General features: G+C 45.3%; 15 protein-coding genes and 2 long non-coding RNA genes across 29 annotated transcripts in view; 14 read left to right on the top strand and 3 right to left on the bottom strand.

Annotated features, from left to right (window-relative positions):
• Positions 1-2,217, bottom strand: part of LOC120706649 (shaggy-related protein kinase alpha-like) — a 4,117-nt gene extending 1,900 nt beyond the window's left edge. Inside the window, exons 1-5 of one of the 2 annotated variants that reach the window (XM_039991335.1) lie at positions 2,026-2,217; positions 1,718-1,797; positions 645-925; positions 391-450; positions 1-265 (exon numbers count right to left, since the gene is read on the bottom strand). The exon at positions 1-265 is cut by the window's left edge and continues 8 nt beyond it. In XM_039991335.1, the coding sequence (XP_039847269.1) occupies positions 1-265; positions 391-450; positions 645-848 (529 nt within the window). In that variant the 5' untranslated portion in view covers positions 849-925; positions 1,718-1,797; positions 2,026-2,217. The remainder of the gene's footprint in view (positions 266-390; positions 451-644; positions 926-1,717; positions 1,798-2,025) is intronic. The other variant, XM_039991337.1, reaches the window with a different exon arrangement.
• Positions 2,218-25,776: 23,559 nt separating this feature from the next.
• On the top strand, positions 25,777-41,420 carry LOC120706648 (probable tRNA N6-adenosine threonylcarbamoyltransferase, mitochondrial). 3 transcript variants are annotated; one of them, XR_005688389.1, is made up of 13 exons: positions 25,777-26,119; positions 26,234-26,278; positions 26,452-26,526; positions 26,609-26,705; positions 27,106-27,196; positions 27,886-27,935; positions 28,694-28,884; positions 29,002-29,087; positions 39,395-39,473; positions 39,549-39,632; positions 39,744-39,848; positions 40,097-40,185; positions 41,059-41,420. XR_005688389.1 is itself a non-coding variant. In XM_039991334.1 (13 exons), the coding sequence occupies exons 1-13, from the start codon at positions 25,832-25,834 to the stop codon at positions 41,185-41,187; spliced, it is 1,416 nt and encodes a 471-aa protein (XP_039847268.1). In that variant the 5' UTR covers positions 25,777-25,831; the 3' UTR covers positions 41,188-41,420. The 3 variants fall into 3 exon arrangements, 2 of the variants coding, with proteins under 2 accessions (XP_039847268.1, XP_039847267.1); XM_039991334.1 differs by having other exon boundaries at positions 39,398-39,473; positions 39,734-39,848; XM_039991333.1 differs by having other exon boundaries at positions 25,778-26,119; positions 39,734-39,848.
• Positions 41,421-56,545: 15,125 nt separating this feature from the next.
• On the top strand, positions 56,546-59,181 carry LOC120706647 (probable protein phosphatase 2C 2). Its single transcript, XM_039991332.1, has 4 exons — positions 56,546-57,081; positions 57,700-57,894; positions 57,982-58,217; positions 58,302-59,181. The coding sequence occupies exons 1-4, from the start codon at positions 56,932-56,934 to the stop codon at positions 58,876-58,878; spliced, it is 1,158 nt and encodes a 385-aa protein (XP_039847266.1). The 5' UTR covers positions 56,546-56,931; the 3' UTR covers positions 58,879-59,181.
• Positions 59,182-70,397: 11,216 nt separating this feature from the next.
• Positions 70,398-71,986, top strand: LOC120706646 (peroxidase 2-like). The gene is made up of 2 exons (XM_039991331.1): positions 70,398-70,709; positions 70,904-71,986. The coding sequence occupies exons 1-2, from the start codon at positions 70,482-70,484 to the stop codon at positions 71,720-71,722; spliced, it is 1,047 nt and encodes a 348-aa protein (XP_039847265.1). The 5' UTR covers positions 70,398-70,481; the 3' UTR covers positions 71,723-71,986.
• Positions 71,987-84,264: 12,278 nt separating this feature from the next.
• Positions 84,265-87,770, top strand: LOC120706645. Of its 2 annotated transcripts, XR_005688388.1 has the most exons (5): positions 84,265-84,460; positions 84,562-84,683; positions 85,356-85,564; positions 86,563-86,664; positions 86,931-87,770. It is a non-coding gene; the product is annotated as an uncharacterized LOC120706645 (long non-coding RNA). The 2 variants fall into 2 exon arrangements; XR_005688387.1 differs by having other exon boundaries at positions 84,562-86,664.
• Positions 87,771-101,688: 13,918 nt separating this feature from the next.
• On the top strand, positions 101,689-106,471 carry LOC120710565 (peroxidase 2-like). Its single transcript, XM_039996213.1, has 2 exons — positions 101,689-101,995; positions 105,344-106,471. The coding sequence occupies exons 1-2, from the start codon at positions 101,768-101,770 to the stop codon at positions 106,160-106,162; spliced, it is 1,047 nt and encodes a 348-aa protein (XP_039852147.1). The 5' UTR covers positions 101,689-101,767; the 3' UTR covers positions 106,163-106,471.
• A 15,542-nt stretch (positions 106,472-122,013) lies between these two features.
• On the top strand, positions 122,014-126,545 carry LOC120706644 (peroxidase 2-like). Its single transcript, XM_039991329.1, has 3 exons — positions 122,014-122,334; positions 123,568-125,239; positions 125,477-126,545. Exons 2-3 carry the CDS (start codon positions 125,015-125,017, stop codon positions 126,287-126,289), a joined length of 1,038 nt encoding a protein of 345 aa, XP_039847263.1. The 5' UTR covers positions 122,014-122,334; positions 123,568-125,014; the 3' UTR covers positions 126,290-126,545.
• A 6,109-nt stretch (positions 126,546-132,654) lies between these two features.
• Positions 132,655-135,989, top strand: LOC120709741 (peroxidase 5-like). The gene is made up of 2 exons (XM_039995400.1): positions 132,655-132,678; positions 135,300-135,989. Exons 1-2 carry the CDS (start codon positions 132,655-132,657, stop codon positions 135,987-135,989), a joined length of 714 nt encoding a protein of 237 aa, XP_039851334.1.
• Positions 135,990-161,821: 25,832 nt separating this feature from the next.
• On the top strand, positions 161,822-163,599 carry LOC120710564 (peroxidase 1-like). The gene is made up of 2 exons (XM_039996212.1): positions 161,822-162,315; positions 162,681-163,599. The coding sequence occupies exons 1-2, from the start codon at positions 162,070-162,072 to the stop codon at positions 163,440-163,442; spliced, it is 1,008 nt and encodes a 335-aa protein (XP_039852146.1). The 5' UTR covers positions 161,822-162,069; the 3' UTR covers positions 163,443-163,599.
• Positions 163,600-169,258: 5,659 nt separating this feature from the next.
• LOC120706642 (protein WHAT'S THIS FACTOR 1, chloroplastic-like) lies at positions 169,259-174,620 on the top strand. Of its 3 annotated transcripts, none has more exons than XM_039991326.1 (3): positions 169,259-170,742; positions 171,847-171,891; positions 174,169-174,620. In XM_039991326.1, exon 1 carries the CDS (start codon positions 169,319-169,321, stop codon positions 170,573-170,575), a length of 1,257 nt encoding a protein of 418 aa, XP_039847260.1. In that variant the 5' UTR covers positions 169,259-169,318; the 3' UTR covers positions 170,576-170,742; positions 171,847-171,891; positions 174,169-174,620. The 3 variants fall into 3 exon arrangements, with proteins under 3 accessions (XP_039847260.1, XP_039847262.1, XP_039847261.1); XM_039991327.1 differs by having other exon boundaries at positions 169,275-170,742; positions 171,837-171,891; XM_039991328.1 differs by lacking the exon at positions 171,847-171,891 and having other exon boundaries at positions 169,274-170,742; positions 174,169-174,616.
• Positions 174,621-179,019: 4,399 nt separating this feature from the next.
• On the top strand, positions 179,020-181,659 carry LOC120706641 (transcription factor TIP2-like). Of its 2 annotated transcripts, none has more exons than XM_039991325.1 (4): positions 179,020-179,216; positions 180,076-180,688; positions 180,775-181,212; positions 181,380-181,659. In XM_039991325.1, the coding sequence occupies exons 2-4, from the start codon at positions 180,098-180,100 to the stop codon at positions 181,449-181,451; spliced, it is 1,101 nt and encodes a 366-aa protein (XP_039847259.1). In that variant the 5' UTR covers positions 179,020-179,216; positions 180,076-180,097; the 3' UTR covers positions 181,452-181,659. The 2 variants fall into 2 exon arrangements, with proteins under 2 accessions (XP_039847259.1, XP_039847258.1); XM_039991324.1 differs by having other exon boundaries at positions 180,073-180,688.
• Positions 181,660-185,717: 4,058 nt separating this feature from the next.
• LOC120706640 (S-adenosylmethionine synthase 3-like) lies at positions 185,718-188,994 on the top strand. Its single transcript, XM_039991323.1, has 2 exons — positions 185,718-185,977; positions 187,516-188,994. Exon 2 carries the CDS (start codon positions 187,526-187,528, stop codon positions 188,714-188,716), a length of 1,191 nt encoding a protein of 396 aa, XP_039847257.1. The 5' UTR covers positions 185,718-185,977; positions 187,516-187,525; the 3' UTR covers positions 188,717-188,994.
• Positions 188,995-189,609: 615 nt separating this feature from the next.
• On the bottom strand, positions 189,610-195,100 carry LOC120706639 (squamosa promoter-binding-like protein 1). 2 transcript variants are annotated; one of them, XM_039991321.1, is made up of 12 exons: positions 194,752-195,100; positions 193,994-194,631; positions 192,844-193,025; positions 192,524-192,736; positions 192,366-192,433; positions 192,203-192,277; positions 191,984-192,091; positions 191,745-191,862; positions 191,515-191,656; positions 191,297-191,438; positions 190,605-191,219; positions 189,610-190,289 (listed from the first exon to the last, which is right to left on the bottom strand). In XM_039991321.1, exons 2-12 carry the CDS (start codon positions 194,521-194,523, stop codon positions 189,822-189,824), a joined length of 2,661 nt encoding a protein of 886 aa, XP_039847255.1. In that variant the 5' UTR covers positions 194,524-194,631; positions 194,752-195,100; the 3' UTR covers positions 189,610-189,821. The 2 variants fall into 2 exon arrangements, with proteins under 2 accessions (XP_039847255.1, XP_039847256.1); XM_039991322.1 differs by having other exon boundaries at positions 192,366-192,430; positions 194,752-195,051.
• A 9,122-nt stretch (positions 195,101-204,222) lies between these two features.
• LOC120706638 (probable receptor-like protein kinase At2g47060) lies at positions 204,223-209,254 on the top strand. Of its 5 annotated transcripts, XR_005688386.1 has the most exons (10): positions 204,223-204,421; positions 206,121-206,224; positions 206,336-206,583; positions 206,663-206,789; positions 206,898-207,171; positions 207,251-207,383; positions 207,513-207,599; positions 207,684-208,049; positions 208,815-208,992; positions 209,094-209,254. XR_005688386.1 is itself a non-coding variant. In XM_039991319.1 (9 exons), exons 2-9 carry the CDS (start codon positions 206,140-206,142, stop codon positions 209,096-209,098), a joined length of 1,074 nt encoding a protein of 357 aa, XP_039847253.1. In that variant the 5' UTR covers positions 204,224-204,421; positions 206,121-206,139; the 3' UTR covers positions 209,099-209,251. The 5 variants fall into 5 exon arrangements, 4 of the variants coding, with proteins under 4 accessions (XP_039847253.1, XP_039847250.1, XP_039847254.1 ...); XM_039991319.1 differs by lacking the exon at positions 207,684-208,049 and having other exon boundaries at positions 204,224-204,421; positions 208,815-208,929; positions 209,094-209,251; XM_039991316.1 differs by lacking the exon at positions 207,684-208,049 and having other exon boundaries at positions 204,224-204,421; positions 208,815-209,251.
• Positions 209,255-222,319: 13,065 nt separating this feature from the next.
• LOC120706637 lies at positions 222,320-224,268 on the top strand. The gene has a single exon (XM_039991315.1). It carries the CDS (start codon positions 222,348-222,350, stop codon positions 223,422-223,424), a length of 1,077 nt encoding a protein of 358 aa, XP_039847249.1. The 5' UTR covers positions 222,320-222,347; the 3' UTR covers positions 223,425-224,268.
• LOC120706636 (CBL-interacting protein kinase 1-like) lies at positions 224,120-228,941 on the bottom strand. The gene is made up of 13 exons (XM_039991314.1): positions 228,431-228,941; positions 228,245-228,307; positions 226,614-226,685; positions 226,398-226,505; positions 226,180-226,260; positions 226,029-226,082; positions 225,815-225,940; positions 225,514-225,720; positions 225,306-225,407; positions 224,896-225,012; positions 224,735-224,806; positions 224,572-224,646; positions 224,120-224,463 (listed from the first exon to the last, which is right to left on the bottom strand). Exons 1-13 carry the CDS (start codon positions 228,617-228,619, stop codon positions 224,338-224,340), a joined length of 1,392 nt encoding a protein of 463 aa, XP_039847248.1. The 5' UTR covers positions 228,620-228,941; the 3' UTR covers positions 224,120-224,337.
• Positions 228,942-265,193: 36,252 nt separating this feature from the next.
• LOC120706634 lies at positions 265,194-267,855 on the top strand. Its single transcript, XR_005688385.1, has 2 exons — positions 265,194-265,580; positions 267,560-267,855. It is a non-coding gene; the product is annotated as an uncharacterized LOC120706634 (long non-coding RNA).
• The last annotated feature ends 18,852 nt before the right edge of the window (positions 267,856-286,707 follow it).

Here is a 286,707-nt window from a genome sequence, read left to right as displayed (position 1 = left end):
TATAGAGTTTAACATATATCAACGGCATTCGTTGATTCATCTTATTGTAATGTTTAATAACACGGTGAACAGTTTCTGGCACATATTCAAGCACCAAATTGAGGTAAAGCTCTTCCTTTTCAGTTGTTGAGCAAAAGTAATGCTTCAAGCATACGACATTAGGGTGATCAAGAACTTGCATTGTTTGCAGCTCACGGTTCTTATACCTCACATCTTGAAGAACTTTCTTTATAGCTACTCTCTCACTAGTTTCCAGACACCTGGCCTGTTAATTGTAATTTGAACAAAAAGTGAATGCCAGTAATGCTATACACAAAGATTCTAACAGAACATAACACATGAAAATATAGAACAATACAAAAAAGGGAATTTTGGTGTACAACAACCAACCTGGAAGACAATTCCAAATGAACCTTGCCCTACAATACGCTCTGCCATGTAACTAATGGTCTGCAATTTAGTAAAATATTCAGTATTACAAATCTTGAGCATTCTGTTAGAGGGACTGAAAATGATGTCCAAAAAAGAAAAGAAAACGAGGCTGCCACACATAATATCAATAATCTATCGTGTTGACAATATATGTTCCTCTACAGAAGTTGATATTTAAGAATGACATGGCTCTGCATGATTTAGCTTATTACCTGCCTTGGCTGTGAATTTCTTCCACCAACAGATGTTACGATGGTATGACCAACCTCCATCCCATTGCCATTGACAACAACAGCTTCAACTTCCTTTTCATCTCTTATGCTCATCCCGTTCATCTCATCTGGCAATCGATCAGTGGCGCCACTGGTACTAGCTTCATAACCTGATGAGGGATTTAGTAGACCTACTGATGTCATATCGCTTGGTTCCACTTTGTGACAAAATTAATGGACCAAGTTCCTTTCTTCCACTGACAGAAATATACTCAGTTCACCTGCAAAGAGCAATATTTAGCAAGTCACAAAGCACACAGCCTATGCAGTCTTTAGTCTTGACAATCTATCAATTATTATCTGCACCTCTAGATGAATAAATTCTGGTACTCCCTCCAGTCACAAATAAGTATCGTTTTATAAGTACCATTGTAGCTCATAAAATAATTTAGATAAATTTCTACAGGTGTTATTACTATAACATTACGGAAGTAGTATTTGAATTGAATATAGCCATACAAATGTTTGAAACCTAGCACATCACCAATTCAGATATTTATAAGGGTTTTGTTGGTCAGATTTTGAATAGTTCGACTTCATCCATTACAGTTTGATACCTAATTTCGGCCTTAGAGGTCTCACAGCATTAAGTGGTTTTGTGCACAAAAAATGAATTTAATCTGCGACAGCAAGCTCAATTTAATATTAATCTGCCTTTGATTTAGAATTACACGTCCGAACATGGTATGTTTCTGAGCTTTGGGTAACCATATCTTTGTAATCTTGTACTGGTGAAAAACAGCAAGAAAGATGTTGAAGTCATGACCTTTACCCCAGATGACAAAAAGAAGTCAAACACATTTTGTAGCTCTGTCATACACAAGGAGATGGGCACCCAAGCTAGGCCTAGGACCCGGACTGGAGTGAGGAGCTTCGATACTTTCGACCGATACACAACTATCAGAATTTCGACCACGGTGATTATATAAATTTCAAGTCAAAATTGGGGGGGTTTTTTATCAAATGCATCATCACAATTAACCTAGCAGCAACAAGAATCTTTGTTTCCAAACCTTTTCACCACACCACATGACTAATAGAAGTCTCCACGGCACAAATCAAGAAGCCTCCAAGGCTCCGACCCCCCAATCACCTACAAAATCAAATCTTCCTCTTACAACAACGAACCAAAGAGATTAAGTGCGGGAAGGGAGTCCTGTCTCTACGCCTCTACGATCTCCTCAGCTATTAGTGCGACAGAAGAATACAGATCGAATTCGGCACTTCTCGGCCGAAGCACACCAAATTCTCCCGACCCCAACAAAGGGTTCGACAAAAAAAACGAAAAAAAAATAGCAGGGAACTAATTGTTGGAGCTCACCAGATCAGAGGATTTCCAAAGGGCGGGGCAGCTCTAGTCGAGGGATTGAGGAGAAGATTCGACCCCAATCCGTTCGGCTCCCCACTCTGCTCCCCAGCAGGCTCAGTGTTGTGGTGCCCGATTTGAAGGGGGCAGCAGAGGAGCAGAGGCAGCGGCGCAGACGCGCAGCGCAGTTATAATAGAGAAACCGATGCCAGGGCTGTCGAGGGGCCCGAGCCGAGCACGAGCGGGCTCAGAAGCGCGGCTCGAGCTCGACGCCAACGCGAGCCGAGCCTGGCTTGACCCTCGAGCCTCGAGCTTCCAGTCAGGCAGGCTCGAGTTCGGCTCGACCGAAGCTCCAGCTCGGCTCGTCGAAGCTCGCCAGCACGGGATGTGGGGGAAGCGAGTCGAAACAGGCTAGCGGCGCCCGCCACCGTCGCCCGTCGCCGCCGTGGAAGATGGAGGCGGCCGCCGCCGCGCGTGGGCTCGTGTTCTTCGCACCTTCGGGGCGGAGGGAGGGAGCTTCGGCACCTACTCCATGGCCGTCGACACCTACCGCTGGTTGGCGGCCGGCGGATCTGGTGAGGTGAGGCGGCGGCCGGCACGATGGGAGCAGAAGCGGCCGGAGGGGAGGAAGACCGAGGGTGGGAAGGAGAGATTGGCGACTGGGGAGGGAGAGACGGCAGCGGCCGGCAGAGGAAGAACCGGAGAGGAAAAGTTAAAAAAAATAACGGATACATATCACATACATGTGTCAATCTAAAAATGTATTGTGTTTTAGTTTTATCATGTTCGGCATAGTTTATATAGAAAAATGTAAAAAAAATTGCAACACAAATATCGTCAAATCAAGCTATGTTTTTCTTATATTTGATTGAACTCGAAGAAGTTTGACTTATAACGAATCTAAAACAACAATAGAATTGAGGAAGTGCATAGCTATAGAATTGTTCTCAAACCCACTCGCCAGGTATGCAGCAAGAAACCCACAGAAGAATATACACAGTATAGAAGCGTAATTCGATCAATGAGGAATAGTTCCGTGATGAAACTAGCAGAGACTGCCGCACGTATTTTTAAAAAATTTAGAGGAATCTTATAAATAATAAATGGCATTGGTTCTATTTATAGGCTGTAAATAAATTGATGTTCAGACATATCAAACACATGTTTTGGTACTGCTTCTAATGAAATGGTCCTACATATCACAATGGTGACAGCAAAACTACTCTATATGGAAGCTTGAAGAAACCATCTCCAAATGATACTATCTGAATCAATTTTACTGTAACAAAAGCAAAATCTTGAGGACCACAAAGCAAAGCAAAGCAAAGCTGTCTTGAAGTGGAGATACCTGACTTACAACCACACGGTCTGAATACCCAAGTTAAACCTTCTTGGATACATCTATGCATGTCGACTGACTCCGCAATCTTCTGGGGCATGGAATCAGACAACTGATTACCAAATGTGACTTAATTCTCAGCGCCAAACATGACACCTGACGGCCGCAACCATAACTGAATATATTTTCTTTTAAAAATTACTAAATATTCATGAACAATACGAGGTCCTCTGCATAGCACCGCCTGCAGCTTACTAATCAACAAAGCTAGCAATGTTGGACCTCTGAGTATAGTATCTGTTCCCTTTCTTAAATTTCAAAAAGTCTCGACGCTGTTCAATAATTTCCGTCGCCCTTCTCCTACCAACAATCCATGTCGTTCAGCCGTGGCCACCGACCCGCCACCGAGCTCGGTAGCCGCCGACTGGCCACCGAGCTGCCGTAGCCGCCGACTGGCCACCGAGCCGCTTCCTTCCCGAGACTTGAAGCATCGGCATTCGGCAGCACCTCGTCCTGTCATCAGAATTGAAGGGAAACTCCTCCATGGACATCATCTCCTCCATTCCTGGAGGGCGGCGACGTGAGTTCCTGCATAGCAGGCAGCCTGACGACCGGTCCCCCGTTACGTAGTGCGCGCGCGATGACGACGGTATGTCGGTATCTGCGGCTACGTGCTACTCGTTTTCTGGATGGCGGCGGGGTGCAGCGGCATCGCGGCAAGCGCAGCCGCGACACGCGGCGTAGGACCGCGTGGAGGCAGCTCGCCATAGGAGGAGCGGCGGCGGCAGAGATGTGGGCGAGTTGGCGACGGCGGCCGGCGGTCGGGCTCGGCCTAAACGGGGGAGGGCTGGGCGGGGCAGGGTGGGGGAGCAAGGAGGGCGAGCTCCGAGCTTCCGATGCCACGGCAATGGCAATACGTGGGATTTTGTACGCGGTGGGTTGGACGCGGACGGATGACTGAATCACGGATAGGTAAGGCCGCAAGGGAGAAGAAGAGTTCGGCAGAAAAGGGAAGAAACCGAGACACGCGGGAGACTCGATGAGCGGGTATATGTGGGCGGGTAGGATAACCGATGGTGACAAAAATAATTGGGAATTGCATAACTGCTCTTGTTCTAAGCTCTAACTGCACGTTTGCTTTTATTTTTTTTAACTTTGCATGTTTGTCCCTGATTTTTGAAATCGAATGCACCGTTTGCCCCTGTTTCGCAACACCGTGAGCTGAATTTATATAATAGACCAAAAAAATTCGCAAAAAAATGGAAAAAGGAAAAAGACTATACTACCCCTGATCCAAAACACACTAACTCCTTCCCTCCCATTCTCCTCTGTTTCGGCGTTGAGCTCGCCGGCCGGCGAACTGCACTGCGGCAGGCGCCCGGCGCGTCTGCAGCCGTCGGCAGCGGCCGCGGCGACTGCGCCGACAGCCTCGCACGTCGCCCGCCTGGTGGCAGGTAGCTCCACCAGCGGGCTCATGAGCCAGTGGCCACGGCGTTTGCGCCGAGGCCTCACGCGCCCCCGCCAGCAACCCCGGCGGCCTCGCGCGCCACATGTTCCACGGCCACGCCGGCGGCCATGCCGACCGCGGAGCTTCTGCTTGCCCGCCTCTCGGGGATGACCGGAGGTCCGAGGCGTGCCGCGCGGCCTCCATGGCCGATGCGCGGATGGTTGGAGCGAACGGACGGAGTGTGTGGGGGAGCGGCGAGGCATGCGGGCGGACGACGAAGCATATTGAAGAGACCTGAGGAACAGATGGGACAGAGATTCATTGGCTTGGAATTTGATTGGATGGGCATGCCGATGCATGGACCAGGTCATTCATGTCGAGGGCATTTTTGTTTTTTTCAGGTTGTACTTAACACCATTAACTCTTCTTCACGGAACAGAGGCAAGTGGAACCTTCAGATTCAAAAAACAGGGGCAAACAAGAGCAGTTATGCAATTGGCCCAAAATAATTCGTTTTTCTGACAGAAATATCTCCTAACTTGCGATTTGTATATGTCTATGTCTATATTACGTCTCACATTCTTTATCCCGAGAGGCGGATCCAGTGTGTGGAATAAGGTGGGCCTAGTTTAGGTGATAATTTTTTTTAATTATTTTCGATTTTATAGTAATAGATAGAGTCCCACGACCCGCGCGCAGGGTTTACAAAACCGGTGGGAACCGGTCCGGTTTGACCGGTTACCGGTCAAACCGGTCCGGTCCGGTTCCGGTTTGGGCCAGTACCAAACTGGCCCAAATTCAAAATTCAAATTTGAATTCAAAAAAATGAAAAATTCTCAAAAAAAATCTAAAAATACTTCAAGGTGCGATGAATCTAATGGTGTCAAATTTTCTCAAAAATTCGTTCGTTTAACATACTTTTCGGGCATTTAAAGTTAAACCAAAAAAAGAAAAGGAAAAAATGAGACGGCCCATTAAGGCCCACTTGGTAAACCGATCAAACCGGCCGGTATACCGTTCCAAACCTGTTACACATGCGATTTTAAATTTGGATTTGAATTCAAACCGGCCGGTAAACCGGTAAAACCGACCGGTATATCGGTACGAACCGGTTGAACTGAGTTTTTTGAATTCAAATTCAAATTTAACCGGTTTCTACCGGTTTTCGGCCAAACCGATCTGGTATACCGGTACCGGACCCCGCCGGTTTGACTGAACCGGTCGGTTAATTAAACCCTGCCCGCGCGTGCGACCGCCGTGCCAAATTCTCGTTCCCTAGCTCTCGCCCCCGCTCACGCCGCCAGCTGCCGCGCCAAATTCCGCTCGTGCACCTGGCTTTCCCGCGCAGCCGCGCTCCGCACCTGCAAGTTCCCGCCTGCCTCCGTCAATATCCTGAGCGTGCTCACCTGCAATTCATCGTCAGCCTCTATGAAATCCATGTGCCAGGCATCTCTTTAATGACCCCGCCAAAATTCATCCAAATCTCTGGACAAATGAATAATCGAAAGAGAAATCTTTTTTTGATTGATGTATATGTGCAGGCCATTAATTGTGTTACATGCATAGCTGATCCATGTCTTTTGCCCGTTATAAAGAAACTGCTATAGAAACCATGAGTTGGGGGAGATAGTTTCTAAGGATCATTAATTTGCTATCTTTCTCTTAGAAATGTACTTAGAGCATCTCCAAGAATTTGCCATATTTTACTTGGCATATCTTGTGTTTTGCCAACTTCTAAAAAGATATGCCAAATAAAAAAAGAGCTTATCTCCAACAGTTTGGCATAATTCACTTGCCAAATCCATATCTAACTTACATCAGGAACCCTGAGAGAGAAACAAAATTATATTTATGTCCTTCCACCTCTTGAAAACTTAAATCAGGAACCCTTCTCTGTTATTTATTTCTTTTTTCACCCTCCCACCTGACTAAAAACCACGATGTCAACCGCGCGCCGCGCGCGTATATTTACGCGCTGGAGGCTGGTTTTTGCCAAGTTGCAAAAAATTGCCAAGTCTTTTGCCAAACTGTTGGAGGAGTATTTTTAACGTTTTTTTGTCAAAAATCAAAGATGGCAACTCGATTTGCCAAACTGCTGGAGATGCTCTTAAAAACTATCTATTGAGACTATTCTTAGCCTGATGTAGTAGGTATGTGAAAACCATGGGCACCCATAAACCATGGGCACCCATCAATGAAAGTTTTTTACATGGCGTTACTACAGTACAAGGTCTGGATAGCTGACAGGCTGTTGCCAAGGGGCTGGCCAAACAAGTACTTTTCCCCTCTTTGCGAAAAGAAACCTTGAGACAACTGAGGGCCTGTTTGGATTGCAGGTTTTTCAAAGGAATTCTAGAGTAATAGCATTCCTATATTTTGATGACGTCAGCTGCCTTTTGAAATGAAGGAATGCAGCTTGTTGTTTCTATGGAAAGGCTTTCTTCCCTTCACAAAACGCAGGATATAGAAAATCCACTCCAACCCAAAGTTTTTAGAAAGCTCAAGGCGAAGAAGAGGCTACTGCGCCGTTGAGACAACACCCCCTCCATTGCTTCCGTATTGGCGAGGCCCGACCTACAGCGAAGCCAGCGTCCGCCCTGCAGGACGTCGGCTGCTGTGCCCTTCCTTCTTCCCTTTCTCTTTTCTGCGGACAGCGGATGCTCTCCATGCTCTAGCTCAGTGGCGGAGCCAGAAAAATATTATAGGTGGGGCGACTTTTAGCGGGAGACTAAACCAAATGTAAAAGTGCACTTATTCAAACTGCATTAGCGCGTTCACCCATTGCAATCTCACAAATTACAAGCTACATTTTAGAATGTTTCCTCAAATTTGAAGAGTAAATTTATAGTTTTTGCAACAATGCACATCTCCAAAAGTTCCCTAAACCAAGTTGGCATCTTGATTTTTTTGGCAAATGAACAAAAAACAGTCTCCAACAATTTGGCGAACAACTTGGCATTTTTGATAATTTGGCAAAATTTTCCCCTTTTATATACGCGCGCGGAGCAACTCAGCATCGCATCTTTCTGGCGTCGCCGTGATTCACAGCGCGCTCTCCCGCACGCCCGAGGAAACACCCTACTGCTATATACCCTACTGCTCCATTTTGATTGGCCGGCAGATGGGACAGGGAACACCCTGCTGCTGCTCGCCGAGCTGATCAGACAGCGACACCACTTTCAGCTCATCATTGCCTGCCGCATGTACTTTCAGCAATGATTACTTCAATCAAAAAAATTAACCGATGCACTTGATTATATATAACAATGCACGAAGTTGCTAATATAAATATAGCGACGCCGCAGAGATCTAGCGGAGGTGTCACGGAGAGGGGTCGCGGCCTCTTCTTGGACGCGTGAACAGAAACGACGGCGGCTGGGAAAAACACACGGGACCAACAGCCAACTGATTTTTGTGTTTGCCAAGTCAAAATTGCAAAGCTATTGGAGATGAGTATTTTTTCCACTTTGCAAAACTTTTAGGGAGTTGGCAAAATGCTATTTTTACCAAGTGAATTATAGCAAACACTTGGAGATGCGAAACTTTAGATTGTCTAGGGCCCTTTGACAAGTTTACTCTTCAATTCTTTATGGCTTGAAATCTCTTCTTAACTTTATCAATATCAAGTCCTCTTAAGATCCCTTTCTCAGTGTAGCATAATAACAAGTTATTATGCCAATCATCACACATCTGCTGGCTGGCTGCTCAGCTGCTGTGACACGAAGGGGAAGAGGGGCGTTGGGCTTAGTCTAAAGGCCGGAACAGGTGAAAGGAGTATTGGGCTTTAGCCTTTTGGGCTGTGTTGACACAAAAATCGCGCCAAACACACCTGAATGTGCTAGAACGCGCGATGATCGTCAAAACGATCAACACAACGAAAACCCTGGGCAGACCGGTCTGACCGGTATTGCCGACCGGTCTGACTGGTGCAGGCAGAGAACTCGCGAAGACCTAAAACAGCGAGCTCGGGAGGGACCCCGTCGGAGCTCGTGAACGTAGGGTTGTCCTGAGATCGGCAGGCCACTCAGAACGTCTTCAAACGCCGCCGAGACAAAGGAAGAAAGCAATTTAGGGTTGGAAAAGACTAGGGTTTGAGAGACAAAAAGTAATACGATATTTTGATTGATTCGATTGGGAATACTCAATGGACCTTAGCATTTATATTTATAGGCCGGGGAAGACGTACCCCTTCACAAGTAGGATTACAAAAGGACTCATTACAAAAACCCTAATTCTACTCGGATTGTACAGACCAGACCGGTCTGACCGGTCGGCCCCGGTAGGTGCCAAATTTGGCTGTCAACATATGCCCCCTACTTTTTAGTGAGTTTATAAGCTAAAAACCAAATAACAGAAATATGCTATACAATACTAGGGCCTAAAAAATACTGCTAAGGACGATCTTCATAAATCGGCCATCTTCTCTTCATGCATCTTGACACATGCTGGGGTAGTATGTCTTCATGTATCTTCCATTGATAGCTCTAGGTAGACGGTCTCCTTACAGCGTCTCCAACATATAAGAATTCCCGAAGATAACTTTAACAACTCTATATGGACCTTCCCAACTTGGTGATCACTTACCAAATTTATTGCTTTTCATCCCAAGAGGTAATATTGTCTTCCAAACTAGATCTCCAACTTAAAAAGATTTACATTTTACCTTCTTGTTGTAAACTCTAGCAATCCGAAGTTTATCCTTTTCAATCTCTTTTATAGCCTTCATTCGCTTATTGGTCACGTCATCAATATTATCCATCATTGAATTATAACAATCAACGACAAAAAAATCATTTTGCTTAGCCAATCTATAGGCGTCCAGATTCACCTCAACGGGCAAAACGGCCTCTTGACCATACACAAGCTCAAAAGGAGTAACTTTGGTAGCACCATTACGAGATATGCGATGAGCCCACAATGCTTCGGATAATACTTCATGCAACCTCTTAGGATTTTCTTCTATTTTCTTCTTGATAAGCTTGATCAAAATCTTATTACTTGACTCGGCCTGCCATTGGCCTGAGCATAATATGGAGATGAATTGAGCAATTTGATCTTGTAAGATTCAATAAATGCATGCACCTCTTTTGATATGAATAAAGAACCTTGATCCGTAGTTGAAGTCTGAGGAATACCGAATCTATGAATAATATGCTCAGTTATGAACTCAATCACCTCTCTATGTGTCATATTCTTCAAAGGAACCGCTTTGGTTCACTTAGTTAAATAATCCGTAGGAACTAACACGAAGCGATGTCCCTTTGAAGATGGAGGATTAATTTGCCCAATAAAATCTAACTCCCAACCTCGGAACGACCATGGTTTAATAATAGGATGCATTAATGCAGCGGGTACCAATTGTAAATCTTCAGACCATTGACATTCTTCACATCTCTTATAATATCTAAAACAATCCAAAATCATTGAAGGCCAATAGAAACCGGCTCTTCTAGTAACAATTTCATCTTCGGAGCCGATTGATGAGTACCGCAAATGCCCTCATGAACTTCTCCCATAGCAACTTTGGCCTGATCCGAGTCCAAACACTTAAGGAGCAAATCTTTGGCGATTCGACGATAAAGCTTATCATCAATTAAAATATATTTGAACGTTGCATGCCATATACTTCTTTCTGCACCACGATCAGGATCTTCGAGATAAAAGATTATAGGAACTCTCCAATCCTAATCTTTGGTCTTCTTTGCAACCGAATCGGTGTTTTCTGCTGACTGGGAGGTCAGACCGATCTCTGGACTGGTCAGACCGGTCGCTGCAACCGGTCGGACTGGTTCGTCCAGAACCTGCAACTCGGCTTTTACTTGCATCGGTTTTCTAATTTTGAAATTTTCCTTCGTGGCACTATAACCAGATGCTTGTTGAGCCAGAGCGTTAGCCTGTCCATTTTTTTTCTCTTGGCAAATGTCTTATAATAAATTCATCAAAAGAAGAAATAATGTCGAGGTATTTATCAAAATATGCATTTAATGAACCATTATAACATTGGTATACCTTAGATACTTGCTGGACAACGAGAAGCAAATCACCAAAAGTTTCAACATGCTTCACGTCCATGGATTGCAAAAATCTCCAAGCCAAATAGAAGCGCCTTATATTCAACTTGGTACAATATTCCTCCAATCGGTTTGAGAACTCAAAAATAGATCCACTTGAAGATATAAGAACAGCACCATTCCTCTCCTATCATCACAAACTAATCCATCAAAGTAAAGCTTCTATGGTGTGCAAACAATATAGCCGACTTCTAAATCATGCTCATCATTTATCCGACGCTCAACAATAAAATCTGCTACAATTTGGCCTTTCATAGATTTCAAAGGTTCGCAAGCCAAATCATATTCTATCGAAGCATACGCCCACTTGCCGATTCTACCACTTAAAATCGGATTTGCAATAATTGTTTTATCACATCGGTTTGACACACTACTATGCAAGCACTAGATAGTAAATAATGTCCCAATTTGGTGCAAGCATGATATAAAGATAAACATAACTTTTCAATGAAAATATACCTTGTCTCCGTATCAATAAGTTATCGGCCTATATAAGTAACAACATACTCGTTGCCTTCAGTTTCTTGAGTCAAAACAGCTCCAATAACTTTATCTTCGGCCGCTATATAAAATTTAAAAGGAACACCTCTCCTAGGTGTTTTAAGAACCGGCGGCGAAGACAAGTAATACTTAATTTTCTCAAATGCCTCTTGCTATTTTGCCCCCAAGTAAATTCGGCTTCATTCTTTAATGGAAGAATAGGAGTAAAAGCAAGATAAGTTAGAAATAAATCTTCTCAAATAATTTACCTTGCCCAGAAACTTTTGCAAATTCCTTTTGCAAGTAGGAGCCTCAACTTTCTTCATGGCTTCAATTCTTTTAGGATTAATCTCTATGCCCTTCTCATGAATAATGAAACCAAGAAACTTTCTAGCCGATACTCCAAAAGCACATTTGAGTGGATTAATCTTCAAACCATACCGACACATTCTTTCAAGAGCAAGTCTTAAATCGGCTAAATGATGATCTAGACTGGCCGATTTAATGACAATATCATCAATATATACTTCCAAGATGACACCAAGCAAATCATAGAAGATCAAATTCATAGCCCTTTGATAAGTTGCATCGGCATTATTCAAACCAAAAGTCATGACCACCCACTCAAATGAACCAACAAATCCAGGACACACAAAGGCCGTTTTAGACGTATCTTCTTCGGCCATGAATATTTGATTGTATCCCGTGTTACCATCAAGAAAACTAATAGCACGACGTCCCAAGGCTTCAATAATCAACATATCGGCTATAGGCACAGGATACTCATCCTTGGGAGTAGCTTTATTGAGATATCTAAAATCAATGCAAACACGAATCGTGCCCAAATCTTTCTTTTCAACGGGCACAATACTAGAGATCCAATCCGCATAACGACAAGACCGAATGAAACCAGCATCTAATAATCGATTAATCTCCTCTTTAATTTGGTCATAAATGCTAGGATTGAAACACCTAGTCGATTGCTTATAAGGTTTGAAATCGGCTTTGATTGGTAAACGATGTTCAACAAGATCACGACTCAATCCTGGCATTTCAGAATACTCCCAAGCAAAACAATCAGAATACTCCCAAGCAAAACAATCGATATATTCTTTTAATAACTTTATTAAATCAGCTTTATATTCAACTGATAAATTCTTGTTTACAAAAGTCGGTCTAGAAATAGGACCATCACCTAGATCTACTTTTTCTAAAGGATCAGCCAACGTAAAACCTTGGCCTAGCTTGTCCATGTCTTCTGACTCTTTAATAGTCTCACACATATCGTTCGTACGCGTCCGATAGTGTTCGATACGCTGCTGGAGCCACTCTGCGTTAGACCGGTCTGACCGGTCGCCTCTGACGGCCAATCTGAAGAAGACCGGTCTGACCGATCGTGGGACCCAGTTTGTGTCGGTGTTTTACCGTCGGGTTCTCCAAGGGGTATCCTGAGGAGAGTGGTTATGAGTAGGGACTCGCCAAGATCAGAACGCGATGGTGCAAGGAACACAAGGATTTAGACAGGTTCGGGCCGCTGGAGCGTAATACCCTACGTCCTGTGTGGTGGTTTGTATTCCCTCTGGTATTGTTCGATGTTTTGGAGGGGTCCCTGCCCGCCCTTATATAATCCGAGGGAGCAGGGTTACATGGAAAGTCCTAGCTGAGTACGTTTAGAGTCATACTCCGAGTGGGTCAGGTAGTTTCCATGTACGTAGTATAGTTTTACTACTATACGAGTAGTTACAATTAGAGGCAGGATGTACCCATGCAGTACTCCCTACTCAAGAATATTCCATGCCCGTGAGCAGTCCTGCTGCCCCGGGTCTGACAGTTTGACCGGTTGCGCCTGAGTCGTCTGCTTGACTCATTTTTATAGCATCAAATGATTTAACCGATTCTCCATGGGCTTTAGAGTAGCAGGGACGAATCCTTCCTTAGTGCAACTAATCAGCTCATAATCGAACAGATCCAAGCCCGATAAGCACTTGATGTTATCATTGGCACCAATGGAGTTGGAATCGGCGGTAGCAATGAAGGAGGAGATGTCACCATGCACTATCTCAACTTCATCGCCGATGCACTGAATAAGAAATTCATGCAAGGTAGATGGAACACATTGATTGGCATGAATCCAATCACGCCCAAGTATTAAGCTAAATTACCTTGGACCTCCGAGATGAAGAAAGTTATGGCGAGCGTCTTGCTTCCAACGATCAACTCCATGGACGCAACCCCTTTGGCACCAATGGGATCACCTCCGCCCACGCCGCTGACCGTCATGTTGGTCTTGATCAATTCCTCATCCTTGCCACCAAGCTTCTTGTACAATGAGTAGGGCATAAGATTTACAATGGCCACACCATCCACGAGCATGCGAGAAATCAGCTTTCCATTAACATGCCCCCACATGTAGAGAGCCTTCAAGTGGTTATCCAATTCCTTGGGCTTCAGGAACACGGCATCACGAGGCCCGAATTGAAGATGAGCCACCTCCTCTTCGGGAATTATGAGGTAATCTTAAGACATATGCACAACATTAATCTCTAAATTGTTGCGCTCCGGAGATGCCTCATAATCCACCAATTCTTCATCTTCCTTTGCTGGAGGAACTGGCGATACTTCATCAACACAAGAAGCCGAAACGGGTTCTGCTATTTCGGCTATGTTCTCTGTACTGGGCTCGACCGGTCTAACCGGTTGCTCAGAGCGGTCTTACCGGTCGGGTATACCGGTCTGACCAATCGCCGGGGTCGGTTCTACCAGTCCTTCTGCTGGCTGGTCAACTGTCTTGACCTGCCACACTTTGCCTTGAGGGATCATGGGTCTATACTTGTTGAAGTATTCATCCCTCGCCTTTTTCTGCCTCCTGCTCCCTCTTCTCCTTGTTGCGAAGGCGTTAGAGTTTCCTCTTCTGAGTATGCGTCAACCCCTCTGGACACCAACGGGGTTGATGGTACTCGTCCGCCACCTTGCCGCCGCTAGCCTCATGATTATTAGTAGTAAAAGGCTTCTGAACGGGAGGAGTAGACGAGGTAGCCGATTTGTCAATCACCATCGGCTCTTTACCCTTGTCTTGTACAACCACCTTGATTTCTCCGATCTGAACAACAGTATCGGCCGTGGCTTTCTCTGATGTAGCAGTTGGTTGCACCTCTGGTTCCTTCTCCTTCACGCGGTATTCCACCCATGGAGGACCAAACTGTGCCGGCCTCTGCTGAGACCGGTCTGACCGGTCATGGGGGACCGGTCTGGCCGGTGGTGCCTGCTGTGCTAGACCAGATTGGCGTGTCCCCAATCGGTATCGCACTAGTGTCCTGGATCCTTCTTCCCTCTGATATGGTGGTGGATATGGCATTGGAAAGCACTGGAGCCAGATTCCCTCATGTTCCCACACCGGATTAACCGCATTAGACGTCGGTGGAGACCAAGGCATAGTAGCATATACCTTATGTGGAGGAAACTACGGATAATCACCTCTGCGCTTGATGAATTCCCTCCTTGGAGACGAAGTATTGCTTCGACGCGGTGGTGAGCGAGGTCTCTTTTTTAATGGCCGATCTTGTTGAACGGCCTTTGTGTACTTGTTTAGAAACTGTCCAAAGGTAGGTCCCTGATTCACAGATCTTCCCTGCACCTTTGGCTTGTTAGTTGTTAGTTTTCCAAGTACCCACTTCCGGACGCTTTGGTTTGAACGTCCAGGGCTGCTCCCTGGGCCAGTCTGACCGGTTGGACCGGTCTGACCGGTCGGAGACACCGGTCTGACCGGTCGTGCCTGGACAGCAGGCTGACTGGTGGGACTCTCTTGCCCCCCGGGCTTGGGAGCGTTAACAAATATCCTCAAAGTCGGCTTGCCATCAGCAGTCTTTTCAGCCACGACTTCCCTGGCCAGAATCTTGTCACTCGCATTCATCGGCCTTGGATCTCCAATCACCACGTTCTTCCCTTTAGCCCCTTCGGCTTGATCCGACCGAAGAAGGACTTTTGGATTGTTTAGTTCTAAAGTATGAACATGGAAGGGAGTCTTGTCCACTTGTATCTCAGAAAGTACCAATCGTCTTTCATCTATAGCTGATTGGATCTGTCGACGGAAAATATTACAATCATTAGTAGTATGCGAGAAAAAATTATGCCACTTACAATATATATGTCTCTTTAACTCTTTCGGCGAAGGTATAGCATGAGATAAACGAATGTTTCCATGCTTAAGTAACTCATCAAAAATTCTATCGCACTTAGAAACATCGAAAGTAAATTTCATCTCATTTTGCCAATTCTTTTGAATCGGCTTAAGCGAAGGACATGTAGATGGTTTGTCCTTTGATGGCCAAACAAACTCAGCGGCATATACTCCCTTTTCCTCATCGTTCGAATAGTCGGAATCATTCTCAACAACATGTGTGTTGGACCGATGAGGCTTAAAAAAGAATCTTTTAAATTCTTGTATTTAAATTCAACACCAATGGCTCGCATTTGTAAATGATTAACCGTAATGAAATCAAAACTCTCAAGTTTTTCTTTCAAATAAGAACGCAAACCATTGTATGCTAAATCCACCAAGTCTTTTTCAGAAAGAGATGAATTAAAGCATCAGTTTTTCAAAGTTTTAAACCTTTGGAAATAATCCAAAACCGATTCATCTCGATTTTGTTTAACCGATGTCAAGTCCAATAATCTAACTTTAGTTTCCCCACTAAAGAAGTGATCATGAAATTTGCGCTCTAATTGATTCCAATTTAAAATCAAACCCGGCGCAAGCGAGGCAAACCAAGAGAAAGTGGTCCCGGTCAAAGATAAAGAAAACAAGCGAACCCGCAAAGCATCATTAAGACCCGCTTCTCTCAATTGCAAGATATACTTACTAACATGTTCCCAAGTCGTACGAGAATCATCACCATTAAATTTGACAAACTCAGGAATATGCCAACCAGTAGGATATGAAACAAAATCAAACTCAGGAGGATACGGTTTTTGATATAAACGCGAACCACCCATATCAATCCCAATTTTAGATTTAAGTACACCGGCCAAATCCTCTTTAAACCTAGTGAAATCGGCCTGATAAGTACCACTAGCCGAAGCATGTAAAGAAGAAGAAACATGTTGTGTGCTAGGACCGGTGTAAGCCATGTTAGTGTTGGGAATCGGTTCTCGGTGAGGACCAGATCCGTGTTGTGATGTAGTATGGGGTCCTGTACGCATTACCATCTAGGGCTGGACGAAAAACTCGTAACTCGCTAGCTCGCTCGACTCGCTCGTTAATGGCTCGGCTCGAGCTCGACTCGTTTTATAATGAGCCAGCTCGTTTTATAACGAGCCAGCTCGTTTTATAACGAGCCAGCTCGAGCTGGCTCGCGAGCCATAACGAGCCAGTTAATTATGAAGCCAGCAAATTTAAATGGGTGCATTGTTAAAGACAAAAAATTCTAATGACTCATATTTGAAGAAAATGAGTGCTGCAATGTTAAACAAATTTGATAAATATTTGGAAGAGAAGAACAATGTCATGGTTATTGCTACAATCCTTGACCCTAAGTTCAAAATGATATATATTCAGTTCTATTTTAGTCAGCTTTATGACTCCTCAAGGTATGAACAAGAGGTTGCTTATATAAAAAATGAGTTAGAATAGTTGTATAAGAAGCAAGAATTGGAACAATGCTGGAAAATGGGTAAGAAGAGCAGCATAAGAAGCAAGAATTGGAACGAGCCAAACGAGCTATAACGAGCCAAACGAGCCATACTCTGTGATGATGTGTGTTCATATTGTCTCTCTACATTGGCTCGCGAGCCAAACGAGCTAGCTCGAGCTCGCTAACGAGCCGAGCCGAGCTAGCCTGCTGGCTCGTTAGTATAACGAGCCGAGCCGAGCCAATATGTTAACGAGCCGAGCTATAACGAGCCGAGCCATAACGAGCCGAGCTGGCTTGATATCCAGCCCTATTACCATCTCACCAGTTCGGCTAGGAGCGGCCGAACTAGAGATAGAAGCATGCGGTGTAGGGGATGATTAGTTCTGCCCCGTCAGACCGGTCTGATCGGTCGCTGGACCGGTTGGACCGATGACGCGTGAACTGATGGTGGCAGCGGTGATTGCCCTGGGAACGAGTTCGGCGGCATCCCATAGAATTGATCCTGGGTAGCAGATGTGCCAGCCGAATTCGTTTCTGAAAAATAAGTGCCACCCTCGACACTTTTGCCCTTTTTAAGCGCTGCAATCTCATTATTAAGCCCAACAAAAGTCTCTCTCGCGGCTACTTGTGCAGCAGATATTTTCGAATCTACCATAAGGGAAAATTACTTAAGTAACTCAAAAGGGTCATTAGGAAGTACCTCAACCTTGTCTTTGTTTAGCTTGAAGGACGGCATCACGAACTCTCTGACCCTCTTGAATAGGCCTTTACACTCCTTGAATCCTTGAAGGAATTGCTCTTTCAAGTGCTCTTCAGCGATGAGGTAGGCCTGGCGCTCATCGTCGGTGAGCACCTCCATGGTCGCCTTGATGACGTTAGATCCACTGATTTCAGCTTTCTCACCGCCCATCTTCTTGGAGGAAACTAGATTAGATCGATTTCTGCAACCAAATTAATATGTCCCTAGTGGAGTCGCCAAAAAGTGTGTTAACACAAAATCGGGCCAAACACACCTGAATGCGCTAGAACGCGCGACGATCGTCAAAACGATCAACACAGCAAAAACCCTGGACAGACTAGTCTGACCGGTGCAGGCAGGGAACTCACGAAGACCTAGAACAGCGAGCTCGGGAGAGACCCCGTCGGAGCTCGTGAACGTAGGGTTGTCCTGAGGTCGGCAGGCCACTCAGAACGTCTTAAACGCTGTCGAGACGAAGGAAGAAAGCAATCTAGGGAAAAGACTAGGGTTTGAGAGACAAAAGTAATGTGATATTTTGATTGATTTGATTGGGAATAAACTCAATCGGCCTTAGTCTTTATATTTATAGGCCGGGAAAGACGTACCCCTTCACGAGTAGGATTACAAAAAGACTCATTACAAAAATCATAATTCTACTCGAACTGTACAGACCAAACCGGTCAGACCGGTTGGCCCGACTGGTCAGACCGGTCGGCTTCGGCAGGTGCCAAATTTGACTGTCAACAGGCTTGCTATTTTGTGCTGGGCTGTGTGTGGGCTCCTAGCTACAAATTAGGCACAGCTAAGACACTACTGCCTTCTTCCTCGTTTCAGCTCCATCTCACGGCTGCAAGCAACCATGGAGGCCTGACGGAGGGCGGCGAAGTGCAAGCGTCGCCAGAAAAATACCGGGGGCTCTTGGGGGCGCGCCCGCCGGTAGCTGGGGGCAGCCGCCCCACCCCGCCGATAGGGTGGCTCCGCCACTGCTCCATGACGTTGCGGACCTGAAAGAACAAGTGCGGCCGTGGAGAAGAAGGGATGTACTAAGAGATAAAATGGGTAGTTATTTTTTTTATCCTTTCCTGTGTGCTTACCGCTCGTGACCGTCCAAAGCTTCACATTAATTGGTCACTGCTTGATGGGTCCCACAATCTAATACTAGCTTTCGTTGACTGCATAGGAGAAAAATCGTATAGTTGATCTGTTAATTAATCTATAATAACTATATATTATTTCATTACTATATATTTTAGACCTGTTTTATGGATTCCTGTGTTCCAAACACCCTTTCTATCTCATTCCTATGGTTTCCCTTTCGTTTGTTTTGCCATCGCACTCTCATTCCATTCCTACATTATTTTTCCCTTTCCTATGTTTTTTATTCCTTCGTACCAAACAGGGCCTGACATGTCATTATTTTCTTCTTCCGTAAAAAGTTGCTACTAATATTCTTGGGTTACAACTTCCTTACTCGCCAATTAGCACACATCTTCCTCTTACAACAACGAACCAGACAAATTCAAAATAGTTTATAATAGATCTTCCTCTTACAACAACGAACCATACAAGTTCGAAATAGTTATTACAATATGTGTTTCACTGCTACAAGTCGGTTTTTTTATTACAAAGCGCGAAACTTTTCATCAGAAGATGATCATAGTGTACACACCATTCCGACTAAAAAAAACACCAATCTAGGGCATCTATACTATAAAAAACGAAAACTTTTGAAAATAATTCTCACCTAGATTAAATTTACTATACCTCTCATACTGGTCCCACCAGGCAAAAAAGTGGGACCATGCCGGTCGAAAGGGTGCTGACCGAAAAAAAATTGATCGATAGGAGATGTTTCTGCCGATCGAGAGCGTTTTTTTCTCACCGCAGCGTTGCTTACCCCCCGCGCGTACCCACACGTGAATACATCGCACCAGTTAGGGACTCCTCTCCTGTAATCCCGTCCCATCCACCGTGCAGCCTTTCCAATCAACAACCTTCCCATAGTCCCATCCGCGTCGTCCTCTCTCCTCTCCTGGCCTCCTGGGTACTGGCTAAATCTTGCGATCCCTGAATCCCTGATAATGCAGGCTGCCACCCACGGGCCAAGGGGAGGTGGATAGCCGAGACGCATCTCGCCGGCGGCCGTGAGATCCCATCATCCCATAGAGCCATCCTTCACAGGCACGGTCCCGTAAGAGGCTAAGACGGCGGCGACCACGAGAAAACATGGGTCGCAGTGCGTGTCGCCCCCAGTTCATCCTCCTCCCCATCCTGGGTCGTCCACACAGGTAGCATCCTGCTCCGTTCGGCTGTTCCCTCACACGATCCTACCGCTTGAAGCAAGTTCATCCTCCTTCCTATCGTCTCTTCGTGCCAGACGACAAAAAGCCCATTGCTTGATGCCTACAAGGTATGTGAAGTTCCCATCTGTATACAGCGAGGATATAGGATATCCCGTGCCTGATTCCTTAAATATTATAGCCGGATCTCATCATTGTAGAGATTGGTCAACCTTCTAAGGCCGTGTTTAGATGTTTTGCAAAAAAATTTTACGATGGAATCTTGCTAATTTGAAGTATTAAATGAAGTCTATTTACAAAACTTTTTACACAGATGAGTTGTAAATCGCGAGACGAATCTAATGATGCTAATTAATCCATGATTAATTCATATTTAGCGGATGATTACTGTAGCATCACTGTTGCAAATCATGGGTTAAGTAGGCTCATTAGATTCGTCTCGCGATTTACAGCCCATTCATGTAAAAAATTTTGTAAATAGACTTTATTTATTATTCCATGCATATGTCGAAACATTCCATGTGATGTTTTTTTTGTGTTTACGGGGTTTACGAGTTGTGATGCCTAAATATTGGGGGCGGATCATGCCTAGGCCTAGAAAATTCAAGGTGAGGAAACATCCTTCTATTTTACCTTCCTGCATACTGCGATTTGACTGCATCTGCACCTTTGCCTGTAAAAATCTTGTGTGCTGAAGAAGATCCAATTGGTAGCACGAATAAATTTCTTTTGGTTGGCATTTTATGCCAAGGATAAATGGTGTTACTTTTGGTTAGCATTCATGTTCCCCAGGCTCCCATTTTTCCTTTAAAATTGCGGAAGAACTTGTGCACGCTCACCACCCGCCCCCCCCCCCCCCCCCCCCCACACACACACACACACACCACCACACACACACCCCAGTGTCCGTCAAAAAGAAAGCAAATGTTGGATCTAGCTGATATCAGCAAATCCTCTATTGGTTCATGGCATTAAGTTAGATTTGCATATGTTTGCTGGAATTCTGATGTTAAGAGGAAACTGATAAGATGTAGCCTTTTCACACCGATTTGCTGTTATTTTTTCTAGGAATTAATTTAATCTTTTTAAAATACTCCGTGGATGCTCTTGAATTGTGGTGACACTGAATTCTTTGACACTATTGAAAATATTGAAGAATAGATGGTGCGGGTAATCAAGCAGTATTGCTTATATGTTGGAATGAAGGTACTTGGTCACTGCCTTGTTCTCTGAATGTTTATGCCTATTTATTAGTATTTGTACATGCTAGCTTCTAAATATCAAAATAATTGCAATGTCAACGTATTTTGTGCAAAGGAAGATGTCAGCAGTGGCAGTGAAGAGAAGAGGAGGTAAATCAATATAATTTGCCAATAATTATACATATACAGTAGTGGTGTCAATTTTTTTAGTTTTCCATCGTAACCTCATGGGGAAACTTATTTATTTAGCATTGTTATTTCTATTTATCTCAATGATGCTGATATAGTATGTTTGCACCAGAGAGAAATTTGGGATTATGCAATTGCACTGTTCTGTGTTGATTTCAGTGGCGCGTTGAACTTGCAGACATGGGTATAAAAATTTTAGTAACTTGAGCCATTTGCATGTACGAGTGACTGACTTGATATGTATGCTTCACCTTGAGCCTTAAGCACAGACTGGGGTTTTTGTTCGCATAATCCTGCCAATAGTTTGCGGGAAGTTTGAAAAGCTAAGTTTTCATGTCCATCTCCTTTAGACTATGACCAAACAACAATGTTGCTAACAGGTGAGTTTGTTAACAGAAGTTTGTATCTATCAATTAATCAAGCTAGACAATTGCATGTGTAGACACTTTTTTTTTCTCAAACGCGCAGGAGAACTGCACATCAATATATTAAGAAGAATAAAAAAGGGGGTAAAAAGGGGGTAAAGAGCCCAAAAAAACAAATGTTACAGGATTAAGGGTCTGTAACACACCCTAAGGAAACTAATAGACATTCGTCTGAAAATTATGAAAAATGATCCTCTCACCAATCAGTCATTATGAAGAAGTTTATTTTGCTTTTGGCTTAAGTTTTCAGAACTCCAACAGCATCTCGTCTTGTACCGTTGTCTTTTCAGTTAAGAGGAACTTGCAAGCATATGTTGGTCTCTAGCTTGTAAAACCATGAATACAATGAAGTGCTTCATGTAACCAATGATACTTTTTTGACATGTTCACATGAATGGGGCCACTATACCCCTGAAAAAACCCCGAGGCCAACTCATTATATTGAAATTTTAATTATTACCTAATTATGGCATATGTATGTGTCATTCATTGTTTTCTTCTGCGTATAAGTTGATTGGTTTCTTTTTTCTTCTTCTGTTAGATCGATTGACCTCCTCTCATGCTAAGGGGCAACAAAGGTGAGATTGGTGGCAGGCCACATTTATCAATGACTATCTAGCTCCAATTCGCTGCTGAACTACCTAAATCAAGCGCAGCTGGCAGATAAAAGAAAGTGAGAGGAAATAAAGGAGATGGCAGGAGCCTGTGAGTAAAAGCTGCACGCGCGCAAGTCGCAACAACAGCAAGGGAGCTCTCGCAATTCCTGCCCATGAATATCTAGCCCGTTTAGTTACCAAAAATTTTCACCCAAATTTTTTTGCCTCACCTTTAGACACATGCATAGAGCATTAAATATAGTTAAAAAATAAAAATAATTGCACAGTTTAGATGTATACGACGAGACGAATCTTTTGAGCCTAATTAGTACATGATTAGCCATAAGTGCTACAGTAATCCACATGTGCTAATGATGCGGTCAAAGGCATCAAAAGATTCGTCTCGCAGTTTCAAATTAGTTTTTTAATTAGTGCCCGAAAATCTCTTCAGACATCTGGTCAAACATTTGATGTGACCTTTGTACCAAAAATTTTCATCAACTAAACACCCCCTATCTTTGATGGTGTACTCTGCATCAACATCAGTGTCTGCTGCCAGTGCAGTCATTGCTTCATGCATGTTGATATCCCAAAAGCGTTTTTCCTTCAAAAAAGATATCCCAAAAGTGTTTCGCTTCTGTTTTCCTTCTATCAAATCAACTTATTTTAGGTCAGGTGGCTTAAAATATTAAGTCATGTGTACAGATGCTTTAATCAACTGGATATTGAGATGTTCAACTATATGGGAAAGATGTTGAATATTTTTTACTATTATGTGTCTTATGAATAGAAAACACATGTTTAATAGCTTCTTAAACCGCGTGCGTGCCGCAAGTGCACTTTACTAGTAACATAAAATGCCGTACAATATAACTTGATTATTTTTCCTTTCATGCGAGAGTGTATCTATATGCTAGTTTGCCAATGAACTCCCCGCACATGGCTGACCATGGCTTTCCCCATCCCGTGGTATAAATCACGAACACAGCTGCTCCTCCCAGTGACGAAAGAAGATTCATGGCTGACTCGACCCAACCATCAGCGCTGAAAACTGCGCCGTCAACGAGCACGAGGAACCCACGAGGATCAGCAAACCAGGGGGTGAAGCCAGGGGCGGGGGGGGGGGGGGGGGGGGGGCTCCGGCCCCGTACCCCATGTTGTCCATTGCAGCGAAGGGAAAAAGAGAAGAAAGAAGAAGAAAAATGAGCCCCCTTTAGTTTAAGTTCTGGCTCCGCCCCTATAGCGAACCTTTAGTAGTTTAAAAAATGGACATTCTCTTCACGGTGGTGCTGATCACTGAAGTGAGCCCACAAGAAGTGAGCCCACAAACGCCTCCGAGCATAATATTAATGACTTTATAGAACAAAATCCTTCTGCGTCATCGTGCCTTGGAAACGCTATTGCGGCATAAACCACAATAGCGGTCAGGACCGCGCCCGGGTCGGCTCTGGACCCTTTACCGGCGGCCCCAAGATAGCCGCAAAGTGGATGATGGCGGTCACAACACATGTTGTTGAGTTGGCAGCTGTAGCGACGCTAGCCACGGCGGCTGCGGCGATTGCCGCGGCAGGGTCTCCAACTGCCATAGCAGCAACTGCATTAGCCAGGGCCTTTTTGGAGGCATCCGTAGCGCTTTGGCTATGACAAGGGCGTCGGTGGCGTCGGCCGTGGCTACAGCCCCAAGTTGGCCGCGGCGGTTGGCCGCATCGGCCGCACCGGCTTCTGCAGCCGCCATGGTCGGGGATGGACGCGAGCCTTGGTGGCTACAGGCTACTGCGGACAGAGGAGTAGAGGAGTTATTCCAAGCTTTCTACTTCAGTAAAGTTTTAGTTACGACAAATTTATAATTTTAAGAATATTATAACTTATGTATATAATTTTAAGATATAGAATATTACGGACTAGCTACTTGTTATGAGATAATTTGTAACATCATTTTATTTCTACATAAAACCTTTAGAGGACAACTTAGATTTTATTTTTATTTACAAAATATAATTTTTACAAACAACTGGTATATAAATACAAAATTGCCAAGAAATTATGTATACAAAAGAAAAAATGGAAAGGAAAGGAAAGTAAAGAAATAAGAGAAAAAACTCACGTACCGGCACTCGGATGGCTCGGCTGCAGCGAGAGCGAACTGCCGAGGAGGCTCGCGTTAGCCCACCTTTATATAATCGTCGTTTTGATACGATGTGAGCAGTGAGCTTGGCAATCACTGGCGTATCGCGGCACTGACGAAACTAAGGGGAGTGGCAGGGGCATGCTCCCCCTCCCCCCCAAAAAATAAAATAAAACCAATGTATCATTAATAGTTGGTTGATAAAATTATAACAAATCTACGTTGAAAACCAATGTAAAATTAAAAAAAAGACTGATTTTCTTTAATAGAATAGACTATTTTGTTCTCGAATTTTTAGCCGAAAGTCAACTTTATCTCTAAACTTTGAAAATAACAGTTTCAGTTTTCAACCTTTTGCCATGTTGGCATGCCATATCAGCAGCCAAAGGGTTCCTATTTTTTAGCAACAACTCCCCTAGCCACGCACCAGATAGCCATATGTTTAGGCAGCCGCGCTCCGCCGGTGGGTGCCGAACATGCCTTGGCGGCGATCAAGGATGATCGAGACCGATATCTAGCGGGCGGCCGAGCCCCCAACGCACTGCCTCGCCGTTTTGGGAATGAGGAAGCTCCGGAAGGTGGCGAAAAATTGCCATCGCCCATCCTCGCTCGTGGATCATGCGTGTTTCGGTGTTTGCCTTCATATCTGCACGTTGCATTGCGTTGCGTTCCGATCGATGCCTTGCTATCTCGGAGGTCTTGGTTGGGGTCCTCGCCGGCCGCCGCCGCCGGTTCGGCTATCGAGCTGTGCGCAGACACATGCTATGGATATGTTGCACATCGATTTGGCAAGCCTAGCAGCCTAGCACCGTACAAAAAGGTGCCAGCGACTCGATATGTGCTCGCATATTGTTCGAGCAACTCCAACTCATGTCCTATTTGGCCTCCTACTCTACACTTAGAAGAGAGAAGGGGAAAAACATCTCCAACCAAATTCATATCTCATTCCTAACTGTGAGTCTCTCAGATCTGTTTGCCTTCCTTCCCATTTTTAGGAATAGGATGAGAGTGTCTCATCCTTTGAGAGAGTTGTTGGAGAGGAGGGAGAAATAAAATGAGAGACTCTCATTTACAGTGGCGCCCCTTAACAACGTACAGGCCGTGAATGTCTCGTCGGCCTACAATCGTACAGGCCGTTCTAGCTTGAAGCCCAATCAGTTTACTTGGGCTTGTGCCTGTGTTCCGACGGCGGCGCGAGCACAAAGCCCATCACCCAATTTCAAATCCCGTCTCGGCCCGGCCGTGGCTGGGGAGTCGCCGGAGCAGAGACGGGAGGAAATGGCGGCCACTCTTTTGCCGACCTTATCGCCGCCCATTTCCCGCGCCGCCGCCGCATTCCTCCTCCTCCGACGAGCCCCAGCGAAGCCCTTCTCCTGTCTTCGTCCTCCCCCGGCTCTACGCCGCTCTCTCTCTTCCGCCTCCTCGTCCTCCCCAGCAACCGCTCCCCCTGCCCTCCGCCCCCTTTCCACCGTGGCGTCCTCCTCCGCCGCTCGCGCCGCTCCGGCCCGCCGCGACCTCCTAATGCTCGGTATCGAGACAAGCTGCGACGACACTGCGGCCGCTGTGGTACTAGTGCTTGCTTCCTCTTCTCCTGTCGATTTTACCTGCGGCGGGGGCGTGGAGAACCCTTTATGTTTTTGTGCTGAGCTGCCTCCATGCTGTTTGTCTGGCTGCTTGCAGGTTAGAGGCGACGGGGAGATCCTTAGCCAAGTGGTGTCTTCCCAAGTAAGCCTTTTTCCAGCACAATTTTATTTCTTCATTCTGACCTCTTATTCCAATTGTAAATTTGGGCCGGTCTGCTTATGCAACATGGAATTAGTAGCATAGGACGGGAAACATTTGGGCATTGCTGACCAGGTCTACTTTTCTGTGACTTTTCCTTGGCCAACATCTGGAAGTCGGATTTGCTTGTGAGGTATGGGGGTGTTGCTCCGAAGATGGCCGAGGAAGCTCATGCTCTTGTGATTGACCAGGTGTGGTTTCTTAGATTGACAGAGGTTCTACAGCCTTTTGAGACTGGCATTTATGTTAATTGCGTGTATATTTTTTGCCCAGGTTGTCCAAAAGGCCCTCGATGATGCAAAATTGTCAGGAAGCGATCTTTCTGCTGTCGCTGTTACCGTCGGACCAGGACTTAGTCTATGCCTTAGAGGTATGGATGTACCTCCCCTTTGTTAGTTGGGATGTGAACTATCTGTTCACAAGAAATTGTGCTTAGAGGTTCATCAATTTACTAGAAATGAATCTCTAAGGCAGAAAGATTTACTACAGTTTTTAGGTGTACATGATTCAAATGAGCTGACTTTGATCATACTAGAAATTCATCTTTCAATTAAAGATCTGCATTGTTGGTTCTGTCATTCTGGAGAACTTTTGACGTCCTTGGAACTTCCATGATATTATGTGACGGGCATTGTGCTAGACTTCGGGATAAATACTAGCTTGCATGTGTATCAGGGGGGGTCATGAAGTCTAGTTTCTTGTTATTGTCTCCATGATCATATCCCTTGGCTTTTTTCTAAATTTAATGCAATTTCATGTCTAAACTGCAGTTGGTGTCCACAAAGCGAGACAAGTGGCAAAATCATTTGGCTTGCCTATTGTTGGAGTTCATCATATGGAAGCGCATGCATTAGTTTCCAGGTATTTAACTAATAGGGCCTTTGCTGTTCAATTAACCTTGATTTTAAATAGATCTGTTGGGCTTTGACTTTCTTTTATATGCCGTGCAAGTTGTTTAGATAATCCGTCATAAAGTGGAAGAAGGTTTTGTTTTCAAGAATAAAGGATAGAAAGTCTGTTTCAAGTCATTTGTTGTAATTTTTATAAACTTGCTTGTTGATATTTTTCATTTTGGTTTTACATCAGAATTTGCACATCTGTTTAGACTATAGACGTAGACATCCCCACCTCTTGGCTTGGCATCCTTCTGTAGTGTCATACAGAAGCAGATATTTGTTAAACTAAGCTGGTATAGTAGCATAAACTAAGAGCAAATGTTTTTTAATATTACGACTTTCGAATCTATAACCAATTTGCAACCTATGTAAAAATATTTATTTACTTTTGTATAATATAGGAGCAGATTTGTACCTATAGTAAACTACCAAGTTCTCAATGCCACATCATTCACCTATGGGCTAATAGGTGTCTTGTAGTGAATGAAAGAAAAACAAATAAACTCAAAGCTAAATTACTTAGAGCATGATAAACATGTTTATGACAAACACAACATTTTACAAACATAAACAAAATATTGCATAATATCTCACCATACTTCTAACTGTATGCATGCACTGTACTCGCAGTTAATGTTGTTTGATCCTTGTCAGGCTAGTGAACAAGGACCTTGATTTCCCATTTTTGGCTCTTCTAATTTCAGGTACATGCTAATTACAGTTGTGTCAACCTTATATGCTGCTACTTTCTCAATTTTCCCTGGATCAATAGGTCTTGACAAGATTCTCAACAACTTTGCAATTGGGATTAGTTTCCTAGGATTTTCAGCCAGGACCCAGCTGAAAAAATTAAAACAAAAAAAAATGGAACACACACTTATAACTTAGATGAACCTGCCTATGAGAATTGTGGCAAGCTGTGTCTTCCAATCATACAAAGCCCATGCCATTCAATATTCAACACTCTAAAAGCACAATTGCATTTTTCCGCTAGCTACAACACAGAATAGTTACCATATTTTGCTACTCTTATGTGTGTTACTACTAAGTGATTTTTAATTATCATATTTTTCTATTCTTCTGTGCATTAAACAAAAAATAATTGGGTCTCTTGATTTTTAATGCCTTTTAACTTACCACATCCTAGCTACCTCTTTTTGCACGATATTCACTACTTGAAACGCTTCCTTATTCCACAATATAAATTGATTTATTTCTTAAGCCCAACACTGCTGTTAAAATTATTGAAATGAAATGTATGTGACAGATGATTTTAGTCAATTACAGCGTGAACCTTGTTCCCATTGACAAAGGGCATGTAAATCAATGTAGAACTACTTCAACATAAGTTCCTTAAGCATATATGCTAATTTGGCTGGAAAACTAGTGTAATAATCAGGGCAGAAGGATTCCTGAATTCTTTCTGATGTCTTTAAGCTATCTAACAAGTCAATCTGTTCAGGAGGACACAATCTTCTTGTTCTTGCTCATAGCCTTGGGCAATACGTTCAACTGGGGACTACTATAGATGATGCGATTGGTGAGGCATATGACAAAACAGCAAGATGGTTGGGTCTTGATATGCGAAAAGGTGGTGGTCCTGCTCTTGAAGAGCTTGCTCTAGATGGTGATCCTGACTCTATTAAGTTCAGAGTAAGTCTTCTGATGTAGTTTTTCCATACCTGAGATATAGCTAAATGTTGTTATCGATTTGTTAATATTCTTAGCTAAATGATGTGATTGGTTACAGTTTTTCTTGTACACTTTCAGGTTCCAATGCGACAGCATAAAGATTGCAATTTTTCTTATGCTGGTCTGAAGACACAAGTCCGACTGGCAATTGAATCTAAGAATTTGTAAGCACACACTATCCCGTTTGGTCTCACTGATCTCAGTCCCTGTGTCCTCTCCTTTTTCCATAATATGAACAGACTTTCTGGTGTTTCCGGATCATCCACTTAGTATGCTTTGAGAAAGTAGTATTTGGTGTTAGGAATATCAAGACCCATACACTATAGGCCCATATGGCCCATGTACTTATCTTCTTCATATAGACAACAGAGCTACTGCTCTTCTCTCTCTCTCTCATTCGATTCTCCATCCAAGGTCTGTAACATGGAATCAGAGCAGGTTGGGTTAGGGCTAGGTTAGCCCACCCGTGATCCACTGTTCACCTCCGCCGGCGGTCGTCCGACGGCCAGTTTGCTATCCGCCGTTGCGGATCTGAGCGTTGCGGGCCGCCAGGTATCCATTTGGCCTGCTGCAGCCGCTCGCTCGCCCGTCCGCCCGCCTGTCGCGGCACTCCTGGTCGCCGCCCATCGCGGCACTCCTGGTCGCCGCCTGTCGTGGCGTCCGTCCCCGCCGGCTCGTCCTCCCTCCGCCGCCGTCGCGGCCCCTCCACCGCCGCCCGTAGCGACCCCTCCTCCGCCGCAGTCGTGGCCTCTCCATCCATGACCGCCTGCGCCTGTCCGCGCTCGCCCCTGTTCGCCGCCGTCGCGGCTTCCGCCCGCCCGTCTTCTTCTGCTGGTGCTGCTCTGCTCTGCTCTGCTGCCGGCCCGTCCAAGCTGTGCGCCCCTGCTCTGCTGGTGTTCTGCAGAAAGGAAAGAGGGAGGTGCTCTGCTCTGCTTGGGGCTCTGCTCTGCTGTGCTGCAGAGAAGGTCCCTTGTTGTTGTCTCTGGAGACTGCAGGTCATCTTCTCTGCTATTGAGGTCCCTAGCTCTTTGTTGCAGTAAGTGTTTTCAGTACTTCAACATGTCAGATTCAACCAATACAATTGCTATTGCAGCTGCTTCAGATTACATTGCCCCGGAGACTTGGTTTTTGGATTCAGGGGCTTCTTTCCATGTGACATCCGACAGGTCCAAATTGGTAGCATGTAAGCCTGTCACTGATGAATCTTGTCATGTTACTCATCAGGGTTCTCTTCAGTCTCCTCATTTCTATATACCTGATATTTCCTGTGTACCTCAGCTAACTATGAATCTTCTATCAGTGGGTCAAATAGCTGATATGAACTGCTTTGTTGGATTTGATGAGTCATCTTGCTTCATTCAGGACCGTCAAACAGGGAATGTGATTGGGACTGGTCATCGCCGTAGGGATTCTTCTAATCTCTATGTTTTGGATACCTTATGTCTTCCTTCTTCCGCTGCCCGTGCGTCGTCAACTGTGTCATCATCAGCTTCATCTTTTGCCAAGTGGCACCATCGTCTTGGTCACCTTTGTGGGTCTCGATTGTCTACCATAATTCATCAGGGACATCTAGGTCATATTCCTATTGATCCTAGCTTGCATTGCAAGGGTTGCAAGCTTGGGAAACAAGTACAACTCCCATATTCCAGCAGTACTTCGCATTCTATTAGACCTTTTGATCTTATTCACTCGGATGTCTGGGGTCCTTCACCTTTTGCTTCCAAGGGTGGTCACAGTTACTATGTCATTTTCATTGATGACTATTCTCGATACACCTGGATCTATTTTATGAAACATCGATCCCAACTGTGTTCTATTTACCAGTCCTTTGCTCGCATGGTACACACTCAATTTTCCACTGCTGTTAGAGTTTTTCGTTCTGATTCTGGAGGTGAATACTTGTCTTCAGCTTTTCGCCAGTTTCTCACCTCCGAGGGCACGCTTGCTCAGCTCTCCTGTGCAGGTGCTCATGCTCAAAATGGTGTTGCTGAACGTAAACATCGTCATCTTATCGAGACTGCTCGCACACTTCTCATTGCATCTTTTGTTCCTTCTCATTTTTGGGGAGAAGCTATCTCTACTGCTGTTTATCTTATTAATCGGCAACCTTCCTCCAAACTTGATGGAAAATGTCCTGGTGAGGTTCTTTTTGGTATACCTCCTAACTATGACCATCTCCGAGTTTTTGGGTGCACATGCTATGTCTTACTTGCACCTTGTGAGCGAACTAAGTTGACTGCTCAGTCCGTTGAATGTGTTTTTCTAGGTTATAGTCCCGAGCATAAGGGTTATCATTGCTATGATCCTTCCTCTCGTCGCATGCGTATCTCTCGTGATGCAACATTTGTTGAGAATCGTCCTTTCTTCTACAACCCTTCTACTCAGTCCTCATCTTCTTCCATAGAGTCCACATCATTTCTTTTTCTTCCTCCTATTTCATCTAGTGATGCTACCATAACACCACCACCACCTCCTCCTCCTCCTCCTCCTCCTGATACCCTTATTCCTGATCCTACTCCTTCCACCACATCCACTCTACCACCACCTCCGCCCTCTAAACCACCTATAACACATGTCTACACTCGTCGTCGCACAGGGCTTCCGGCTAGTCCTACCTCCTCGGCCAGTCTTGATACTCCCGTTTTAGATGAATCTGCCAATATTGATGAGTCATGTGCTATCTCTGATGAGTTACAGGCTGGTCCACGATATAATCTACGGGATCGCACTACTATTGAGCCTCCTGACAAGTTGGGATTTCCACGTGTGAGTGCTGTTATTGTTGAGCCATCCACTTATCAGGAAGCTTCTTGTATTCCAGAATGGCAGCTTGCTATGTCCGAAGAGCTTGCTGCTCTTGATCGTACAGGCACTTGGGATATTGTTTCATTACCGTCACATGCGGTACCCATTACATGTAAGTGGGTGTTTAAAATCAAGACCAAGTCCGATGGTTCTGTTGAGAGATATAAGGCACGTCTTGTTGCTAGAGGGTTCCAACAGATTCAGGGACGAGATTATGATGAGACATTTGCCCCTGTTGCTCATATGACTACTGTTCGTACTTTGATTGCAGTGGCTGCCATTTCTTCTTGGCGTATCTCTCAGATGGATGTTCAGAATGCTTTTCTTCATGGTGACTTGCATGAGGAAGCTTATATGCAGCCACCCCCAGGTGTTGATGCTCCTTTAGGATATGTTTGTCGACTTCGTCGTGCTTTATATGGCCTTAAACAAGCTCCTCGTGCTTGGTTTGAGCGTTTTGTTACTGTGGTTCGGGCTGCTGGTTTTTCCCCTAGTGATCATGATCCTGCCTTATTTATTCATCTCTCTCCATGTGGACGTACTTTGCTACTTTTATATGTTGATGATATGTTGATAACAGGAGATGATGTGGAATATATTTCTCAGCTGAAGCAGCAGCTTAGTGAGCAATTTCATATGTCTGATTTGGGTCCTCTCAGCTATTTCTTAGGAATCGAGGTAATACATTCTGCAAAGGGTTATTATCTTTCTCAGTCCAAATACATACAAGATCTTATTGCTCGGTCTGGTATTACTGATAATCGGACGGCTGCTACACCTATGGATCTTCACCTGCAGCTTCGCCCTAATGACGGTACACCTCTTGAGTATCCCTTTCGATATCGGCATATTGTGGGCAGCCTTGTTTATCTCACTGTTACTAGACCTGATATTGCTCATGCAGTCCATATTCTCAGTCAGTTTGTGAGTGCTCCTACTTCGGTTCATTTTGGACATTTGATTCGTGTGTTGAGATATTTACGGGGGACATCATCTCAGTGTTTGCTCTATGCTCGTGATAGTCCGCTTCAGCTTCATGCTTACTCAGACTCTACTTGGGCGAGTGATCCAACAGATCGTCGTTCTATCACAGGTTATTGCATTCTTTTTGGCTCTTCTCCTCTTGCATGGAAGTCTAAGAAGCAGGCAGCTGTATCTCGATCCAGTACAGAGGCAGAACTTAGAGCCCTTGCCACTACCACTTCAGAGATTGTAGGGCTTCGATGGTTGTTACATGATTTTGGTATTTCTTGTGATGCTCCCACACCTCTTTTTTGCGATAATACTGGAGCCATACAGATTGCTAATGATCCAGTGAAGCATGAACTTACAAAGCATATTGGTGTGGATGCCTCATTTACGCGATCTCACTGTCATCAGAAAACAATTGATCTTCAGTATGTACCGTCAGAACTGCAATTGACAGACTTTTTCACCAAAGCACAAACTCGGGAGCAGCATCGGCTTCACTTACTCAAACTCAATGCTTCAAATCCTCCGTTTTCGCCTTAAGTTTGAAGTGTTAGGAGCTCAATTCTAACTCTCATTGAGCTGAGAGGATGACAATGAACTTGGGGCAATTTTCTGGTTTTCTCATATTCACAAACTCAAAACCATACCAACCCAAGGGGCTGGGGATACATACTTATAGGCAGCCAGGGCAGGCAGCCAAAGGATGCTAAGATGCTAGTCAAAAGAACTAAAGCTAGATGCTGTCCTAGCAAACTGACTGTCCTAGCAAACTGAAATATGCTAAAGGAATAGATGCTCTGGTCCTTGCAAGGACCCTATGCCTTATCCATCCAGCACAAAGACTTATCCATCATTCTCCCCCTAAGTCTTGTGCGTCGTCTTAAGTCTTGTGCGTCGTCTTGTGGGAGGAGTGGACCATCCCGGTCCTGGAGCAGAGCTCAAGGAACTTGATCCTCCCAAGGGGCTTGGTGAGCAGGTCTGCAAGCTGGTCCTTGGTGTTGATGTAGCTTGCCTTGATGCTCCCGTCCTCCAAGCAGCCTCGGATGAAGTGGTACCTCACCCGGATGTGCTTGCTCCGTTCATGGAAAACAGGGTTCTTCGCCAAAGCTAGGGCGGACTTGCTGTCCACCCTGAGCTCCACCGCTCCAATGTCTCTGCCGAGTAGATCACCAAGCAGTCGAGCGAGCCAGAGCGCCTGAGTCGACGCGGTGGAGGCCGCTATGTACTCGGCCTCGCAACTGGACAAGGCCACCACCTGCTGCTTGACCGACTGCCAGCTAACAAGGCACCCGCCGAGGAAGAAGAGGATCCCGCTCGTGCTCTTGCTGGTGTCGATGTCGCCGGCGTGGTCGCTGTCGCTGTACCCGACGAAGTGTGCCGCTCCAGGGCACCTCGGGTAGTGGAGACCGTGGTCGAGAGTCCCCGCAACATAGCGGATGATCCTCTTCACGGCCTGCTGGTGCTCCGTCGTCGGTCGCTGCATGAACCGACTAACGTAGCCGACGGAGAACGCCAAGTCCGGCCGCGTGTGGGCGAGGTAGCGTAGGCTCCCCACAAGGCGCCGGTACTGAGTAGCGTCCACCTCCTCTGCCGTGCTGTCACGGCTCAGCTTCAGCCTCTCCTCCATTGGAGTGAGAGCTGGGTTGCAGTCGGTGAGCCCGGCGAGCTCGACGACGCGCTTGGCGTAGGCGGTCTGTCGAAGTGTGATCCCGGAGTCGTCCTGGTGCACCTCGATCCCCAGGTAGAAGGAGAGAGGCCCCAGGTCGCTCATCTGAAAGGTGGCCTTCATCTCCTCCTTGAACGCCACCACCTCCTCATCCTTGGTGCCGGTGATCACCAAGTCGTCGACGTAGACACCCACCAGCAGGGCATTGCCTCCATTGCCCCGCCGGTAGATGGCCGCCTCGTGCGGGCTTTGCTCGAAGCCCATCCCCTTGAGCGTGGAGTCCAGCTTGGCATTCCACGCCCTCGGGGCCTGCCGTAAGCCATAGAGGGCCTTGCGCAGACGTAGCACCTTACCCTCCTTGCCGGGGATCGCAAACCCCGGCGGCTGGTGCACGTAGACCTCCTCCTTCAAGTCGCCGTTGAGAAACGCCGACTTGACGTCCATGTGATGGACGCGCCAGCCCTCCTGGGCAGCCAGCGCAAGGAGAAGTCGCACGGACTCCATCCGTGCCACGGGAGCGAAGGCATCGTCGAAGTCGACTCCCCCCTGCTGCACGAAACCTCGTGCCACCAGGCGAGCCTTGTGCTTGACGACGGTGCCGGCCTCATCCCTCTTCAGCTTGAACACCCACTTAAGGGTGATCGCGCGGTGACCACGAGGGAGATCAGCAAGCTCCCAAGTGCGGTTCTTCTCAACCGCGTCCATCTCCGACTGCATCGCGGCACGCCGTGTCCCTCGGCCTCTGCGAAAGACTGAGGCTCGCCGTCGTCGCACGCGAGGTGCAACTGCGCCTCCAGGTCGTGAGGCACCAGTCCCGGCACCGGCTGATCACCGAGAAGGTCCTCCATCGTACGGTACCGCAGTGGCTCACCGTCGTGGTACGCGTCGATGCGCTCCTCGTCGTGAGAGAACGGAGTAGCGAACTCCACCGGGCTGTGCTCAGCATGAGCAGGTGCTGTAGTAGGCGTGCCCGGAGGAGTGGCTGTCGGTGCTGGAGTCCGCGGCGTCGCCGGCTGTGGTGGTGCAGCCGAGGAACTCGGCGCAGCCGGAGTCGTAGCTGAAGAGCGTGGTGCCGCCGGTGTGGCGGGCGCCGGAGTCGGTGGAGGCTCGGGGACCGGGGTAGGCACGCTCGGCGAAGAAGAGCTGCCTACTCCCCCGGCTCCCTCGAAGTGGACGTACTCGACGGTGAAGTCGTCGTACGTCGGAGCTGAGCCGTCGTCCACCGCCTTGTCCCACGCCCATCCTCGCCCTTCGTCGAACACAACGTCGCGCGCCGTGCGCACACGCTGTGTCTCCGGGTCGAGAATGCGGTAGGCCTTCGAACCCTCCGCGTAGCCGATGAACACTCCCGGAGTGCTCCTGTCGTCGAGCTTGCCGATGTGGCCAAGCTCCTTGGCGAACGCGAGGCAGCCGAAGACCCGCAGGTGGGAGACCGCCGGCTTACGCCCATGCCAAGCCTCATACGGCGTCATGCCGTCGAGTGCCTTGGTGGGCGAGCGGTTGAGGATGTAGACAGCCGTCACCACTGCCTCTCCCCAGAAGACGGCCGGCATGCCCCTCTGCTTGAGGAGGGCCCGGGCCATCCCCACCACCGTCTGGTTGCGCCGCTCGACGACGCCATTCTGCTGCGGGCTGTACGGCGCAGAGTAGTGGCGCTGGATGCCCTCATCCGCGCAGTACGCCGTGAACTCGCCACCGTTGTCGGTGCGCAGCACGCGCAACTTGCGGCCGCTCTCCGCCTCCGCAGCGGCCTGAGCACGCCTGATGGCGTCCGCAGCCTCTCCCTTGCTGCCGAGGATCATCACCCACATGAAGCGGGAGAGGTCGTCGACGAGCAGCAGGAAGTAGCGCCGTCCTCCTGGTGTGACCGGTGTCACCGGGCCACATAAGTCCCCGTGTACGAGCTCGAGCCGCTCCTTGGCTCGGAAGCTCGCCTGCTGGGGGAAGGAGTGCCGCCTCTGCTTCGTCAGCACGCAGACGTCGCAGAGCTGCTCCACGTGGTCGAGGCACGGGAGGCCTCGCACCATCTCCTTGGCGCCGAGCCGCTTCAGGGCCTCAAAGTGGAGGTGCCCAAAGCGCTCGTGCCACTGCCATGCCTCGTCGTCCCTGCGAGCTGCAAGACAAAGAGGCTGGGCCACCCCGACATGGAGAATGTAGAGGCGGTTCTTCCCTCGAACCACCCTGGCGAGAAGCTGGCGACGGTGGTCCCAGATGCGGAGGACCCCGCTGTCGATCACTACGCGGGAGCCGCTCTCATCGAGTTGCCCAAGGCTGATGATGGAGTTCCGCAGCGCCGGGATGTAGTAGACTCCGGTGAGCATCCGGTGCTCTCCGGACTTGGCGGTGAAGATCACGGAGCCCACGCCTTTGATCTCCACGGCGGAGGAGTCCCCGAAACTGACGGAGCCACCTACGTCGACGTCCAGGTCGGAGAAGAACTCCCGCCGCCCTGTCATGTGGTGCGTGGCGCCGGAGTCGAGGTACCAGCCATCGACCCTGTCGTCGTCGGAGCCGTTGCCGAGGAGAACTCGGGCACGCGGCTCGTCGAGGTGGAGTAGAGCGGTGACAGGCGGTGCCGCTGGATGCGGCTCCATGTCCCCGTGGAGTAGGAACAGAGCCGGCTCGTCATCCGGCTGGGCCTCCGCGACGTGGGCTTGGCCCCCACGCCTCCGCTGCGGGCAGTCCCTGGCCCAATGGCCGGGCCTGCCACAGTTGTGGCAGGCGTCGTCTCGTGCCGCCTTGGGCCTGTCAGCGGCGCCGCCCTGAGCATCTCCGCGGGCGCCACCCTCGGCGCGCCCTCGTGCCCCGGCTTGGGCACCTCCGCGCCCCTTTCGCGGCTTGCCGCGCTTGTGGCCACCAGTCGAGGAAGAGGGCTCCCCCCTCCTCCAGTCACCGCGCCGAGCCTCCCACTGCTCCTGAGTGAGGTGGAGCTTCCCACCGATGGAGATGCCTCCCGAGGGAGGCTGTGGCTCGTCGCTGTCGACGACCTTGAGGCGACCTATCGCCTCCTCGATCGTCATGGTGGAGAGATCCAGCAGAGACTCGATCGAGCGAGCGGTCTGCCTGTACCTCTCGGGGACGCAGCGGAAGAGCTTCTCGACGGCTCTCTCCTCGTCGTAGGTGTCGTCGCCGAACTGCACCACCTTCTGCAGCAGAGTGTTGAGACGGAGGGCGAAGTCATCAACATCCTCACCTGGCTTGAAGGCCAGGTTCTCCCACTCCTTGCGAAGTGCCTGGAGAGTGGTCTTGCGGGCGCGATCGCTGCCGATACGTGCCGCAGCGATGGAGTCCCAGGCCTCCTTGGCAGTTCGCTTCTTGGAAAGCGTGAACCGCATCTCGGGCGGGGCTGTTGCGATGAGAGCATCCAGCGCCCGTCGATCCTCATCGTAGTCGACGTCGCCGTACCGGACTGCCTCCCACATATGCCGCACCTGGAGCTTCACCTCCATGACCGCGGCCCACTCGACGTAGTTGGTCTTGGTGAGGGTGGGCCACCCACCGCCGGGACCGACGTTCCTGACCACCGCCTGGAGGCCGTGGTAGCCGGGGGCGCCGCCGCGCGCACCCCAGCCAGGAGTGCCGCCACCGCCCTGCGCGCCGCCGCCAGGGGCGCGGCCGCCGCCAGGGGCGCCGCCTCCGCCCTGCGCGCGGCCGCCGCCGCCGGGTGCGCGGCCCCCTGGACCGCCGCCGGGCGCGCCGCCGTCCAGGCCGCCGCCGGGCGCGCGGGCCCCTGGACCGCCGCCGGGCGCGCCGCCGTCCAGGCCGCCGCCGCCGGGGTGGGCTGCTGCCCACCGCGCGGTCCGCTCCCGCGCTCTCTCCCTCTCCAACTCCTCAAGGTCCTCGTCGGCGGTGGCGTCGCCGGCGATGGAGCCGCTGAGGCTGCCGCGCAAGGTCTCAACCTCGACCTCCGCCGCACGCGCTGTATCCTCCGCCTCCTCTGCTTCCACCTCCGCCCTGGCCGCTGCCAGCTCCGCTGCAGCCAGCCTGGCCGCCCTCGCCGCAGCTGCAGCGGCTTGAGCCGTCGCTCGCCTGCGCTCCTCTGCCGCGGCGAGCTCGGCGTCTCGCTGGCGCCGTGCGCTCGAGGCGACCGAGCGCTGAGACGGTGCGTCGGACATGGCGCGCCTCCAAGGGCTGTTGCGTGGAGAGGGGGAAGGGAACGGGGAAGAAGAGGCAGCCGGAGCTGCTGCTGCTGCTGCTGTTGCAGCGGCTGCTGCTGCTGTAGTTGCTGGTGGTGGTGGCTGGGCTGCTACCGCGGCTTGGGAAGGGGAGGAGCAAGAGATATCCAACCTACAGGAAAGTACGGCTCTGATACCAGATGTTAGGAGCTCAATTCTAACTCTCATTGAGCTGAGAGGATGACAATGAACTTGGGGCAATTTTCTGGTTTTCTCATATTCACAAACTCAAAGTCATACCAACCCAAGGGGCTGGGGATACATACTTATAGGCAGCCAGGGCAGACAGCCAAAGGATGCTAAGATGCTAGTCAAAAGAACTAAAGCTAGATGCTGTCCTAGCAAACTGACTGTCCTAGCAAACTGAAATATGCTAAAGGAATAGATGCTCTGGTCCTTGCAAGGACCCTATGCCTTATCCATCCAGCACAAAGACTTATCTATCATGAAGGGGGGTGTTAGGAATATCAAGACCCATACACTATAGGCCCATATGGCCCATGTACTTATCTTCTTCATATAGACAACAGAGCTACTGCTCTTCTCTCTCTCTCATTCGATTCTCCATCCAAGGTCTGTAACATTTGGTACTTTCTCTATACCTCAAGTTCAAAGTTCTAAACTGGCAGAATTTGAGCTGTTAAATTCACATTTGTAAATTCTCTTTTATGCTTAAAGGATATTTGTTTCAAGTAGCACTTGTGTCAAAACCTGTGCAAGTAATTATGTACCAAGTTTAGTAACTTGGTCTTAAAATATGGGAAGTCCTTTATCTTTTTTAGAAAACATTTGCAGTTTACATGGTAATAGTTATATTCTCGTTAGCTGATCTTTCGTTTTTACACTGTGATAGAAGCGCAGATGATATTCCCATTTCGTCTGCATCAGAGGAAGACAGACAATCAAGGGCGAACATTGCTGCCTCTTTTCAGGTTCTACACAATGGACAAGATATTCAATGTTTACTGGGGACTTTGATGTTTTCCTGATAATTTTGACCCTTGCAGCGAGTTGCTGTGTTACATTTGGAAGAAAGATGCCAACGAGCAGTTGAATGGGCATTGAAGATTGAACCTTCCATCAAATACTTTGTAATCTTAGTTTTAAAAAAAATACTTTGTAATCTAGATATCTTGCTGATGGTTAAATCTGTTTAACTCATCCAGTATGCGGACTGATCCAATAATTAAAGGTTGTTTCAGGGGGCGTCGCATCAAACAAGTACATTAGAACTCGCCTGAATCAAGTTGCTGAGAATAACGGACTACAACTTGTATCTCCTACTCCAAGCCTTTGTACTGACAATGGTATGAGTTAATTGAAAAATCTTAGTAACTTAGTATCGCACTGAACTGTCAATAAAATCGTCTTGCATTTAAAGTCAGTTACCATACAACTCATTGCAGTTCTTTGATTTTCACTATAGACCCTAGGATGTACTATTCTATCTCCTTTTTTTAAGATATTGAGGTATATTTTAGATGTCTTTACGACTTGATTCTTAATTCTTTTCCTGAGCAATAACCAGTTTTACTATGTTGCTGCATTTGCATAGGCGTCATGATTGCTTGGACTGGGATTGAGCACTTCATTGCGGGAAGATTTGAGGACCCACCTGCTGCTGATGAGCCTGATGATACGCAGGTCTGCCAATTGGCTTGCACCTTGCATTTAATTCGTGAGAAGTTTCTGTGCTCATTGTTTAAGTGTGACTAGTATTTAGGAGTACTTTGTGTTCTTTAACCATTTATAATGGCTGGCTTAAGCAGGCCTTTTTACTTTCTCTCTTATGTTTTTTTTCTATGTTTATTTACTCACGGTTTGAAGCACAAGGCTGTTTAACATCCTTACACCATGACGACCACCAAAGTGATAAGTTGTAGCTGCACTAAACCATTTCTGTTTCTATCATGACACTGTTAGACTCTCTAATTTTTTTTAGCTTTGTATAGTTGGGCCAAGGACCAAGCAATAGCTTGGTAGAGCTCTAGTTGAGATGCCACCCACCTGAGGGCTTGAGGTCTCGTGAGTACCTGTACCACCCTATACGGTCAGTACTCACCTCTTAAGACAAAACCAAAGGGGACAGCTCTAACTTTTCAAAAAAAAAAGAGGAGGGGGGGGGGGGGCAGCTCTCCCCGTGATAGTATAATTGGGAGAAAGGCAGGTGTCAAACACCAATCCAGTTGTCAGCAGGTGGGATATAGTTCTGTAAGTTGTTTTGAAACTTTGACTCCAATTACAGTTCCACATTGGCTTATTTATCCCAATAACTACACTTGGCTCTACTGTTGAAGTTCGATAATCTGTTGTCATGTAGATCAACTCTGTAAGAAATCAAAACTATGACATATAACTCTTTAAATTAAATGGCACCAGGTCAGATTGTTTTGACTTCAGACCTATTTCTTGTCCCGAAAGTTGTCTTAGCAGTGGAGAATCTGAAACTACTGCTGCAAAAAAATTCATGAGCTACTTCTCTATTTTCTTTGCCTGATCAGTTCTTGTGTGGTACAGTATGAGCTGCGGCCAAGATGGCCTCTTGGTGAGGAATATTCCGAAGGAAGAAGCGTTGCACGATCGTTGAAGACCGCTCGTGTCCATCCATCACTAACGTCAATGATACAGGGCTCTCTTCAAAAGTAGTTCAGTTGGAACCAATTATTGGTCTCAGCTGCTTGTGCAGTTGAGTTCCCTGTATTCTTCCAGTTTTGGGGTTCGCGATCTTCATAGCTAACCATTAATTTGTATTCACTTAATTGCAGCAACAAGCTGCAAAAGGGCTGAACTGGTTGTTTAGTTGTACATATGACTATATGAGGCAATATGTACAATGATTCAGTTCATTAAGAAGAATATGTTACATATTTATTGCATCATGTGATCTACTATGAAGGCTTTGTAACTAAATCTCGAATTTTGTGTAGATTTGTTTAGTCCTTTGGTCCTTTGTGTACATTTGAGAACTTTGCTGGTATTTTCCAGGTAAGCGTTTCTTGTTTGAAGAAGAAAACAAAGGTGCTGTAATTCGTCAAACTGAAGTGAAGTTATTGCATACTATTCGCTACTGCAGTTGGATTTGCAGCATTCGCATGGTGCAGCTTGTGCTTCACCGTGGCGTGGAGTTAATCAGTTGCAGGTTGTCGAAGTATCCTGCTGGCCCAAGTGACGCGTGGCTTGGTTTCGTGTATAGTGTGTGTACTGATAGGAGTAGGTGGTAAAATGCTTGTGTTCCAGACTTCCTTCCAGTAAATTCTGTTGGGGGCCATGTTCTCCAATCCACTGCCACGTTGCGTCTCAAAACATTAGCAGCCTAATGTGTGGCAATTGAGTGAGCAAGTATTTTAAGGCAAACCAGATTTTGTTCATTCCCCCACCTTTGATTCGTCTCTATCCAGGTCTGAACCACTCATTAGTCGTAGATTTTTCTTTTTGACCAGAAAAACTTTGCTGAGAATGTCGAAAGTGCTCTTTCTTTTATCGTTCTGAACATGCCTAATTCCCGTCCAAAGCTTTGGGTGCCACTGGAGTTGTGCTTTGTGAGCAGCATTGAAGTTAAGTAGACGATACCTTTTCGGAACGATAAGCTTGAAATGCCTAAAACAAATGGAAAACACAAAATTGACCATTTCGTTTTGCCAAGTGCCTATATGTTGTTAACCTTGGGTGACTACGAGTCTATTTCGATGGGTTAAAGGTAAGTGGTAAATTTTAACATCTATTAATACTCATATCTTTGTATTTTAAGTCTCGGTTAAAGTTTAACACGTTCTATTAACACTCATATTTGCATAAACTAGTGTTTAAATTTAACATTTTTATAATTAGCACCTAGATTCAAACACCGACACATGCCCCTAACTCCCGTCAGGAGCTGGACATCGATTCTGTTCTCTTTTGCATCCACGTTTTTGTGAATGAAAGTTCTAGTAGTTATGATGGTGCTGCAAGAACAATTGGATCGTTACGTGTGGACTGATATTTGTGATCTCCATGCGTTGCCGTGTGGCACTGCCGCACTGCCGCTCCCGTTACGTGTGCTGTGTGCTGCCTGCGTGGCAGAGAGAGCAACAGGCGTTCCCTCCAGAAAGGGATCGGCTTAATCTCAAAAAAAGGAAAAAAAAAGAAAAGGATCAGCTTTTATTTTTTGGAAAAGAAAAGAAAAGGGATCGGAGAGGAACGGAGCAAAAGCAAGTCTGCGCGCCTGCTCCGTTCCTATCACCACACTTTTTTTTTTGAAACCCTATCACCACACTTTTCCATTGCCTTGGGGGGCCTGCGTGCATAAGACGCGGTGGAGGATGAGCTTGCACAGCAGATCGGTCTTCAAAAACTTACCTAAATCTCACTCTCTATAATCTCATTTCGCTATCCATTTAGCTAGAATTTTCTCTATCTCACTCTCTAAAATATCATTTAGCTAAAATTCTCTCAATATTCCAGGACACTCCAACGGACCAGTCAATCTCACTCTTCATTCCTCGTAAACATAGCCGGGTCAAAATCGGCTAGCCACCAGTTTGACCGGCCGATTACTCACCGGCTGCAAGGTTCTATCGAGGGAGAAGAGGTCGGCGAGCATCCTCGAGGTAAGAGGAACCTATTCCTCGGAGCGGCGGTGGCGGCACCTACGGACGACAACGCTCTAGTGGGTGGGGCCGTGGGGACAGGAGCCGAGGGGCGGTGGTGGCGGGAGTTGTGGAGAGGCCGCGAGAGCTCGGAGCGGCGATGTCGGCGTCCACAGACGGTGTCGCTCCGGCAGGCGGGGGCGGGAGCCAAGGGGCGGAAGGCGTGGCGAGGCATAGCAGAGCGGGGAGAGGAGCGGCAGGAGGGAGCGGAGGGGCGTGCAAAGAGGGATGGTGAGCCACACTCCCTCAGCGAAGAAAGCGAGCGGAGGGGGGATTTGGCTAGCAAGATAATGAGGGGATGAAAAATGAGTCCTTTGGATCCAATTTTAAGCCTAGCTTTGCTATTTTTACCTAGCCAACTAGTTTCACAGAGATTGTTGGAGTAAGCTCTGTGCCTTGGGGTATGCACGATTCCAATTAGTGAGCTTCCTTTCTCTTTCACTGCCTGTGCTGATTCCTGATCCGCTAACATAGGTTACTATCCTAATAAATAGAGCTAAGGATGAAGGTCAAGTGTGGGGAGTTGCTCCTCATTTTGTAGATGGCGGCTTGTCTATCTTGCAGTACGCTGATGACACCATTCTTTTCATGGACCATGATATTGAGAAAGCAACTAACATGAAGATGTTACTATGTGCTTTTGAGTAATTATCAGGTCTTAAAATTAACTTCCACAAGAGTGAAATATTTTATTTTGGACAAGCTAAAGAGATGGAACAATAATATTCGCAACTTTTTGGCTGCCAATCTGGGAAGTATCCTTTTAGATATCTGGGCATTCCAATACATTTTAGAAAGCTTAGCAATGCAGACTGGCAGATCATTGAGGAGAAGTTTGAGAAAAAACTAAGTAGCTGGAAAGGGAAGCACATGTCAGTAGGCGGACAATTAGTTCTAATCAACTCAGTCTTAACTAGTTTAACCATGTTCATGTTATCTTTTTTTGAAGTCCCGAAAGGAGTACTTGAAAAATTGGATTACTATCAGTCAAAATTCTTTTGGCAATCTGATGAACATAAGAAAAAATACCAATTGGTAAAATGGAGTATTCTATGTCAACCAAAAGAAATTGGGGGTTTAGGCATTAAGAACCTTGATATCCAAAATAGGTGCTTGTTAAGTAAATGACTGTTTAAACTTATCAATGAAGAGGGCATTTGGCAAAGTTTATTAAGGAACAAATACCTAGAGAATCAGACGACTATTGCTCAAGTGCAAAAAAAAAATCAGGGGACTCTCATTTTTGGGCTGGTCTCATGAAAGTTACAAACACTTTCCTGAATCATGGGTCCTTTCATTTAAATGATGGTAATCAAATAAGATTCTGCGAGGACAAGTGGATAGGCAATCATACACTTAGAGAGCAATATCTTGACTTTATAATATTGTGTGCAAAAAGCATGTGACCGTAGCATCAGTTTTTAGTAGAGTACCGCTTAATGTGTTTTTTAGAAGAACTTTGACAGGTCACTTACTTACATTGTGGCATGATTTGGTTGCTCAAATCAGTCATGTAGGTTTGAATAATAATGCTGATATTTTTCGATAGAATCTGAATCAAGGTGGTGTGTTCACCGTTAGCTCAATGTACAATGCACTTATTAGCAATGGTAATGTACAGTTTGACAAACATCTAAGGAAAGTTAAAATACCACTTAAAATTAAAAATTTTATGTGGTATCTAAAGAGAGGTGTTATTCTTACTAAAGACAATCTAGCAAAACGGAATTGAAAGGGTAACAAACAGTGTTGCTTTTGTTCTAGTGATGAAACTATTCAACACCTCTTTTTTGACGGCCACGTAGCCAAGTTCCTATGGAGAGCCATACAGTTTGCTTTGGATTTAAATCTACCTCATAGCATTACTCATTTGTTTGGTAATTGGCTTAGGGGGCTGGAACCAAATTAAAAAAACAACTGTTAGGAGCATTTGCTTTATGTTGAGCTATTTGGATTAGTAGGAATGATATGGTGTTTGATAAATCTTCAACTAAACTCACATGCAGGTATTTTATCAAGACACCCATTGGCTCATATTTTAGGCACAGCTACAAAGGCGTGATGAAGACAAGAAAACAATACAGAAAGCATGTCAAACCATGAAGGTTTTGGTCATGCAGTTCTTTGCCAATCATGGATGAGATTTAGCAATAAGATTTGCTCTTAATAAACGTCTTCATCAAAATTTTCGGGTTGGCTGTTAGTCTTATCAGTGTTCTGACATATGAATATTTTGAAAATTTTGTAATAATCGGTTGTAACCTCTTTCGAGGTCAAGTCTAGGTACTCTCTTTCCCCTTATCTAAAAAATAGTGTGTAGATGTGGCTATCGGTATTCGGAATCTGATTGTTTTTTCACTGGCTTTGAAAGTTTCTCAACGTATTTAGAGGTTGCTTGGTTTGGTTGCCAAAACTAAAGCGAGCTCATAAATTTTAGCACTTGTTTAGTTGTAATTAAAAAATAGCGCGCCTAACCAAGTACTTGTTAAGATATTGGTATAAAATTCTTGCTAATATTTTAACCCCCTTTAGTTTTAACCTAGCAAATTTTAGTATACAACCAGTCTGACCCCTTACGACTTTGGTGACCCTCTCCACTAAGAGCAAAATTTATGGTTTCACCGGCTGCCAATTCGCCCTCTTTTCTCTCTCTCTCTATTCCGTGTTAAATTTTGCCTGCTCTTATAATACTTGCTCTAATACGACTACTACGCGAGAATCCAAACGTGATTTCAGTGACCTCGTCCACACCGAGCGAGCGGGCGTGGTGCACGGATGGGCAACTACGCGTGTCCCAGGCAAGCGACGCGGCTGGCAATGGCAAAGCAGCCGCGGCAGCACCCTGCACCAACCAGCGGGTAGGTGAGCCATTCAGCTGTAGCTCCAGGTCCTCGAGGCACGCACGACCACACGTCGCCCAAAGCAAAGCGCCACCATTTCTCGCGTCGCATCCCGAGTCGGCGTAGAGGAGCTGCGTGCCGAGGACCATCGCGTCCCGGCGCGCGGCGGCGGCGGCCGCAGGATAGCAATGGAGAGCTCGTGAGTAGCAGTATCTCCAGGCACTGGCAAACCGCAAGCAACGGGCAGCTCTTGTCGTTCCAGACACTTGCCGTAACCTGCTCTGTCCGCGAGTCATCCGTCAATCGCACCAAGAAATGCGTCGTCATTGGAAGTAAAAAACCGCACGACGAACCGTCGCCGCCGATGAACCGCACGGCCGGTGGATGTTTTTCCGGTGGGTCGTCACGGTTTCGCGCACGCCAGCAGCCAAAGAGAAACGACCCGCCGCTCACTCCGCTCGCGCGCGGCAAGGAAGGCGGACCCGCGGGAGACCGGGGACTGGAAGGCAGGCAGCGTTGAATTCGTCCCGCGTGGATGCCACGCGCCGTCACCTGTCTTGGCGCGCGGCCGGTCAGGGCCACGTTGACTTTGCTGTTCTTTACCTCAGCATAGAGTTCTCCAATAAAGTGTGATTAGTGGCGGGTGGTTAAGTGTAAAATTATTCAATCCCTAATATATGTTGGATGTTGATTCTACATGCTAGATTAGAAGTTTGCAAGTTTGTACAAAAAAAAATAATTTGCATCTGATACATTGCCATACTAGAAAGGCTCGCCGTTTTACCGCACGAGGCATGTATTTCACATCATAAGTTTTTAGTTCATACGAACTTCAGTTCATGCATATAATAATTATAGGATAGTTTGAGTTTTCTATCATCGTAATGCTATCATTTAAGTTATATATTATTTCGGGAAAAAGGGTTTGTGATATTTTTTGCTATATATTGTTGTGATGAAAGGAGGTGTAAAACTATTTATTAGGGAGGGCGAAGCACAGTTAGCCGGAAGCTTGATGTATTTGTGAAATTAGAAGATTTGGACTTTTAATCATGTGGTAATTAATAGACGTGATGGTATTTTTTAAGAAAGTAGCAATTATATTAAAATATGCCACAATGTTGTGAAGGTAGCATGTGAAGCCATAGAACAACGGTGGGGTACGCCATTATATTTTTAGCAAAATAGGATCTTATGTTGAACAAATTATAAAAATGCTTTGAATTTACAATTTTGTTGGGTAGCTAAGCTTTGAATTTGAAATTCAGAGCAACTTTAGTATTAAATATTTTTTAATTTGCAGATGCTTTGGTGTCTAAATTGTAGGTAGAATAGATCGCATGTAAGCAATTGTGCAAACTAATTGCAAAAGTGCCTTAAATTTTAAAATTTATTCTACAAAAAAATTTAGTTTCTAAATTGAACGATTTTGACGCGTTTTGATTTTCAAATTGTACCTATAGAATTGCTCGTGAAGAAGTAACGAATGGAATGTGTTATAATTTGATTTAATGAAAATTTGAGGGTTTTTCTAAAAATATATCTTAGGAAGAACTAGGACGGCGGGTTGATTTTGTAAAACTAAAAGTTTTATTTGCAAATATCCCCAAATGGAAGGTTGGACTGCAGGTTCATTTTAATAAAGTTGTGGGTTTTCCAAAAAATTACATGAGAGAGGAGGTCGGAATATGGGTTGATTTCGCTAAAGGGAGAGGGCTTTTTGGCAAAAAAATCTTGAAGGAGGAGGCCGGGCTGTGGGTCGTCACTAAAGGTTTATTGTTCTTTTAGCAAAATGACCAAAATTCGCACGATCTGGGCCTTCCGCCTGATTGAGAATCGGTCGCGATGTGGTCACGCTGCCCCGCCTCCTTTTGGTGCAGAAATATTTAATATGGGGAGAGTTGGGATGGATTATTAGTTTGTTTCAATAATTATTGTGAAAGGAGAAATATAAAGAGAATGTGCTGGAGTATAACTTTTACACAAACTATTAGAAGCATATTATAAAAAGGAAAACTAGTTATAGCAGGTCTACCACATATAACTGAATTTGCAAGAGAGCTGAGAATTTGAAAGGATAATTCAGTACACCCATAATTATATGGAAGAAAACTACACTACATTCTCTATTTTTAGGGATAGATCAAAATATAACCCGCTTCTACAAATGGAGCAGGACTACTGTAACAACCGACCTGCTCCTGAAAAAATATTTTTAGGGACGAATCACCCACTCACGCGCCTATGAAAATGGCCCCCCATCAAGACCGCCTGCTCGCTCCCCGATCCGGCGCTATCCACGTCATCGATCCGCGCCTCCTCACCATTCGGCAATCGCGTGCCGGCACAGTCTCTACATAACCCGCCTAGTTCCTCCTCCCTCCCTCCTCTCTCGATCCCCTCCTCTCTTGCCGCGTTGCCCCTTCCTTCTCTCCCCCACCACCCTCCCTTCTCTTCCCTCGCCGACCTGCTCACTGTGCCGCCAGCCGGGGCACAGCCCCGCGAGCACCGCCGATCTATTGGCCGCATCATCCACCACGCGCCTTGTCGCCACCGGCGACACTAGCTTGCCAATATGCCCCCCCAGCCGCCACCCATCTTCCCGCACCGACCGCATGAGAAGAGAAGGGAGGGCGATGGGAAAGAGAAGGGAGGGTACTCTCCTGTGTCACGGTGTCTGCCCGGCTAACCAGCGCGGCCGCACCAGGGAGGCCGAGCTCTTGAGCTGGCGTCGGCCACGCGCCCTGTCGCTGTGCGTGCGGCCGTTCCTCGAGCATCCCTGACGCCCTCCGACACCTCATCTACCGTCGGTGTGCCCACGGAGCTCCCGCAAGTCAGGGTCTTGGGCATCATTGCTCATCTAGCGCTGGCATGAGAGGCCGTCAGCCCCATCACGTTGCGGCACCGAATGCTTTTTTTATATTTGATTTGTACGGGCAGGTCATCCGTCGTCCGCATAGCATTTCTAGCAGCAAGAAGCAGAGACGGATAACATGCCCGCCTCTGCTTTTTAACCCTTTTTCAGAGTAGTGCTTGTTTCATTGTACATTTCTTTGTACTGCTTCTCCTATGTAGCCATTTAAGAATAGAAACTTGAAGAACTCATCATCGTGGCCGTGTCCTTAATTATCAAAACAATCAGTGTTCTTTTAGAGAAGAGATAAGTCCAATCATCAATACTCCTATATGGCTACACAATTTGCATCCCCTTTCGCGAATACAATCGGATCATCATGTCCGGGCTGCGTGCCATCGGCCAAGCAGCGTAGCAGAGCTGCAGAGGCTAGCCATCCACCTGTCTCGGCTGATACATCACGCGACCACGCGTCGTCCAAAGTGAGCACCAACATCTCTCGCATCGCATTTATCGCCGCCCTTGCCCGTCGATACTCATCGTAGCTCGGCCGCTGACCACGCGCACGCAAATCTGGCGAATGCATCCTGGAAGAGTTTGGGTAATCTGGCCACGAATCCAGCGGCAAATCGCGCGCGCTAGCTAGGAAATGCCGGTCGACACGCCACCGCCGATGGCTCACCGCACGGCCCCGTGCCGGCGCGAATCATTCTTTCCCTCCGGTGGGCACGCTAACAGACTGTTTGGTTGTAGAAACTTATAATGCACCAGTGTCACGGCCCAAAACGTTGAACACGCGAAGCGCTGGCGCGCGCGCATCGTGGCGTGCCGCGTGTCGGCTTTGCCGGCGTTCAACCTCGTTCCACGCGTCGGCCATCCTTGTGTGCCATGCCGCGTGAGCGCCCTTATCGACCATATCCTCCCCGTGGCCGCGTTCCCCATCTCCTCATCTTCTTCCTCGCGCACGAGCTGAGCAGAGCTGCCCCGCCGCCGGTGCCCCGACCAACCTCGGCCGCCGTTCTTCGATTCCGCACACCAGAGCCTGCCCCGCTTTGTCCTCCACCTCCCCAGCCCCTCACCAAACTTGATTGAGCCCAACCCCGGCCGGAATCGCCCCGTACCCGCCGGCCGCCATTGACGCCGCCGCCTGGAGCTCTGTTGCCGGCCGCGATTCGTCGCCTCCGGTGAACCCCTCCTCGATTCCTCGCATGGGGAGCATCATCCCCTTCTCCTTGACCCATTCCCCTCCTCACCCGGCTCCCTCCCCTCCCGCAGGGCCTCCCCGACGAGCGCCGTCGCCCGCCGCCGCCTTCATCCGCCGGGACGCCGCCTCGTCGCCGTTCTCCGCCTATGCTGCCGCCGGTGAGCTTCGCCATCACCTAGGGCACGCCGTGCACCGTCACCCCGAGCCCCTCCGGCCTCGCCTCGCCGCGCAGCCGTCCGCCGGCGCCGCCGCGTCGCGCGCACGCGTGGGCACGCCCAGGCGCTGGGTCAAGGCAGGCCTTGGCCTTGACCCGGCCTGGTGGTGCCGCCCGGCCCCCTAGGCCCACCTGTCGGTGGCCAGGATGGCTGCCCTCGGGTGCGCCTAGCATTTTGCTAGGTTTTTGTAATGTTTTATTTGTCTGCAAAATTGAAAAATGCGTAGAAATTTGTGTATAGATTCGAAAAATACGAAACTTGTTTTGTTGGGTTCATATCGCTGAGATCTACTTAGGAAAAATGTTGTTTTGTATGTTTCACTGCTGTTTGTTAGGGTTTTAGTGTGTTTTCGTTTATTCTGTCCGAAAATGGTTTAATGCAGAACTTTTGGCTGGAAAGTGATAAAATGGTGAAACCAATTTTGCCAGCTTTGTGATCATGCCTAGTATCTATGATAATTTTCTTGGATGTGTTTGGGTATGTTTGCATGCCTTTTCTGATTTACCTTGTTTCGAGTAGTTGAAAATTGATCTATTTATGATTAGTTATAGGAAAATGTTTTTCCTGCAAATCTAATTTTCATGAGTTTCTTGTAATGATTTTTGCATTATCAAATTATTCCATGATTTATGCTTGTTGTGTAAGTTCATTTCATAATTCTTGCATCGCATTCATGCATTATAGTGATCGATCCGTCGGAGGTCGAATCCGTTGAGCCCACCGAGTCCGTTGAGCCTGAGACCAGAGTCCTGTTCGAGGTCGAGTCCGAAGTTAACTAAGGCAAGCAGCTAAGCATAATTCCTCGCACCTATTTAATTTGATTAGTTTAGTTATCTCATCGGGTAATGTTAGGTATATAAATTATGTACGTATTGCATTCTTGTACCCACTTTGATGCATTGTCCTTCCTTGATTAGTTTATCCTTGTCCTTATCACTTGTTAGTTAGATCATTACTTAACTTGCCTAGATGCTTAGCTCTGCTTAGAATACTCATCTTGCTTACTAGAAAGAACAGCTGGAGTATCACATTTACCGGTTACCCTTGATCGCACTGGTTTGGTTTGGTTGTTAGTGAAGTGGTAGTACGGAGATTTGAGCGGAACGGTACGACCTAGAGAATGAAGTCACATGGGCATAGTCCGCTTGGATCGATTAAGGACCGAGTGGATGCCATCGGCCTTGAGCACCTTTCCGTGCTATCATATATCCAATATAATGGTACGGATGAGCCAATTACCTTCTTTGACTTAATCATTGGGGCCCGGTCCCAGATACGTGGCCAAGGGCTATGCAGAGAGGTTTAGTGGGTCCCTGAGTGGAACTATGTGTAGGAAAATTTAGAGATGTCCTCGGTAGAACTAAGTCTCCACGCGCAAGCTGGGCGTACCCTCAACGGTTGAGCCTTGTTGGGAACGGTTGACGCGAGTACCCCCTTATCCAACTTTGGCCGGTTGGGTGAGTCGCATGGTCCTCGTGTCGTGTGGGTAAAGTAGTGCACCCTTGCAAAGTTATAAACAATTCAAATTGCCGCGCTCTCAGATATGAGCAAGCTCTTGGTTCGCCGAATTCCTCTTAGAGAGTTTCGGTATTTTTGATTTTGGATTCATGTCATAGCAATGATTTATTGTATGTTATGTTACTCTTTTAATCAACTAAAATTTAATGGGAGTTCGGGCAGCATTAATTTATTTTGCTAGGTGTTAGTTTAGAGAGCTCATGCTTATGCAATAATTACTTAATCTTAAAGTTTTTACTTGAGCCTTTGCATAATCCTTGTTTATTTAATCACGTAAGTCTTGCGAGTACCTTTGTACTCAGGGTGCTTCTAACCCTAGTTGCAGGTGAACCGGAAGTGGTGTTCGGCCACTTCTACCCCGCCGTTCCAGGTACGGGGGAGGAGTAGGTCGTTGAGGCTGGGATGGTGTCCTTGAGCAAGACATCATCATCGTAGTAGATTTTATCGTAATCGAACTCCGTAAGAGCATGTAAATGCAATAAATTTTAAGTTCCTGTTTAATATGGCTTTTGTGAGCCCAAGGCTTGTATTGGAAGTTAGCTGAATCCTCCTATATTGAACTTGTAATATTAAGATTCGAACTCTGGTATTGTAAAACTGCTCTTTGTGGATTATTGGCGATGTATTCGATTGTAAACGGTATGTGCATATGCTGATTCTGGGCGTATGTTGGAGCACATACCGGGGCTACCGGATTTGATATTATTTTGGATGAATGACGTGTCGGTTATTCGTGTCTCTAGATGTGGGATAACACGTGGCACGCTCTCCAGCAAGCATGTGTTAACTCTCATCTGGATGATAATGACCGGTGGTTCGTTTAAAATAGTATCAAATTGGACGGTTCTCACAACCACCCCCCCGCCCCCTCCCCTTCTCTCCCACCCCACCGGTGGAGCACTCACGGCGCGCAGGACGGAGGCCCGCACGGCGGCGAGATCCAGGCACCCAGACGGAGGCCCGCACGGCCGGCGCCCGCCCGCATGGCCGCCGCGAGCTCCGCCCGCCCGCATGGCCAGCCTCCTCGCCGCGCCCCCTCGTCGGCAGCGCCTCCCTCCTCCGCACGGGCCTGGTGGCGGTGGGCCATGGCGCGCGGGCCCTGCTCCCTCGGTGGCCATGCATTTGGGCAGCGGCCATGGAGACGGCCGGGCTGAGGAGCGGTCGCGGCAGCCGGAGGCGCACGCCGCACCAGCGTCCGCGCGGGCGTCGGAGGCGCGCAGCTAAGGTTGAAAATGGACGGACAAAATCTCATTTTGTCCCGTCCGTATTTCTATATTTATCTGGCCCGTTTCCATATTTACGGAAAAATACGGAAACGGTACGGTAAGCGGGAAGGGGTATATTCCGTCCATATTTGCGGAATCCCATTTTTAGCCGGGATGATCCCGTATTAGTCCCGTATTTATAAAATATGGTAAAAATTTAATTGGCACACTATATACCCTCTCTTGTTTCTCAACATCAATCGATGTACTTCACAATTTAATCATAGGAAACATGAAACATTGATCATTTTTTTAAAAAAATAGCTTGCGCAAAAGAGTGTTTAGTGTTATATTCATACAAGGTTAATGGTGATTAAATAATAATGCATTCCGGTAGAATTTCCAGTTCCGGCCTGTTTCCGTAACCCGAATATCCCGTTTTCGCTCCCGTTCCCGACTATTCCGCTCCCGTTCTCGTTTTCCGTAATAAAATATGGAAACGGAAACAGTTGAGGTGTTTTCCGGTCCGTTCCCGTCCATTTTCATCCGTGGGCGGAGTGAGCGGGCGGGCGTGGCGGAGCGCGGCACCCCGAGCAAGTTCCTCGACGTCCTCGACGTGCCGGCCATGGTGGCGGTGGCGGCGCCGAGATCTGGCGGTTGGGAAGTGGGAAACGGGAAAGAGAGCCAGCGGCGGTGGCGGGCGAGGTGCGGCCGCGCGCCGCGCTCGCGGCGATGGCGAATTCTGCTCGGCGACTGGGGCTTCGGCAGGGGGTAGCGGCGGCCGCTTCAGCACGGTTGCACGGAGATTGGGCGCGGGGTTGGGTGGGTGGAGGGGAAGAGGAGATAGGGTTGGCCGTGGGCCCCACGAGGAAAAAGCTATGGGCTCCACGCAAAAAGTGGTGACTTATAAGTTTTAAGATGGGGTGGAGCTACTTATTGCTTATAAGTTGGGATGACTTATAAGTTATTAATATTTAGCAAAATAAATCACTTTTTATATTTTTTGACTTATAAATTAGTGACTTATTTAGAACCAAACAATGGCTAAATCAACGGGGCAGCCGGAGCCGGAGGCGACACGACTCGCACGTACGCGGTGGCCAACGGGAAACGACCCGCCCCCCTCCCTTCGCTGTCGGGGCCGTCCCGTGCACGCGCGACAACGGCAGGCAACCCGGGGAAGCCACGGGAAACGGGCACACGGCCGCCCCGGTCCGGGCCGGCCGCCACCCCTGTGTTTGATTGGGTCAGCGCCGCGGAGCAGCGTTTCTGTTTTTTTTTCTTTTGGGACTACTACTAGTCACTCGTGAGACCGGCCAGGATACGTTGGACCACGTCGCCGGAGCTGCTGCTGGCCGCGGCCGGGATACATTTTGTTTGCCTAAGCGCACAGTAAGTGGTAAATTCGTCGGAGAGGCAGGGAAAATGAGAAAAAGCACCGTGTATAATTACTAATTAGGTATTGCTGCATGATTTAAGCCAGCTTTCGAACTTTACCCCAGCTGTAAAACATGCAAAACGTGTGCTTCTTCTACGGACCTGCGCGTGATTGTAAAAAACAACGAGAAACGCAATGGAATGTCGTGTTAATAGCAATCCACTCAGAATAGCCATATGAATTGATAGATAGTTTTTCTCAACTTCCACTAAAATCTGACCAAGTATTTTTTTTGAAAAAAGAAAAATAAACTTTGGACATGCCATATAGTGCCTATTTCTGCATGGTCCTTTTTTATTTTGCTGTTTTGACATTGTTCAAACTTGTTTTATTTTCTTTTAGTGCTAACGTCGGGAAAAAGAAAACATGGAGCTAATGCTTTTTGTGACACAGTGAACTGATGGTAATACCATGTCGAATCATAAACTCAAGGAGCACTTGAACATATTTTGATTTGAGAAAAATCCAACTCTAGAAATTTTTTATGAATGATTAATTAGAATCATATATATGTTTAGTGTATAAAAGTTTTGAAAATGCATATATATATTCGAAGTGGATTTATGATGATATTGACTATGTAGAAATTACAATATTTTAACCTTTTTAAGTTAGAGGCCCATTTGTAGCAGAAATATATCTCTATCTCTACTACTCTCTCCGTTTCAAATTATAAGACATTCCAATAATTTTGGAGAGTCAAAATTTTTTATGTTTGACCAAATTTATATAATGGAATAATGACATTTATTATATAAACTAAGTACCATTAGATTCTTTATTAGTTATATTTTCATAGTACATCAATTTGATATCATAAATCTTTATATTTCTCTCTATAATCTTGATCAAACTTGAGATTGCTTTGACTCTCCAAGATTTTTGGGATATCTTATAATTTGGAACAGAGGGAGTATTTCTAAAACAAACAATGATTCCACAGTCCATCAAATCGGAATTATAATCGGAACCTGAACAATCAATACCTAGCGTGGTCATAGTATGATTTGTACTTGAAATGAAAAAGTGTAAAATTAGTAATTTCATATAAATTTGGATAAAATTTATATTACCCGTAATCGGAATTCTAATTGGAACCTGAACATTCAATACCTAGTATGGTCATGGTATGATTTGTACATGAAGTGAAAGAGCGTAAAAGTAATTTCATATAAATTTGGATAAAATTTATATTATCCGTAGCAACGTACACTATATTTTTACGTGATTCACTGGGAGACCAGGTTGAGAAAAAGTAAAGAAACAAAAATGGACACTCCCCGGCCGGTTCCCACACGCAATAGGTGTGAAACGAGTGCACGCGTCATCGCTGATTCTGCGCAATCCAAAACGTGGTCGGCGACCACCGGCTCCCAACACAATCGCGCATACGATCAAAAAATAAAAAAAAAACACACATCGCGCACGGGTGTGCCGGTCAGGGTTTCATTTACCGACCAGACCGGCCAAACCGTCGGGGTCCGGTACCGGTATACCGGTCCGGTTTGGCCGGAAACCGGTCGGTACCGGTCGAATTCAAATTTGAATTTAAAAAACTCAGTTCAACAGGTTCGTACCGGTATACCGGCCGGTTAGATCGGTTTACCGACCGGTTTGACCTGTTTACCGGCCGGCTTGACCTGTTTGAATTCAAATCCAAATTTAAAATCGCATGTGTCACCGGTTTAGAACGGTATACCGGCCGGTTTTGACCGGTTTACCAAGTGGGACTTAATGGGCCGTCTCATTTTTTTCTTTTTCTTTTTTGGTTTAACTTTAAATGTCCGAAAAGTATGTTAAACGAACGAATTTTTGAGAAAATTTGACACCATTAAATTTGTCGCACCTTGAAGTATTTTTAACAATTTTTTGAAAATTTTTCATTTTTTTAAATTTAAATTTGAATTTTGAATTTGAAACGATTTGGTACCGGAACAAACCGGAACCGGACCCGGGACCGGTTCCCACCGGTTTTTGTAAACCCTGGTGCCGGTAGCTCAGCACTCCCGCCCGCGCACGACACCTAACCTAAGGCAACCGGCCCCGCCGCAGCCACCTGCCGGTCACCCACCGGCAGCCGCCGTCCTCTCGCATCTTCCGCCACGCGCGAATAAATAGCAAACACCTCTCCTTCTCCGCCATTTCTTTCCTGAATTCCCTTCCCGTTCGGATCGGGTCAGTTCTCCGTGTCGTGTCCAAATTAAAAAAAAAATCAGCTTCCTCCGTGTCGCCCTTCTCGCGGATTGTTGAAAGGCTGCTTCTTTCGGAGATTTCCGCGTGCTTCTCGTCGAGATTAGTCGACCAGTGTTTCGGATCGAGCTGCCCGGGGCTGGAGAAATTTTGAGGCCAAGAAGAGGTCGGAATCGGATCGGGAGTTCTTCGGGGTCGGGGAGTGGGCGGAAAGGCGAGGGATTTGGGAGGAGTTCGTGTCGCCAGACGCGGTGGGGGGGGGGGGGATCGATTGTTGAGCGGCGGGTTGGAGGCGGAGATGGGAGCCGGAGCTGAGGTCATGCATCAGGTCGTGCCGCTGCTGGAGGCACCGTTCCGCCGGTGCGTCGAGGTCATCGAGGAGGTGGTCGCGGTGGCGCCTGTGCCGGTGCAGGTGCAGGTGGCGGCGTCGCCGAAGTCGGTGGTGCAGGTTTGGTCTTTCTTGTCCTGTTTAATGTTTTGTTAAGAAATTATGTAGCCTCAAGTCATCGCATAAGAATTTTTTCTGTGCTGTAGTCAAATGTTTCTCGGATCATTAAGAGGGTAATATTTATTTAATAGTTACTCTGATTTCGAATATTTTCTCTAGTATTATAGGTAAATTGCAAGGATAGTTTGTCTAAATATTCAAAGGACGGGCGTTCTTTCACTTTTTTGTGTTATGGATTATGGCTTGTTGGAAGCGAACGGATTGATTTGGAGAGTTCATATTGATCAGTTGCGCATGTCAAATATGTAAAACTCCCCTAAATTCGTTGCTGAGGTCACCTGGATTTTCCATCTTCTGACGCATTGTTTGGCTCTGTCTTTGGAATTCATATATTGCCCAGCTTAAACATATGTTTTCCCCTAGAACAAAAGGACTAGTTGTTTGGTCAATTCAATATGTCGTAGTTGGCAGCTCTCATAATAAGAAAAGAAACAGACCTTTAGGTTTTGCTTTGCGGTAATTACTAATTAGACATTTTTGGAGAAGCAAATTTTAGGAGGTTACATTTTATACAACTGGAAGACACCATTGTAATTAACAGTTTTGTCTTTGATGCAGGAGTTGAAAAGATTTTCTAATGCTGGGGATAGTGTATCTGTGGAACCCCTGCAGTTTGTCCCAAGCATTCGATCTGGTAGCTTCGCTGATATTGGACCTAGGCGGTACATGGAAGATGAACATATTCTAATTGATGATCTTTCTGCTCATCTTGGTCCACTGCTTATGTTGTCAGCACCTAGCGCCTTCTATGGGGTACGTGCTGTGAATGCCGTTCAGCGAATTATATTCTTCATGTAAATTTCTGTACCCAATTTAACTGTGTGTGATTTTGCCTTTTAGGTCTTTGACGGGCATGGTGGTTCAGATGCAGCCGCTTATATGAAGAAGCATGCAATGAAGTTGTTCTTTGAGGATGCTGAATTCCCACAATCATCACAGGAAGATGAAAGGTTTGCTGAATCTGTTGAGGATTCAGTCCGCAAGGCTTTCTTTCGGGCTGACCTTGCTCTGGCTGATGATTCACTCATCAACCGTTCTTCTGGCACCACAGCACTGACAGCATTGGTCCTTGGAAGGTTAGTTGAATGTGAAAAACCAAGCCTCCTTGGAGTGGTTTGATGCAGTAGTACTCATGCTCTTTTGCTCTTTGTATCTTGCAGGCGACTTTTAGTTGCAAATGTCGGGGATTGCCGGGCAGTCCTTTGTAGGAAAGGCGTAGCAGTGGAGATGTCAAAGGATCACAGGCCAACATATGATGCAGAGCGTCAAAGGGTTATCGAATCTGGTGGGTATATTGAAGATGGCTACCTTAATGGAGTTCTCTCTGTGACCCGGGCTCTTGGTGACTGGGACATGAAACTGCCCCAAGGCTCGGCATCACCCCTCATTGCCGAACCAGAGATCTGCTGGACCACCCTCACCGAGGACGATGAGTTCCTGATCATTGGGTGCGATGGGATATGGGACGTGATGACCAGCCAACATGCGGTGAGCACAGTCCGCAAGGGGTTGCGGCGGCACGATGACCCCGAGAGGTGTGCTCGGGAGCTGGCAATGGAGGCGAAGAGGCTCGAGACCTTTGACAACCTCACGGTGATCGTGGTCTGCTTCATATCCGAGCTCAGCGGCGGTCCGGCGCCCCTAGAGCCGGCATCAAATAGTAGGCTAAGGTGCTGCAAGAGCCTGTCTCCGGAGGCACTGTCCAAGCTGAGGCGATGGCTGGACTCCGATCACTAGATCATTCTGCTGTAGAAGTGTAGAGGCCGAACTCTGTTTTGTGCTGCGGCCGTGTAAATATCGGTGCTGATGTTCGTCCCTCTATTAAGGCTGTGCTTACATGGCCAGCAATTTTGTAGTGAGTTCCTGGCGGCGAGGCTTTTCCTGCTGCTGCTGTTGTTTCTTCTTTTGTTTTACTCCATTTGTTGGATGTACATACCATTGTTTTGTCACTGTTCTCCGGCTCGCCAGAGGTTTTGTTCTGGTAACTAGTTTACAGCCCCGTTGTCTGCTGGGGTAGAGTTTTTAGCATCGCGGTGTTTACAGTCGGCTGTCAAATGATGTGATGCAAACCTGAATATCTGCAGCCAGGACTTCAGAGTTTGGCTTTCTTTGGAGAGCTGAGGACTTCAGAGTTTGGCTTTCTTTGGAGAGCTGTTCGGCGCTTGTCCCTGCACTCTTGTGCTGATATCCATCTATCTAGTGCTGGATTCTGGTGCGGTCAAACGTGGTTTTGCCATAAAAAGATATCTGCAAGCAGACGCAGTTGCTCGCTATTGGGCAGGAGCATGGTCGACGGCGCTGCCGAGAAGGGCAAGAGCAAGTTGCATTGGCTTAATGCGTTCGTATGTGGTGTCCGTCAGCGAAACGAAAGAAATCAGGGGCGGCCGCGTTGTTTGACCGAAATAATAGAGGGAGAACCAAAACAAGGTGGAACTGTGGAAGTAGAGAGAGGTCGGTCAGATTCGCGAGAACCCGTGGCGACTGCAGCCCCACGACATTGACCGACTTGAACAGTTAGGCCATCGAGCCACCCGGTTCCTCTGAAGTTGCTGAAGCTACCTCTGAAAGAGAGACGTAAATAAGTGGCTGCTGCCTGCTGGCCATTCGTTTAGCATGCGACGGCATCTCTGAGAAACATGAAACAAGGGATTTGGTCCAAACATTCAGCCCATGTTGATCTTCCGGCTATTCGAGTATGTTTGCTATATACAAAAAAAAACGATGCTGATGCTGATGCTGGGTGTCTTCTTGCTGCCGCCACAATGCCTCTAATTTTTAACCCTGGATCTAAATAGGGCCATAGTTTAACTATATTTCGCAAGATAGATAAGGAGTCCCGGCACGGACACATGTCCAAGGCGAGTTAAGGGAGATGAATTTGGGAAGCTAAACAAATTCCGAGGTACAAATGATATTTACCATGCATCTAATTTAAAATGGAGCATATCTAGTACAAACCAAGACTCTTGTGCAAACTTGCAAAATATAGATCCAGACCCCAGAATTCTAATATGATGACTCTCTTTGGAGATGGGTTCATTTAGCACTTAAATCCTCCCGCCATTAGCCTTTCCAATCACAGTTTTGCAGATAACCCCTCCTCCTCACGTCGTCCGTTCCGTTTCCCTATCGCCGTCACGATCCCGTCCGCCCGTTTCCCCACGAGTTGGAGTCACGGCTCCCCCGCGCCGGCGGGCCGCCCCTGCGCCGCGGTCGCCGGCGACCTCGGCCGCCGCCCCTCACCTGGCATGGGCGCCCCCCGTGGAGGTCTGCGAACCCCTCGCCCGTCGCGGGGCGCCGCGCATGGAGGTCCGCGGCCCCTCTCCCGTCACGAGGCGCCGCCCGTGGAGGTCTGCCGCCCCTTCCCCGTGTCACGCCGCCGGCCGTCGCCCGTGGAGCTCCGCCATCCGTCGGCCGTGATGAGCTGCCAATCAGGTGGTCCCTTACAATTCTCAAGGTCGCAAACAAGGAGACGCCGATTGCAGTGCTACACTCCCAAAGAGAACAGCAATGCTACTACTACTTCTGAACTGAAGGATGATGATACAGAGAAGAGGATGAAACTTCTAAACTGAAGAGGCTGAACAACAATCACCCAATGCTGCGAGAAAGAAACATTCAGGCCAAGCCACAGTAAGAAGATGAAACACAATTGATGTAGCTGTGAACCATGCCATGTAACTGAGATGTGAACTTTGATGTGTGAACTAAATGTGTTGTTTCCATTCACAAATAGCACTGCTTTTTGAATTCTGAAGATGACAGAAAGCGTGTGACATGCTTTTTTTTACAGTACAATATTCAGTACTCGGTGCTTGTCACCAATTTGCAGCCAACTTCATTTTAATTGGAAGATAGTACCAATTACATTTTGAAATGCACATTACATCTTCCATCAATGATACACCACATCACTTGATAAGCATTACTACCTCACCAAATAACACTAGAACACAGATGACGACACTAATCAGCACCAGAAACTGAACCATATTTATCAACTTGTCCACCTTTTCTTCCACATGGAAATTAGGCATGAGCTTCAAATCTGCACCATCAACTTAATTGGGAACAGGACCATAGTTGGCACCACTGCAACTGGGAACCAAATATGCACTCAGATGTTGCTCCATTGCTGCGGGCACTTTTGTGTACTCTGCATTCGAACGAAAACCGATGGCTGCGGGCACCTTTTTGGCGGCGGCGGACTCCATGGCGGAGGCGTCGGAGTGCACGGCGCCGGCGGGCTGCATGGGCGTCGGACTGCACGGCGCCGCCTCGACAGGCCCGATTCGTTTAGGGCAGAGGCTGATTTTTTTTTCCGACCAAAGGCAAAGGCGCCCAACTTTATATTGAAAGCGTATTGCGTCTTTTACAATGGACGACACATACTGGGGAGACCGGTTTTACATGGAAAACGGGGGAGCACAGCACGCCCCCCTGGCGCGGTCACAGGCAAACAACATTGCAAACCAGAACAACTCTACCAAGTCATCTCTACACAAAGTAACACGACAAACCAGAAAAACGGACAGCAAACAAAAGACTAAGATGACGAGGCCCCCCCCCCCGACGCGGTGGATCACACCAACAACACAGTCGGAACTAGGCTGACAACACACTCGCCGACATTTCCCCCATCATCAGCTCCATCTTTACTTGCTCTTTCTTCTTCAGAAGGATCTTCCATTGTGAGAGCGATGGTCTTGTGAATCACCACCACCGGTGTTGGCACGAGCTTGGCGTTGAAGACGAGATCGTTTCGAGTTTTCCAGAGTGTCCAAAGAGCACCTGCACACATAAAAAGAAAAAGTTGTCTAACTCTGCCTTTTCTATTTAGAAGGAAGTTTTCCAGCAGCTCTCCAAAGGATTTTGGGATTTCAGCCCAGCCAAAAGTTTGTTTTAAGGACACCCATAGAAACAGCGTCACTGGGCATTGGAAAAGGATGTGATCAACCGTCTCTAGCTCTCCACACAGTTTGCATTCCTTAGGCCCAGCCCAGTTTCTCTTTTTCAGCTGCACCGCTGCTTGAATTCTATCGTGGTACACCATCCACAAGAAAATTTGGATCTTCAGTGGAATCCTTGCTTTCCAAATGTCCTTAAGAAAACCAATCTCTACGCCCCCAAAAGTTAGAGCTTTATATAGAGATCTTGTAGAGTAAATACCAGATTTTTCAAAGACCCAGCACATCTCGTCTCTTCCATCACAGAGAGATACAAGGGCCAGCATCTCTACCAACCGCTCCCATTCACTGAATTCCTGTTGGTTCAGCGATCTACGGAACTCCACGTGTACATGACCATCACCCAAAACCTGCTCCACTGTGACTCGAGTGTCTCGACAAAAATTGTAGAGTTGATCAAATTCAATTTTCAGTGGACAATTACCTATCCAAGTGGCAGAGGCTGATTTCGAGGAGCTTTTCCAAAAAAGCGATGGCGGTGGGAGAGGATAGCGGCTTGGCGAAGGGGCGGCGGCCGAGGTCGCCAGCGACCACGGCGCAAGGGCGGCCCGCCGGCGCGGGGGAGCCGCAACTCCAACTCGCAGGGGAGCGGGCGGACGGGGTCGCGACGGCGATCGGAAACAGAACGGACGACGAGAGGAGGGGTTATCTGCAAAAATGTGATTGGGATGGCTAATGGTGGGAGGGTTTAAGTGCTAAATGAACCCATCTCTAAAGAGAGCCATCAGATTAGAATCCTAAGGCCTGAATTTATAGTTTGCAAGTTTGCACAAGGGTCTTGGTTTGCACTAGATATACCCCCATTTAAAATTGGTTTGAACCATAGTATTGTTGCAATTAATAAAAAATAAAGTTGAGTATGTTTTTTTAATTCTCATTTCAACATTTTAATATTTCATTTCAATATTTGTAATATGCTATCTCGTCTTTTACAAATGTTGAATTAGTTTTTATAAAAGTGTCTGAATATTTTCTTCAGAATGTTAAATCAGTTTTTTGAAAATGTTGAATATGATATTACAAGAATTAGTGTAGATAAGCAATAGGGAATATGTAAGCAAGATATAAAGCACCATGCTCAGGGCTGAGCCAACTTCTGATGTCAGTAGCGTAGCAGCAAGGATGGATCAAAAGCCTGGTTCTGCGGTATGCGGTTGCTGTTATCCGATTATTGGGCCGTGCGCTGTTGGGCTTCAATGGGCTGTACGTTTCCTATTCCTATGGTACACAAGGTGGTCATGAGCCACCCGATTAGGAATTGAAACATATTATCATTGTTTTAACGAGATCAAGCAATTGACAAACTATGATTTTGTTGCTAGTGAGTCAGGGATCATATGAAAAATGAAGCAAACATTAAGGAAAAACCGCCTAATGGACGAGCAATTCTTCCATCCACTGGACAGTTGATTAGTGTCTAGTTTTGTTGTATTGAAAATGACATCTTAAATATGTTGAACTGTCTATGAACCTCCCATTCCGCCTAATAATTTTAAGAGATAAGTATATAAAATTTATGAAAATATTAGATTATTAGGACTCATAGCTAATAATGAAAATTATTTATCTTTCTCTTTTTTTGTTAAATATTATGACACAACTGTCATATAGATACCGACTTATCTTTATCAGGTTGTGGTAGGCATAGTTACCAACTAGCCTATCAACTCGTGCTTCTGCATGGGTTAATTATAATTAATATAAAAAATATTTATAGCTAATAATTATAATTATCTATCTCACACACTCTTTCATCTATTAAATATTCTAACGCATACTCTAAAATATATAGTTATCGTTATCGAGTTGCAATAGATTTCATTTTGCATGTCACCTCACCTCCATCTGTGTTTAATATATTTAATTGAACTATTTGTTTCTGAATTGGTATCTCTTCCATCATGCATGAAAACATGGTGACACATATCGTGGGCATAGTTATTAGGACCGGACCGGACAATGAACCGCTCGGGCTCTCGGTTCACGGTTTGATTGGTTCAACTGGTTAGGCCGACGGTTCAATCCGGTTCAATTAGTTCAAGTTATATGCAAAAGTCACAAACATTACTCTATCATGGTGGTTGGATCCTTTCCATCCTATAAGCCCGAGGTGGAGCGTTCGAACCCCATCTCCCAGACCTGGGCCATTTTTAGCCCATTTTTAGCGCGCCCCTCCCTTTTCACCATGATTTGCTCCAGCGGTTCCCTTCGCCCCGGTCTTTTCTGGCCCGCTGCGGTTTATTTGCCCGGTTTTATAGCAGTTTCAGTCTAAAAACCGGCGGTCCGAGCGGTTTTCTCCAGTTCATTTGCATGTCCGATCTTTTAGGTGACTCAGACCAGTAGAGGCTCCGGTCCCAATAACTAGGATCGTGGGTAGTATTTATATAAAAAATAACATAAATAATAAATTAATAATGATAGAGATATTAATTTAGAATTTTACATTGGTGCACTTTAATATTCTGCTATATATAATTATATAATTTAGATTTAGATTTACGGGTTACATAAAATTTAATAATGATGTAATTGGATAATTTATATGAAAATTTAGGGGGTTATTTGTATTATTTTTGTAGTGGCATAGGTGGGTAATTTACATGAAGATTAGGGGATTACTTTATATTTTTTTATAATGCTTGAGGTGGGTAATTTAGATACATATTTAGGGATTATTTTAGTCTATTTTTATAATAGCACAGATGGATAATTTATTAGAAAAGATAACAAATTCAATGACTGTTATGATTAGAGTTGTCAGATTGATGGTCGGATGTTTCTAATTTTTGTGAGAATTTCTGGTATTTCTCTATTTTTTAGAGTGTTTATCTAGGATCCTAGGTGGTTTCACGTACATGCTCAAAAGGAGTCTCAAATTAGTAATAGTAAGATGAGTCTATATAATCTATTCAGTCATGTTTATTTTTTTCACTTTGCACCACACATCTATACCTGTTTGACATGTGACCAACTGAACCCTCGGTTAGAGCTATTGGTTTAACATGGAAATTTGTATTCTCACTGCTTCTTCCATACATGTATATTTGTTTTATACGCTGACACATCATGCACGTATACCATAATTTAATATTTTCTATATTAATAATGGTAGATATAGGCACTTTTGAATCATAAATTGTGTGCTTTCATATATCTTTGTATAATGATATATGTAGGTAATTTCGGCAACGATTAGGGGTTATTTTAGGTTATTTTTCATAATACCAGCGGTCTATAATTTACATACAGATTTAGATGCTTACTTATATATTGCTTATATTGGCAGAGGTGTGGGTAACTTTTCATAAACCATAATAGGTCCAATGACCATGATTATTAGAACGTACCAGATTGATGGTTGGATGTTTCTTATTTCTAATTCTGAAAAAAAACCTCTTGAATTTATCTATTTTTATAGCGTGTCTCATGAGGTCCAAAAGAAAGCTTCAATTATTAATACAAAGATAAATATATATTAACATATTATAAAGAAATAAAAATATCAATAATCAGCAGCAAAATTCAAATTGGTGGTCACTTTGAAAGGAGAAGAAAGAGTAACAAATGCTGAATTATATTTTACATATGCCCTGTACTGTGGTGCGTGCCCAGAACTCGTCTCATCATCTGACCTCAACGATCGATCCATGAGCTAGCTGTTAAAACGTCGGATTCATGCACGAAAAGAAAGCAAAAAAAGTAACCCCAAGACTTGCGGCGAGGCCATAGTACTCCAAATTTAATTGGGACCAGCATCGATTACCGATCGATGATGACACTGACTTCATAGTTTATTTTTGCAGAAACAAAATAACAGGTCAAAACTAAAGTGTGTGCCGGGTTGGTTCCTTTTCTCTGTAACCAACTCGCTTGATGTACTTTATTCTCTTCTCATTTTAATGAAAAATGTGCCCAGGCACGGTCGCGAAAAAAAACTAAAAAAGGCGCCGATGGATCGATCCACGGTAGGCATGCACCTTCCTTTTGTTGGCACAGTCCCGCGTGTTTGCCAATCGATCACGTGTGCTTGCAGTTGTTCAATGCAAGCGAGGAGGGGGGGGGGGGGGGGGGGGGGGGGGGGCTTTTTCGTGCAGATGACACACGGGGAAAGAAAGTACTACCGACGATGCAAGTGACGGATCATCGATGGCTCCATTGATTGAAGGAATAGGGCCGTGCACCAACCCTAAGTGCTTGCAAGCTATAGCTCGCCCGGCCAAGCCATTGACCACCGGCCGGGGGACCGAGCATGCAATCGTTTCTGCCGATTTAATTAATTTTGATTAGTTTCATCAGTGGCAAAAAAAAAAGAAGATGTGTTTTTTCATGATGGAAAGTACGGTTGTGCATTGACCAGAGAGCGAGTAATAATGATCGTTTCTGCAGATTTTTAATTCCAGTGAGGAAAATGCTGGTAATGCTGTTCACGAACAACCTAGTGCTCGTGCCTCTGTTAGCTGTGCGACGATCAAGTCCACACGCAACCGTTTTCTTCTTCTTCTGCGGTCATGTGTTTCTATATGTTTTTCTTTCGAGGTTGTTCTCCCTTGTTCTAATCAACTTGTATTACATGTTCCATTTCTAGCACTTTGGTAACATGCACTGCGAACTGATTGTGCTCTAATATTTTTGTCGATCGAGAAAGTTCTTTCCGTGTCAACATCAACAACCGTGTGGAAATTATCGTATACGTATAGTATATACCCCCTCATGGACTGAAACGTCATGATTCAAATCATCTGAACATAATGGCCATCAACTACTACACACACATGTATTCCATCCTTCTTCATGTGCGATGCAGTTCATCAGACGCACTACGTATATCGGTCGTGCAGATCATACACGGGAGTACACCTTGGAGCTAGTTAGCTAAACCCGGCCGGTTTCGTAAGCATTCAGTTCACCGATTTTAAAACAACCAAACCGGGGGCGTATACGTACGTCCTGTAGCTAGCTAGTAGTTGCGCGCTCATGCGTATGATAGACTTTGTCCATGGAACCATACCCATGATCCCCGGCTCAAACAAAGCTTGGTTTTTTTCTATTAATTAAAACGAGAGCAAATCAAACACAAGTATGGTCTGCACATGCGTGTAGGGCACCCTCGCATCGACAGACCGGCCGGAACTTGATTGGAGCATGCATGTGCAGGGGCCCGGTATAGCAGGGAGGCTGTAGGCACAGTTGCTGGAGCTCAAGTCATTTCATGGATAAGAAGCTGAACAATAGAAAACAGAGGCAATGATAATTTGTTTATTACTATGAGCAAGTAGGGGAATACATAAAAGCAGATGTATGTATGCCACTGGCCCAGACAGCTAAACTAGCTAGGGATGCATGCATGATCAGCTTATGGTAGTTGGGCTATACCTATATCATCTTTAGACAAAAAAGCTCGTGAAGATCGACTGGTGACCAGTCGGCGCCATTTGTAAATTGTATATGGTTGTCGCCCTTGCCCGTGGGAACATTACCTTGGAAGCTTTTGTGGAAGGGAAGAGGCGCCCGTGTTTGTCACAATCGAGGATCAAAGGGGTACGGTACACTCGAAAGCATTTAAGTTTTGTACTCGCCGCGAGATGTTTTTGTTTAGATGCATCCTGCGTGTAAAGTTTTTGAAAAAAAATCTTTTTATATTTGAAGTATTAAATATAGACTAATCATATTTAGATGTTCTTAGGTTAATACTAGGCACTAGCTGAATTTTCAAAGATCACTGCTAGCTTATACGTTTTCTCTGAAATGCGGTACAGATGGCGATTATATACGTGTCAGCTTTAGGTTATTTTACTTTAAACTTGTAATTATTGTTCAAATATAGATGTATATGTTCTCTTATTTTTAAAGGGACTGAACACAACTGGATTTTACTACCCTTCCTAGTCACCCATAAAGAAATGACAAAACAAACACATCACAAAAGATGCGGCTCCAGTCTCCAGACAGCTGGGTCCTTACATAAGAAAAAAAACAAGTTCATCAGAAGCTGATTTTCAGTCTATTATGAGCGTACCTTTTCAAAGGAAGCTGGGTTTTAGATTAAACTTGTTCGGTCTAAGAGGAGACTGACCTTTTCAAGGAAAACGTTGCAGCAACTCATCCCACTCATTAACAAGATTTAGAAAAACAGACTAGACTATGTATACTTGTTTGAGTGCAGAACAGCGACTGCTCTCCTACTCTTAAAGGTACACAATGCTGATTTGTCAGCTACTCTAGTTACAGTAGGAAAGTAGACAAAAACCCACGACATAGTGTACTTGGCACTCGTAATAAAAAGAAGCAGAGTACTTGGACGACAAATATCTAGGATATATAGTTACGGGATTAGGCAAGCTAAGGACTGATGTTGTTGAAGATTGAAGTTCACCTTCTTCGTCCTTTGGTAAGGTGTGGCTGATCGATCACCAGGACTGCTGGCAAATAATAGCAATTAAAAACAGATCTGTTCCTTGTATTGTGATTTAGATCTTGCTTAGGAATAGTATATGCATGTATAAGCAGAATCCAAGTTACCTTACAAAAGATCATATTAATCATTATTAGTATGACTACGTGTTACTATACTTAGTAAATAAATTTACAAAAGATCATATTAATCCAAGTTATAGTAAATTTACAATAAATAAATAAATAAAAGGTTATATATTTACTAGATTCGTTATGCTACATACTTTCACAATGTATAACTCTTCCTGTGTAACATATATAATATATTACTATTGGTAACAGTGGAGACCGTACCGTACCGATCGATGTTCTAATAGACTTATACTAGGCAATTATGTCCGTGCGTTGCTACGGACAAAGTTTGTCTAAGTATTGGATACGTATTTGGTGCCCGTGTGTTAATTTATAGGGATCTACGTCAAGTCGTGGATGGAGGGGGTTGGTCCGATTCGCATACGAGATGGATTGAGGCCCACTTGCCAATAACACAGGCGGACCAAATCAACACACCAAACAAAAAATTTTGGATGAAAATCTTACTCGCTTTAGTAAAAAAAAGTATCGATATAGATTATGGATCAGAAGGAGAATTTCTTGCAAAAATCAGCTACCGTAATAAGCGACATGATAAAAAAGACAATCAATCTCGATATCGTTCAGGAAGTTGTTGTATCGTAATAAACCCCGAAGAGTCAATTCATTAAGATACATACGGTGGTGCTGCAGGTATATACTTACCCTATATATCCGACAAGTTCCTAGAAGAGCAGGAAGGAGTTGGTGCAACCGTACGTGCTCCCAAACCACCTCCCCGAATTGCCATCTCACAACGGTGCTGACGACGACGAACGAAGCTGTGCTGACACCGCGCGCGGATAACCCAAGCACTTGGCCTTTCGCGAAGACCGGGAGGCCGTCGGCAGCAGGTGTCGTGTCCAGGCATCACGGCCGGATCGATGGACCAATGCAACTAGCTAACCAACTGGGATGTGACCCGTCCTAGCTAGCGTGCGTGTCGTCCTGGCTCGACCGCGATGATGATTCACTTGCATTGGTAATGGTAGCCTTCTTCGTTTCTCCATCCCTGGAATTGATAATGAGCAAGTACGTGTACTCTGCCGTAGGGTTGTTGAACGTTAGGTGCCTTTGGATGCGCGCACAAATGATGGGACGCCGTAATCGAAACCCCTACCAATTCATACGACCACACACCAATGCTTACAACCGTTGCTGGTACAGCTAAGCTGTGTTTCACACACGTCCCAGCCGTCGCCCATGTGGTGTACGTATATGTACGTGTGTGCTAGTCTCTATCCGAGCGATCAATGTAACAATAAGTTAATTAAGGGCTCAGAACCCTGAGCGGCACAACGTCATTGTACGCACATGAATGCCTTTGATTCGTCACATCGACGACGATGTTAACCGTGTGATTGCGAAGCACAATCTACTCATGTCGAGATCATGTCATCACCACCACTAGTACACATGTAGCGTGGCAAGATACGTACGTCGCATGTATCCAAACAGCTGCCTTTTCAGTTTTAGAAATGGTTAGGGCCGGAGAGCCAGGAAGCCTTTTGGAGTTTGTGGAGACTGCTGCTAACAACAACCCTAATTGGCTGTATCATCGGCACATAATTCCACGTTTAACCAGGTCAGCGGCAGCACCTTTTAGGTGCGGGCTGTATCATGGAGCTAATGAGATCATGGACGCATTATGATTCAGCAAGGTCGCAAGGCGGCCACGTTCCCTTCTTGCTCGTTGTGCTCTCGCATTATCCCAATCATTAACCGTTAAACTAGTGGACAAAACCAGCTATTTAAACTCCTGCAGGCCCAGCCCCAGAGCACCAGCGCCCCTGAGATCCTATCATCAGCACCAATCGTCTAGCTAGCTGGTCAAGCTTACTGGGAAACATGAGGCTCTCGGCGGCTGTGCTCTGCGCCCTGGTGGCCGTCCAGGCGGCGGTGCTCCTCGCCGCCGCGCCGGCGGCGCAGGCCGGCGAGCTGCAGGTCGGGTACTACGGCAAGAAATGCAAGGGCCTGGAGAACATCGTCAAGTGGCACGTCATCAGGGCGCTCAAGGCCAACCGCCGCACCGGCGCCGCGCTCGTCCGTCTGCTCTTCCATGACTGCTTCGTCAGGGTAAGCATACATCCATATATAATACAGTTTCATTCATTGGAAATTCACCTAATTAAACTTGGCACCTAGCTTAATTATGAGCGGTGAAATGTAGTATGTTAGCCAGTAGCTACTGAAGAGTATCACAGTAAACAAACTGAACAACATGCATGAAAGTTAATTAATGGGCTGTTATTTACTTGTGTATCATGCAGGGGTGCGATGGGTCTGTCCTCCTGGACGCGTCCTACGAGAACCCTCACCCGGAGAAGGAGGCGCCGGTGAACATCGGCCTGGCCGCCTTCGACCTCCTGGAGGAGATCAAGGCCGCCGTCGAGGACAGGTGCCCCGGCGTGGTCTCCTGCTCCGACCTGCTCATCTACGCCGCCCGCGACGCGTCCAGCATCCTCAGCAACGGCCACGTCCACTTCGACGTCCCCGCCGGCCGCCTCGACGGCTTCGTCTCCAAGGCCGAGGAGGCCCAGGCGGAGCTCCCGGACTCGGCCGACGACGTGAAGAAGCTCATCGCCAACTTTGCCAGGAAGAACTTCACCGTGGAGGAGCTCGTCATCCTCTCCGGCGCGCACTCCATCGGGCAGGGCCACTGCTCGTCCTTCGCCGGCCGCCTCTCCGAGCCCGCCGACCAGATCAAGCCGGCCTACCGCGAGCTCCTCAAGTACAAGTGCTCCCAGGGCTCGAACCCGACCGTGGACAACAACGTCCGCGACGAGAACTACGACGTCGTGGCGAGGTACACGCCGGGGTTCGCCAGCCGGGTGCGCAAGATCCCCGACTTCCTCGACAACTCGTACTACCACAACAACCTCGGCAAGATCGTCACCTTCCACTCCGACTGGACGCTGCTGACGGACAAGGAGGCGTTCGGCCACGTCAAGGAGTACGCCGAGAACGGCACGCTCTGGGACGAGGACTTCGCCGACTCGCTGGTCAAGCTCAGCAAGCTGCCCATGCCGGCGGGGAGCAAGGGCGAGATCAGGAAGAAGTGCAGCGTCATCAACCACCGCCTGTACTAATTAAGCAGGCCGCCGTGCTTGCTCTTGCAGCAATTAATGGATCAGAATCAGATCAGAGGTCGAAGAAGAAGAAGAGGCCGTGCGTGCCCAGCCAACTCAACACACAGACACCTTCATAAGCTTGGTTTTTGCCGTTCATCCATTCTTTTGATTCTCATTGGTTTTGTACTACACTTTGTTGTGCATGCATTTTTCATGTCTGCCAATCTGTTACATAGCATACATGTCTCAAGGAAATAAAATTACGTATATATGTTTCTGACATATCTTACAAAGTTAGTATGAAATGTCTAAAACAAATGGAAATGACTATAAAATCGCCATCATAAAGTTGTGCGGTCAACATTTTAAATTGGTCAAATACCATAGATCTAGCAAAGGGCTTCTTTGCCGACAATTGTTTGCCGTGTGCAACACACGCAAACTAGCCGAACCCCGTAGTGCAGGCTTCATAACCGGCACGTCGTCACAACCGGTTCACATGGGACCGCCGTGGTACCTGCATCACTCCGGTTAATGCCGATACAACCAGAACATTGTTGGCTGTATCGTCTAGAACCGGTTGTGATTTTCAACATCACCACCGGTTGGGGGTAATAAGATCTAGCAATGTCTCCTTTGAAATTAAACTGCCCGATGGTCAATACAAGTAGTAGTAACAATAAGCAAGAAAATTCCAGATTGTCCATTTTGTTTCTTTGGATAATTAAAGGAAAATTTAAGTTTGTACTTAAGCAATATATAGCTATAGCTAGTATACATATTTGTGCTCGGTCGAACCTAACAACTCGAGAGAATTTTGAGGGTTGAGCACACGATCTCTACAAGACAATTTTCTGGAGACAAGCTTAACTGGATGCGCTGCCTGCATGTGCGTGCAACATTAAAGTATTTAACAAATGTCTTAAAAAATAATGTGATAGACTTATATAAACACATGAATGCTGTCACAATGAGTAGTTAGCCTGTCCCTTCAGCAGTAACAAAAAATTTAATAAAGCCAGAAAAAGGTGGTGCTATACCTTGGAACATGCGAGACAATACGTACCTACCCTATTAACATTGCGACAAGGCAACAAAGATGTGCAACCACATGCCATCGAGTAGTTCATTTGGAAGCTTGGATTTTCGGTAAACCTTGGAGTTTTGAGCATTGTTGGGTAAGGTACAAAATAAATGCCTGTTGACAGTCTATATTGACTTAGTTTGACCGTCAACTCCTGCACAAAAATTAAACACATCGTGAGATAAATGTAGCATATGTTTATTTATTAACAAATTGTAAGAAACATGGCCCCATCTAGACCATTGTTTGTGATTTTGGTGATTGAGTGACAACATAATTAATAATTAATGAGACTAACAAGTTTGTGAGATCACATTTGTAGGAGTTTTTAGGTCCCATGGATATGATTCAACACGTCTAATTCATTGTCAAGACGCGATGTCCAATCTATCGTCAAGACGCCATGTCTAATCCACCATCAAGATGACAAGTCCAATCAGTCGTAGAGGTGCCAAAGTATAGTGGAAATCTAGAGATAGAATATATTTCAAGGATCCAAATGATCGCCGCGACGAATTGGACAAGAAGATGCAGTTTCTGCTGCACCGGTTTAACCGATGCCCCACCATCGGAACATTCGATGGTTGTCGGAAGAACCGACACCACTGCATCGGTGTAATTGGGCATGCATACTGAGCCAAGTGAGAAAAACTCTGTAGCACCGGTTTAACCGACGGGTCACTCAGAGCCATCGGTACAATCAACGTACTATTGTCCAGAGACGATGTCAAGTACGTAGCAGCCAAGCCTTCAGCACCGGAAGAACCGATGCCCCATCGGAGCAAGCGTCGGTGCAGTGACGTCAGCAAGGAATTATCAAGTGCAACGGCTATGAGAAAATCCTGTACCACCGGAAGAACCGACGCCCAAGCATCGGTTTAACCGATGGTCCCAAAAAGTTGATGTAGCCGTGTCAGAGGAGCCAACGGCTAGAATCACTCTGTGAGTGACCGGAAGAACTGATGCTCTAGCACTAGAAGTTCCGATGCCTATGCAGAAAATTGGCCAACGGCTCTAAACGGCTAGTTCAAGTTGGAGGGCTATATATATGGGCACCCCCGGCCATTTGAAGCTTGCTGGAGTTCCTAGAAGCCTCATACACATCCAAGAACACCTCCAAGCCATCCAAGAGAAAGTAGATCAAATCCTTAGGCTTAGCACAAGCTTTGTGAGTGTTAGTGCTAGGATTAGCTCTTTAGAGAGTGTGAAAGCAATGTGTTGTGCCTTGTGGCTGGTTCTAGAGTGAACCACACATGTATTACGGTGCGCCGGCCCCTTGGAGCAATTGGTGGCTCGCCGGCAAGTCAACGACCCTCCGGCTTGGTGTGGAGCGGCGTCGACAATATTGTGCGGGGACGGAGACCCCTCCTTCGTGGGCAAGCTCCCTTAGTGGAAAGCGGGATCAAGGTGACCGTGATTGTTTTCACGGAAGAGATTTGATTGCCGGGAAGTAATACTCTTCGTGAGTGCTTCAACAACGTGGATGTAGGGGCGTCTTTGTGGCAATCCGAACCACGGGATAAATTCTCGTGTCGAGAGTTTGCCTCCTCTCATCCCTCTTCTTTAAGCTTCCGCATTTCATATTGTAACTTGTGTGCCTTTACTTTCTTAGTATAGTATCTTGCTAGGATTGGCTATAGGTTGCAAAACTCTTTTTGGGATGAGATTTTCACAGTAGAAGAACCATAGTTGCACATCTAGATAGTTTAATTTAGTTTAAGTTTTGTGTAAACTAGTTGGAGCCATAGGTTAAGCTTTTAAGAGTGCCTAATTCACCCCATCCCCCTCTTAGGCTAGAGCACCCGATCGCTTTCACAAATTCCACAGATGTTGATTTCAGAATGTGTGCAGGTGATTCCGTGCTAAAAATGCAGCAAGATGGTAAGACATGATCTAAGACACGATGTTTTGGCAAATTAAATTAGAGCGCGACACGTGTCAACACATGGATTGTAGGGCCCACTAGAGCAAAGAACCGACACACCAGAATCTGACATGTAGGCCCAAAGACTAGTCCAGCAGGACAAAGATGGGGCGGTTGGCGCCATTGGGTGGCCGGCCGACCACCCTGGTCGGCCGACGGCCCAGTGGGCCGCACCGCCTCGAGTCTTCCACATGGCAGCAGCTGGTTGGTGGAGAAGGTCGGTTTTAGGAAACTTCAGCTCATCCTCGCGGCAGAACTCCCGTGGCTCTCTCCTATATATATGAGAGGGGGAGGAGGGGTGCAAATGAAGATACACAACACACCTCACCTTGATCCTCTTCTTTTTCTTTGGAGCTTGAGAGCGCATCCAAGGTGCTCTAGGTAGCCTAGGAGTGTAGGAAAATAGTGAGAGAGTGAGGAGTCGGGGGAAGTGCCAGGATTGTCGACACTCTTCTCCGCTCGTACCTCGACGGGTGCATACTCGGTCATTGTAAGTGTTCATGACTTCCTTATTTAGAATTAGAGTTTAATGGTAAGTTTTAACTTCTACCTTTTACTAGATTAAATGTTTGCTTAGAATAGCGAATGATCCTTGCTTAAGATTCCTGATAGAGACGGATAATCTTGGCCAGAGTTAGGATCAGTATGGTATAGCGTAGGCGTGGTGTCTAGGCGAGACTTTACCACTTAGTTGATTTGTATGCCCACGGTTTGTAAATGTAACCGGCAGGTGGTGACAGCCCTGTCCGTTGACAGTTACCAGAGCAACTGGCTAAGCCAGGGAAACCAGTAGCCCAAAGTTCTAGGTGAAGTTAATTCTTCATTTAAGCATAGATTCTTAATCTTAGGAAATCCTCTTTACCCTGTTTAATCCACACGAGTGTGTGTCCTTAGATGAGGCTAAACCCGTAGATAGTGTACTCACATTCCTCAGTGGATATGATATCTTAGAATATTCCTGGATAAAAGCTACAGCAGTATGCATGCGCTTGCAGATTTTATTCGTGACGTTACAAAATACCAACAAGCTTTCTGGCGCTGTTGCCTGGGAACGGTAGCTACATTATTTTTGGACTCAATCGTCCTCGTATCTTTTTCATTTTCTTTTCTTCTATCTCAACCCCCGCTACCCATGGAGCAGCTATCCCTTCAACAGCTCTCTTCACCCAAGAGAGAGTTCTATGAGCTAGCAACACCCACTTACCCAATTCTTTCCACTAGCTATGAACTCAGCTCAGACTTTATAGCCTTAGTTCAGAAAAATTCCTTTTCAGGAAGAGATTGCAAAAATCTCTACCACCATCTGCGTGAATTTGAGCAGTTGTGCTCGTGCTTGAAAATTTCAGACATGACACACAAAACTCTTAAATAGAAGTTGTTTCCTTTCTCCCTTTCGAAGGAGGTGAAGTAATGGCACATTCGTGTCGTAGGATGCGTAAATAGAAGTTGGAATGAGTTTCGGAACAGATTTTGTTCTGCATTCTTTCCACTCTCCCTAATATGCGCTCTACGAATAGAAGTTTTAACCTTCCGTCAAAACGACAAGGAATTAATCGGTGTAATTTGAGCCTGATTTACTTTATTGGTTCAATCAGGCCCTAACTTTTCATTACGTGAGCATTTATTGCTGCAACATTTTTATGCTGATCTTAACAAGGAGTCTGCACACCACCCCGATCTCACTTCTTGAGGATCTTTTGCTCATTTTACCCCAATTGAAGGCAGGAAAGTCCTTAACAGAATTTTGGATAGAGCTTCTTTCATTTGTATGCACGAGCCAACCCCAGTAGAACCCAAGGTGCGTCAAGAGGAAGCTCCAGAGATTGAATCGGAACCTATAGAAAGCCAATCGCTAGATTCGACCCCTGAACTCTCTCCTGAACTTAAACCCAAAACACCGTTGGAAGAGGACCCTATACTTCCAGAGTTTCTCCAAAGTGTCGTGTACGATCTCTTTGAAGATTTTGGTAACACCTTGAATTACTTCTTCCAGAAGCGACCGCTGGTCTCTGTCACTCCTATGGATCACTCCGAGGAGGATTATAATTGGAACACCATTCAAGAGTTGACAGCCTTGATGAGCAACGAATGGTTGCGAGAAGGAGAGTCATCTATGGAACCAATCCAGCTCGACTCTCCCTCCTCATCGTTCCGTTGCCATCTCCGAGATCATGATGTGGAAGCCATACAACCCCACTGTCGGAGCCAACATCATGTCAGATGTGTTCGCGTTAGCCTTCTTGGGCAACATGACGCTAACTCCGATAGATAAGAAGCTCAAGAGACCCTCTGGTTCTCTTGTGAGCAGCTATGGGGTACTTAAAAATGTATTTTTTTCGTACGGCGATGTCAAGGTACACCTGAACTTCTATATCGTCAAAGACCTCAACTTCAAATTTTTGATAGGTCATCCTATTAAGGCTCTCCTTAAGGATGTACCTAAGATGGGGTAAATAAGCATCAACATAGGGAAGGAGTCTCTGCACATTCCAGTCAATCGAGAAATAAACTACTCGGTGGAAGATCCCCCTATTATCGAGCCAATCGAGGAAGTAATGTCCACCTCCATTCTCGAGTCGTCCGACTCAGACCTCGAGAGAAACCCGGAGGAAGTCATTGAGGCAGACGAAGATTCTAACGAAACTTTCAAACTCCTCGAGACTAAAAAGCCGTCACGACCACAATTGAGCTAAAGCCTTTACCTTCTGGGCTCAGATATGCCTTCCTCAACAGCGATGCAGAGTCTCCCACAATCATTAGCGGTAGACTCTCGGAAGAGGAGACAACCGAACTGATTGCCATTTTGGAAAAGCACCGATCAGTCCTAAGCTACACCTTACAGGATCTCAAGGGCATCAGCCCTGCTCTCTGCACCCATCGTATCCCTCTTGATCCAGAGATAGCACCTTCTAGGGAACCCCAACGAAGGTTAAACAATGCCATGAGGGAAATGGTGAAGAAAGAGGTCCTCAAGCTCCTAGAAGCCGGAATCATCTATCCTGTTTTGCATCATGAGTGGGTGAGCCTCGTTCAGGTCGTGCCCAAGAAAGAAGGCATGATGGTAGTGGAAAATAGCAAGAACGAGCTAATTCCACATGAACCGTCACATGATGGAGGATGTGTATTGATTACAAAAAACTCAACAAGGCCACAAAGAAGGACCACTTCCCGCTGCCCTTCATCGATAAGATGTTAGAGCGCCTGGCGAAGCATTCCTACTTTTGTTTACTTGATGGTTATTCTGGTTACCATCAAATCCCCATCCATCCTGAAGACCAAAGCAAGAATACGTTCACATGCCGCTATGGAACGTATGCCTATCGACGAATGTCATTTGGGTTATGCAATGCACTTGCATCATTCCAAAAGTGCATGATGTCCATCTTCTTAGACATGATCGAGGAAATCATGGAAGTCTTCATGGATGATTTCTTGGTCTATGGAAAGAGTTTCGATCATTGTCTAAAAAATTTGGCAGAGATGCCAAGAAAAGGACCTGGTACTCAACTGGTGAAAATACCATTTCATGGTGCGAGAAGGCATCATCTAGGACACTTGGTGTCCGAACGAGGGATAGAGGTGGATAAGGCCAAAATCAAAATCATCGAGCGACTTTTGTCTCCCACCAATGTGAAAGGGATCCGAAGCTTCCTAGGCCATGCAGGGTTCTACCGACAATTTATCGCCAATTCCTCCCAAATTGCTAGACCCCTCACGAAAAGCATCACGCAATCGCGTACGTCAGCAAAACACTCACAGGAGCTGAGGTCAATTATGCCACAACAGAAAAAGAGCTCCTAGCAGTCGTCTTCGCTATTAACAAGTTTAGATCTTACTTAGTGGGGGCAAAGGTCATAGTCTACACAGACCATGCTGCACTCAAGTACCTCCTCACTAAGAAGGATGCTAAACCATGGCTAATCATATGGATTCTTCTACTCCAAGAATTTAACCTAGAAATTAAGGACAAGAAAGGAGTAGAGAATTCAGTGCTGGATCATTTATCGCACATGACTATTACCAATACCCAAGAACCGCCGATAAATGACTTCCTATGGAATGACATGCTTCTCAAGATAACAACTTCACACCCTTGGTATGCGAATATCATAAACTTCATGATTTCAGAGTATGTATCCCCAGGGGAGAGCAAAAAAAGAAGTTGAGCTATGAGAGCAGATGCCACTTGTGGGATGCACCATTTCTGTACTAAGTATGTGCAGATGGGTTACTCAGACGATGTGTACCCACGACAGAAGGACGCAAGATTATAGAAAAATACCATGCAGCACCATATATGGTGTGTTTCGCACTCAAGCAAAAATCTGGCAAAGTGGATTCTTTTGGCCATCAATGTATATAGGAAGACACCAAAGACTTCGTACAATGGTGTCCAAATTGCCAGATGCATGGAGGAATTACGGCTTGCAATGCGATGCCCCTAACTTACAACCTCCAAATTGAATTATTCGATGTATGGGGCATTGACTATATGGGACCCTTTCCAAAATCTTATAATTACGAGTATATCTTGGTCATTGTGGATTATGTCTCCAAATGGGTCGAAGCCATGCCATGCATGGCCGCAGATGAAAGCACGCCTGTAAGATATTTCACGAGATTATCTTTCCAAGGTTTGGCACACCAAGGATGGTAATTAGTGACGGAGGGTCGCACTTCATTGACTCGGCCTTACAAAACTTTCTCAAGGAACTAGAGACTAAGCAAAAAATCGTGACCCCGTATCACTCCAGACCAGCGGTTAGGTAGAAACATCAAACAAACAGATCAAAAACATTCTGCAGAAGACTGTGAACGAAATGGGGAAGGCATGGAAGTTGAAGTTGTTGGACTTTTCAACAAGCGATGGAACATATCTGCTGAGAAGAACTTGTAAAGGGAAAAAGCTACTGCAACTAGGGCGAAGCCACCATGTGGAAAAGTAGATGCATTGAATATAAAAGTTTGTATTGGATGTGGTTGATCAAAGTTTACAAATGACAGAGGTCAACTATTTATAGTCTAACCCTAACCTCCCTTGCCAATACGGCGAGATTACAACTTGAGACACATGAAACAAACTTGCCTAATTTAAACAAAATCAAATTTAAAAGATAACTTGCTGACTTCATCCGTCAGCTCCTTCCATAACTTCATCGGCTGCGACGCATCCTCCTGACCCAAAGGCCCAATATGCTCTTTCTTCTTCTTCTTCTATCCAGCGCCAGCCCATTCTCCATCGGCCGCTTGCTACCAAATTGATACGTGCCAAAAAAATGGTGTCAACACAGCTTTGGGCTACCAGCTTCCCCTGGATAAGGCCAGCGAGTTCTTGTAATAGAGCCACTATGATATACCCGAATGTGGAGGATTTCACTAGCACAAAATAGGGCTGTCACCACCTGCAGGCTACCTCTACAAATCGTGGAGTTATATCTCAACCAACAGGTAGAGTCTAGTCTAGACACTACATCTACACCGTCTTCCACTAACTCTAGAGGCGATCAAGAGCGTCCATCTCTATCAGGAGTCTTACTCTAGAGGCATCCACTAGACTAGTGAACTATTGATCCGGCAAATAACAAGGGAACTAGCACTACTTAATTAAGAAGCTAAATCACAAAGAAGATTATGAACACTTACTGTAATTGATAAGCATCCGTCGAGGTACAAGCTGGAGAAGAGCATCGAGGGCCAACCGGCACCTCCCTGACTTCCCCTCACTCTCTCTCTAATTTCTTAGCACTATCTAACCAGCACTAACGCCTCGCTCTAAGATGTGAGAGAGGAGTTGAAGATGAAGTGTGTGGATATCTCTAATCTCATCCCTCCCCTCAGATTTATAGGAGAGGGCCATAGCTTGCTCGGCTGCAACTTGAGGCCTGCGCACCCTGAATGCTTTTGGGAACCAAATGGGAAGCTGCATGTGGAAGCTGGAGAGCAGCGGTGCCAATATTGGTTGAACGGACCAGTGTGGTTGGCCGAACTCCATGTGGCAGAAACCGACATGAGCTTTGGCCAGGTGGCTGGCAGGTGGGTCCCCATTAAAATTACGTGTGCATGCCACACTTTCTCCTCGACTAAGACTGCCAAGTGGGCTTATGAATCCTTGTGTTTGTGCCTAATTGGTCGAGAAGATGTTACCTCGGATTGATGACATGTTCATGCTCATGTGCTGTGTTTCCTTCTCAAATGAGGCTATCTAGTGGGCCCTTTTGATCCTTGTGCTTGTGTCTGATTGGTTGGGAATTTATACCTTGAATAATACTTGCTAGTCTTCCATTTTTGGCCCAAATTCACTGCACACATTTTCATACCAGTATCTGGAATTCGTCGATAAGCCATCCTATGCTAGCATTTATTCCCTTTGATGCTCAAATTTTGTGCAAGATTTGATTTGATAGTCAAAATGAGTCAAAATAGACCGTCAACTGTTACCCGCCCTTAAAAATAGCATTTTTAGCTGCGAGAACTAGGTACCCGCCCCAAAAATACGTTTTACCCGTCCTGAAAATAGCATTTTTAGCTGCGAACTAGATACCCGCCCCCTAAAGATACGTTTTTGCCTACCCCTAAAAATGCCTTATGTAGTAGTGTCCATCTTCCAGACAGGATTAACATTTTCTGCAGTGACCGGCTTCCTTAAAATTCTCAACTAATTGAATTTTTGAGGATAAAAGAAGACCGATCTTCACCTTAGCATATTATCACATATGGTTTAAAAGCAATATATATATATATATATATATATATATATATTGCTGGTCTATTTAGCACCCAGTGTGTTGAATAGTTATTTAATGCCCATGGGGGAGCTAGTACTCCGGCAAGGTAAAATTACGGTGACACAGTGTGAGGGTAGTAAAATTTGGTTAAGTGTGTACTTTTAATGCATACATGGCCCTGGAGCCTATGGTTTGTCACAGTTGTGGCATGTTTTAATGCACGTTTGATTGCTCGCATATTAATAAAGCACTGATTGACCAGTAAAAAGGGCGCCATGCATGGGGAATTAGCGCGGCGTCTACGTCAGCATCACTAGAGTTGTGGAAAATATGCGGATGGAGTATAAAGTGGAATGTGTGGCTATAGAGATCTATGTTGAGTTGTGTGGATCGTGCTAGAGAAAAAAGAGTTTGGTGTAAGCAAGTATGTATAGTGTTGCCTTGTCCATATCCGGATGGAGAAAGTGGATGGTGTGGAAGTAAAAAGTAGTGGTTCATCAGTGATAGCGTTGTGAAAGTAAATCTAGTGGTTCGTCCGTGGCGGCACTTCTAGCCGGAGGTCCAGCAAGCCTCCAGGATCGTAAAAACCTGCGTCCTCTGTGCTGCAATCGTAAAATTTGGTTGTACATTAGTTCCGCATCTAACTTTTAGTGTTGTTGATTTGTTACATGTTCCACTGAGTCTTGCTGTGCGTAGAGCATGGTGCGTGTACCTTGGAGCTGCAACATCTAAGAGGTCTGGCAAGCTTCCGCAATCGTAAAATCCATCATTTTTTTGTTAGCATCCAGTTTTAGCACTGTTGGTGAGCTGGTCCCTCGAAGCGTGGCCATCTCCTGTTGTGCGTGTATGGCAGCATGAATGTTGGGCAGTAGTGCACCGTAGCACAGATGTCGCAATCACCATTATTTTCTCTCGTGTAACGAGTTTATCAATTGGCCATCTTGTGCACGAACGCCATGCCCGTGCCAATGCCTCCATATGAGGAGGTGCGTGGTCCGCAGTAAAAAAACAGTTTCGTCCATGGAGTGCATGTGTCATCATGCAAAAAAATTTGAGCATGCTATTCATGCGGCATGCAAGGAATCTCCATTGATGTTATCTTAAACTTGCATTAGAGAGCAATTTTAGGAGGAAGTCAAAACCTGCATGCCAGCCTATTAGTTTGAGCGAGATTTGTGAGAGAAATATATGCAGTCCTTTGTGTATAGAAAGAATGCATTGAATTTGCAGTTGTCATAATAAAATTGAAGGATGAGGGATTTCAGGAGGCTGTTAAAAGCATTTATGCACAAAAACTAAATTGAGTGAAATTTCGGAGAGTAATTAGCATGTATTTGTGTTTTAAAATGAGATATCCTTATATGGATGCAACATTTTGAAACATGATTACAAAATGTGTAAAAACACATGATGGACTCATACAACACACATATTCCTTTGGTCTCATTTTTTATTTTTTGTGTATATGGCCAATTATTCCGTGTTCTACAATATTATTCCTTACTTGGCATTTAATCCATTCATCTATATAAACATAATTTTAGAAATTCCTTTACAAAATACTCCTTTGTTCTTAGAAAATTTAGACATGTAATATCTACTTCTCTAATTTATGTAAAATTAATTATGACATCGACCCAATGACATCGACCCAATGATAGAGTTGTTTATGTTGTTATTACTTCTCTAATTTTATGATAATACTCTTTGATATTGATAATATTACTACTAATATAAAACTCAATTGCAGTTCTTGGAATTCAAAGTCCGGTCACATGGGACCAACTCAAATAAAAGGCTCCCACATATCATGCTCAAACATCTCGGCACTTGTACCATATACTCCAAGCACATTAACTTGATTGTAGTAATTTTAGTACTAAAGAACCGTAAATCAATCTTACAAGTTATATTCCATATATTTCAAGTGCATTAATGGCAAAAAAATGTATTCCAACCACACACCATAAACCAAGAATTACGCTTGTATGTAGAACTACTGAAAAGCACAAAAAATACTACTCTATATCATGAAAAAATACTACTCAAAATTATGACAATACTTATCTAAATTGTGAAAAGTACTACTTGAGTAAGAAAAAAATACTACTATAATTTATGAAACAGTACTACTAAAAAAGGGTGAAAATACTACTTGAATCTGAACAAAATACTACTCTGAATAATGGAAAATACTACTCTAGCATGCAACTGGTTTGCAACGCGTGGAAGCACAATGATAATTTTTTATGATCTAGAAATTACTACTACAGTATCATTTGCACTACTTCTATTGTTGATATTGCCCCAACCGACATAGTTGTCGGGAAAAATGATTTTTTCCCATCATTATCATCTAATAGTACCGGTTAAGTGCCTAAAAGTGGATAAATTAGAGTTGAAAACATGTCCTACATACATAGTTAGTGTGAGATTTGGAATTGATTGGCCTAGAAATGAAGCCACTGTATTCGCACACACCAAGTATGTGAGAGAAATAAGGGGAGAAGAGAATGTGTAATTAATGTGCATTGAAAGTGGGCAGAAAATTATGACGTGACATATTATTCTATATTTATTGTAGCAAGTTCTTCTATTGCAGCAGTTAATATCATGAGAATTTTACTCCGGCGCGTTGAATACTATTCAACACCCTGTGTGTAGAATAGACAATAAATATATATATAGTAGGTCTATTTAGTACCTTGGGTATGGAATAAACTATTCCATACCCGACCCGGTCAGCCTCCCCGTCGCGTCGGGCCTGGCTCGGCCGCAGTGGTTTTTCTGCCTCCCGGTTTTCTCCCACGTTCCCCACCCCCACCCCCACCCCAACCACCTCCGCACACCCCGCACCGGTCGCTGTTCCTCCCGCCCCAACTTCGCGATCCGTCCGCCGTTCTTCTCGTTCCCCTGTGTGCCCTGCCCCTGGATTGAAGATGACGCCACCGTTCCGCAAGAGTCGAGATCGATCTGTCCTCCCATCGTCGTCGATCCTCCTCCGGCCTGCCTTCCGATATCAGGTGAATCCCCCGCCGGCTTAAGATCCCCTTCCATTTTGTCATCTTTTGCTGGTTGCCGCCGTCATCACGTTCGTATTCATGATCCTCTCCTTGACGCCCAGGAGGCACTGCATCGCCATCTACCCATGCTGCAGAAGGAGCGAAGGGAAGGCAACGCAAAGCAACCTCTCTGTGTGGCTTGGAGGAAGAGCTCCCGAGGCTTCAAGGGGCACGCAGGGATAAGGTTCGTGCGGGGGCAGAGCTGGCCAGGCATCGATCGGTTCCTGATTTTCTTTTCAACTTCTCGAATAATTTCTTCTACCTAATTGTGATGCTAGCTCCTTCATCCTACCATAGCTCTGTAGCCTGAATTGATGTTATAGCTTTGGGAAAAATGGTAGACACTATCTGAAACTATCATTTGCACTATTGTTGACATGCTATCATGCCCTCTTCTACCCCTCTTCGTTGTTTCTTGAGGTTTAGAACAGTTAGAATGCAATTAGGCAGTAGAGAGCTTCAGAGATCTTCTCTACTTGTTAGGTGGTTCTTCAGTGAATCTGGATGAACTAGTGGCCTCCACGAGGAAACCAGTAAAGAACACAAGTTTAGAAAATACTCAAAGATTTTGCCAAAGATCTTTCAGGCAGATATATGAAAAGTTGATCAACACTCGTAAAAAGACCGTTAGCTAGTTGATTTCGTGCTCATCACCCAGACCAGATATTGTCATTGTCAATGTTAGAGGAAGGATCCTGATGCTTTTATGCGATTCATGATTCTCTTTATTTCCTCCTTTTTAAAGGTTGAAATTTGTAGTGACATCTCTATGTCGCAGGAGGATTTTGTTTATCTTCATTGGATCGATTTGATCTCCCTTCAATTGCACTTGTGAAAAATTTCTCCTTTTTTCCAGCTCAAGACCTTCTTGTAGTTACTGATGAGCTGGACAGTTGGGTCGCCGGCGATGAGCGCCTACTAGATGTCCTTGTGCACTGCTGCAGTTATGTTGCGGGTGTGTGCTTTGCCAACACATGGAGCCCTGGAGTCACTGCTAGCTACATGATTTCTTTGCGTCCTCACGATTTCAGCCAGATTTGTGCTCTACTGCTTCATCGTTCCATTGTACTTCTCTGTGCTTTTTGTTTGTTGCTCTGCTAGCATTGTCTGAATGTGCTTGTGTGCTGCAGGATTGATACTGCTTATTTATTTATAGCGGATGCACTCAGTAGTCAGTATGCACGCGTACATGGTTGAGCTAAATTAGGTGTTATGTGACTTTGTTTTATTGTTGCTTAGCTTAGTGTTATATTCTCGATCAATTCCATGGCGCTGCTGGGAGATGGGGCACCAGCATAAGATAAAAGCAAGATGTGATGGATTCTAACATGAAAATGCATTATTTTTTTTGTTGATGTGTGCCATAGTTGAGCTGTCTGATACCTTGTTTTTCATGTTGTGGTGATGGAAACAGATGTTTGATTCTTGCTGCATTATGGGTTGAGATTGTGTCCTTTTAGTTCTCTATCATAAACAGCTTTCGCACTAGCTAAAACTTCGATGTTAGGGGCGTTTATTTTCGCAAAATATTATTTCGATTTTAGATATAGTAGATAATGTGTAGGATTAATTGATAATTGCTTTCATGTTTGGTAATCATAGATCATTTTTTAGTTAACAAAAATACTGCAACTTGGCGCCTGAAATCTGATTTTTCTGTGAATATGTATTATGTACATATATACTGATTAGCATTTCCACAATTTTCAATATATGTTGCCACCATGTACCATTGCATAATGTATCATGTGAATTTTTTCAATATATGTTGCCACCATGTACCATATCCACAATTTTCAATATATGTTCACATCTCTTTTTGTTCACAGACTACCTTTGTTGGCCGTGGGTACCATTGCATAATGTATCATGTGAATTTTTTGGTGTCTATGGTTGGGTTGAGTATTATTTACCACCTGAATTAAAGAATGCTTTTTAGTAGTTGCAATTTCACCATATAGACTCTTAAAGGAGTTCTGGTCGAAGTAACTTTGTATTTCAGCCTTAGCACCATTGAACTATCTTTTCATTGACAGTATTGCCATTTTCTTTTCATGTCACAGACATTCGAATGTACCACCAGCCGGTATGCCAATGATCAGCTCACACTGGGCATCATCTTCCATAACCTGAATGAATGCCTCACTGATGCCTCCGGTGCTGAGGTGTTACCTGTCATCTCCCTTGCTTTTATATATCCTCATGAATGTAATAAAAGTAGGCACCATAAGCAATATTTAACAGTCTTCGATGCTACCAAATGATGTTTCAGCTTAATTTACTTTTACAGTATAATCAGTGCTCATTTTCAGAAATATGATTGCTCAAAACTGACTCAATCTTAGGCAATTATTGACAGAATGCATAGCATGGGATTAGTTTAAGTGAATTATCTCTGCTGTCATGCTGATATCTGGAATGCTCATTTCAGATGCCATAGGCTGTTTCCCCTCTCCCTCGATCCTGCAACCTGGACTCCTACATGAAAGTTAAGCCTTGGAATTTGATTTGTGCATCGAGTTGTCGATTGAGGGAGGAAGGTAGTAAATTCCTGATCCTTTTGAGTGAGGGAGGGAGCTACCTTGTCATCGACTTGTTGGCGGAGGGATATGTGATGTTTTTTTCATCCAAGATATGCACATGTTCAGATATGTGCAAAAAAAGTGTACTCTGTTTTGTATCATTCATCTCATGGACTAGATAACTATCTGGCAATGCCAACCATGATCGTGGAATTGTAAGCTCTATGGCTCAAAATTAATGTTGACGGTTCAATTTCAGAGGCATCTGGGGAAGCAGAAATCGGAATTGTCATCCGTGACCTTCTGGTCAGTGTCAAGCTAACAGCATGGCAAACAATGTTCGACGTTTCGAATGCCGAGGAGATGGAAGCTTTGGCATGTAAAGAGGGCATTGGCCTGGCTGCTGAATGGTTCCAGGAGCCAGTTATGGAACCAGACTGCACGGTTGCCGTCCAATATTTGAAGGAGGTGAAGGTCTTGAAGCCTGTATGTCTCTCCATCATTCAGGAGGCTTCTCATGCGACTAGTAGATTGCCAGGTTTTGAGTTGAATCATGTAAAGAGATAGGAATTCAGTAGCTGATGATCTTGCACAAATGGCGAAGTGTCTGAACCACAGTGCTGTGTGGTGAGGCTGTTATCCTGCCTGTACTAAGCAGCTGATTGTGCTAAAAAAAAGCAGCTGATTGCTCTTGATTGTAACATTTCCATGAGTAATCAATAAAATCTCGAGTATGTTTTATGGTTCCCCATGTTTTATCATTTTGCCACTATAAATTAATAATTCCATGTCCTGATGTATGCTTAACCATACCGGTCAAGGTGACATCGTGGTTGTCAGGTTCAGCTCTATGTGATGCTCCACCAAATTCAGCAACCAATTCAAACCATACCTGAATTTTTGTTCTTAATCCTGGATTTAGTGAGTAAACCATATTTTGTAATGAGTAGCATGCTCCTAGTTTCTCATCACAATTTACTCGATACTGGCACTCAGGTCACTTGGTAATTACTATTCTCGAATGACAGCCAATTCAAACAGTGGAGTTTTTCATCAATTTTCCAAACACAAACTACAAATTTAATTCAGTGAAGAGGTCAAGCCAATTCATAGCATCCAACAACAACCCTCCACCATCGACATACACAGCTAATTCTGGTTGATTCGTCGTTTATTCCAATCCCATGCTACAAGTTGGCATACAGAATATAATTCATAGCACTTTACTACTGCCACCGGCCTCGTAATCCCATGCTACAAGTTGGCATACAGAATATAATTCATAGCACTTTACTACTGCCACCGGCCTCGTTCATAGTGCGGCTTCCCTGTCTCCGGGGGCAGGCGTTGCAGGTCTCCGGCGAGTGACAGCAGACTCCGGCGAGGGACATGAAGACAGAAGACCAAACCTTGATGGTACTCGACCGGGCTGGACGTCTCTTTCAATTTTCCACCAGCGATTATATTAGAAACAATGAAGCAATGAGAAGGATACGTGCGCATTAATTGTAGCTCCATGCATCAGGCAACCTGATGTTTTACCGCTAGCACGTCGTCGGGTTGTTCGGTAACGGAATCCAGGGACGGCCTCGCGATCGCGAGGTCTCGAGCGGCCCGGCTTCGACAAGATCGCAGGCTCCAGGCAAGTTCTCGCTAGCGGCCTTGACAGGGATCAGGGATGGCCTCGCGAATCGTCGTGCGGTGCGGGAGGGTGGTGCGGCGGCAGACTCCGGCGAACAATTTCCACCAGCGATACGTGCGTGCATACTCCAGGGACGGCCTCGCCAGCGGCCTCTATGGGGATCACCGGATCGGGGATGGCCTCGCGAGGTCTCGAGCGAATCAGAAAACGAGATCGCAGACTCCACACGAGCGGATTGCAGACACCGGCAAGGAAAACGAGATCGCAAAGTCACTGCCGGCGCAGCTCCTCAACTGCTCGCGATACATGCGCGCTAGATGGGAGGAAACCGGCTGCAAGCTCATGTGTAAAAGAAAAAAAAAACAGAGGCGGCCGGCCGAGAGGGGCGCGCGGAGGGGCGCTCGGCTCGCGCTCGAGTGTGGCTCGGGTATGGATTAAGTATTCCATATCAGGGTAGGGATTAGTCCTGTTTTATATATATATCAATTTACTCTATAGTGAATTCAGCCAATGTTGATATTATATCTGTTAACTTCCGTACAGAAAAGACCTGTTGGTTTAATTTGAAAGAGAAATCATAGATATATTGACTTTTCAGCCGAACGGGACTCCGTCTTCACATGCAGCTGACCGGGGCACACTAGCCTAGAATATCAACGTGATATTATATCTGTATACGTTGAAGTTGTCATCCTCAACAAAGTCTATCTCGTCCTATAGGTGGGTAGAGCCGTAGAGGGCGGCGGCAGAGGAGAAGTATGGTAAAAATATGATATGAGGTATATCAGTTAAGCAGTAATTTCTAATATTTATCCAAGCTAGGTCCTTAGTAACTATTTACTATCGTGAGCACAAGTGGTATATCAGTTTTACACTACACATATGTTATCAGAAAACTAGCCATTTGTTGACAGCCATTATTTCCCATTTTGACCAGCAACTTCTCGGAAATAACATGAGCTTTACATCATATTCCATACATATTCTACTTCTTTCTAATAAGCGCAACAAGTTTTGAATGCTAATGTACCAAAAATGAGCCAAAATCGAAAAAAACCCAGGCCGACCGGCCTCACCTAGGCCGGCCGGCCTGGCACCTCAACATACCATGCCACGAAACTTTGCCAGAGTGATCATGAGCAAAAATCCAAGCCACTCCAATTTGGTTCCGTCCAAAATTCACAAACAAAGACCCAAAGACTTGAGCAATGGAAGGTTGGGTCCACTTTCAGTGTCCAAATGCAGTTTCAAAACCCAAACCAGCAGAGCAAAAATGTACACCCGTTGATAAGCAAGCCAGTGAAACGGAGGGCCGAGACGTGCCAACTCCAGGCCAGACGGCCTAGAAAAAGGCCGTCCGGCCTACAAATTTCAGCGTTGAAGCCAAGCAACCTACACCGACATCAGGAGGAGATCAGGAGCGTCCATGAGAAGGCGGTGGCCACATTTCTAGGCCGGCCGGCCTAGGGAGGCCGACCGACCCCATTTTGCAGCGGCTCATGCCCAACTTCGCGTGGAAGTTACATCAACCATCCTAGTTGCTTACAACACACACGCCCACCTCGTACCGACCTTAAGCACTATAAATAGAGAGCAATACTGTACCCTCACTCTCAACACACACCAAAAGGAGTTCTCTTCTCTCACTTTTAGTTTCTAGAGTAGGTTAGGTAGTCTCGGAGTTAGAGTCGAGTCAAGCTTGTTTCAGAATTCCGGAGTCGTCATCGGAAGTCAGTATAAGCTCTTGTATCTATTCTTTTGACATTTATCAATATAGTTATCTTCTTTATCTTTTCGAGTCAGCTTTACTTTCCGCATTTATTTATTTTTTCAAGTTATTATCTTACTTGTGTGCGGAAGTAATTCCTTTAGCTTAGGCTTTGTATCTTTCTTGTTTATCGGGATCTTACCTTGTTTTTTCGCTTGGACTAGAGAACTCAAGTTAGGCCCCTAGGTTGAGGGGGATTTCTCTTGTAAGCGACAAGAGAAATCCTAACACCGAGTACGGACGTGGTGTCTGAGCTCAGTGTTAGCTAGAAAGTGTGTTCCACCCCACGGAACAGCTGTGGTAGGCGGCAGGTGGTGACAGCCCTGTCCGTCCCTTGTATTCCACCACATTCGGGTGCTTTCATAGCAGTAGTGCCGACTGCCGTTGGACTCCCTTCTCACCCCAGTCTAGAGAGGCTAGCTCGATAGTTTAGAAGTGTTTTAGGAGTCTTTCTCGCTCGTTGTCCTCCCAACTGCTTATCTCTCTAAGGATTAGAGTCTCCTGTGTTAGACGGTCATTGTTGGCCATTATGTTATCTTATCTATCAGACTTACCCCCACTAATTTAGTCAGTTGATATATGTTGGTACTTTGTAACGTCACAAATAAAATCCGCAAGTGTACGGATACCACTGTAGCTTTCACCCAAGAGTATTCCAGGGTATCGTATTCACTGGGAACGTGAGTACACTATCTACGGGTTCAGACAGTCCAAGAACACACACTGGTGTAGGAGGATTGAAAAGAGAGGACTTCTAAGTTCCAGAATCTGTGCCTAGAAGAAGAGATCACGTCGCCATTATACTTCGAGCCACCAGTTTCGACCGGCTTATACAAGCTGATAGCTCCAGTAATAGTGCTCTATCCAATATCCGAACGTGGAGGATTACTAGGGCTCGAACAGAGCTGTCACCACCTGCCGGCTACCTCTACAAACCGTGGGACTATCGAACAACTGAGTGGTATAGTCTAGCCTAGAAACCACGTCTACGCCTTTCCCTACTAACTCTAGAGGCGTACAGGGTTATCCTTTTCTTTCCAGAGCCCAACTCTAAAGTCAAATGCTACTCTCTAAGCATACACATAAACTAATATAAGACAGAGATGATAACTTATGATCTAGACTCTAATTCTAAATAAATAAAGAAAGTCTCGAACACTTACAACCGAATAAGCATCCGTCGAGGTACAAGCAGAGAAGAGCGCCGACAAGCCCAGCACTCCCTCCGACTCCTCCTCACTCTCGTGTAGAGGTACAAATTGGAGAAGAGCGCCATTGCCGGTGCCCGTCCTGAGTACCTCTACTCCTAACTCCCTAAGACAACTCTCACTCAAGTGAGAACTCAAGAGAAGGTGTGATGTGATGAGTGTGGTGTGTCTAATTCGCACCCCCTCCCTTTGTATTTATAGGAGGGAGCCACCTGCCTCTTGCCCGGGAAATGAGGCAAACCGTCATTGGGGACCAACCACACCTCGCCATGTGTCATCTGAGAGGCGGTGGGGCCCGTGGGCTGCCACCACTAGGTCGGCCGACCGGGGAGGTCGGCCAACCGTGGGCTGGCCCCGTTTGCCTCGGTCTTTGGTCAGAAGACTGCTAAGTGGGCCCCCATGTCATATATATGGGTATGGGCTTGTCTTGAGTCAATTTTGGTGCTCTGGTGGGCCCGTAGATCCTCGTGAATGCGTCTGATTTGTCGAGAAGTTGTTGCCTCAGATCCATGACGTGTCACCTTGCTTTTGGGCTGTATTCTCCTCTTATTTCCAAGCATAAGCAACCTGCACATAAATGTACACCAACACTTTGTGGAATTTATTAGTAATAACTCCTACCACTAGTGTTGACGCTCGTCTTTCATAGGCTCATGCAGGAGCTAATGACTTGCTCTGATGGTCGGGTTTGTATCTTGACGCTTGGAGCCTGTTTTACCTGCATTTCTGCCCGAATTCTGATATAGCAATGTTTCTAAGAGGAAACATGGAATTGGCTCTTTTTGGATAACATCAACAGGTATGAGACTTTATTCTCATAATTTTAGGCTCAAGATGATGCCTAAAATGAGTCGTTAGCGAGCGTCAACAAGATCCCCCATACTTAGTTCTTTCCTCGTCCTCGAGTAAAGGCAAGAACTAAGGCAGACCCGACTTCATATGATATGACACCTGCATACAGATTATTCTAAACTTCACCTTTACCTGTGGATTTTGATGTGTCTACCATGAATTGTTTGGGAAGTTAAAGAGCGAAACGGTGTTGACTTCAGTCTCCTCCACTTTCCTGCTATATGACTGGGGTTTTGGAAATATTTTTACAAAGACCAACCATAGCTTTACTTCTCCATAGGGTCTCTTATGTCGCTCACTGTGTATATATCCTCAAAAATGCATTGCTTCTTTTCACTGTACTTCTAAAGATGGCTTATTTGGAGCTCATGGTAGGAAAATGGAAGCATGCACTTGTGTCACATATATCGCAAAATCAAACAAAGGATCCATGGAGATGTCAAATCACACAAGTTGATCAAGATCGTGCACATATGTAGAAGGTGGATGATGGAATGAAATACTCCTTTTATGAATCTCTCTCCTTTATTTGGATAACATGAGGACATAGCTATATATATATATATATATATATATATATATATATATATATATATCTTTTTCTTGTCTTTCTTTTCTTCTTCTTTTTTCATGGACATTGATGCGTCCATTTTTTTCTTTTTTTTGGGTCAGGCTTCTTGAGCATGCCATCTTTTTTTTTGATAGTCCATGTCTCATTTGAAAGATACTAGAGAGAGATCATTAAACATGGAGTTTTATTTTGTGGATGGATGGAATGGCATAACTGACTTCCAGTGTAGAAGTTTAGCTGGTGGAGTGCACATGATCTTGATCAAATAAGTATGAAAGACATCTCACTAGGGTCACAAAGTTTGAAGAGGCTCAATGCAACAACAAGGCATATATGTGTAAAGATTTGTATCATGAAGATCAACATATGGCTTTGGTAGGACAAACACGTGGAGTTGTAAAGCTATGGAGGTTTTCTTTTTGATAAAAGTTTCCCAAACATAAAAGCAGAGAAAGTCAGGATTCTTTCATCAAACCATATCACACTAGTCAACAATTTAACAATTATGGGTTCCCTAAGATATGATTCACAAGCTCAGGTTTAGCGAAGAATAAAAAGTATGCAAGTCAATCATAGAGAAGCACAAGAACCAGAGGATACCTTGAGTTTAATTTTATTGATTTAGCAAGGACTTCCATTTAAACTCATAGGTTAGGGAGAGTGAGGGTTAGAGTGCGCAAACCGTCGCGATGAAGAACAAATGGTGGTAGGACCGGTTGGCCAAAGCTTGCTAGCACCAATTCGCCTTGGTTCATTCGGTGTTGTGCACGTGTTGTGGGAGATCTCGAGTGTATATGCTTGAAAGTTCCGAGAGATCTCCCCCACACTTGTTTTTGTACCTGGTGCTTATTCAGAAACAAAAAGGTGGAAACAAACTAATAGCTCTATCGGTTTTAAGAACCAGGGAGCTCATGAAATTTATTGAAACTAAATTTTAATCTCACCATGATACTTGCTCAAGCAAGGCTGAATCAAGATTACATAGGCATGAGTATGCCGTGCAATATTAATCCAAAACCTCTACTTACCTTCCTCTTTGAATTCAGCTCACTGACTCACCCAATTCGATTTGATTTTTCTGCAGGGGTTAGTCCATATATGCAACCAACATCTATACAAGTATTAACTCTAAGGTTCATCAGTCAAACTTGACGCATCTCATAGATCGAATCTACTAATTGGCTTTCAGGGGATTCCGATTCGATTTTTGAAGGCTCCGCTTGACGCATCTCGGGCTCTGTGGGGACTGGCTCGTGGATACAAACGAAAGAGGTTCTATCCAAGATTTTGTCGAGGACTTCCCTACTTTCGGTTGGGGTAAGATGAGTGAAAGATCCTCCAGAGGTAAGATCGAGATGGTGTGCAGATTCCTTGTCAAGACCAGCATAAAAATGCTGGAGCAATAAATGCTCGGGTAATGACAAGTCTGGTTCTAATTTTACCAATAAGGTAAATCTAGCCCAAGCTACTCCGATTGATTCCTTATAATTCTGACGGAAAGTTAAAATTTCCGTTCGTAAGACGCATATTCGTGAAAGCGGAAAGAATGCAGAACAAAATCTGTCCCGAAGTTTAATCCAACTTCCATTCACACCGCCTACGACACAAATGTACCATTGCTTCGCTTCTCCCAAATGGGAAAAAGGAAACATACATGCTCGAACTCGCGCAGATGATGGTAGAGATTTTCACAGTCCCTTCCTGAAAAGGAATTTTCCTGAACAAAGGCTATGTAGCCTGAGTCGAGTTCATAGCTAGTAGAAAGAATTGGGTCAGTAGAGGGTGCTGGCTCGTAGAACTCGCTCTTGGGTGAAGAGAGCTGTAAAAGGGATAGCTGCTCCATGGGTAGCGGGGCTTGAGGTAGAATCAAGGAAAAAGAAAAAAAAGATACGAGGACGACTGAGTCCGTAGATAATGTAGCTACCGTTCCTCGGCAACGGCGCCAGAAAACTTGTTGGTATTTTGCAACATCACGAATAAAATCCGCAAGTGCACGGGTACCACTGTAGTTTTCACCCAAGAGTATTCCAGGGTATCGTATCCACTGAGAAACGTGAGTACGCTATCTACAGGTTTAGGCTCATCCAAGGACACATGCGCCGGTGTGGAGAAGACAGAAGAGAGGACTTTCTATATCTAGAATCTATGCCTAGAAGAAGAGATCACGTCGCCGTTATACTTCAAGTTAAAGTTATCGACCGACTTATGCAAACCGGTAGTTCCAATATGTGCTCTATCTGATATCCAAACGTGGAGGATTACTAAAAGGCTCGAACAGGGCTGTCACCACCTGCCGAATACCTCTACAAACCGTGGGACTATCAGACAACTGAGTGGTATAGTCCAGCCTAGACACCACGTCTACGCCTTTCCCTACTAACTTTAGCCCTGGCCAAGACTACCCTTTTCTATCCGGGGTCTTAAGCTAAGATCAAATGCTACTCTCTAGCATACACGTCAACTAATATAAGTCAGAGATGATAACTTGCGATCTAAACTCTAATTCCAAATAAACAAACAAAGAAAGTCTCGAACACTTACAACCGAATAAGCATCCGTCGAGGTACAAGCGGAGAAGAGTGCCGACAGACCCGGCACTTCCCCCGACTCCTCCTCACTCTCCTCCTCATCTTCTACACCTCCTAGTCTACCTAAGCATCTAGGATGAAGGCCTCAAGCTCCAAGGGAGAAAGGTGAGTTGAGAGGGTGTGATGTGTGTGTGTCCATTCCTCTACCCCCTCCCTTTGTATTTATAGGAGGGAGCCACGGGCTGAAGCACCTGGAACCAACTCAAGCAACCAACAGGGAGGCGCCACATGTCGAAGCTGAGGCGGTGGGGCCCATGGGCCTGGTCGGCCGACCAGTAGGTCGGTCGGCCTGCCAGGTGGGCCAACCGCCCCCAGCTTCGTCCAGCAGGCTGTCCTGGGCCTCCTTGTCTTAACGCAGTTGGGTTTGGCCTGTCTTGAGTGGTCTGAACTAGGTTCTTGGGCTACACTTGGTCTATTTGAGCCTGAATCGGTGCTCTGATAATTTCTGCAATTTATGTTGGGCCAAAGTGTACTTGAAACCTGCGAAATTAGTTCAAAACCACCTGCACACATTCTCAAGCACCATATGTGGAATTTGTTAATAAATAAACCCTATGCTAGCATTTATTCCACTTTATGGTACCTTTTTGTGCAGGAGTTGACGGTCAAAATTGGTCATTAATGACCGTCAACAAGTACTTACCATGGTATTTTGTTAATGAAGACTCAATGTTGTCACCATGACAATTCCTCTCATTTTTTCTTTTTTTTATAGAGAAAGATGCGAGGACATACACCAATTCCAAGACAAGATATGAATTGAGGAAAAGAACTTACTTTGGGTTACTCACATACCTCCCCCAGACTAGGAGTTTGCAAAAATTCAAGTGTATGGAGTTCAAGTCTCCTTCTGTAGTTGTTCCTTCATCAAGGCATATCGAGATGTTGTAGTCAGTGTAGCTCTCATGTTCATAGGTGTTGTCTGTCCGTTGTTCTTTTTGATCTTCCCCTGGAAAGGTTAGCGACCAAAAATACCTGAAGGAAAACTATGTCTAAAAACATGCTCTTGCTTTTTATTGAAAGGGAAATAAATAAGTAAATAAATGATAGTTAGGGCTATCTCCCGGCAGTGCTTTGTTTCTGGTCATAAGCTCGACCATGATAACTCTTGCAGCCATCATTGGTGATGGGTCATTGTTTCACCACTAATTGTTGAAGCTGGCTACAAGGTTAGTGCCATGGTGCACCCACAAAATCTGCAATGTTTACGATAAACATATACATCTACAACCAACCTTTTGAAGATTTTGCAGAAGAGGACCATAAGGTGGTTGTTGTCCTCGTGTGTGCACGGTGCACTAAGCATGCCTGAATCTGGAGTTGCATTGAATGAGCATGGTTTACATGGTATTTCAAAGTGAAACTCCCATGCTCATTTGTGGAATCCTTTTCTTCGGACTCCAGAGTCGGCGCCTCATAAAATTCCATGGCCCATTGATTCTCCATCTCAAGAGATTCATCATGAAAGATCATAGTTGTATCTCGATCAAGGTTGAGAACAACAAATTCTGGGCCATCGGGAAGAGCCTCAAACTCAGTCAAGGATGATGATGATCGTTCATCTTTATGAGAGTGAAGGCTATCTTCCGAGTCGTATTCTTCAGAGGATTCTAGAACTCCTAAGAGAACGGGCTCGGATGATATGAACGGAGATGTATGCATCATCTCCTTGAGCGGGTTTTACTCAGGAAGAGGCTTGGCCAGAAGATTTTCTAAACAAGGAGTAGCAGTGGCCGAGCCGGTTTCCCTAAGCTTTTCATCTAGGTTCCCATGAGATGCCAGAAGTTTTTCTAGCGGGAGGCCTAGGAGAAGATCAAAATCAAGGATATCGTAGATGCAAAAATCTAAATGCACCTCGATTTTGTCTATGGTGATAGGCACATCCCTTGTAATCCCCCGGCATTCAAAGTACAGTCCGGATGGACTTTTAAAGTACTTGTCGGTTGGGGTTAGAGGCTTGTTACCCATGAGAGTGTCCAAAAGGCACTCGAGTATGATGCAAACCTCAGCAAAAGGGTCATGAAGAGCTTCTACGGCATTTCCCTTCATAAAACAAGGCATGGTTGCAGAGGTTGGGCTAATCCGAATTGCTTCGGAAGCACGCTTTGCCTCCTTTGACCAATCCATTGCGGATGTATGGCGGAAAATTTTATCGAGTGTCTCATAAGGACACAACGATTCTTTAGATTTCTCATGCCTAAGATTTGAGGTGTTTCTGATGTTTCCTAAAGGATCATCCTCGAATCGGGAAGAGAACTCCGAAGGTCGAATTTCTTCTTCCTTCAGTGTTTGTGATTTGGGAGAGGGCTCAGCAAACGAATATTGGGATGTGGAAGATGAAGGCTCAGATTCGGGTGTTGAGAGAATCTCATGGCTCGACACGGATTCCTCCCGGCGGGGTTCAGTGTGGTCGGTAGCGAAGAAAGAGGTTTCTAGGAAACTATCTAGGATGTCTCTTCCTTCTTTTTGGAGTTGTGTGTGCAAACCATCCTCCGCTGGCAACGTCAAGCTCTAGGGCAGTTTCCATGTCTAAACCCGAGTAGAAAACATTCAACGACACTTCATCGGGTATAGACATGTCTGGGATAGATGCCAAAATGCGTGAGAATCTAGCCTATGCTGCACCTATGGACTCCTTCTCTAATTGCTCAAAATCGAGGATGCCGGTCGATAGGGAGTCTATGAGTTCGGTGAGGGAGAACAAGTAACAGAAGTCATCTCGAAGCTCCTCCCAATCACCGTTTATATTTCCTATCATGCGGGTGTACCATTGCTCCGCCCTCTCTATAAGAGAGAAGGGGAGCAATTTCTACCGCAAGGCTTCCTGTGTCATGCCTAAGATTACTAGACCCGAACACAGTTCCCCGAATTCTTGCAAATGCTCATTGGGATCTTCATGAATTTCTCCCGAGAAGGGTCTCTTCCGAACCATGGCTATAAAGTCAGGGTTGAGTTCATGGTTAGATGAAGATGGTGATGGCTCAGAGAACTCGCCCCTTGGGGTAGAGAGATGTGAAAAGGATAGCTGCTCCATGGGTAGCGGGGGTAAAGGTAGAAGGAAAGAAAATAAAAAAGATACGAGGACGACTGAGACCGAAGATAATGTAGCTGCCGTTCCCCGGCAACGGTGCCAGAAAGCTTGTTGGTACTTTGTAACGTCACGAATAAAATCCGCAAGCGCACGGATATTGCTGTAGCTTTCACCCAAGAGTATTCTAGGGTATCGTATCCACTGGGAACGTGAGTACACTATCTACAGGTTCAGACAGTCCAAGGACACACACACTGGTGTAGGAGGATAGGAAAGAGAGGACTTCTAAAATCTAGAATCTATGCCTAGAAGAAGAGATCACATCGCTGTTATACTTCGAGCTACCGGTTTCGACCGGCTTATACAAGCCGATAGCTCCAGTAATAGTGCTCTATCCAATATCCGAACGTGGAGGATTACTAGGGCTCCAACAGGACTGTCACCACCTGCCGGCTACCTCTACAAAACCATGGGACTATCGAACAACTGAGTGGTATAGTCCAACCTAGACACCACATCTACGCCTTTCCCTACTAACTCTTGAGGTGTACAGGGTTATCCTTTTTCTATTCGGAGCCCAACTTTAGAGTCAAATGCTACTCTCTAAGTATACACATCAACTAATATAAGGCAGAGATGATAACTTATGATCTAGACTCTAATTCTAAATAAACAAAGAAAGTCTCGAACACTTACAACCGAATAAGCATCTGTCGAGGTACAAGCGGAGAAGAGCGCAGACAAGCCCAGCACTTCCCCCGACTTCTCCTCACTCTCGTGTAGAGGTACAAATTGGAGAAGAGCGCTGTTACCGGTGCCCCCTCCTGAGTACCTCTACTCCTAACTCCCTAAGACAACTCTCACTCAAGTGAGAACTCAAGAGAAGGTGTGATGTGATGAGTGTGGTGTGTGTCTAATTCTCACCCCTCCCCTTGTATTTATAGGAGGGAGCCACCAGCCTCTTGCCCGAAAAATGAGCCAAACCACCATTGGGGACCAACCACACATTGCCACGTGTCATCTGAGAGGCGGTGGGGCCCGTGGGCTGCCACCACTAGGTCGGCCGACCGTGGGCTGGCCCCGTTTGCCTCGATCTTTGGTCAGAAGACTGCTAGGTGGACCCCCATGTCATATATATGGGTATGGGCTTGTCTTAAGTCAGTTTTGGTGCTTTGGTGGGCCCGTAGATCCTCGTGAACGCGTCTGATTCGTCGATAAGTTATTGCCTCGGATCCATGACGTGTCACCTTGCTTTTGGACTGCATTCTCCTCTTATTTCCATGCATAAGCAACCTGCACATAAATGTACACCAACACTTTGTGGAATTTGTTAGTAAAAACTTCTACCACTAGTGTTGACGCTCGTCTTTCACACGCTCATGCAGGAGCTGATGGCTTGCTCTGATGGTCGGGTTTGTATCTTGATGCTTGGAGCCTGTTTTACCTGCATTTCTGCTCGAATTCTGATATAGCAATGTTTCTAAGAGGAAACATGAAATTGGCTCTTTCTGGATAACATCAGCAGGTATGAGACTTTATTCTCATGATTTTAGGCTCAAGATGATGCTTGAAATGAGTCGTTAGCGAGCATCAACAATATCTTTAGTATAGTTTATCATTCGATTCTTCGATACTCTTTTCCATAGTGCTTCCCTGAGGAAAATTACGATACCCTGGAATACTCCAAGGTGAAGTGCTACAGCGGTGATTCTGTGCGGTTGCGGAATCCATATTCTATTTAGCATAAGAAACACCAACACCATTCATCCCTGAGTGTTAGTAGTACAGGTCACATTTAGGACCGGTACTAAGAAATGGCCTCGGGGAGCCATTTAGTACTGGTTCTAAATTTTGACGCTCTCTGAAGTCATTTGGTACCAGGTCATACCTTCACCTGGTACTAAATGTCACCTTTTTTGTACCGGTTGGTGTTTTAGCCCGGTACTAAAATGCTGCGGTCATTTAGTACCGGCCAATGACACCGATCGATATTAAAAAATGACATTTAGTACCAATCGGTGTCTTGGCCCGGTACTAAATGGTACTCCACGGGTTATTCAAAAGAAAAGCATCTCCCTCCCAACCACATGTAATGTCTAGGTGGTATGGCAAGAAAGCTACATGTGAGGCTGGAGGTTATGGGTTTGAATTCTTGTGAGAATGTGCATTTACTCAGGGTTTATTTTTTCTGGGTGGCGCATTTAGTACCGACTAGTATCGGTAAGTATGGTAAAAATATGATATGAGGCTGAAATAGGTGGACTTTTGAATTTAACATGCACTTAAGCAATAATTTCTAATATATCCAAGCTAGGTCAATAGCTTAATCGGAACCAACACCTCAGAAATCTATTATATTCGAGCAAAGCACACCATCAGACCAACCAACCAACTTTAGCACAACTAATGATAAATAAGTACGGGTCCCTCTTGATCGTGAGTACAAGTGGTATATCATTTTTAAACTATACAGATGTTGCACCACTTCCATTTGTGTCATATATTTACTTTGGTTGATCACTGTGAAAAACATATATATATGAAAATGAGGTTAATGTTAGTTTCTAGGTGACACATACATATAAATTATAATGCAACTAGAAGTGACACCAAAATGACTATTAAAATATGTTGGCTGTGAGGGTCAACAAACTATAGAAGAAGTCTTCAACTGCTAGTGGTTATACACGCACACACACATACAGATCATCATCTGTGTGCTGCATTGGATTATATTGACAAAGCCTTATTAGAAATGGTCAGCTAGCTAGGTCAGGAGGGGAAGTGGTCATTGGAGTTGCAGCAGCTGTGTCAGCCTACAATACCATGTTTAACCAGGTCAGCAAATTAAAGTCGCAAGGCGGCCAATTCAGCAAGTCGCAAGGCGGCCACGTTCCCTCGCTGTACTCTCATTATCGGTGCAAATTAATCGTTAGCATAACTGTTTAAACTACTTGACAAAACCAGCTATATAAACTCCTGCAGGCCCAGCCCCAGGGCAGCACATCGCAGCGCCTCTGAGCTCATCAGCATCAATTGGCTAGCTAGCTAGTGGCCCATCTAGCCGGTCAAGCTTATTGGGAAACATGAGGCTCTCGGCGGCTGTGGTCTGCGCCCTTGTGGCCGTCCAGGCGGCAGTGTTCCTCGCCGCCGTGCCGTCGGTGGAGGCCGGCGAGCTGCAGGTCGGGTACTACGGCAAGAAATGCAAGGGCCTGGAGAACGTCGTCAAGTGGCACGTCATTAGGGCGCTCAAGGCCAACCGCCGTACCGGCGCCGCGCTCATCCGTCTGCTCTTCCATGACTGCTTCGTCAGGGTAAGCACAGACGCAATCATCAATCTCACCTGCTAATACTGTTCCATGCATTCTTGAAAGGGATTAGATACTCGAAGCTTAAGAGAGGGAGGAGTGAATTAGGCAACTAAAAACCTTAATATATAGCTTCAATTAAATTGCACAAAATATAAACTATAATATGCTATCTCGATATGCAACTGTCAAAATAGTTTTGCAACCTATAGCCAATTATTGTTTGATGCTTGATTAAGAATGTAAAGGCACATAAGTTATGAGTATAAAATGCGGAAACATAAAAAGGGAATGAGAAGAAGCAGCATAAGAATGTATCCTGTGGTATCGGCAGGCATTAAGCCACCCCTAGTCCATGTTGTTGAAGCATTCAATTAAGAGTATAGCTTCTCGATAACCAAGTTTAAGCCACAAAAGCTCACGCCAAGTTCCCGATGACCTTGATCGCGCTTGCCTAAGAAGCCTCTCCATATGAAGGATGGGGTCTCCATGGCCCCCGCACAAAGCCTTCGATCCCACTCCATAACAAGTCGGAGGATCGTAGACTTACTAGCGAGCCACCAAAGCTCTAAGGGGCTGGCGCACCAAGATACAAGTGCGGTTCATTCTAGAACCAGCTCACAAGGCGGCAACACCTTGCTCTCTCACTTATTTAAGAGCTAATGTAGCACAAACAGTCTTAAAGGTGTGCTAATATAAGTACGAAAGATGTGATCGATTTGCACTCTTATGACTTAGAGAACTTCTCTGGTGTGGGTGTAGCTTCTGTGAACTCCAGCAGTCTCAAATGGCTTGGGTGAGGCAAGCTGTTGAATACTGTCGGGCTCTTATTGTACAAAGTGTCGGTTAAACCGGTCATCTGCGTCAGTTTAACCGGGCACACTAAACCTTTCTGACAGACTTTGAATGTTGCTGTTGATGCGACTGTTGCGGGTGTCAGTTTAACCGGTCCTTAAAGCCTTGCTCTCTCGCAAATTGTCATGCTCTCTGAACAACACCTAGCTACACTGATGCACCGATGCCTTCTTTTCTTCACGTTAATTCAACTGCTGCTGAAGAACTTGTTCCTATGCCCTTACATGCTTTTTGGGCAACACCTAGTCCAATGCACTTATGCCTCTTAGAGCACCATGAGCACCATCAGTTCGGTGCTAAAGGGATTTCTATACTTGTCTCAGCAATGCACCGACCATTATTGCACCAACACTCTCATTTTGCATGCGGTTAGTTTAGCCAGCGCCTGATTTCTGTAGACGCTTGTCCAATTTGTCTAGATTTTCACAATGATTTGGATATTTTGACAGCAATTTGGGCATCTTGGATTTCGATATAATTTGGACTTCATATATGGCACCTAGAAATCCTACAAATATGATCTCACAAACTTATTAACACTATGAAAGGATCGAGGCCCAAGAAGAGGGGTTGAATTGTGACTTTTTCAAATTTCTAGAGAGTCCTTAGCCTAGACTAGTATTGCCCAATTTACTAATTTGAAACCTAATGACTAGAGCACACTAGCAAAGGGTCTTTAGGTAGGAGAACATACTAACATGATCATCTTTCCTAAGAAGAACCACACTTAGCAAGAACAAGTTCTAGTCAAGAGTTCAAACTAACATGCCATTGTCCTAGTCAAACAAACAAGTAAAGAAGAGCAAGATCACAATAAAGGAAATTTAATGCTTGAATGTAAATGCAAAAGACACGAGACAACCGGATTTTTTCCCGTGGTATCGAGGAGATGACGCTCCCCCCTAATCCATGTTGGAGCACCCACACAAGGGTATCTCTCTCTTGCTTCACCAAAGAGCAAGTGATCACTAAGAATTCTTCTTCTCCATCTCCGAAACGGCGAGCTTCACACCGTGTACAAGCTTCTTGTCTTGGGGCTCCCACAAACTCCAAGAGCTCACCAAGAACCTCCCGATCACCGAGACCGGCTAGGTGCCGTCAAACACCAAGAGTAACAAGCTCCTAAGCCTTCACTTGACCTACACTCAGTTGGCCCTAGCTCAAGTACACTTGCTACACTTGTAAAGGTTGAATTCTTCAAGGTTCAAGCACAATCAATGCACTAGATCTTCACACTTTTGCTCAAAGTACTCTCTCTTTTTCTCAAGGGTGGCCTCAGGTATTCAATGCGTTAAAGGCAGTTCAAATGAGCCAGTGGGTGCCCTTATATAGAGTGGAGAGGGTCACATAGCCGTTGGAAGTCCACTGCAGAAAAATCGTGACCATCGGAAGAACCGACGGGTGACAAATTGAAGGCGTTGGTTCAACCGGTCTCTCTGTGTCCAAATAGTAGCCGTTGGGGTTCTGACACAGTATCCAGGCTTGTGTCATTGCACCGGTGCATGCTCCGTAGGGACATCAGTTCAACCGGTGCTGAAGAGGTTCACTGATCAACTCAAACAAGCTTTCTGGAACATATTACATCCAATGCACCGATGATTGATTCTTAAGCGTCGATTCAACCGGTGCTGAGGACGAGTTGCGGTCCACCAAACATACTCTCTGGAACAAAGTACATCTAATGCACCGGTGCTTTACTTGGGAACATCGGTTCAACCGGTGCTATAGAGATTGTTGACTTGATTTCCCCTTGTATCCAGAGTGTATCCAGAGAAGATAGACCGACAGGGGCGTCGGAACTTCCGCCAAGTGTCGGATAAACCGATGCTAAGGCATCGGTTAAACCGGTGCTGCAGTTTTTCTTGATTTTTAGCTGAATTGACTTGGAGTTGAATGTAACTTCGATTGTTTCTTCTTCCAAGTGTTGTGTCGACTTCTTTTGACTATCTTGGGCTGTTTTTTGAGCGAGTGTGTAAGATTTCTAAGGCCAACTCAATTTTAGTCAAGCTACTAACTCACGAACCCCTCTTAATAGTATGGTCAAGAACTAGACACTATAAAACCTAGCTAAATCAAGTGTCCTTCATCTCCTTATAACACATGAGACTAGAAAGGTCCTTAAACCTTGAAATTTAGTCCTTGGCACGCATGATTGTTTCGAATTGAGGGGTCTCATTTCATATTTCTTATGAGACTAATTTAATCATTGATTTTTCCTTCAAAACACATGTTAGTCGTATACGGTTGTCATTAATCACCGAAACTTACCATTAGCATCTATCGGCCTAGATGCGCTTCACACTATTAATTATGTTATCACACAATCAACAAAATCACAAACTATGACTTAATAGGACCATATTTCTTAAAATTCTCAATTCACCTAATAACCTAGCTTAATTATGTATGTTCTAGCCAGTAAATACTGGAAGGCAATAATTAATTGAACTGATGAACAGCATGAAAGTTAATTAATGTTCTGTTACTTGTTGTATGCAGGGGTGCGATGGGTCTGTCCTCTTGGACGCGTCCTACGACAACCCTCACCCGGAGAAGGAGGCGCCGGTGAACATCGGCCTGGCCGCCTTCGACCTCCTGGAGGAGATCAAGGCCGCCGTCGAGGACAGGTGCCCCGGCGTGGTCTCCTGCTCCGACCTCCTCATCTACGCCGCCCGCGACGCGTCCAGCATCCTCAGCAACGGCCACGTCCACTTCGACGTCCCCGCCGGCCGCCTCGACGGCTTCGTCTCCAAGGCCGAGGAGGCCCAGGCGGAGCTCCCGGACTCGGCCGACGACGTGCAGAAGCTCATCGCCAACTTCGCCAGGAAGAACTTCACCGTGGAGGAGCTCGTCATCCTCTCCGGTGCCCACTCCATCGGGCAGGGCCACTGCTCGTCCTTCGCGGGCCGCCTCTCCGAGCCCGCCGACCAGATCAAGCCGGCCTACCGCGAGCTCCTCAAGTACAAGTGCTCCCAGGGCTCGAACCCGACCGTGGACAACAACGTCCGCGACGAGAACTACGACGTCGTGGCGAGGTACACGCCGGGGTTCGCCAGCCGGGTGCACAAGATCCCCGACTTCCTCGACAACTCGTACTACCACAACAACCTCGGCAAGATCGTCACCTTCCACTCCGACTGGACGCTGCTGACGGACAAGGAGGCGTTCGGCCACGTCAAGGAGTACGCCGAGAACGGCACGCTCTGGGACGAGGACTTCGCCAACTCGCTGGTCAAGCTCAGCAAGCTGCCCATGCCGGCGGGGAGCAAGGGCGAGATCAGGAAGAAGTGCAGCGTCATCAACCACCGCCTGTACTAATTAAACAGCAGGCCGCCGTATGTGCCCTGCAGCAATGGATCAGAATCAGATCAGAGGTCGAAGAAGAAGAGGCCGTGCGTGCCCAGCCAACTCAACACAGACACCTTCATAAGCTTGGTTTTTGTTGTTCATCCATTCTTTTGATTCTCATTGGTTTTGTACTACACTTTGTTGTGCATGCATTTTTCATGTCTGCCAATCTGTTACATAGCATACATGTCTCAAGGAAATAAAATTTCTGACATATCTTACAATGTTATTAGTATGAAATGTCTGAAACAAATGGAAATGACTATAAAATTGTCATCATAATTCGTACTACGACGTGTGTGGTTAACATTTCAAATTGGCCAAATACTATAGATCTCGCAAAGGGGCTCTTTACCTACGTTGTTTGTTGTGTGCCCTTTATCGTGTGCAACACATGACAAAAGCTTTTTTTATTCTCGAATACGCGCGTAGCATATCATTGTATTAAGACAAAAGAAATTGGTACAATATTCGGTTACAACCCAGATGGAACGGACTCCAAATGGACACAAGCCGGCAAGCCAGCTGAACACAACCCGAAAGATAAACTCCCACATGAACTACTCACATCTCGCACGACCTAAACGACCGGTTTTAATCATAGCCCTCAATCAAAGCTCCATCCCATGGAGGGAGAGCTCTCGCTCTTGTTCTTCAACATCGGAAACAAGTCCTGCAATGCGTCCACATGGTGCGGTGGAGGTTCGCGAAAGAAATTATCCACCGCTTCCTCCGCCGAAGCCGCCAAGGGCAGAGGCGTGCCAACCTCACCGAGTCGGCGCATCAGGAGCACCGCCCCTTGCTGAGCTGGCTTGACAGTCGAGAGAGGGTCCAAAGCTTGGCGACGGCTTCGCCTGAGGCCAGATGCCTCAGACGAAGGCAGCTGAGGGGGCGCGTCGATGAGGACAGGGTCAACTCGACGGCGACGAGGCGGCATGTCCACATGTGGCAGTGGAATAGTCTTCGTAACATTGCTGATGAAGTCCTCCAAGGCCGCGGAATTGCCGTCCTCCGACGCTCCGACCGTGCCGGTTGCCTCCTCAGAAGCCGGCACCACAATCTCGGCCGATGGTGGCACCTCCACAGGCGGCACCACCATGGCCGGCACCTCAGCTGAAGGTGGCGCCTCCACAGACTGCACCTCCATAGGCGCCACGGGTGTGGCAGCCCCAGAGTGCCCCTAGAGACCACCGGGGAGCGATGGCCACTCCTGGGAAACACTCGCCGCCGAAGCCCGATCACGAAGCTCCTGAGATCGGAAGGTGGCCACGAACAGCTCAGGGAAGGCAGGCCCAAGGGTGAAGTCATCCTCCTCGACGCGAAGCACAGCCTTGATCGCAGACTTGGCCGCAGCCAAAGCAACCACGGCCAAGGCATCGGTGGCGGAGAGCCTGAGGTCGAGGCTACCGTCAGCAGCAGCAGTCGTCCACAACGGCCTATCATCCGAGACCGGAGGGCGACCACAACCATGCCCAAATCCAACAGGAGCAACATGACTGTCCAGCTGAGGCTGACCCGACCGAAGTGGCGGGCAATGAGGTCGCAAGCAATCCTTCGCACGGTGCCGAAGACCGTGGCAGCGCAGGCACCGCGATGGCTGACGACACGAAGCAACCCGATGCTTGAAGGAAAGGCAGTTCAAGCATCGTCCATCGAGCACCTTGGGGAAGCATCGCCGCGGCGGCGCATCCGGCCGAGGAGGCCATTCCTGAAGGTCCCGAGGATGTGTGCGCTGCCTCTCAACTCGCTGCCATCCATCAGGGTCGACGCGAGGAGGGCGATGCGCACCAAGACCCTGGGCACGGCATGGGGCAGCCCGACCAGCCTTGTGGGGGTGGTCGTGCCGTAGGAGACCGATGACCAGTTCCGTCGTTCCGCGCCGGCGGCCGCGGTGCCGGGAACGCATGTCCGTCCAGGGAGGCGGAAAGGGTGGCCGGCGGCCCCGCCGACGAGGACGCTTGCGGTGCCCACCCTCGCCACGTGGAGGCAACACCACGATGGAGCGAAGAGTGGGCACAGGAGCCGACGCATCGACCTGCACCGCCGCGCGGTGTTGAGGCAGGGGAGGCCGCCCTCGGTTGCTGCAGTAGGATGTCGCGGTAGGACGGGAAGCCGTCGTCGTCGGAGAGGGGTGGGGTGTCATCTCTCCATCGGAGCCGCTTCCCCCGGCCCATGGAGTGGCCGCTAGGGAAAAACGGAGCCGCGTCCGGGAGAGAGCACAGCGCCCGGGGGAGGAGAGAGGAGTGTCCGTTGGCGAGGAGGAGGGGGTCGCTAGGGCCAGGGTGGCCGTCAGCGTGGGCGTGGTGGCCGCCAGCGCCGCAGTGGCTGCCGGTGGGCGGGTGGACGGCGGCGGCGGCGTTGAATCGAAGCAGAGGTGCTCCGGCGAGCTGCAGGCGGAAGGTGGGGGGTCGGGGTCGGGAGGCCGAGCCATGTCGTCGAGGAGGTCATCGTTGTCGTCGAGCACGCCGGGCATGGCGGCGGCTCGGAGGTGAAGTGAGGGAGGGGCTGAACAGTGGCTGCCGGCAGGGGCTGGGGCCGCCGGGACCGGAGTGGTCACCGGCGGTGGCGGCGGCGGGTGGTGGTGTGGGCGGCTACTTCATCCTCCCCGATCTCTCTACACGCACAGCAAGGGAGGCTATGTGGGGGATAGATGGGGAGGGTGAGCCGAGGGGAGCGCGGATCTGTAGCTGGAAGGGGCGGAGGCGGCCGGAGAAAGGAGATCCGGCGGCGGTGGCGGCGGCGGCGGCGCTCAGGCGACGGGAGTCGCCTTCCGCCCGTCTGAGCGTGCGGTTCCTCGCAGCTGGGCCATGTTCCACACGACAAAAGCTTTACCGTGTGCCACGGCAAACTAGCCGAACCCGTAGTGCAGGCTTCATAACCGGCACGTCTTCACAACCGGTTCACATTGAATCGCCGTGATACCTGCATCACTCCGGTTAATGCTGATACAACCAGAACATTGTTGGCTGGGTCGTCTAGAACTGGTTGTGATTTTCAACCATCACCACCGTACTGGTAAGAGCAAGTTCTGATGTCTCCTTTGAAATTAAACTGATGATCAAACAGATAACTTCAACAACGTTCAGAGAGACAAGAATGCAAGTAATAACAATAAGCAAAACAAGCAAATTTCAGATTGTCCATTTTGCATTTTAGATAAAGGAAAATTTAAGTATGTGCTTATTAATTAAGCAATATATAGCTAGTATACATGTTTGTACTCGATCGAACCTAACAACTCAACAGAATTGTGAGGGTACCGGATGGTTGAGCTCACGATCTACATTTTTCTGGAGACAAGCTTAACTGGATGCGCTGCCAGCATGTGCGTGCAACACTTAAGTATTTATCATGTCCTAAAAAATTAATGTGATAGACTTCTATAAACACATGCATGGATGTCAAGTAGTTAGCCTGTCCCTTCAGCAGTAATAAAAAGTTAATAAAGCCAGAAAAAGGTGATGCTATACCTATAAAATGTATTGGAACATGCGAGACAGTACGTACCTACCCAATTAACATTGCGACAAGGCAACAAAGATGTGCAACCACATGCCATCGAGTAGTTAATTTGGAAGCTTCTTGGATTTTCGGTAAACCTTGGAGTTTTGAGCATTGTTGGGTAATGTACAAAATAAATGCCTCTATATAAGTAAAAGTTTGGAAGACTGGTTTTGTTGAATCTGCTGCAATAGTAGTATATATATAGTCAAATTGATCTTTCAAAAAAGATGTAGTAGTCAAATTCGACTAGTTAGAAAATCTACCATGACTGCGCATACGTTTTTAGGGTACTCACTACTACAAAAATGATTTACAGGAACGGTTCATTTTTTCAAGAGCAGGCTAAAACATAACCAACTCCCAGCAGAGCTACTGTAGTAGTTGACCTGCCTCTAAAAATGCATTTATAGGGGCGGTGATGGCTTCACTCATCCCTAGAAATAGCCACCATTTTTAGAGGTAGGTGATGCTATCACCCATCCTAGAAAATGAACGCAACTTTCAGGGGATCACCCGCCCCTAAAAATGATTTTCAGCAGCGGGCGACGACATGACTTGCCCCTAAAGATGGTCTGAAGCAGAAAAAAATCATAACTTTTTTCATATGAAGTCCAAAATGTATCTTGTTTGAGCTATTGCTTCCGTATTGTGAAGCCCAAAATGCATTAGTATTGTGAAGTCCAAAATGTATCTTGTTTGAGCTACATCTCCAATTTGGTTCTCGAGTCACAATAACACCTGCCTGTTTTTGAGTCAGTACTGTTCAATGCAGGCCTCAAGGAAGCACTACTGCACCAAAATAAGGTTGCTTGCATGAGTGACAACACTGATGAGCAATGGTAATCTACACAATACAGTATCTCTTTACAAGCTCTTGCATTCTCATGGCTATCTGAACTTCTAATTGAATTTTCCTTCATCAGCGAGCTGCTGCTAGATGTTAATGTTCAAAGTTGCTCAGAATTCAAGTGAGCTCTCCTATCTTTTTCTCATCAAATTTTGATGCAACAAGTTAAAACGTGCAGGAATGCTCAGAAACTAAGTCAGCATCCAGCCGCCCATATTGGTGGCAGCTATGAAGTTCACGATATTGAGGATCATGTCAGAAGTTGGACGGAAGGTGAAGGGATGTGCTAGACACACTAACCATACTAACCAAACAAGGCCTATATATACCCTTTTTTGTTGTTTCAAATGTCACTGTAACGTTAGCACGGGCTTTACAAATGAGGTTTGGTTCATTTTATTCAATTCATGAGTCAAATCGTGTTTCATTGATCACACGTCTTCGTGGTTCATTTTGTTTGCCTTTTGCATTAATATGCATGTGACACTAGAAGTAGCATCTATACACAAAATCTGTGTATCTGACCATCTGCTCCTCTTATGGTCATTTTGCAAATATTATTCGGAAGATAAGAATGGTGGTGGAATCTCTGCATTGATTTTGTAGGGATTGCATTGATAAATCTATGCGTCTTGGGTATGTTCCTACATATTCATGTTACACCAATTTCAGCTAAGTGAGTATGGACACAGAAATTCAATCACCTTGATTAAGGACTATCTATCAGTGAAGAGAACAATTTCTGATTAGCGACTCAAGAAGCAGCTCATATTCAAACATATAGAATAATCCTTATGTTTCTTGGTCTATTAATAATTCAAGATTTAGTGAGTACTGATTGCACTATTATATTGCATACTCAGTTCGTAGACTGATATGCCATTTTTAGCATTGCGAGTGGGTTAACATGATAATCACACGATAAATAATAAAAGCCTATTTTATTTTATTGATTCTGTTTTCATTTTGCTCGCAGCAGTAACAAAATTAACTTCCATAGTCTACCGGTGATACCTCAACAAGCTTGCTGCTACCTCGGTGAGCTCTTCCCTTTTCCTTTCTTTTGGTTCATTTTTTTTGTTCAAGTACTCTGTGTAACTTGGTATTATACATCTCGGTTAAGCTTTGCAGTAGTTCATAGCTCTGAATTGCTTCAAAAATGATTGGTATACATCTTTTATGTGAAACATATATTTCTCAGTTTGGACTATGAATCATGTGTTGTTTGATATATGTCTGAAATCTACCCGTAGCGTTAGCACGGGAAGATTACTTGTCCTCCATCCTCCAATATCCTCCAATCCAATATTCTAAAGCACCGATGGGAATTTTGATCTATCCACCCCGGATTCTGCCCCCACTGAGGAGCTACAACCTTGTGAACCCAGATACCTGTACCCAGAAAATGCTACCATATCTCTACCTACAATTCCTGGCCAATTCCGAGACCTCTCATTGGGCCACGTCAGCACGCGACATCCCGGCCATCCATCATCCGGCAACGAACGGCCCATGGACGCCGGCCGTCGAAGGAGGAAGGGGTCGCGTGCTGCCACCCGCCGGCCGGCCGCCGCCCCAATGACCTCGCGCGGCCGAGGCTCCCCCCGACCGGCTCCTCACGGCGGACGGCGAGGGCAGTGAGCAAAACACGCGCTGCCGCCTCCGGGCCAGGCCATGGAGGGAAGGGGGAGAAGCCGTGCCGCCGGCGCACCACAGAGGGACGAAACAGGGGCCGGCCCGCCGCCTCACCATGAAGAGTAGGGGGAGGTAGGCCGGCCGTCGTCCGTTGCGCGGCCAAGGGCCGCGCACCTGCGCAGCCGGCAACCATAGAAGCTCCGCCCGAAGCTCCGGCAGGGCGTCGATCCCCTCCCTCCAGTCACTTCCCCGCCCGACTCAAGGCCCAGGGGAGCCCAGCCGCGCCTCCCTCGACCTCCCCAGCCCTCCGTCCTCTCCCACGCCGCCGCGGAGGAGGACGAGCCGCAGGAGGAGCCGCAGCGGACGAGGAGCTGCCGAATCGAGTATCCTGCTGCACAGCCATATCGCCGCGCCGTGCCGCGCTACTCGCCGGTCCGCGGAAGAGAGCGAAAGTAGAGGAGCCGCCGCAGAAGAACCGCCGCATTGACCTGCCCGTCAGGCAGCCGCGCTGAGCCGCTAGGCTCCCTCAGCGGCGCGGGCCGGCCTCGCGCCTCCACCTGCCGTAGCCTAGGTCGTGGTCTTCCGCCTCCCACAGCTGCTGCGCCTGGGCCGCGCCTCGTGCTCCACTTGGTCATCGGCCGCGCCCAGGCCTAGCCGCACGGCCGCTGGGCCACCAGACCGTGCCGCCGCTGGCCGATCCTTGGCGCAGCGCCGCGCGCCAGCTGCCCACGTAGCCTGGCCGGCCGCCAGCCGCGGCGGCAGTGGAGGCGACGGCCAAAGGGAAGAAGCATGCCCGCGCAACGCTCTTGGCTGCCATAGGTGCCGGCGCCATGCCATGAATTGCCTCCGTTCGGCAACCAGCTCCAGCTCCAGCCCAACAGTATTTTCCTCTCACACCACTCCAGCCACCAGCTCCAGCTCCAGCCAGCTCAACAGTATTTTTCTCTCACACCATTCTAGCTCCAGCCTCCAGCTGCAGGCTGTCAAACGCCTCACGAAGATAAACCCGGACACCTCACGAGAAGTATCTGGACCACAAGCGCACACCACATCGTACGCTTCGTGTCAACAGACAACATCTGCTGCCTGCCACTATCGGAGCCACCTCCCCACAAGCCTCTTTGGCTGCTGCTGGGACCAGAGTCCACCGGCCACCGCCGCCCACCGGTCAGCGTAGCGAATGCCAGGGCGACATAGCACAGCAGCAGAGCAGCATTGGATTCCTCTTCCATTAACGGCGTCGATGGGTCTCCACAGGAAACAAACGGATCTCTAACCGCGGCAAGGCATCCGAGGGAAAGAGAGAAAGAGGAGAGAAGTGTGAGATATTTACATGATATTAGTTTGATATCCATGATTTCGAATTATCTTTAGGTTCGCGGTATGAAACAAATTCCAAGCGAATTTATTTTTGAAGAAACAAACCTTCATACCTTACACAACTAACCCGCCACAATGTGAAACTTCTAAAAAAACATATATCATTTCTAATAATCACGCTACTTACATGAGTAAAATACCATAGCAACACAAGATCCTACTCTGCTAAAAATAAAATATCATACAACCATTCTTCTATAATTTCTCATGCTACCTCCACAAATAATAATATGCCATATTTTAATATAACTCTTACTTCTTTGAAGAAAATACCATCACGTCTACTTTCAATCTCATGATTGAAAGTCCATCTCTCCTCATTTCGCAATTACATTAAGTTTCCGGCTAATTATACTCCTCCCTCTCGAATACGGTTCTATTTCGATATCCAAAATAATATATTATTTAAACAATAGCATCATGATACCAGATTGCCTAAAATATATACTAAGTCAACAAAGGGTTGTGGACCATGACAACTACCCGAACATAACGAATCGACACATTTACCTTACCTGTGTAGATTAAAAAAATTGTACATTTACCTACATATATTAATTGCTACCAGTACGAACTAAAATCTGATTTAACTACAGTACTACGAAACAAAATACACACATGTACTATGAAACACATCTCATCAACAACTCAAATGGCCACACGCCGCAACGCCGCAACTCAGTGGCACTGCGCCGCCGCGGCCGCTATGGCCGGGCCGAGCTGCACGCTGCTGGCCGCCTGTGGCAAGCCAGCAGCTGCGCAGGGCCCCCACGCGGGTTCCCCTCATCGCGTTGGTTGCTCCCGTGCCAACCCCATAGCCGGAATTGAGCTCCCTGAGTGCCTCGCTTGCTCCAATTCGCGACCAGGGACCCCACGCAACAACAGGGACAAATCTAGGGGGCTAACTCCACAACCATAGACTCATATAAATAGTGCTGCGTAGGGTCTTTTTGAAAAACTGGCTGAAACTTTGAAAATGCATAGTAAATTGTAGAAAAATGTTAAAAATACAAAATCAGTTTTGTTAGCTGCATCTTTTTATACTCTATATGATAGACCATGAAATGTGTTGTTTGATAACTTTTTCTGCGCAGTTTTAATTATGCTAGATAAATTCTTTTGTAGCTTGTTAAATGCATAAATGGAGTTAGGAGCATGCTATAATTATAAAACCAATTGAGTTAGCTTTGTTTTGACATGCAGTACCTAAGAAAAATATTAAACCTCCTGTGTAATTAATGTTTCTTTAATGTATTGAATTAATCATAAGTAATGCTTGTTTAAGCTTGTTTATTTAATCTCTGCAGTTCTGGAAGTCCAAAAATTACGAAATTTGTGTAGTAGCCCCATATTTGCATGTGTACTTCACTGTAAAATTCCCAAGCCCATAAGTTGTATGCATGTTTGTAGATCTTTAATTGTTCAACTTGTCTTACTAAGGCCAAAATAAATACTTTCTGGTATCAAAAAATGTTGGAGGAATTTTGTTACATGCTTTATCAATATTTTATTATGTTGGTAAAATTTGGTTACCGGTTTATGCCCGAAGTTATGATTTTGCTTTTATTTAGTTGCTAGCCATAGTATAGCCTTCCTGTTATAAGTTTTGCTAGACAACTTTTTCTGCAGGTCTCTTTTTACTAACTCATGGTGATCTTGTATAAGTTAGGTTACTTCTTCTAAGATCAGAATGTGAGTTACTTTCATATCGCTTGTTGTTACCTGGACAACGTCCTCAAGAGTTGCAGCTGAGTACCACTTGCGGAACTACTTTAGCAACTAATGTACACAGACATCTAGATAAATCCAATTTTATTTTTTTGCTATCTAAAGCTTACTGCAGTTCCAGCAATGGTAACACCATGCTTTTCGAGCAATCGCAAACACCAATCTTTTGCCCAGTACATCTGAAAAAACAATCTTTTGGCCCCTATGTAAAGTCAGGATCTTTATAAAACCATGTAACATTTACAATTCTGGTGCTTCAATGCAAGTACGGTGCTCGCTGATCAGTACATTTGTTTCTTATAAATTCAAAACCACAGAATATTTATAAATATGTGGCAAAACCAAAGGTAGACAATGGCTTCAGCGCGGCAATGCTGCGTGTTGTTTCTAGTCAAACTCGATGGCACATATAAGCCACTACGAGCCTCCAACTCAATCCGACGGCTACGGGACGAAAGGCTTCAACGCGTTGAAGCCCGCGCATGCCCGCTACGGCTGCCGCCAAGCCGCTGGGGTTCGAATCCAGATGCGGGCGAACAAAAAAATCCCACCCCACTCGCTGCCTCCTCTCCGTGCCTCAGCTCACACATCCACCGTCGCCGCCTCCCCTCCGCGCCTCCCCTCTGCAGCGGCGGGCACTGCCGACTACCAGATGGGTGCAGGCAGCATCAGAGGGGCCGCTGCTGGGAGTCGCGAGGCCGCGGTGGGGCGAGACAGAGGCGCGGTGCGTGGGGTGCCGCTATCGTTGCCTTGTGACGAGGGGCCATGGTGAGGTTGCGGAAGTCGCAGCGGGCGCGACCACCGTCGCTAATCCAGGCGGTACTGCCGTCGCGGCGGCCAGGGCCACCGTCACCGCCGCCGCTTCTCCTCCCAACGCGGCGACCTCCGCAGTCGGAGCAGCCTGCCTCCCGCCGCCGCCCATGCCTCACTCTGGCCACCGGATCACCACGCGCCGGCGGGACGCGCAGCGGCGGGACCCGATGCGCCAAACCCTAGAGGTCGTGGTTGCGGCCTTGGCTCGGGCGGGTTCCGCGGTCGGAGGGGAGGTGGAGGCAGAGCTCAATTTGGAGGCTGCGGAGATCGATTCGTTAGTGGCAGAGGTCGATTTGGTGGTAGCTGAGGTCGATCCGGCAGCGGCCTCGAAACTGGCCGAATCCCGCCACCGCGCAGCCGGCCGAGGCAAGGCCCTACGCTGGCGGCGAAAGTGGGGCACCCTGCCCCAAAGAGCGCCGCTGGCGAATGCCGAGGCGACATCAAGGCCCAAGGCAGCGGAGTGGGGAGGACCAGATGTGGCGTATGCACGGCATAGGCAGCGGCCGCGGCGGCATTCACTAGGTATCGTGCTGTTGCTCATGTTTTCCTTAGATTCAATCAATCTATTTTCAGTTTTCAGTCTCAATTTGTGAAATTTCTTGCCGGATCGAGTGTTTGGAGGTGCAACAATAGCTTGAAAGGGGGCAGGCAGCAACACTTGGGGGGTCGATTCCGCCGGCCGCCGGCAACAAAGCCAAGCAAGGTTGATGTTGACGACCAAAATTGGCAGACCGGTCTGACCGGTGTCCATAGGCGGTCTGACCGATTGGGGTTTTCCTGTAGCCGGTCTGATACGACTGACCGGTCTGACCGGTAGGTCTAACCGGTCTGACCGGTCCAAGCAGAGTCCGAGTACAACTAGAGTTTTTCATAGATTTAGATTTTGTAATAGGATTTCTTGTGGGGCAAGTCCATCCACCCTATAAATATAAAGGGCCACGGCCGATTGAGGGATCCAATCGATCAAAATAGAAAACAAATCTACTATTTCATTACCTTTACTTTTTTCTCGTTATCCTACTTTTCCAACCTCGACATGCTGTTCTTCTCTCGTCTCCATGGCGTTTGAGGATGCCCTAGCTGGCCTGCCGAGCCTAGGACAACCCTACGTGCGCTTGCCCCGACGGGGTCCCTCCCGGGTGAGCGTTCGTTGGATCGTCGCCGTTCTGCACGGCGACCGGTCTGACCGCTCCAAGCAGGAGGCGCTGCAAGGAGCCCCTCCTTGCACCGCGCGATCTAGCGCGTTCGGGTGTTGACCAGAAAAGGCGTCAACACAAATTGGCGACTCCGCTGGGGAAGAAAATCAGGTTATCATGGCCGATTTTTCAAACCCTAGCAATATGACGATGCATGATAAGCTACTTGAGGAGTATAAGTGAGAACACAACGGGGCACTCAAAAGGTTATTCTTGTCCCGCTGCCATACAACAGAGCAAGGAGTCCAGAGGATACATGAGTGGCAAATACCATCCAACATTGAAATATTGATGGAGATGCGTTCCTCAGGTAATTTATCTGATGTTGTATTTGGTATTGTCAAAGATTTGATTGATAAAAAAATAGTTCAATTCAAGCTCCTGTTGTTCAAAAGTCGGTTATTGAAAAGCCGGCTAATAATCATTGCAAAAGTGTGCCTGATGTTGCTGGTCAAGATGCAATTCGGCCGTCTCAAGCCAAAATTGTCGAACCAAATTCCCCTAACAAGTACACAGAAACTAATTCTAGTATTTATACGCTCGGGGGGCAACAAAACAAAGGCAAAGGCGCCGGTTGTACCGCAACTGGTCTGACCGGTTCTCCAACCGGTCTAACCTCCTCTCCCAGGGTTTCGCAAAATAAATCAAAGCCAAAGATGGTGAAGCCCAAGAAACCCGAGATTGGTGTTTGAAAAACTGTTGAATCCAAAAGCCGTCATAAGCATGAAAAAGGAAAGCCGAAGACCAATAAGAAGCTTCCGGTTAAATCCTCAAAACAAAAGGATATGAAACATGCTAGTCGGGCTAAAAATTTCAAGCAACCAAAATCTGTTCCAAAACAGAAATTCTATAATCAGAATCGGCAATGGAATTATGCTCCTATGTCAATGCCGTTTCCATCATATGGATCCTCTATGTATATGTCACAGGGTGCTTATTTCAATATGCCTTATTCTTGTACACCGTGGTTTCATAATTCATATATGTCATCTCTTCCTACATGTTTGCACCCAAATTATATTACTTATAGGGAGCCGGCAATTAGTGAGCCATCACCTACAAAAAGTGGCCGTTTTGATTCTAAAAATCGGCCTGTGCAGAAAAGAAAATACAAAGTGATGAAGCAAGTCTATCGTGTCAAAAAAGATGGACGATTGAATAAAAATTCAGATTTGACACAAGATAAAGAAAAGCCGACCGTTGAAGAAATATCGGCTAGTTCTGTTGATAAAATTGTCCCTGATATTGAACATGTTTCAAACGATATGGCTGAACAACAATCAAGTTCGGCTGGGGGGCAAGATAAGAAAGAAAAGACCGACGACAAGCCAACCGGTTTAACCGGTACTCAGACCGGTCTGACCGGTGCGTCCAGTGAATCTGAGAGTTCCTCCAAAAGCAAGATGAGGCCGAGTTTTAAGGAACTCTTGGCCAAATATGAGAAGCAAGGAGCTACTCAGAAGAAGAAGAAACAGATGGGACGGCCAAGCAAAGCTAAGGATGAGACATTATCAAGATTTTGCGAGCAATTGGATCATCATTCGTCTCAAGGTAACTGTGCTGCTATGTCATACTCAGGACCAGTTGTTCCATGGTTTTGGTCGTATCCTTCTTGTTATACATCTTTGGATTATAGTAGGATATATATACAACCATATTATAGTCAATATCCTTTTATGTATCCAAGTTGTATCTCTCAAAGACCGATTAGCAATAATCTGGTCAAAAAGGATCTTAATTGCAGCAAGGAGGGTGAGAAGGACGTGAAGGGAAATTCAAAGTACTTACAGCCGAGGTGGTGTCCCTCAGGCTTATCTCACACCCAAAAAAGGAGGCTACAACGTTTGCGCAAGCAAGAATCAATGGAGCATCAAGTGGACGTCGAGCCAACAAAGCCAGTAATCATGAAAAAAATTTGGAGACCGAAGCAAATTGTTTCATCATCAACTTGAAGTAAAGCAAGACATGCCCGGTAATTTTTTTCTCGCCCTTAGCCCAAAAAATGGCCGATGTATTATTGATCATCGCCCTTAGACAATTTTGGTACAGAGGAGTGTTCTTGGGCATGCAAGCTGTGCCAAAGAACAGGGGGCATATGTTGATGACCAAAATTGGCAGACCGGTCTGACCGGTGTCCGTAGGCGGTCTGACCGGTTGGGGTTTTCCTGTATCCGGTCTGATACGACCGACCGGTCCAAGCAGAGTCCGAGTAAAACTAGAGTTTTTCATAGATTTAGATCTTGTAATAGAATTTCTTGTGGGGCAAGTCCACCCACCCTATAAATATAAAGGGCCACGGCCGATTGAGGGATCCAATCGATCAAAATACAAAACAAATCTACTATTTCATTACCTTTACTTTTCTTTCTCATTATCCTACTTTTCCAACCTCGACATGCTGTTCTTCTCTCGTCTCCATGGCGTTTGAGGACGCCCTAGCTGGCCTGCTGAGCCTAGGGCAACCCTACGCGCGCTTGCCCCGACGGGCTCCCTCCCGGGTGAGCATTCGTCGGATCGTCGCCATTCTGCACGGCGACCGGTCTGACCGGTCCCTCTGACCGGTCTGACCGCTCCACGCAGGAGGCGCTGCAAGGAGCCCCTCCTCGCACCGCGCGATCTAGCGCGTTCGTGTGTTGACCAGAAAAGGCGTCAACAGTTGCCAGCTCGACTCACTCGAGCTTTAGATATTGCATCTGTAACCATCTACAATTTTCACTGCAAATATCACACTGCTATATTTGACAAGTAAAAATGTTGTTTCTCTTGGTGGAGCAAAAAGAGAATTGATTAGAAGCCTTTGTTTCTACCTGACACTATCAATCAAAATACAAGTAATTTGTCATCACTACTTAGATGGCCGGCTGCTCCAACTGGTAGATTGTGACTCCATATAAATATTGTGCATTTACCACTTCATGATGGAAATGCCAGCAGTCGAGCACGTGTTGTGTTTTTGAAGTCAAAAATGATTTTACTTAGAAATATGAGAGGTGAGGAGCTTGAGGAGGGATTGCTGAGGAACTGTACCAAATTGAACGGGAACTTGAAGCATGATTGCATAGAGTGCTTACTGCAAAGGTACGGTTACTACTCATGGTGCTCTTATAAATAGAAATATTTCGTTTGCATCCAGCATTTAAGTTCTGGGCATTTTTTTTCTAGATGAAAGCTTCATGGGAAGTTAAAATTGGTTTATTGTTGGTGCGTGACAGAGACTATTGATGCTTTTACAATTAAGTGCCTCCAATTCAAACCCTACGTGAGGGCCGGCGGATCCAGCGTCGGCGCCGGCGCCGCCTCTTGTTGTTTCCATGTATCCATTTTCTTGTTGTTTCCATTATGTCTTTACTGCTTAAAAAATCAATAACTCGTGATGCAACATATGCGTTGTGGAACAATTGAACCCGTAGCTATACATTCTCTGAAAACTTCATGTGTTCTTCACCTAGCAGGAAATTGGGCATGCGCTGACTAAATGGTCATGTGTTTGTCTATGTGAAATTCTTTTTTTCCGTCTCTCTACCAGTTGTTAATTGGACATTGTCATATTTATCTTTAAATACATCTTTTCTATATACTGCTTGAGGTCAAATATTTAGAATAATAGCGGCAATCACCCACTATATACTTTAATTTGTCTTCCATTTTCTGGTTCCATTACCTCATTTCACAATGTAAAAAAGATCTATAGTGACGTGCACAAAAGTGACATGTTGTTGTACGTCATCTTTGTTATCTGAGTGACGCGCGAAGATGATGCACGTCACCTTTTACCTCTTGGTGGCCTCTCTAAAATATTGCCCGTCACCTTTGTTATGACATAGGTGACGTGCAACATCAAAGCACGTCACCTTTGTTATAGGTGACGGGCCACATTTATGGTCCGTCACCTATAAGTTTGATATAGGTGACGGGCAACATTAAATCATGCCACTTATAAGGTTAGTATAGGTGACGGATTTTGATAAGTAAAAGGTGTCGGACAATATCAAAGTGCGTCACCTTTGTGATGACATTGGTGACATGCAACATCAAGGCGCGTTACCTTTGTGACTTTTATTAATATTTGAACATGTGATTTTTGAAAAATTTAAATTGTCTCAAATAAAAAATTGGTCTATACAAAAGTTGTAGGCCTCAACCAGATCTACAACTTTGTAGTTCAAAATTTTTTCAGTTGAGGTTCTTTTGGCACCCAAATATATGGTTTAAATTTTGAATTTTAAATTTTCAAAATTTTCAAATGACCTCAGATGGGAAAAAAAAGTATATACGAAAGTTGTAGCTCGCCACCAGATCTACAACTTTGTAGTGGAAAAGTTTTTCATTTGAGATCGTTATAGCTGTGAAACAGGTTATATAAGACATTAGAAAGTGATGATAAAAGGAAAATATCTCATTGTTGGTCACATGTGATCATGTAGCCTAGTGGTAGGGAAGGGTATGCACGAGACTGAGGTTGTGGGTTTGAATCCTGATAACGCTCGAAAAAATCGCACGCGCGCATATTCGTGCAAAAAAATATTTAGCACGCAAAAGAATAATGACTGTCACCTGTGTCAACACATAGGTCACGGACTAAGAATACCATAAGTGACGGCTCATACTGATGCCCTTCATCTTTTACGTACATAGCTGACGGGTTTTTGCCCGTCACTTTTCTGTTCTAATCAGTGACGATGTATAAGTGACGGGCGCGATGCTCGTCACCTTTAGGAGATGACACTCATCACTATAAGCTTTTTCTTACATAATGTTTTGTCCCTATTTTGTTTGTAGGTACAGGGCCTATATGATTGGTGGTAGGTACCAGGGTAGCGAAATTTCTTCTTTTTCTAGCTGTGATGCAAAGCCAAGCAATACTGTGTGTGGGTGGTCACCTGCACCATCCCATACCTCAACCTGCCACAAGAAGTGGGACTACATGAAGATCTTCGCCTGCATCAACTTCGCTGACTTCGTGCTGCCATAGAGGATCACTTCGGCGGGCTGGAGCCCCTTGAGCCGGAGATCACGTCGCCGTTGAGCTCGAGGTCCAAGTATGTGGATTTTCCTCCTCCCTTGCGCCTCTTAACTTGTTCGCTCCCGTTTTGATGGTTTTCGTCTGCAGGCACGAATTCGAAAGGTGGAGATGAGTGTGATTTATGATGGATCTTGCGTTGTTTTTTGTACTTCTGAAATGCATCCGTAGCGTTAGCACGGGCATCCTTACTATGTACACTAGAAACTGAAATTGATTTCTTCTTACCAATTTTATAACAATGGTTTTCCCTGTACTGCATGAAGCAAGTCCATGGCAAAGCCTTGACTAGCGCTATGGATACTTTAGCAATATAAAACTTGGGTTTTTGCTGGCTTGCAGTGATGCTTGAAAAAAAAAGTCTCGAAGTGAGTGTATACGCATCGACTTTACAGAGCTGCAGTGTATAGATTAATTAGTCATCGAAGCTATCAAATATGCTTGGAACTCACGTCAAATAAAATAGCAATGCTTTTAGTTTCTCTCTCGCCAGACTCGAGACAAGCTATGAGCGGCAGTTAGCGAGGAGAGCTGATAAGGACAATGAAATAATTTTTAATGGAATTGACACCTGCGCAAGTTCTTGTCCCACTCCATATTTTCTTGGCATCGCATGAAATAAGCATCGTCTTTCACAGTGTGTAGAATAATGCACCCAATACTCTTTCTTCCTTTTTAGCATCCCTCAAGCCTCACATTATGGAGGTTCTTAGACTAACTATTTTTCATTTGAGACTGTAATTAAAAGAAAGAAATTCTAATAATATAGGTAATTCACGCGGATGTCTGAAAGAACTGCGTGACTATCTGCTCGTATACTTCAAGTTGGGCCAAATATTACTACCTACTGCATACTAAATCTTGAGCCCCCCGAATCCATGGGCACCCCCCCCCCCCTCTAAGCCGGGCCTGGATACCACTGGACCATGCCTTCCTGCTTTGGATTTCTGTGTTCTTTACTTAAATCTTCTTTAAATTCTTCTGTTTCAGGTACCTCATTTTTGCATGCCTGTGCAACCAATTGCCCAAATATTATGTGTGTAATACAGCTCTTTGAAATGTAAAGTAGACTGTTTTAGCTTGCCAGTTTGCAATCTTTCCTTTGTAGTCTATATATTTCAATTGAATTGTTCCAAATTACTTTTTTTGAGGGGAATTTGTTGATTTTTATACTAGATCTGCAACCAATTGAATTGTTCCAATCCCGCACAGACATTGTAATACTAGATCGGTTGATTTTTATGAGGTGCAGGTCATGGCGGAGGAGGAAGGGAAGGTGCTTGCGCGCAATACGCGACGAGGAGAAGCTGTGGAGCTGGGCCCTGATGCCAGCGAGGCTGCTGGCGGTGGGCTGTCCGCCATACCTATCGCTGTGTCGTGGCCATGGCCGGGAAGAAGAGTTGGATGGCCCACCTGTTTGGGAGAGAAAGAGAGAGGACAATATAGAAGGATAAAAGCTAATGTGTGAACTGGCGCCACGTCGTATGGGTGATGTGGACCAAAACTGGGTGGTATCCGAGGGGGCTAATCTGCACGGTTTAAATAGTTAGTTTGTGCAGGATGTCCGGTTTTGTAGTTCCGATCGTGGTAGTTCAATCCTGATCGTGGTAGTTCAGTGTTGAAAAACGAACTTTAACCTTACTATAATAACTATGTTACATATCTTTTGTGTGAAATATATATTTTTTATTTTAGATTATGGATCATGTGTTGTTTTTTATGTTTCAAATTTATTCGTGGCGTTAGCACAGTCATGCTTACTAGTATATAGGAGTTCCTCAATAGGACTGCTAAATAGGCTTCCACTTTTAATCCATACAAGTAAAGAGGAACCCAAGAAACTGATCAGATCGGAAGGACGAAAAACAATGACTTGTATATAATATTTAATGCATGGGGGTAAATGATATTGTAATTAATGTGCTCTATGATATACCGCTAGTATTTTTTTTGGGAAAAACAGTGACTATAGTCGAATATCAAATGCATCCATGAGGGACCTTGATGCGATGCACACAAACAAAAAAAATGGGTCTCTTTTACATGATTTACTTGCATGATATGCAGTCAAAGTGTTGTGTGAGTGTAGCTTGGCTGAACTTTGTTTTTGAACTGAATACATACATTTTGTCGGTACAAGTATATAGGCGGCGATGCCGCCAGCCTCAATAATGATTATACCGTTGAATGCGAGTTAGATATGATCTGAACTAGGTAGACCTTAGCTAGTAATTATACTAACTCAAAACTAGCAAACAGAACAACCTAATAAAACCTTAGAAAAGAGAAAGTTCACGGCAAGAGCAACTAGCTAGCTAAGTATACGTGCTCGCAGCGTTGAAGTGCAAGACATGATTGCCACGTTCGCTAGCTGCTTCTGTGTCACCGGAAATTGAACATAGGTCTCAATAATGATCGTCCCTCGTGCATGAACCTCCGACTGAACATGCTGAATTGCTGATTATAGTCTATAACTGGCATGAATAAACGAGTTTACTAACTAATCGCAGTTGGCCGCCGTTGCTAATGACTTCTCTCTCTCATCTCATTGATAGGCACTAACGCACTATATATACCAGCCTAGTTTCCTGGGAGATCTCACACACACACACAGCACAGGGACTGGGGTCGATCTGGATATAGCTAGATCACCAGCAAAAAAGCTAGCCAAACCTTCGCATCTCCATTTCTGCGAGAAAATGAAGGTGTCCGCTGTTGTTCTGGTGCTGGGGGCCTTCCAGGCCGCCGCCGCCGCCATGGTGCAGGCGACGGCGCCGCGCACCCCGACGGTCGGCTACTACAACGACAAATGCAACGGCAGCGTTGAGGGTATCGTCAGAGATACCGTCAAGGCGGCCCTCAACGCCGACATTACCAAGGGTGCTGCACTTGTCAGGCTGTTCTTCCATGACTGCTTCGTCAGGGTAAGCAAAGAAAACAATGCAAACACATGACCAGTTTTTCTTTGTTTCAAATTTATCTGCAACTAGCATATGAGATCATCTTCTATGGAGTCTCAGTAAAACAAAATGTCAACTGAATTTCCAAATATCCAAGTACTACTTCAGTTTGTTCATTTCATCAGTTACATAAAATTTCTGATTTTTTTCTCTGAGTTATCACCTAAACACAAACATTCATCTTCTTGAGTACACGTGTAGGGTTGCGATGGTTCTGTCCTTCTGGATCCGACGTACGCAAATCCCTATCCAGAAAAGACGTCTGGCGCCAACATCGGTCTCCGAGGCTTCGACGTGATCGACGCCATCAAGGCCAACCTGGAGAGCGCCTGCCCCAGCACCGTCTCCTGCGCCGACATCCTCGCGTTCGCGGCCCGCGACGCGTCGAGGTACCTCAGCAACGGCGGCATCGACTACGCCGTCCCGGCCGGCCGCCTGGACGGCGTCGTCTCGTCGGCCACGGACGCCGAGAACAACCTCCCGGGCTCCACGTTCGACGTCGCCAAGCTCATCAGCAACTTCGCCGCCAAGGGCTTCACCCCCGAGGAGCTGGTCATCCTCTCCGGCGCGCACTCCATCGGCCGCGCGCACTGCTCCTCCTTCCGCGACCGCCTCTCCGCGCCGTCCGGCGAGATCAACCCCTACTTCCGCGACAACGTCCTCGCCAAGGACTGCGGCGCCGGGCCGGCGGCGGACCCGACGGTGGAGAACAACATCCGCGACCAGAACGCGACGGCGCTGGGGAACCTGACGAGCTACGTCGTGCCGGCCAGCGGCGGCGCGTCCCTGGACAACAGCTACTACATCAACAACCTCAACAACCTGGTGCTGTTCCACTCCGACTGGGCGATCGTCGGCAGCAACGCGACGATGCGGCACGTCCACGAGTACGCCGACAACGGGACGCTGTGGAACCTCGACTTCGCCGACGCGCTGGTCAAGCTGAGCAAGCTGGCCATGCCGCCGGGGAGCACCGGGGAGATCAGGAAGACGTGCCGTGCCACTAACTACTGATCACCACGGCACCACCGACGGGGCTATGCTACATCTGCGGATGGCAAAAAAACGTTAATATTTGAATTAATTGCTGAAGAAACAACGTTACGTTCATGTATCTCTTGCAGGAGGTAGTTCATAGTTGGGTAATTTTTCTGCATTCAAGGTTGCATGATTTTTGTTTTGTTCATTCAGTTTTGCTGATAATTGGTGGTGTGTTTTGTAATTTGTACCTACATCTGTCGATTTTTTTTTAAAAAATATTTATTGTCAAGCCTTGATCTAGCCTCAACGGTTACCTCTAGTGTTACTGTTGATTATTTGTTTTACTTTAACAGTTGACTGAGCCGACCTCAGTTTATGTTGAAATCTGATTTGGGTTCCTCTCTTGTTTTAGTTTGAACTAGCAAGGAGGCAGATGCAAATAGCGCGGGTACCTAGCATCTTTTATGCTAACATTTGAGTTCTTACTTTCAAATAAATATTTTACTATATTTAATAATTAGAATTTAGTTTTGAATTTGAATCAAAACATTAATAAGAATTGGATGCGACCTCTCAAATCATGTATCTCAATATCTCTTTTATTTTCTTTGTTCTCCAAGCTCCAATTGCTACATCCTCGTACATTCAGCTCCCCTTGTCTCATAGTTGCAGCACTTTTTCCTCACCGAGAATCGTGCACCACCACCAACAATTTTGTTGTTACGCTTGAAAAAAAAGAACTCTCTTCTAGACACTTCACATTTGCAGTCTATATCTTCCCAAACACTCAATTGCATCCCTATTATTTATCATTTGTTCTCTAAATTTTTAGTTCTCGGACAACCATTGATCACAATTCTATGTAGGAAGACATCACCGTCTCACCACTTTTCATTATTATTAGTGGTAATCACCATACCTCAATGGCAATGACAGTGCAAACTAAGTTAGGGTGATAGTCGTCCCAACAACTGTGTTGGGATCATGTCGTGGTTATGATGTAGTGCTATCATTTGATTCTTATCTCCGTAACTGGTTATCATTGCATTTTCTAAGTCTAATGGCTCTCATCACTTTGTAGATCGAGGTCTGTTCTTAGTTGTTGCTGCTTTTCCTTCTATCTTTTGTGTATTTATTTTCTATTTGCTCCTATGAAGCTACACTTCTTGGTGAAGCGAACCAATCATTCATAGTTGACATCACCTTCTCAGAATAATATGACTAATCCTGCTTTTTTTCTCTCCCTTTATGTTGGTAATACTTTTTCCCTGTAAGTTTTTGTTATTAAGTTATGGTGATTTTATTCATGGTTGTCCTGATTCTCTCTAAATTGCACACTATCTTATTTTCTTTTAATTTAGAATTACTCCACGAAAAGCTAGATTGCTAGCAATCTAACTACAGTTAGAGTCACTTCTTTGCGGCATCACCATCCGCATTGGTGGTTGAGATATTAACATTATGATGAAGGGCGCATCTAGGATCAGCAAACGTTATGGTTTAGCTGCTACTTAGCTACCAATCCAAACCGAACTATTTGTAACATTTATTTGTCGGTAGCTTGATCAGAAGAAAAATCATGCATCTTTGCACTATTCTTCAAATTCACAATTTAGTAAATTGTAACACTCGTGTTTTGTTTCATATATTTTTTTTAGCTTGAGCTGTTTGATGTTGCACCCGCATGTGAAGGTCTTTAGCTTGCTACTTCCAGTCCAGATGTTGGGCATCGCTATCTGGTGAGTTCCTCTACCATAAAGGTGACATCTTTTATGTAGTTTGTTGTTTTCTGCGACACCAACAACTACTCATGAAGACTATACCTATGCAGTAAACTTGTTATAAAAGCAGCAAAATAAGATGCACCAGTAATGGTTGTGCCTAGAAGATGTGGAAGTGCTAATAGGGTGAGGTGGTTGCCCTATTCTTTGAGCACATTATTGTGAACATCAGAGTGGATGCATGTATATGACAGTTTGGTTACACCATTGTCATATCTCTATTTTGTGCTACTTTGCTGAATCATCGGTATGCCATATCCTAGATCCATGTTAGCTGAATAGGTGGACAGACTAGTGGTCCTGTATTCTTGCCGTTCGGCCATATGCATGCCATATATAGATAGGGATGCATGCATACATTTCATCAACGGGCTATTGCCACTGCATACGTAGATCAAAAAGTGTATCATGTAGAGAATTGTTGGCTAGGCTAGTGCTAACAACTCTAGTGAGGCAACAATATGTGCTTTGCCTTAACTTGCAGCCTACTTTGAACACTTTTGCATTAGGTTTCCAAGCTATATGGTTCGATATATAATTTTTTAGCTTTTCTCCTATATATGCATTTACTTGCAATTCAGCGGCATCAAAGCCTGCTAAGATATAGTAGCAGGTGATATTGATAAAAAGAATAATGGTAGGTGATATCTAGTCCTATCTCTCCTCAACATGGAAAGTAATTTTATTAGAAAATAAGTTTATATAATTGCATGCCTCCTCTCTCATCATCAACGTGGAATGTAATCTAATTAGGAAAGAATATATATATATATATATATATATATATATATATATATATATATATATTTCTAGTCTCTCTCCTATTGTTGTAATGGACATGTACCTTTTATTTCTATTTTTCTAATTCATAAATATTTAGTAGGACTCCTTAGGTTAGTCTATATATTTATTAGTTTTATTTGATATGAACTCTTTAGATTAATCTAGATTGTTATATCTTAATAAAATCCAACAGTGTATATTCTTCTTTTTTTTAATTAAAGTAAGAATTTCTAGACCCTCTCGGCCAACGTGGTGGCTTCTTTTAACACTATTCTATTAAGATAATTTTTTTATGTAGTTTGTTGTTTTCTGCGACACCAGCAACTACTCATGAAGACTATACCTATGCAGTAAACTTGTTATAAAAGCAGCAAAATAAGGTGCACCGGTAATGGTTGTGCCCATAAGATGTGGAATTGTTAATAGGGTGAGGTGGTTGCCCTATTCTTTGAGCATATTATTGTGAAAACATCGGAGTGGATGCATATGACAGTTTAGTTACACGATTGTCATATCTCTATTTCGTGCTACTTTGCTGAATCATCGGTATGTCATATCCTAGATCCATGTTAGCTGAATAGGTGGACAGACTGGTGGCTCTGTATTCTTGTCATTCGGCCATATGCATGCCATATATAGATATAGATGCATGCATACATTTCATCAATGGGCTATTGCCACTGCATAAGTAGATCAAAAAGTGTACCATGTAGAGAATTATTGGCTAGGCTAGTGCTAACAACTCCAGTGAGGCAACAATATGTGCTTTGCCTTAACTTGCAGCCTACTTTGAACATTTTTGCATTGGGTTTCCAAGCTGTATGGTTCGATATACAATTTTCTAGCTTTTCTCCTATGCATTTACTTGCAATTCAGTGGCATTGAAGCCTGCTAAGATATAGTAGCAGGTGATATTGATAAAAAGAATAATGGTAGGTGATATCTAGTCTTATCTCTCCTCAACATGGAAAGTAATCTGATTAGAAAATAAATTTATATAATTGCATGCCTCCTCTCTCATCATCAACGTGGAATGTAATCTAATTAGGAAAGAATATATATATATATATATATATATATATATAATTTCTAGTCTCTCTCCTGTTGTTGTAACGGACATGTACCTTTTATTTCTATTTTTCTAATTCATAAATATTTAGTAGGACTCCTTAGGTTAGTCTATATATTTATTAGTTTTATTTGATATGAACTCTTTAGATTAATCTAGATTGTTATATCTTCGTAAAATCCAACGGTGTATATTCTTCTTTTTTTAAATTAAAGTAAGAATTTCTAGACCCTCTCGGCCAACGTGGTGGCTTCTTTTAACACTATTCTATTAACATAAAGGCTATAGGGTGCATAACTGTTTTGGGATAGAGGTTTCACATTAGAACAACCTAGTTGCACATCTAGATAGATTGAATTAGTTTAAGTTTTGTGCAAAATAGTTGGAGCCATAGGTCAAGTTTTTTTATTAGCACCTAATTCACCCCCTTCCCCTCTTAGGTTAGAGCACCCGATCCTTTCAAGTGGTATCAGAGCCGGGACTCACTTGTCTCACAAACAAAGCCAATTCTATTGGCAAATTTGTGTTTACCGGCTCATTAGATCGGTAGGCTTCACCGCCTAGTGAGTTAGCTCTTTTAGGGGAAGGAATGGATTCTCTAGGACCTCCTCTACGTTTCGATGGCACGGGCTTCCAACGATGGAAAATTCTAATGCAATCACACCTCCAAGCAAAGGGCCTAAATGTTTGGAGAGTTACGAGTGAATGTACTAAAAGCAATAACCAACAAGAGAGGCAATATGATGCTATAGCCAAGTGTGCTATCTTAAACTCTCTTGGTGAAAATGTGTTCAACTGTGTGTTTGCTTGCGAAAATGCTAATGTTTTATGGAAAACTATTAGTGAGAACCATGAAGGCACAAAAGATGTTGCAAATGAAAAATATCATGTTCTCATTGATAAACTTAATAGTTTCAAGCAACTTGATCATGAAAATGCCGAAACTATGTACTCACAGTTGAATATTCTTGTGAATGAGATTAATTCTTTAGATGTGAAGAAAATTGAAGATTTGGAACTCATTCGCAAGATCCTTCACTCACTTCGAAGGCCGGACTATGATTTGGTGACAACAATTCTATATGAGAAAGATCTCAACACAATGACACCAAACAAAGTCCTAAATAAGGTGATCGCCCACGAGCTACGACATGACATCAAGCCAAGAGCGCCAGCTTCTTCACCATCACATAGTGCACTTGCATGCAAACAAGTCAAAAAGTTGAAGAAGATGGCCATCAAAGGTAGCTCAAGTGATGAGGAAGAAGATAATGCAAGAAGTTCCTCAAGTGATGATCAAGAGCCAATGCACCCCAACCTCTACAAGCAAGTAAAGAAGAAGAACAAATGCTTAAAGGAAATCAACTCAATGGTGTATATGGTCTTCCTCAAAGATGGGCCTCACCATCAACTTATGAAGGTTGAGAAGAAGTTCAAAAAAAACAAGCAAAAGGAGAAGAAGCCCAAGCATGAATCATTTATCATATTTGGTGAATGAGTTAGTGGTGGTGAAGAATCAAGTGCTATCTCAAGCGATGAATCAAGCAAGAGATTCACCACCCGCACCAACTTTGGATCATCATCAAACACTTGCCTTATGGCCAAAGGTATGGATAGCGATGTAAGTGATGATGACTCCGATTCTCATTCAATTGATGAACTTCTTGACCTTGTTCATGAGCACCAAAAAGTCATTAAGAAACAATCAAAAAAAATTAAAAACCTTAGTGCTCTCAAAGATATAAATGCTTCTCTTGCTACAAACTTTGAAGATTTGATGTGTAAATTCAATTTTCTTAGCAAGGAGCATGAAGAGCTCAAATTAAAATTTGAGAGCATTAATGATACTAATGACTTTTTGGAAATAAAGCAAACTATCCCTTGTGAAATTCCTATCTCTAGGATAGATGCTTCAACTTCTTGCATTGATTTAATTGATGACTCTTGCTCTAACCCTTGCAATGAGAAATGCTATGAGAATGTCATTGTAGAATCATGTGATGATCTCATTGCCAAGGAGAATGATGAGCTCAAGCAAGAAGTGGAAAGGCTCATGAAGGACTTGTATAGATTAAAGGGCAAAGACATAGAGAGCAATGTCCAACCTTCTCAAAATAACCGTGAAGACATGGTGAAGAAGCTTGAGAAGGGGTCCACCGTGACTTGCTCAAAGTGCCACAAAGAAGGTCACAAGTCCAACAAGTGTCCTCAACCAAGGAAGAAGCTTTCGGATGAGAAGAACAAGAAGAAACTAATAATCAAGAGTTCTCTCATCTACACCAAGCCCAACCGGAGGAACAAGAGCAATAGCACCACCTATGTGATCAAGAAGAAAACAAATGGCAAGGTGGTTGCTCACAAGGTTGGGAAGTAAGAAAAGAGTTGGAACCACCCCATTTGGGTGCCCAAGGATATTATTATCAATATGAAGGTGCCTCAAATGGTGTGGGTTTCAAAGAAGACTTGAAGCCGAAGAATGGCTACGGGGGATTTGGAGGCTTAGCTTACAAGTTGAAGTAAAGGTTCAAGTCAAAACAAGCTAAGCTCACAACTTGGACATTAGTTGCCCAAGTCCCCCATAAGGTAATGGTAGCTAAAATTCAATTCAAGTATCATATAGCTCCATTGTTTTTTGCTAGGATAGTTGCATTGCATCTCCTAGTGTTATATTTGGTAGGTTGCTTGTGTCATAATTCTAACCCATGAGTAACCTACATCGTTTGATAAGTGTGTTAAAAGCTACACAAGGTTACCCTTCATGGTACATGGACTTCATAAGGTATGATAAGGTATGATCTTCATATGTGTACAGTTGAACACAAGCTATACGGTAAACTTCTCAATTGTGTCAAAATCAATATGCATACATTTGCTTGGTGATTCAAACACTAAATTCACACATTTAGGGAGAGTTCATCCTATGGTTTATGATTTTGAGACTAACATGTTTGCTAGCTTATCTTTTGTAGTCTCATGTGGAGTTAACACTCTAAGAGAATGTTTCTCACGATCAATGTGAACATACAACTCTATAAGAGTGGTTAGATAAATTGTGCTTTCGTGCATATTGAGCCATGCTCTATTGAACTTAAATGCTCATATCTACGTTCATAGGCTATGTGCTCATACATTTACTCAACCTTGGTGTACCAAGTGCTTTTCTTCAAAAAGACTTACAAGTTTCATATGCAATTAACTTTCAAATTGGTACATGCAAGGTAAACAAAGAACCCCCGGAGGTATGCAAGGTTCTAAACTTATTCAATTGGTATAATTGTCAAATTCTTATTCTTTTTAGAGCTACCTCTGTGCATGATATGATCTAAGCTTTCTAGTTATAACATCTAGTTGTGCACTTGATTTTCACATCATCTTTTTGTGCACATACTAATGGAGAGCTTAGCTCATGTCATGCTAGTTTCGTGATTTTGTGATCCACCGTAGTAAATTTTTCAATTGATATTTTCATTTGATATCATACAATTGGATCATAAGTCATGGTACTAACTCCCTAGGCTACTAATCTTCTCTTGAGTTATATTGTTTTGCAAGACCTTTTTAGGAGCAAGACCTTTTAGGTGATTTGATTCCAAAGGGGGAGAAAATGTGGATCAAAGCAAGGTATTCTCTCAAGGAGAAGAAACAAATCCCAAAGGGGGAGAAATACCTAAGTGAATCAAGTCATGAGGGAGAAGTAGCAAGAAAGGGGGAGGAACAAAGGGGGAAATCATGGTTTTAGGGGGATGTCAAGTCATCATTGGATGATGGTAAACATCCAAGCAAGCGTAAGCGGTTTCAATTGATTCAAGTGGTTTCATTTGTCAATTTTTTGCAAATATTATGCTTGCTTTAATTGTGTTGTCATCAATCACCAAAAAGTGGGAGATTGAAACGAACATGGCACCATTTATGCCATTTCGAGTGATTTTGGTGATCGATTAACAACACAATCAATGGGATTAATACTTTTGTTAAGTGAACATTTCTAGATCCCAGGGATGAAGTAAATAGGCGTAGCAAGGCCCGAAGGGCCGCCCCTACGGTGGTTCCACTAACCGATTAGCGAACGGAGGTCGAGGGGGAGCCGCCCCTCGCGGGTCTCAGGACAGCGCCCTGAAAGCTCTTTGGTCCAAAGGACAAGAATTGAAGAGACCGTGGAGAAATCCAAATCAAAGAAATCAAGACAGAGATACTTCAGTAGCACCGGAAGAACCGATGCTATAGGCATCAGTGCATCCGATGGTTGTCGGATGATCCGATGGCTTGGCTTTTGATGCAAGCCTGTGAGGCACCGGTTGAACCGACGGATCCACGAAAGGCATCGTTGCATTGGGCATACTATGTTCCAGAGACGATGTAAATTGCGCAGAAGAATATTCTTCAGCACCGGATGAACCGGTGATGCATCGGAGCAAAGCACCGGTGTAATGACGTCAGCAAACAGTGCGTCAGAAGATCAACGGCTACTTCGGGTCTGAGAGTGACCGGATGAACCGACGCTACCCTAGCCAGAGGCATCGGTTCATCCGATGATACGCAGATTTTCTGCTAACCGTTGGAGCAACGGCTACAAGACTTGGTGGCATACATATACGCCTCACCCCGGCCATTTGAAGCTTGCTGGAGTTGCTGGACATCCCACACACACCCAAGAACATCTCCAAGCCATACAAGACCATCAAGATTATATCCTTAGCCCTTAGCACACTTTGAGAGTGTTGTGTAAAGGATTAGCTCTTAGTGAGTGAGATTGCAAGGCTTCGAGCCTTTGTGCTGTGGTTCATTAGCGAACCAAAACAAGAGCTTGGTGCGTCGGCCTCCTTGGAGCTGCGAAGCTCGCCGGCAACGTCATCGATCCTCTGACTTGGTGTGGAGCGGCGACGACATCTTTGTGCGGGGGGCGTGGAGACCCCCATCCTTTGTGGAGAAGCTCCTTAGTGGAACCCGGGGCCAAGGTGACCGTGATTGTGTTCACGGAAAAGACTTGGTGGCCGAGTAGCAATACTCTTAGTGAGTGCTACAACAACGTGGATGTAGGTGTGCCTTTGTGGCTAACCGAACCACAAGATAAACACCCACGTCAAGAGTTTGCTATTTCATATCCCGCTCTTTAAGCTTCCGCATTTAATACTTGCAACATTTGTGCCTTTACTTTCATAGAATAGTTTCTTGTTAGGAAAGGCTATAGGGTGCATAACTCTTTTGGGATAGGGGTTTCTTTACTTTCATAGAATAGTTTCTTGTTAGGAAAGGCTATAGGGTGCATAACTCTTTTGGGATAGGGGTTTCACATTAGAACAACCTAGTTGCACATCTAGATAGTTTGAATTAGTTTAAGTTTTGTGCAAAATAGTTGGAGCCATAGGTCAAATTTTTTATTAGCACCTAATTCACCCCCTCCTCCTCTTAGATTAGAGCACCCGATCCTTTCAGCGGGTACGAGGCTGTGAACAAGATCAAGGCGGCCGTGGAGGACGTCTGCCCGGGCAAGGTGTCGTGCGCCGACATCCTGGCCTTCGCCGTGCGCGACTCGGTCGCCCGGTCGGCCGGCTTCACCTTCCCCATCCCGTCCGGCCGGCGCGACGGCACCGCGTCGTCGGCGATCTCCGTCTTCTCGGGCATCCCGTCGCCGTTCTTCAGCGCGCAGCAGCTGATCGACAGCTTCGCCGCCAAGAACCTGAGCGTGGACCACCTGGTGGCGCTCTCCGGCGCGCACTCCGTCGGCGTCGCGCACTGCTCGGCGTTCGCCAACCGGCTCCGGCCGACGGCGGACCCGGCACTGGACCCGGCGTACGCGGCGCAGCTGAGCGCGGTGTGCCCGGGCGGCGGCGCCGACCGGGCGGTGAACAACAGCCCCGTGGCGCCCGACACGCTGAGCAACCAGTACTACCGGAACGCGCTGGCCGGGCGGGTGCTGCTCACCTCGGACGCGGCGCTGCTGACCCGGGGCGACACGGCGGCGAGGGTGAACGCGAGCGCGGCCGACGCGACGGCATGGATGGCGCGGTTCGCGGCGGCGATGGCGAGGATGGCCGGCATCGAGGTGCTCACGGGGGCGCAGGGGGAGGTCAGGAGGCTCTGCAACGTCACCAACAACTGAGACGTTTTCTCACAAGCATGGCATGGCATCAATCAGACATGCAGATGGGGGCGACGTCCGAGCTGTTGGTGGCACAGCAGCAGGAGTAGACCTCCCTTGATTCTAAGGGATCCAGCGAGTGAATTTTTTATTAAAAAAAGTAACAATTCTCCGTTCTCAAAGTACATGACATTTACATGAAACAAATTAATTTATTTTTGAACGGATTAGTTTGTGCACAAGCCGACGAGCGGGATTGCTGTTGCCCCGCACCGGCAAGCAAATGTTGCGGCGCTCTGCCCTTGAAGCTTGCTCACGAGCGTGATGGGACTGCTGCAACCATAGGCTGTCTGCACTTTGTCATTCTCTATTTTCTTTCTTACTGTAAGAGTAATATTTTATTTTGGTCATAAAAATTTTCCCATCTATACTATTTTTTCTACGCTCATTCATCCTTTATATCTCTACTCTATACCAAATACCAGGAGTTGGAACCCACGTGTCAGTTTATTATTTTCCTTACCCAAAGTCCTCTCTCTCGGCTTCCCTCCCTCCGCCGCCCCTTCTCCCCTTCCCGCTCCACCCCACCAGGCGGATCCGCGTGCAGCGGCGGAGGCCCACCAGTGCGGCGGCGATGGAGGCCCGCGCGGCCTCATCCCTTCTTCTCACTCCCCTTCCTGCTCCGGACGGGTGCAGGCGCAGCGCAAGCTAGTAGCGGTGGCCTCCTCCCTCCGTCGTGGAGCTCGGCCGGCCTTGTGCGGATATGTGGCGGCGGAGCTCGGTGGATCCTGAGCGGTTGGGAGGTGCGCAAATGTGCGGACCCACATTACGGAGGCTCATAGCGGATGTCTACTCCCTCCGCGAGATTTGATGTTTGGGAGCGCGTCCGCTATCATAGCGTAGGTGATAGCAGACACCGCCGCAGCCCTTTTTCCCCTATCAGCATACTGGAGGAACGGGTAGGGTTCCCAATGTGAATAGCCTTCAGAGGGGGAGAGGAAACGAGAGAAATGGATGTGCGTGGATTCACATGAAGGGAAAACAGTGAACCTGCTTTTGGCCATTGTAGGCGGAGCGGCAATAGTAAGCAAGATCAGTGAGCAGAAGCAAATTTTGAGAGTAAATATTGGAACTGTTGGTGCAAAGGTATTTCTTTTCCTTCCAATAATTTTTAACAAGATCCCAAAACCAGTTTTTTTGGAGTCTATTTTTTTTTACACTCTTAGAGATGCTCTATGATGCTGCGCACCTGGGCCACGTTCAGGACCGTTGGAAAAAGAAGAACGGAACGACAAGCAGACAGAATCCGACGAGTCATACGGTTGCAGAGCAAATCTGGCACGGTTGCCAACCAGGCAACGTCTATATTTCGCACGTTGCAGGTGTTTGTACGGGGCTCGGCACATGCCTAGTGTTGACGCAAATCTCGGTCAACACACGAGAGCACTCGAACGTGCGAGTCGCAAAGGGGCCGAAGAGCAGTAAGGCCACACGGACCGGTTAGACCGGATGAGCAGACCGGTTTCTAGGGTTTCGCTGGAATCGGTCGTCTCGAGGGATAAGTATCACACTTACGTGGTGAAGAGCGGCAAGGTTTACGAGCAAACCAGCAAAGGATAACCAACACGCTTACGTGACGAAGAACGACTAGTTTACGAGCAAACTAGCAAAGGCCGTCAAAGCTCTCGCCCGGGAGGGACCCCGTCGGGGCGTGAACGTCGCCGGACGTGCCCTAGGTTGACTAGCGAGCTTAGGACGCCATCAATGGCCGTGGAGATCACGATGGACAGCAAGGGAGATTGGAAAAGACTAGGGTTTAGAGGTAAAAAGTAGATGTATTTTGTATTGTTCGATTGGGTGTGTTCTCAATCGGCCATAGCCCTTTATATTTATAAGGTGGGAAGGTATATACCCGTGGTGGTCAAAAATATATTACAAACCGACCTAGAATCAAATTACAACTCTAATTCGGACTAATCTACTAAAAACCGGTCAGACCGGTCACCAAATCCGGTCAGACCGGACTCCTCGTGCTGCACAGCAGCCAAAACCGGTCAGACCGGTCCCCAAATCCGGTCATACCGGTTTTGCCCAGATAGGCGAACTTCCTGGTGCCATAACTCCTACACCCGGACTCTGAATTAGGCGATCCATATGTCCGTTTCGATCGTATCGACGAGGGCTTCGTCTTGGTGCATTAAAACCCATGATTTGACCTCATCTTGATGCCTTTTTGTGCCCATCTTTGTCTCATTGATGAAAATCATATCCAGAATATCCCAAAACGATCTCCATATCCTGCACAATGGTCATATATGCCAAACTTGCAAAATAATAAGAGTTAATATTGAATTGGCTATTTTGGCCTTTATCTTGCCTACTTCAGGTCATGCCAATTTTGAGTGTCAACATATGCCTCATGTTTCTTGGTAAAGTTTACGTACCAAGAAACATCTCTTTTGGCCAAAATCATAGAAGACTGATGACTAATACTAGTACATCATCTATGTTTTTATTCTAAAACCAATAAAACTTCATCGGCCATGTTACTTGGTACTAACCAGGATAACAATATCATCTTTGCTGTTTTCATTTGCACATGATGAGTGAGATACAAGCCTGAGTACACACCACCTCGGCTATGAATACTTGACGCAATGGCTAGAACCATCTTCACCACATATGCCTAAATCGACCAAATCATTATGAAAACAATCGGTCTTTGCAATGCTCCACAACTTAGCATACCTATCGGACAATCCAATGCATTGCCGGACTGTCCGGTAGCTAGAACCGGACTGTCCGGCGTTGGCAGAGTCAGCCAACATCGTTCTTGCCCCCTGAGCATCAAAGCCATGCCGTGATTGGGGACAAATACTTAGCACGATGATGAGAAAAAATTCATCGGCTATGTCAATCACTGAGAACAAGGATACTTTTTGAACTATATAACTTGCTCACATGGAAAATAACACAATAGCCAAATCAATGATACACAAACTCGAATTCAGACATTGGCTATATGATCAACATAATCAATTTACTTGAAATCAATCGGCTATATCAATCATGCATAGGTGTTGCAATTTAAACAACAGCCGAATATTAACAAGCAAATATAACGAGCATGCTCATCCCAAGAATAAATATAACCGAAGTGAAGCATAACAAGTATTATGTAAACAATAACATAATTACCAGCAACTAAAATACTTCGGCCTTATAAAAGTAGCAAACATATTGCAATTTATCCATATGCATAATAATTCGGTTGCATCCCTCCATAGCACGAAGACATATATGGATTAAAATAATGCCACGAGGGATAACCGAACATACCTTGGGATGACATACCTATATGTGGCACGACTGAGAAATATGGATGATGCGATGACCAATAACTCTGATGATTTGGAGCAAACATTTCAGTTGACATCTTGGCCTTCTTCTTTTTACTTGCATCCATATCACTTTTCACACGAGCACCATCCTTGCTTTGAGCTTGAGAACTCCCTTTAGGAACCCAAGTCATGTTCCTTTTCTTCAACTCACACGTACTGAGTTTCTTTAGCTTCTTCTTGTGCCAATTTGATAAACCGAGTGAGCTTCTCGGTTGTGATTTAGTTTTGGACAGCAACACATCTTTATCAACATTTGGTACATCAAAATTCCTCGGTTCAGATTTAGTGCCTACAATATTGCTAGCTGATTTTTCTACTATTTTGGCACTACTAGCCGAAGTATCTAATACTTTATTCGGCTTTCCAACATATGAATTCAGATCTGAACCTTTACCTTTTCTATTATCCTTCTTCACCACATAAACTTGCTTGACCACTTTATTTTTATTTTGAGCTCCAGACCGATTTTTAGGAATAAAACAGTCTTTGTTATATGGTTGTTTTCCAAAATCAGAATTGCTAGGAGCTGAATACTCTACATTATGTGGTCTAAAATGTGAAGAAGAATATGAATTTGAATCATACCAGCCCCAAGATGAATAAAGATGAAAGTACGTTGGAGCTGGCCAAACTGCATTGGCATTGGCGGCCCAAAAGGAGAATATGTTGCTACTGCATGAAACCCTTCTCCTTGCCAATCCCAATCTTCAAATCTGCGCATTGGAGGTGATCTTGAAGACTTCAAAGGTGTTTTTGATGACTTGACATTGCCGGTTTGATCAACACCCTTTGCCTCATTCTGCCTCAGGTACTTAGCCAGAAGTTGCTCAAAAGTAATCTTCGGTCTTTTACCTTTCTGCTGATTACGACCTGTACCTCCAAAATATTTTAAATTTGGCATATTGGGCATATCTGGTTTAACATGCCCCCCACCGAACAGTCCGGTAGTAGCTGCTGGATAGTCCGGTGTTGCACCGGATAGTCAGGTGGACATCACCGGACAGTCCGGTATTCCCTGGCTAGCAGGGTGAATCGGCCCCCGATTCAGTGAAGAAACACTCTCCTGCCCCCCCAGCACTTAATGTCTTCTCTACAACTTTGGTGGAGTCATTGCAACTTGTGGAATTCATATGCACATCACAAACACTACCTCCACTATCACTTGGGGGACTCGAACTGCTTTCCTCATCAATCGTCTTTTGATCTTTGGATGAATTAAGATGATTTGGTTTACTACTGCCATCACGACCAATTGGACTCAACTGGTCATCTTCCTGATTCTCAGCAAATCTCAATCGTCCTTTGTTTATAGCCGATTGTATTAGCCGACGAAACATATTGCAATTACTAGTGTTATGATCAAAAGAATTATGCAACTTGCAATATGTCTCTACTTCTAAGCTCTGAGGTGATGGCATGACTCGGTGATCAACTATTCTAATAAGATTATGCTCCAGCAAGGCATCAAATATATGATCACTCAAAGTCAAATCAAAAGTATACTTAATTTTCTTTAGCCGATCCTTTTGTGGAGACGGCTTTAGAGCTGGGCAAACGAATGGTTCAGATTTCTCACAAATCCATTCGGCCATACATTTGCTTGTGGTTTCTTGGCACGATGATTTAGAACTAGCTAAGATATTATCATCGGCCTTCTCGACACAAGTCATCTTTGGTTTTCTTCTCTTAGATTTAGGATTACCACAAACAAACCAAGTAGATAAAAACTTTGGCAATAAAGATGGATCAAACTTAAAAGTCAACATATTACTATTATCGGCCTTTCTAATTCGAATAGAACATCGGCCGATCCCTTTTGAAACCATCTTATTGTTAACAAGCAAATTACCAATCTCAATCGATCTTTTAGAATTATGCAAGATAATATCACTAATGGATTTATCAACAGAAGACACATGATCAGATTGAGAACTAGGTAAAGCGCTTGTAAGTTTTACCTTGTTGAACGTGCTAGAGAGACGCGGCGGCTTCACCCGAATCATGTCCCGTCCTTCCTGATGATGGCGGTGATGTTCCATAGCCTCCCTCTTGTCTTTAGCTTTTGGATCCACAATAGATGTGGCTGCCTCTGTGGTCTGAGATGTTGAATCAGGGCCTGCTGCTGGCAACATCTCAACACCGGACAGTCCGGTAGGTGCCACCAGACAGTCCGGTGCACCGGATAGTCTAGTGGTGGCCACCGGACAGTCCGATGTTTGGACTTCATTCTGATTAGCCGCCTGGGCAGGAGCTTCAGCGGCTTTCAGTTCCCGTTGTCCAGGAGAAAGCAAAGGATGTGTCTCTACTCCAGCAACCGAACATTGTTCGATTATATCGCATTCTCTATTATGATCACCATCCTCTCTAACACGAGTCAAACTAGCCAAAGTAATGGGTCCTTTGGCTTTAGAGAAATCTAGCTGAGCTGTCCCTTTATGCTTGACACGCTTTTCTACAACTAGATCTATTTCTTTTGACAAAATAGATTCGGAACAAGAATTAATACTCACATCCGAATCATCTTTAACATCGTTAGAAAAGCGGTCATGAAACTTTTGCTCTAACAGGGACCACGTATAAATCTCATGATCAGATAATGATTTAAACCATAAAGACGCAGCTCCAGCTAATGACCAAGGAAACAAAACAGATTTCACAAGATCTGTAGCACCTTCCAATTTTTCTACATATTGATTGATATGTTCCCAGGTACTCGCACCATCCCCTCCATTAAACTTGACAAATTGTGGATCATAAATTAAAGCGCAATGCTTACGAAAATCAGGCCAAAGCACATCCATATCAAGCTCAGATGGAGAAGGTGAGTCACTCAATGACAAACATGCACCTGCTGAATTCTCATGGGTTCGGCTAGAGTTAGGAGTAACATGCGAGGCCGAATCATGAATACTGGAAGTCACATAAGGTACTGAATTCTTACTAATTCGGCTGGCATTATGAAAATCATAGGAAGCCGAATCATTAACACTAGGAGCTGCACATGATGCTGAATTTGCATTAACCCGGCTGTCATTATTGAAAACATAGGAAGCCAAATTATGCATATTAGGACTTAAATATGGTGCTGAATTTTCAATAATTCGGTCAGCATTATTGGAAGCATAAGATGTCGAATCATAAATATTAGGATTCGAATATGGTGCTGAAATTTCATTAATTCGGTTGGAACTAGTAATAGCATAAGAGACCGAATTATGACTATCAGAGCCATATTGTGTAGCATATGACATTTGAGAACAATTGGCCGGAGCGCTGGTATTAGCATGGCCAATTTTCTCATTCATCGGCATGCCCCCCGAGGGGTTCACAAATTGTATGTGTGCTGCCGATGAATAAATAGGTGAAATACCTCCATGTATATTATAAGAATTAGCGGCATGAGATGTTTCATACTGAACGGCCGAACTTACCACACTAGTTTGGCCTTGGTAATTATACATCGGTACTTGACCTTGTTCCACCGATGTGTAATGATTTACGTGTTGCATGTTACTAGCAGTAGAATTAAATCCCAAAGCAGACATATTATGCGACATAGGCTTTTGCATACAATTTTCAGCATTATAATATGCACGAGGAGAAGCATTATCTGAATAATGACTAGCCGACGCAATAACATATCTACTATCATGACTAGCAACATCAACACGAGAATTCATGGTGTTTGCAAAATTAATGCTAGAATTACTCAACTCATTTGCAAACTGTACCTCAGGCGTGTTGTAGTAATATTGTTGCGGTACATATGAATAACCCGCCATGTATACTTCTTAATAGGTCTTGATGCTTCTGGTCTTGTAATCAATAAATCCAGATATATTTGATAATACAATCAATCAATAACCAACACTTTGTCTTTTCTTTTGGTCTTTGATATACAGTAGCAAGCAAAGTAGAGTGCAATCGGCTTGAGCAGCCTGATGCAATACCACAATTATATTTGCAATCGGTCTAAAGAGACCAGATGCAATAACAAGGGCGAACCAAAATAGTAGATCAATTAACACAGGGCTAGGGTAGAAAAATTCGGTTGCTTTAATAACCAGAATTATCATCCCCAGCGGAGTCGCCAAAATGTGTGTTGACACAGAATCGCGCCAACACACTCGAGTGCGCTAGAACGCGCGAACGATGGTCAAAACGATCAACACCCGCGAAACCCTGGGCAGACCGGTCTGACCGGTTTCGCCGACCTGTCTGACCGGTTTCGCCGACCGGTCTGACCGGTGCAGGCAGGGGCTCGCTGGAAACCTAGAACAGCGAGCTCGTGATCGTAGGGTTGCTCTGAGGTCGGCAGGCCACTCAGAACGTCTTCAAACGCCGCCGGGACGGAAGAAGAAAGCAATCTAGGGTTGGAAAAGACTAGGGTTTAGGGGTAAAAAGTAGATGTATTTTGTATTGTTCGATTGGGTGTGTTCTCAATCGGCCATAGCCCTTTATATTTATAGGGTGGGAAGGTCTGTACCCGTGGGAGGTCAAAAATATATTACAAACCGACCTAGAATCAAATTACAACTCTAATTCGGACTAATCTGCTAAAAACCGGTCAGACCGGTCACCAAATCCGGTCAGACCGGACTCCTCGTGCTGCACAGCAGCCAAAACCGGTCAGACCGGTCCCCAAATCCGGTCAGACCGGTTTTGCCCAGATAGGCGAACTTCTTGGTGCCATAACTCCTACACCCGGACTCTGAATTAGGCGATCCATATATCCGTTTCAATCGTCTCGACGAGGGATTCGTCTTGGTGCATTAAAACCCATGATTTGACCTCATGTTGATGCCTTTTTGTGCCCATCTTTGTCTCATTGATGAAAATCATATCCAGAATATCCCAAAACGATCTCCATATCCTGTACAATGGTCATATATGTCAAACTTGCAAAATAATAAGAGTTAATATTGAATTGGCTATTTTGTCCTTTATCTTGCCTACTTCAGGTCATGCCAATTTTGAGTGTCAACACCTAGTTACTGTATTTATTCACTCGTATACTACATAACTAATAGTATTTTGTATATATATGATAACACGGTGTATTCTACTTATAGTGTACATGACTACTGTTTTGGAAATATGCACTCAAACATAGATAGAGTAGACATACGTAGCATTCAAATTGTTTTGGAATAAGAAGGGAAATCCATTTTCGTCCTTGAACTTTCCACTGATGACGCTCAAATTCATCCTTCAACTGCCCAGAAAATTAAGCCATTCCAGTCCTTAAAATTTTCTCCTCTTAGCTTAGTGTCGTCCTTTTGCCCCCCCGTATCTTGCCACATTAATACGCCTTGTCAGCATTAGCTTGAATTTGGAGGTAACTTGTTAGTGAATCTTGGTTGTGGCATGGCATTCAATTAAAATTGAGGGTACGAGGGATCAATTGAATGGTTATGTGACAGAAATGAAAAACGTGGGATATGATTAAAATTGAGGGTATAAGGGATCAATAGTGCGGTTGGTTATTTGAAGAACATAGAGATGGGATGGAGGTCAAGAACACCTGCGATGTTACCGCCCATTAGGGTGTTACCGTATTACTAAAATTTATTACATCTAAATTTGTGCATCTAAAATTCTAAAAAAAATATGAATGGATAGAGCACGTAAGCTTCTACCATCATGCAAAGTTTGAGTTTAAAAAACAAATTGTGCAAAAAGAAACAAAAAAATAAAATATGGCACTTAATAAATTGGTGCGGGTTCAACTGTTCATTTCAAACTTGCAACCCTCTACTATTCATAGGCTGATTTCTCTTTTTTTGTTTCTCATTATACAAATTTCAGTTGCATCTAAAATTTTGCATGATGGTAGATGCTTGTATGCTCTACCTATTCATATTTTTGTTGGAATTTTAGATGCACAAATTTAAGTGTAATTAAAATTGGTAACATGGTAACATCTAACCCGCTGATCTCGGAGGTGTTCTCGATGGAGGTTAGGACTAGGCTAAGATGCCACCATGGCTGGTACCCCCGGTTATACATGGCCAAACAGGCCGCCTGGGTACGGCACGGCACGGCGGGGCACGGCGGCGCTGCCATGCTGTGCCCCTGGGCATGACAGCACGACGTGCTCAGCAAGGGCCGGAGAGGCAGCAGAGGTGGCTGGTGCAGAGCATGGGGAGGAGGAGAGGCCGGATCACGGCGGCGGTGGCCTGCATAGGGTGTCGATGGCGGCCGGGGAGGAGGGGAGGACCTGCGACGGCGGCGGCCAGGGGCCCCGGCGGCTACCGGGGACAACCTGCGCGGCTGCGCAGGAGGCGGCGGCGGACACGGGCACTGCCGGAGTGGCGCGCGGAGGCAGGGCAGGTGCGGCGCGAGCGGGAGGAGCGGCGGCGGCGCGTGAAGGGGCCTGGTTGTGGAGAGAGAGGATGGAGTAGAGAAGAATGGAAAGAATAGTGTTTGGTTGTGGGCTGTTGAATTGTTGATGAGACTCATTAAATGGGCCTTTACTGGGCTTTTTTCGTGCCTTCCCGTGCCGGCCCATTAAACGGGCCGTGCCCGTGCTATTGCCGCGAGCCGGACATGCGGCCCAGGCACAGCCCGGATCCTGGCACTAGCATGGGACTGGCCCGATTGGCCACGGGGCAGGCCGTTCTAGGGCTATGCTTTATAGGGTTGTGCCAGTGCCGGCCCAGTGGGCCTGGCCCATTTGGCCAACTATACCCCCGGAAGAGGTTCTTGGCATTATGGCATGCATGCTGCCAAATTGAGAAGCCATGTGAATTCAGTATTCGGTAGAGTTTGTTGGTAGAGAAATAATGGTGATTGAAGGCTTGGTACCTATGAAACATAGCTTGATAGAGCTGTTTGTGCGTTCACCTGACCGATAGAGGGTGCAAAGAAAATGTGAACTAAAATCAATAATATGTGAACAATGTAGTTGCATTGCATTGTTGTGTTATTGTGTGTTCTCTATTGTGATAGCTGGTGGTCAACATACGAAGCACACCAACATGACAAGACATGTAGGATGAAGGAGGAAACTTAGCTACATGGAGAAGTTTGAGGGACCAAGAACGGTCATTTTGATAGTTGTTGATGTGATTTAACCTTGGTGCAAAGGTTACAGGCAGAAATGATGGCTATTCCACTTTAGAATAATGCTCTTCGGAATAATATGATTAGTCCTCATTGAATCCAAAATTTTGATATTTATAGTCCTATGAAACTCTAAATAACACTGCTGGAGAAAGCCACATTGGTACCAGCACGTTAGTGCCGATCACCTAGGAGCCGGCACTAACGTGGCTGAACAGTACCCGACAGGCACGTTAATGCCGGCTAGAAACCCCAGCCGGCACTAACGTGCCATCCGCCAACAGTCAACAGCGCAGCCACAACGGTCAGAAGCCATGTTAGTGCCGGCTGGGGAGCCCAGCCGGCACTAACTTGGCACAGGTAAATTAGTGCCGGCTGGTAGCTCTAGCCGGCACTAAATGTCGACACTTAGTGCCGGCTAAAACCACCAGCCGGCACTAACTTGCCCCATATATACCAGACACTCCTTCTTCCCCAGCCCGACCAATTCATTTGGCCGAGCTCTTCCTCTCTCCCATGGTGTGTCAGAGGGGAGGTGCTGCCCATTTTCCCTAAAATTTGTGAGGATTTTACACATCCAAGTGCAATAAAGGTTAGTAGTTTCTTCCACTCTTCTTTCACAGTCTTTATTCTTTGTTTCATGCTTTCTAAATAAAGAAAATAGTGATTTTAAGGTTGAGGAAAAATGAGCATAATTTTTCGATTTGTTCGTTAATTTGAGCAAAATAGAATCGATTTGTTACTTTTTAGAGAAGGTTTACTAGATAGTTTGACTATGACATATTTAGAGTAATTTTTTTGAATTATTTCACGGGGACATGTGTATATGTTATTATGCAAAATTTTAAGGATTTTAAGGATGAGGAAAAATGAGCATGATTTATCAATTTGTTCATTAATTTGAGTAAGGTAGAATTGATTTGTTGCTTTTTAGAGAAGGTTTACTATATAGTTTGACTATCACACATTTAGAATGATTTTTTCAAATTATTTCATGGTGACATGTGTATATGTTATTGTGCCAATTTATTTTGCTATTTAGTTTAGGTTTACTAGATAGGTGGCCTATGACACATTTACATTTTTTTTGAATTACTTCATAGTAACATGTTTTTAGGGATAATGAATGATTTTTTAATCTGTACATAAGTTCCACAAGAAATAAGTTTCGTCGATAGTTTGCATATTCTAGTTTCTTTGGATAATTTGTGTTGGATATTGAGACATTTATTTGTGTATGTTCTTTTAGCGACAATTATGCCAATTTGAAATATGTAGAATTGATTTTTATTTTTATATGATAATTAATTACAGATGGACCGGCAATGGATGCACGGAAGCCGGAGCACCTCGGCGTGGATTCAGGGTTTAGATTCTTTTCTCAAGGTGGCAATGGCAAATAGGTCACCAAAGGGTTTAATGTGTTGTCCATGCAGTGTTTGTGAAAATAAAAAGGAATTCCGAAAAAGAGATACTCTATGGAATCACCTGGCCTTGAATGGTTTCATGAGTAACTATAGTCTTTGGACCAAACACGGCGAAGTTGGAGTTATGATAGAAGATAATGAAGAAGATGACGATGGTGGTAACGATCTTCCAGATTGGGCATGGGTTCATGAAGCAGGTGGCTTTCAAGATGAACCAATGGACGAGAGTGAAGCAAATGTTGCATAAGAGGAGCCACCTAACGAGATAGGTCAGGCATTGCTTGATGCACAGAAAGACAATGAGACTGTGAAGGAGGCATTAAAGTTTGAGAAGATGTTGGAGGATCACAAAAGGTCATTGTTCCCTAGTTGCAAACCGGAGCAGAAGAAGTTGGGTACCACACTAGAGATGCTGAAATGGAAGGCAACTAATGGTGTCACCGATAAAGGATTTGGTGAGCAATTAAAGATTGTAAAGAACATGCTTTCTGAGGATAATGAACTGCCATCAACAACATACGAAGCTAAAAAGATGGTTTGCCCTCTTGGATTGGACGTGCAGAAGATTCACGCATGTCCTAACGACTGCATCCTGTATCGCGACGAATACGAGAACTTCGAAGCTTGTCTTGTTTGCAACGCATTGCGATATAAGATCAGGCGAGATGATCCAGGTGATGTTGATGGGCAACCGGTAAAGAAGAGAGTTCCCGCAAAGTTGGTGTGATACTTCCCTATAATACCACATCTGAAGCGCTTTTTCAAAAACAATGATAACACTAAGTTGATGCGGTGACACAAAGAAGACCGTAAGGAGGATGACATGATCAGACACCCAGCAGATGGGTCCCAGTGGAGAAACCTTAACCGAGAGTACCCTCAATTTGACAACGACCCAAGGAATATAAGATTTGCTCTAAGTGCGGATGGAATGAATCCGTATGGTGAGTTTGACAGCGCTCATAGTACATGGCTCGTGACCCTATGTATGTTCAACCTTCCTCCTTGGTTGTGCCTGAAGCGTAAGTTCATCCTGATGCCGGTGCTTATAGAAGGGCCAAAAGAACCTGGCAATGATATTGATGTGTTCCTGCAACCCTTGATGGATGATCTCTTACTGCTCTGGAAAGAAGAAGGTGTACATGTGTGGGATGAGTATAAACAGGAGTCTTTCAACCTCCGAGCTTTGCTTTTTGTATGCATCAATGATTGGCCTGCACTTGCAAAACTTTCGGGACAGTCGAACATGGGATACATGGCCTACACCCACTGTTATGATGAAACCGATAGCATTTATTTGAAACACTATAAGAAGTGCGTATACATGGGGCATCGTCGATTCCTTCTTACCGATCACCCCCTAAGAACCAAAGGGAAGCATTTCAAAGGACAGCCCGAAACTCGTCCTAAGTCTCTGTTCCGTAATGGAAAGCGTGTGTTCTCGATGATCAAGGATTTGAAGGTAGTATTTGGAAAGGGTCCCGGTAGCCAACCTATTCTGAAGGATGACCAGGGACATGTTCCAATGTAGAAGAAGAAGTCTATATTGTGGAACCTATCTTATTGGCAAGTCTTATAGGTTCGCAACACAATTGGTGTGATGCATCTGTCGAAGAATCTTTGCGTCAACCTACTAGGCTTTCTGGGAGTGTATGGTAAGTCAAAAGACACAATGGAAGCAAGGAGCGACATGTGGATGCTAGCTGGACGACAAGGCTTGCAACCCGAGAAGAGAGACAAAGGACGCCACTATTTAAAACCTGCCAGCTATAATCTGAGCAAAGAGGAGAAGGAAAGTATATTCGATTGCTTGAATAGTATCAAGGTCCCGTCTGGATACTCCTCAAATATACAAGGCATAATAAATGTGAAAGAGAAGAAAATCCAAAACTTGAAGTTCCATGACTGCCACGTTCTAATGACACAATTACTTCCAGTTATACTGAGGGGTGTTCTACCGGAGAATGTGAGATTGACAGTTGTAAAGCTTTGTGCGTTCATGAATGAAATTTCGCAGAAAGCAATGAATCCAAATAATCTAATAAAGCTGCAAAAAGATATTGTCAAATGTCTTGTCAGCTTCGAGATGGTCTTCCCACCTTTCTTCTTCAATATTATGACACACCTTCTAGTTCATATTGTGACAGAAATAACTATCCTGGGTCCTGTTTTTCTACACAATATGTTCTCTTTCGAGAGGTTCATGGCAGTATTGAAGAAATACGTGTGTAAATGTTATCGCCAGAAGGATGCATTGCTAATGACTATGGAACTGAGGAGGTCATTGAGTTTTGCGTTGACTATCTTCCTGATCTCAATCCGATTGGGCTCCCCGTGTCACACCATGAGGGGCGACTAAAGGGAAAAGGTACACTAGGAAAGAAATGTAATGTGAATATTTCTTGTAGTGAATTCGGCCAAGCAAATTTCACGGTTCTTCAAAATTCATCCAAGGTGGCTCTATATATTGATGTGCACATGAATATTATACAGTCTAAAAATCCACAGAAGAATCTTGCTTGGATTACACGCCAATATATAAAAACTTTTGACGGCTGGTTGAGACGAAAATTATTGGGCAACAACACAGTTGATCAAAAACTTCAATGGCTGGCTAGGGGACCATCAATCGCCATCTAGCAATACCAAGGGTACGAAATCAATGGGTATACATTTTACACGAGAGCTCAAGACAAAAAAAAGCACCAACCAAAACAGTGGTGTCCGTATGTGTATAGTAAACAATAATGGAGAAAAGAACAACTACTATGGTGTCATAGAGGAGATATGGGAACTTGAATATGGACCCATAGTTGTCCCTTTGTTTCGTTGCGAATGGGTGGCTGGAGGAGGCATAACGAAGGACCGGTATGGGATGACCATAGTTGACTTTAAAAAGATTGGATATAAAGATGAACCATTCGTTTTAACCAAGGATGTGACACAAGTGTTCTATGTGAAGGACATGTCGAGCAAACCGAAGAAGAAGTCGGATAAGACGCCTGAAGCAGACAAGGCTGGAAATGAGCCGAAACGGCATATAGTTCTTCCAGAAAAAAGAAAAGTTGTTGGAATTGAGGATATTTTGGACAATTCGGAAGATTATGACCAGATTGATGACCTTCCCCCATTCTCAGTTGACGTTGATTTTAGTATCCTCTTATCCAAAGAGGACACACCTTACCTACGTCGTGATCCCGCTCAAGGCACTTTCGTCAAAAGGAAGATTATCAAGGTTCTAGTAGATAATAATAATGAGTAGTAGTTTTATATAAGTTATATATTGTATTTTCTCATTCAGTGGTGTAATGTAACGCACCGCATCGTATTTATCTCAATTCTCGATACTATTTGTCTAATTAGGACACAACATCATCTTTAGATAATATTATATTTTTGTATGGCATAAATATTATTTACGTTCACTAATTTTGCATTACTAGAAGCATTGAAACATTAAATTACAAACAAATAATCAAGTAATTTGCGAATTGATTACATCATTGTATAGGCTACTATTGAAAAGTTTTTTGAATATTTTTGCATGGATGAAAATGAAATGTTTTCGATTTATTACAAATAACATAAACATATACACATATAAACCCTATAAGCTACCCATAATTGATAATGGTAGCATATTTGCTAATTTACTTCGATTACTATTGTTAGTGTGTAGATATAATTAACAATATGCTAACAAATTTAAGATATCAATTTTTGTTATATTATTCTAATTATTAAGCCTATTACAAATAAATTTTTGTGATATTATTGCAAATATTAAAAATTTAGGGTAAAATGGAATTGGCGCTGCCAAATTTCGGTTCCCGCCAGATGGTACAGGTTAGTGCCGGCTGGTATTCCGAGCCGGCACTAACTTGAGCACGTTCGTGTCGGCTAGTATTACCAGCCGGCACTAACCTGTCTAACCTGACGTCACGGGCGCACGTTAGTGCCGGCTGATAAGGCCAGCCGGCACTAACCTTGCCACTCTGCCCCCAAAAATAGAGATCCAGCCCCTTCTTCCCTCACTTCTTCGCCCTTCTTCAGATCGACGTGCATCGCTCGCGCCGCCGCCGCCCTCATCTCGTCCTCTACCGCGCCGGCGCCGGCGCCGGCGCCGTCCCCGGCCGCAGCCTCGTTGCCCCAACGCCCCGACCCCGACGCCGCCCCTACCCTACGCCGCCCTGCCCCGACGCGGACCTCATCGTCTCGCCCGTGTTGCCGCCGCCGTCCCCAGCCGCGTATGCGTCCCCGGCCGGCCCTCGCCCGCGTGCGCCGCCAGCCTTGTCTCGTCCTTTGCCGCGCCGCCAGTGCCGTACCTAGCCGCGGCCTCGTTGCCCCGACGCCACCCTGCCCCGACGCCACCCCGACCCGAAGCCTGCCTGCCCGGCCCGACGACGCCGCCGCCCTCGTCTCGTCCTCGCACACGCGCGCCGCCCCGGTCATCCCCCGCCTTCTCGGCCGGCCCCGCCGCCCGGACCTCGTCTTGCCCGCACCGCCGCCGCCGCCGTCCCCGGCCGCGCGTGGGCCGGCCCTCGCCCGCGTGCACCGCCGATCGAGCTCGTTCCCGGCGGCCGCCCCGACTCCGCGCACCCTGCCCCCGCCGTCCCGGCCGCCCCGCACGGCCCGACCTCGTCGGCTCCTCGCTCAAGTATATGTTACATATATGGCTTTGTGAGTTCACTCAAATTTAATTCATAATTTTGGTATATCTGGACTAGGAATTATGTGTAAAATTGCAATAATCACTGATAAACATTTAGTAATTCAGTCCATATGCTAAGACAATTCAGTTCCATATATTAATCACTAAATTTGCAAGCAGTTTTCATGCATATATGAAAATGAAATGATTATGCCCATTGAGTTCCATTGTTATATTACCTGCAGCAATGGAATGTACTCACATTCACATAGCACCAATGGATGGTATCTAAATTGGGAACTCTTGTTTCGAGGTTTTGAAATTAATCCAACTGCCATATGAAATCTGGCTTATTTCAACGTATCCAATTCAGTTCGGTTTCATATTGTTTGATATAATAAACTAGGCTATTTAATACCTTTTCCTATGACGCACCTACAATAATTTCGTGTTAGCAGGGAGGATAATTAACAACAGAATTAGACGCACGGTATTACAATGGTCCAAATCAAACTTATAGTGACCATTGTAATACCAGTGGGAGGATACAATTGTCAAGCATAGTCAGAGTGGGTCTTGTGGAATTCAGAAGGTGTTCTAACTATCAATTTATTTTGCATCACCTTCTGAATTATTGACTGTAAGTTTAGTGCTGTCCAAGTGATCCATAACTCTAGGACTACAATTACATCAATTCTCGGCTCCCTTTAATTCCTTGAAATAATCTTGTATCATGGAGCAACCTTACTTCTCCCTTGACACTACTTACAGTTCTGGCATGCACACGTCCTATATGTCAGAATGAAAAATAGTAATCCTTCAAATCAATCTGCATTGGTTGTATTATACTAAACAATTATCTCCATGAAGCCCCGGTGAAGTTCCTTTTGGCTGTATTATACTAAAACAAACAGATTTATCATGCTGCAAAAAAATGACTAATATGCCAAAGTTGAATAGCAAACCTTGAGAAATCTCCAATCCGAGAAACATGCTAGTAATGATTACAACCCTTTCCCATCCAGCGCTTCAAACAATTCAACGAGTGTCCTCGCTGCAATATGTTTTTGCGGATCTTATTTGAGAAGGTCTCAGTTAGGAAAGGCTCCATAATTTTCAATTGTATTCAGTGTAGGCCTTCTAGATACCTGCAGCAATGGAATGTACCTGGCTTCCATCTTTGTGTATACCAAAAAAATTAGGAGAATTGGTTCATTTCAATTACAAATGTTTACTATGGAAAATTATCATACTTTTTGTAATGCGTTGAGAGCAGGCACATTACAAATAGCATATGGCTACCCTTTAGTGATAATCTGGCTTCAGGCACATGTATTTATATGTTTGTTGCCATTCCCTTTGCTAAACATTAATTTCTCTATTGAATTGAACAAGTGATTCCTGAATTGTCATGGAAGCTATTTAGTTTTTTAAGGGCATTCTGAAGCTATTTGATTGATTATATGATGGGGAACATATCTGGTGCAAACTACAACTCCGTGAAAACCCGTGCAAATCACGGCAAAAAAGTCGTCTAAATTCACCAAAAAAATCACACATGTAGATGATATGATGATATACAGTTTTGTAAAATATTTTGTCCAAACTCGACTTCGTTTGTGAGATAAATTTCTAACAAATCATCTGGACAACTTTCTGGCTTGAAATTTGTTATTTTTATATTTCACAAACGAAGTCGAGTTTTGACAAGATATTTTACAAGATTGTGTATCATCATATCATCTATATTTATGATTTTTCGGTGAATTTAGACGACTTTTTTTGCTATGGTTTGCACGGGTTTTCACGAAGAGTGTGGTTTGCACTAGATATGTTCCCTATATGATGAAGCCCGCTGATTCGTGTTCAGGAGCTGTTGGTTCCATGCTTATGTGCAAATTGAACTAGTAGTAGAACATACTTAATATTTTTTATTGTTTCAGGTAGTGGAAATGGATCCTACGGACAACCAAGATGAGTTAATGCACGAGCTCATTCGTGGTAGCACTGGGTACATTGCTCCAGAGTTTGATGAGGACGAGAACGATGGCAGCCAATTTTTAAACTTGCATTATCATGGCTACGAGCAGTAAGATATTAGTGGGGAGGAAGAAGAAAACGTCGAGAAAGCCGAGGTATAAAAGTTTAGATATTCTTTCCGGCATCAGGATAAAAGTTTTGTCAATATATATGTGATTAGAATTTATTCATATTGCAGGCGGGGCGGGTTCTTATACTAGCCCGCAAACCCGCCCCGCAAAATTCTTGTTTGTGACACATGCGGCCCAGCTGCGAACTATTTGTGTTATGTTGCTAGCTTTGTTGATGATTTTAAGTTACCTAATATCATGATAATTTTTGATCTGGAACCCTTGTCCAAAGGGATATCTATCTTTGAATGTTTACTTAATTGTTCAACATTCAAAGATTTTATGATGTTTTTGAAACAATACGGACAAGTGAACCGTTGTGAAGAAAAAAAAAGCTAGCTAAACTTGCTTGCGGGTTATGCGGGTTACGCATACCTGCCGCGACGTCCACTAGTTGCTAGCAACCTGCTTGATTATTAATTTGCGGCAAGCGTTGTGGCCATGCGGCTGTCCGCAACCCGCCCCACCTGCAATTTGAGAATTTATATATATACGCGTGGACAACTTGTATTAATTTTTAGATATTCTTTCAGGCATCAGGATCGACGAAGCCTAAATGGAAACGTGGCTCCAAGAGGAAGATGGTAGGATGTACGACCATCACGGAGATCGACGAAGCAATCGGCGAGCCACTAGCCCCTGGTCAAATTAAGACAACATTTGTAAATCAATTGGGATATCTTGTTAGGGAAAGCGTCCCCATAAAGTATAAGGTTTGGAAGAGAAATAAAGTCTCTGATTGACCTGAAGATATCGTGCCAGATTCAGAGAAAGATTTGTTATGGAAAGAGGTGTCGTTGCACTTCAACTTTCCCCCAGGCAAAGCTGACAAAGTAAAGGGTTGGGCATTTAAGAAGATGGCAATTCAGTTCGGCTCGTTTAAGAAAAAAATTGGTGACAAACTTTGTCAACAAGGGCCTCACACCAGATTTTGATAAAGTCTGGAAGAAGCAACGAGAGTGGTGGAATGAATTCGTGAACTACAAGCATAGTGCTGACAGCATGGCAGCCTCGATTCAAGGCAAAATGAATGCTAGCAAAAAGATAAACTTCCATAGACTTGGGCATAGAGGTTATAAGGTTGTTGTTCTGAAATGGGAAAAGATGGAAAATAATTCAATTGCAAAAGGAATCGTACCGCATACCTTGAGTTGGCCCAAACGAGTAAGGTATTACTTCTATACTCATGGAGGCACACTAGACTCCGACAATGGAATGTTTGTGACTAGCGACGTACTAAGAGGGGCTGTCCAAAGACTCGACGACGCAATGAGGCGTACGGAAGAAGGAACCTTCCAGCCCAACAGAGAGAATGACGAGCTGACTTACACTCTTGGGAATGCGGAACACACTGGACAGACCCGAGGCGTGGGCGTAGTTCCATGGAAATATGGCTTTTCCGGAGATCTCGAAACCTACCAAAGCCGATGCAGAAGCAAGGCAGTAGTGGCAGAGAAGATCCGTAGCCTAGAAAACCGGATAAAGTCACTTGAGGCAACAGTTGGGCAACGATCGGATCAACCAGCTGGCAATGTGGAGATCAACCCCCCCCCCCTCTCAGCGTCGTAGCAGTGTTGCTTCCACGGAGCACCCTAATTTGGGTGCCGACAGTCCGAGTGACCCCATTGACGACAACATCGTTAGGACCCACTGTGAGCTTCTGGTTCTTTATGGGAAAAAGCTCAAAGTTTGTGCTGAGGGTTATACGGAAATCCAAGAAGAAGGCGGGACAATACATTGCTAGCCGATTCCTGAAGGATTCGCCAGAGTCTTTGTTGATCAAATTATTGAAGAACGCTGGGAAGACATAGACCTCCCGATCCCTATAGATCCTGAAGAAACAGAACTACAACATGATGTACACACATGGATTGCTTGGCCAAAGTGCAACATAAGATTGGTGCAAGCATCCACAGATTCCGCTCAGTGCTCAAGGCAAAGATCACCAACGCCAGCTGACAGGAATCCTAGTGTTGGTCCACCTTCTCCACCTCCTGCATGGTACCCCAGCATGGATCCGTCATCACCAGCCGCACAAAGCGAGCCCAGTCCGGCATCATCACTAGCCGCGCAACAGAATCAGAGTCAGCGACAGAGGGCATACACGGTACCTTCGGTCCAGCCATCTTATAAGCAGCAAAGAAAGAAGAAAGCGAAGGCTCCAGAAGAGGAAGTGGAAGAAGAATCGTTTCAAACCTTCTTGCTGAAGCGCAAGCTACAGAGGGAGGCTGCGAACAAGAAGCCAGAAATAGATCCGGTTACAAAGGCACACTTCATTAAAGATCCCACCAAGGAGAAAGAAAGGGAATCGGATTATGATTGGCAGATCAGAAAGTGCTAAAGCAACCTCAAGAATTGGCTGATTAATGCAACGTTCCCCAGCTCGGAGAGCAGTCCAAACAATCGATCCCTCCGTTGATAGTGCCGCGTGAAGAATGTCCCGATGAATCGAGAGATCCAGAGACCATGGCTGGGATGATATTGCTCACTGCTTTCATACTGCCTTTTCCATTGTTTCAGTTCACTGCATTTATACTCTGCATTTTTTTTTTACCTCAAGCAATTTAGTGCTGCAGCAGGAGTTGAAGTTTAGATTCATTTTGCATGATTCATCCAGGATACAAAATGATTGATGCTGATGATAATAGTGAGCTGAGATCGATGGTGTTTATCTAACAAATATTCAGATCCATGTGTTGATCTTGTAGAGTGCAAAAATGAGAGACAGTTCAGATGTGTTGTGCATATGATCCATTTGTTCATTTCTGAAACTTTATTTTCTGAACATGCTTCTCATATGACTTTGGCAGGAAATCTTTTTTAGGAGTGAGTTAATGTTCCTCTCAGCCAGACTTGTTGGAGTCTCTGTGATTTAAGTAGTATTTCACACTTTGTTATTTGAAATTACATAATATTTTGTGATTTATATTCTATGTAGATTAACAATTAGTTAATATGCAAATGCCAGCAGCTTTAAGTATGCATAATTTCTGTACAGTTATTCCCGGTACGCATGCATGGCTGAGTGGTATGCCAAACCAAATCACCCGCTCAAATCTAAAACAACCATACGTACATGTAGGTTCGACCCCAGGTGCCCCACGGGTCAGTGCGGTTTGTATAATGTGAGGTGCGGGTTGATCTGTGACCCACTTCCTACTCTGACGGGGCAAAGGGGCAACGACAAGGGCGCTCCGACCCGCACCTCTTGCAGGTTGATGGGCGTCTAGCCGTGAATTTTCAGACCGAGTGAATTTTCAGACCGAGCGCCACCCACGCGACCTGGTGCGGGAGACTTCGGGAAGGTGGATTCCGACGGACGGGTGGTGTGGTGGCGTTTGCCTAAGTCGTGCAAAGTGGGTGGCGGCTACGTGTTTTCTACGCTACGCGGGAAGCCGGGAATGCAACCGCCGGCGGGGAATCATCCGCGGGTGCGCCGCTCCTGGCTGCGTGCGTGACTTTTCGGTTTATCGCTTGTTTAGTACTTTCAAAATTTCAAAACTTTATAAGATTTTTCATCACATCGAATCTTTAAACACATGCATAAAATATTAAATATAACTAAACAAAATAACTAATTACACAACTTGCCTATAATTTACGAAATGAATCTTTTGAACCTAGTTAACCCATAGCGGGACAATAATTATCAAATACAAACGAAAGTACTATAGTGTTTTACATCCAAAACTTTATGCATCTAAACAAGGGCTTAATCTCGAGCGAACGAGTGTGATCGGCAGAAAAAGTGTCTTAGAAAAACTGCCACAACATTTTCTTAGAAAAAGTCCGGTTTACACACTCGAACTATTGCAAAAATTCGATTTTGAACCTTCAACTATGAAACCAGATATTAGAGGCCATCCAATTGTTCAAACCAGATAAGGGCTCAATTGCTTGGAGAGGCCCTACAAAATGCCCGCGGCAAGAAAAAGTTTGTACTTGGTGAACCTTTGATATGACCAGAGTTACTACCATTCCTACCAACGAGAATGGCCGAGTTACACAAATGGTTTGCTGTGCAATCTAGAGCTAATGAATTAGAGATGTTCCCGGCTCGGATTAAAGATGAGCATTTCTGGCGGGGGCAGATGTATATGTCGAGTTTGAAGCACTTTACGATTTATACCATCAAGATGCCATTCACAAGTCCCTCATCAGTGTATGGTGCATGTAAGTATTGTCTCTCATTTCATTATTTTAGCCTTGTATGTTGACTGATCCCCGCTTTTCTTGTGTCTCGTAGGTCAAAAATTCAAATTTGCCGAAAGAAGAACTTCCATAACATCGGGTTCTTGGACCCCGATGTTATACATGAGCAATCGGTAGCGCAAAAGCCTGAAGACATAGTCAATGTTATATACAGAGTGTTGCGTAAGAATAGCATGTGTCCCTTCATTCTCTTGTCATACAATCATAAGTGAGTCGTTTAGTCTCTTTTTTTTCAATCCCTTCGTATTAATAATACTATTTAGTAACTATTATATATAATCAACATTAATTGGTTATGCGTATGTATATGCATAGCTTTCATTGGATATTGCTTTGTATTCGGATTGAGGATCACAAGGTCTTGGTGTACGACTCGTTAAGGCAAGATAAATCAAAGTACCAAGATCTCATCGAGGTGATAAATACTGCATGGAGTTGCTACCTCCGCAAACACATAGGCATGAAAGGTGAAATCGAGCCTCTTCGTTGGGTGACTGATTTTCCGGTATGAATATATTCTCACTACTAGTGTCATTCGTAATAAACATCAGGAAAATTCTATATCGTAACCCATATTTGCTCATAGTGTTGGAGACAGGAGCAAGGAAACAACTTATGTGGATACTACGTATGCGAGTGGATCAACAACTTTGCTAGTGAAAAAGGGCAAATGACATTTGAGGCACTCAATGTACTTGACCACAATCATATCTGCTCATTATTTTAATTTATTATTTTTTATTCTCAAGTTTTTATCTGAAAATGTGACAGCGTTGGTGGATGAAAGAAGAAGTCATTGAAATGGCTCGGATCAGGGCAATTCAAGAAGCTATGTGCGGATTCCTCCTCGATGAAGTCATAAATCCTAAGGGCGAATTTCATGGCGATCTCTGTACAAACATCGCCAAAGAAGATCCGACGACGAGGAAGCTGATACGTTATTATAATTGATGCTTAATAATTTGTAATATCTCAAGTACTTTTGAACTCCTAAGTGTTCCATATATGACAAATATATATATGTAATATTAGTGTGATATGCTGTCCTAATATTACTGTGCAATGCAAAGAGTACGAGTACGTAGTCACATATGGTACAAATACGCATAGCAATACGTATAAAAACAAAAAAAGAAAAGAAACATAAAAAAGAAAAAAATATTTAGTGCCGGCCCGAATTACCAGCCGGCACTAACCTTGCTGCCAGGCGCCGGGCGGGGTCGGGCACGTTAGTGCCGGCTGGTAATTCGGGCCGGCACTAACATGCACACGTTAGTGCCGGTGAGAGTAGCCGGCACTAACGTTTGTTCACGTTAGTGCCGGCCATTTAGTGCCGGCCACAGGGACCGGCACTAAGCCGTCCTGTGACCGGCACTGATGTGGCTTTCTCAAGCAGTGTAAGCATCGTGGATGTAAATGTGTGCAACAATATAAAATTGTAGGATTCACAAAAGAGAGAGATATGCTTCGACCTACCACATATTTTCTCCAAAAAAATATAATTTATTTTGGAAATTAGCAAATATCTTTCAAAATACAATTTTGACCAATAATTTTTGTTATAAAATATTGAAAAAGTAAATTTTGAAACTAAACTGCGAGACAAATCTACTCGCATATTTTCAAATATCAACTTAAAGTATAAAAAGTTTTACAAACAGAGTTCGGAATGGTTAACTTAGATAACCCCAGATGTCTTTTAAAAAAGTTGACAGGAGTCAGAAGTCAGTAATGTAGCAAGTGGAGCAAATATTGCTAATAATAACTATCATATTAAGATCCGCACTTGATTGCGTTGCAGAAAAGATATTCATTTTCTTACTTTATTTAATTATGTTGTATTTGAGAAGAACATCCTTTGGCATGCTCTGCAAGAAAAAGGTCCATTTGCATGCTAATAGTAGATAACCTATTAACCTCATCGTACCGTGGCAAGGAAGACTGAAACCTTTCATCACTAAGTGGATTGTTCATATTCAACTTGAGAAACTTGGGTCATTGGGTGAAACTCGATGTACCTCAAAAGAACCCTGAATGCCCATTGGATTTTCGCACAAGTGTCTCAAAAACCAAACAATAATTTTACCGGGAACAGCACAATTCCCACATGGTTCCTGTAAAATTTCAGCGTTGCACACAAGACCAGGATGTCCGCAGCAACGGATACCATACAGTATTCTTCGTCACCACCCCTGTGCCTCCCTGCTGCTCGCCTTCACGAGCCTGCGGCAACGGCCCTGTTTGGATGGCCTTGTTTGGATGCGCGCTAGGATTCTAGCGCTAGTGAATAGTGCCACTTTGACCGTTAATTACGGTGTCAAACAAAGCCAGTTTACAAAACCAACTTCAGAACCCCTGCGCTAATGACCTTGAAGAATCTAATGAGGTCTTTGACCGCGCGATTAGAGGATGGTTACTGTAGCATCACTGTAGCAAATCATCAATTAATTACCGTCATTAGATTCGTCGCGAAAAGTTACACCCATCCCTAAAAAGGTTTTGCAAATAGACTTCATTTAGTGCTTCATGCATGCGAGATTCTTTTTTCGGGAATTGTGCGCGCTAGAATTATAGCATTGCCAAACAAGGCCGATGTGCTAGGAAACTAGCACGCACGCAATCTAAAAAAAGAATCTCGCATGCATGAAGCACTAAATGAAGTCTATTTGCAAAACCTTTTCAGGGATGGGTGTAACTTTTCGCGACGAATCTAATGGCGGTAATTAATCGATGATTTGCTACAGTGATGCTACAGTAACCATCCTCTAATCGCGCGTCAAAGACCTCGTTAGATTCTTCAAGGTCACTAGCGCAGGGGTTCTGAAGTTGGTTTTATAAACTGACTTTGTTTGACACCGTAATTAGTGGTCAAAGTTTACTGTTCCTAGCACCTGAACCGAACCAAACAAGGCCAACGGATACCCACCAGACATAGCCAGCACTACGCTCCCTTTCCCAAGGCCTGCTGCTCTGTATGCCCAGGTCAACTCTTGCTCAGTTCTTTGCTCGGTTCTATAACCATCCAGTGTAGCCTGCTGCGCACTCGGGCAGTTCATCTCTGCATCGATCGACGTTTATAAATTGCAAGTCTTCATCATCTTCTTTACCTCTCCATTTAGGGGCACATCAACCGAGCACCGCCGCCGTCGCAGGACCGAGATCCTGACGCAAAACTCACAGCGCCTGCTGCCGGAGATGACGAACAGAGGCGGCGGCGCCGGTGTTCCTCTGCTGGCCGCTCTTCTCGTTCTGCTGTCGTGGGCCGTCGTCTCCTCCGTCTCCGTCGCGCCGCCGGAGGCGCGCCTGCAAGTCGGGTACTACAGCCGCACGTGTCCGCGGGCGGAGGACCTCGTCCGCAACGTCGTCCTCGCCGCCATCCGCCGTGACCCCGGCAATGGCCCCGGCCTCGTGCGCCTCTTCTTCCACGACTGCTTCGTCAGGGTAAGCTGCTGCTGCTGCTAGCATCTGCTCAAAGGCAGCCGATGAAGCTCTTATGCACTTGGGAGTGCATGCAGGGGCAGTGGCGGATGTACACCCCGAGCCACTCGTGCCATGGCCCGGGGTTCGGCCCAAAAAATTGCTGAAGAAGCTCAAAAAATTGCTGAAAAAGAATTAATATACTATTTCGCGATGACACTTGTTGTATGTTTTCTATCTTTCCATTATGTTCTCGGGTATCTTTTGAACTTCTATTATGTTCTCGTGTATCTTTTGAACTATGAGTTTGTCGACATCTGGTTTTTATCACAACTATATTTAAAACTCGGCCCGGAGTTTAACTCAATCTTGGTTCCGGCACTGTGCAGGGGTGCGACGCGTCCGTGCTGCTGGACACGGCGCCTGGCAGCAACGCGACGTCGGTGGAGAAGGCGTCGCAGGCCAACTTCCCCAGCCTCCGCGGGTTCGCCGTCGTCAGCCGCGCGAAGCGCGTGCTGGAGCGGCGGTGCCGGCGGACCGTCTCCTGCGCCGACATCCTCGCCTTCGCCGCGCGCGACGCGTGCCGCACCATGGGCGGGGTCGACTTCGCCGTGCCGGCGGGGCGCCGCGACGGCCGCGCCTCCAACGCGTCCGAGGTGCTCCGCAACCTGCCGGCGCCCTTCGCCGACGCCGCGACGCTCGTCGGCGCCTTCGCCGCCAAGAACCTCACCGCCGAAGACATGGTCGCGCTCTCCGGTGCGCACTCCTTCGGCCGCTCCCACTGCTCCGCCTTCTCCTTCCGGCTCTATCCGCAGATCGCGGCGGACCTGAACGCCACCTACGGCCGGCACCTCCGCAGGCGGTGCCCCGCGGCGACCGGCCGCCGGGACCGGGTGGTGGACCTCGACCCCCGGACGGAGCTCCTGCTGGACAACCAGTACTACAGGAACGTGCAGACGCGGGAGGTGCTCTTCACGTCGGACGTCACGCTGCTCAGCCGGAACGACACGGCGGCGCTCGTCGACCTCTACGCGCGCAACCGGACGCTGTGGAAGTCGCGCTTCGCGGCGGCCATGGTGAAGATGGGCCACCTCGACGTGCTCACCGGCAGCCAGGGGGAGATCAGGAAGTTTTGCAACAGAGTAAACTAGCAAGTTTCGATAGTTTCAGTCGCTGCCCAACAAGCTGAGTTGGCAAAAAAAAGAAAAGAAGTTAGATATTGGACGCATGACGCTCGATTCATTTTCCTTTTCTTTTTGAGTTCGGAAAGATTCATTGTGCTAGTTCTGAAGAAATATTCATTACCTATGTTGTGATGGATTGGTTGATTTTGTAATTGTGTAAGACGGCAAATATATACTGTTACTATGAGGTTTAGTTTACTGAAATGTTTAGTTTCGAGATGATGTTGCACACAAAATGAGGTAAACCAACAAATATATTAGCTAGCTAATTAACTGAGCATTCAAAAGCAAATACTACATTGCATCTGGATTCATCGTGATTTACTTGTAGTAGGGTTAACAGCTAGGCCACTCCAGGTTTTTTTTTTGAGCTCCTAAGAGGCGCTCCACCAATTTTGGGAGCAGGTGGAGTTGGAGATAATTAGCCATCTACCATTACCATTGGTTACACACCTTTTCCATACTGCTTCACAAAAAATAGAAAAAGTCAACAGTCCCAACCCCACATAGCAGTGATCCCCACTGCCGCAGGAGTGCTGCCACCACCCCTGGGCTCGCCGCCGACCCTGTCGAGGCTCACCGCCGCCGCAGGCTCGCGGCCGCCGAGGCTCGCCCGCCACTGCCTGCACACCAGAAGAGATGGAGTGACGTAGAAGATAACCTGACAAGCAGGATCCGCATAGAAGTGGGGAAGTTTAGATGGACCAATCTGGGCCGCTAGTTGCACAACGGGCTAGTGGGGCGGAAGAAAGTGGGCATCTGAAATCTGTGGAGTGTGGCTCTTCCAACCATGGAGTAAATTGTTGGAGTGAAGTTTAAAGATGCAGTGAAGTCTGTGGTGCGAGCTGTTTTTTTTTTTAAGATTGAGCTCTTCCAAACAGCCCATAACTCTTACTATTATGCTATCTTTACTGGAATTGGATCCTCTGTTACTGTGTTGCTAAGACTCGAGTCGAGCCCGTTTGGCCTCGGCTGGCTCAGCCTCTCGAGCACCACATCGAGACCGATCCACCACAACCACTGAACCACCGACAGCTACAGAGGCGCAACAGGAGTTCACTTTTTTACGGAAAACAGGAGTTGACTTTGGTAGGGACGGCACGTGACTAGTACGTGATCAGGCACCAACGTTTCAACGGCCAATTGCGCAACGTTCTTGTTCGGCATCGTTTCCAAGTAGACGAGATGAACATGTCCCACTGTTTTTCCTTCATGAATCCTTCACAGCGTTGTCAGTTGTGTCGGATCTCTACTCTCCAGTCCATTTCTCGTGGCTTCTCTCTGATTACCACGAATTGTTCGTTTCTGAATTGGACATGTCGAGATCTCACGCGTGGCGCGACCGCGAGTGCCATGGCAGCCCGCACCCAACGTTCCAAATAAAACAATTCATGCAACAACGTGGTCCGACGCGATTACCTAGATTTCTCGTCTAGTTTACGAGCCTGATCCTCTTGGGAAGTGACACTGACAGATCGATTGGTTGAATACTCGTGGCTGAGAGTTTGTTTCTGGAAGCCTGACAGAGGAAGAGTTTATTTGCTTTGCTGTAAGAAGGTTCCGGTCAGTAGTAAGCAAAGTTGACACAACTAACACTACCCCTTTTATTTTTTATATAGGATGTATTAAGATTTGACAGTGTCAAATCGTGTAAGTTTATGTATAAAAGTTGTAACAACAAGTTTTTAATATACAGGAAAACTATATGATGCTCGAGCATTTTCAAGCCTCCCCACACTCGAATTTGTAGCAAATGAGGAGACACCGACCTACCTGGTCTTCCTCAATCCCGGCAACCTTCTTCTCCACCTCCGGCGAGGTTAGAGTTCGGAGTTGGGGTTTGGACTCCGGCAATCTCCATTGCCGAGCTTAGAAGGAAGGTTGGGGGTGGCAGGCTGGCCCGGCGGTGGTGGCAGGCGCGGGGGCGGGGGCGGTGAGGCCGGCGGCGATGGCGCCGCCGGCCAAGGTGGTGGAGGAGGGCGGTTCGGTCAGGCCGGGGCGGGGGCGACGACGGCCCCGGCGGCGCGGTGGCGGCGGTTGTTCGGGGGTGCGGGGCTCCGGCGAGACCCTCCCGCGCCCACGGTTAGCGAGGCGGGGCGGCGGAGAGGGCGTGGGCATGCAGAAGAAGATGGGTTGAGGAAGAAAACTGGATGACTCAAGGTTGAAGATGAACAGGGATCGTTAGATCTTGATCCAATAGCCTAAAATTCGGGTGTAAGGAAGGAGAAAAATACCCAGGTATACTATAGACAACCTTTTTTTATAACATACATTTGTATGTATTGGTCGTTTGTTAAAACTCCATAAATAAATTTAGAGCCCACATATCATTAAAATTTTGATCTTTGCTCCGTCTTGTTTCTTTGGATGATATGGAGAGGGACACGTGTCAACGTTAAGTTGAATGATGTGGAGGAGTGACGGAAGGGATTTCTTTGGATTTGAAGCTTTGATTATATTTTTCTCTCAAACCATAAATATATTTTGTATTCCATTTGCATAATCGTATTACTTAGAATTTATGCAAAAAAATAAGATCAAATATAGATATTTTTTCAAAAATCAATATTTGAAGTGTACTAATTCAAAATTTTGATGTACATGTTCAACATCTTTGATACACTGCCTCAATATTTTAATGTAAAATGTTGAATTGGATTATTAGAAATGTTAAAGTAAGTTTTAATAAATGTTGAATCTAATATTTAAAAATGTTGATTATACCAATTTAATATTTTAAATATACTATACACAAAACATATAGCATCATAATATATTACTAGTATTAGTGTAAAACAAGAATATAAAAGATGACATACTGCTTTGGCCAATCCTAACCCAAGACACTATACTAGTAGTTTCTATACTTGCCATGTCATATAAACGCTACTCATAAAAAAGTATATTTCCAATGGATGGTTTCTTCAAAATAAACTATTATCCATCATATCTCTTCTCTCTCTTTAATCCCTCCTATCCTCTTTTTTGTCTTGATTTTCGCGTAGACATGGTTTCTTATATGAGACTCGATTTTTTCGTATTTTTTCTCTCCTCATTAACTCTCCTACCACCTCAGTTTTTTGCTTACATGGAAACTTATTTAATGCTATGAAAAATCACCTAAGTTGGAGGGTTGGAACGGCTCTTAACAACCTTGCCATCTGCGGCCGTTTCTTTTTTCTTTTTTCTTTTTGGCTGCTCACGTGTTAAAAATGAGCAGGTTGGCCTGCAGCTGCTGTTATTGTGGGAAAGTTGTTGCTTGCTGGTGATTTCCACGTGTAAAATATTAGCAAGCCGGCGACGGTGCCCAACGGGCCGTGGTAGGCCATGATTTATTCACCTTCCGGAATATGGAATATAGATAAGAATAATCCCTGGCGCGTTTGATCATTCAGCTTATGCAAAAAAAATATTATAAACATGCAAAAGTATAAGCCATGTTTAATGTTGAAACCAGACAAAATGAAATTTAATCAATTTGTTTGAACATGATAAATAGTAAAAACTCATCTAAAAAGTTAACGATGGCAACCATTTAGAAACGGAAGGAGTATTTGGTGAAGCACCGAAGGGGCGACCAGAGGGGGGTGAATGGGAGCCAAATAAAAAATTTCACCACCGAAAGCGATTTGGTCGAGTCCCAAGTGTACACCCAAACCCTCGAGTCCTAGGTGACGTGTGGAGTAGCTATGGAGGAGTTACACCAACACTAAACACCCCTAGGAACAAAGCGTGAACAAGTGCGGAAGCATACGCGAAGAAACAGTGCAAGACACAGCACGATATACCTCACCGGTTGATCCGACACACAGATTTGAACAGCGTCGGTTCAACCGATGAACAGAGCCGGCAGCAGTGAGAAGCGAGCACCGGTTGATCCAACGTGGAGATTGACACGGCGTCGGTTCAACCGGTGTTAGCACACACCGGATGATCCGGCAAAATCAAATTCAATCACCGGTGTAGTTGTCCAGATGGACTGCAAAATGACTCAGTGGTCACCGGTTAAACCGACGTGCATAGAGAGCACATCGTCGGTTTAACCGACGTGCAGAATAGCACAAATCACAAAACCACTCACCGGTTAAACCGATGAGCGACAAAAGGAACTCGTCGGTGCAACGGCTCAACAATAAAACCATAACGCATGAGAATCCTACTCACCGGTTGATCCGACGTGGGTACTTTCAAAAACGTCGGTTCATCCGGTGATAGGAAAAACTCTGCCCGTGCCCAGAAATGATTTTTCAAACCGCGCCTCGCCCAAAAACTCGATGATCGAGGGATCAAAGCAAGTCCAGATCTCACCAAAATTCGTAGGCACGATCACAAAAGACTTGTGAACATGACCACGGAAGGAATCGACGAATCACTCCATGGTTTGGGAGGAATCGAAGAAATTCCGAGCAAGATTGGGGTTTTCTCAAGAACACAACAACTTCGATTCGGGGGACTCGTGATTCCGGAGGGTATAGCACTAGGCTAGAAGGCTTTGAATCACTACAAAGAGTCACGAAATCATCAAGAATCAAGCCAATAACTCGTGCTCATGAATCGACAAAAGAAAATCGAAATTCAATCAAACGAGACACAAGATGAGCAGGAATGAGATGAATTCAAACCCCGGAGGGCACAAGGAGGGAAGGGCCTCCTTTCCCGATCAATCTCAGTACAAAATCCTCAAGAATCCATGGCTAAAAACCCTAGTCCTAGAGAGGAGAGGGAGAGAACCGAGAGGGAGAGAGGGGCGCACGGGATGAGGAGGAGTGGCTATGTTCTGACGCAAGGAAAGAGCAGAAAGAGGGAGAGAGGGTGAGGGAGTATTTAACCCACTAACTCTAGACTAAAAGACTAAACTACCTCTAGACTCAATTAGACACTAGAAAGCCCGTAGGGGCAAAAATCGGAAAAAGATACAAGGACTCATCCGACGATTGAGGTTCTTTCTTCGAGTCGAAGTCTTCTCCGCGATGCCGCCGTGTGGATGAAGATCCGGTTCGCGGTTTTGAGGGGCCCGCGAAACCCGGGTAGGTGGCAGGTTTTGAGAAAACCGCCAAAACTACACGCGCGGGGAGATTCCCGCTTCCACGCCGTGGCCTTGGACGCCGTTCCCGCCTCGGCCTCCTGACGGCCCTAGACGCCGCCCGACGCCCGTCACCTCCTCGCCCGCAGCGAGGCCCTAGACGTCGTCGACGCCCGTCGCCTCCGTCAGTCCCGAGACCGACGCCCGTGCCTCCACGACTTGGCGTCTTCAACCGCCGTCCGCCTACTTGGTTTTATGGTGCAAACTAAGAAACCCGCCTTCCGTCGCCGCTTGCGCCCTCGATCCAGGAGTGGACGCCACAGCTGCCGCCCGGCACGAGCTCCGGTCCCGGCTGCCCTTCACCGCCGTCCACCGCACGGTCCATCAGCCACAGCACCTCCACAGCAGCTCTCCGTCGACACTTGACGCCCGTGTACCTGCAATCCAAAGACCAAGCGCACGATCACACCACACGGTTGACAATTCACTCATCACAAATATGATAGAGTACTCAACATTCCTCATTTGGCTAGGCTAGGTTATATATATCTAGAGTCTACAGATTAGATTAGCTACAATTTAGATTGAACTCACCATAAAACTTCACGAGACTTTTCAATCCTACGTTTTCGCTGATGCAATGATCCTACAAAGTATAATAAAGAAGAAAACAAACATAAATTTGTTGGCAGCTAGGAGTAGCCAGCTACACATCAAAGGCGATTTCAAGAAACCCGTGACTCCTGTTCGAAGGCGTATTCTATGCTTTACCAGTAGCAGTGCCTGCCCACACTCTCCTCTTCAGGTGTACCCGCCCACAATGCTTCTTCCGGCGGCCGCCGCCGCCGCGGCTCGCGCCGCCACCCGCCTCGTCCCGCTCTCCCCATGTCGGCGCATATCCTCCCTAAAGGTCCCGTGGAAGCGCGACCCCGTCCTCGACGCCGCCATCACCCGCGACCGCCGCTTCCGCCAGGCGTCCCGCCTCGTCCGCGAGGTGCTCCTCTCCCCGGGCCGCCGCCTCCGCTTCCGCTACCTCACCAAGCGCCGGGAGAGCGTCAAGCTCCCCGTCCGCGTCCCCACCTTCCTCGGAAGGTACCCCACCCTCCTCTCCGTCTCCCCTCCTCCCGAGCCGGTCGCCTCGCCCTCTCCGCAGCTCCTCGCCTTGCTCGACTTCGCCTCCCGCCTCTACGAGCACCACGCCCCGCTCCTCGCCTCCAGGCTGGCCAAGCTCCTCATGATCTCCTCCACCCACGCCCTGCCCGTCACCAAAATCGCTTCCGCCAAGCGCGACTTCGGCCTCCCCGACGACTTCTTGGTCTCGTTGGTCCCCAAGTACCCCGATCTCTTCCGCCTCGTCGGCGACCCCGGGCCCGACGCGTCGGGGAACGCGTTCCTCGAGTTGGTTGCTTGGGACGGCAAATTGGCGAGGTCGGTGATTGAATTGAAGGCTGACAAGGAGGCCGATGTCGTCGGAATTCGGCCCAGGTCAAACTTTACTGTTAAATTGCCCAAGGGGTTCTACCTCAAGAAGGAAATGAGGGAGTGGGTGAGGGATTGGCTTGAGTTGCCATATGTCTCACCGTATGCAGATGCATCCAGTCTTTGTCCGGGATCCCCGGAGGCTGAGAAGCGAACAATTGGTGTTTTACATGAGATGCTGTCTCTAACAGTCGAGCGAAGGATGGCACTGCCGATTATTGGGAAATTTTGTGACGAGTATAGGCTACCAAACGCATTTCCCAATGCATTCACGAGGCACCCAGGGATCTTCTATGTATCGCTGAAGGGTGGAATCAAGACAGCACTATTGAGGGATGCTTATGATGAGAAGGGGGAGCTTGTAGATAGAGACCCAATGCTTGAGTTGAAGGAGAGATTTGTGGCAATCATGGAAGAGGGGCATAAAAATTATTTAGAAGACTTGAAAAGGAAGAGTGAGGCACTGCAGAAAGAGTGGGAGATTGCAGGTCATGAGGGTGTAAAATTAGCTGCAGAGATGGAGGAACAGCTTGAGGAGGGTTGGCACAGTGGGTCTTCCGAAGGAGATGATGACACGGATGATGCATATGCACAGTAGGAGGCAAATGAAGGCAGTGTTGTTAGTAGCTCTTGCAATTCCATTTGTCCCTCGTCAGTATTGCTTGAAGAACTGGCAAAGGAAATTGGCTAATGCCCAAGTTTGTTCTTTCATCTGCTGACTATTAATATAAAGGATGTTGAAATTTGACACACTGTCGATGACTGGTGAGATCCTTTTTGACTTATCACTTGAAACATTTTCTTGTCAGTAATCTTCTTGAAAGTCTTTCTTGTTAGTTAGCTCATTGAGGCTGGGAAGGATACGCTGGTTTTAGTGTTGGGACCTATGTAATCTGTTCAGATCCAGAGTTATTTTGAGCTGATCAGTGAAAGTCTTTTCCTTCTATGAAAATTTGTGAAAAATGTTGCGTTATCATGCTCTTGTGCACTATACATCATTAAGATGGATACCACATATAGGACATGATGTAATCCTTTCAATAAATGCAAAACATTTCTGTACTCAATGGAATCCATCTTAACACGCTGAATCGCAAAATTTCCTTTCTAATAATGAACTCAAATTTTTCAGCTGTGCCCCGTTTGTTTCCAAAACCCAAATGATTACAGATTAGCTATATGCCTCTATCCAGATTTTCTCCCTCGCAGTCACTGTAAGTCATTTGCTATATACTTTTTTGCCCAGAATAGCAAGTGGTGTGTAGCCAAAGGTAACACTTCCAGGGTATGTATGGTTAGGTCAGCAAGGTAGGAACAGTCTTGACAGGGTTTCAGTTGGGCCACTTAAATTTGAGAAATCAAATTTGTATTAAATGTTCCAGTTGGTCTTGTGTGCATGATGAACAGCATATTTATCACCTGGAAAGTTGAAGGCTATGTAAAAAGTTTGATTTTCGCTGAGCACTGGAAATCAACTTGGAGTATAGGTTGAATTGAATGAAATTCTTTGCAGCCCTCAATGGTTCTACCTAGGAGTTGGGCTATGCAAAAAGATTTGGTTCTTGCAAAGTATCTGAATCAGCTTAGAGAACAGTGCATTGATTTAAAATTAGCTTGCCTGAGTGTGCTTGTGACCTAAGAGATTTTGTACTTTCTGAGTTTTATGTTGTTTGCGGTTGGAGTCTTCCAAACTCCAACCATAAGTTTGTTTTCTTTCCCACTTAAGCTTCATATGTGCCATTTTTCCAAGCATCCTCGATTCCAAGTCTCTACTTAAGCTTGTCAAGATTTCAGTTGGAGCTTGAATTGTGCCTGATCTGAGAAATAGGCTGACTGAAGTAAAGCTGACTAGATGTTAGTTCATTGCAGGACCTGGTTTCACTACAAGATCGAACCATCGGCCTGTTATTCCATGTATGAATGTACTATTGCTCTGTTTATTGTTTTTTTTACTATGATTCCGTTATGTATTTTCAAGAACAGAAAGCCATAAATATTTTCACTCTAATTTAAGTTTCAACTTTGTCTCTCAAACATTTAGATAAATGGAGGGACATGTGTTTCTCTACTGGATCTTTACATTGTTTTTGCATTATTCTGAACTCTTTCATGTGTATTGATACTATGGTAATGATTGTTTGTAGAGTATAGTTGGTCAATTCTGGTCATATTGCATTTTTTTTAGTCTTGCTGTAGATGTAGATGATTAAATTAATATAAATTTGAAAAATGAGTAGAACAACTCCGGCAACTCCTAGATAATGAATATAAGATCTAGCGCTAGATAATTGCATTGACTGTAATTGCTAGTTTAGTGTTGTTGTTTAGTGGTATCGCTTAGTTGCTCTGACAAAATTGTATGCAAACAAATCAGTTTCTTTGATAAATGATAAAGCTTAATAAAGTACTTTTTTGGAGTTTTGATCTTTTGGTATTTTTATTGTTGTCACCAAGGAATTTTAAAATGCAGCTAGAAACAAAAATCTTGTCTGCTATTTATTAGTCAAACAAAAGATAACTGTTGTTTTTTTCTTTTTCATGCACTTGCAAATGACAACAATATTTTTAAGAAGCTATATGTATCTTAATATGCTTCTGGACAGGCATCTAAAGCCTAGTGCATTACGTAGAAGACTCTAATCTAGTGTGGTGGCATGAGCTGTTATGGGTGTACCTCTTCCCTTCACCCCCCCCCCCCTACTTTTTTATAGTAATAGATTGAATGAATGAATAATACAGTAATGGCAAAACATGCAATTCATTCTTTCTAACAAGATAAGGGTGCTCGGGTATAGGAAAACAACTACCAGTTTGTAGTAATCAAGCTCAGAGTAGTACAGTTTCTTTTTTCTTTTTTTTTAGTCCAGAGTAGTACAGTTGGTCAAATGAAAATGGATCTATTTTTCTGTAGTATTCCTTTTACTTAAGGCGTAGGTAGAGGACAGCAACTACCATTTAGCTGTGTGTTGTATTTTTTCTGGGGCATGATATACGATGTCATATGTCATTTCTCTGTCCGTGTATCCTAGATATGCTGAGACTGAGAGTGGTCTTAGGTCTTAGTATGATTGTCATATGTTGTTTTTCTGTCTGTATATCCTAGCTATGCAGAGGCTGAGAGTGGTCTTAGTATGATTGTATGATGTTGAAGCAATTGCCTAAGATTAATAAAGCTTCCCTTATCGAAAAAAACCCTATCATTTTGTTACCTCTCAACCCTCCATGAAAAGTTACTGCTATTAGTGAGTACCAATAGAAACCATCTGTCTCTTTAGATATTTTGTATTTGATTAATGTAAGGTCTTGTTTGTTAATATTATTTTCCTTGCTATGTTCTTTCTTATTGAATCTCATTATATCTTCCATGCCTTCTCATCTCATCTGGTGGAGTTAATTTGTTGAATTTTCTTATTAACAGTTATCTGTGCTTCTTGCTAGGACAATTATGTGCCTTTTTGTAAAAAAAGATCTCCTTGTTTTTTTCATTTTAGCAAAAAAGTATTGTTTACTTATTCTGGTAACATATATTATCCACATGAAGAATGAAGAGCAATGAAAAACTATTGTTCTCACAAAGCTTCTTGTTAGTTCACTTAACACTTTTCTTATCCATCACTTTTGATATGCTAACATCAATAATTGTTAAGAACTCCTTTATAGAGTTGCTTCTTGTCTGTCTGTCTCTTCTGATACATCGCGTTGTTGGGTAGTGTCGCACTATTTCTGCTTCTTGTGCAGTTCATAGGCTAACTAGGCTCAAATTTATTCTCTGCTCACATAGAATTATATCACTTTGACATGGAATTATATCTTTGCTCAATTCTTAGTAAGTGTTTGTTCTTGGAACTTACCTTCTCCATGCCAGGAATTGAACTTGCTATTTTCTATAGTTATTTTTGTGTTATCTTCTGCATTAAGTAGGATAAACATCTGAGTGCTGTGCAGATCTTGCTGCACTATTGGGTGAGCCATTGCACTCGTGATTCGTGAACTAAGTTGTGGCCTAATACTGGATGCTATTAGGCACACTCCCATTTTATATGCTCTTAACTCGCTACCTTGATTTTTACATGTGGCAGTGGTCTTTTGAGCATCTTATTTGCATATTTTGAATTAAATATACTCTGCTCTTAAGCTTGTTGAATTCCGAATTCCAATCTGACTGCGGCTTCTCATTGACTTGTTTGACAGGTGATAGTGTCTTCTTAATGTCCAGCTTGGACTTGCAGTGGTTGAGTGGGGGATTCTTAATAAATCTCAAAGCCGGGAAGCCATGAAATCTATCAACAGTGAGGAACTGGTTGATGGGACGAGGCATTCCAGATGGTTGTAAAGGATGCATTTTTGAGCTGACAATTTGTGAAATATCACATTCATGGGATCGAAATCTGGTTTTTGAATTACTTCAATGGAATGGAACACAGGCTGCAGGATTCGGCATTCCTGAAGAGAATCGTGGTGTAGTTATCAGTCTCTAGGTTTAGACTGCGGGGCTCAGTCATTGTGTTGGGGCTTCATGCCGGTTATTTTGTTGGGGCTGTATGCGCTAACAATACTGGCGCATGTTTTGGTCCGGTCTCATGCAATGGAATGGAACTAGAGGAATCCCCTTTATTCTAAATTAAAGGAATTTACTCCAGGAATATTGAACAGAGGCACAAGAGTTCTTGGATACGACATGGACAGCCCTAGATTCTCGCAGAGAACCCTAAACCCTGTGGCACCTGGACATCGACAAGCGCCTCTCGTCCCTCAATCCCCAGCACGCAAGCTCGCTCGGCTCCTCTCTTTCATCTCCATGGTCGGGTTCGCCTTCGTCGACCTCTGCCCGACCATCTCCGGGACCTTGCGCTGCCGCTTCACGTCCTCTGCTTCTCGGCAGTAGCCTCCTGGATGCTTGCGCTTTGCATCCCCCGTCTTCTCGCCGCCGGCACCGCAGACGCCCGATGGCATCTTCTTGGGGCGCGGAACCATGGCAGCTCGCTTCACATTCGCTACAAGAACCTTGGGTTCACGGCCGCTGCGGGCATCTCTGGCGGAGGGAGGAGCGGCGGCCGCCGTCTCGTCCTCCCGCGGGATCCGCGACAGCGCCTCCAAGGCGGCTCTGGCCCTGGCCAGGTCGCGCTCGACCGACGCCCTCCACCCGTCGAGGACGCGGCGCGCGAGGGCGCGCACCCGCCCGGACCCGTGCCCCCGCAGGTCGGCGACGGCCCCGGCGACGTCGGTGGTGGACGTCAGCATCGCCGGCGTCGCAGGCACCAGCCGCAGCGTCTGGAGCGCCTCGACCATCGCCTGGTCCAGCAGCAGGCAGAGCGCCTCCGTGCCGCTGCCGTCCCCCGCGGCGTCGCAGTCGCAGAGCTTCTCCACGAGGTCGCCCCTCACTCGCCGGTGCTTGTCACGGGAGCAGCCCAGGGCCGACTCGATGGCGGCGTCGATGGCGCCGAACGCCGGGAAGAAGCGCTTCCAACGGCGGAGTGGGCTCTTGTCCGCCATGGCGGCGTCGGCGGAGGCGGCGGCGCGCTCCGAGTCTGGCAGTCTGCGCTAGCTGCTAGTTGCAGGGAGATGCCGGATGATGTGCCGGTGTTGGATGGCCGGCCTCCCGGTGGATGCGCCGCCGGCTTATATTATAGTGATCGCCACGGGAATCCGACTGAGAAGAGGCGGTGGTGTTTGTTCGTCTCCGACACGGCGTCGCACAGTCGGATTCAGCGCGCGATGTAATTGCAATGCTCCTCGTTCCCTCGTGCCCGTGGCGGCAGAACACGGAAAGGCCTGAGATGTACTGTAAGCGAGTGTTGGGTGTGGATCTATCTTTTCACACGCAGGGGCCCCGGGGATCCAAAATAAAGGTTTGCTTGAGATTTTCTTTTACAAATTTAGGCCTAGAAATAATGCACGCATACGACTCGGTTGAGCCCAACGAACAATCCATAACCGTGTGAGCGTTCCCATGCTTACGGTGACTTGTGATTGAGAGCGTCCACAATGGTAATAGCTAGTACTAGCTACGTATTCTGCTGATGTGGAGGTGAGAGATAAAAGGTAAGATTATTTTATATTATTAGACTCACATGTTTCTCTCACATGTTCTTGTACTACGTGAAATAGATCAGCTATTTGTTTGTTGCTGGTGACTACTCTCTTTTCTACTTTTCTATTGCCATATCAGATCTAGCTAGCTAAATAGCTAACCATTGCGGACGGCCTCATATTAGCTACTTAGGCAACAATTTATCAAGATTCTAAATAGCGGGCTAAGGTGTTTAGCTGTTGGACTCTGAAAAGTGAAAACAGTTAGCGAGCTAAATGAGGCTATAGTGGCCTATAGTGGTTAAATTACACATGAGTTCAAATAGCGGTACCATGCATAAATAGCTATAGTGGGCTATAGAGGGAGATTTAAAACTTTGCAATGTATATGTTAGAAATTGTTGCTTAATTCATCATTCACGATTATAGTGATTGCTGTGTTGTCAACACACCCAAGGGTACAGTGTGGGTGTGACATTTCACTCGCTAGTCTAGTCAAGGGCGAGCATGGTCAAGCGACGCGGGTTTTCTTGGGTCATCCCTATTGTGTCGCTTCCATTTTTTTAAAAAATTGATCTACAAATTTGTTGACAAAAGATTTTAATTCTTTCAACACACACTTATGGCGATGGTCTACTAGTAGGGTGTACAATGTTGCTTGCAGGTACCTAGAAAAGCAATATTCAGCCATTGCAGACAGTATTCTAATATTCTAAACATGTTTTAATTTCCTTCTATCTCGGACATTTTAAGGGGTATTAACTGAGGCGGACATTCTAAGGAGTCTGCCTCGGTTAATGAATTTTGGGAGCAGTTTTTTATAACGACTTCGATTAATAAAAAATGTCTGCATCGGTTAATCGTAGGCGCCCCGGTTTTTTAACGTGCCCGCCTCCGAGGCTCTTTTTTAAAGATCACGGTAAATGTTTTTTTAGTAGTGTTATGCTAAAGTATTGAGAATTCATTCCTCTAGCAGTTCTAATTTGACCATTCAGTTTCCTTTTCAAACTCCACTTCTTTTCATATATCATTCCCTAATCAAAGAGAGAACAATATTCATTTCAAAATATTTCTAACGGATTCTTTGGTTCGGACCCACGAAGTAATGGCACAGATAGCTAGTTTTCTAGTTTGAGGTGTTAGATAACACACAAACAGTTCCATAGAATCTATTTGAGATGGGTTGTCCGATATGATCATTTTGTATAATGTTGGATGTTGAATTAATGGTTAAAATGTAAATCAAATTCCAATGACTTGAGAGATTCACACTCCAAGAAGAACAAAAAGACATTATGAAAATGCTATTGGCACAAGAAAAATTCCAGTGATGCGACCTTTTAGAGCTCTCAGAGCAACATTTTATTGACAGGGCTACTGTCAAAGAGCAACTTTATTATTGAAAGTTATATAAGCCAATATCTTGTGACTTGAGATATAATATGGTTAACAAGGAAATCTCTTTTGGTTGCATCCATTTATCTAGGTCATGATGATACTCGATTGAACCTTAGCTAGCTCTAACCCAATCTTGTCTGACTATACCTCAAAGATAGAATGGTTGTGTCAAGGCAAATGATCTTGTCTATCCAGAATAGGCAGCCGAGACGGGTCCAGGCGCTGACGGTAAGCGGTTGTGTAATAGCCTGCCTCTCTCTCTCTCTCTCTCTCTCTCTCTCTCTCTCTCTCTCTCTCTCTCTCTCTCTCTCTCTCTCTCTCTCTCTCTCTCTCTCTCTCTCTCTCTCCTCTCTCTCTCTCTCTCTCTCTCATCGATCTCTAGTTGGAGGACTAGGCAAAAGCCTGGTGAGGATCGATCATCCATGCATGGAGATCGATGAACTGGTCAAAAAAGCAAAGGGCCCGGCCGGAGTTGCACACCGGGAATATTTGGTGATGCAATGGGCCGGTACAATAATAGCGAGATGTGTGCTAATAATTTCTGCGCCTATCATAAATTTTTCCACAATGTTTTAGTGTCAATCTGCACTGGTGATGTCGTCGTCTCTTATGCGCTCGATGGAGCTCGTAATACGACGGGCGACGACGATGAGGGGAAAAAGATGGAAAAAAAGGCGTGAGCCAACCTCCGAGGGGGCCGGTCTAACAACCCGCCCGTCCGGTTAACATTGCATGATGCTCTTGCAGTTTCAGATCCCTCTCTCCTCCCTTTCTCTCCTTGTCCACACTAGATGATGATGATTACTCGTATCAGGTTTATAGGACAGGGAGATCCTTGGACGTATTGTCAGTTAGGGCAGTGCATCCATGTACATGCCAGCCATCGCCGCAATGCCAAGTTTTTTTTATTTCACTAGATTGTGGAGATTTGATTTGAAACTGTAAGCAAGGCAAAGCTATCTTTCAAAAAAAAAAACTGTAAGCAAGGCAAAGCTGTCACTAGCATAGCGGCTGCCTATTGTATCAGCTAGCTAGTAACCATGGTAAGCAGGCAGCAGCCTCTTGAATCTCACTTGCACTGTTCCACATAGTAGCTTAGTAAACAAATCTTCACCGCGGTAATTATGCACTCCTTTTTCTCCCTTGTCTGGCTGGTCGGTATGTGAAATAAGACAATGTGCTACCCAACATCTTGCACCCAGCTGCAAAGACGCAGTAGGAACTCCTGCACCTAAACATCAACCAACTCTTAGGGACTAGAATACAATACACTGGTCCAACCTGATGGGGTTCTTCCTGTTTGCTTAGCTACATCTGCAGCTAGCTCCTCTCTCCTCTGTCTCCCTTGGCAGGCAATGCAACTAGGCAAGTGGTGTGCATCCAATTCCAAAGGAACCAAATCGTTGCGTGTCTCTGTGGGCGCATACATGGCCAACGCAAGGCTGCCTTTCTGAATCCTGCATGAGCGTGTACCACTAGAATTGTCAGTGTGTGTGCGGTGGAGTATGGCAGATTTTAATTTGGTTCGGTTGGTGGGGCCCTCCGGGGAGGAATCTCAGTAACAAACCACTCTTCTGAAAGCTAGCTAGCCCCCGGCGGTGGTGTCGCTGTCGCCCTGCCGATCCACAAGGAACCAACAGCTTTCTCCTACCCAAATGTCACGGTTGCCCCTTCTATATACCTCCCCTCTCTCTCCTCTCTACATCCCTTCACTTCATTTCAGCCGCAGGCTTAACCAACCTCAGCTCGCTACTATCTTGTTTAATCTTGCACTGAATTACTGCGTTGCTGCTGGGATCTCTGAAGAAAAGGTTTGGTACTCTTGTTGTTAATAGCCTGTCTCTGTATTTGTTCTTTGGGCCATGCATGCATATAGCTGCTGGACTTGTTGTGTTGCTTCCTTTAATTTTACTTTGCCAACCACATCTCCTAAATTCCTTTCCCTCAAATCTAAGTTGTTTTCTCGATCAGATGCACTGATGATCTAAGTTGTTCTTCCTAAGGCCGCCTCTGCTTTCCTTTCTCTAGTGTATATGTATATGCAAGACAACTTTTTCTAGGGCAAGGCTGCAACCACATGCATGTACTGAACTCATGATGTATCCCAACCCAGCCATACTCATCCATTTTGCACACAGAATCTATTTTGAAGTTGTCTTATTTGTTTGATCGGTTTAGTTCTTTAATTTATTTCTCGAATAATCATTGGCACCTATTGGTTGCAACTGCTCGATTTTATTTATCAATTGGATCCGTGATTTGTTCTTTGGCTACTGCATCTTTCCTTCTTTTTAACTTTCTGTGCGCACCACCTCTTATTTTCTTTCAGAACCATGGGTGATGTGTTCCTGCTGTGTTCAGTCAATAATCAGATTACTTCATAGACGTACGTTTTGAGCTGTTTTAATTTATTTCACTTAATCTGTGAGCCAAGGCGGTGCACTCTCGTTCTTGACCTAGTTGCTGTTATAAAATCCAATGTGTACAAATTTGAAATTAAGAACAGGGAAGAGTAGTTCGACGCACTAGCGTGTTTTTTAATTTATTTTCTTAAAGAAATCTTTTAAGATGCATGCATTTTACCCATGTATTTTATTTATTTGGTGAGCATGCATGAGATGTTCTGCTTGTGTTGATGTCCTGATCCAGTTTGTTTTTGTGTTTCAGTAGTCGTCTGCAATTAAGCAGCAGGATGTATCACCCGCAGTGCGAGCTCCTGATGGCGCACGAGAGCCGCGACCTGGACGCCGGCCAGCCGCACCTCCACGCCTCCGCCGGCGTCGCGGCCATCCCGACGGAGCTCAGCTTCCACCTGCTCCACTCCCTCGACGCCGCCGCGGCGATCTCCTCCGTCACGCCGCAGCCCACCATCGACTACTTCTTCGGCGCCGCCGCCGATTCTCACCAGCCGGCGGTGCAGTACGAGCCGCTGCCCCCCACCCACCAGCAGCACACCATGAACATGCTGCGCGACTACTGCAACGGCGTCGGCCACTACGCCGCCGCCGCCGAGCCGTACCTCCGCGGGGCAAGGACCGGCGCCCTCGTCTTCGGCGCCACCGACGACGAGTCGGCTGCTGCCTACATGCCCGCGGGGCCCTTTGAGAGCTCACCGCCGCCACGGCCCACCGGCGGCAGGAAGCGGAGCAGGGCGCTGATGAGCGGCGGCGGCTTCCATGGCGGGCCAGGCAACGGCGGCGTCGAGAAGAAGGAGAAGCAGCGCCGGCTGCGGCTCACCGAGAAGTACACCGCCCTTATGCTCCTCATCCCCAACCGTACAAAGGTAATTAAGCTGTCCAAATTACTTCTTCTGCTCATCTGAGTAAATTAAATTTCGAGATTTTTCCCCATTGTAAATTTTTGGCACAGGATGATAGGGCGACGGTGATCTCGGACGCGATCGAGTACATCCAGGAGCTGGGGAGGACGGTGGAGGAGCTGACGCTGCTGGTGGGGAAGAAGCGGCGGCGGATGGAGCTGCAGGGTGACGTGGTGGACGCGGCGCCCGCGGTGGCGGTGCCGGCCGCCGGTGAGGCCGAGAGCTCGGAGGGCGAGGTGGCGCCGCCGCCGCCGCCGGCCGCGCAGCAGCGGCAGCCGATCCGGAGCACGTACATCCAGCGCCGGAGCAAGGACACGTCCGTGGACGTGCGGATCGTGGAGGAGGACGTGAACATCAAGCTCACCAAGCGCCGGCAGGACGGGTGCCTCGCGGCCGCGTCGCGCGCGCTGGACGATCTCCGGCTTGACCTCGTCCACCTCTCCGGCGGCAAGATCGGCGACTGCCACATCTACATGTTCAACACCAAGGTGAACAACCATCGATCTATGCATCCTATTGTTTTAATTCCTTGCATGATCTATATCCATCCGGCTAGGTTTCATATGCGATATATATATTATATATACGTGTGCGAAAAAATGCAATTTTAATTTTTGAATGATAATACTTGTTCTCTTTGTTGATTTGGATGCAGATTCACCCGAGCTCCCCGGTGTTTGCAAGTGCAGTGGCCAGTAGGCTGATGGAAGTGGTGGACGAGTACTAGGCTACTCTCTAGAGCCTACTGAGCATACATGCATGCTAGCTAGCTACAGTGTTTCTTGGACGCATGACTAGTTCTGCCTTTGCTTTAATTTTTAAACTGCTTGTTGATCCTGTGATGAACATTCAGAGACATGTTTAGTTGTTTTCTAATATCAGGTTGTTTTGGTCTAATATAATAAATTGGCACACTTGCGAGACTTATATTTTTATATGTATTAATTGTTCTATTAATATTTAATAGATGGACTGTTGTTGATCAAGGGATAAGCATATATGTATAAATTAAGTGAGTAGGCTGACTTGCATGAGTACACCGGTATTGTTCTGGGTCATATGCTACTGGTTAGGTGATTCTTTGGTCAGCTATATAGGCTTAATTCCATGCGATATATTGTGGTCTGGAATTGTTTTTATTATATTTTTGTCCTAATGCTTCATGAAATGATTTATATTACCTTCTTTACTCTAAAGGTTAGTTCAACGTGGTCGGTAGATTCAGTTTAGGATGGTAGCTAGAATGCAGGAAAAAAGTGTAAAACAAACTCCAACTCGTCACTCCAATTTTTGAAAAAAAATCATTTAGCTTATTTTGAAGCATTGACAGAGGTGCGGAGGAAAAAAAGTATTTAAGAATGAGATTGACAGAATTTAGCTGGAGAATAGCCGTATATTAAATTATTAATCTGCATTAAAAGTTATAAAGTATGTCAAGCATGCTGCATGCCAAATGTGAATGCCTATATGCTTTGAATCTACAGTATTTACGCACCCATGCATGTCATCTTCTGATAGGCCACGCGCAATGTGAATAATGCATACCCACTGAAGTTCTTTGCATTGTTAAGAAATATATACATTTAGAAGGAATGCTACATGAACAAAATTTTAACTGACTCTGACTAGGAAATATTATGCACTGAATAAAACTTTATTCAAGGATAGGCTCCTAAGTCCTAACTATAACTATCCCTCCGTCCTTCTCCCCTCCCCCTCAAAGGATTTCGGTTTTTTTTCCCATCAGATCGATGAGCTTCATGCAGTGCCCTATTATTATACGAACGGCTGGTAAAATGAAATTCAAATGCGAAAAACATTCCACAAAGTTTAAAATGGTTTTGCTATAGTTGGCTTCATGCAGTGTCCAATGTGGATTCATCACCGTGGGCTCTTTTTGATAGATTTCTAGTCCCGATGTGGCTTCCTTGGTGGGCTTCACCACACCTGGATTCGCGTCTTTTTCTTTTTTATATTTAAAAAAAATAAAAATTTCAAAAATATATATCCGTTTTGAAAATTTTCGAAAATACCCCCGGTCGCCCGGCCCAGGGGCGACAGGGGTCCTGTCGCCCAAGCAACGGGCGACAGGACTTTAATGTAATTTTTTTTGAATTTCAAAGAGGTCCCTGGCGACATGCCCCCTCCCCCCCACGGGCGACGGGGGGTCTCCCACCCTATATAAGTCCTGGCCTCCATTCCCTTCTCATTTGAGCCCAAAAATTACACCAAAAATTCAGAAAAAAAGAGAGGGGTGAGAAGAAGAAAAACGGCGAAGCTCTGCCGAATTCCGCACTTGTGATCTACCGGTAACTTCCGTATGAATCCGTTGATATTATATAACAATTTAATTTAATTAGCGGATTAGCTGAATTAGATTTGGTGCTTTAGAACACTCGTTTAGTATTACAATTTCAGTACTATTACAGACTTGTTTTTAAATTAATTATGAATTAGAATAGAATTATGACAGTACCTTATTGATATTGCAGCATAAGGCAATGGCTGCCTCCAATTGTGGAGGATTTTCATGGACCGAAGAAAAATCTAGTATAATACTTGATATCATGACACATCTTGTTATCAGTAAGAAGTTGGATCCGTTAGCGGATGGTACGATAGAGATGGTGTTGTCCAAAGCAGTAGAGTTTAAAGATTTGACCCATCTTTTGGCAATGAGTACTGCTCGTCATCAGATGAGCCCTCATATTCTTCCATCTCCATTGCGGTTTGGTCTTCTGCCTCCGTCTCGTCCATAATAATATGTATCATTTCTCCCTCATCAGCAAGGCCCTGTGATCCGATGTTTTGGTTCTCTATCTCTTCTGACTCATCTTGCTCAACATAGTTGGCCTCTCTTCGAATACTCGGAGTTGCTTGATCTGCACCATGTTGGATTTCATTTTGTGTCTTCTCCCGGATTTGAACAAGAATGCCCAGAGGCCACCCACGCTCTAGAGCTGCTTGCATGTACTTCTGCCAGTCATCAGTGCTGTGTATCATCATCAATTCTCATAAATCACTTTCTACCTCCCAATTAACAAGAGACTGGACGGTCATCACATGTGCCTCCGGATCAACACGGAACCCACGCTGCAGCCACTTACATATGGAACCAAAACTCCTCTCCAGAGGTTTACCTATGGCGCTAAATGTGCACTTAAAGGCAGAAAGGTCTACTCCATTTGGCCCATACAAAACATTGTAGTCACCAAAAAATACTTGAAATTGCATCTTGCTCGACATATCTGTATATCACAGAATACTTATCGAGTTATAATCTTTACTTCACTATCTTATTCAATAATCCGTAAAAACTAAGTATGGATTTCAACTACAACATATAAGTATTCATAACTACGTGATGACACTCAAATTCTATACTGCATATGCGAAATTCTATTCTAAATCGTAATTAATTTATAAACACGTCTCTAATAGTACTGCAATTGTAATAATAAACGCGTAGTACTAATTTTCTAAACTAATTTACTACTACGTAACTAAAGTATCATTAAACTCCTACTTAAATGGTTATACTATAGCACTAATTAAATTAAATTACTCTACAATACCAATAGAAAAATACATAAGCTGAATGTACTAACCTGCAGATCACAAGTGCGCAATCCGGCAGGGCTTCGCCGCTTCCCTTCTCCTCACCCCTCTCTTTTTTCTAGATTTTTGGTGGAATTTTTTGGCTCAAATGAGGAGGAAATAGGGGTAGAATGCTTATATAGGAGGGGAAGGGCCGGTCGCCCAAGGGGGGCGACAGGCCCTCCTATCGCGCCTGTGGGTGGGGCCCACCGGTCGCCCGAGGGGGGGGCGACAGGCCCCCCTTGCTCCCGCGCGCCCCCGGTCAGGGACCTCGTTGCAAATTTGAAGAAAAAAAATTACATTTAGGGTCTGTCGCCCCCTATAGGGCGACCGGGGTATATTTTTGAAATTTTTCGAAACGGACATATATTTTTAAAATTTTGATTTTTTTAAATATAAAAATAAAAAAATCGCCCTGGATTCACCTCTTGACTCACTTGGACCCGTTAGAATGGGCTTGCTTGCTTGGGCTCCTCTTGCCTTTCTTCCTTCTTTCTTCACACTCATCTTTCTTTTCTTTCTTCCTTTCAATTTTTTCAAGATGATGTTCGCATACTATATACAACTTTTTTGTAAAAGATAGTTAAACAGAGTAAATATCGTAGAACCCACATATCTTGTTAGGATTATCATAAAGTTAAGATAAGACTTTTATATAGAACTCTATATAGTACACAATATACTATTTGATGACAACTTTTAGATCCGATCCTCATGTCATGCACATGCGGCTTTATTGATTAAAATTTGGTTAATAACATGTATGTGAGGCAAGCATCGTTGCTAGCTTGACCCGTCAAGTTTGGTTTCTGATAATATGTGCTTGTACATACAGCTTTGCAATGAGACCTTAAAAATTGTATTCTCAGCTATATCCGGATGTTGCCCAAGGGTGTTGACAAGTGACAAAAGGGGCCGGGAAAAAGGAACGAGAGTACATTTAGCATCTGAGTATTTGGTGTTTCTAGAGTTCATCTTAAAGGCCTTGGAGGGTCGGCCGTTCATGGCCTCTCCGAGCATGCTTTTGTAACGTCGAGTTTGGCTTGAAAGTTGAAACCAATGCAAGCTCTTGAGTTGAGCATGCTCCAACGATCTCCGCCCCTAGTGTAGATAAGCGCTACGCTAAGCTAGGGAGGTTAGATAACAACCAATGTCCTGCGCTCTAGGTATCATGGAACCCTACCTAAGCAACTTACTTAAACTGCTGTTAGCTCAGGATTTCTTTGACTAATTGACAGCCAGATCAGAAATCAGAAAAAAAAAGAATGGGCCCGTGGTGGGTTGGTGACCAAAACACCCACACACTTTGGGCCCGACCCACCGAGTGCGACGCGAACGACCTTCCCCTCGCCTCGCCCACGACCTCTCTGGGTTGGTGCGCGTCGCTGTCGGCCGCGCGACGCGTGTCGCCGCCGTCCGATCCCATCCGGCGGCCACCCGCGCGCCCCCCGCCATCGGGTCCAGCTCCACCACGCCCCGAGCCCGCCGGCGACAGCTATAAATACTGGCGGCGAGCGCGGTCACGGCCCCGCGTCGCCCGGCCCAGAGCGGCTCGGATCTACTGCTAGTCTGCTGCCACTGCTCCCGCGCCGCTCCGTTTCCGTCTCCCCGCCTCGCTCGCACCGCCGCCAGGAGCCCAGCCGCCCCGGAGCAAAGGTGAGGCGCCGCTCTGCCCGTTTCCGTTCTTCCTAATTCCGCTTCCGGTGCTATGCTTGCTCGTTTGATCAAGGTCGGTTACTGTGCTTCCTTGCGAAAGATTGATTGGCTTCCTGTTCATTGTTTCTTTCCGGGTCTCCCCTCTCCCGGGGTTTTGTCCCGTTGACTGTGGAAGAAACGGCCGCTTTGTTTCCGCCTTTTCGGGCGCTAGACTAGATAGATCAGCGGCTATTTTTCGGGCCAAATCTGTCGGTTAGTCGCGTCGTTGAATGCTGCGGTAGATTAGATTACTAGTGGGTAGTAGGTTACATCCAGGCGAGTAGGTGACCAGGTGCTCGCTGATTGGAGGCCTAGATCTGGGGTTTGTTTCTTCTGGCCGCGGTCTTGTATGCTGTGCAGCCATTTTCGCTTTTAGTATAGTCCCGAGTACAATTGTTGAAGAATTAGTACCAGGTAATGGCGAGTGCGTGCTTATTTAGGCCCAGGAATCGTACTGTTGCTCCCCGAAAGTTTGCAACTTTGATTATTCCGCACGCCTTCAGGAAGGGGAAAGGCGCTGTTCTTATGCTTAATCGCCGCGCATTGAGTGCGCGGCAGACTGGGGGAAGTTGACAGTGCAACTGGGCAACTTGTGCCGTGAATAACGGCGGATTCTGTTGGTCTGAGGAATTAGGATCTTGTCCTGTCCAGAACAAAGGTAGTGAGTGCTGACTACGATGCTTCTATGACGTGAGATTGGGTTACTCGACGGCCTATTCTGATGTTTCGCGGAATCTTGTGCAAGTTGGATAAATTTGAAGTTGTCTTTCCAGCAGATTCGAGTAGTGCTTTGGCAGATTCTGTAGGTTGTCTGATTTGGGATAGTTACAGTTGTGAGCAGCGTTGGCCACATTTTTCAATGTAAACAATAAATAGCAAATAATGTGATTGAGCAAATCATTGAATTGTGGATGTTTGCCTTGTGGGGGAATTCTCGAAAGTTACCATTGCAAGATATTTTGTGGTAACAAGTCAAAGTTTGGTCATGTTTCAAACTATAAATAATTCAAACCCAGATTTCTTTTGTTTGCTCACTAGCGGTTCTTTTTAGTGCTATCGGTTACCCAAACAACTATTGTCTTGAATCTTGATACATTTTTGTCATATGTGCTTGCTATATAAGCATCTTCGAGAACTTAAATGCTTCAACTGGACAGGATAATTACAGTTTTTTATACAAATTGCTAGCCACATGATTTAATCAGGTCCTGTACAGACCGTAGCTCATCTTGAAATTTTTCTAGCGCTCATGTAGCTAGTGGTTACTGGGTGATCTCTTGTGATCTTCATATTTTTCACAAAACCTAGTCTGCTTGTGTGTTTAATGGCTTTCATATCTTTTATTAATCTCAATGAGTTTTATTTGAAAGTATTCTGGTTATATGTCAATGATCAAATTTGCCCATTCAAATCTTTGGGACCTCATGGAGCCTGATCATTTCTTGGTACCCATATTTTTCTGACTTCTGAGATAAAGCGCATGTTACCGTGTTATGCAGGTCCAAGAAGATGGCTGAACTTGACACTTTCCTTTTCACATCTGAGTCAGTCAATGAGGGACACCCTGATAAGCTCTGTGACCAGATATCTGATGCGGTGCTTGATGCATGCCTCGCTGAAGACCCTGACAGCAAGGTTGCTTGTGAGACCTGCACTAAGACCAACATGGTCATGGTCTTCGGTGAGATCACTACCAAAGCCAATGTTGACTATGAGAAGATTGTCAGGGATACTTGCCGTGGTATTGGTTTTTTGTCCAATGATGTAGGGCTTGATGCTGATCACTGCAAGGTACTTGTCAACATTGAGCAGCAGTCACCTGACATTGCACAGGGTGTCCATGGCCACTTCACCAAGCGCCCTGAGGAGATTGGTGCTGGTGACCAGGGGCACATGTTTGGATATGCCACTGACGAGACCCCTGAAATGATGCCCCTCAGCCATGTTCTTGCCACCAAGCTTGGTGCTCGCCTCACTGAGGTCCGCAAGAATGGGACCTGCCCATGGCTGAGGCCTGATGGGAAGACCCAGGTGACTGTTGAGTACCACAACGACAATGGTGCCATGGTCCCTATTCGTGTCCACACTGTGCTCATCTCCACCCAACACGATGAGACTGTGACTAATGATGAAATTGCTGCTGATCTGAAGGAACACGTCATTAAGCCTGTCATTCGTGAGCAGTACCTTGATGAGAAGACTATTTTCCATCTCAACCCATCTGGTCGTTTTGTCATTGGTGGACCTCATGGTGATGCTGGTCTCACAGGCAGGAAGATCATTATTGACACTTACGGTGGCTGGGGGGCCCACGGTGGCGGCGCTTTCTCTGGCAAGGACCCAACCAAGGTCGACCGCAGTGGAGCCTATATTGCAAGGCAAGCGGCCAAGAGCATTGTGGCTAACGGCCTTGCCCGCCGCTGCATTGTCCAGGTGTCATATGCCATTGGCGTGCCTGAACCACTCTCAGTGTTTGTCGACACATATGGCACAGGCAAAATCCCCGACAAAGAGATCCTGAAGATTGTGCTGGAGAATTTTGACTTTAGGCCGGGGATGATTATCATTGACCTTGACCTGAAGAGAGGTGGGAATGGACGCTACCTTAAGACGGCGGCGTATGGGCACTTTGGCAGGGACGACCCGGACTTCACCTGGGAGGTGGTGAAGCCCCTCAAGTGGGAGAAGCCTTCAGCCTGACCAAAGACTTGCAGCCAGCTCCGGTTCAGAACCTTTTATCCATTAAGTTGTGATGTTACTGCTGATACTATACCCATCACTACTAAGTTTCTCAGTTTCTCCACTTACTGCTCTAGTAGCAGGTATGTGTGAGATCTTATGCATAGTGTTTGTCTCTTTAAGGAGCTTGTATTTTGGGTTTGCAACGCTTTTTCTTTTCCTTCTCCTGTAATGTCGAGCCAAAGGCGGAAACTATCTAAGAAATGGAACTTCTACTTTTTGCGCATCGCCTGTTTACAGAGCAGTTCAGTCCAGAGTGATGTGCCTTTTCTCTGAATGTGTAGCTATCATTTCGTATGTCTGTTGCCAAGACATCAAGTTGTGATGTTAGTTCTAGTACCACTCTTCTGATTACAACTGTGCAACACCACTGAATTCTTATTGCAACATCTACTGGCCTGTGGGCTTATCTGTCCTTTCAGTCTTAGGTGTTGACTGGTGAGCTACCGAGGCCAGTGTGTCCTTATCAGCTTTCTAATCGTTAATCTGGAATCATTATGTTCTTAAGAAATCAATGCCCTTTATGAACGGGATGGTGAGAGTTTGGTTGCCTACCATTTACCATGCTTCTGAACCTAGATCGTACCAATTTTTTTTAATGTGATACAATCTTAAAAAAACAAATTAATATTAAGTCGGACAACTAGAACTCATATATCTCTGAAGTCTGAACTATAGCTCGAAATTTTAGTATGATCCAAAACTCATATACTTTGCCACTTGACAACAGTGGTAAGTGGTAACAGTAATATTACTCAGTTTCCTTCAGGACTGTATTAAGGAACCTTCTGTTGCTCATGTTGAACAACTTGAACAACAATGCCTTAGTTGACCTTTTCTTTCTCAATCGAAACAAGTAAAAGCTCGCTCTGAATCAGGATGCATATGCAATGGAGTTTCAAGCTAGGCAAGGCAAGTTGAGCATTCCATGGATTGTACAATAAAACAGAAATTGCAGTTTAATCTAAAATTGTATGCCCAATACAAGGATTTAGCCTCGTTGTCAGCACCAGTACTTTGTTATACACCAATAGAACTGAATTGGCTCTGTTGCGTGTGCAGTCTATCAATTTGGGCCCCAGCGGATCTTCTCCCAGAGGAAAGGCTTCATGGAATTAACATGCGGCGGGCTCTTCATAATCAATCCCACACAGACACACACGGCAGCAATGGCAACTAAGGAAAGCATCGCAGGCCTAGTCGAGAAAAACCTAGCTGTCTGGGGTCGGTACGCGAGCTGATGGACCTGATGGGCACATAGTCTGCAGCTCAATGGTTGATTGATGCTTCGCGGGCTCTTCTCCACATTAAACGTGGTTTGATCGGTAGACTTCAGTTGACTAGCATGCTTCCTGACGGTATCTGGAGCAGATGGTCTACTGGGGATGGCAACAGAGACATGAGATTTGGGTAGTCTTCGATCAATTTTGTCCTGAACCATTTGAATGTAGGATATGTGGCCTCTCTTTTGAGCGTAATCCTCTGGAGTAAGGCCAGTATCATCACGAGCATTCTTCCATGCTTTGATTCCAAGCTGTGAAATTTAACAAGATAAAAACCAAACAAAAAAGAAGATAGTTTCAGAATTTGCAACAAATTCTAGAGTAAATGATATTATATACCCTACAAGATCTACTAACATCTATCGACCATACAAGCCATGTGACTACTCTTTTTTTAGTTTTATTCTCGAGATACAGGAAATTAATTTCAGATGAAAATGTTACAATGTGCAGACTTAGTTCCTTACACTAAATAGTGGTCTTAATACTCCTTGCAAAATAAGCACACTACGAATCGGAAATCTTAAGCTACTTTGCACATAGATGCAGTTTTTTAGAGTAGGTACCTGCTGAGGATCATCAGTTAAAGCATCCAAGACACTAGTAGCATCACTGATTGTGGCTGCAATATGAAGAGGTGTAATATTTGACGGACCAGTCATGTCAGGAGTGAACAAGAACTGAACTGGATCGATGGCTCCACTGTCTGGAGCATAATTTCTTGTTCTGTATCTCAGTAGGAATTGAACTAAAGGCTTTGATCGTTTGTTGACAGCAGTAACCAGCAAATTTTCCCCTAGGGCAAATTCAATTGGTGAGGAGACAGCAAGATCAATATCACCCCGGAACATGGTGTTCAGAAGCTTCTTTACAACAGCACACCATTCCTGATCAATCGCAAAGGATAGTAACCATCTAAATCTTGCAACAGAGAAACCCTCTGTACAGTATTGTCGCTGCTCAGATGTAGCTTGCATGAGGCTCCTTTGAAGAAGCCATCCGATTTCTTGTAAAAAATGTAAGGCCCGACTGCGAGAAGCCATCAGATTACCTATTCTTTCTGAGGTTTCATCAAATGAACTTAAACTCAATTCATGCTCCAACATTCGAATCTCAGAACATACATCTTTGTCGCTGACAACAAAGGGAACAGAAAGGCTGCTTTGATCATAATCTTCAACCTGAAAATGGGAGTCGAGAAATTCTGTAATATGAAGCAGAAAATGAGAACAGGCATAAAGAAATATGAAGTATGAACCTCTATGAATCCTCTTCCACTTGTGCTAGGAAAGGAACACGAGAAGGTCAGGCATTGAGGGCCTTGCTGCATGGTTGTATCTTCAAGTAGCATTTGTGTTTCTTCTTGTATTAAATACTTCCCACCAAACACACAAAGTAGTCTAAAATGGAAATATTATTATCAATTAATACAAGTTGGATCAGTGGACACTATTAGATGTGACAAAATATACATACTTTGTGGTTGGCTGAACTATATTGAAACCTTGTACACAGAATTTTGCAGTTGAAGAACAATCAACTGCAATAGGGGTTACACATAGCCTCTGAAGCCTGTCACCTATTACTGGTTGCCAGGGAGATGCTAACATAAGACTACCTGCAGAAACAAGGAAAGCAACAGAATGAAGTTGATCCTTGAAAGTGAGAGGCGGCGGCAAAACAGTACCCAAATAAAGTGAACAAACCATTGCAACTCAATGCCAGACATTCCTGTATCCTAGCATACATCCATCCTGTTCTCCAGAAGCCATCATTGGACATGCTAATAAGCTTTTCTATCCAAGGTGCTGGATCATCATCAAGCTTTGGAAGAAAAAAGAAAAGTAACAGTAAGTAAGAAATTTGTTGCTTTCTCCAAACTTCACAGTTTAGCACCATATACTGTCATAGGAGACATATATATCTAAAGCAAGTAAATCACTACCTCATCCCACATCCAATTAGGGAGACGGAGGTAAACATTTAGAATAACACAACCAGGCCTAATATAGCTTTCCATATCAGTCGGGCAGTGTGACAACCAGTTTAGGATCTGTGAATTGAAACCATTTAATGAGAAAAATGATTGTATTAGCAACATAATATCTTCTCGCAGATAAATTTATTAGAGAAACAAGATTCCAGTTTGTAAATGATAAATGACCTGTTCCCGAAGATCTACAGGAAAATCCTTCGGCTCTTTTCCAAAGAGTTTGAACACAATTTTATCTGTTCGGCTCTGCAAAGTTATGCGCATTAGAGGTACTGAGCTAAGTAGAAATTAAACATCACTAACAAATCTAGGTGAACCAATCTAAAAAGTTTACCTCAACTTCTTCGATGCAAGCATCATTCAAATCAAAATCCTGTACTCGTTTTTTCACTGGGGGCCCTTCTGGCAACAGAAGTTATTCACACATAATTTTCTTTAAAGATTTGGTATTTGACATGCAAAATAGTAGCAAGCAAACAATAAATGTTTTACCAGCTAAAGATTCACTGCCGACAGGAATTGACCGTATGCTTAGTTCATGCATAGTAGAGCCATTCGCAGCATTATTACCGGCATTTGATGTTAGATTTGAATTTGCATTCTTTAGAATATCTTGGTATGCCTGTGTGCTGGCAATAGCAGCAAGATTCTTCAAAAGGTTAACCAAATAATTAGGATGGTTAATTTGCTCAGAAGAGCTACCAGCTGCCATCAACACAAAAACAGAGTTAGAATGACCACAGCTTGATTTCACATGGATTAAAGTGTTTGCATTGAAAATTAGTGATTAAATCTTAGAAAGTAAAACTTACACTCTAGCCCAGAAAGTTGTTTTAACAAAAGGAATAAGGTGCTGCTCAGAGACTGATTTTCATTTGTGGGATTCCCATCCACAACACCCTGCGGTTGACCTTTCCGCCTCCTTCCATTATGTTTTGCTAGACGTGAGCGGCAGCTCTTCTTCCCTTCATCGAATTCTTGAAGAAGGTGAAACCTAACATGGCATATGCAATAATTCCTTTTCTTCAGCTCATATGTAAATGAAAAGGTACAGAAATATTGTTCAGCATAAATTAAGAATTCCAATTGTGTTCATTGTTCTTTCAGTTACATAAATCTTGAATTTAGCATCAAACTTCAATTTGTACCCCTGTCATAATGTTGTAACGTACAAGAGAATTGTAAATCAATTTGTACAACAAACTGCCTCTTGATTAATCAAAAAAGTTAATACCATTTTATTGATGTCCCTAGTGTCATTAAGTTAGTATTTATGTGTTATTTTTTTCTGATTCATAGAGGTGAGAAATCGTGATAGCAATGTCACCAAGTGAACCTTTAGCTATTTATTCCTTCCCCAAATGTTGAAACCATCACTCCAGTTATTCCCTCTCTTTTTTTGTCATTTTAGACTTAGACAGATACTAATAAAATAGTGTCTCCTCGACTAACCACATAGACCAATGAACAAAGACTAAATGCAGCGAATACTAAGTGAACTAGGTGCATAAAGCTATGTCTCTTTATTTGAATCTGACAGTGACAAATAAAATGAACACTTCTCACATGCTGAAACAGCAAACAAAAAGAACAGAGGTAGTCCATTCAAGTAGCTTCAATTATTCATAATTTATTTCAAGAGAATATCTTTCTTCCATAGCAGAAAAGATGCATTCTATGTAGTAAAAAAAGATGTATTTTTATTGTAGTGCCATAGCACAGAGACAAGTAAAAGCACTTTTACATTATACCAGATAGTATTCTGTAAGGGGCATTAAAAAACATGATCGGCCTCAGCTAGAGTCATGCCAAACCATAAAGTTTGGCATTTCTCAGTATACATGATCAGCATGAAGCGGGATTCTGTAATAAAACAGTAAAAGACATAAAGCTACTATGTCCAGCATTTGTCAAGGTTACATTATCGGCAACGGTAACCTCACAGAGAAATTGCTGACTAACCTGCTGCACTGCTGACAGAACCGATGCTCTATGTTCTTGATTCGCACCAAGCTCGTCCTGGTATGCGCCTCGCATACCTTGTGCCTCTTATGGTAGTCCCTGGCACCGCTGAGATCGGCGTGGCAGCCGTCGACCTGGCAAGACGGAGGGGTGCTCGAACTGGCACCTCCTTTCCTGGGCCTATCCTCCTCACTGCTCTGCCTTCTCTGCACAGACACCACGTGATTGGTGTCCCCATCTGCCACCGCGGAGTTGTTGCTGCAGCCGGCGCTGCCGTCCTCCTCCGGCGAGAGCCGCCGCCTCTTGTCGACGACCACTCCGAAATCGATCTCCCCCCGCGCCCGGCTCAGCCCCCTATCCCTGCTGCTGCACTCGGACGGCGCGGCGGCCGCCGGCGTGGCCAGGAACAGGTTGGCGTCCCATCTCCAGTCGTTCAGATCCCAGTCGAGGCTCTTGTTCTTGTGCCCGCCGGACATTCTCGCCGCCCCGGCCTGGTCGCCGTTCTCCTTCCACAGAAACCCGGCTTCCATTTACTCCGCCTCCCCCCTCTCTTAATCACTCCTCTTGTTCTTCTCGCGCTGCTCCTTCGAGGAGATTGAAACGAACACAGAGATTCCAGAATTCAGCTCCATCCCCAACTGCAGTTGAAACGAACGCAGATAATCAGGCACGAGTCCACATAGAAATGACCCACCTTGGGACCAATCTTGAAACGAGCGGGACAAGGCCGGCAAAGGCAACAAGAAGCAAGAAGTTACCTTGTTAGCTCGGGGCCGGCGGCCAGAACGACGCCGCGGTTATTCAGGGCAAGCAACGGCGGACTGGAACTGGGAGGCGAGAGATGATTGAAGAAACGCACTAGCAGTAAGTACTCATCACGGCGCGAAATAGAGAGGGCGGGTCAAGAATTGGGTGCCGTGGGGTCGGATGACCGGCAGGGGCGGAGCTCCTTCCCAGTGCTTTTCTTCTCCCGGAGCCTGCACTGCAGCGGCGGAACGGGGGGCGAAGTATCCTGGGGAGGCAGGACCCATCATCCGTCCGCCCCGGCATATTCACACCGCCGCCGTCTCTTTTTCTTCTCCCCTGTCTCTTGTCTGACGCGCGGACAGCGACGCCAAGGAGGCTTCGGTTGGAAGATAAGAGGAGCAGGATTGTGGTGGTGTGCAAACCCCCGGCCGGGTGGCGCAGTGCACCCGTTTAAAATCAGAGAGTGAATATTTGAGAGTTAGCTAGGATTAGCCCAATCTCAGAGAAAGAACACGATGAACACAGCTGGTTTAGAGTGGTTCGGGCCGCCGGAGCGTAATACCCTACGTCCACTTTGTATTGTATTACTTGCGCTCTCCAGCTGAGTCTCGAGAGAGTCTAAGGATCTGTGTCTGTGTGCAGCGAGCGCCCCCCTTTTATATCTCAAGAGAGGCGCGTACATGGTCATTGGGTTCCAGACAGGTGGACCCAATGATGTAGTATAAAATAGCATACTGTTCAGACGTTATGGCATTGCAGACATCGGAGATATCATTCCTAGATTTCCTTGCTCTGCCCGTGAGAATCCTCCGTTCAGCATATCCATGTCCTGTCTTGTCGAAACGGCGCCAGCGTGTAGCTTGCGGCGTAGGCGGTATGATGAAAAGGTGTCGTGCTGTCATATCCATTTAATGCGGCAGACGGGCTCTACGCGGATGCGGCGCATGCGACTTCACTGTGTACCTCGGTAATATGCGGTTTACAGTGAGGCCTCACAAAGACTGCACTGCGTGCCGCGGCGGCAGAGCACGCCTCAACCACCCGCATTGACTGCGGTGGGTGGGTGAGTCTTCCAGCGGAAGACCCGCGCCCGCACCCGCGCCTGTGGGACACGTGGCGCCTCCGGACCCCTCTTGGCGGTATGTTGGTTCTACGCGCGTGGGAGGTCCAGATGGACGCGGGAGGTCCTAGACCCCTATGGGGGGTTCGAGTTCTCGGCTGTTGACTCGGAGCTTCTCCTCCTCAGGGACACGTGGCGTCTCCGGACTCGTCCCGGAGCGGGGAGCGGGCCCGGGGCCATTAGCCCGGTGAGGTAAGAGACTGACCCGTGGGGCCCGGCTGCTCCGCCTCTTATGGCGTAGTTACGGATGACTATGCGAGTCCTGTCTTACTGTAGTAGGAGTGGATATCCCTGCTACGAGATACCGACAAGACGATGACGCAGGGCAGTCCGGCAGCGATTCCCTCGTTTGCTTAGTGATCATGATCCGCCCCCACGTTCGAGGCTCACGCCCACTTCCCTCGTTTTTTCCCCTCCCGGTCATGATCATGGGCCGGGCAAATGTAGCCGGTCCTTTTATTTCAGTCTTCCAATGTTCGTCACGACTTGAATTTAAAACAAAACATGTTCGTCACGACTCCATAGTACTCTTCTCATAGTAAATTTTTTTTTACAAATACGAAGTTTAACGTCATGGAATATATGATTTTAGATTAACCGTGAGAAGTTTATCATATATAATTTTTATGTTAGCAAACCATACAAACTTTTAGCAGTGGATGGTCAAAGATAAAATACTAGACCAGAACGACAACTTTATATCGTGGAACTGACCAAATACTCAAGAACATTATTGAGGCACTCTTCGAATTTAACAAGAACGAGTTCAGCTCCCGTGGGATTTGGTAAAAAAATTTAAAATTACTATACTACTATAGTTTTCTCCTTTACTACTATTTTTCAAAAGAATAAAGAAAACTTCTATTAAGTCATCTAACTATAGAGAGAAAAAAAATTGAACCCAAGAATTCACCCTATAGTATTCTTAGGGCCTGTTTAGTTGGTGAAAATTTGTTGGTTTTTGGTACTGTAGCACATTTCGTTGTTACTTGACAAATAATGTTCAATCATGGGCTAATTAGACTTAAAAGATTCATCTCATGCTAATTAGTTAGACTACGTAATTAGTTATTTTTTTCAACTGCATTTAATGCTCCATACATATGTCCGGACATTCGATGTGACGGGTACTGTATAAATTTTCTTGGAAACTAAACACGGCCCACCCACCCACACACCACACTGTTCGGCTGGCTGTGGCTGGTGCTGATTTATTGTGAGAGAAAAGTACTGCTGGCTGGCTAATGGCTGGTGGCTGGTGCTGATTTGATGTGAGAGAAAAGCACTGCTCATAGTTGACAGTAAAACAGAGCGTGTTCGTGGAAAATTTGGGTACTCCTACAGTACCATGCATTCCAGCCTTCCACCTATTGAGAGTGAAGTTGAGCCGCAATTGAGCGTACAGTATACCCGGCTGGGTTGTACATGCCTAACGTAACTCCAAACGTAATCGGCACCAACGTGTGCAATGGAAAATATAAAAGGGTACTCCCGGCCCGTTGGGAGTACCAAAGGATATGATAGGAACATAGCTGATTGATTCAATAAAAGTAAAAAGAAGCCTCGATACCCCGTTTGGGGTTTCAAGCCGAGCTGCAGGACGACATGGACCCAGCTAGAGTACCGTACGAGAAGAGATGGAGCGAGCAATGTTGATATGCAGGACTATTGTAAAGAAAACTTGTGTAGCCAACCCACCATCTCTTTACGCCCACTAAAAGAGGGTGAACCGAAAAGACCGGTAGTAAATTATTACCAAAAGCTATATGGAGAAAGCCTGTCGATTTAAGCATTTATCGAGATTCCACATTTTGTACTTTCAGGTGGGGGTGTAAACAGACGGATAATTCTGATATCGTATTTGTTTTCATATTTGTGTGGTGGGGGTGTAAACGAATCGGATATAGACGGATAATTTTGATATCGTATTTGTTTTCATATTTGTGTTCGAATACAGATAGTGTTAGTTTTTTCCAGATAAGATCGTAATGGATATCAACATCATAAAATACAACTTTTGAGCATTCAGATACGAATCGGATACGAATATTGGATACTCGGAATTAGATACGGACGGATAAAAACTCTTCCAGACCGGATCGAATTCGAATACGGTCGGAAAATATTCGTACCATTTATATCCCGAAACATATCAGGTGCACAAAGTGATTGGTTTGCACCTGATATGTTCTCTTACTTTCTTGCGTACATAGGAAGAATTAACTTTACCACGAGAAAAAGTAATAAAGTAAACGTGATGCCTCCGGTGATGGGTGGCGCTCCGACGATTTAAGGTTCAGGGGTTTGGGGGCTGCCTGTGCTGCCAATTAATGTTGCCGTGGATAGAGGGAGCTTCGAGGATGGCTGTCACTCTGACTGTGGAGACGGATTGTACGGGTGAGACAGTAGGGACGTCACCCGATTGGAAGGTGGTAGATAACCGGTGACCCGTGGATCAGAGAATAATGTCAGGGGTGTTGGCTTCGATCCATCGATCTATACCAACTGTGGTCGTAAGTGGCAGCCAGGGGCGGCCTTGTGCCCGTGTGGGCTGTGCGACCGCACGGGCCTCCAAATTTGAAGTTGAAGGACCCCTAAAATATGAAGCACATCTTAGTATATAGCAGTATAGGAGGTTTTAATTTCATGAATTTGCAGCCCACTCGGTGAAAAACGAGGTCCAAATTGCTAGAAGTTGAAACGATTGTGGCCTTCCAATTCCTGATTCCTCTCGGCCCACACACGCATCGCAAAATCTCAAACTGATGCTTCGGTTTCCTCTCTGACGCGGCCGGCATCGCCCAACGCCATCGCGTCGCAGCCGGCGGCATCGCCCATCGCCATCGCGTCGCAGCCGGCGGCATCGCGGACGCGTCCAAGTAGAAGACCTGCTCAGCATCGCGGCCCCTGCGTCCGGACGTCGGCGAGTACGACCTGCTCGTGCCAGTGCCCAGAGCCCCTGCCGGCCATCCGATTCCATCGCAGGCTGTTGCTGCTGCCTGTTCCATCTCCGCATTGCAATTGGTTGCAGAGAGAGACACTCGACGGACAATGCAGAAAGCTTAATTCCAAGAGTAAGACTTAATTCCTTGTTATTTTCTTCTTTCCTCGTTTAATTATGTTGATATTTTTGTCTTGATGATTAAAATACATTTATTAATTTTGTTCTGAAATTCTAAAAAATTTGAAGCGACATGATTGCTTTCCAAATGCAAGTATTGCACATTGAGTTATGTTGACTATTCCTGTGACTGTTGCATCAGCGGAACGAAGCTTTATAAAATTGAAGCTATTAAAGTCCTACTTGCGTTCTATAATGACACAAGAAAGACTCAACGATTTGGCTATGATAGCACTTAGAGTGACATGCTAGAGAAGATTGATTATGAGCGCATCATTGAAGATTTTATTTCAAAGAATGCTCAAAGAATAAAGTTCTTCAAGTGAAGAATAGGTACGATAATTCTTAAAATATCTCATTTATATATTACTTGTTACTTTTATTTAATTTAACTAGACTACTAGGACCTCATCTTAGCATTTTGCACTGGGCCCCGAATTGGCCGGGACGCCCCTGGTGGCAGCTCGGGTGCCACCGTAGCCGATCAGGTGGTGAGGCGGCGGGGTGCCGGCATTATTGATTTGCACTAGCCGTGATCTTGGCCGGCGGCCCCGGCGATGATAGTGTCATCATAACAGGTCGGGTGGCGAGAGTGGGGGAGGGAAGGCACCGGAAGGCGGAATCGGGATGTGAATGCTTGGGCATTGAGATGGGGGCAAATAAGATAAATGAAGATGGATAAATGAAGATGAACAGGTGCACAAAAATTTATATAAGGGAAAGTTTATATGAAGGGATCTCAATGTAGCGTTAAATGGAGAAGGTTTTGAGGACGAAGTTGCCTCCTAAATAGATTGTGGTAATAAAACAATCTAAACTAGTCCTTCTTAGTATAATTGATAGCGCAGCCGTCGGTTCGGTTTTCAGAAAAATAAATATGTATGCATCCAGTTTATACTTGAAATGGTGTTGCTTTATTTAGTTCTATTAAATTTGAACTAATAATGAATCCTAATGGAGGGTAGGGGTTCATATTGATGTTTCTAAGGTATAGTCACATTAATGAGAATGAAATAAAAATAATTTAGTGTTTCATAGACTATTTACGTATATTGTTCATATTATTGTTTCATAGAATATTTACATATATTTATTTCATTTAATTTCATGGCTTGCCAAGGCTTGATATACGTAAATTAGTGGTTTCATCTAGATAAATTTGCCTCCTCTCTTCTCAAATTTGATGTTACTTTCATCAGTAAATCCTACGTTGCTGCTAAACATGATCTAACCCCATTGAAAAATATTGAAAATGAATTTGAATTTTTGGGAGAATTTTGGAATAAAAGATTTAATGAATTTAATTAAAAAATATTCTTTCTATTTTGAATCATTTTTCAATAGGGTGGATTTTAGCAAATGATTAAATATTCCCCTATTCCTTCTTTGTTTTATAGTAATTAGATTTATTAAAAAACATAATGTATTTTAGGGAAAGGATAATATAAGATAGAAAACTAAATATTACTTCTTTTGAAAATAATAAAACATTTAGCTGTCCTTAGCTATCCAATAATTCACCTATCCTCTTCTACCTCTAGACCTTTCATCAATCTGTCACTTCTATCTCTACTTTCTCAATCATTCTTCGCTTAGCCTTGCTAGAGTGCCATTCTCCCTCCCTTATATCACGTCCCAAAAATATTGGGATATTTAACCTACGGCTTGTTTAGTTCCCTTCAAAATTCCAAAACTGTACAAGATTCTCTATCACATCGAATTTTTTAACGCATGCATGAAGTATTAAATGTAGCTAAACAAAATAACTAATTACACAGTTTATCTATAATTTGCGAGACGAATCTTTTGAGCCTAGTTAATCCATGGCGGGACAATAATTGCCAAATGCAAACGAAAGTGCTACAGTGCTTTACACCCAAAACTTTACGCATCTAAACAAGACCCTAGCCTATTTAATGTATCAAAAAATTCTTAAATATAAAATATAATGCACATTTGTGTCAAGATAATGGTGAGAATGGTGAAAGTTTAGTCTTACTAATGGAAGTAAAGGAATACCAACATAAATATGAAGGTGGTCTTCAATCCACCAAAACTATATATGTGGGAATAGACAGGAAAAACACATGGGTGCCGGGGTGAAGGGCGCGCGGTAATTCACCAACATGGCAGATCTCCCGAACCCTCTCCATGGTGTTCTATGAAATTGGTTTATGATGTCCACTATGTTAGAGAATTGCGTGGTAGTTTCTAATTTATCCATAGTTGTATATTAAAAACTAATACCGATGTTTCCTAATTTTTAAAAAATTACTATTTAGGATATTGGATAAATAATAGTACATAATAGTAAAAGATTTTTTAATTTTTTAATTAATTTGTTGTGAGTTATTGCATTCATGCTGCCGCATAGTGTTTTGGTTAATCAATGGTTTCAATCCGCTTTCAAAATGTGATCAGATTTTGATTTCCTTTGATATCCTCCTCTTATCTTTTGGGGGGCTCATGTTACCATTCCTCATCGCTCACAGCTCAACACCATAGTGTCAGATGGTATTAAGAGATGGATTTTTTTATCATCGATATTTCGTACTTGTCTCTATGGTGTGGCATATTTACCTCTAGCCTCGCTGGGCATCCCCAACTCTATTTGCATTTGTAATTTCTATTTATACTAACCATTCAAAATGTCTTATAGTTATAATTTTCAGAGGACAACAAAAATCATCAAAAGGGTTTCAAAAGTTTTTTTTAAGGGTTTGAAGAGTTGTGGATATGAAACGATCTATTTCCACGTATCCATCAAATAAGGCTGGATGGAAGGCTCGTGGCTCGCTAGCTCGCTTGGATCGACTTGTTAGTGACTTGGCTCGTTGAGAATTATCGACAAGCTGAACTAAGATTTAGTGTGGTAGCTATAACGAGCCAGCTCGAGCCGGCTCGCGAGCTAAACGAGCAAGGTACATTGCGGACCAACCAAACCAGCCAAGGTAACAGACCAGTGGAGGCAGCACGACAGCAACGAAGCAGCTCTAAGTGGGGGTTCCTATATACTTTCGCAAGGTGGATAAGCTAGGTATATAAAACCCATTAGGCCCAATTAAAAGTATAGTTAGATTCAATATTTAAAATGAATGGATTCAACATTTTATAGAAACACGGCGCAACAAATTTTGAAAAAAAATACTACATTCAACATTTTTGATAAACTATTTCAACATCTCGACATAACAGATTCAACGTTTACCAAAACATAAATCAACATTTTCTAAAAAAAAGTCATTTCTTTTTCATCAACTGTGGCGACGGCTGGAGCGTGTCGGCCAGAGCTCCGGGGGCGCGCTCGCGTGAGCGCTCTAGGCCGGCGGCACAGGCGCAAGCCGGTGAGACAGGCGGATGGTGCGGGGCTGCGCGGCCAACGGCGGTGCGGGCCAGCAAGGTGGTCGGCGGGCGCACTGGCAGGTACGCGCGACGGCAGTCGGCGAGACAACGGCAGACGATGGCAAGTCCAGATGAAGAGGATGGTGGTGGTAGGGTTTGAGCAAGATCCAACGGATGCAATCGTTTTTGCACGAATCTCAAATACTGGAAAATGAGAAAAAAAAATTCAGAAGATATTTAGGATTCCGGACTCTAATAGCCCAAACGGCCCAACAAACTAAACCTAACCCATATCCGGCTCAGGTTATGCGTTCCGCGAGAGCCGCCGCCACATGTTGCAGGCGGCACCTGCTGAGGCCCATGCTCGCGCCGCCGCCGGCCGCTCAACTCCCTCCGACCCTCCCTCGCCCTGGCTCCACCTCCGCGCTGCTCTCCTGTCCGGCTGACCCTGCTCCCGCAGACCCGCACGCGGAGCTGCAGCTGTGGGACGGTGGGAGGTGCCAAGGGGAGCACGCTGCCCGCACTCTTTGCATTTTGACCTTTTTTTATAAACAAATTTCACATTTAGGGTCTTGAAGAAACAAATTGTGTTTTTGGACCCAGAGGGTCGGCGCCATGACCTACGACGCCAAGGTAACACGTCTCGGCGCCATAAGTCATGGCGCCGAGCTTTGCAAACCGATCTAACGTGGCGGTTGACATGGAGGCGATATGGCATCACCTCAGCGCCACAGATCTTGGCGCGCCGGCGCCAAGATTGGCGCCGAGCTCGGTGTTGTGAATGTTGCCACTGCAAAAAAAAAGCTTACTAATTCATATAAGAAAAACTTCTCCCTAGAATGTGCACGACCTGCCTTGAAGTTTAAGTGGTTTAGTCACTTAGTTTTTGCCTTGCAGGCTCAGATTCATGTCCTAGTTTTGCATCTTTTTCGTTTTATTTATTTGTTCTCTCACGATGGCTGCATGCAAACATTTGCATCTTTTTCGTCTAGTTGTTCTCTCACGATGGCTGCATGCAAAAAGAAAGAAAAGTGGGAGCCTGTGCATTTATGAATCCTAGGAAATTGATGCACATTAATATGGAGTTAACTCTTTTCTTGGTCTATGGAGTAGAGGCTGATATGCCTAAGAAATGAAAAAAAAATCAACGTGGCCAGTGGCTCAAACCTGGGCGCTCAAGGATGGAGGCTAGCAACTTCTCCATCTAAGCTAGAGCATACATTTTGTATTTTTACTAGAACAGTGCTAGTTATCTATTTCAAATGCCAAGCTCGGCGCCAAGATCTATGGCGCCGAGGTGGTGCCACGTCACTTCCACATCGACTGCCACATTGAATCGACTCGCAAAGCTCGGCACCATGACTTATGGCGCCGAGACGTGTTATCTCGGTGCAATTTGTTTCTTCGAAACCCTAAATGTAAAATTTGTTTATAAATAAGGTTAAAAAGTAAAAATTACGGGGACGTTGCTCCGGAGGCTAAGCAGCATGTGCTTGATTTCAGGTTGGTAATAAACCCATTTGCAGGAATAAACCACCAATTTTGCGTTGGTTTTCTCATCTACAATGACCAAAGCTTGAGCTGAGCTGGAGGCTGGAGCTGGAATGGTGTGAGAGAGAAACACTGTTGCCTGACTGGTGATTAGAGATTGGTGCTGGAGCAGTATGAGAGAGAAATACTGTAGGCCTGGATGCTGGTACACCAGCCGAACACGGTGAGCATGCGTGGGACGGGAAGCTAGTGGCGTGCATCGAGCTGGCTCACGGGCTAAACAAACCAGCAAACGAGCCGAGCCGAGCTGAACGTAACCAAACCTCAGCACAGCAGGGGAGTTGACCTGTGCTGCTGTGCACGACCAGCCAAGCCAAGCTCAGCGGGTGCACAGTGTGAAATCTGCCAAAGCTTATCCTCACCGCGAGTGAGCAGAGAACCTCCTCCAAGGAAAGACCGAAGGAAGACTCGGAACCGGTACACACCGAGCTTTCTTCTCCCCTGCTCTCGCTGCTGCGGCGAATTTTCTTGCCCGGCACCGGCCGCCGTGGGTAGCCTGCGCCACCGTACCCCTTCCGCCCTTCCGCCGTCCTCCCGGAAGCGAAAGGTGAGTTCTTTCTCCGCCTTACTCGCGTTCCCCCCTCCTTTTCCGGTGCTTGCTAAAGTTTCTCGGACGCGTTTATTGACTGACGGGGAACGCCTCCCGTCCGTTCGCATGACCCCGGTGTGCCGTGGTCTTTCCGGGCCTCCGGTGTGCGTGGTGAGTTCCGGTGGCTGAAATCTTCAAATTCTGAGTGTTCGCGTCCAGAGGGTAGGGATTCCATCTGTTCCTCTTTGGGGGCAGAAGCTGTCTGTATGATTTTGTTCTTATTTCCAAGAGTTTTTACCTGATTACCTGAATCAAAAAGCTTGTTTAATTGCGATAACTGGCAGCTTTTGTTCATGTCCAAAGTACCTTAATTTTTAGTGCTTATTTCCGATTCATTTTTTAATCTAGGCTAGATCTTTTACTTATAAGATACTTGGAAACTGAAGCGTGATTCTAGCTGTCCTTGCCACTCAACTTCTACCGTTTTTTCTTGGTTTGAAGTAGACAAGGAAGCATTTTTTGTTAAGTTATTACTTCTTTGTTGTTGTTTTCCTTTTTGTTTGTTCTGTCATATTTTTCATTTCCTGCACATCTTGTACTTAGGTACATATATGGGCGGTAAGGCCATAAGGCTTGGGTAATTTAAAACAGACAGAAAGGTCATCGTTCTAGTAAACAAAATTATGTTTCTTGAGTTGCTATAAGGTCCGGACACGAATGGGGGTGTGGTTCACTTTTACTAATGAGGCAATGTACCAGCCAATGTAGGATGAGGCTTTGTGTTTGGAATTTATAGCTTCTGATATTTCATAGGGTCAATGTATAATTTGGAGGTGAACTTATAGAGTTCTTGTTATCTTCAAGAACTTATATGCTTCCATGAGGCTAGGAATTGTTGCCTTCCTGATTAGCAACTGGGAAGGGACATACATTCTGGTGTGCAAACCTTTATTTTTTCCCCGTAGTTTAGTATGAACATTTTCTATTTAATAGAATCCTGAGAAAGAACATTGTAGGCTTGTAGCCAATTAACTAATGCTGAATGCACTGTATAGGTTTATAGCAACACTTGCTTGTTTAGTTAGTGTATTCTGTTCTTTAGAAATTTGTAGTAGGTAATACTTATTTTCGGTATTCCTTAGAAACCGTTAGTGAGGTCTAGATGTATGATTTAATAAATGATTTCACAGCTGCATTTATGCTCCATGCCATGACAAGGGGTCCATCCTCTAATGCCTTCTTTTGCACTCATCTTTAGTACATATAAGATAAGATATTGAATCAATGTTTGTTGTTGTATAATTTAATTTTATCCGTAGGATGTTTTTAAACATTAAGAATCTGGAAAACTTCAAGGATCTACTGTTTGTTACACTTAACATAATGATATCTGGGGCTATCTCCAGGATTAACTCCATGACGAGTCTGTAATATTTGATTTTCCCATCATTTTAACTCAAAATGGAGGGACTGGTTTTCCAGTTCTTCTCTATATTTTAAGATGAGTGGTATTATGTTTTTCTTTGTTATTACGCTTGTTTGCCATTAAAATTATTTGTTAGATCCTCTCCCTTTTGTTGTTAGTGCTTTGTGATGTATCAAATGAAACTAAGTTTAAAACATAGTGGAACTCTGATTTTACAGATAATAGTTGATACTAAACAGTTAACACAGTCATGACTTGGTTTTGATAAGATTAAGTCGTTCCATCTCTCAGATCTTGGATAATTTTGAACATGTCGTGTCTAGCATGCTGTGGCGGCGAAGACACTCAAAGAGCACCTGATAGTGGAGGTCCATACCCAGGTGGCTACCCAGCAAGTAATATTCCTCCAAATCATATTTGTTACTTGCCATTCTATTAGCTATCATTCGTAGCCATATTTCCAGCCTCATTTCTCATACTAGAAACTATTGCCATTTCTCATCCAGGGAATGATGCTTATCGCACTGCTGTTCCAACTCCCAGAGGTGCTCAACCTGTGAAAGTGCAGCCAATTGCTGTCCCTACTATTCCTGTGGAAGAAATCCGGGAGGTCACACAGGGTTTTGGTGATGAAGCTTTGGTTGGTGAGGGTTCTTTTGGCAGAGTGTATTATGGTGTACTGAACAATGGCAGAAGTGTGGCGATCAAAAAGCTAGATTCAAGTAAACAGCCAGAACAAGAATTTTTGGCACAGGTTTGCATTGATTTTTGTCAATGAACTGTTCATCTTTGCTAGTCTTTCTGCTTCTTATAAAGTATGTCTACACCTTCAGGTTTCCATGGTGTCAAGACTTAAGCATGACAATGTCGTGGAGTTGCTTGGTTACTGTGTTGATGGAAACACCCGTATCCTTGCTTATGAATTTGCTACTATGGGTTCTCTTCATGATATACTTCACGGTATGACTCTGTATACTTGTAAAATCCAATGTACTGATAAGTTTGAAACCTATTGTCAACATGAGCTTCTTTCCTGATAGCTGATGAGTCTGGATTTTAACAACACAGGCCGGAAAGGTGTGAAAGGAGCTCAGCCAGGTCCAGTCCTGTCTTGGACACAACGAGTGAAAATTGCTGTTGGAGCAGCAAAAGGTCTTGAGTATCTTCATGAGAAAGCACAGCCTCATATAATACACAGGGACATCAAATCCAGCAATGTACTTCTGTTCGATGGTGATGTATCTAAAATAGCTGATTTTGACTTGTCAAACCAAGCTCCTGATATGGCAGCTCGACTTCATTCAACTAGGGTTCTGGGAACATTTGGATATCATGCGCCTGAGTATGTGAAGTTCTCTTTTCAGTATTATTAACAACCGCAACCATTTTTTTGAAATAGCTAAAAGAAACATTGGGGGCAGGTATGCGATGACTGGACAACTTAGCTCTAAGAGTGACGTCTATAGTTTTGGAGTTGTTCTTCTGGAGCTCCTGACTGGAAGAAAGCCTGTGGATCATACATTACCAAGGGGACAACAGAGTCTCGTGACATGGGTAAACATCTATATTGGATATTCAACTTTGTTTTTTTATTCTGTAATCAAGAATTTATCTTGCATATATGGAATGTTTTACCTTGGTTCCGTTTGACTAATTTAAGTACTGGCTATTCCATGCTTATAGGCAACTCCACGGCTTAGTGAAGACAAAGTTAGGCAATGTGTCGATTCAAGACTTGGAGGGGAATATCCTCCTAAATCTGTTGCAAAGGTATGAGAGGTTACTAGGGGTCTGACTCATTTGGTCTTTATATAAGCTTTTAGTAATGAAGTATTTTCTCAATCTCTACCAAAGGGAGATTCATTCTTTGTGCCAATGGTATCTGAATAAAGGCCAGAAACTGAGCCTACCTCAGTCAGGTCCGGCTCTGGGCCCATGCCGGACGGGGGCCCAGGATTCGAGATGAACCTGCATATGTGTTGGCCCATTAAATCTCTCCAGATTGCTGTCTGTCCTCCATCGATCCAGCCGCACACACAATAGGGAAAAGAGATCGCTGGTGGATTGGTGCCTCGTCGGCTTGTTTGTCCACTCGTTGCTCAATCTGCCGGCGGCAAGGCAACTCAGCCGTGGAGTCATTAGCGCCGGCCCTCCTGGCTCGTACTCCTGCTGCATCGAGATTCAAGTGATTGTGCACTCAGTATTGGTGATAGACCGATGGTGATGAGTCGACCTGTTCATTGCTTTGTCCATTGCTTATTTCATTATTTGCATAGTGTGTTAGATAATTAGATTGCTAGGGTTAAACTTTGAGTTCTAATATTTAGTTTCCCTGGTAATTTAGGTGTTAGAATGTTGCACATTCCGTCCATTCCAAATTATAGATTATTTTAAGTTAGGTACATAGATTTTATCATGCATATAGATAAACATTGTATCTAGATACATCGTAAAGATTATATATCTAGAAAAAACAAAATGATCTATAATTTGACATGGAGGAAGCAATATTTATCGGGTGCTGCGAAAAGGAAAAAAAGAGTTGATCAATTTATTGAATTGAATCGGAAAAAGATACTTTACATAAGTTCTATTTAGCTTTAAGTAAGATTACTGATGTTAGAGAAGATCAAGGGTCCATAGTACCATGTTCGCTTTGGGGCCCTCGCAAATGTAGAGCTGGCCCTGACCAACCTCGGTGGGAGGTTTGTGTGTACACCCCCACCACCCAGGTTACAGTCCTCTTCGACTTCAAATTTGGTGGCGATATCTTCCTATTAATGATGGCACCTAGCTCCTTGTAGGTTGGTCAAGTTTTTGATATCTAGATAAAGGCAATAAAGGGCTATATTATGCGGCTAGCAATGTTTAGATATGATATCAAAACAGTGGCATGGTGCTTGATTTTCTTCATTAAGTTTTTGTCTACTCACACTTGTCATTGAACTTGAAATGCTTATTTGTTTCCTTGTATCCTTCAAATAGTTTGCAGCAGTTGCTGCATTGTGCGTGCAATATGAAGCTGATTTTCGACCAAACATGAGCATTGTGGTGAAGGCCCTCCAGCCCCTGCTGAATGCACGTGCATCCAACAACCCTGGTGGGCACTCTGGATCATAATCTTCAGTTCACCATTTGTGACGTAGAATATTGCATTGCCAAGGTTTTTTTTTTTCCTGGAGGAGAAGCTGTTTGTATGTAGATTATGTTGTGATCTCCGTTTTGCCTTAGTAGTCCCTCATTGAGTTTTCTGATGCGTTGCAGGCTGAGTGAATGACTGCTTTTGCTTGTACTTGACGACAGTATCTGATTCAGACAAATCATCTAGCATTGTAATTTGTAATAAGACAAAAGTATGGTGCTTCTTGACCTTGGATGTTCACGAGAGATAACTCCGTGCAATTCCTGGATGTTACTGACTAGTCTGTACCGTGTACCGTCGTAGCTTATTGTTGACGCTAAAATTTTGCAATTATAATTTTGACTAGGAGAATTGACCGATGGAGAATTTTCTAAAACTTACCCAGCATCAGCTGAGATGGTTTGGACATGTTCAACGAAGGCCTCTTGAGACGTCGGTGCGTAATGGGGTTCTTGAGCGGATCGATAATGTAAAGAGGGGTAGAGGTAGACCTAAACTGATGTGGGATGAGTCGGTTAAGAGAGACCTTAAGGATTGGAATTGTGACATCCAAAAAAATCACCAAATTAAATCACACGCTAAAAATAATTTTCAAAATCTCTTTTCAAATCGTTGAGCTCAGATCTTTCGAAATTGTTTCCCGACCGATCTCCCGGTCGCCTGAAAAACCAGTCCCGACATCCAATCGCTATCCCGTCTTCCTGTTTCCTCCTTGTTCCGCGCGTCACGCCGACCAGCGCGCGTGCGCGTGCAGTCGAGATCGTCACCGCGATCGGCGTCGGCGCGAATCTCTCTCTTTCTCTTTTCCTTTTTCTTTTTCTCATTTTCCTTTTTCTTTTCTTTTTCTTTTCCTCCCTCCCTCTCTCTCCTTCCTCCCTCTCCTCTGCCGCGCGCCCCCGAGCTGCGCCGCCCGCGCACGCACGCGCATCCCTGCACCCTGCCACCCCCACGCGCTCCGCGTGCCGTGACGCCCGCCGCGCCGCTCGCCGCTGCCGCCAGTGCCGCCTGGGCGCACGAGCTTGCGATAGCAGAGCGCGCACAGCGCCCCGCCATTGCCGCCGGCCGCACGCGCACTGCTCCCAGCCCCACTCACGCTGCGACCCCACCCCACGCGCGCGCGCCCTGCTCCCGCCTGTGCCCCTGCCCGCGCGCCGCACACGCGGCCCTGTGCACGGCCCCGGCCGACGCCGCGCCGCCCGTCGATCTGAACAGCGCCGCCCGCCCTGTACCGCCTCGACACGAGAGAGCTAGCCAAGCTCGACGTCGGCCACAGCGACCGACCACATGCGCGCTCCGCCCCTGGACGCCGCCCTCGGTGCGCACGCCACTCCACGACGGCCGCAAACGGCCGGAGCGCCATTAATGGCGCCCCGCGATGCTCGCCGGCCACCACCACCGGCGCCTCTCCCCTCCACCGCCTCGCCACACCTATAAATAGGCGCTCCTCGCGGCCATCCACCACCACAAGCCGCGCCGCCCCCGTGCCCCTCCTCTCCGGTCTTGCTGCGCCGCCACCTAGAGCCGCCGTGGCCGCCGCCGCCCGCTCTCGTCGCCCCACTTCCCTGCTCCACCCCAGCTCGAGCTAGGTAGGGGAATCGAACCCCCACCTCCTCCTCTCTCTTTCCCCTCTCCTCCCGGCCGCCGCCTTGGCCCTGGGCGCCCGAATCAGGCCGCCGCTGGCGCGCCACCCCCTCCCCTGTTTCCCAGCGGGGAAAGGAGGAAGAAGGGGGACGTTTATGCCCATACCCCCCCTGCCTTTTCTATTATTTCATTAAAGGCCCTCCCACCTCTCTAGTTCATTTACAAAAGAGCCCTTTTCTATTTTCCCTATTTGCAAATAAACCCTTCCACCATAAAATTAATTCCAAAAATGCCCCTACACTTTTCCAGAGTGACCCGATGTTTTCTAAAATTACAACCAAGCCCTTGCCCCTCAAAAATATTTACAAAAAGGCCCTTGAACCCCCGTTCGACCCCTAAACCCCTCTCTGACCTATCATTTTATGCGCCAAACAATCTCCGATCGACCTGAAACTTTACCACGCCATTCCTATTATAGTTTTGGCCATGCCATTAGGACACCGTCCAGAGATATTACTCCTATCTTCATATCGTAACTGTTTTCGATTCGAGCTCAACGATAAAACTTTTATTTCTTTTCTTGATTATGTGTTTGTTTGTACGCGCCATAGATCACGGTGTGAACGAGGGAGAGCCCGTCGATGAGCAATACTGAGAGCAAGCGAACGAGGACCAGTTTCGTGACCCCGAGCCCGAAGGACAGTACTTCGACCAGGACCTCCCGGAAGGCTTTGAAGACGGCAAGTTTAATCCCATCCTTTGATACATGCTTCTGTCCTAGTTTTTATAAACACAACCTATTGGTCTGTTTTATAAAATTGCATATGTTTTGACTGCTGAAAACATGGTTGGATAGCCACCCCCCTTGATTTGTTATAACCATTCTTTGACCACCTAGATTAATGTCTGAATGTGTTGTTTGGACATTAATCACTGCTAGAACGCTTAGGACCTCATACACAATACAACTCGTTTTATAAAGAAAATGTGTGTGTGTGTGGGAAGGGAGAAATGCGGAATTTCGAAAGATGAGTTTAGACAGGATGGATGGCATTTCTGTGGGAGTTGCCGGTTGGTGTGCTCGTGCCTGTGTGGCAGAGCAAGGAAGGGAGATATCCATCTTGTCACAACTAAGAACCGAGTTGGTGAGTCATCTCATCTAACTCCACTATCGTGCAAACCACTCGATCGTTGAATGGGCAACAGCTTAGCATAAACCCCACTAGTTAGTCTGATAGCCATCAGGAGAGCTGAGAGCAACGGGTGATCAAGGAGAAGGGATTAGCTCTGTGTGACTTATGCCCCGATTAAAACCTCTGTGATAGGTCAATGACCCCTTGGTGGATCCCGTGATGGCTAATCAGGTCTAGCTAAGGTGGGTAATGGCTTTGTTGGGATCTGCACCGACACTACGGTGATCGAGTTGTGGTACCCCGCTTGTGGGTAAAGTTGCACACCTCTGCAGAGTTAAAATCTATTCGAATAGCCGTGCCCACGGTACTGGGCGAGTTACGGTGTGGTCACATAACTAGTGTTTATTTTGGGATGGGTTGGCGTGAGTTGTTTTGGGAACGTGTCCAGTAGTTGTGCCTTGTGCTACGGCGGATGAGGAGTCCAGTAGCAGCTTAAAATTTGGGTCCTGTGTAGGCCAATATTATGTGTTATTCAGTACAAAGAAAACTTGCTTTGAAAATCATTTCTTTCAAATGAACCCATGCATAAAAGATTGCTTTCCGCAAGTTAAACCCCAGCCTTATCCTTGATATAACCGATGCATCATATTTTGTTTATACCCCCTCCGTGAGTGTGGTTGGACTTGCTGAGTACGTTTGTACTCACCCCATTCTTAATTTTTACAGAGGAAGATCCAGACTTCGTTCCCGAAGACGTCGAGTAGAGATTCCGTCCTGCACCCAACCTTGCCTGTGGATTAGGGTCACCCGCAGAAATTTCCGCATGGCGCAAGACTCTGATGACCCCCTTTTCGTAGTTAATATCGTTGTGTGGGTGTTAGTTGTTATCCTCGCGATAGTGGCGCTTCACTGCCCACTTCCGTGTAGAGGTGTACGGTGATGTACCATCTGATGTAATAAAAGTGTTATCAGCCTCCTGGGACTGATAATGTATCACTTTTAAGTCTTCTCTTATGAGGGGACGCTTTCGGAATATCTCTAAAGAGATAGTTTTGGATAGGAGCGCTTGGAGACTAGCTATCAATGTGCCTGAACCTTAAACTTATTTCTTTCGGGTTTCATCTCTAGTCTATCCCAATTTACTTGGGAAAAAAATGATATGTTGTTATTGTTGCTGCCGCCGCCGATGGCCTGTTCGGCCCAGATTGTTTGGAGGCCTGGTCAAAGCTGGTGCTAGCACAATTAAAGCTTGGTTTAGGAGTTGGAGTTGGTCAAAGGTGATCCAGCAACCGGTCATGACTCGGACAAGAGGATGATGTCATCAGAAGAATTTAAGAGTTCGATAATTTTGAAAACAATCTTGTAAATATAATAGATTTAGTTATTTCTTTTTGTTCAAATCTGCTTAATTCGTGTTGAGTTAGGATTCGTAGTATCAAGTTATAAATGACCTTAGGGTTTTGTAAAGGACAATCAACACAGGGGCTATCTAATTTACGGCGACCCTACGGCGCGCTCTGTACGGTCGATTTCCGACCCGACCAAATACTACTGTCTGTCTATAGAAGTATGTCCTAATAACAGATGATGGCTCTCCGACCCGACCAAATACTACTGTCTGTCTATAGAAGTATGTCCTAATAACAGATGATGGCTCTCCGATATGATGGTGACGTAGCTCTAGACCTGCTAGCAGATCAGGTACGCAGTAGGAATTGAAGAACGCGCCAAGGCAAAGCAGGCCGCAAAGCCAACGCCCAACCCAGCGAAAGCACGCATCCCAGACCCCAAACTTAAGAACAAAACTTATAATATATTGGAAAATTTTCAAGAGAAAATTTGGAAAACAAAACTTAAGAACAAAATTTCAAGAGAAAAAAAATTCGGGAATAAAAATTTAGAAGCAAAAATTTAAGATCAAACCTTGGAGATAAAAGATTTTAAAAATAACTTTTGGAGAACCAAAAACTAGAAGTAAATATTTTAGAAGCAAAACTTAATAACTAGTTTGGGAGCTAAATTTTGGGAACAAACTTAGTCACCAGCTGGAACTAGGCAAGGAAGAAAAAAAATAAAAAAAGGAAAGAGAAAAGAAATTGGAGATAAATGTTTTGAGATCGATAAATTTTGAAAGAAAAATCATCATGTAAAATTTTTGTATAGAAAAATTTAGGAGCCAAAAAATTTTATGCAAAAGATTCTGAAATAGAGAAATTGGAGGTAAATATTTTTATACAAAATTTCAAGACAAAAAATCAAAGAGACAAAAAAGTTCAGGACAAAAATTTAGAACGCATGAAAGTTAGAAAAAAGAGAAGGTGAAAAGGTGGAGCAAAGAAGTATAGAGACAGCACGTGCTAGCTGTGGTGCGTGGCCCACTAGCCTAGGTGCATCCATGCATGTCAGAAGTCTCATCGTCTTTGACGAAATCAGGTTTGTTCACGGAGGAAAAGGACTCCGGGAAGCTTCGTTCCTACATTCTTCTCTCAAAGGCATTCCTTTTTTTGGATTTGCATTTGACAGTTGGCTGGGAAAACAACAAGAAGGGGCTAAGATCCTCGTTGACAACATGAATTCCTACGCAAGATACCGAATTGGATCCATAATTCATAGATGGGAATTGATGAATCAAAGAAGCAGTAGGAATGGGTCAATGACACTCCCTCCCGATGCTTTGCCAGAAGCTCGTTTTCTAACAAAAAAAAAGGAAATGTTTCCTTTTTTGTTAGAAACCCAGCTCTTTCCTTTCCCTTCCTGCATGGACCGCCTGTAGCGCTCCGCGCGGTCGACCGCAGAACCAGCATCGGGATCAAGACATTAACACAACCTTTTTTTCGGCATCACACCAAACTCTAAAAGTAGTAGAGTAGAACTTGACGTATTCTTTGGTGAACAGGGCTGTGTTGGTTAGATCCGACCTCCGGTTTGCTTGTAATTATCATCTTTACCAGATCGGCTAAGCTTTAATTACCCGAGCATAGTTTTGCTTAGTTTATCTTCTCGTTGTCAATTTCTTTTAAATGCTTATAAGATAGTTCCGAACTTTTATGAGTTGTTATTAGATTTCACAATTTATCCAACGTTGATTAGAAATATACCGATTGCCATATAATCTTTTTCCGACGGATCTGCGATACCGATAGATTTAGTGATCTTCATTTTATATTCAATCAAATCATGTACCTTGCCGAAGTCAATCTTATTAGCCAATTAGCTTAACTTGGTTTCATTATCTCAGACTGTCTCGGTTAGGTCCGATCTTTGAGCAGTATGATTAAGTTATGTTCGTTGATTTGATTTGATCTTATTATGACTCGAGTTATCAATTGGCTGTCTTAGCCGATCACAGTCACGAGTCAAGAATAAATTCTTTATAACTAGATTCATTGGCAAGTTTTTGTCTAGTTTATTGTTCTGACTGTTAGCACTATCTTGGTTAGATCTGATCCGACTAATGATGATGATAAATTGGGTTTAAATAAGCTAGACTAGATGTGTCACTTTATCATCGAGTTTATTCTTAGATCCAACTGTTATATGAGATTTGGCTCAATAACTGATGATATTTTTGGAGTATCGGACTACATGGCCGATATCACTTTTTATTGACCTATTTGGAACAATAGCCCATAGGTTTTCCTATTAATTACGGATTAAATTTCTTTCCCTTGTCAATTGCATGTCAATTTGACTGGCACACCCCGAATCTAAAGAGCAGAACCTGCACTGGAGATAAACAGAGCTCCCAGACCTTATCATGTAATTTTAGGGCAACACATATACAATTATAATGTTTGTTTGGCTGCATTTGGTCTGGTGCCTCATTGAGAAATGATTCTGTAAAATTCCTCATATTAGCCACTGAATGGAGATGATTTGTAGAATTCTTATTACTTTTTACAGTTTGAAAGTTCATGCCTAGCCTCTGCCGGGCTTTCAGTCACCATCTGATGAAAACAAACATGCCAAATGCCTAGTTTACCTAGAGGTCATCTTTAGAGCGTCTTCAACAGTTCCTCATAAACATCTCGAAGTAAGATAGTATTGGGATGTTCCAATACCGGTTTCATAGATTATTGGAGGATATACTTTTACAGTTCCCCATAAACCTTATCCCAATACAACTATTGTCACTCTGTTCGGGTGGCTGTGGCTGGTGGCTGGTGCTAATTTAGTGTGAGAGAAAAGTACTGCTGGCTGGTGCTGATTTGGTGTGAGAAAAAAATACTGTTGCTGGTTGCCACATATTGGGAGAGCCAAAATTTTCCCTTTATTTGAGGGGAGTTGTGGTGAAATAATGGGACAACCTAATAATTATTGAATAAGGAAGATATTTTTGGAAACTGCTCGAGTATATCTTCCTCCTAATATTATTAGTTTATTGAGAAAAGGGAGACCGCTGAAGATGCTCTTACAAAGATGGCGTCAACACAAATTTACAACTCAATATGTTTCCACCTCAAATGACCATGGTGTAGCTTACACGTTTTAGACGCACTGATCTTTTATGAAGTTTCACTACAGAATTGTAATGAATGCCAACAAATTTGGTCTGGGATCGTGAAACAAAAATTGTTGGATTGTATTAGCCCATGCCGTGTTTATTTTCCAAACCATGAAGCAGCTATTGATTCTAACACTGCTATATCTGTATTTGCTGTACACGAAAGAGACCAGTTCGCTACTTCATCGCTTTCCCAGTGCAAATCGGACAACCATTGACATGGAAGCTATGAGCTTGAAGTTTGAGCTCTTCAGAAAGGTTGTGCTTTGTCCCTTGAGCCGCTTCCACTTGGCTGCTCCAAGGTCAACTCATTCCTTGGTTCTTTAGGTGTAAGGGCTTTGGCCCTTTTCTCTCTTACCTGCACAAAGAAAATGCTGTCAAAGAATTTTGATGGCACCCAAGGGATCCATATAATTTTTAGTGGCACTAAGAGAACACTACTACAAAAACAATTTATAGCAACGTCCTAATTTTTTTCTAGGGTAGACAAATGTCACCTGTTGCTACAAAGGGAGTATGGTTACTGTAGCAAACAAATCACCCCTAGAAATTAATTTGTAGGGGTGGGTCACCCCCTCACCCACCCCTACAAATGGGCGCCAATTTCAGGGGCGAGTGAGGGAATGACCCGCCCAATACAAATGGCCCGCCCCTGAAAATGGATTTTCAGTGGCGGGTACATTATCCGCCCCCGCGAACAGTATTTTTAGCTGCGGAAGCAGGGGTGGGTGCAGTATCTGTCCCTAAAATGGGGTTTTACCCGCCCCCTACAAACCCTTTTCGTAGCAGTGGAAATTACTTATCTTTTTTTTTGTCAATAGGCCACCTCCTGGCTCCTCCGCCTACCCCTTGTCGGGGATTGGCCAAGCACTATTTCATTTTTTCTACATCTCGACGCTGCCTGCGTTGTCTGAGTTGCGTGCGACTCTGTCGGCTTCATGCCAGCCACTGCTCGGCCACCCCCAAGGTGCATTCTTATCCACTCATATACAATTAATCTTTCCCATATTATCTGTATACTACCTACTACATTACCTAGTTATACTACCTCATACCACTAATCAATGTTGCAGTAGTATAAAATTAATCTAGACCATCCGATATTTATGTACTAGTCCTTTTCAGACAATATTATGTACCAATACTGTGCACTGTAAAAATCCTCAAAAATTATTACCCTCCGGAGTTTCCGCAAACCAGATGGTGGTTCTTGAAAGCAGAGTTCAAGTTTCATATCCGCCTCTTCATCTCCTAGACTATTCTTTTATGCTTGTCCAACTAGCAGGTTTTTGGTGTAAAAAAGTCAGTTAAGACCAACTAAGACATTCTGAAACACCATTCATTTATTCAAAGTAACGTCTACCTGTCATTCTAATTAGTTGATTTTGTTTTCCTAGTGCATAGATAGCAGCCTTATACCCTCTCTCATATTGGCAAAACCATCACCCTAAAAATACAAATCCTCTTTAATGTTCTCTCTGTTCTTTGGTGTAACATCAGACACGATCTTTATAAGCTCATTATTGTTTATCAAACCCAGCTTTGGCAAATGCATCCATGATTTCATACTTGGTTGTCAAAGAGTAATATTTGAGATGTCTTCGTGTGAGATTCCTGCTAATGAGGCACTTCTGAAAATGATTGAGTTGTTATGCTACATTGCTCACTGGCGATGCAGCCTCATTTAGCGAAATTGTCATCATCATTCAGCTTTTCCCACAAAGATGAGATGTGCACCAGTGTTGACTTGGCTGACACAGCAGGTGGGTGACTCATCATGGTGAGATCAATTGGTCGCGAGGGCTCTCTCTTTTCAAGTAGGCTTAGTTGGCGAATGAAGGATTCACTGCACTAGCTAGCCATTGGCTTAGGCCGCAACCCAAAAGCGAATGAAAGAATACAACGGAAAGGATACTGATGTTCTAAAAACTAGGAAATGGAAGTAGACGGGCGTCGGGTGCTTAATCCTAATTTTTAGATGGATGAAGAAAAGATTAACATTTTCGCTCATTTGTGGATCCAAGAGAGGGGGGAGCAGCTCAGTAGAGCAGATAGAGAGAAAGAACGAAGGAAAGCAGGGAGGAGTAGAGAAGAAAGCAGCACGGGATCAAAGTGAATGGAAGGAGAGAAAGTAGGAAGAGGAGTAAAGGAAAGGAGCTTAGGAGAAGTGAATGGAAAGAGAAGATCAACCAAAGTAAATGTAAGTCAAGCGAAAAAGTAAGTAGTTGGTAGTACCTTCGCTTTCTTTGGAACTTATGTGGAGCCAGATAACTGCAAGTAAATGACATACATGTTACTTTCATTAGCCATTCCAGATTATCATGTGGTGGTGAAGAGGGAGAAAAACATACTACTGTACTGGCCATATGATCCATTAACTTACAAATTGTCAAATATTTGGACCAAGCCCATATAAATAATTCTTAATAAATCTTAAAGGTCCAATAACATTGGAAGGGGTACTGCTAAAGTAGAATTATTTTGATGAGGTCAACCTTGTAATCAGAACTCACTGCTTGAGACTTAGCCACTATTGAGGCATAGTGACTGTGTGAGCTCTTAATGGACTCGCCTTTGCTTGAAAAATTGGTGCCCTTTATCCTTATGATCTATGATAATAAAATGATGACTATCAAGAGTGCTTACAATAACACGAAGTCATCAAGACATGTCAAAATATTTTTAAAGTTTCTTAAAAAATTGAGAAAATTTGGAGAGATAAGTGTGACATATAATCAAACAGACAAAAACTTGTCCGATTCCTTTAAAAAGACTATCACATAATGCGATAGAAACTGCATCGAAGGAGATAGGTGTTAGAGGTATTAAACTCACGTGAGTTGTCTTAGTGGTAACCCAACCTATTTTATCGGAGATATGTAAATTAGGATTTGAAGAGAATATTGCAACAAACTATTGGTTAACTAAGGGGAACAATCTCTAACCCATTCAAAGTGAAGATGCAATACTCTCAATTATTGTTAGCCAGGTTGATGCGGGGGGCTTGCCCGATCTTCTCGTGTAGGATCTGGGGATAACTTGACCCGTGCAACTTGACGAACCGATGGCGCCAACAGCTGCTCGAACAGCCACCTGTGACAAATTATTTCACCCAACCACATGATTTGGTCGATGACTAACCTGAACCATGCAAAGTAGAGGCAATAGTCTTGCAAATCACAAGGAAACACAAGAACAAATGGTAGAGAAAACTCACAATCCTCAAGGGAGTAGCTATGGCACAACCCTAAGGACAAGAGCACTTGGCTTCTCTATTTTTTCTGAGTTCAATTCGTGGTTAGGGTTTCAGGGAGGAGTGGGGTGCTATTTATACTAGAAACAACCCTCCTAGCTGGGCTGAAGAAGGTTCTAAATTGGCCCATCCCGAAACCTTGTGGGCCTGGAGTAGTGCTCAGTCAAACAGCCATAAGTCTTGCTGGTGGGCTCCAAATGATGTTCTGTCAGATGCGTTGGAAAGTAGACTTCAAGACGCTTCCAGCGATGTAAGATACTCATAGTGAAACCTTCCAGATTGGTACATTTCTTGCCTGATGCCATCATAGGGACTACAACTTGCTCTCTATCACTTAGATAGACTTCCCATGGCCTCCTCTTGGAACCTAAGGACAAGAAATGCACTTATATTAGGCAGTAAGCAATTCTTAGTAGTGGAATGTTCACATTCATTAATTACTAGATTCACCTCGTATTGTAGTAGTTGTGCTCTTGCTCGAGTCAATGGCCCCTTGTAGACATTGTTGTCTTGGGCATCATGTGAGTTGTCTTTACATTATTTGGGACGTCCTCATCACAGGTTGGTTTCATGCCTTAATATGTTTCTATCATCTTTAATTAGCAAACATATTGTCCAACAAAGCATTATTCTTGAACGAACACACGTGAGTCCTACTATTAACAATCATATCTATGAGACTTGGATAATCTCTAGCAAGTTCAAAAGGAAATAAGGGAGTACAACGTATATGCTCCACCCACAGGGTAGACTATTGGTAGGCAGGTACCGATTATGACTTCAAGTCAAACTCATTTGCATGCAACTTACAATTCAAGGTATACATCAATGTTTATGTTGTGAATAAGTGTAGTATCTTAAAACTCTAGGTGCAAGTTAACTTAATCGTCTTCATTGAAACACTGACATATATTAAAAAGTAGTAAGTATTAAGAATAGATAAGTCTCTAAATGTGCATTTGATCCAATGGGGGATTGCAAGATATATGAACCAATCTCATATAAATAGTTTCTAATAAATCTTAAAGGCCCATTAGAATTGGAGAGGGAGGGATAGTACTACATCTATAAGTCATGTGTTGCTAATAGATGAGGGTGTGAAGAAGGGTTTTCCTTGCTATGAATACAAGTCACCCATTATGGAATACCTGCACCATAGATTTCTCCATTACAAATCTCCATTCCTTTGCATCAGCATGCATCAATGAGCAAGAGAGTAGGTCTCCAAAACCATCTGTCCATGTGATACTACACTAGGAGATGGCAAATAAGGTTTTTGTGTGCTCCACATGATTGCTCAAATTCATCATCATGGCTCATCTTCTTTAAATCAATGCAAATGTAGCGAGATATCATCACTAGTCTTCACCGCCGTCTCCTGCGACCTTTCGTTAGTTCCTTTGCACTAGCCGCAACTTTCTCTTCAGTAAAGACTCATTATGTGCATCTTGTTCTTATTCATTCTTTAATCATATTTTCTGAGTTCATGATGACTAGTGTGCTCGAGACTTGCACCATTGCACGCCAGTACTTTTGTTTGTGATGCTTATTATATTCAAAATTTAATCATGCAGTTTTTCCTATAACTTATCATAAGAGTTATTGATTATTAATTAAATATCATACCCTACCAAAATAATGATGAGTTGAAATATTTTTTTCTAAAATATGTAATTATGTCTTCTACCATCTTCCCAAAATTTAACTTAAGACTTCACTTGCACTTGGATAAAAAAAGATCAATCTTATTAACGAATAAATTAGATGAAATGACATAGTCGAGGAGGTAATTTGAATGAAGAAATAGTTTAGAGGGTTATTCAAATTTTAATGATATTTGAGGGGAGTAATATGAATTGTTTCCAATAAATGAATAGTCCAAATATATAATTTTGTTTCAAAATAAGAACATAATGGCACAATAAAATACATCAAGCACCCTTGGTTGTAGCTCCAACAATTTGGTGATAACCATAAGCAATAGAACATAAAAACCAATGATCTTGCCGGTCTAGTGGTTGCTCATAAAAATTATAAATAAATGATTTAAATAATGTGTCCATGAACTACAAGGTAAAATAAATAATTTTTACATTATTGTCAAAAAATAACTTAACATATTGGATTTGTTTACTTCGGTGACTTCTCTATGCTGTTCTTGAGGTTGTAGGTTCAATCCCTTTTTAGAACATTATAAAAAAATAGTTTTGTGGCAGCCACTGGTGCAGCCCATTTGTATAATTGAATTGATCCAACTGTTTGGTTGATATTTTCGTTGAATTTAACCGGTGAGGTCACTAGTTCCTAGGTCTTCTAGTTCAACTGGTGAACTGGCCTAGCTTTTTCTAATGACATAAGCATGATGACTAGAATTCGACAACCTTGTCCCGAAACCCTAGCCGCCACCCGCTCCCCTCTCCCACCATGACCTAAACATTGTACCATAAATAACTCATCCACACTCCAAAACCTAGCCGCCACCGTTCCACCTTCTTCCACATTCATTATCGATAGACCTATCTCTCGATGCGCTATATTAATAAACCATCTATATGCTCAAGATCTAAGATGGAAATTGCGGCGAGCCCTTGATCCTATCAGTATACTGCTAATCCGGTGTGCCGCTACTGCTAATCCGGTGTGCCGCCGCCGCCGCACCGCCATAGCCAGATCTCTCCATCGCCGACAAGCGGTGGCCCGCTATCTTGAAATTTTCCATGGCTAAAGAGAAGGGGAAAAATATTCTGGCAGGTATTCTCTAGCTCTATGGCTCTATGGAGATTTTGCACTAGTTATTGGGCTGAGATTTTGCTGATTTGTGAAACATTGGGGGGCCAGCCTTCTCTCTGGAAACCCTAATCGACTAACACCGTTTGTTTCCTCTTCTCCCGTCCCAGCGCCTCCGATGACTTCCTCCTCGTCCAGGCCGTGGCCATTCGGGGAGCCCCACGGCTGCGACGGCGACGGCTGCGCCTCCAACCCGGACGCCTGGCCACTACACCACGCATACCGCAGCGGCGAGCGCTGCCGCCTCTGCAGCTCCTGCATCCTCCTCTCGGATCGCTCGGCCTACTGCTGCTGCTGCTTCCTGCTCATCACCTCGCCGTCGTCCCACTACGACGATGACGACCCCCTCATGGCCCCACCTATCCCGACCGTCACCTGCCAAGTCTGCTGCAGTGCCGTCGCGCACCTGGCCTGCCTCTATGAGCTCCATCCCGCCGGCGCCGACTACGGCGTCTTCGTCTGCCCCGCCTGCAGCGCGGCCGAGGAGGGGAGGCCCTTCACCTACGCGCCGCCCTGCAGGCAGCCGCTCGACGCGCGCGCCGCGAGGGTGCTCCTGCTGGGCGCGCGGATGGCGATGGCGCTTCTGCAGCGGGAAGCGGCCGCGGCGCGGGCCAAGGCGGAGCGGCTGGCCCGGGACGCCGGTGAGGCGCGGAGGAGGGCGTACCGCGCCCTCGGAGAGGCCCTCGGCGTCGACGCGCAGGAGGCGGCCTGGTACTCCGACGCCGACCAGCCGCCGGCGGTGCCAACGCAGGGCCCCGAGGATAATCGCCCGGCGGCGCCGCCTTTGAACATCGTGGACGCGCCGCAGCCCCACGGGGATCACCTGGCAGCGTCTGAAGAAGGCAGTCAGGCGATGCCACCTCTGGCCGGCCTAACCATCGGCACGGGGTGCGCCACGGCGGTGGCAATGGCTCCCGCCGAGTCCAGCCACACGCCACCGTGGTCGTCCTGGTCGCTGCCGGCGTTCGGCGCCGGCGCGTCCTCAAGGACTTGCCCCCCGTCGCCGCGGACGCTGGACCTGTTTGGCGTCAGGGAGATGGCGATAGCTGCCGCCGAGGCCGCCAGGGCCAATCCGCCGCCGGCGCCGCGGACGCTGCAGCTGTTCCCGGCCGACAAGGCCAGCGCCAGCTCCAAGATGCAGAGGACGCTGCAGCTGTTCGAGGATAAGATTCAGGATGATGATGAGGACATGTAATGTAACGATGCTGGGGATCGAGCTTGATCTTGATGTCATCAAAATTGAAGGGAGGTGGTGTTTCCTTAGTCCTTACTATACTTCCATCAAAAAAACAAAAACTTTGTTTAGTTCTTGGTCGGTGCGTGATTTCAGTTGGATGGGGTATCTAAGCTACATGCGTGTGCCCCAGAATTGTAGTTGAGGTGGGTTCTTGTTGAATCGTTTGTCCATCTGACATGTATCGTATCGTATATCTTGGTTTGACATGCCATGTTGCCATGTATGATGCTGTTAGCAATTTAGCAGTGAACAATGTAATGGGTGCAGGCATTCTGAAATTGATGCCGTATGCAAATTTAAACTTCAAATACCCCAAGAGATATAGCTTCAGGAGTTGTCTCAATATCCATACAGTTGCTGTTTGCTTGCCATGTTTTTCTAACAGATTTTGCTTGTACTGTTGAAGTGTAATGTATCTGTTTACACTGCTGAAATGACTACAAATTGGAGTACATTTTATCAGTCTGAAGTTTCACCCGTGTCTTAGTCTGCCTCTTCAACTCTGTCTCCAGCTTAATTGATTTTGAAGTAGTCATTTGTTTTCTTGAGCTACTATAGATTGCTTTGAAGTTTCAACGGTACTTGATTGCTATGACCTTGAACATTACTGGCTATCTCGTGATCAACCAGATTTCTGCATCAGCGTCCGTTGCTGATGATTTAGCAGTAGTGTTTGTTTAAATGAACATGATTAGAAATAATTAGTTATGGATCAGAATGAGAATCGGGGGAACAGACAGGCTACAACAATATTCAACATGGTGGCTAATTTGCGCCACACGCTTTGTACAAGATTTCCTAATCTAGAACTGCATCAGGAACGAGTATGTCCCTCGTCCCCTGTGCCCAAAACCACACAGGGAAGCAATGATCAGAAACCAGACAAAGGTAGTGCTTCGCCATCAAGGCTCGACATGTCTGAGTCACCCAGCGATTCTGTCCTCATAATCTCCTCTGTCTTGCACACCGCCAGCTCATCTGAGAGCCTCTCACACAACTGTCAAAACATTTCAGCAGAGTTGCACATTTAGATGCAGCAATGGACATATAACTGCACTAGTTTATCTGACAAACAATGATGATAAGTAGTGCTGTGCATTGTTACCTGTCTATACAATATAGAATCTCCATGGGATTTTTTCAGTTCTACGACATACAAAGACGGCCCTAGCTCAAACACCTGGAAGATCAAAATTATACTATAAGTATCAACTAATATGTGTTCCTTTCCGCATTGAACAGAAGGAAGGTATCCTGTGGCATTTTACCTCAATGCACACCAAAAATGATGCGGGACTCCTGGAGTTCTTGGAAGTTTTGCAATTTTTCAATACTTTGAGCTGCAAAACAGCACGACTTTTAGTTTCTTTCAATTATCCAATCATTTCTGTAAAAACAATGCTATGGTGAAAAATCCATGTTTATCTACCTTTCTTGGTCCCCTATGGACTTTGAATCCCATCTCGGTCACGGCATTCTCCATCTTGTCAAATAAATCCTTGGGTGAATGTGTTGATGTGAACCGAATCTTTCTTTGAGCCACGTCCTGCAATGAATCCATCAACCATAGAAGTCAGGTGAAATGTTCATACACGCAACTCTGAATGTGCAGGTATCCAGACATGCTCATAGGAGTGATGTTGGGTGGGCTATATATGATTTATAATAATAATAAGAAAAATGAAGGTATGAAAATTAGTACTGCTTGAGTGGTGTAACAATTATTTCGATATACAAGAGATAAGTGCTGGGAGTTAATTAAACTGTACAAAATAATTTTGGATCGAGATCTGGATGACATAAAAGGAATAAATGAAAATAAACTGTACAGATACAAACCTCTTCCTCGAAGAAACCAGAAAGATCAAGGGACGAAGCCATTCCGATCAACTGAAAAGCGTTGATATGAGTAGGCTTTTCTTGTGCTGATTCATCAATTTGCTTCAAGAACAAGAAATCAAAAGTCAACTTTAATGAATATGAAACAGATGGTACTGACTATTGATTACTATATCATAATCCTAAGTTCTTTCCTAACTGTGTATACCTCTTTGATTGGGAGAACTGAACTAGGAAGTAAATCTTCATCGTCATCGTATGGAACGGCAGGAACGTAGTCCTTCTGAAACCACTCATGCTCTTTGATGCCCATGATGTTGATCCTTTTCATTGGATTTGGTTCAAGAATCTTCCTAAGAAGGTCCTGTGCAGCAGGTGAAAGCCACTTTGGGATCTGACAGTCTCCCTTGAAAATCTAGAGCAACAGAATAATTTGGAACCATCAGGGTTGTCTGAAGTCTGAACTTTCATCTAGAGCAGAGTTCAAAGCTGATTGTACTAATACCAACCTTCTGATAAAGAACAACAAGATTCCTGTCATCGAACGGAAGGTAACCAACAAGCATTACATATAGGATTACCCCACAAGACCAGATATCCGACAAGGAGCCATCATAACCTCTATTTTGCAAAACCTGCATAAATTTGTCGCGGAATTAGCACCTACAGGACAAATGAATGGACTTTATTAAATCCGCACTAGTTTCTATTGTTAGTTTATACCTCAGGAGCGATGTAATTGGGGCTGCCACATGTTGTGTGCAGAAGTCCATCATTCTGAAAGTTGTGGAATGCACTCGTTCAGTAAATTATGCACATAGAGGCATAATTATGTACAGAGTAAAGCTGATCGGATCTGATCGGATCACCATACCCCGAGATGTTGAGGTAGAGCACTAAGGCCGAAGTCGGAGATCTTGATGTTGCCCTTCCGATCAACAAGAACGTTCTCTGGCTGTAATGGTAGAATAAAGAAGAAAACAGCTGTCACGGAAGAATCAAACCCTACTTGAGTTCCAAGCTGATACGTATGTGATGCAAGAGCACAAACTGCGTTTTACAATTCAAAAATAAGTAAACTATTTGGGATACCTTAAGGTCCCTGTGGTAGACACCTTTATCGTGGCAGTAGCTCGCGCCGTCAATTAGCTGCTGGAAAAGCCTCCTTCCCTCATGTTCAGACAGTTTCCTCTTTACAGCCTTTCAGAGTTGCAGCGGAAGGGGAAAAAACAGCGTTAGAAAACATGTGGCACTGGTTTCTACATGAAAAATAAACAAACATATGCGATGCAGTTTTTGGTGGCTTACAATCTTGTCAAAGAGCTCGCCGCCGTCGACGAACTCAAGCACCATGTAAATCTTCGTTTTGCTAGCAGCAACCTGCAGAAAACGGTGCATCCCAACATCAGCCACAGACCCTTCAACGTTCCTTCCAGTTCCACACAGATGGCAGAATCATTACTATTGTTCTTAAGTGTAACCCCCCGTGGACCGGATTCTGAATTTCTGATATTTTCAGCAGTTATGGCCTGAATGGGCAGCGCAAATTGCCCTGCAGTGCCGGATGTTCGTCTACATAACGAATACTGACAACAACAGCTCAGAAAAATAGATGAAGATCACGCCCTGAACTTTCCCTGATCTATCATTTCCCCCAATTTGGTCCTCCTTACAACTATTAGCCGGAATGGTCAAGCCTTAGTTGACGCCAGGGCGATTAGGGAAGGCGAAAAGGCGTCGTTTGGTGGGGAAGAAGCTGGTGAGCCAGCCTCTTGCTCCTCAGATTCTATCGCATACTACTGTTCATTCAGGCTCAACCTCCGGAGCACAGGGACCGACCGACCGACCACAGCGAGGCGCGCAGAGTTTGGTGGCCGCAGAGGACGGAGCGGGGCCGAGGGGCCGTGCAACACGCGTGCGGGGCCCGCATGACAAGTGTCGCAGCAACCGTGCGGATGACGTGGTGCGCCCGGTTCACGAGGTTGCGCGCGGTTCCTGCCTGGCCAGATGTACCGGGACGGGGGTGTTACTTGTGAGGCCGGCGCGGTGGGGCCCGGGCTCAAGCGCGGCCGTGTGTGGGGCAGGCGCAAGGCAAAGAGGGCCCAGCATGGAGCCTGCCAGGTGGGCCCGACCTGTGGTGCCACCGTGGTCCGTGGACCGTGGGCGTGGGGAGCGGAAACCGCCGCCGTCGGCTCAGCTGGCTTTGCCGTGAGCTCAGTAGAGACGTATCTGACGCTTTCAGCAAACATGATTTCAGCCCTTCTTTCAGGAACAGCCCGGTTGAAATGCTCGGTTTTCGCGAGAGTATTTATATTTTTGTTAACAAAAAAACTTTCACAGAAATCCAGGCAAATCACATCATCTTCCTGCAAAAATTTTCCTGAGTTTCAAGAATCCCGTGAAACTATTTTTTTTTCCTTGAAGGGAAGAGCCCGTGAACCTGGCCGCGTCTACGGGCCTTGGTGCATAGACCGTGTCCAGGGCGGCTCGTGTAAACCGGAGCAGCCAGCTGCCGGAGTAAACTCCGGCGAGATGCCGCGCGGTGCGGCGGGCGACGGCGGTGCTGCCTCGCGTGCGCGCGAGGACCGGCAGCTAAGATTTTCTCTCACAAGCACTGTTACGGACTGTAGAAACAGCCAGCCCCAGCCGGCTTATATTCCAAACCGAAGGGCGGATCGTGGTTAAGGAAAAGCCAGGCGTTCCGTTACTTGCAAGTCAGTAAAGCTTGATTGATGGTCTAATCTCTTACGGGGCACTACAAGTTCTTCGCCGGTTTCTAGCGCCGCCCCGCGAAACCCCCCATTAATCCCACGAGATCGTAACAATCCAAGGCAAAATTTGGTCCCGGAGATAAAAGTGGGGAAGCATCCAGCAAGAATTGTTCAGGAAATGAGAGAGGGAGATGGAGCTGTTGAAGTTGGGCGGGGCACGCAACGCACCTCGTGCAGGCGGACGACATTCGGGTGCTTGAGCAGCTTCAGCGTCCCGATCTCCCTCCTTATCTGCTCGTCGATCACACCACCATCAGCGCAAGAAATCAAACCGGTGTTCGCCAGGAAAGAAATGGAGAGAGGGAGAGAAAAAAATTAGGAACCGGTGGCGGGGCGGAGCATGCTCATGCTCACCTGGTCGTCGATGCGGAGCGAGAGGATCTTGCTGCGGTCGAGGATCTTGATGGCGAAGTGGGCGCCGGTGGCGGTGTGGCGCGCGTACTTGACCTTGCCGAAGTTGCCCTCCCCGAGGGTGCGCCCGATCTCATACCTCCCCAGCAGCGACGCCCGCGTGCACTCCGCCTCCGCCTCGCCCTTCACCATTCACAACACCAAGCTCCTTGCTTTGATCCGCGCGCGCGCGCAGCCTCCCGGTCCTCTCTCTGTCTCTCTAGCTCTCTCTGCCGCGCGCGCTAGAGCTGAGAGGTGAGGGAAACGGGGGATCGGAGGTGGAGAGGAGGGGGCTACGGCTACTACTTATAGGAGGGAGGGAGCTCCTGCTCTTCTTCTAGCCTCAGCCGTCTACTCTTCTCCCCTTGCCGCCGCTTGTCTCTTCTGACGATGATGTTGCGCGCCTTTTGCTGTGCTTGCTTCCTCCCCCGTCGCCTGAGGCCGAGGTTCCGTGAGATGTAACCGGATGGGCAACAAGTAAACGCACACGCAAAAGACTCTGTTAAGGACACTAAACAATGGGACAATCCCACGCCGGGTTGATGGTGCTACGTCCACCCGTGGTTTGCACCTCCACGAAATAAACTAAGCTTTTGAGTTATGTCAAGATGGATATGGGCCTGTTTATTTGAGCTTTTTGGTAGTTTCTCGGCATAAAAAGCTAGAAGCTCAAACAAACAACGAACTTTTCGTGCAGCTTCTGAAAAACAAGAAGCCCAAAAAAGCTAAATTTATATGGAAAGCTCAATTTCATGAGCTTTTTGTAGCTTTTGAGCTCAAAAAGCTAAACGCATCTTCTAAAAGCTAGTGTTGGATTTTCAGAACTAAAAGGCCAACAACAGCTTTTTAGAAAAGCGCTAAAAAAATGCAGCTCAAACAAACAGACCCTATGTATTGTGCAATAACTACATCTTCGCTTTGATTGTTTTTTAGAGTCGCCTCCTTGTTCGGGTTGTCCGTATGAATAAATTTCATGGAAGCTTCTATTAAAACATAGTCAAATTTGGTGGTTTAGCTAGACAAGAAAGGCGCACACACGGGTTAAAGAAATAGTTGGAGATGACTATATACACCATCACACGATGGTGTACTCTATGTATGAACTACATATTTTCTTTTATTTGGTTCTTTCCAAGGCCCCTTCATATGACAATAAAATTCGTAGAAACTTTCAACAAAATACAGTAAAGATCGATCACTTAATTCAGATTGGGATTTGGTTTAGCTTCGCACAAGTAGTGTTTGAATATTTGAGTGAAATTATAAAACTATCAAGTTTCTGTTATTATATTGCCCACCTACAAGAGCTCAGAGGCTCCACCTCTTGCTCTATAAGAAATAAATTCCACAGCCAAATATAGAGGAATAACTTGACACGAGCTCTTGTTGCATCCCATGGCCCCGCAACAACCACCAGAAAGCGATCATCCATCATTTTGACCATATACTAGCTACCAGAACACGTGGTTAAAGTATAATGTTACTGACTTAAAAAATAATAACTATGTACTAGTGAATATGTAGCCGAATTGAAACATGCGGGGTGTCCTTTAGCAGTTTTCCTCCCCGTCCAAAGCCCCGTACCGGCGCCGACGACGTGGGCAAAAAGGGCCCCGTGGGGAACGTGGTAACCTGGACCCAACAAGATTCCGTCGGGCGCAACGGGGCAGCCCCCGCCCGCGCAGATTACCGGAAACACCCCCGTGGCTGGTCCACACCCCGGGGGCAGTACCGGGAAACCGGACGTGGCGAAAATAAAAGGGGAAAAAATGATGTGGTCGCGGATCACCACGGGTCGGCGACCGACGCGATGATGAGTTTGAAAAAGGGAAAATTAGGCCGTGTTTAGTTAAAAAATCAAAATTCCAAAAAAAATTTCCGGCACCTGCATGGAGATTTAAATCTAGACAAAATAAAAAACGCATTGCGACTGCTGTCTGTAAATGGCGAGACGAATCTAATGAACCTAATTAGACTGTAATTAGATGCTAAATTGCTACAGTAATGCTACAGTAAATAACCTCTAATGACGGATTAATTAGACTCATTAGATTCGTCTCGCGATTTACAGACAAGTTCTGAAATTATTTTTGTGATTAGTCTATGTTTAGTACTTCAAATGTAGAAAGATGTCTTTTCAAAAACTTTACAACGCGCAACTGGATTGGATTGCGTGCCGCCCTGCTTCCTCGATCCATCCATCCCGTCCGTCGTCAGGCAGGCCGCGCGTGCCATCGCCGGACGGGAACGAACGAGTGGTCGGGGTCAGCGACCCGCTCGCTGCCCCCTCGGCCTGATCCGCGCTTTGATTATTGAGTCAATTCCCTGTATGCCATTGAAGAATTGAGGTCATCCCTTATGTGCCATTGAAAATTAACCCATCCCTTGTATGCCATCGTTTATAATTTTTCATCCCCTACATGCCATTGCCGTTAAGTTTCCTAACAGAGCCGTTGGATCTCGCGAGACGCTCTCCCCCTGCTCCCGTCCCTGCCCCGGCGGCAGCTCCGTGCGCGCCTCCCTCCCCGGCCGGCCACCCTCCGCTCGCACCGGCCGAGGCGAGCAGGGCCGAGCGCGCGCGGCGGCCGCGGCCCTTGCTCCCCGTCCTTGCCCCGGCGGCCGCTCCGTGCGCGCGGGCGGCCAGCCGTCCCTGCCCCTGCCCCCCGGCGGCGGAGCCTCCCTGGTGGAGCTCGCGGCGGAGCTCCGTGCGCCCGTCCTTGCCCCGGCCATGGCGCAGCGGTGGATGCCCATCCCGTCCCCATCGCATTCCTCCCTCCTCCTCCTCTCTCTCACGAAGGCCATGCCGCGGCGGTGGAGGCCCGCCCGCGCGGCGGCGGCCATGGCGCGGCAGTGCCCCGCCAGCAGGATTCGCGCGCGGCGGCCATGGCGGAGGAGTCGAGGCGGCGGCGGGCCTCCCTCCCCGGCCGGCCACCCTCCGCTCGCACCGGCTGCGGCGAGCAGGGCCGAGCGCGCGCGGCGGCCGCGGCCCTTGCTCCCCGTCCCTGCCCCGGCGGCCGCTCCGTGCGCGCGGGCGGCCGGCCGTCCCTGCCCCTGCCCCCCGGCGGCGGAGCCTCCCTGGTAGAGCTCGCGGCAGAGCTCCGTGCGCCCGTCCTTGGCCCGGCCATGGCGCGGCGGTGGATGCCCATCTCGTCCCCATCGCATTCCTCCCTCCTCCTCTCTCTCTCTCACGGAGGCCATGCCGCGGCGGTGGAGGCCCGCCCGCGCGGCGGAGGCCATGGCGCGGCAGTGCCCCGCCAGCAGGATTCGCGCGCGGCGGCCATGGCGGAGGAGTCGAGGCGGCGGCGGGGCTCCCTCCCCGGCCGGCCACCCTCCGCTCGCGCCGGCCGCGGCGAGCAAGGCCGGGCGCGCGTGGCGGCCGCGGCCCTTGCTCCCTCCGCTTGCGCCGGCCGCGGCGAGCAGGGCCGGGCGCGCGTGGCGGCCGCGGCCCTTGCTCCCTCCGCTTGCGTCGGCCGCGGCGTGCAGGGCCGGGCGCGCGTCGCTCAGCAACGGCGGGGCGGAGTAGCTCGGCAACAGCGGCGCGGAGCGGCATCGGGAACGGCGGGCCGGAGCGGCTCGACAGCGGCGCGCGCGGTAGGGCTCGAGCGGCCGCGCAGCGCTGCGGTGGTAGAGCACTACACTGCGGCGTGCGTCATCGGTCTGTTAGGAAACTTAACGGCAATGGCATGTAGGGGATGAAAAATTATAAACGATGGCATACAAGGGATGAGTTAATTTCCAATGGCACATAAGGGATCACCTCAATTTTTCAATGGCATGCAGGGAATTGACTCTTGATTATTAGCTAGCCGACGGGTGAGCTTTGCTGCTCCGGGAGGCAAGCTAGCTGGAGTACGTGGAAAGGCTGCGCGCGCGGCGGCGGCGGCCGGACACGTCGGACGAAGAGGCCGTCTGGCCGTTGGCGACGCGGCGCGGCCGTGCGCGCCTGCCGATGCGGTGAACCGTGCGACGGCGCGCGGGCGGCTAACAAAAAAAAAAAGGGTTTGGGCGCGAGTACCTTGTTGCGTACCGTCCTGTGTTTCGTGCGAGATGATGATTATGATGTGGCGACTACATTGTTGTCGAATCTGCGTCGGACCAGCAACAGTAATCCTGTGCTTTCAGTTTTTTTCCCAAGTGCGACAAGTATATACGCTGGATATATATAAGGGAACGTATCAGGTGTAAATCAACTTCTCCGTGCAAACTATGGAAACTCCAATCTAACCTAGTTGGAGACTGCTTTCTCATTCTTCCCATGTGAAAATGTGAGGTGCTCATTATATGGAATCTCTGTTTCATGGCAGTTAGTGGCTCGGCGAAACCTGAAAGAAATTGGCACGATCGTGTTAAAGGCTGGTGATTTTTTTTAACCCATTTGTTCGCTTCTGCATGTATGGCGCGCGTTAGATATCCCAGCTTGGGCACTAGTGGGTAGTGACGACGGGCCATCGTCGAAGAGAGGCAGGGTGAGGAAAGTGAGTGAAAGCAAGTGCCAACATAACCGATGATGTGACACGGAGAGCGAATTGCTCTTGGACGCATTGGCATCTACATATTCCATTTTTTTTGAGGTACGAAACGTAGGACACGTACGATACCTCTCACATGCAGTGTGTCGTCAACTTTTGACTTAGGGTGTGTTTAGTTCCACCACGTAAACGCAAAAAAGCCGTAAACGCATTAAAGTGAAAATGAATCTTGCTAATTTGAAGTACTAAATGAAGTCTATTTATAAACATTTTTGCATGGATGGGCTGTAAATCGCGAGACGAATCTAATGAGCCTACTTAATCCATGATTTGCAACAGTGATGCTACAGTAACCATCCACTAATTACTGATTAATCATGGATTAATTAGCATCATTAGATTCGTCTCGCGATTTACAACTCATTTGTGCAAAAAGTTTTATAAATAGACTTCATTTAGTGCTTCAAATTGGGAAGATTCGAAACGCAAATTTTTTTTGCGTTTACATCCTACCGAACTAAACACACCCTTAGCACGCGTACGGCCGGTAACAAGCAAGCAAGCAGCAAGAACGTCCAAGTGGTTGGCGAGAATATAATCGGTGCTCCTTTTTATGAAAAAAAATCTTTGTTTCGTGGTAGTTAATTGCCTGGCGGTTGCCCTCCAGATATGTCTGTGGCACGCGAAACCTGAAAGAACTTGGTACGTGGCTGGTGCCTGTTTACCACATTTGTTCGCTTCTGTATGGTGCGCGTTAGATATCTGAAAATGTGGACACCGCCGGTGACAGCCCATCCATGAGAGGAAGGACGAGGAAAGCGAGTGGATTAATATTGGAGGAAATAATGCCAACAAAACTCAGGATGTGACATGGCATTTTTTCTTCGTTCTAAGCATGCATTAGCCTCCAAATATTTCACCATGTTTGAGGCACGAACACACAGGACACAATGGCTCTCAGGGTGTGTTTAGTTCATTTTGCAAAAACTTGTAAGATGTAAACAAGGCATTTGAAGTATTAAATGAAGTCTATTTGCAAAACTTTTTGCATAGATGGGTTGTAAATCGCGAGACGAATCTAATGATGCTAATTAATCTATGTTTAATTAATAATTAGCGGATGGTTACTGTAGCATTACTATTGCAAATTATGGATTAAGTAGGCTCATTAGATTCGTCTCGCGATTTATAGTCCATCCATATAAAAAGTTTTGTAAATAGACTTCATTTAGTGCTTCAAATTAGCAAGATTCCGTTTCACTTTAATGCGTTTACGGCTTTGTTGCGTTTACATGTAAAGATCTAAACATGGCCTCAATCGCCGGCGTTGTGTCAGTTTTTGAGGGTATCGCCACTCTTAGCACGCGTACGGTTCATGTTCGAGGCAAGAAGCAAGCGGGAAGAACGGCCAAGTGGTTGGCGTGTGAATTATAGAATATAATGGGTGGCGTGTGTTTGTTAGCTAGCGCTGCCTGATCATAGCTGAGCTTGTCCCGGCCCGTTGCTCATTGGCGAAGCTTCCATTATCTTTGGTGTCAAGCTGTGATTGAGTAGTGTACGGCGATCACACATGTACTTGTTTCATTCGTATTTAATTTCGGGATTCGTTTTTTTTTCTATTTTGCAGTCAGTTGAAGATTCCGTTTTCATGATGTGCGGGGCCCGCTCCCCGGTCACTGGACGGCCTACTGGCTACTGTACGTCAAGATCCTAGCATCAGATATTCCTATGCTAATTAATTCCGACGCGCAGGACATCTACTGGCCAATCACCAGGGATGATTGAAAATCAAACAATGCAAATCCATGTCATGGCCAGGTCTGCAAGTTCGTTCACAGGTCCATTTGATCTGTTCTCGCGCGCGCTGCTCTCTGAATCTTTTGCCAAATTCGCTCCGAGTCATTTTCCTTCCTTTATTATTTTGTTTGGAAGACCATTTCCTTTGTTTTTGGTACAATTGTTTGTTGTGTATAAATGCTGTTAGAAGCGACGGCGAACAAAACGATGAAAATAGAAAGATCAAACCGCAGAAAGACACGAAGATTTAACATGGAAAACCCCTCCAATGCGAAGGGTAAAAACCACGGGCGCCAGCCAGCAAGAACTTCACTATATCGGGTGTTTGTGTACAACGCCTAGCGGCGGCTTACAAGAGGAATAATAGGATTGATATTCTCCGGTGAAGCCTATGGGTTAGATATATAGGAGAGTCACGTGGTCTCCTCAACTTCTACTAGCAATGTGGGATTAAAAGTTTGCACCACATGGGCCTTAATGGGCCAAGCCCAAATTCCAACACTCTCCCATCAGAATTTGGATCACAATATAACATACTCCACCTTGAGACAAATTCCTTCTTGTAGCATATCAAAATCATCACCTGAACACAACAAAGAACAGAACTTCTGGCGCCAAATAGCCTCTTGGGCTAAACTGTCAAACCAACTAAGCTTGAGCAAAGCTCAAACTTAGCTACAAGAACTGGTTTAGTCATCATATCAGCTGGATTATCATGAGTACTGATCTTGCATATCTTCAATTTACCTTGTGAGATAACATCACGAACATAATGGTACTTGACATCAATATGCTTTGTCCTTTCATGAAACATATGATCTTTAGTGAGGCAAATAGCACTTTGACTGTCACAGAATAGATCAATGCAAGAACCAACTCCACACAGCTCAGCAAACAAACCTTTCAGCCAAACTGCCTCCTTTCACGCTTCAGCAATAGCCATATATTCTGCTTCTGTGGTAGACATAGCAACAACAGGCTGCAAAGTAGCCTTCCAACTCACAGCACAACTGCTAACAGTGAACACATAACCTGTGAGTGACCTGCGCCTATCCAAATCAGCAGCATAATCTGAATCCACATAATCAATGAGTCCCTGATCAGTTCTCCCAAACTTCAAACAAGAATCTGCTGTTCCTCTGAGGTACCTGAAAATCCACTGAACTGCCTTCCAGTGTTCTTTACCAGGATTAGACATGTATCTGCTAACCAAACTCATAGCATATGATATATCTGGGCGAGAGCAAACCATGGCATACATCAAAGAACCAACAGCACTAGAATATGGGACTTTTGACATGTATTCAACATCCTCCTCAGAACTAGGGCACTGAGCAGCTGACAATTTAAAGTGAGGTGCAATAGGAGTACTAACTGGCTTTGAATCATGCATATTGAAACGCTGAAGAACCTTGTTAATGTAATTATGCTGACTAAGAAATAATAAACCAGATTTTCTGTCTCTTGTAATCTCCATACCTAGAATTTTCTTAGCAACACCAAGATCCTTCATATCAAATTCACTACTCAACAATTTCTTTACTGTAGTGATTTCTTTTCTGCTCTTGGCAGCAATAAGCATGTCATCAACATATAACAGCAAGTATATAGGTGATTCCTCAACAATTTTAATGTAAACACAGCTATCATATTCAGATCTTTTAAAACCATGTAACAACATAAATGAATCAAACCTCTTATACCACTGACGAGGAGACTGTTTCAAACCATACAAGGATTTCTTTAATTTGCAAACATAATTCTCTTTGCTTGGCACTATGAATCCTTCTGGCTGATCCATGTAAATTTCCTCCTCAAGCTCTTCATGTAAAAATGCAGTCTTCACATCTAACTGCTCAAGCTCAAGATCATGCATAGCAACAATACTAAAGAAAGTCCGAATTGAGCTATGCTTCACAACTGGAGAGAACACATCATTATAGTCAACACCAGGAATCTGACTGAAACCTTTTGCAACTAATCTTGCCTTAAATCTTGGAGGCTCACTAGAAGACAAACCCTCCTTTCTCTTGAAGACCCATTTGCAGCGAACAGTCTTCTTTTTCTCAGGCAAGCTTACAATCTCCCATGGGCCATTCTTCTCAAGAGACTGCATCTCCTCATGCATAGCTGAGATCCACTTCTCCTTATCAACTGAATCAATGGCTTCAGAATATGTTACTGGCTCACTAGCATCCTCCACCTGTTCAGCACAACTCAAAGCATAATAAGTCAGATTACACTCCTCAATTAAACGGTTTGGAGGTCCACAACTCCTCTTTGATCTGCGAAGAGCAATAGGTAAATCTACATCCTCCTCATGCTGCAAATCAGACTGTGAAACTGGAGGTGAGTGCTGAACAGTATCAGGAACACTATCTGAAACATCATTACCAACAACTTCATTTTCCTGGTCATCCATAAGCTCCACCTGCACACTAACTTGTGACTGCAATTTCTCAACTAAAGCATCATCTGTGGACAAACTGTCAGTAAACATCACAGATTCATTGAAAACAACACTTCTGCTCATAAAAGTCTTTCTAGTTTCAGGATTCCACAATTTATATCCTTTGACTCCCGAACCATAACCAAGAAACAGACATTTAATAGCTCTAGGCTCTAATTTTCCATTATCAACATGAGCATAAGCAGTGCAGCCAAAAACTCTCAAGTGTGAATAATCTGCAGGTGTACCAGACCATACCTCAATAGGAGTCTTCTTGTTGAGTGGAATAGAAGGCGATCTGTTGATCAAATAACATGCTGTATTAGCAGCCTCAGCCCAAAAATGCTTGTTCATATGGGCATTGGACAGCATGCAACGAGCATTCGAGATGATAGTCCTGTTCATACGCTCGGCCACACCATTCTGCTGAGGAGTGTATGGTATGGTGTGATGCCTAACAATGCCTTCTTTTCTGCAATAATCATCAAAAGCATCCGAACAGAACTCTCCACCATTATCAGTTCGAAGCACCTTGACTTTCTTCTCAGTTTGCCTTTCTATCATAACTTTCCATTCTATAAAAGCAGCAAAAGTATCATCTTTGCTTTTCAGAAAATAAGGCCAGACTCTTCTAGAGTAATCATCAATAATGGTAAGCATATAACGAGCACCACCATATGAAGGCTTACGTGAAGGACCCCACAAATCAGCATGAACATAATCAAGTGTACCTTTTGTGGTATGAACAGAGATATTGAATTTGACACTCTTATGCTTACCAAATACACAATGCTCACAGAACTTCTTGCCACTCAGAATGCAGCCATCCATCAGGTTTCTCTTCATCAATTCTGCCATACCGAGTTCACTCATGTGTCCAAGACGCATATGCCAAAGGTCAGTCTTACTAGGTTCAGCATTAGCAACATTAGCAGCAGAAACAGAACCATGCAAAGTACAACCTCTGAGAACATATAAATTTGAAGGATTGAGATCACCCAGCAAACATACAAGAGAACCTTTAGATACCTTCACAACTCCACCTGAACCGGTGTATTTGAGTCCTTCTTTATCAAGTGTGCTCAACGAGATCAGATTTCTTTTCATCCCTGGTATGTGCCTTACATTCTTCAGTATGCGAATCATGCCATCATGGGTCTTGATCTGAACAGAGCCAATGCCAATAATCTCACACGGGTTATCATCTCCCATGCGCACAAAATCACCGTTCTGCAAAGACTCATAGGAACTGAACCAATCTCTATTAGTACAGATATGAAAAGAACATGCAGAATCAAGAATCCACTCATCATGACCAGCAACACAACCAGCAAAGACGACCAAACAATCTGACTCAGAGTTTTCACCAGTAGAAGCAACACTAGCCTTACCATCAGATTTATTTTTCTTCTTCTCCTTATTCTGCAATTTCCAGCAATCCTCAATCATATGAGATTTCTTCTTGCAATACTTACAGAATTTCTTCTTGGGACCTTTGGACTGGGAGCGGCCTCTACCGTCATTGCTCTTGCCACGATCGTTGTTATCACTTGAGGATCTTTGCTCTGATCTGCCTCTGACATGCAAAGCGTCGCCCCTAGAGGACGAGCCATCTGTCTGCACCATGCCTTTCATCTTCTCCTTAGACTGGAGTGCCTCACAAACTTCCGCAAGGGTTAGTTCATCACGGCTTAATAGTATGGTGTCACGGAAACTTGCATAAGAACTTGGCAAAGAGCATAATAAAAGAAGACCTAAGTCCTCATCTTCATACTTAACCTCCATCGACCCTAGGTCAGCAACGATCTCCTTGAAGACAGATAGGTGACCCATCACCGAATCACCCTCCTGCATCTTAAGCGTGTATAGCTTCAACTTCATATGCAATTTACTGGTAAGATCCTTCGACATGCAGATCGATTCCAGTTTTAGCCACAATTCTGCAGCAGTCTTTTCCTGCAGCACTTCTTGTAGAATATCATTAGATAGATGAAGCTGAATAAGAGAAAGAGCCTTACGGTCCTTGCGCTTCTCCTCATCGGTCCACTCATCCTTCTTTTTCTTCCCGAATTTTTCCAGCGCCTCATCAAGATCATTGGTTTGCGCCAGAATAGCTCTCATCTTGACTTGCCACAGCGAGAACCTTGTCTTGTAGTCCAACATCGGTAGATCATACTTCATCGACGCCATCACGAAACCCTAACTTGAAACCACGGCTCTGGTACCACTTGTTAGAAGCGACGGCGAACAAAACGATGAAAAATAGAAAGATCAAACCGCAGAAAGACACGAAGATTTAACGTGGAAAACCCCTCCAATGCGAAGGGTAAAAACCACGGGCGCCAGCCAGCAAAAACTTCACTATATCGGGTGTTTGTGTACAACGCCTAGCGGCGGCTTACAAGAGGAATAATAGGATTGATATTCTCCGGTGAAGCCTATGGGTTAGATATATAGGAGAGTCACGTGGTCTCCTCAACTTCTACTAGCAATGTGGGATTAAAAGTTTGCACCACATGGGCCTTAATGGGCCAAGCCCAAATTCCAACACTCTCCCATCAGAATTTGGATCACAATATAACACAAGTCATATGATCGCTGCCTTCAACTTCAAGGGTTCGTTGTTCCATTGTCGAACGAATTGCCATTAAATTAAAGAATTCATTCATGTCAGTTTTGAGGTTTTGTTACTAAGTCCATGTATTATACTTAGCTACTACTATTGACTGTCTTTAAGAAAATAAAAAAAACGTAGAGATTGAGGAATGGGATAATGCATGATTTTGAGTAGTATCCCCTTCATCCAAATGTAGGATCCGGAGCTGCAGTTTTGTGGCCAAAACCAGAGAGCAGAGACCTTTTAAACCAAAGCAATCAAGTGTGACTCGGAGGAGCTAGATACGTTGGGCAAATAAACGAAACAGTAAGAATAATGCACAGCATGAGAGCCACTTTGGTTATTGATGCGCATGTTGCATTCACCAGCTAGTGCGTACTCACCCTGTTCGCTGGGCTGGAGCGGCTGGCTGGGGCTGATTTATGTGAGGAAGGAGTATTGTAGGACTGGTGGTACTGTAGCGACTGGTTACTGTAACAAAAGGTTACTGTAGAGTTTCAAATACCGAGAATCTAACCATATACGGTGGTAATATAGCAACAGTGGTACTGTAGCGCTGGTCCGGCTGGACAAAGCAAGCGAATAGAGTGACTGATCCATCCCGCTATAACAGGTCGAGCATTGCGTGTAACAAAGAAGGATGCGATATTTGTGGTGCCTGTTACCGTTTTTTTTATGGCAAGATGGAGACGCGGGGAGGAAGCGTATCTGGTAAGATCAGCACGAATGGCTAGGAATGTACGTAACAATAGTATGTTAACGCATCGATCTCGTGGTGGACCTTATTTAACGTCATATATGCTCACATATCTTTCGTAAATTATTAAAGTTTGAGAATATATCTTGACTGCCCCGGCCTCTAAATTAAACTCGCTGAGAGCATCTCCAAAAGCTCTTGTATCTTGGGTGAGTTAGTTAAAAAAGAAAAAAAATACAAAAAACCCCATCCAACAGAAACTCTACCTACCTCGTCTTCTATTCTCGTTTTGTATTTAGGAGGTGCCATTGGGTATCTTTGGCTAGCGCTGAATGCTAGTCATCTCTTTTTGGATTTTGGAGAAATTATTGGATTTCAACCCTTTTTTGCTATCTATTTCGTTTTACATAATAGCTATATCAGAAATTTAGCAATTCATAGATAAAAGAGTTCTTGGAGATGCTCTGACACCACTCTTCGAAATCCCAATAAAATAAAATAAAAAATTGCTGACCAGATTGTAAGCTGTACAAGGGACCGGGTGCGTTCGACTTGATTGCGGGTTGTCGATCATAACACTCCAGCGCGGCAGCGCATCGAGAGTTATATGCCGGCCGGTGTTACATCGATGGAGATTCATGGCCTGTCGATGATTCGCCAGGTCCGAATTGATTAGTTAGCGAAAGGATGGATCGGCGCGGCCCCAGCTGCCCCACATATTTAGGCAGCAGACGCGGTGTCCTAGCTGCTCCTGTGACATGTAATGTACAGTAGTACTAGTACTATCCGGAAGAAAACCAGGCACGTCGTCGGCAGTTGAGGACGGTGCTGCCGGTTCGTTTTAACAACCCACATATAATAATAAATGCAGTATGAAATCTGGTTAAAAAAAACTCGGCCGGATCGGATCCGTTCACCCGCCGCGCGGGAGGAATCCGGACGACGAATCGGAGATTATATTAACTAGTTGATACTCCGCGCGTTGCTGCGGGATTTCTTAAATTTTAATGTAAAATTTGAAAGTATAAAAATTAAGATGATTGCATGGCAATATTCACAAAAAAATCAATGAAAAACATAAATAGATGGTCCTAGTGGACATTGATGTGCCATTTGATATAATGAGATCCTATATGATGCGGATAACTTACATGTTAAGAGAAATAGAGTTAATGACTTTAGTAGGTGTCATCTATATAGACTATATAGTTGATACACTACTACAGAATACATCATCGCCAACGCCCCATCACCGCCGGTTTCAAATGGACCCGGCGGTGATGCTTACGTATCACCGCCGGTTCGTAATACGACCCGGCGGTGATGCTCTCGACAGCATCACCGCCGGGTTGTAATACGACCCGGCGGTGATGTGTTCTCCATCTATTTTTTTTTTCATTCTCCCCTCCCTCACTCTGTCTCCGGTATTTTTTTCCTCCTCCCTCGTGGCGCCGCCCTCCTCCCCATTCCCATTCCTCCTCCCGCGCCCTCCCATGGCGGCGGCGCCGGCCCTCCGCCCCCTCCTCCTCCCTCGTCCCGCGCCCTCCCATGGCAGCGGCGGCTTGCCCTCCGCCCAATCCTCCCTCCTCCCACGCCCTCTCATGGCGGCAGCGCCCGGCCCTCCGCCCCCTCCTCCTCCCTCAACCCTCCTCCCGCCCCCTCCCGTAGCGGTGGCGGTGGCGGAGGCCTGCGCGGCGGCCATGGCGGCCGGATCCGTGCAGGGCATGGCGGATCTGCAGCGGCTCCTCCCCAACCTCGGTGCCAGCGCTGCTCCTCCCCAACCCTCGGGCCGGCGCTGCTCCTCCCCAACCTCGGCGCCGACGCTGCTCCTCCCCAACCCTCGGGCCGGCGCTGCTCCTCCCCAACCTCGGCGCCGGCGCTGCTCCTCCCCGACGTCGGGCCAGCGCATCTCCTCCCCAACCTCGGCACCGACACACTCTTCCCTGAGCTCCTCCCTGACCTTGAGCAGGTATATAAGTTCATGGATTGACAAAAGAATAGCGAGTCACTGAAATTGGTTGCAGATTGGTAGAATAATAGCATGTTACTGAAACTTTGGTTGCAGATTGGTAGAATAATAGCATGTTACTGAAACTAGTGTTCGTGGATTGACAAAACCTAGTCTGAACCTATGAGCATTTGTCCATGCCTCGTATCGGTTGTGTTACTATGAGCATCTGTCTGTGCCCATGATGCTGTTTCTGATACTGTATATGATCTTTTCCCTGCCTATAATTTTTCTTATGTTACTCCTGAGCATTGCTTGTTTTCATATCTGAGGTGTTGGGCAATATGCTATGAAGGAATTTTACTTGCTATTAGCTAGTCAAATATAAGGCTTGGGTAGGAGGCTACCTGTGTCTGCGCTAAGGTATCTCAGGTACATGCTAGAACTTCATGTAATTGTGCTTTGTTGAAATTTATTATTTCAGGATTCAGAGAATTTTTTCCCCTGCAGGACAAAGTTCTTCCGTATGACCACCAAGTTCACATTTCCTATTAGCAAACAAATGGTTTCAATGGTCGTAGCTAATCTTTTAGGAAGAAATGGGCTTCAGATTGTTTGGTGCTGCTGATTAGAGCTTGGAGCTGTTGCTGCCTTCTCTTGTGTGCAAATACAACACATTGCAAAGATTGGTTTGCCTTTCCTGCTTTCCTGCTTTGCAAAAGTCACAAGTGCCTATTCATTACTTAGTAGCAGTTTGTTGTAGTGGAATGGAATGATTACATTTTGTAACCTACATGATTGATTTAAGTAGAAAACATCTTTACATCTTCGATCCAGTGATTCTTTGAGATATAGTATCATTGTTGTCATTGTGCCTTGCTTGCTTTTTTTATGTTTAAGTAATTCAGTTAAGCTAATAACTGAATCTGCTTGTTCTTGCTGCTATAATTATATATTATATATGTTGTACAAATGATGCAATATTATTATATGAAAATATTTTTTTTGATGGGAAAAAAGTCTTCACCGCCGGTTCGTGTATTCAACCGGCGGTGTTGATGTCCCCATCACCAACGGTTCCAGATACGAACCGGCGGTGTTGATGTCCCCATCACCAACGGTTCTGGAACCGGCGGTGATGGCCCCGCTATCACCAACGACTTAAATCCAACAGTACCCAGAACCGTTGGTGATGGACTTTACGAACCGGCGGTGATAGGGGTGGCTGTAGTAGTGATATGAATTTTACTTGCATGTTATTTTTTATAAAGATTGGGTAGAAATCGATAAACTAACATCAATAGAATATTTGATCGCATTATAAAAGAATAGGTGCTCAAATAAATAGAGTATGTATATGAGTCTTTCTATTAATAGATTAAAAATTAAAATTATTACAAAAATAGAGTATGTATATGACTTTACGTCAATAGATTAAAGATTAAAAATATTGCACATAGTAGAAATCATATGGACATTTTCTTGTTTATTGAATCTCGTAAAAATCGATGAGCTAAAAAAAGAAACACCAATAGAATATTTGAACACATTATAGAAGAATAGGTGATGAAAAAATAGCGTATGTATATGATTTTACTTTGTTAATTAAAGATTAAAAGTATTGCATATCGTAGAGATGATATGAACATTTTTTGTAATTAATAAGGTAGTTGAAAGTTAGTGGGACACTTAGTGAAGAATGATGTGGACACCTTGCATTTTTTTAATTAATAAGGTAGTTGAAAGTTAGTGGAACACTTAGTGGATAATGATGTGGGCACCTTATATGAAAAGAGAAATAGTTAGTGGGTGTTATTTATATAGGATATATAGATTAGGTGCAGCTAACCGCGCACGTGCTCCGCAGCATTCACCGGCCCCGCACTAATCGATGGATGCTCGCTGCTCGCTCGCTCGTCACCCGATCCAACACGCTGGTGGCTGGCCGCGACCTTTTCCCAGCGCGCGGACAACGCGAGCGTCCGTTACGATTATGAGTGCAGATGGCCCATCAGTTGCCTGCTGGGGCCTGGGGGCAGGGGGCTCTACTGCCTTCTGGCGCGTAGCGGTGGCCACGATGACGGGGGCGGGCCCGCATGACCGCCTGGCTCCGATCCATCCCCCTGCTGGGTGCCGCCGCCGCCGCCTGCTGATTGCCGCCGCCCGCCGGCTCGCTAACCATCAATCATCGGCGCGGTCCCGGCGGACGTGGCGGGGGGCGGCCTCCCCCCTACCCCGGGCCCGACCGCCCCCGGAAGCCACCTCTCCTCGCGCAGAAGGGCCTGCCTGACTGAAGCCCTGATCGAGTGATCGGTGATCACCCTCAGGCTCTCTCTCGAGAGCGAGGACCGAGCCCGATCAATAATGCAGCGGGGAACCGTCGCGCTGCCCGCGTGACATCGGCGCGGGCGCATCGCGTTCGCTGTCTCCCTCAGCGGTGAGCACAGTGAAAGGCCCGGCCGGGGGCGCCCCGGTCCGGTCCGGTCCAGCTCCGGCGACGCCGACGGGTCACGTGGCGGCCGCGACCAACCACCGGGGCCGGGACCTGCGTGTCCACGAGACCACGGGATTCGCTCTACCCGTCGCTGCTCGCGTGACCCGGGCGCTGCTGGTCCTCCCTCCACCACCTGCGCTCCGGCGAGATTCGCCGGTGGCCACAAATATCCAGGAGCAGCGCGGGGCCGCACAGCATCCCCTGCCTCCGCCGGGGATACTCGCGGGCCCCGCTGCTGCGGGACACGTGCGTGGTTGGCCGCACGCGCGCGGGCCCGCACGCGTCGCGCGTGTTTGGTGCTGCGGGTTCGGATCGACGGCCCTCTCGGCCGGCCGGTATGCGGCGTAGAGAAAGGACACGACACGGCGCACGAGCGCCGCGCGCGCGGCTTGTCTCGGCGTGCGCCAGCGGGGCGGGGCGTGTAACATCCAGTCTCGCGGACAGTCCGCTCGGGAGCGGCGGACGGTCCGCCCAGGCAACGTCCAGATATTTATCGAGATGTAGGACCCGCTTGTCATTTTATTCTTTTTCCTCCTCACGACGACCAGAGACGAGCGAAGCTCGTCCACTCGCGCCGCCGTCGCCTCCTTCCGTCGATCTCCCTCCTCCGGCCACCATACTTCGATTCCTTACGCGAGCATCTTCCCCAGCACCTCCTCCACCTTCCCCGACCCCCAGCCCAGCTTCTCCCGGCCGGAATCGCCCCCGCCACCGCCGGTCACCATTGGAGCCCGCTTGAAGCTTTGCTCCACCGTCGATCCGCTTCTCTGTTCATCCTCCGCCCGAACCGACCGCGGGAATGGATCCGTGGTGAGTCACTTGAGCTCCCGAGCCTTTTCCCCCTCCTGTTGTGCGTCGTCGGCGCCGGAGAACGGCTGCCGTCGCCGCCGCCGCGCTTGCTGCCGCCTGTCGCGCGGTGTCAAAAGAGATGATGAACTGCGGACGGTCCGTCTAGGAGGGCCGGACAGTCCGTAGGTCAGGTTAAAAGTTGTCCAGAGATGTTGTTGTCTCTGATGGTTTCGCAGAATTGAACTGCGGACGGTCCGCTATTGGGGAGCGGACAGTCCGCCGTAGAGTCGAGATTTGTCCAGAGACGATGTTGTCTATGGTGAGTTTCGCAGGGTTGAACTGCGGATGGTCCGCTATTGGAGGGCGGACAGTCCGCCGTAGAGTCTAGGATTTTGTCCAGAGACGTTGTCGTCTCTGGTGGATTGATAGAGTGAACTGCGGACGGTCCGCCAAGGAGGGCCGGACGGTCTGCAGTAGGGTTTAAAATTTGTCCAGAGGCGTCGTTGCCTCTGGTGGTTTTGCGGAGTTAAACTGCGGACGGTCCGTTGTTTGAGAGCGGACAGTCCGCCGTATAGATTTGGCATTTGTCCAGAGAGTTAGTTGGTTCTGGTGGGTCTGCAGAGTTGTACTGCGGACGGTCCGCCACTTGGGCGCGGACAGTCCGCAGGGCACTCCAGTTGAAGTGTAGTAGTTACATCATCGAGCTGCACTCAATTATTTCATATGCATTCGTGTAGCATCCGCCGTTGAGGACGTCGTGTATGAGGTGATAGCGGCACCGCAGGAGCAGCCGGATCAAGCCCAGGAGGAGAGGCGTGACACCCAGCCCAAGGCCCGTCTGACCCCAGCTCTGAGCAGCAGCCCGAAGGCAAGCCCCGGTGCATAACCTTTATTTCAAATTATGCAAATATATACATATATATATATATATATATATATATATATATATTTCTTGTGCATTAAAGTATAGGAGTTGAATGGAACCTTTGATGCATCACCCTTAGGTACCATGAGTTTTATACTAGAATTTGTCAGACGATAGACGTGCTATGCTATATTCAGTTCGATAGAAGTCGAGTAATTTCCTTATTACTCGCGAGATATATGGTGTCTCTATATTTCAGCAATACGAGCTACTGAATTCAAGAATGAAAGGAAATGAAAGTGGGGACGAGCGGAAAAGTGTTTAGTCCGTCCGTGTTGATTAAGGACCGATCCGTTGTTGGCAGTGCTGATCGGGGATTGAACTGTACTAACCGTATGCTGGGAGTAGGAGGTAGTCGAAACCGGTAAGCCTAGTACTGTCTCGCGTAGAAAGTACAGAACTTCATCACCACCCCTTAGGGCGAGTCGGATAGTCGCGGAGAATTGGATGCATGTATTTACTTTTGGTGGTCTCTCGTTGAGCCCGGCTGACTATATGTAGGTGAGACGGTTCTGTAGTTCGAGGTGGGGAGGGGAATGGTTGGCTCGTATAGTCCGACGAGGCAAATGCGTGCCGTGTTGGTTAGGTTCACCTTGAAAGGTTAAAACGGATCGATTCGCCGTGTCTCACGGATTTGAGAGCCTCGATCTCTTTGTCGCCTCATAGATTATGCATTAGAAATGTTAGTGATAAATGATGGAACTATTTTAAATCATTATTATAATGCTCCAACATGATTGTTGTAGATATGCCAACATTAAATGAGAGTCTTTCTATATAGAACATGTGGCTAAAACATTGAAAGTAAGGATTCAACTATAGATGTTTTTCTACAAAACAACCCGCTGGCCAGAAAGCCGTGCATGTCTAGATAGGGGCTATGTATACCCCTGGTCGGGTAAGCCTTGCTGAGTATTAGTATACTTAGAGTTTGTTGCCACCATTATTTCAGGACACCCAGACGTTGACTTCTGTCACTGCTGCGTTAAGTTCATCCGTCGGGACGCAGCGGGATGGGAGGTTGTGGAGCCCGACGTCTAGTTAGGGGACTGCAAATGTAGGCCTTTTACATCTGTACGAACTCTAGTTTCGGTGATGTAAAGTTTGTAGATTATGCAGGTATTTAAACTTGGTTTGAAAAAAAACTTATTGGCAGAATCTCGTGTATATTGTTGTATTTTCAATTATGTGTCGTGCTTATACCATCTGCGCTCACCTTCGCGTGGAACTATCGGTATTGTTTTGATCGGGACGTGAGTTGAGAAAGGATCGCCAAATTAAGCCATTAAGTTAATATGCCCAATATATTTAAATGATAATCATTACATTTAATTAGAGTTTTAATTTGGCGGTTCCGTCACAGTCGGCGGCACGGGTAGACGCGGCGACCCCGGGCGCAGTGCACAGAGGGTTTGGAAGCTGCTGGTTATTTTCTTTTCTTTTCTGCGATCCTGTCATCCCTTGGCGATGCAGATGCGGCGTGGACAGGGAAGCTTCTTCTGGCCGGAGGATTGGAGGAGATCTCGGGCCAGGGTCGATCCATGGAGATGCCGCGCCGGGTTCAGTCCGCGGGAAATAGTAGAATAATAATACTGGCGGCCGGCTACCGGGCACGCGCGCGATCAGAGGTTATCTGAGGCGGGAAGGTTCTGGAGCGACGAGAAAGGATGATGAAGATGATTCTGGGATAGAGCTAAACCAAACCGCGTCAAAAAGACAAGGTGTTGCATGTCTCGTTTTGCTCGTGGCGGTGTGTTTGCATGGTGATTGACGGCTCGTTTCACCCTTCCCTTCCCCGTTCGTGATCCACGCTAGATTTCCAATAAAGGCAACGGCAACATAGTAGGAGTAGAGTCCAAATCATCACGGGTTAAACAGCGTGCTTGGTTTGGCTCCAAAATCTCCCCAGCCAAAATTAATTATGCTCGTTTTGTTAGAATTAAAAAATAAATTAGCATATCAAGCAAGTACTATCTTAAGATTCTTTCTTAGGTTTTTGCAGATAAACTTTGACATGTCCATGTTTTGACCTATCCTAGTTTTGGTCCGTCAAATTTTGAAATTAAACCCAACCAAATAGAAATAGGTCTCAAATGTGCAGGTTGTACAGTGTACTCAGTCTCGGTGGTATATTAAAAAGAACATGATCTAGGTGAACAGCCCCATTCTCTAACACTATGCGTCGTGTGTGGAGCTCCTTGTCTTATCGGCATTTAGGGCTTGTTTGGATTGAGCCTGACAGGCAGCTCGCTCATCCAGGCAGCGATCGATGCCTGCGCTAGGCAGCTTTGCCAGGGCTGCAAGCAAACGAGCCCTTATTACTCTACATGTGCAGGTCTCATTCTTTCCTAATTCCTTCTTTCTTCCAAGTTTTCCAATCAACAGCCCTGATGAACATTCTCTTGTTTGACCGCCATGCACACTCTGACCGCGTTAAAGAGATCGGGCCAGAAACGCTACAAGCGTGAACCACCGCACAAACTTTTTTGAGGTCCCTTGCGGACTTGCGGTGAATAAATATTCTGAGTTCCAGCCCAAATTTTTTTTCGTTGGAATCTTTCTAATTTGAAATACTAAATGAAGTCTATTTACAAAACTTTTTGCATAGATGGGTTGTAAATCGCGAGACGAATCTAATGATGCTAATTAATCTATGATTAATCAATAATTAACGGATGATTACTATAGCATCACTGTTGCGAATCATGGATTAAGTAGGCTCATTAGATTCGTCTCGCGATTTACAGCCCATCTATACAAAAAGTTTTGTAAATAGACTTTATTTAGTACTCCATGCATGTGTCGAAACATTCGATGTGAGAGTTTTTTTTTGCATTTACGATGTTTATGGGGTGGGAACTAAACAGGGCCTGAATTAGATACTCCCATCTGTGGCATACTGGCATGAGGTCAGAAGCTTGCTTGGTCATTTGCTAGGTCGGTGGCCGTGGCGAGCCTATAAGTAAGTTATTATAAACACGCAGCTCTGTTACGTCGCCTAGCTAGTAAAATATGCACGTGCCATTGTCATGCTAAACGTACGTAGTTAAGGAATTTGGGCAAGCAACCTGATCGTCACCCACCCGGAAATTACAGAATAACTGGCGCCACGTAAGGGCCTCATCAGTCATCAGTCGGTGATGACGCACCTGAGACCATTCCATGTTTTTATATTTCTCTCGAACGGTGACCGTTCCATGTATTGACTGGCAGCTGATTCGTTCGTATATATGCATGCCAGTTCTTGGTGGAATTCTAGCTATGCCGGCCATACTACGTCAGCTTCAACGAGATGCGCCTTGATCGATTACTGTGATGATGATCTGAGGAATCAATGCAAACAAGAGGTTGTTCAGGTCAAAATATCCACGATGCATCCCACACCGGCCACAAGACGCATTCGGCCGGCCCACCATGACACATGCGATAGGTACGGTGGAACACACCTACCTATATTTTTAATAGACCAGTTGCAGAGCGTGCGTATATATGTATGCATTTTTTTTTTATGAAACAGGAGGGGATTAAGTTCCCCTACTGATTATAAATAATATATATGAAAGAAAAAAAGTTTTTACAGAAGTCCACTCAAGAAACAAAGAAAGATAAAAAAAGATCTGTGCAACTATCCAAAGAGGACAATCCATTCTTCTAACAAAGCTTTATGTTTGCTGCGAACCCGATGACTAAGCAATACGAGTTCCTTCTTGAAAATATGTCGGCAACTGCTATAGTTGATGGTTGTAAACCTTGAAAAATGAGATCATTCCAACAAAGTAAGGTAACATTAATGTCCATAAAAGTGGTGTATCCAGTTGGGATTTGAAACTCTCAATTGCCAAGACACACACACATCATATACACGCCTTTATTTGATATTCTAGCTGTTAGTATATTTTCTGCCTAGTTGCTTAAAGTTAGAGAAGTTTGACCTGTGATAAACCTATAACGGAGGGAGCAGAGGAAACAAATAAATTCAAAATGTGACCTAATAATGTGGTTAGGTCGGAGGTCGTGTCCTTCGCTAATAATTAATATAATGTACGCCACACGATTCACATGCAGTTGGACAAGTGTCTTTATGCTCCGGGACATATTGGGCGCGTCTTTTAGCTAGCTGCATCGATCTATCATCATCACTGGGTAACTTTTCATACCGCTTTTTTCTATTATTGTCCTATGTGTTATCTAACAGTACGTCTAATAACGTAGACTTATGCGCGCAAACTCAACACGTGGTTTATTTTTGTACGTACTGCTGATCGATGGTCCGAGTTGGGTGAGCGATTCATTCAAACAACACGGCTGTGCCCAAGGCTGTAGTCCTCTCTACGCGTAAAGAATTTCAAGCGTGCATATCGTGTCGCACGGTAATAATTAACCTTCTAGCTACCTCGGGCCGCAATGTACATATATGCACAGAAGAGAAGATGCCACATACAGCCATGGGATGCACTGTAGACATGTGGCACATGATATATATTAGGTGCTCGCACACGTATGTACACACGTTGCCTGCAAAAAATAATCGGTCTCCACGTGAAAACGGGTGAGAGCAAAACATATAATAATATATATAGTTTGACTGGTGGATGACGTACGCTAGCTAGCTGGGCATGCAGTAACTTTTTATTAAGTGCATACACAAAAGGGCCAAGAATCGGCACAAGCTCATGAATCGTGGCCCCACGTGGGGCCCGTGCACTGTTCATGCGGGGGCCCACGTACTATTCAGGTAGGACCCATGTACTATTCATGCGGGACCCATGTGGGACCCATGATTCTATTAAGTTAATATCTTTATTTTAAAAAAATATTTTTCTTCCATTATTTGACAATACAAAATATATTCAACTACTTCCAGGGGCGGATCTAAGGGGGGCTCCAGCCCCCCTACTGCCCAAAACTCCATGGAGCCCCCCACAGCCCCCCCTAAAATTTTGGAGACCATTGATGAAGGAAGGGAGGGAGCAAGGAAGAAGAAGGTCACCAGCTCCCCTGCCTTCCATTCCTGGCTTCGCCACTGACTACTTCCTATATAAAATAATAATAACTAAACTTTGTGTACTACATTCACAGGTCGTAGTTGTACTATTTCTTGGATTTGGATTTCCCTCTGCAAACTCACAAAATATAATTAAACTGTTCATTCATTTCTAATCTTACATTTTCCCTACTAAAATAATTAAACTATACCTACTGACACACAAAAAATTTCTAAGGAAAAATTACATGTACCTCTATACTACAATGTTTGAGATTGACGCACTCTCAGACACAAAACTACTATGTCGTTTTACTGTAATTTTTAGATTTAACTCAATACATCGATACGATGTTGCTTCGAATATATTAGCGGATAATATCTTTCCATTAATATATTAGGTCCACGTTTTTTTATAGACGCGCGTAGCGCGCCAACCTGACTAGTTATATATATAATAATGTACTATATACATCATCATGTATGTGCCAATAATGCAAACCTGCAGGATCGGAAGCAAGTGAGAACTACGCGGACACGCTAGCTAGCTGTGATTTCAGTACGTGCAGTGTTCAAACGAACAACCATACTAGTATACTGCTACTGATCTTGGTCTGAATATTCTGACAGCCGGGCATGCACGCCCGCCATGTGCCCATGCGTGATTGAGCTAGCCATCTGTAATTCTCGCGGGCCCGGTCAAGGTATAGGTAGCGGTCGTGACGTGTCCTCGAGACCCCGACGACCATTTCGCTTTGCGAAAACTCAGACGCTATCTGATGATGATCTGATCATGATGAGCGTTTGTCTTGCTTGCATGGTTAAGTTTCAGGAGTTGAAATCGTCATTCAGAGAGGAGTATATAATTAAAATAAGGAGCACAGGCGATCGATATGGACTTAATGACGATGTAATTCAAAAGTACTGTGCTGCGCTATATAGTACACGGATGTGCATGCTTTCTCATATACTTCCTCCGTCCATAAAAAGAATATAATTGCGGATATGTGCTGGTCAAACTAGTTCAAATTTGACCAAATTTATAGTAAATAGTATTATCAATTATGTCTCCAAATAAATTTATTATAAAAATATATTTTATAACTAATCTGGTAGTACTTATTTTGTGTTATGATATATTTTTTATACAGCTTTAGTTAAAGTCTTACTCTTTTTAATTGATGAGAGTATATATAACTGTTTGACTTATCGAAAAATAAAAGTTGCATTTTTTTTGTAGACAGAGGGAGTATATATTTTTCTTTGACTCGTGATTGAGTGCCGCAACTGCGAGGTTTCGTGCATACCTTGCTGTGGTTCGTATGATACAATATAAGTCTCTGGCAATGCAAGTGTGCCGGCGACATCTAACTTGTACTGGCGGCGACTGGATCGGCGTACGTAGGAAGCTATAGAAACGATCCGGGAGAAAACAAGGCTCGCGTGCCAACACAGTACTAGCTAGCTATAGCACTCTACATACAATGCACTAGAAACTATATATTGGCTTTGTTTAGATCTGTAAAATAGTGGTAAAAAGAGTCAAATCGGATACTGTAGCACACTGCAGCACTTTTCGTTTGTTTATGGTAATTGTTGTCCTACCAAGACCCGGGACCCACGTGGGGCCCATGTACTATTCAGGCGGGACCCACATACTATTCATGCGGGACCCATGTGGGACCCACGATTCTATTAAGTTAATATCTTTATCTTAAAAAAATATTTTTCTTTCATTATTTGACAATACAAAATATATTCAACTACTTCCAGGGGCGGATCTAAGGGGGGGGGGGCTGAGGGGGCTCCTGCCCCCCTACTGCCCAAAACTCTATGGAGCCCCCACAGCCCCCCCCTAAAATTTTGGAGACTATTGATGAAGGAAGTGAGGGAGGAAGGAAGAAGAAGGGTCACCAGCCCCCTGCCTTCCATTCCTGGCTTCGCCACTGACTACTTTCTATATAAAATAATAATAACTAAACTTTGTGTACTACATTCACAGGTCGTAGTTGTACTATTTCTTGGATTTGGATTTCCCTCTGTAAACTCACAAAATATAATTAAATTGTTCATTCATTTCTAATCTTACTTTTTTCCCTACTAAAGTAATTAAACTATACCCACTGACACAAAAAAAATGCTAAGTGAAAATTACATGTATCTCTATACTACAATGTTTGAGATTGACACACTCTCAGACACAAAACTACTATGCCGCTTTACTGTAATTTTTAGATTTAACTCAATACATCGATACGACGTTGCTTCGAATATAGTAGCGGATAATATCTTTCCATTAATATTTTAGGTCCACGTTTTTGGTATAGGCGTGCGTAGCGTGTCAACCTGACTAGTTATATATAATAATGTACTATATACATCGTCATGTACGTGCCAATAATGCAAACCTGCAGGATCGGAAGCAAGTGAGAACTACGTGGACACGCTAGCTAGCTGTGATTTCAGTACGTGCAGTGTTCAAACGAACAACCATACTAGTATCCTGCTACTGATCTTGGTCTGAATATTCTGACGGCCGGGCATGCACGTCCGCCATGTGCCCATGCGTGATTGAGCTAGCCATCTGTAATTCTCGCGGGCCGGGTCAAGGTATAGGTAGCGGTCGTGACGTGTCCTCGAGACCCCGGCGACCATTTCGCTTTGCGAAAACTCAGACGCTATCTGATGATGATCTGATCATGATGAGCGTTTGTCTTGCTTGCATGGTTAAGTTTCAGGAGTTGAAACCGTCATTCAGAGAGGAGTATATAATTAAAATAAGGAGCACAGGCGATCGATATGGACTTAATGACGATGTAATTCAAAAGTACTGTGCTGCGCTATATAGTACACGGATGTGCATGCCTTCTCATATACTTCCTCCGTCCATAAAAAGTATAATTCCGGATATGTGCCTGTCAAACTAGTTCAAATTTGATCAAATTTATAGTAAATAGTATTATCAATTATATCTCCAAATAAATTTATTATAAAAATATATTTTATAACTAATCTGATAGTACCTATTTTGTGTTATGAAATATTTTTTATACAGCTTTAGTTAAAGTCTAACTGTTTTTAATTGATGAGAGTATATATAACTGTTTGACTTATCGAAAAATAAAAATTGCATTTTTTTGTAGACAGAGGGAGTATATATTTTTCTTTGACTCGTGATTGAGTGCCGCAACTGCGAGGTTGTGTGCATACCTTGCTGTGGTTCGTATGGTACAATGCAAGTCTCTGGCAATGTAAGTGTGCCGGCGACATCTAACTTGTACTGGCGGCGACTGGATCGGCGTACGTAGGAAGCTATAGAAACGATCCGGAAGAAAACAAGGCACGCGTGCCGATATAGTACTAGCTAGCTATAGCACTCTACAAACAATGCACCAGAAACTAAATATTGGCTTTGTTTAGATCTGTAAAAGTGGTAAAAAGGGTCACATCGGATACTGTAGCATACTGCAGTATTTTTCGTTTGTTTGTGGTAATTGTTGTCCTACCAAGACCCGGGACCCACGTGGGGCCCATGTACTATTCAGGCGGGACCCACATCCTATTCATGCGGGACCCATGTGGGAACCAGGATTCTATTAAGTTAATATCTTTATCTTAAAAAATATTTTTCTTCCATTATTTGACAATACAAAATATATTCAACTACTTGCGGCCACTATATATTTATAATAATGTACCCTAGCTAATTGTTGTGTTCGTTGGAGGGGAGCAACCCACTTGCAGACACAGAGTCGCACACCGCAGACATGGGCCGGTTTGCCCCTAGGATAGATTAGAAGGCATTTTAATCGTCCATTAGAGTTGTCAAATAAAATCTGTTTATAAACCAACTCTTGAACCTCTGCACTAGAAATCCTGACAAATCTAATGAGATATTCGACCGCATAATTTGAGGATGGTTACTGTAACATCACTTATGTAGCTTATGTAGCTCGAGTGTTTACTCAACGAACAAACAATCCAACTCCTCCTTCATAAGTACTACTCATCAGTTTATTTGGACATCTATAATGCCATCACGTATATACAAATCCTTTAATATTTCTTAGACATAGTATATGCTAGGTACAGGACGGAGTACGCAAGGCTATGACATGTCGCGTCGTCGCGTGTGGTATGGTGGTGTAGTCGTATTAGATATTTCGTGAAACGTGTCATGGAAACCGGAGACACGTCGCGCGCATCTCCCGGCGGGGGTTGAGAAATGAGAACGTGTGGTCATCGAGCGCGTCGGCTCGGCAAATCGATCCGTGGCCACCGGCCGGCACATGCAGATGGGAATGGGCCCGTGATATGCACGCAGCAGGTTGTGAAGAGCTTAAATTTGGGCGCGCGCGACGCATGCGGGCTAAACCGGCGTCGCGCCCCCGACCGAAAGATCCCTTTCCGTTCCGGCTTCATGTCTGGTGTGGTCGTGTGGCACGCTAGCTAGCTCCTGACGGATCGGGCCCCGCGTGCAGCGGGGAAGGGCCCCACCTGGCAGGAGGGCACATTTGCTCTCTTCCACCGTACCCGCGTCGTCGTCGCCGCTCTCTGATGGATCGGAGTGGGTGCGGTGTGTGGTCGGCGGGCCATGAGTCCATGACCATTGGTGGCCTGCAGTGCGCATGGCGCTATCCATCCCCAACAATGAATCTTTTCATGGAGCGGCGGCGGATCGGAGGAGAATTATTATTGCCGGCAGGGACGGTCGATCGATCAGCTTCTGGTTGGTGCGAGAGACCAGCCGTGGCATGGCGGGCGCTCGCTTTCCCCAGCACATGGCGTTAGCTTTGCTGCTTGTAAGCGCATGTTGCCATTGACGACGCAGTACTGATGACAGTCAAAATTGGCACCTGCCGAGGCCGACCGGTCTGTCTGGTCTGTACAGTCCGAGTAGAATTAGGATTTTTATAAAGAGTCCCCATGTAATCCTACTCGAGAAGGGGTACGTCTTCCCCGGCCTATAAATATAAAGGCTAAGGCCGATTGAAGTTATTCCTAATTGAATCAATCAAAATATCGCATTACTTTTTGTCTCTCAAACCCTAGTCTTTTTCAACCCTAAATTGCTTTCTTCCTTCGTCTCTACGGCGTTTGAAGACGTTCTGAGTGGCCTGCCGACTTCAGGACAACCCTACGTTCACGAACTCCGACGGGTTCCTCTCGAGCTCGTTATTCTAGGTTTCCGGCGACGCACTGCTTGCATCGGTCAGACCGGTCGGCGGCACCGGTCAGACCGGCCTGCCCAGGATTTTACGGGTGTTGATCATTTTAACGATCGTTTATGCGTTCTAGTGCATTCGAGTGTATTGGCGTGAATCTGTGTCAACAAGTACTACGGCATCTCTCTGCTGATGACCTGACCCCAGCATCCTAGCTAACGTGCGTGCCAGTACGTGTATCACGGGATGATGCAGATCCTATAGCTTGCTGCTTGGTTGCACTACCGTACCTTATCTCTGGGGTATTAAGGAATCCTACAGGCTAAGGGAGAATCCGGCCAATAATTGTGGACACGCATCATCCGTTGCGATGATCTTGAGCAGATGATTAATTATCCGATCCGGAAGCTAGCTATTGCACATGCATGCGGCTGCCTGTACCTGCCTAGCGGTAGTATTGTTATCTCCTTTCTTCTTCTTCTTCTTTTTTAATTGCCGGCGGCATGGGCGCATCCTCCTGCTGCTGCTTCCAGTATTGTATTATTGCTACGCGCTTCCAGTAAGTAGTAGGTTTCGGAACAAATAAATACGCATCATCGAGATATGCATGTCAATCTCCGGGACGAATAGTACTGTCACAGTGTGTACATGTGGGTTTTCTTAACTTAACTTGGAGGATTTTTTTTTTCGTTGAAACGAGCGGCGGGTGCAGTTAGTTGCTCAAAACCATGTGAGAATTTCTTCACCCTTGAGCTAGTGGTTACTTGGTCATTGATTGATTTTGCGTGCACCCTCCCTCCACCTACACCACCTACTCAAGCTTACTGTCCGTCTCCGATGACACCGGACATGCATGCAGCTTTTAAAACTGTTTTGTACGGTTTTATTTATTCATCAGTTCAAAACTGTGTTCCAATGAAAACTGATAGCTAGTCTCTGTTTTTTTTATTTCCATCTCTTTTCCCCGGCGAAAATTTGATGATCGATCAAGTCGACTCTACTAGCAGTAGGGGAGCAAATTAAATACATACCAAGGTGAAATAAAATCAAACACCCACCCACTATTTCTGTGAACAGGAGCGCCCCGGGAAGCTGAACCTGAACGTGCGGAGCGGCACACACAGATCGAGCTGCAGATTTTGCGTGTACACCAAATCTGCCTCCTTCGCCCTGAAACTAATTAACCAGAAATAACCAGGCAGCAGCAGATCCTCCCGGATTTGATTGCTACCGGCCGGATTAGAATGTCACTGAGTTGGGCCCAGAAGATTCTTCTTTCTCTTTCGCTAAAAGCCACTGCTTGTTTGGGCTGTATTGGTTAGTTGGGCCGTAACCCTGTCTTCTTCGACGGACGCTGGGCTGGGCCACTGGTCAGCGTCGATGCAACCTTCTGGAAATCATATAACGAGAACTTTTGGCCGTATCGATGCCACTGGCCACTGATTTCTAGAACGAGAACTTTTAATCTTAGAATTCTCTACTGCTGATAGCTAGCTAGATAGATGGGCCTAGACCTGAGCAAAAATGAGGCGGCTCAACTATGGCCTGGGCCGACAATCTAAGTCCGGTCCGATGCACATTTAGAGCGATGGGGCCATTGTTACTTCGGCCGATATTGTCCAATACACTCGTCAATACTAGTGGCCCCAGTGCCACCTTTTCTGCAAGGAACCATGCATTCAAAGCTCAAGTACTCCCTCCGTCATGTAATGTAAGGTATTCTGAAGTTTTTAGCACAAATTATAGTTGTGTACAAAAGACTCTCTTATCTTTAATTATTAAGCATTGGAAATATAGTAATATACTAATTAAACTAGCATGCTCTTTCTTATGCACCTCCCCCGCATGCACCTCCTCTATTTCTATGAGAAAAGACTCGAAAATGATGCACAATTAAGATATTTGGGTCCACTCAACCTAGAATAACTTATATTTGAGGGCAAATTTTGAATCTAGAATGATTTATATTTGAGAACTAGGGAGTACATTCATTTCGTCCCGAATACACGCTCTTCACGGACCAGCACATGAGCATTGCGCAATTCATGCACAACATCAAATCCACACGACTTCTTGCACAATAATAAATTTTGTAATTATATAGTATAAGTGTACAACTCAGACACTCACAACGCACGTATCTTTACTACAAAAATTATTTCTAGAGACAGGTAAAACATTCTTTTAGAGGCGGATATGGTACCTGCCTCTAGTTCTCGCAGCTAAAAATACTATTTTTAGGGGGGCGGATAACGTGCTCGGTCATGCCGTGACTTGCACATAGAAATCAATTTCTAGGGGCGGGTCATGCCATGACCCCACTACAGTCCAAGTCTAGAAAATAAAAAATAAAAAATTGAAAACAGTAAAATAAAAAAGTAAAAAAAATTCCAACCAAGTAGCCATATAGTATCGAGCTACAATTTTTTAATCCTCGCGGGTATCTTCCTTACCACCACTGTACAATCACTTGACTCTAGGATGCTATTCTTTAATATTAAATCTGAAATTGATTTGTAGAGGTGAGTGGGGCCATCACTCGCTCGTACAATTTCCACCACCCGCCCCTAAAAATATTTTTCTATTTTATTCAAAAATTTATTTAAATTTTTATATATATCAAAAAAAATAAAAATTGAAACTTCTACAATATAATTATTGTGAATTATAGAAACAAAAAATATACCAAGTATATTTCAGTATATATAAAGGTTAAGATTGAGAAAACCTTAAAGTATGACTTGAGTTATATGAAATACTATATAGTTATAGCTACGAGAGAACTTATAATAATTTTTTGGACAACTAAATGACCTTAAATGAAAAAATTATCCGCTACAAAGTTTTAGGTCTCGTCATTCTCTATAGTTTTAATATAAAGATTGACTTCATCAGGAATCATATGACAAAGTTATGAATTGGTTTTGCATAGGGCCATTGTAGGGGCAGGTTGTGCCATTTTTTTAGATGGATGAGACCATCACCCGCTCTTGAAAATGCCACCATTTTTAGGGGCGGGTGATAGCGTAACTCACCCATAGTAATGCTCTTTTTAGAAGCGGGTGACGCCATCACCCGCCCCTACAAATGGGGGTCATTTGTAGGGATGGATGATGACGTCATCTGTCCCTAGAAATATATTTTCAGGGGCGGGTCGAAAACTATAGTAATCTCGCTCCATTTCTAGCAATGGGCTACAGTTTAACCTGCCCTTGAAGAAATCAAAGTGTTGCTACAAATTATTTTTATAGTAGTGCACACTCACTCCTTATGAACGTATGAATGCAAATCCTACCCCTATAAGCATCTTAAAAGACCGAGCCAGCAAATTCTAACAAGTCACCACAGGCTTCTCGCTATCGACGGCGGGAACGTCGTCTACCACTGAAAGCGTAACACTGTTACATCTTAGAAAATTCACTCCCAGCCCACAGGGAGTCGAACTCAGAACTTGAGGTGCTACCGAGGCTCTTGTAGTCACAAGATGAAAAAAAAATTCTTTAGCTTTGAATCATCTCAAGCTTACTTTTCTTTCTTTCATTATACTTCCTTCGATGATCGAATCTATTTAACAATTGGCAATATAATTCCATATTTCTATATATGCGATCGATATGAGTTCAGGCTATCTGCGGAATATGTCGGTATGTATCATGCATGTATGTGTGTGTTCAGGCTGCTACCTTCGCTGGCGGGCAGGGAACTGACTAACATCGCTACAGCTAATTCTCCATCGTCGGTCGTCTCTACTACGTGCACGTGTTGATTTCCTCCTAATACTGCAAGCTAGGGAGTAGAGAAACCACCACTACTAGAGAATAGGTTTTTGGTCTTGCTCATTTTGAGGAAGATCCTCTATCCTAGATGTGAGTTCTACGAGGGCGGCATATCAATAGACTATCTGCAATAACATTATGAGGGGTTTAGTATGTACTTGCATATATTGTAATTGTGATATCAATCAACATTTGTATATTTGTAAATATTATTATGTCTAAATAACTTAATTACATCATTGGCAAGCGATTAATGGACGTATTGTATAGCTCGTGTACGCGTAGCAATTTTGAAAAAATAAATAATAATAAACAAAGTAAAATTGGATTTGGGGAAAATCAGAAAAATCCTTTAATACCGGTTGAAAAGACAAACAGGTACTTAAGGAGCCGCCAGCTTGCGTCAGCATGACTGTCTCTTAGGTGCCAGCTGGTCTTTCCAACCGATATCCAAGATGCCCTTAACACCGGATAAAATATCGATGTCCTAGACGGACATCTTTGGTCTCAGCTCTCAGTACGGGTTGAAAAATCGGATCGGGATCAAAGCCGGTTTCCAACTAATACTAAGTCTCGTTTTCTGTTTTCAGTGTACATGTCTCCGGCCGTCTCTCCCTTCGCGAAGCTGAATCTGCGGTCGACCGTGACTTCCGTCTCCAGCGGTCGATTTTTCCCAACAGCTCCCACGTGATGGGACCCACCACCCACGCCCACCTTCTGGATCCCGCACCCCTTCTTCCTCCCGCAGACAGTCCACAGCTCTCCTTCCCTCTCAGTGGACCCCGCACCCCTCCTTCCTCCCGCAGCTCTCCTTCCTCCTTCCCTGTCAGATCCACGGCGCGCGACGGCCCTTCTCCTTCCTCCTGCATCCTCGGCGCGGCGGCGGCGGCGGGGCGGGGAGCTCCGCCCGCGAGCTCGCCCTTGGCGGCGGGGTGGCGGCGGCGGGGAGGCGGCGACGACGGGCAGCGCCGCCTCCTGCGCACGGGCATGTTTTTTTTTCAAATTTTTTACCTGATATTTTTTTTGATGTAAAAATTTTTCTCATGAGATTTTTTAATTTTTTTCCGTACAACCTTCCAAATTTTTTCTTTGAAAGTTTCCCCTCTCCCCTAATTTTTTCTTTGAAAAAATCTTTGTGGTCGCCAATTTTTTCTTAAAAAAAAATTCTGCTGCTCTCCATTTTCCCTTGAAATTTTTTTCGCTCTCTAGAAATTTTTCTTCAACTTTTTTATTTTTTTCTCTTTCTAAAAATTTTTCTTGAATTTTTTCTTCAGAAAACGACAAAAAAGTTACTAAAAATGGAAAAGAAATGTAGCTGTCGGAAATCGACCGTACGCGTACGGACCCCTTCCGGTCGACTCTAAATTAGTCCCGCCCCTCCCTTCCTTGTCCCCTTGGATCAGGGGCGGATGCACACCCCGGGCCACCCGGGCCATGGCCCGGGGTTCGGCCCAAATTTTTTTTATTTTGCAGTAGTTTCTACCTCTGGATTTGGATCAATTGCTGAAGAAGGACTTGGATCAATTGTTGAAGAAGAATAAATATATTACTTCGCGATGACACTTTTTGTATGTTATCTATCTTTCCGTTTATATTTTCATGTATCTTTTGAACTGTGAGTTTGTGGACGTGTATACTTAAAACTCGGCCCGGGATTCGACTCAATCCTGGTTCCGCCACTGCCTTCGATCCGCCCGTCCTGCTTCTTGGGTTAGTTGGTACTCGCTTCGTCAACATTTCTTTCCTCCTATACTAGTGGCGCTGCGATCCACACCGATGGCCAAGAAGCACGCTGCACACGCAAGCCATTGCCATCATGGGTTGTTGCATTTGCATCTTTTGGCTCTTTTTCTGTTTTTTTTTAATGCGTAGTGTTTGCAGGCTAAAGCACAGTAATACCTTACACACGAACGAAGATGTGTGTGTGTGCACTTGGACTCGGCCTGTACCTGTCTTTGGTTAGGAACGAAGCTAAAGTCAGTTGATAGTTCTGTGCGCCGCCGCTGGCAAACAGAAACGCTGTTCCAAGCAAAACTTATCGATTTAGGAGGAGTTCACTCTATGGCTTGTGATTTTGAGACTAACATATTTGCTAGCTTATCTTTTGTAGTCTTATGAGGAGTTAACACTCTAAGAGAATATTTTTCACGATCAATGTGAATAAACAACTCTATAAGAGTGATTAGATAAATTGTGCTTTCATGCATATTGAGCCATGCTCTATTGAACTTATATGCTCGTATCTAAGTTCATAGGCTATGTGCTCATACATTTGCTTAACCTTGGTGTACCAAGTGCTCTTTGATCTAAAAAACTTTCAATTGGCATTCAATTTCAATTGATATCTTATGCAAGTCACTTTCAAATTGGTACATGCAAGGTAATTAAATTTTCCCCCGGAGGTATACAAGGTTCTAAGCTCATTCAATTGGTATAATTGTCAATTTCTTATCCTTTTTAGAGCTACCTCCGTGCATGATATGATCTAAGCTTTCTAGTTATAACATCTAGTTGTGCACTTGATTTTCATATTATCACTTTGTGCACATACTTGTGGAAAACTTAGTTCATGTCATGCTAGTTTCGTGATTTTGTAATCCACTATAGTAAATTTTCAATTGGTATCTTCATTGATATCATATATTTGGATCATGAGTCATAAAACTAACTCCCTAGGCTACTAATCTTCTCTTGAGCTATATTGTTTTGCAAGACCTTTTTATTCAAATGAGATGGACTTTAGCATAATCTTGTAGAGAATTTCACAAGCTTTCCAAAGAGTACAAGATCATCGAAATCGAAGTTCCGAGTAAAAAGTTATGGTCAAAACACGGAGAAGCTGATTTCTGTGTGGCACCGGTTGAACCGATGCCTATCATCGGTTATTCCGATGCTCAAAATTTGGTCAAATGAGATGGAATTTAGCATAATCTTGTAGATAATTTCACAAGCCTTCCAAAGAGTACAAGATCATCCAAATCGGAGTTCGGAGTAAAAAGTTATGGCCAAAATACGAAGCACCTTGAAGCTGATTTCTATACAGATGGTACTATTGTCCAGAGAGCATGTTTTTGACCCCAGAAAGTTCTTTTAGCATCGGAAGTTCCGATGCTACCACCGGATATTCCGATGGTACCATTTTTCAGCTGCAGAACTCGTCAGAAAGGCCCAACGGCTAGTTCAAACTATTAGTGATCAGAAGAACCGATGCCCAAGCACCGGAAGTTCCGATGCCTACGCAGAAATGTGACCAATGGCTCTAAACGGCTAGTTCAAGTTGGAGGCATATATATATATATATATATATATATATATATATATATATATATATATATATATATATATATATATATATATGTATATGTGTGTGTGTTCCCCCGGCTATTTGAAGCTTGCTGGAGTCCCAAGACATCACACACACACCCAAGAACACCTCCAAGCCATCCAAGAGCATAGAGTTCAAATCCTTAGTCCTTAGCACAAGCTTTGTGAGTGTTAGTGCTAGGTTAGCTCTTGAGTGAGTAATCAAGCAAGGTTTAGATCCTTGTGCTATGGTTCTAGAGTGAACCAAACTTGTATCTCGGTGCGCCGGCCTCCTTGGAGCATTAGTGGCTCGCCGGCAAGTCAACAACCCTCCGGCTTGGTGTGGAGTGGCGTCGACAACATTGTGCAGGGGACATAGACCCCTCCTTCGTGAGCAATCTCCCTTTGTGAAGATCGGGATCAAGATGACTGTGATTGTGTTCGCGGAAGAGACTTGATTGCCAGGAAGCGATACTCTTCGTGAGTGCTTCAACAACGTGGACGTAGGGGTGCCTTTGTGGCAAACCGAATAACGGGATATATCCTCGTGTCGAGAGTTCGTTTTCTCTCATCCCTCTCCTTTAGTTTCCGCATTTCATATTGCAACTTGTGTGCCTTTACTTTCTTAGTGTAGTATCTTGCTAGGATTGGCTATAGGTTGCAAAACTCTTTTCGGATGAGGGTTTCACACTAAGTTGAACCGTAGTTGCATATCTAGATAGCTTGTTTTAGTTTAAGTTTTGTGCAAACTAGTTGGAGCCATAGGTTAAGATTTTAATTGTGCCTAATTCAACCCCTCATCCTCTTAAGTTAGAGCACCCGATCACTTTCAAACGAGTTTCAGACTAGATTAAACAAAATTCCTCCTAACTGGCGTGGCCGAGGTTCGGGGGTTTTCCTCGACCGGAAAGCCGGTTACTTCTTGTTAATGAAATACAGTGATTACGTAAAAAAGAAAATACAGCTGCTAGCTATGTAAACAAAAATAGAGTGTGCGACAGCCTAGATATAGGTAAAGAGAGTAAAATTTCATAGTTGTGAGCACAGGTTGCTAGAAAGTTAAATCGTTCGGGTTGTGGTCATTACTACAGATCAAGTCCTAGCAAATGGCCCATCCCCATCGGTTCATTTCATTTCAAACCAGTGGTGATAGTCTTCGCTGTCGGTTCCCTTGGACACTGGAGGTAATAATAGTGTGCACAAACCATGCTAACCGACGGTGAAAGCCTGTTGTCACCGCAGGGTCGTGTTAGACCCGGTGTTGATGCTTACACCAATATCTTATACTTTTGCATGTCTCGATTCATCTCTCCCTCTCGTTCCTTATCTTCTCATAGTGCACGCCTCCCTTCCTCTCCCCCACCGATGCCTCCCAGCTCCCTCTCAACCACCGCCGCCTCCCTTTCGGTCACCTCCATTTCGTTCCTCTCCTTTTCCCCCGCCCACCCTCTCTCACTCTCCCCTCTCCCCACATAGTAGTGGTGTGTCGAGCTATGGATCGGAGCCGCGTGCAACCATGACGGGGTCACGGTGCGTACCGGAGACATGCGCGGCGCGGACTGGCACACGATGGCTGCGGCGAGCAGTGGTACGAATCAGAGCCGCGGCGTGTGGTCGCGGCGCCAAGCAGAGGCGCGTGACGGCGTCGCGGAGCGGGGCACTCGGAGGAGCAGCTCGCGGTGCAGCACGCATCGGCATCTAGTACATCATCTATTTGGATTCCAAGGGTTTAAAATAAGTCTTTTTATATTGAATGTTTCAATTTCTGTTAGAAAGACTAAACATAAGCCAATTACAAAACTAACTACATAAGCCTAGAGCCTATTCACGAGACGAATCTATTAAGACTAATTAATCTATGATTAGCACATGTTTACTGTAGCATCAGATGGGCGATTCATGGACTAATTAGACTTAATAGATTCGTCTCGCGAATTGGCCAAGAAGTTATGATATTTATTTTGTCATTAGTCTATATTTAATAGATTTAATTAGAATCCAAATATCTAACGTGACGTGACGGGATTTAAAATAAGCCCACTTAAAATAAGTTTTATGGGGGCCGCCTTACCTATAGTCTACAGCGTTAATTGTGGAAGTTCCATTCCTCGGTTGAAAATTTCCTCCCACTTCTTAGTGATGCTGATTTGAATTATTTTACGGACAAGTTGTAAGGAATATGGCCCCATCTAAACTATTATTTGTGATTTTGGTAATTGAGTGACAACATAATCAATGGGACTAACAAGTTTGTGAGATCATATTTGTAATAGTTTTTAGATCCCATGGACATAATTCAACACGACTAATTCATTGTCAAGACGCAATATTCAATCCATCGACGAGACGCCATGTCCAATCCACCGTCAAAAAGTCGAGTCCAATCTGTCGTAGAGGTGCAGCTATATATATGTGTTCCCCTAGTCATTTGAAGCTTGCTGGAGTTCCAAGACACCACATATACACCTAAGAACACCTCCAAGCCATCCAAGAGCTTAGTGATCAAATTCTTAATCCTTAGCACAAGCTTTGTGAGTGTTAGTGTTAGGTTAGCTCCTTAGTGAGTGAGAGAGCAAGATGTTTTGCCTCGTGGCTGGTTCTAGAGTGAACCAACCAGCATTTCGGTGCGCCGGCTCCTTAGAGTATTTGGTGGCTCGCCGGCACGGCATCGACCCTCCGGTTTGGTGTGGAGCAGCGACGACAAACTTGTACGGGGGACGTGGAGATCCCCTCTCCTTTGTGGGCAAGCTCCTTAGTGGAAAGCGGAATCAAGGTGACCATGATTGTGTTCACGGAAGAGACTTGATTGTCGGGAAGCGATACTCTTCTGGAGTACTTCAACAATGTGGATGTAGGGGCGCCTTTGTGGCAATCCGAATCACAGGATAAATCCTCGTGTCGAGAGTTTGCTTCCTCTCATCTCTCCTCTTTAACCTTCCGCATTTCATATTACAAACTTGTGTGCTTTTAATTTTTTAGTGTAGTATCTTGCTAGGATTGACTATAGGTTGTAAAAAAAAATTTGGGATGAGAGTTTCACATTAGAAGAATCATAGTTGCACATCTAAATATATTATTTTAGTTTAATTTTTTGTGTAAATTAGTTAGAACCATAGGTTAAGATTTTAGAGTGGCTAATTCACCCTCTCTCTTACAGTAGAGCACTCGATCTCTTTCACAAGTTAATCATGCGTTGGAGGGAGGGATCGTCGGTGGTGCGGCCGCCGCTCGGTCGCTTGGGGCGAGAGGGTGGCAGGCAGTGTGCGTGGCACTGGCGCACTGCCGAAACACTAAAGTGAAGCTGGAGGACCGTGTCCGTGTGCTAATTAATAACAGCGGGTGAAACGAGATAAAGTGCATGTGGAAAGAATGGGGGAGGGAGAGTACCGCCATGAGCTTTATTCAAAAAAAAAAAAAGAGTACCGCCATGAATGGCTTGACCTCTGACATGAGATTCTGCTTGACTATCAGATAATTGAGTGAAAGATGCCTTATACGACTCTAGGTGTTGTCTTCTATAATCTGCATGATAATTGGATATTTTCATTGAATGAGTAAAATAAGTCATTGTTGTCTTTAGCAAAAATATTATTAGAAAAGTTCTGGAAAGTCTGAAGTTAACTTTGTTTTTCTCTGTTAAAATGTGCCCATGCTGATGATCTTTTCGTTTTTCTGTGTAGTTTTTCATGGATGACTGCCTTCAACAACTGATGGATCGCATTGATGCTGGCGAAGGAGAGCAGTTGAAGAACTTAATACTAAGTGAGAGGCTCGCAAAACTTGTTCGTATGAGGCTGGAAATGCAGGCACCTTATATATCAAAGTGGCCTCAAGCACTGAGTATCCAGGTGTGCCATAGTATTCTTCCTTTGGGCTTGTGACTTGTGAGTTTACTTCAGTCACATGGATATAATACCATCTGTATTGTACTTGACACACTACTACAGAATAGGTCTTTGTTCCAGACCATTTGTCCCGGCAGCCTTTGAGCCCGAGACAATAGGTGGCTTTTATCCCGGGTCCAACGGCTAGCCGGGCCAGCGGGGGACAGGGGCCTTTTGTCCCGGTTGGAGACACCAACCGGGACAAAAGGGGGGCCTTTTGTCCCGGTTAGTGGATCCAACCGGGACAAAATGCCCGCGTACCCTTTTGTCCCGGTCGGAGACACCAACCGGGACAAAAGGCCCCCCTTTTGTCCTGGTTGGTGTCTCCAACCGGGACAAAAGGCCTTGGCCCCCTTATCCCCTTCCCTCTCCCCCCCGCCCGAGCCATTCAGCTCACTTGTTTCTTGCTGTTCTCGGCTCGGGAGAGAGGAGTTTTTGCTCATTTCTTCACCACATTTGTGAAGATCTTTGATTCCCCGTCCATCCATTGGCGCTAAAGGTTTGGAGCTTGTTTTTCTCTTATTCCTTGGCATATATAGCTCATTTCATGCTTTAGAAATAGAGAAAATGTGTAGCTAGCTCATTTCTTGGACATTTAGCTAGATTGCATATGTAGGTGTGATTTTCTTTTAGATTTAGATGAGTATGTGGATAGTAGAAATTTTTAGAATGAGTGTAGACACTTCATGTGATGTACTTGTATACATGACCATATTGTGGATAGTTGATTTTTGTATTCATGAATGAATTAATGAAATGAGTATATTAGAATTTTTTGTATTATGAATGGATTATTTTGACACTCTAGTGATGTATTTATTCAGGCTCACATTGAAACCATCTAGAAGCTAAAAAAATCTTTATTTCGAAACAAGTATATGTCGTTAATCTCCATCCAACGGTGATGGCACTACCTTTCGGGAATACACGATGCGCTATAAGCACGTCGCGAATCGGTTGTTCGCATCACCAGCACTTCCGATTGATAAGAAGACAACATTTGACGCAGTCAGCATGGCCGTTGTTGTACTGAGAGCATATCAACAAGCATGCTGCCTGTGCCAAGTGTTGTGGCTATTAATCGTAAATGTTGGTGCTGCGACTGGCCGATTGGTGACATCCTTGTACCGCACCGTGTCCCCCCGAAAGGCAGTGTCATCACCGCAGGGTTGAGGTTACTGACATATACATTTTCAGAAATAAAGGTTTATTTTTTCTTCTAGAGGGTTTCTGGATATTGAAAAGAGTGTACTCCTGGAACTGAAGGGTGTCAAAGTAATTAGAAGTTATAGAGAATTCTTTCAATTAATTAGAGATTTCTTGAGGATTAATGATACATTTCGTCTTTTTTATATGATTTCATTGTTATTTGCAGGAGTTATTAATCTGATCATTGTAATTGTAATAGTAAATAATTTTTGCATTGTAATGGTAAGAATTTATAATTTTGTGGAAAATAAAGGTATTTTTCAGTAAAATATGGCTTCAGCAATTGGAGAGAGTGGCGCCGGTGGGGGTGATCGTTGTCCTTCTGGAGAGAAGGGCACAACTCGAGTAGGTCGTCGGTCCAAAAAACCTAGTGCTTTTCATAGGGCAGCGCTCTGTTATTTGGAAAAAGAATATAGAGAATGCATGGCAAGGGGCGAGGAACCTCCGTTTGATCTTGAGGATTTATTGCGGCGTTACGGTTCGTCACCACCAAACTCAGAGGTTTCAGCTCTGCCATCTTCTTCTGCGCCAGCAAGAAATCCGTTAGAGCATTCTGCGTTCCACCGCAAGGACGGTTGAAAACCTATGTGTTGTTGACCGAATTTTTAAGTTTCATGTATAGTAATCCTTTGTTAAGTTCTGTAATGGATTAAGTACTCCTTTTAATTAATCAAGATGTATGATTGATATTGCATATCTTTTAATCATTCATGTTATGTTACATTTAGTTTAATTTAGGTTTGATATATTTTATTTATTCGATACGTGTAAAGAATTCAAATCGATTTATTTAAAATGCAGATAGACCGGCAATGGATGTACAATGCTGACCGATGTTAGAAAGAATTCATTGATGGCCTGCATTATTTTTTGTCTGTGGCTGAGGCAAACAAGCAGAATGGTTTTATGTGCTGCCCGTGTGTTCATTGCAACAATAACAATGATTACTCATCTTCAAGAATCCTACACAGCCACATTTTCGCAAATGGTTTCATGAAGAAGTATGTTTGTTGGATGAAACACGGAGAACAGGGGGTTACCATGGAAGACAATGAAGAAGAAGATTTTGACGACCACTTCCCCGGGAATGCTGGAATCGGTGCATTCGATGACGATATTCCCATGGAAGAGCCCGAAGTAGATGTAGCAGAAAATGATCCCAGCGACGATCTGGGGCAGGCATTGCACAATGTGCAGGCAGACTGTGAGAGTGAAACGGAGAGGTTGAAGTTCCAGAAGTTGTTAGAGGACCACCATAAGTTGTTGTACCCAGATTGTCAAAATGGATTTAAGAAACTTGGCACCACCTTGGAGTTGCTGCAATGGAAGGCGACAAATAGTGTATCCGACAAGGGATTTGATGAATTACTCAAACTTGTTAAAAAAATGCTTCCTAAGGACAATGAATTGCCTGCCACAACGTATGAAGCCAAACAACTTGTTTGCCCTTTGGGACTGGAAGTGCAAAAGATACATGCATGCCCCAACGACTGCATCCTCTACCGAGGTGAGTACAAGAATTTGGATGCATGTCCCGTATGCAGTGCATTGCGTTACAAGATTAGAAAAGATGATCCTGGAGATGTCGAGGGGGAGCCTCCCTGGAAGAGAGTTCCTGCGAAGGTCATGTGGTATTCGCCTATAATACCACGTTTGAAGCGTCTGTTTAGAAATAAAGATAATGCTAAGTTGATGCGATGGCACAAAGAGGAACGCAAGAAAGACTCGATGTTGAGACACCCCGCTGATGGGTCGCAGTGGAGAAAAATAGATAGAACGTACCCTAAATTTGATTTGGATGCGAGAAACATAAGGTTCGGTTTGAGTACGGATGGCATGAATCCTTTTGGTGAGATGAGCAGTGGTCATAGCACTTGGCCTGTGACTCTTTGTCTGTACAATCTTTCACCATGGCTCTGCATGAAACGAAAGTTCATCATGATGCTAGTGCTTATCCCGGGTCCAAAGCAGCCCGGAAATGACATTGATGTGTACCTAAGACCATTGGTCGAAGAACTCTTATTGCTCTGGGGCGATGAAGGTGTATGGATGTGGGATGAATACAAACAGGAAAACTTCAACCTACGAGCATTGCTGTTCGTAACGATCAATGACTGGCCTGCTCTTAGTAACTTGTCAGGACATTCGAACAAGGGATACAAAGCATGCACACACTGTTTAGATGATACCGATAATATATGGTTGACTCACTGTAAGAAGGTTGTATACATGGGTCATCGTCGGTTTCTTCCCATCAGGCATGCGGTACGAAAGAAGGGCAAGCATTTCAAAGGCCAAGCGGACCACCGAACAAAACCGATGCACCGTAGTGGTAAAGACGTCTTCAACATGGTAAAAGATCTAGAAGTTATTTTTGGAAAGGGGTCTGGTAGCCAACCTGTTCCGAACGAAAACGGAATGGCGCCCATGTGGAAGAAGAAATCTATATTTTGGGAGCTACCATATTGGGAAGTCTTAGATGTTCGTCATGCAATTGATGTGATGCACCTCACGAAGAATTTTTGCGTCAACCTGATAGAATTCTTGGGAGTGTACGGAAAGACAAAAGATACAGTAGAAGCACGTCAAGAATTGCAACGTATGGAAGAACGAGATGCTTTACATCCACAACAGCGAGATAATGGACGACAATACTTAAGTCCTGCCAGCTATACTCTTAGCAAGGAAGAGAAAGAAACCATGTTTGACTGCTTGAGCAGTATAAAGGTTCCATCTGGATACTCATCCAATATAAAAGGAATCTTAAATTTGGCAGAGAAGAAATTTACAAATCTCAAGTCCCATGACTGCTATGTGCTTATGACCGAACTTCTTCCGGTTGTGCTGCGGGGGATTATGCCTGATAACGTCCGGTTAACCATCGTGAAGATATGTGCCTTCCACAACGCAGTTTCTCAGAAGATAATTGACCCGGAGAATTTGATAAAGCTGCAAAACGATGTGGTGCAATGTCTTGTTGGCTTTGAGCTGATATTTCCACCATCTTTCTTCAACATCATGATACATCTTCTAGTGCACCTTGTCAAAGAGATTGATATCCTCGGACCAGTGTTTCTACACAACATGTTCCCATTCGAAAGGTTCATGGGGGCACTCAAGAAATGTGTTCGTAATCGAGCTCGTCCAGAAAGAAGCATCGCCAGTGCCTACAGAACTGAGGAGGTCATTGACTTTTGTGTTGACTTTATTGATGACCTTAAACCGATTGGAGTCCCTGAATCGCGATATGAGGGGAGACTAACTGGAAAGGGTATATTAGGAAAGGAATCTTATGTCTGCACAGATGATTTCTCATTCAAGAAAGTGCATTATACGGTTCTGCAACAATCATCCTTGGTTGACCCATATATCGAGGAACACAAGAAAATTTTGCTCTCCAATTTCCCGGAAAAGTCTGAGGCATGGATTACACGTGAGCACATGAACACTTTCTACAGCTGGTTGCGGAAGCATCTAATGCATAACATGGATATAAGTGAACAACTGTTCTTATTTGCTAGGGGACCATCTTAGAATATCTTAACATACCAAGGGTACGAGATAAATGGAAACACATTTTATACGATAGCCCAAGATAAAAAGAGTACCAACCAAAACAGCGGTGTTCGTATGGATGCCACGGACAATAATGGAAAAAAGGACACATATTACGGCTACATTGAAGAGATATGGGAGCTGGATTACGGTCCCAATTTCAAGGTGCCTCTATTTCGTTGCCAATGGGTTAAGCTATGTGGAGGAGGGGTAACAAAAGATGAGTATGAGATGACAATAGTTGATCTCAACAATCTTGGGTATAGAGACGAGCCATTTGTCCTAGCCCAGGATGTTGCTCAGGTTTTCTACATTAAGGACATGTCCAGCAAGCCAAAGAAGGGGATAAACAAGCAAAAGGATGAGCATAAGCGACACATAGTTCTATCAGGAAAGAGAAACATCGTTGGACTGGAGAACAAGACAGACTTTTCAGAAGAATATAATAATTTTATTGCCATTCCACCTTTCGAAGTAAATGCTGATCCATGCATCCTGCTAGCCAATGATGATGCTCCATACTTGCGCCGTGATCATAATCAAGGGACATTTGTGAAGAGAAAGTCTGTTACTGCTAATCCTTCATGTACTTGAATCATTTTATATTATTGTATAAAAACATAATCGCAATTCGAATATTTTTATTATATATGTACTGTACAATTATACTTTATGTGTTATATATATTATTTTATATATTTTTCACTTAATTACTAGACACAATTATAATTTTCATTCAATAATGGATTACTCAACAAATTTTATTTATTTCATGAAATTACATTCACATTAACACACTATACTCTCTCACTAACACACACAATCTCACTAACACACACTATCTCTCAAACTCACACACTACTCATTAATATCATGAAATTGCTTAATTTTATCTAAAATTCACTTTTTAAACGTTAATATCGCGATAGAATCCACTTTCTGTCGAAAAGCAACAGTTTGAAAAAAAATTCACCTAATATATTTTTGCATGGTCAAAATAACAAATATTATTTCAAAAAAGTTAGATATTTCATTGACCCAATCACTTGAATGAAAATTAATTATTTTTGTTGTGTGTATCAAGTTTATATGGAGATAAGAAATTTTGTTCCATAATTTTTGGAATCATAATTTTATTAACTGAATTAACAAATGAAAGCCAATTTTAAAAGAGAAGTAAAAAGAAACAAAAACAAACATAACATTAGGCAGGAACGAGGGAAAACGGCCCCTTTTGTCCCGGGTGGTAGATCTACCCGAGACTAAAGGTGGGCCGCGGGCTGGGAATTTTCCCGGCCCGCCCAAAAGCCCCTTTTGTCCCGGGTGAAGCCACCACCCGGGACAAAAGGACCATTTGTCCCGGGTGGTGGCTTCACCCGGGACAAAAGGCCCCCCCATATATTTCCTAGCTTCCTCCCTCCTTCGCCCTTCCCCCTCCCGCCGTCCATTCCCCTGCTCCCCCCGCCGCTCGAGCTCCCCGAGCACCGCCGCCGTCGACGTCGCCGCCCAGAGCCCCGCCGTGCGAGCCCACATCACCAAGCGCCGTCGTCCCTGCGAGCGCCGCCGCCGTTGACGTCCGCCGCCCTCGTCTTCGCCGCCCCCGGCCTCCACTCCGCGCGCACGCCCTCGTCGGCGGCCTCCACTCCACGCCGCCGCGCCGCCACCCTCTCTGCTCAGGGGCGGCGCCAGGGGTATGCCCCTTTATGCCTAGGCATACCCAAAATTTAGAGAAAAATATCATTTTACTTAACTTATAAACATATATACTAGCAAGCTGTTGTTGTAAAAAAAATTCGTCTTTCATCGTATTGGTATTGCGCAGTCCTATTTTGATGATCTTCAAGGTAGAAAAAGCACACTCAATTGCGCAGTCCTATAAACCCATGTTTGCCGACATGTAGCTCCGCCGGTGCATAGATGTATATACTCCATTGCACAAAAATTGTAGTTTTAGAAAATTTCAAACACATTACTCGTTCAAAAAAAAATAACTTTGTTACCTATAATTACTTCTACCAATTGTGATTGAAAACTGTATTATTTATTTGGTTGTCTAGATCCTTAATGAATGCATACACATTGAAACTAGAAAAATAATATCTACTGAATATTTGATTCGCTCTATACGTTCTTCTATGCAATGCTTTCTTGGTATAATTAGTATTGCTTTAATTAGATGAATCTCATTACAAGCTAAAACTATATTCTCTGTGGGACAAAATTTGGATGCAAAAAACTATACTTATTTTGACATGGAGAGAGTATCATATACAACTTATGGACCCAATTCAATAAAGCCTAGCAAGGAAGCCCCAAATGCAAAAGAATCATTCTCTCCGTCTCTGCTCATAGCTCGCCCTGAGCCCCCGTCCCCCCTGGCTCCGTGTTCGCCCCAGTGCGCCTCCGGCCCTCGGCTTTGAGCCCTTCGCCTTCGGCCCTCGGCCCTCCGCCTATCCCCTGGATCGGCTTTGGCGGCACTCCGGCGACTGGCATCCGGCTCTCTCATCCTGATGACCTCCCCAACTCGGCAACGGCAACTCCGGCAGGGGCAAGACGCAAGCCCCTCGCCGTCCCAGTGCCAGTACCCCAGCATCAGTGCGAAGGAGGCCGCAACCGATTATTATTCGCACCGTTCCACAGCGCTTGGCTGTAGCGACCGTGTGTTGAGGCAGCGCAAAATGGCGGTGGCAGCTGTAACAGCAGCCGAACGGTGCGATTATGGATTTGTTATGCAACTTATCGTCAACTATATTGCGTATTAGCTTCAATTTTTTTTCTATATTCGGCATACCCAGCCGCAAATTTCTGGAGTGGATTATTTAGATAATTTTTTAAGGGTTTTATTTGTATTCATATTTTAGTTACGATGGACCCGCGACACACAGATACGGAAGATGAACAGTTCCTGTTGAATATGATTGGCGAAGGTCAAGGAGATGTCGCTGAACAAGCTGATGATGGCAGCAATACCGACATATATTTGAATATGTCCGGTGATGGAATTGAGGCACCATCTATTCAGGATGACGCTGCTGCTGAACAAAGTGCTAATGTACATATCACAACTATACTTATTTGTAGTGACAATCATATTTTCATCTGAATCTATATGAATACTATGAATGTTTTTTTATAGCCGTCTGGATCATCGTCGCAGCAGAAAAAGACGAAGTGAGGCCCAACAAAAAAACTGGAAGGGCGGTTCATTATAACGGAAGTTGGTCCAGATGGCGAACCGATCGCTCCAGAAGCTGCCGCCAAAAAATTCATAAGACAATCCGGATGTATTATCAGGGACCACATCCCGATCAGCTTGAGGCTCTGGAAAGCTCCCAATCCAAGCGAGGAACGGGATGCGGTACCCGAAAGAGAAAAAAAATGGTGCTGGCGGGAGCTTAAGAAAAACTTCACGGTTCCAGCTGAATCCGAAGAGATATGCAAGCGCTGGCCCCTGAGTAAGATGGCCGAACAGCTGCGATCATTCAAGAAAATTTTGACGAAGAAATATATCAAGACTGGGACCACACCCGTATTTACCGGCGAGCTCGAAAAGCTCAGGGGTCACTGGGATGCATTTGTGGAATACAAGTCTTCAGAGCTTGGGCTTCAGAAGGTGCAGAAGGCCAAAGACAATGCCTCGAAGAAAGTGTACCATCACACTCTAGGCCAAGGAGGCTACAAGCTTGTAGTACCCAAATGGGAGAAGATGGAGTAGGATCTGCTTGACAGAGGCATCCAACCTGCGACCATGAACTGACCTGAAAGGTCAAGGACCTGGTTTTATGGTCACGGGGGAAGCTTGGACCCATTGACTGGTGACTGCATCTATGGGACAAACATCCAGCGAGCAGCCCAGAGACTACAGGAGGCCATACAAGCAGCGGCCGAGGGAACATTCCAACCGGATAGAGAGAGGGACGAGCTGACTTACGCCCTTGGGAATCCAGAGCATCCGGGCCGCACAAGAGGCAAAGGCGTGGTTCTGTGGAAGTATGGATTCAGGGATTACATTGATTCATATAGAAGCTAGCAAAGAAGAAAGAATGATGAGCGGGAGCACTTGCGAAGGCTAGAGGAACGGCTCATGTCACACGATCAAAGACTGGAGGAAGAGGTTCAACGCCAAGTGGCTGTAGCAATGAGCCAGCTGAAAGGCCCTTGTTTGGTTTTGGTAATTGAGTGACAACTTAGGTGGACTAATAAGTGTTTATGTTGAGATACACAGGAGATTAGTTCACACAAAGACACTAGTATGAGCAACGTGTGCCATGAAGGAGAAATGGCTAAAGGTTGATGCTATGCTCATATAATGTGATCGAGGAGCTCATTGCATATGAGACATGACATGGAGTTATGTGACCAAACTGGAGAAGATCAAGACAAGGCTTGGCTTGATGGACCGGTTGCAATGGAGAAGGGCAAGTCAAGGCTTTGAAGCGAGGGACCGCGAGGCGGTGAAGCTTGGGCAAGATTTGGCGCCGATGGACCAAGGCAACGGTGAAGAGCGAGCAAGGTCAAGATCGATGGACCAAAGAGGTCATGTAATGATATGGAGTGGATCATATCATTCAAGGAAGATCAAGCCAAGTGTTGACTCATGAAGATGATCAAAAGGCTTGCTGGAGTTTGGTGCTTGTGTGGCATCAACATTTGGGAAGATGAAATGGAATGCGCAAGGCAAAGGTATGACTTGTAGGGCATTTCATTTCACCGGTCAAAGGTTGTGTAGAGAAGTGCATGACCGGATTTAGGATAGATGGCCGTACTATCAAGAGGGGCAAACTTGTTTGCAAATCGGTCATCTAGTGCCACTTGAGCGATCTAACATTGCGATGTCGCTAGGATCGAGTGGCGTGGTGAGATCAAGTGAAAATCCTTTGAAAATGATTGTGAAATGCTAACACACATGCACATGATGTTGTTCACGTGGTGGTGTTGGCACATTTGCAAAGGAGAAAGAGTTGGAGTTGATGTTGATCAACTTTTGGAAGCAAGAAAGGTCTTTTGGTTTTCTCCGGAAATTAGGTTGTCTCTTGGAGTGGAATACTGCTTTGATCCATTGTGTTTTGGATCAAGAATTCAGTTGGGTTGTGTAGCCCTCTGAATTAGCTTTCCATAGAGTCCAAGATCACCTAATTTGGACATCGGAGCTAAGAGTTATGGCCGTTTTACCGAGGTACATTTCTGCTGGAAATAGACCTGCGGACGGTCCGCCCTAGACCTGCGGACGGCCCGCCCTTGAGGGGCGGACGGTCCGCCGTTATCTCGGTTGAGCTCGAACAGAACTATTTTTAGCTCTGTTGGTGGTCCAAAATGAACTGCGGACCGTCCGGTCCATGGGGGCGGACGGTCCGCCTTTAAAAGCTGAAACGGGCGCAGAAACTTGGTAGTTCTGTCTTGGGTGTCCAAAATGAACTGCGGACCGTCCGGTCCTCGGGGGCGGACGGTCCGCCTCCTACTGAAAATTCTGGGACAGAAACACTGCGGTTTCTGTGTGTGCTCACTTTTTGAACTGCGGACAGTCCGCCCCTGGGGAGCGGACAGTCCGCCGGTCACTTCCAGATTTAGTCAGAGATGTTTGCAAATCGGTTGGTTCGAAGTTTTGAACCGCGGACAGTCCGCCCCAGGGGCGCGGACAGTCCGGCCGGGGCTCTAACGGTCGACTCTGACACATAATCATTGCAGTTCTAGCCGTTAGTTTTAAATGGCGGACGGTCCGGTTTTTGTGAGGCGGACAGTCCGCGAAAACTCAGTTTTCACGGGATTTGAGTGTAACCGCTAGTTTGGGGCCTCCCTCTATAAATAGAGGGTGTGGCCGGCCATTTGAGATGGCTGAGCACCTTGGGGACTTGGTGTCCATGTGTGAGAGTGCTTGAGAGCCCTCTACTCACTCTAACTTGATAGTAATCATCCGATCGAGTGAGAGAGCAATTCTAGTGCGATTGCTTTGAGAGATTGCATCGAGTGGCACTAGGTGGTCATGTTGCAAGCCGGTGTGCTTGTTACTCTTGGAGATTGCCACCTCCTAGACGGCTTGGTGGCAAGAGGCTCCGTTGAAGCCCGCAAGAAGATTGTGCGGTGCTCCGGAGAAGAGATTGTGAGGGGTATTGTGCTCACCCCGCGGGAGCCGCGAAGAGCAACTCTAGTTGAGCGAGACGTGAAGAGCAACAAGTGGTTCGGCCGGATCATGTGCTAGAGCTCGGTGTGAGCACTCCACGTGGGAGAGTGTGACTTGAGAGTCACCACTAGCAAGAGGATCGGCGGCAACCTTGGAGTTTGTCTCAACGGGGATTAGCTTCGTGGCAACCAAGTGAACCTCGGGATAAAAATCACCGTGTCAATCTTGTCTACTCTTCTCGGTGGTTTGCATTCTCCAAATCACAAGCGTTGTATTTACTTTCATATATATCTTGTGCTTGTGTAGTTGCTCTCTAGTAATTAGTTAGCTTGTGTAGCTTGCTAATCATCTTCTTGCTTGTGTAGCTAGAAGTAGAGATCCTAGTGTAACTAGTTAGCTTGTGTAGCTTAATTAGTTGCTCTTGCTTAGATTGTGTAGCTAAGCAAGTTGAGCTCTTGGATTTGGATTGTGTATCCTTGTCCTTGAGCATCTAGTGAGCTTAGGTTTGGCTTTGTGCTTTTACTCATTAGAATTGTGTAGGAGCTCCCCCGGTTTGTGAAGTACTAGTGCTTAGGCTTGTATGACTTGGCATTAGAATTGTTAGGAGAGCTCTTACTAGCTTGGCACTCCATTTGCTTTATGTAGGATCTTTTTGGAGGTGCCTTAGAGTTATAGTTAGAGGGGTGAAGTCTTGGCTAAGCGAATAATTTCAATTCCGCATAAGTTTCGGTTAGCCGGCGCAATTAGTTTTAGAAAGGACTATTCACCCCCCTCTAGTCCGCCATCTCGACCCTACACCAGCAACAGCAAGCGCAAACATTGCCTCCAGAGCCTAGTGTCGCAGCCGATCACCTGTCTCAGCGGAAAAGCAGCTGCGCTTCCACAGACGTCGCCGCCGCCGAGCCCACGGGGATCCAGGCCGCAGTTGAAGCGTCGGCCCCGCAGCGATTTCCAGTGGATGAGATCACCCACCGGACACCTTGTGACCTGCAGACTGCCGTTAAGAACTTAATGTTCACTGTTGCGTACGGTACCACCATGCCAACCGAACCAGGCGACGTGTACCACGGGCAGCAAATTCCGCCTAGATACACAAGAGTTGGCGTGGAGCATGTGTGCCAGGGTTGGGAGATGCTCGAGCTTGATATTCCTGGAGGCGATGGGGAGAGGACACTAGCAGAAGACATTCATGGCTACATCCTATGGGATAAGCGCTACATTGTCCTAAAGTCGGATGATCCAACACCAAGACCGGCATCTCAGCATGCCTCTCCAAGACCGGCATCTCCGCAAAACTCCCCAAGGGCAGCACTGTCTCGGCAAGGTTCACCGGCACATTCTCCATCACCATCATCTCATGCGCCGATGAACACTCAAGCGTCACCGTCGGCTCCATGGTCACCCCCTCCGCCGCCGGCAAAGAAGCAGAAACGGCCGCCGGCAAAGAAGGTAGCTGCACCGGCTAAGGAGCCTCCAAAGAAGAAGGAAAAGAAGAAGAAAACCAAGGAGGCTCCTATTAAACCCTGGGACATGAGCCTTGAAGAATGCGATCGGATAACTCAAGAAAGAGTTAAAGAGCACTTCAAGCCGAAGCCAAAGCCAGAGCCCGAGAAAGTGATAAATCCGATAGATTTGAAATTTTTTAAGGGAATGTGCGAAACAAATAAGAGAAAATTCATTCCGAGAGACCCCCCCTTCAGACTACGAACGCACAATTATCAAAACTACTGAGAAAAAGAAGAGACAATCAAAGTCGTCGTCGTCCGACGTTCCACAGCTCGGAAACCAAAAGAAACAATCAATAGAGCCTCTCGTAGTGGGACAGACGACGCAAGAACAAGACTTTGTTACATTTTTGAAAGAATCAAACCTGACGGCCGCTCAGATTGCAGGGGAAGAAGATATCCCAAAGGCCGATGTGGTCGTCAAATGGACGTTTGAGATCGGCAAAACTCTTGTACCCCCCGAAGTAGTGTCTGTGCTTCCAACGCAAATGTATAAGCTGCACCAGCACTACATGCGTGCGATGGCCGATTGCATCTTCATGTAGGGCGCAAGGATTAAAGATGACGATTTCTTACGGGGGGAGGCCATTATATGGATAAACTGGTAAGAAATTTACCAACTATTCCATCAGGAGGCCCTCGACATCTCTATGGTCGGCTTGTGGGTTCTGTAAGTATTTTAGTCTCCTTACGTATTGTTTTGCACGATCTCAACATACTGATCTCTTGATTTATTCGGTATCATGTAGAATGGAGATACATACTTGCAGAAGAAAGGGATACTCTCACCTCGGCTTCATCGACCCAATTACTTGTAATTGGAGGCTTCTACGCGACAATACCGATGAGATATTCCAAAACTTGTTCAAGTACATAAGCGTTCATCACAACAAGCAAATGATATTATTTCCTTACAACTTTGCGTGAGTGATTCCTTCCGTCTAACTCTTTCTATTCTGTAATCGAATTGTTTAAACCTTAACTACCAAGAACTGCCTCCGTATAATCTTGCAGTGAACACTGGGTCGTAATTGTCATAATTCCCGAGAAGAACCTACTCGTGGTTATAGACTCATTGAGGAGACCTCCAGAACAATACGAAAATCTTCTTAACATGATGAAAAAGTAATTCTACCACTACTCCGTCGATGACCGATAATTTGAATCACTTTGTTATTTGACTATAATTGTTCTAATCATGCACAGGATTTGGAAACAATTCGCTAAAAATCATCCAGGCAAATTTGACAAGGAATTGAAGATCAAGACAGATTTTGCGGTACGCATTTGGATGATTCGTTGCACAATTCATTAGTAAAGGAATTAAGAACGAATATACCTATGTAAATATATATGTGTGTGTATGTATTAAATTTCTATTTATGAGTATGTATGTATTATATATATAATCACTCCAATAATATATATGTGTGTGTCTATATATATATATATATTTATATAATATTGGTCCTAGACATTTTCATATGTAAAGGAATTCACATGTATAGATATGTGTATACATATATATATAAGTGAATTAATTTATATATAAAAATTATCTAGGACAAATATTATATAAGTAACTATATATATATATATATATGTATGTATATATTAGTGGAGATCATACACACTGAATTCCAATACATAAGTTTAATTGAAATGCAAAAGTATAATTGAAATAGAAAAGGAATTAAGAAAAGGAAAACATGAAGAAAAAAAGGGAGGCGCTGGCAGCAACTTTTGTCCCGGTTGGTGTTACCAACCGGGACAAAAGGTCCTCTTTTGTCCCGGTTGCCAGACCCGGGACAAAAGGGCACCCCCTTTTGTCCCGGACTGGCGTTTCCGGTTGGGAAACCGGGACAACAGGGGTTTCCCAACCGGGACAAATCAATATTTTTGTAGTAGTGTAAGCCTCTCCATAGGTACCGGGTGGTACCACCAACCGGTACTTATAGACGAGCCTTAGGTACTAGTTGGTATTAACAACCGGTACCTAAGGCTCATCTATGGGTTACTTCAAAAGAAAAATATCTCCTTCTCATTCAGAACTGCTACGTAAGTGAGATGGTAAAGGAGTAATGTGCGAGACTAGAGGTTGCGGGTTCAAATCCTAGCCAAAGAATATTTTGCGTGAATATTTTGATACCGGGTGGAATCTTGATCCAGTACTAAAGGAGGCTATAGGTACCGGTTAGTTTATCCAGTACCAAAGATTCAGAGCTTTCGAGATACCGGTTTAAAAACCAGTACAAAAGGCACTTTCAACCGGTACCAAAGCCCATTTTTCTAGTTGGTGCGTCGCCGCTGGCAAACAGAAATGCAAAACTTATCGATGCTTTGACTTACTATATGCCATTCTTTCTGTTGTATATAAAGCAAGGTCGCTATCTCTTCTACGTCTATGCACCTAACCGCGTGTAGACAAATTAAAACAACTTTATCATCAACCGTGGCGCTAACTAACGGGTCTCTAACTGAATAGGTTAGGTGGCTCTAGTAGCTAGCACTTCTCAGGTTCTGGTTCCACTCCGAGCAAGTTTCAGACTGGATTAAACAAAATTCCTCTTGACTGGCGTCGCCGAGATTCGAGGGTTTTCCTCGACCGGAAAGCCGGTTGCTTCTTGTTAATGAAATACAGTGATTATGTAAAAAAGAAAATGCAGCTGCTAGCTATGTAAACAAAAATAGAGTGTGCGACAGCCTAGATATAGGTAAAGAGAGTAAAATTTCATAGTTGTGAGCACAGGTAGCTAGAAAGTTAAATCGTTCGGGTTGTGGTCATTACTACAGATCAAGTCCTAGCAAATGGCCCATCCCCACCGGTTCATTTCATTTCAAACCAGTGGTGATAGTCTTCGCTGTCGGTTCCCTTGGACACTGGAGATAATAATAGTATGCACAAACCATGCTAACCGACGGTGAAAGCCCGTTGTCACCGCAGGGTCGTGTTAGACCCGGTGTTGATGCTTACACCAATATCTTATACTTTTGCATGTCTCGATTCATCTCTCCCTCTCGTTCCTTATCTTCTCATAGTGCACGCCTCCCTTCCTCTCCCCCACCGATGCCTCCCAGCTCCCTCTCAACCACCGCCGCCTCCCTTTCGGTCACCTCCATTTCATTCCTCTCCTTTTCCCCCGCCCACCCTCTCACTCTCCCCTCTCCCCACATAGTAGTGGTGTGTCGAGCTATGGATCGGAGCCGCGTGCAACCATGACGGGTCACAGTGCATACCGGAGACATGCGCGGCGCGGACTGGCACACGATGGCTGCGGCGAGCAGTGGCACGAATCAGAGCCGCGGCGTGTGGTGGCGGCGCCAAGCGGAGGCGCGCGACGGCGTCGCGGAGCGGGGCACTCGGAGGAGCAGCTCGCGGGGCAGCACGCATCGGCATCTAGTACATCATCTATTTGGATTCCAAGGGTTTAAAATAAGTCTTTTCATATTGAATGTTTCGATTTCTGTTAGAAAGACTAAACATAAGCCAATTACAAAACTAACTACATAAGCCTAGAGCTTATTCACGAGGCGAATCTATTAAGACTAATTAATCTATGATTAGCATATGTTTACTGTAGCATCAAATGGGCGATTCATGGACTAATTAGACATAATAGATTCGTCTCGCGAATTGGCCAAGAAGTTATGATATTTATTTTGTCATTAGTCTATATTTAATAGATCTAATTAGAATCCAAATATCTAACGTGACGTGACCGGATTTAAAATAAACCCATTTAAAATAAGCTTTATGGGGGCCGCCTTACCTATAGTCTACAGCGTTAATTGTGGAAGTTCCATTCCTCGATTGAGAAATTCCTCCCACTTCTTAGTGATGCTGATTTGAATTATTTTACGGACAAGTTGTAAGGAACATGGCCCCATCTAGACCATTATTTGTGATTTTGGTGATTGAGTGACAACATAATTAATGGGACTAACAAATTTGTGAGATCATATTTGTAGGAGTTTTTAGATCCCATGGACATAATTCAACACGACTAATTCATTGTCAAGACGCAATATTCAATCCATCGACGAGACGCCATGTCCAATCCACCATCAAGAAGTCGACTTCAATCCGTCGTAGAGGTGCCAAAGTATAGTGAGAATCTAGAGATAAAAGATATTTGAAGGATTCAAATGATTGCCGCAACGAATTGGACGAAAGAAAGCAGAATCAGCTGCACCGATTAAACCGACGCTGCGCCAGCGGTGCATCCGATGGTTGCCGGATAGACCGACGCCCAAACATTGGTGTAAGTATGGGCGCCAGATGGAATCAAGTGAAGACAGCCCTAAGGTACCGGTTTAACCGACGGATCAGAAACAGGCATCGGTGCAATCGACATACTATTGTTCAGAGATGATGTCAAGTACGCAGCAGCCAAGCATTCAGCACTGGAAGAACCGATGCCCCATCGGTGCAATGACGTCAGCAGAAAAGGATTAAGTGCAACGGCTACGTGAAGATAAGTATCACCGAAAGAACTGATACCCTATCATCGGTTTAACCGATGGTCCTTGAAGTTGCTGCAACTGTGTCAGAGAAGCCAATGGCTATTTCTGAGCTCAGTGTGACCAAAAGAACCGATGCCCTAGCACCGGAAGTTCCAATGCCTATGCAGAAAATTGGCCAACGGCTCTAAACGGCTAGTTCAAGATGGAGGGCTATATATATGTGTTCCCCCGACCATTTGAAGCTTGCTGGAGTTCCAAGACACCACATATACACCTAAGAACACCTCCAAGCCATCCAAGAGCTTAGTGATCAAATCCTTAGTCCTTAGCACAAGCTTTGTGAGTGTTAGTGTTAAGTTAGCTCCTTAGTGAGTGAGAGAGTAAGATGTTGTGTCTTGTGGCTGGTTCTAGAGTGAACCAACGAGCATTTCGGTGCGCCGGCCCCTTGGAGTATTTGGTGGCTCGCCGGCACGTCATCGACCCTCTAGCTTAGTGTGGAGCAGCAACGACAACCTTGTACGGGGGGACGTGGAGACCCCCTCTCCTTTGTGGGCAAGCTCCTTAGTGGAAAGCGGAATCAAGTGACCGTGATTGTGTTCTCGAAAGAGACTTGATTGTCGGGAAGCGATACTCTTTGTGAGTACTTCAACAACGTGGATGTAGGAGCATCTTTGTGGCAATCCGAACCACAGGATAAATCCTCGTGTCGAGAGTTTGCTTCCTCTCATCTCTCCTCTTTAAGCTTCCATATTTCATATTATAAATTTGTGTGATTTTACTTTTTTAGTGTAGTATGTTGCTAGGATTGACTATAGGTTGCAAAACTTTTTTTGGATGAGAGTTTCACACTAGAAGAATCATAGTTGCACATCTAGACAGATTATTTTAGTTTAATTTTTTGTATAAATTAGTTGGAGCCATAGATTAAAGCTTTATAGTGCCTAATTTACCCTCTTTCTTCTAGACTAGAGCACCCGATCTCTTTCACAAGTTAATCATGCATTGGAGGGAGGGATCGTCGGTGGTGCGGCCGCCGCTCGGTCGCTTGGGGCGAGAGGGTGGCAGGCAGTGTGCGTGGCACTGGCGCACTGCCGAAACAGTGGAAACACTAAAGTGAACCTGGAGAGTGGTCATTAGTGAACCGACCGTGTCCGTGTGCTAATTAATAACAGCGGGTGAAACGAGATAAAGTGCATGCGGAAAGAACGGGGGAGGGAGAGTACCGCCATGAGCTTTATTCAAAAAAAAAGAGTACCGCCATGAGAAGAAAACCACCCTACATCCGATGTGCAACCGGGAGAAGAATATCATAGACGGAAAGTTCTGACATTTTCAGATGACTATGCTGGTGTGGCTGCGATATCACTCTGTTCGCTGTGCTGTGGCCGGAGGCTGGTGTTGATTTGTTATGAGAGAAAAATACTGCTGGTTGGTTGCTGGCAGATGCTGATTTGGTGTGAGAAAAAAACACTATTGGCTGGATGCAGCGAACAGAGTTATCACTAGTGGTACCAATCACCGTCACCACCTAACCCCTAAAATTAAAAACAAAATCTCGATGGTTACCGTACATTATTGTATACATAGTGTCGAACCGTACTGATAAAAAAAGAGATGGTGAAGCTAAGAAATAATTAATGGATCTCCATATAGCTTAACGAGCTAGTTGAGTGTGAGGTGAGATTCCATGGGATTTCATTGGAGGAAACTAATGAAAATGACAACCTCGCTCACTAGTTTTGACTTATTCTTCCAATGACAAAGCCAACTTCGCTCATCGTGCAGACTGTGTACACGTATGGAGCCAATCTATCGGGACCCTCTTTGGCAGGACTCTCCGCCTGGAGGGGCTTCTGCTCCGGCTGCAGTATCAGGCACTGTGCAGGACTGTGCTGATTACAACATGCCATACCAGTCGGACCGGTCGGCTCAACCGGGGAGCCCTGTCCGCCTTGATTTTTGTCAATTTTGGCCGAAAACAAGAGGTTAACGGAATCTATGGGTGAAAGTTCAGGCCTATTCTAGGCACTTGAGACCTACTGCTCCTGACTAGGAAACTAGTGGGAGCGGACAGCACACAATCAATAGCTAGT

The sequence above is a fragment of the Panicum virgatum genome, chromosome 5K (assembly GCF_016808335.1).
Source record: "Panicum virgatum strain AP13 chromosome 5K, P.virgatum_v5, whole genome shotgun sequence".
Lineage (NCBI taxonomy): Eukaryota > Viridiplantae > Streptophyta > Magnoliopsida > Poales > Poaceae > Panicum > Panicum virgatum.
This window is presented reverse-complemented; position numbering and strand designations above follow the sequence as displayed.

Bases quoted from the DNA above. Each gene is read 5' to 3' on its own strand.
- LOC120706646 (XM_039991331.1), top strand. From the start codon at position 70,482: ATGAGGCTCTCGGCGGCTGTGCTCTGCGCCCTGGTGGCCGTCCAGGCG. The intron at 70,710-70,903 runs GTAAGCATACAT...TGTATCATGCAG, and splicing joins TCCATGACTGCTTCGTCAGG to GGGTGCGATGGGTCTGTCCT.
- LOC120710564 (XM_039996212.1), top strand. From the start codon at position 162,070: ATGACGAACAGAGGCGGCGGCGCCGGTGTTCCTCTGCTGGCCGCTCTT. The intron at 162,316-162,680 runs GTAAGCTGCTGC...GGCACTGTGCAG, and splicing joins TCCACGACTGCTTCGTCAGG to GGGTGCGACGCGTCCGTGCT.
- LOC120706638 (XM_039991316.1), top strand. From the start codon at position 206,140: ATGTCGTGTCTAGCATGCTGTGGCGGCGAAGACACTCAAAGAGCACCT. The intron at 206,225-206,335 runs GTAATATTCCTC...TTTCTCATCCAG, and splicing joins CCCAGGTGGCTACCCAGCAA to GGAATGATGCTTATCGCACT. The intron at 207,172-207,250 runs GTATGTGAAGTT...CATTGGGGGCAG, and splicing joins TTTGGATATCATGCGCCTGA to GTATGCGATGACTGGACAAC.
- LOC120710565 (XM_039996213.1), top strand. From the start codon at position 101,768: ATGAGGCTCTCGGCGGCTGTGGTCTGCGCCCTTGTGGCCGTCCAGGCG. The intron at 101,996-105,343 runs GTAAGCACAGAC...TGTTGTATGCAG, and splicing joins TCCATGACTGCTTCGTCAGG to GGGTGCGATGGGTCTGTCCT.
- LOC120706641 (XM_039991325.1), top strand. From the start codon at position 180,098: ATGTATCACCCGCAGTGCGAGCTCCTGATGGCGCACGAGAGCCGCGAC. The intron at 180,689-180,774 runs GTAATTAAGCTG...TTTTTGGCACAG, and splicing joins TCATCCCCAACCGTACAAAG to GATGATAGGGCGACGGTGAT. The intron at 181,213-181,379 runs GTGAACAACCAT...ATTTGGATGCAG, and splicing joins TCTACATGTTCAACACCAAG to ATTCACCCGAGCTCCCCGGT.
- LOC120706648 (XM_039991333.1), top strand. From the start codon at position 25,832: ATGGCGGCCACTCTTTTGCCGACCTTATCGCCGCCCATTTCCCGCGCC. The intron at 27,936-28,693 runs GTACATGCTAAT...CAATCTGTTCAG, and splicing joins TTTGGCTCTTCTAATTTCAG to GAGGACACAATCTTCTTGTT. The intron at 39,849-40,096 runs GTATGAGTTAAT...GCATTTGCATAG, and splicing joins AAGCCTTTGTACTGACAATG to GCGTCATGATTGCTTGGACT.
- LOC120706639 (XM_039991321.1), bottom strand. From the start codon at position 194,523: ATGGAAGCCGGGTTTCTGTGGAAGGAGAACGGCGACCAGGCCGGGGCG. The intron at 191,657-191,744 runs GTTTGTTCACTT...TTGTTTCTGCAG, and splicing joins TCTGGCATTGAGTTGCAATG to GTAGTCTTATGTTAGCATCT. The intron at 191,220-191,296 runs GTTCATACTTCA...TCCCATTTTCAG, and splicing joins GTGGAAGAGGATTCATAGAG to GTTGAAGATTATGATCAAAG.
- LOC120706637 (XM_039991315.1), top strand. From the start codon at position 222,348: ATGACTTCCTCCTCGTCCAGGCCGTGGCCATTCGGGGAGCCCCACGGC.
- LOC120706647 (XM_039991332.1), top strand. From the start codon at position 56,932: ATGGGAGCCGGAGCTGAGGTCATGCATCAGGTCGTGCCGCTGCTGGAG. The intron at 57,082-57,699 runs GTTTGGTCTTTC...TCTTTGATGCAG, and splicing joins CGCCGAAGTCGGTGGTGCAG to GAGTTGAAAAGATTTTCTAA. The intron at 57,895-57,981 runs GTACGTGCTGTG...TTTGCCTTTTAG, and splicing joins CACCTAGCGCCTTCTATGGG to GTCTTTGACGGGCATGGTGG.
- LOC120706644 (XM_039991329.1), top strand. From the start codon at position 125,015: ATGAAGGTGTCCGCTGTTGTTCTGGTGCTGGGGGCCTTCCAGGCCGCC. The intron at 125,240-125,476 runs GTAAGCAAAGAA...GTACACGTGTAG, and splicing joins TCCATGACTGCTTCGTCAGG to GGTTGCGATGGTTCTGTCCT.
- LOC120706640 (XM_039991323.1), top strand. From the start codon at position 187,526: ATGGCTGAACTTGACACTTTCCTTTTCACATCTGAGTCAGTCAATGAG.
- LOC120709741 (XM_039995400.1), top strand. From the start codon at position 132,655: ATGGACTTCATAAGGTATGATAAG. The intron at 132,679-135,299 runs GTATGATCTTCA...TCCTCCTCTTAG, and splicing joins ACTTCATAAGGTATGATAAG to ATTAGAGCACCCGATCCTTT.
- LOC120706642 (XM_039991326.1), top strand. From the start codon at position 169,319: ATGCTTCTTCCGGCGGCCGCCGCCGCCGCGGCTCGCGCCGCCACCCGC.
- LOC120706636 (XM_039991314.1), bottom strand. From the start codon at position 228,619: ATGGTGAAGGGCGAGGCGGAGGCGGAGTGCACGCGGGCGTCGCTGCTG. The intron at 225,408-225,513 runs GTATACACAGTT...TTGTTCTTGAAG, and splicing joins CAGTTCTCCCAATCAAAGAG to CAAATTGATGAATCAGCACA. The intron at 224,464-224,571 runs GTAACAATGCAC...ATGTTTTGACAG, and splicing joins ATTCTATATTGTATAGACAG to TTGTGTGAGAGGCTCTCAGA.